The 288,358-nt window shown below is 42.9% G+C and overlaps 12 protein-coding genes, 1 long non-coding RNA gene and 2 pseudogenes across 24 annotated transcripts in view; 8 read left to right on the top strand and 7 right to left on the bottom strand.

Moving 5' to 3' along the window:
* Positions 1–2,402: 2,402 nt before the first annotated feature.
* LOC115107739 (12-(S)-hydroxy-5,8,10,14-eicosatetraenoic acid receptor-like) lies at positions 2,403–5,165 on the top strand (annotated as a pseudogene).
* Positions 5,166–15,268: 10,103 nt separating this feature from the next.
* On the top strand, positions 15,269–41,750 carry LOC115107740 (plasminogen-like). Its single transcript, XM_029631346.2, has 19 exons — positions 15,269–15,479; positions 16,178–16,313; positions 16,409–16,515; positions 16,987–17,101; positions 25,575–25,714; positions 25,946–26,066; positions 28,076–28,194; positions 28,435–28,597; positions 28,752–28,876; positions 29,094–29,253; positions 29,563–29,756; positions 32,526–32,674; positions 32,802–32,895; positions 36,643–36,757; positions 36,885–36,959; positions 38,808–38,948; positions 39,060–39,166; positions 39,328–39,473; positions 41,415–41,750. Exons 1-19 carry the CDS (start codon positions 15,431–15,433, stop codon positions 41,577–41,579), a joined length of 2,421 nt encoding a protein of 806 aa, XP_029487206.1. The 5' UTR covers positions 15,269–15,430; the 3' UTR covers positions 41,580–41,750.
* A 159-nt stretch (positions 41,751–41,909) lies between these two features.
* On the bottom strand, positions 41,910–47,253 carry LOC115107741 (solute carrier family 22 member 2-like). The gene is made up of 11 exons (XM_029631348.2): positions 46,783–47,253; positions 46,197–46,300; positions 45,952–46,106; positions 45,095–45,263; positions 44,852–44,966; positions 44,663–44,763; positions 43,179–43,393; positions 42,965–43,073; positions 42,755–42,867; positions 42,529–42,628; positions 41,910–42,423 (listed from the first exon to the last, which is right to left on the bottom strand). Exons 1-11 carry the CDS (start codon positions 47,197–47,199, stop codon positions 42,336–42,338), a joined length of 1,686 nt encoding a protein of 561 aa, XP_029487208.1. The 5' UTR covers positions 47,200–47,253; the 3' UTR covers positions 41,910–42,335.
* A 10,499-nt stretch (positions 47,254–57,752) lies between these two features.
* Positions 57,753–93,986, bottom strand: LOC115107742 (cation-independent mannose-6-phosphate receptor-like). 3 transcript variants are annotated; one of them, XM_029631350.2, is made up of 48 exons: positions 93,747–93,986; positions 92,970–93,109; positions 90,429–90,553; positions 89,848–89,946; positions 88,885–89,017; positions 86,873–86,984; positions 86,588–86,693; positions 86,212–86,371; positions 85,815–86,007; positions 85,580–85,683; positions 85,258–85,434; positions 82,762–82,908; positions 82,358–82,504; positions 81,337–81,474; positions 81,017–81,167; positions 80,597–80,774; positions 80,182–80,297; positions 79,827–79,986; positions 79,310–79,486; positions 79,100–79,201; positions 78,871–78,972; positions 74,996–75,170; positions 73,044–73,217; positions 72,740–72,889; positions 72,008–72,183; positions 71,737–71,824; positions 71,408–71,617; positions 71,167–71,297; positions 70,950–71,053; positions 70,688–70,818; positions 70,320–70,516; positions 69,957–70,083; positions 69,569–69,700; positions 68,396–68,658; positions 67,692–67,907; positions 66,844–66,993; positions 66,550–66,708; positions 66,188–66,392; positions 65,875–66,027; positions 65,530–65,764; positions 65,219–65,355; positions 64,926–65,043; positions 64,326–64,472; positions 61,332–61,516; positions 60,891–61,077; positions 60,454–60,615; positions 60,261–60,330; positions 57,753–60,094 (listed from the first exon to the last, which is right to left on the bottom strand). In XM_029631350.2, the coding sequence occupies exons 1-48, from the start codon at positions 93,884–93,886 to the stop codon at positions 59,660–59,662; spliced, it is 7,524 nt and encodes a 2,507-aa protein (XP_029487210.2). In that variant the 5' UTR covers positions 93,887–93,986; the 3' UTR covers positions 57,753–59,659. The 3 variants fall into 3 exon arrangements, with proteins under 3 accessions (XP_029487210.2, XP_029487209.2, XP_064864842.1); XM_029631349.2 differs by having other exon boundaries at positions 68,396–68,664; XM_065008770.1 differs by lacking the exons at positions 88,885–89,017; positions 89,848–89,946; positions 90,429–90,553; positions 92,970–93,109; positions 93,747–93,986 and adding an exon at positions 87,455–87,544 and having other exon boundaries at positions 68,396–68,664.
* Positions 93,987–95,928: 1,942 nt separating this feature from the next.
* LOC115107299 (uncharacterized protein C1orf198 homolog) lies at positions 95,929–98,231 on the top strand. The gene is made up of 4 exons (XM_029630691.2): positions 95,929–96,296; positions 96,744–96,794; positions 96,910–97,578; positions 97,712–98,231. Exons 1-4 carry the CDS (start codon positions 95,991–95,993, stop codon positions 97,766–97,768), a joined length of 1,083 nt encoding a protein of 360 aa, XP_029486551.1. The 5' UTR covers positions 95,929–95,990; the 3' UTR covers positions 97,769–98,231.
* Positions 98,232–98,922: 691 nt separating this feature from the next.
* On the top strand, positions 98,923–100,919 carry LOC115107300 (C-type lectin domain family 11 member A-like). The gene is made up of 4 exons (XM_029630693.2): positions 98,923–99,109; positions 99,415–99,511; positions 99,609–99,800; positions 99,932–100,919. The coding sequence occupies exons 1-4, from the start codon at positions 98,999–99,001 to the stop codon at positions 100,330–100,332; spliced, it is 801 nt and encodes a 266-aa protein (XP_029486553.2). The 5' UTR covers positions 98,923–98,998; the 3' UTR covers positions 100,333–100,919.
* Positions 100,920–108,607: 7,688 nt separating this feature from the next.
* LOC115107743 (tetratricopeptide repeat protein 13-like) lies at positions 108,608–124,811 on the bottom strand. Of its 5 annotated transcripts, none has more exons than XM_029631351.2 (23): positions 124,607–124,811; positions 123,832–123,926; positions 123,608–123,683; positions 123,439–123,509; positions 123,127–123,192; positions 122,773–122,865; positions 122,306–122,422; positions 122,102–122,212; positions 121,907–121,989; positions 121,619–121,760; positions 117,143–117,317; positions 116,853–117,009; positions 116,534–116,664; positions 116,120–116,252; positions 115,856–115,948; positions 115,637–115,720; positions 115,478–115,562; positions 115,112–115,221; positions 113,360–113,495; positions 110,994–111,073; positions 110,748–110,826; positions 110,558–110,637; positions 108,608–110,467 (listed from the first exon to the last, which is right to left on the bottom strand). In XM_029631351.2, exons 1-23 carry the CDS (start codon positions 124,809–124,811, stop codon positions 110,353–110,355), a joined length of 2,517 nt encoding a protein of 838 aa, XP_029487211.2. In that variant the 3' UTR covers positions 108,608–110,352. The 5 variants fall into 5 exon arrangements, 3 of the variants coding, with proteins under 3 accessions (XP_029487211.2, XP_029487212.1, XP_029487213.1); XM_029631352.2 differs by having other exon boundaries at positions 115,478–115,547; positions 124,607–124,792; XM_029631353.2 differs by lacking the exon at positions 116,853–117,009 and having other exon boundaries at positions 116,530–116,664; positions 124,607–124,792.
* An 84-nt stretch (positions 124,812–124,895) lies between these two features.
* LOC115107744 (uncharacterized) lies at positions 124,896–133,450 on the top strand. Its single transcript, XR_003860259.2, has 3 exons — positions 124,896–125,064; positions 127,818–128,014; positions 131,149–133,450. It is a non-coding gene; the product is annotated as an uncharacterized LOC115107744 (long non-coding RNA).
* A 1,686-nt stretch (positions 133,451–135,136) lies between these two features.
* Positions 135,137–138,184, bottom strand: fam89a (family with sequence similarity 89 member A). The gene is made up of 2 exons (XM_029630861.2): positions 137,750–138,184; positions 135,137–137,307 (listed from the first exon to the last, which is right to left on the bottom strand). The coding sequence occupies exons 1-2, from the start codon at positions 137,999–138,001 to the stop codon at positions 137,047–137,049; spliced, it is 513 nt and encodes a 170-aa protein (XP_029486721.2). The 5' UTR covers positions 138,002–138,184; the 3' UTR covers positions 135,137–137,046.
* A 1,627-nt stretch (positions 138,185–139,811) lies between these two features.
* On the bottom strand, positions 139,812–145,890 carry LOC115107745 (DNA-dependent metalloprotease SPRTN-like; annotated as a pseudogene).
* A 467-nt stretch (positions 145,891–146,357) lies between these two features.
* On the top strand, positions 146,358–148,975 carry LOC115107746 (exocyst complex component 8-like). The gene has a single exon (XM_029631355.2). It carries the CDS (start codon positions 146,521–146,523, stop codon positions 148,588–148,590), a length of 2,070 nt encoding a protein of 689 aa, XP_029487215.1. The 5' UTR covers positions 146,358–146,520; the 3' UTR covers positions 148,591–148,975.
* A 1,385-nt stretch (positions 148,976–150,360) lies between these two features.
* On the top strand, positions 150,361–177,506 carry LOC115107747 (E3 ubiquitin-protein ligase TRIM9-like). Of its 4 annotated transcripts, none has more exons than XM_029631358.2 (11): positions 150,361–151,192; positions 163,489–163,584; positions 164,103–164,225; positions 166,286–166,396; positions 167,436–167,589; positions 169,970–170,038; positions 170,304–170,464; positions 170,842–170,980; positions 172,727–173,030; positions 173,468–173,544; positions 174,204–174,289. In XM_029631358.2, the coding sequence occupies exons 1-10, from the start codon at positions 150,437–150,439 to the stop codon at positions 173,496–173,498; spliced, it is 1,944 nt and encodes a 647-aa protein (XP_029487218.1). In that variant the 5' UTR covers positions 150,361–150,436; the 3' UTR covers positions 173,499–173,544; positions 174,204–174,289. The 4 variants fall into 4 exon arrangements, with proteins under 4 accessions (XP_029487218.1, XP_029487219.1, XP_029487216.2 ...); XM_029631359.2 differs by having other exon boundaries at positions 173,468–173,527; positions 174,204–174,285; XM_029631356.2 differs by lacking the exon at positions 173,468–173,544 and adding an exon at positions 174,635–177,506 and having other exon boundaries at positions 150,362–151,192; positions 174,204–174,366.
* On the bottom strand, positions 177,037–179,781 carry lg24h1orf131 (linkage group 24 C1orf131 homolog). Of its 3 annotated transcripts, XM_029631361.2 has the most exons (8): positions 179,576–179,777; positions 179,165–179,221; positions 178,806–179,092; positions 178,649–178,702; positions 178,437–178,532; positions 178,138–178,224; positions 178,019–178,050; positions 177,037–177,799 (listed from the first exon to the last, which is right to left on the bottom strand). In XM_029631361.2, the coding sequence occupies exons 1-8, from the start codon at positions 179,655–179,657 to the stop codon at positions 177,673–177,675; spliced, it is 822 nt and encodes a 273-aa protein (XP_029487221.2). In that variant the 5' UTR covers positions 179,658–179,777; the 3' UTR covers positions 177,037–177,672. The 3 variants fall into 3 exon arrangements, 2 of the variants coding, with proteins under 2 accessions (XP_029487221.2, XP_029487222.2); XM_029631362.2 differs by lacking the exon at positions 179,165–179,221 and having other exon boundaries at positions 179,576–179,774; XR_010460864.1 differs by lacking the exon at positions 177,037–177,799 and having other exon boundaries at positions 178,417–178,532; positions 179,576–179,781.
* Positions 179,782–179,836: 55 nt separating this feature from the next.
* Positions 179,837–190,570, top strand: gnpat (glyceronephosphate O-acyltransferase). The gene is made up of 16 exons (XM_029631360.2): positions 179,837–179,981; positions 180,097–180,285; positions 180,662–180,838; positions 181,013–181,142; positions 181,288–181,415; positions 181,535–181,610; positions 181,961–182,112; positions 182,335–182,465; positions 183,027–183,250; positions 185,868–186,116; positions 186,380–186,459; positions 186,557–186,697; positions 187,129–187,228; positions 187,665–187,758; positions 187,858–187,919; positions 188,259–190,570. Exons 1-16 carry the CDS (start codon positions 179,958–179,960, stop codon positions 188,300–188,302), a joined length of 2,001 nt encoding a protein of 666 aa, XP_029487220.1. The 5' UTR covers positions 179,837–179,957; the 3' UTR covers positions 188,303–190,570.
* Positions 190,571–225,856: 35,286 nt separating this feature from the next.
* Positions 225,857–288,358, bottom strand: part of LOC115107751 (exostosin-1-like) — a 306,697-nt gene continuing 244,195 nt past the window's right edge. The window contains exons 4-12 of the mRNA XM_029631363.2: positions 277,355–277,462; positions 261,039–261,158; positions 258,529–258,661; positions 252,912–253,030; positions 252,327–252,422; positions 235,346–235,435; positions 230,996–231,156; positions 226,963–227,134; positions 225,857–226,141 (exon numbers count right to left, since the gene is read on the bottom strand). Of these exons, the coding sequence (XP_029487223.1) occupies positions 225,956–226,141; positions 226,963–227,134; positions 230,996–231,156; positions 235,346–235,435; positions 252,327–252,422; positions 252,912–253,030; positions 258,529–258,661; positions 261,039–261,158; positions 277,355–277,462 (1,185 nt within the window). The 3' untranslated portion in view covers positions 225,857–225,955. The remainder of the gene's footprint in view (positions 226,142–226,962; positions 227,135–230,995; positions 231,157–235,345; positions 235,436–252,326; positions 252,423–252,911; positions 253,031–258,528; positions 258,662–261,038; positions 261,159–277,354; positions 277,463–288,358) is intronic.

The following is a 288,358-nucleotide window of genomic DNA, read 5'->3' on the forward strand; positions in this document are numbered from 1 at the left end:
GAGAGGCATTTTGGATTGAGCTGTGAATGGGGCAGTATTGTTTTTAGCTGTCCCATAAGGTAAACGTTTGATGGCAGTACTGCTGGTTTTGTTCCGGAATCACTTTGTAAAAAAGCACCCTTGCAAAGAAGAACTTTTGCGGCTCCATCTTTTTTTATTTTGATAGAGGTTAGGTTTTCCAGTGTAGCCTTCTGGCCTACTCTACGTGACAGCGCGCTAGACTCTGGGCCAGTGGAACCGGTTCTCGATCCGCTCCCTGGTTTTCCCCTGGTGTGCCACAAGCAGGTGAGTGTGGGCAAGCTGCAACACAGTCCTAACATACTGGCTGGGTATGAGGAACTAGTCTTTTGTCTCCCCATTATGCTTTACTACCTGATACAATAAATTAAGCTTGATTGCGAAGTGGGGGTAGGGCCAATCACTTATCCAAGGTAACAGTACGCCATCCACCACAATCACCTGGCCCCTATTATTCTGGAGATTGGGGTGTTCTAACTGGGCCATCCCGAACTGACCCGTGAGGATTCCCGTGTCGGGAGATCCGTCTAGGGCCTCCACCTCCATAAAGGGGAGCCTGAGGTCTTCCTCGCATGGTGGCTCGCTTGCCGGAGTGGGGTCGTCTCCCTCCTCCGGTCTGACTCGGGCCCAATGGACACCTCTCATGGTGGGGGTTGGGTTGCACAGGCCACCATCCTTTTTCCTTTTCTTCCTACCTCCCATGCGTGCCTCCCCAGGTCCTTCCCCCACAGTGCCTGGAAGAGAGGGCAGTCTCCACCGAGGAGAAATCGGTCGAGACTGTCCAAAGTTAGTAGTGATCATATTGAACAAAATGTATTTATTTCCATTTACATTCTGTATAGAGCGGGTACCTTTTACGCCCACCTGAGATAAATGTCAAATCTACAAAAAGGCATCAATGTACTGTATAACAATACAAGGTTCATTTAACAGTAAAATAAGACAAAATTGTTGTGGTGCAACAAGGTATGTTGTTACTGTATTGACTGTGACATGTGGTACAACTGCTAGAATTGAAAAATATTTATTAACACACGTAGCCTACTATCATGGACATATATAGACACATTCATCTATTCATTTTACATGACGTGTGTTCACTTATCTGACAAGGCATTCAAAAATATCTGAAAAATGTGTTTATCTGAGAGTCGCCTCCACACCAAAGTTTTTTTGCAGCTTTGAAATTGTCCACTAGCAGGAATTTACACAAAGCTGTCAATAACATGAGTAAAACATCTGTTTTGCTTGTATCCATAAAAAACAGTATAGATACCAACAACCACAGTAACTGGTTTAAACATAAAATAGCAGAATTTGTATTTTTTATTTTTTTATTTGAACCCAAAGATGAAAGTGGGCTTAATAGGTATGTGGGCTTAATGGGTATGTGGGCTTAATGGGTATGTGGGCTTAATGGGTATGTGGGCTTAATGGGTATGTGGGCTTAATGGGTATGTGGGCTTAATGGGTATGTGGGCTTAATGGGTATGTGGGCTTAATGGGTATGTGGGCTTAATGGGTATGTGGGCTTAATGGGTATGTGGGCTTAATGGATATGTGGGCTTAATGGGTATGTGGGCTTAATGGATATGTGGGCTTAATGGGTATGTGGGCTTAGTGGGCTTAATGGGTATGTGGGCTTAATGGGTATGTGGGCTTAATGGGTATGTGGGCTTAATGGGTATGTGGGCTTAATGGGTATGTGGGCTTAATGGGTATGTGGGCTTAATGGGTATGTGGGCTTAATGGGTATGTGGGCTTAATAGGTAGGTACACTTACCCTTCTTCATATGGTTTTGAAAAAAATACCCTGAAAAATGTGTCCGTCATCTCAGACTTCTCTGAACTGGCTACTAACTGCCATGGGTTGAAATTATGTTGGGTATACACCCCAAAAAACTGGCGTCCCTCAGGACACCAATTTCCATGTGGTAAAAGCAAGTTAATCTGCTAGTAAATCTATCCAATTCCCTAGGATACACTCCTCTTCTTGAAAACATCACAACCATTTTGTAGCATTGTTAACATTCCTGCTCATCTGAGATATTTTCAGCTAGGAACTAACTGCCTGTTGCTTCACATTGTTGCTCTTTGTCTGTTTAATCAGTCAAATGTGTTTTTTATGACAACCTCAACTACATTTTCATTCCCATGGATTTTGTGCAACTGGAAGCATGACTATGCACTTACTTGCTCCATATAGGAATTCCACAAGGAGATACAAGGACGTGTTTAGCAAAGAAAAGAGGTCACTTCTCATAAACAGTTGACAAATATGGGAAAGGTTGTTATTGTCTGAGTCAATGCAATGTTTTCCACTATGTCCTCATTCTCTCGTGTGACCAGCTGCTTATCTATTCGTTCTGTGGTGACTTGCCTCATCAGGCTTGGGAGGTGTTGCTCAACCAACAAGTCTGAACAATTTACAACTGAGGGGTACTGTATGCTGCCTGCGTGCTGGGGAGAATTACTTCCAGAGACTGAAGTGCAGTCCTTCAGTTTCACCAAGTCTACACACGGATTAGGAGCTTGCTTCGCTTCCCTTAAACAGACTCACTTGTTTTGTAAAGTGAGGAACTATTTTGGAGTTGAGTACTTTAGAGGACTGTTTTTACTTCTTGTTAAGGATTCTGACAAGATCTGACTGACTTTTTCTGACTGTAAAGGGGACAGCTTTCGATGATGAAAACAATGGAGAACGGCCATCCAAGTGATAACTGCACAGCAGAGAATCTGCCACTGTACAAATTTTACGCCTCTGTGATGATCATGGAATTCACCCTGGCTCTGCCGCTCAACCTCTCAGTGCTTTATCTATTCATCTTCAAGCTGAAGTTCTGGAAATCTAAAACCAACAACATTTTCCTGTTCAATCTCGTCTTGGCTGACGTTCTTCTGCTTATATGTTTGCCAGTAAAGGCATATCAGTTTCTTAATGGGAATCGGCGGAGTACAGAGGGAGCGACCTGCAAAGCCATGCTCTTCATGCTGTTTCTGAACCGAGGTGCCAGTATCGCCTTCCTGACTGTGATTTCAGTTGATCGCTATTTCAATGTGGTTCATCCTGGGAAAAAGAACTTTGCCAAGGCTTTTAAAAGGTCTCCTCATATCTCTTTCCTCATCTGGCTACTGCTGCTCCCCCTGACTATCCCCACCATGCTGAAGTCCTTTGAGTGCTGTAATAGTTATGGGCGTGAAGATGACACTCTAGTCGAGGACGTCACTGACACTCTGAGAGAGGTTGTGTTTTTCACCCAGATTCTCATCCCTTTCTTTGTGTTGGTCTACTGCACGGTCCGCATTGTTAACAGACTTAAAAGAAGACCGTAGGGGATAGTACCAAGCTGCGTCGAGCAGTGTTTCTGGTCACCTCAGTAATGCTGGTCTTTTCTTTCTTTTTCTTGCCTTGTACCATAGCTAGAATGGTTCTGTTGATTTTCAGAATCAAGGATCTACAGGATGCTGAGAATATAGCTGTTCAGCTCTATGACGGACTCATGGTTTTGTCCTACATGGATTGTATAGTGGACCCAATTGTGTACTGCTTAAGCAGCACTAAGTTCAAAAGCCTCTACCTGACAACGTATTGCCCCAGTCTACTGAACAAAGATGCAGAATCAGCTGAAAGCCCTAACTTGACAGGAAACAACTCAAATAAAAAATGCAATAACAATGCACTGTACACTGTAAAGGGGTTGCCCTGAATATGACAGTAACTTACAGGAAGCTCAGTGGAAAGTAAAATTCTGTATTTCATAATACAGTTAACCTAATGTAATATAAATGTGGTATCAAAGCAAGTACTGTGTTATGACACACAGTACAATACCGTAACATTGACTGTATTCTACTGTAAAAAAGTCAATGCTACCATAATCAGAATTAATTCATGAAATTCAATGAGGGGATGGGTTTGTATTTCACAGGATTGTACTGTATTTACAAGGGATTGGTGCAAGCAGGTTGGCTGCTTGGCAAAAATTGTTTACACATTACAGCATTTTAATGAATATTTGGTGCTTTATATCACTTACACTTAACAAAGGCTTCCAAACTGGCAGTGACTACAGGACAAAACAGACCAAAAGGACATGGCAAAATGCCTGCTGCCACTCCAATCTGTTTTAAATGTGATGGGGCAACATAACCACATAGGAGTTAAATTGATACAGCGTTCTCACTCACGGGTGCAACAAATATAGCCTCTTACAAGGCAGCCTCAAAACATGTTTTTCTTAATTAAATGTTTTTATTTAACAACAATACCATGCACCAACTAGTGGTCAAAAGGTTTTTGGCACTCCAAAGATATGGTATGGTACTGTGTTCTGTGGGGTGTAATTACAGTACCATTTGAAATACAGCAATTATTTCCCTGCCCAGAACACTTTCCAACAATGCACCATAATGTACATTATGCTGCAGTAATACCCGGACCCAGTTTTCCTTGCATGAAAATTAAGCCGTGATTAGGACTGCCCGAGAGACCCCAAATGAACTAAAAAAATTCAAAAAAATTAATAAAACAATAAATTGATATAAAAAGCATTATAAAATGTGTGGTTTGCATCACTTTTAATGCCCGATGTCGCATATCACTAAAACATTTCAAGTTAGTAAACTTACGGCCAAAATTTATGTTATTTTTAGAACATTTACTCAGGCGTTTCTGGACTCCGGGGGGAGCAAACCTTCCGTGTTAACCACTATTTTCAGCGCCAATCTCCGATAGTGTAATTACAAAGATCGGCCACCAGACAGAGCCAAAAGTGTTTATTAGGAAATCTTCTTGAAGGTAGAGGTTTCATGTTATTTATTGATTGAGTACTACAGACAGTTACCAAGTGTTTAACACACTGTGACATATATGTTAAAGGGAAATGTACTGTTTTCTATGACAGTGTAGCATAGTAGACTGCTTTTCTCAAATAGAGGACATGTTTTATTACTGCATTATGACTATTTGTTCTCATGATGAGACATTCATGTTAGTTTGCCAAGCCAGACTGTGATTCACTACTTGTTTCTGTTATCATCAGTCATCTGGTTTCTTTCACCTGTGATGTCATCCTTCATGTTAAAAAGCTCATAATGACTCTGTTGTTACTAATTGTCTGGGTCAAATAAATATGACTCTTATGATCCATAAAAAGTGTGTTGCTATTGTTGTTATTAGTTCTACTACCACTACTTGCCCACAGTCCTTGGGAGCGGGCCGTGTCAGTGGCACTGGGTTATCCTCAAAGCGGGAGAAGAAGGTGGTTAACTTGTCCGGGTAGCGAGACGTTGGTGTCCAGGACATGGCTGGTTTTCCATGAGCGACCTACACAACATACACCTAGCTTACTACACAACATACACTTAGTATTACTTTCTTAGCTGCAGTAAAAACTAGGCAAACAGAAACTGAACAAGTTCCACAGACATGTGACTAACAGAAATTGAATAATGTGTCCCTGAACAAAGAGGGGGCCAAAATCAAAAGTAACAGTAACAGTCAGTATCTGGTGTGGCCACCAGCTGCATTAAGTACTGCAGTGCATCTCCTCCTCATGGACTGCACAAGATTTGCCAGTTCTTGCTGTGAGATGTTACCCCAGTCTTCCACCAAGGCACCTGCAAGTTCTCTGACATTTATGGTGGGAATGGCCCTAGCCCTCACCCTCCGATCCAACAGGTCCCAGACGTGCTCAATGAAATTGAGATCCGGGCTCTTTGCTGGCCATGGCAGAACACTGACATTCCTGTCTTGCAGGAAATCACGCACAGAACGAGCAGTATGTCTGGTGGCATTGTCATGCTGGAGGGTCATGTCAGGATGAGCCTGAAGGATGATAAACACATGAGGGAGGAGGATGTCTTCCCTGTAACGCACAGCGTTGAGATTGCCTGCAATGACATCAAGCTCAGTCCGATGATGCTGTGACACACCACCCCAGACCATGACGGACCCTGCACCCCAAAATCGATCCCGCTCCAGAGTACAGGCCTTGATGACGATAAACGCGAATCCGACCATCACCCCTGGTGAGACAAAACTGCAACTCGCCAGTGAATAGCACTTTTGCTAGTCCTGTCTGGTCCAGTGACGATTGGTTTGTGCCCATAGGCGACGTTGTTGCCGGTGATGTCTGGTGAGGATCTGCCTTACAAAAGGCCTACAAGCCCTCAGTCCAGCCTCTCTCAGCCTATTGCGGACAGTCTGAGCACTGATGGAGGGATTGTGCGTTCCTGGTGTAACTCGGGCAGTTGTTGTGGCCATCCTCTACCTGTCCCGAAGGTGTGGTGTTCGGATGTACCAATCCGGTGCAGTTGTTGTTACACGTGGTCTGCCACTGCGAGGACGATCAGCTGTCCATCCTGTCTCCCTGTCTTAGGCGTCTCACAGTACGGACATGGCAATTTATTATCCTGTCCTCATGCCTCCTTGCAGCACGCCTAAGGCATGTTCACGCAGATGAGCAGGGACCCTGGCGTCTTTCTTTTGGTGTTTTTCAGAGTCTGTAGAAAGGCCTCTTTAGTGTCCTAAATTTTCATAACTGTGACCTTAATTGCCTACCATCTGTAAGCTGTTCCACAGGTGCATGTTCTTTAATTGTTTATGGTTCATTGAACAAGCATGGGAAACAGTGTTTAAACCCTTTACAATGAAGATCTGTGAAGTTATTGGGGATTTTTACGAATTATCTTTGAAAGACAGGATCCTGAAAAAGGGGCGTTTCTTTATTTGCTTAGTTTACATATCTCCCTGGCATATCGCATAATTTATGCAGCAGCATACAAGACATTTTTTGGACTCTGGAAGGTGGCCCAGTACTTTTTGTGGGCAAAAAAATTATCATCAAATTGTCATCAAAGTCTGGCATTCTCTGGATTTATGGTGCTTTCAAGACAACTGAGATCTCTAAAAAAAACAAGATCGAATCATGACGTCAGTGATCTTCAGGTCGGAGCTCTAGAAAGAGGCCCGAGTTCCTGACTTGGAATTCCGATTTGGATGACTGTTCACAATGTGTTTTCCCAGTTGGAGCTCGTTTTTTAAGAGATCCCAGATGTCTTGAACTCAGTGAAGTCTGAAATTTCCAAGTTTTGAACGTGGCAGAAGTCATGCTGGATTGACAGCATGGCCAATGTATTCCACCTTTTCTGGCACATGGCATTTAAATGTTTATCCTTTTCAGCTTGGAAAAGAGACCCTTAAACCCAGACTTGGACCACACACCCACTCCACTGAATAGCAGGATAGTGATTGCTTTGCAACACTTGCAGTTAGCCACTGATTCTTTCCAAACCACTCATTGTTGAATTTGCGATTTCAAACTTGTTGTGTAATGTTTATGTCCTATGGACGATGAGCGCCTATACGTTTTATCTATAATTTCTCTTCATATGACAAGGATTTGCCAGTAGATTTTCAACTTGATTAATGATGAGATTTTGAAAGTATGATGTTGACATGATCACTCCAATCAAAGCTACAGTAGATATAATGTAATTTGACATAATTTTATCTGTGGCCAATGACATTGAGCCTTCTTGAATGGGCACTTCTAATGTAACTCTATGGCAGCATCCAAGGGGCTTGAATTGTCGAACTCTGCCCGTAGATTTTGCAGTGACATAGTGTCCCCATGAGTGACAGAACACTGAGCCAATCACGACGCAACTAGAGAACATTTCCAACTCCTACGCTCCGTATTTTCCACTGCATGCCCCACCACCACAGAAAACATTGGGCTAGGCTAAAACACCTGCATTTTGGAGCTGCCTTACTCAAGCAAAAAAGAGACCATGTTTGTACGTGGCTTTATTAACTTAATGATATATTTTTTACATTGTTTGCAAACTGATGTGTGACATATTAATGCCAAATGTACAAATCGGTCGGCCGGGGACAGGAGTGTATTATCGGCTGAGCACATTAAGCCTAGATGATAGGGGAGATCAAGTGCATCACTAGCGGCTGCCTAGGCTACAGTATTATGTGGGAATAAATGGGAAAAGATGTCCAAAAATACAATCATTTTCTGGTGTTTTTACAGTCTATTATGTACAACAATGAAAAGTATTTGCACATATATACACTGAGTGTACAAAACATTAAGAACACCTGCTCTTTCCATGACAGACTGACCAGCTAAATCCAGGTGAAACCTGTGATCCCTTATTGATGTCACTTGTTAAATCCACTTCAATTACTGTAGATGACGGGGAGGAGACAGGTTAAAGAAGGATTTTTCAGCCTTCAGACAATTGGGGCATGGATTGTGTATGTGTGCCATTCAGAGGGTGAATGGGCAAAACAAAAGTTTTAAGTGCCTTTGAACGGGGTACGGTAGGTAGTAGGTGCCAGGGTCACTCAGGTTCACTCAGAGTATATATATAATATATTTGTTGTAGTTTTTTTTGCTCAGAAAACTTGTCTCACATGCCGTCAGTTGGGGAACCCTGATGTCTAAGCTCAGCAAAAAAAGAAACATTCCTGTTTCAGGACCCTGTCATTCAAAGATAATTCCTAAAAATCCAAATAACTGCACAGATTTTCACTGTAAAGGGTTTAAACACTGTTTCCCATGCTTGTTCAATGAACCATAAACAATTAATGAACATGCACCTGTGGAACGGTTGTTAACTTCTTGCGTCGAGCCATCCCGGATCCGGGATCTTGACTACAGCCTCAAGCCCATTACCATAACGCAACGTTAACTATTCATGAAAATCGCAAATGAAATGAAATCAATATGCTAGCTCTCAAGCTTAGCCTTTTGTTAACAACACTGTCATCTCAGATTTTCAAAATATGCTTCTCAACCATAGCAAAACAAGCATTTGTGTAACAGTATTGATAGCTAGCGTAGCATTTAGCATAGCATTTAGCGGTAACATTTAGCGTTAGCATTCAGCAGGCAACATTTTCACAAAAACCAGAAAAGCATTCAAATAAAATCATTTACCTTTGAAGAACTTCGGATGGTTTCAATGAGGAGAATCTCAGTTAGATAGCAAATGTTCAGTTTTTCCTGAAAGATTATTTGTTTAGGACAAATCGCTCCGTTTTCTGCGTCACGTTTAGCTACGAAAAAAACCTGTGTCCAGGATTGTGTAAATCTATCCGCAAGCTCATTAGCATAACAAAGTTAACTATTCATGAAAATCGCAAATGAAATGAAATCAATATGCTAGCTCTCAAGCTTAGCCTTTTGTTAACAACACTGTCATCTCAGATTTTCAAAAACATGCTTCTCAACCATAGCAAAACAAGCATTTGTGTAACAGTATTGATAGCTATTGATAGCTAGCGTAGCATTTAGCGTTAGCATTCAGCAGGCAACATTTTCACAAAAACCAGAAAAGCATTCAAATAAAATCATTTACCTTTGAAGAACTTCGGATGTTTTCAATGAGGAGACTCTCAGTTAGATAGCAAATGTTCAGTTTTTCCTGAAAGATTATTTGTTTAGGACAAATCGCTCCGTTTTCTGCGTCACGTTTAGCTACGAAAAAAACCTGTATCCAGGATTGTGTAAATCTATCCGCAAGCTCATTAGCATAACGCAACGTTAACTATTCATGAAAATCGCAAATGAAATGAAATAAATCTATTTGCTCTCAAGCTTAGCCGTTTGTTAACAACACTGTCATCTCAGATTTTCAAAATATGCTTTTGAACCATAGCTAAACAAGCATTTGTGTAACAGTATTGATAGCCTAGCATAGGATTATGCCTGGCATTCAGCATGCAACATTTTCACAAAAAACAGAAAAGCATTCAAATAAAATAATTTACCTTTGAAGAACTTCGGATGTTTTCAATGAGGAGACTCTCAGTTAGATAGCAAATGTTCAGTTTTTACAAAAATATTATTTGTGTTGACAAATCGCTCCGTTTTCTTCATCACGTTTGGGTAAGAAAAAAAACAAAATTAAGTCATTAAAACGCGAACTTTTTCCCAAATTAACTCCATAATATCGACAGAAACATGGCAAACGATGTTTAGAATCAATCCTCAAGGTGTTTTTAACATATCTATCGATGATAAATCCTTCGTGGCAGTTGACTTTCTCCTCTGAAGAAATGGAACGCGCATGGACCAAGAGATTACGCAATAATTTCGACACAGGACACCGGGCGGACACCTGGTAAATGTAGTCTCTTATGGTCAATCTTCCAATGATATGCCTATACGTCACAATGCTGCAGACACCTTGGGGAAACGACAGAAAGGGCAGGCTCATTCCTGGCGCATTCACAGCCATATAAGGAGACATTGGAACACAGCGCCTTCAGAATCTGGGGCATTTCCTGTATGAAACTTCATCTTGGTTTCGCCTGTAGCATTAGTTCTGGGGCACTCACAGATAATATCTTTGCAGTTTTGGAAACGTCAGAGTTTTTTCTTTCCAAAGTTGTCAATTGCATGCATAGTCGAGCATCTTTTCGTGACAAAATATCTTGTTTAAAACGGGAACGTTTTTTATCCAAAAATTAAAAGAGCGCCCCCTATCTCGAAGAAGTTAAGACACTAACAGCTTACAGATGGTAGGCAATTAAGGTCACAGTTATGAAAACTTAGGACACTAAAGAGGCCTTTTTACTGTCTCTGAAAAACACCAAAAGAAAGATGCCCAGGGTTCCTGCTCAGTGTGATTAAGATTGCGTAGTCTACCGCCCCAATAGGTCCACAGATGACGCAATCACAATCACACTGCACACTGCCCTAACCCATCTGGACAAGAGGAATACCTACGTGAGAATGCTGTTCATCGACTACAGCTCAGCATTTAACACCATAGTACCCTCCAAACTCGTCATCCACCCTGGGTCTCGACCCCGCCCTGTGCAACTGGGTCCTGGACTTCCTGACGGGCCGCCCCCAGGTGGTGAGGGTAGGTAACAACATCTCCACCCTGCTGATCCTCAACACTGGGGCCCCACAAGGGTGCGTTCTCAGCCCTCTCCTACTCCCTGTTCACCCACGACTGCGTGGCCAAGCACCCCTCCAACTCAATCATCAAGTTTGCAGACACTACAGTGGTAGGCTTGATTACCAACAACAACGAGACGGCCTACAGGGAGGAGGTGAGGGCCCTCGGAGTGTGGTGTCAGGAAAATAACCTCACACTCAATGTCAACAAAACAAAGGAGATGATCGTGGACTTCAGGAAAAAGCAGAGGGAGCACCACCCTATCCACATCGACGGGACAGTAGTGGAGAGGGTAGAAAGTTTTAAGTTCCTCTGCGTACACACCACGGACAAACTTAAATGATCCAACCACACAGACAGCGTGGTGAAGAAGGCGCAGTAGCGCCTCTTCAACCTCAGGAGGCGGAAGAAATTTGGCTTGACACCATAAACACTCACAAACTTTTACAGGTGCACAATCGAGAGCATCCTGTCGGGCTATATCACCGCCTGGTACGGCAACTGTTCCGCCCATATCCGCAAGGCTCTCCAGAGGGTAGTGAGGTCTGCACAACGCATCACCGGGGGCAAACTATCTGCCCTCCAGGACACCTACACCACTCGATGTCACAGGAAGGCCAAAACGATCATCAAGGACAACAACCACTCGAGCCACTGCCTGTTCACCCCCCTATCATCCAGAAGGCGAGGTCAGTACAGGTGCATCAATGCTGGGACCGAGAGACTGAAAAACAGCTTCTATCTCAAGGCCATCAGACTGTTAAACAGCCATCAATAACCTTGAGTGGCTGCTGCCAACATACTGACTCAACTCCAGACACTTTAATAATGGAAAAATTGATGTAACAAATGTATCACTAGGCACTTTAAACAATGCCACTTCATATAATGTTTACATAGCTTACATTACTCATCTCATATGTATATACTGTACTTTATACCATCTACTGCATCTTGCCATTTTTATGTAATGTATCACTAGCCACTTTTAACGATGCCACTTTTATATGTTTACATACCCTACATTACTCATCTCATATGTATATACTGTACTCTATACCATCCACTGCATCTTGCCTATGCCATTCGGCCATCACTCATTCATATATTTTTTTATGTACATATTCTTAGTCATTCCTTTACACTTGTGTGAATAAGGTAATTGTTGTGAAATTGTTGGGTTAGATTACTCGTTGGATATTACTGCATTGTCGGAACTAGAAGCACAAGCATTTCGCTACACTCACATTAACATCTGCTAACCATGTGTATGTGGCAAATCAAATTTGATTTGATTTGATCTGCATGAACGTGCCTTAGGCATGCTGCAAGGAGGCATGAGGACTGCAATATATTGCAATGTCTGTACTGTGAGACGCCTAAAACAGTGCTACAGGGAGACAGGACGAATAGCTGATCCGAACATCACACCTTCGGGACAGGTACAGGATGGCCACAACAACTGCCCGAGTTACACCAGGAATGCATAATCACTCTATCAGTGCTCAGATTGTCCGCAATAGGCTGAGAGAGGCTGGACTGAGGGCTTGTAGGCCTGTTGTAGTAAGGCAGGTCCTCACCAGACATCACCGGCAACGACGTCGCCTATGGGCACAAACCAACCATCGCTGGACCAGACAGGACTAGCAAAAAGTGCTCTTCACTGACGAGTCATGGTTTTGTCTCACCAGGGGTGACGGTCTGATTTGCGTTTATCGTCGAAGGAATGAGCGTTACACCGAGGCCTGTACTCTGGAACGGGATCGATTTGGAGGTGGAGGGTCCGTCATGGTCTAGGGCGGTGTGTCACAGCATCATCGGACAGAGCTTGTTGTCTTGGCAGGCAATCTCAACGCTGTGCGTTACAGGGAAGACTTCCTCCTTCCTCATGTGTTACCCATCCTGTAGGATCATCCTGACATGACCCTCCAGCATGACAATGCCACCAGACATACTGCTCGTTCTGTGCGTGATTTCCTGCAAGACAGGAATGTCAGTGTTCTGCCATGACCAGAGAAGAGCCCGGATCTCAATCCCATTGAGTACGTCTAGGACCTGTTGGATCGGAGGGTAAGGGCTAGGGCTAGGGTTATTCCCACCAGAAATGTCCAGGAACTTGCAGGTGCCTTGGTGGAAGAGTGGGGTAACATCTCACAGCAAGAACTGGCTAATCTTGTGCAGTCCATGAGGAGGTTTCAAGACTAGTCATTCAACTGAGACTGCTCTTCTCTGTATCACGGAGGCGCTCCGCACTGCTAAAGCTAACTCTCTCTCCTCTGCTCTCATCCTTCTAGACCTATCGGCTGCCTTCGATACTGTGAACCATCAGATCCTCCTCTCCACCCTCTCCGAGTTGGGCATCTCCGGCGCGGCCCACGCTTGGATTGCGTCCTACCTGACAGGTCGCTCCTACCAGGTGGCGTGGCGAGAATCTGTCTCCTCACCACGTGCTCTCACCACTGGTGTCCCCCAGGGCTCTGTTCTAGGCCCTCTCCTATTCTAGCTATACACCAAGTCACTTGGCTCTGTCATAACCTCACATGGTCTCTCCTATCATTGCTATGCAGACGACACACAATTAATCTTCTCCTTTCCCCCTTCTGATGACCAGGTGGCGAATCGCATCTCTGCATGTCTGGCAGACATATCAGTGTGGATGACGGATCACCACCTCAAGCTGAACCTCGGCAAGACGGAGCAGCTCTTCCTCCCGGGGAAGGACTGCCCGTTCCATGATCTCGCCATCACGGTTGACAACTCCATTGTGTCCTCCTCCCAGAGCGCCAAGAACCTTGGCATGATCCTGGACAACACCCTGTCGTTCTCAAATAACATCAAGGCGGTGGCCCGTTCCTGTAGGTTCATGCTCTACAACATCCGCAGAGTACGACCCTGCCTCACACAGGAAGCGGCGCAGGTCCTAATCCAGGCACTTGTCATCTCCCGTCTGGATTACTGCAACTCGCTGTTGGCTGGGCTCCCTGCCTGTGCCATTAAACCCCTACAACTCATCCAGAACGCCGCAGCCCGTCTGGTGTTCAACCTTCCCAAGTTCTCTCACGTCACCCCCACTCCTCCGCTCTCTCCACTGGCTTCCAGTTGAAGCTCGCATCCGCTACAAGACCATGGTGCTTGCCTACGGAGCTGTGAGGGGAACGGCACCTCAGTACCTCCAGGCTCTGATCAGGCCCTACACCCAAACAAGGGCACTGCGTTCATCCACCTCTGGCCTGCTCGCCTCCCTACCACTGAGGAAGTACAGTTCCCGCTCAGCCCAGTCAAAACTGTTCGCTGCTCTGGCCCCCCAATGGTGGAACAAACTCCCTCACGACGCCAGGACAGCGGAGTCAATCACCACCTTCCGGAGACACCTGAAACCCCACCTCTTTAAGGAATACCTAGGATAGGATAAAGTAATCCTTCTCCCCCCCTTAAAAGATTTAGATGCACTATTGTAAAGTGGCTGTTCCACTGGATGTCATAAGGTGAATGCACCAATTTGTAAGTCGCTCTGGATAAGAGCGTCTGCTAAATGACTTAAATGTAAATGTTAAATGAGGAGATGCACTGCAGTACTTAATGCAGCTGGTGGCCACACCAGATACTGACTGTTACTTTTGATTTTGACCCACCCTTTGCTCAGGGACACATTATTCAATTTCTGTTAGTCACATGTCTGTGGAACTTGTTTAGTTTCTGTCTCAGTTCTTGAATCTTGTTATGTTCATACAAATATTTACACATGTTAAGTTTGCTGAAAATAAACTTTTGCCGAGTTTATCTATCATGCACTAGGTAACCTAATCTTGTAATTTCCCCTCTCAGAACACCTTACCTGTCAATCATATCTGAGGCAAAATGAATAAGTGAAGGAGCCATTGCTGTAATTCTTGCAAAAGTAAATTGTAAGTAACTGAAAAGAGATGATTTAGTGAATTGCTCTACAACAAAAGTAGGTAGTTTTGTAAAAAGTTTGCAAAAGAGGACATGGGTCTCTATTAGCTGATAATTAACCACTAATATCGATTTTAGACAGCGCTACATCGCACAGATCATTTGTCATAAAAATGCTCTGAAACAAAAAATCTGAAACATTTTCATCTACTTTTATTTATTGCATAAACATGTTACTCAACACTTCTGTCTCTGCCTTTAATTTCTAGTAAGGTTTTTGAGATGTGTCTGTTTATGCATACAGAGTGATGTGACATCACAAAACATTATTGATTAGAATACAAATGCCTCATACAGTATAAAAAGGAGGAGGAGGAGCTGTAGCCTACTGTACAATACATCAAGAAAGAACTATGTATGTGCATGTACTAAAATCCCATTGACATACACAGCCTGACCTCTGCTCCATGTCCTTGTTAGGCCAATGATTGACTGACGAGTGAAATCTATTTGTCTTACTGATATGGCTAAAAAGACACAAAACGTATCGAACTGGTGAGTTTGTATACGCTGCTTGACAGTGCTCATCATGGACCTGTACAAAACAACGTTCTTGCTAGGCACTCTTTTATCTGCAGGTAAGATATAGCTGGCATCATTTTACGTGTTGGAAGTTGAAGTGAACTGAAGGATTCCCACACAGTGTTTATACTTGCAAATTAAACATTTATTCACAAATTAGTCCTTCTATCTGTTCCCTTAAGTTCTTTGCTAGGTACCTGTGTCTACGAAGTTACTTCACGTGTGCTTAGTTCTTCAACATAATCATTTTGTAAGATTATCTTCTGTCAAACCTTATAACTGAAGCAGTTAATTTAATTACATTGGATGTATTGTTCTTAGTTACAATGTATTACAGTGTATTGCAATTACTTATCTATTAGCCTTTATTTAGGGCTAGGTTTACTGCTGTAGTGGATGTACACTACAGTGGAAGAATGAGTAACTACAATACTTGTTACACAGTACACAGTAATAAGAACAATGTAAAGTGTTGAAACACTGTTTATCACATTAACGCTTCTATGTATTTTTCTTACTTGTGAATTGTTTTGAAATAACTTGTTTTTTTTTGTCTGTAGTGTATGTCCACTCCAGAAATGACTCATCTGTCAATTGACCTTCATGTTGTAACCTCTATGTTAGTGGTCTGTAACAGCAGTTTATACCTGGAACCATTGGGTTTAAGCATTGCATCACAGAGAAAGTGTAGGCAAACAGGGCCCGGTCATTTTTTCAGTCATACTCAGTGTTTGTTATCTGTTTGTCCTTTTAGTCAGTGCGGTTGTCCTGGACGAATATGCAAAAACAGAGGGCGCCTGGATTCTCTCTTTGGTGAAGAGGGAGTATTCAGTAGGCACAGTCCTAGAATGTGCTATCAAGTGTAACATTGAAACAGCTTTCACTTGCAGGTATCATTATGCTTATGGTCATTAATAGTAATAATGAATTCATTTTGGGGAAATTATTTCATAGTCAAAATGAATTCTGAAATGTTTCTTGGTAGGTCCTTCATGTACATTGAAAAGGATCAAGAATGTTTGACAATACCAGCAAATGGCAAAATAGAGTCTGTTCTGAGAAGAACCAGCACTTCTCTATATGAAAAGAAAGGCAAGTACTAATGTTTTTCTGATTTGTCTTGATAAGTAGCTACAGATTTTCCCTTGTTAAAAATGTATCAACCCATACAAAAATGTCCATTCATGTATTACAAATATTAGAATACAAATGAGTTTCATGCGACTGTATTGGTCAACATTATTTTTGGTTAATATTTAGCTAACTTTTGTGGAATGTCCAGAAAGAGGTTTGGACTGTGTCAGTAAACAAACCTAAGAGTTGAAGCAGATTATCTAAACAAGAGAGTCCAATCAGTCCTTCAGTGGGAGGCACATAGGGTATATAACATTCCATACTGACCATATATGACAACATCTCAGATAGTAAAAGCCTGATGATGCTTTTTAATTACCCAAGGGGGGCATTTGGTACACTACTGAACTTGCTCAATAAAAAGTCAAATATTACTAACCAATCAACCCACCTACTACTGTTGAGACATCTTATTATCTGTCTTTACAGAGTACTTGATGGAGTGTGTAAATGGAATCGGTATGGACTACAGAGGAACAAAGTCCAAAACAAACTCAGGGAAGACTTGCCAGAGATGGGCATCGAAATATCCACACAAGCCTAAGTATGCTCTGCCACAACTTGCACCAGATCCGGCGCCAGAACGAATCAGTTGGACAGGCCTTTGATTTCAATAAACTGGCACGTTTTTAAACGGGACTTGCGCGTTCACAATTGTCTTTAATTGCTGTAACAGTAACGACCATAGGCAACTCGTGAGTTTAGAGTTTGGGGAAATGTACAACTTATCCTACAATTTCTACCAATCTGCGTGCCAGTAATGCATATGTATATATGCGCATTTTCGTGGAACCGTTTCATTTCAATAATAACGTTTTACTTTCTCAAAATCATTGTCACGTGGTTAATCATAAAAATATGAAGTAAAATCATAAAAATCTAAAAGTTCAAATTCAATTATGGCGAGAGCACTAGCCTCTGCCATTTCGACACATTGATACTCTGTGATCCATTGGCGGCTAAAGAAACAAGAGCATAGAACTCAGAGATGCCGCAGTAGGTCTAGAACTTCCATCGTCAACCAAGTAAAATAAATAGGCCTAAAGCCAACAGATAAAAACAGTAGAAAAGATCCTGATAAAAATTCCGGTTCTTTCAATCATATTCATCTCTCTAATCTGTCTGTCTACCTCCCTTTCTATCTGTTATTGCTAGTGAAGTGCAACAATGTATTAAATACTGGGGAACTATCAGTTGCAATGCATGTATAGAAAAAACAGACTTCGTTGAGTTGCGTGAGGCGAATAAAAAAATGGTGGTGTATGTGGTGAGTTAAGGCAATCAGAAATCAGACATTGTCAAATGGGCACTTTCCTACATATTCATGCATTCTGGAGAGAGACGCAACATATCTTCGCCACACCCCCTTCTCCTTTTCTTGATGCAACATTTTAAATTATACTCAAAGCAAATGATGTTAAAACATATTTTAGACGCTTTTCACTGACAGCCGCAACTCAATCAGCTAGACCTATTGCCACGCCCACTACCCAAATTCCCGGCTTCCCAAATGTTTAAATAAGATAACGAAACTCTGGCTCCCTGGTGAAGTATTTTGAGTTAATTTATTTAGAGATGAGTAATTATATATTTTAGGCGAAACATCCATTTACTTTCGGGCAACCCTGCAACCTAGCATCATAACAGTGCACTGTGCACCCGTCGACTTTGGTTTCCAACCAGGGTTGCCAGGTCAAGTTCAAATTTCTAAAACAATGACAACCCATAACTTGCTAAAAAGGCCTGAAAACATTTTACAGCAAGAGAGTAGTTGCCATATCTACACAATAAACCAATTTTACATAACGTTATCGAGACAATTTAGAAGGAATATCATAGTAACTTGTAATGTTAGAAGCAAAATTCAGGTTTCCTCAAAATAATAATTATTGCAAGCTATGACAAGACTTAATTTAGGAATTTTAATATGTGACAAGAGAAAAGATGATTCGCCCTTAATAAACTCGCCAGATCATTTTCCATCAATGGCTGTCGATTTAAAGGGAAGGGAGTATAGTATATGGCCAATACACCACGGCTAAGGGCTGATCTTAACACGACGCAACACAGAGTGCCTGGATATATTGGCCATATACCACAAACCCCCAGGGTGACATATTGCTATTATAAACTGGTTAACAATGTAATTAGAACAGTAAAAAGTAATGTATTTTCATACACGTGCTATATGGTCTGATATACCACGGCCTTCAACTAATCAGAATTCAGGGCTTGAACCAGGATTATAATTGAAATAAATCCCTTTGCGCATGTGCATGATTATAGATAAATCAGACAGGAGAGTTCGAGTGATGAAAGTTGGACGGAGGATCTCGAAATCTCTGATCAAGAAAAACTTGGATGAATAAAAAAAAACTAAATGTTAGGCTATTTTCTGGCTGTTATAAATGGCCCATTTGCAAGAATGACTTGTCATTTCAATAGGTATAGGCAGGGGCGCCGTATGTAAAAAAAAATCTATATTAAATTATCAACCTATCATCATTAATATAATATTTTATTTACAATGTACTAATAAAACTAACGGTTTATTTAAAAAAAAAAAAACATTTGTTGGCAAAATTAAACATCCAGAGAGCCTCTGTATTGCTGAGAACAGACTGAGAACAAGATATATCTCAAAGTAATGGCTGGATTGCCATAAAATTTGTGCACACCAAGACCCCAAGTGGAAGAAACCTATTGATTTGGTGAAGACTTGACCTTTCCTCTAGCGCCACTATCAGGCCTTTTCGTTTCCATTTCCATTTTGTTTTCCATTTCCACTTTTACAGCTGCTTATTTTCTATTTGGTATGTAAGTATACTTAGTTCAAAAATCTGCTGCTGATTTTATTATATTGTTTGTTATATCATTCTATAGATGATAATGTTAATTCATTTTAATTGAAGAGGTACATTTAAGTTAGATTTATTTTAAGTTATTCATTAATGTTAATTAAGAGAATTTTCTATTCAAGAATTTGACCATTACAATCACATTTAGACTGTAAAAGATTACCTTTAGCACATTTCTTATAGAGGGTATCAGTTTTGCATCAAATAGTGAATTCCACTGTATGCAGAATGTTGCATGCATGTCTGCACAGGGCTATATTTTCATAGCTCACTGTCAGTAAATATCGTACAGTAAATATTGGACTACAAGAGAGTTCCAAGCCTGCAAAGGAGTTATTTAAAGCTTTGAATGGGTTGATTGGGTTCTGGAAGTGTGTGCTTAAAGTAGCAATTGGTGTAGCTGCAGGGTTGGTGTGGTGGTGGGGCCTAATGTGATATATTTTCATAGGGCACAAAATCCCTGGCAGCGCCCATGGGTATGAGCTACAGACTAAAATCGAATATTTTTTTGCCATAGTTTGCTAAAATAAAGGCAGGTAGCCTATAGCCCCTGACCTATATCTCATTTCAGATAGTCTTCAGTAGCCTAGACAAGATGTAGACAAGATGTAAACTGAACAATTTAGCCGCTTGCTTAGTTCAAATTAACAGACTAATTTATTCAACATAAATAGCGAGGCGATTTCGCAATAAGAAGTGCTTGTTTCCCTAGTAGCCTGCTGGAATAGGATACTGAGGATGGGGTCATAATTTCAATTTCTGAATTAAAAATGTATAATATGTATATGAACTGAATTTGTTTGTTAAAAACAGCCAGTGTTTATTTTTGTAATTGATTTACCGTCAATCTAATGCGTTGATAATAACACAAGGCTACAACAACAATAAACTGAAGGTATAGGCTATTTAATAAATTGGTTTGTCAGCTCCAGGTAGGCTACATAAGTGGCACACATTGATTTGCAATGACTCCAGTGATATCATCATTTCAACATATATATTGTATCAAATGGTAGCCTACAGTGACATATACATTAATAGGCTACTTGATGGGCAACAGAGGCAAATGTATAATTCTCCACATTTGGCCTAATGTCAGTTTCAATTGGGTCTTTTTCCTATAAAAAATAACCACAAGAGGGAGTTCCATAACTTCCATTTCAAATTTCCAATCGGGGAGCCCCCCGAGACCAAAGACTGAGCATGCATAAAGCACTGCCGGCCAAACCCTCCCCTACCCGGACGACGCTGGGCTAATTGTGCGCCGCCTCCCGGTCGCGGTCGAAATATATATATATTTAAGATAAATGCCTTGGCGGGCGCGGTGCAATTTAGAAATAGCCCAAAAACCTGCAACATCGTTTTCAAAGTAGCCCAATTAGGTAAAAAACCGCGAACATGGCAACACTGTTTCCAAGTCACAAAATACTGAAACCAGAGATATAATGACGAGATAATAATGTCTCCACCCTAACAATGGGAAAGGGGGATACCTAGTCAGTGGTACTACTGAATTGCATTCAACTGAAATGTGTCTTCCGTATTTAACCCAACCCCTCTGAATCAGAGAGGTGCGGGGGGCTGACATAATCCAGACAGCATCGGATGAATGGTCAACACATACTTCGACAGAGGGGCGCTGTTTCGCTCGCTCGGGTGCTTTAACTGAGATTGATGAGTCTTCCTGTTGGGGCGCGTTTCGGTCAAATAAATGATCAATATTTCAACATTTTTATTTAATATTTTTATTTGGACGGGCAAGGGGGTACGTTAGATTGGGCCAGGCCATCCATAGCTGTCCCTGACTTGTACAATAATTTCTCATATTCCTATTAAGTATTTTATTTCCAAAATATGGACAACCCGAAGATTTAAAAAAAAATGAGTTGTAAACGTTTTGTATAATTTTTTGCCTACAGTTTTGAAAGTAGTGGAACATAATTACAAATAATTTTTAGACTGCAACTTGACCGCAAGAACCCCAAACAGATATAATACTTAACTAAATAATTTCAAACCTTGCTATTAAACCTTGCTTACATTTGTATACCTTCGGAAAGTATTCAGACCCCTTAACTTTTTCAAAATTTTGTTAGGATACAGCCTTATTCTAAAATTGATTAAATTGTATTTATTCCTCATCAATCTACACAGAATACCCCATAATAACAAATTACATTTTTGCAAGTTTATAAAAAACGGAAATATCACATTTACATACATATTCAGACCCTTTACTCAGTAATTTGTTGAAGCACCTTTGGCAGCGATTACAGCCTTGAGTCTTCTTGGGAATGACACTACAAGTTTGGCACACCTGTATTTGGTGAGCTTCCCCCATTCTTCTCTGCAGATCCCCTCAAGCTCTGTTCGGTTGGATGGGGAGAATTACTGCACAGCTATTTTCAGGTCTCTTCAGAGATCGGGTTTAAGTCTGGGCTCTGGCTGGGCCACTCAAGGACACCCAGAGACCTGTCCTGAAGCCACTCCTGCATTGTCTTGGCTGTGTGCTTAGGGTCGTTGTCCTGTTGGAAAGTGAACCTTCGCCCCAGTCTGAGGTCCTGAGCGCTCTGGAGCAGGTTTTCATCAAGGATCTATCTGTACTTTTCTCCGTTCATCTTTGCCTCGATTCTGACTAGTATCTCAGTCCCTGCCGCTAAAAAGGCCTGATTGTTGGAGTGCTGCAGAGATGGTTGTCCTTCTGTAAGATTATCCCATCTCCAAATAGGAACTCTAGAGCTCTGTCAGAGTGACCATCGGGTTCCTGGTCACCAGCCTGACCAAGACCCTTCTCCCCCAATTGCTCAGTTTGGGGGCAGATCTAGGACGAGTCTTGGTGGTTCCAAACTTCTTCCATTTAAGAATGATGGAGGCCACCCTGTTCGTGGAGACCTTCAGTGCTGAAGAAATGGTACCCTTCCCCAGATCTTAGCCTCGACACAATCCTGTCTGAGAGCTCTACGGACCATTCCTTTGACCTCATGGCTTGGTTTTTGCTCTGACATGTACTGTCAACTGTAGGACCTTATATAGACGGGTGTGTGACTTTCCAAATCATGTCCAATCATTTGAATCTTTCACAAGACATCTTGTGGCCTTATCACATGTAAAATATATGAAATAATTAAATAACATACAAAAAATATATATACAGTACCAGTCAAAGTTTGGACACACCTACTCATTCAAGGGTTTTTCTTTATTTTTTACTATTGCCTACATTGTAGAATAATAGTGAAGACATCAACACTATCAAATAACATTTATGGAATCATGTACTAGCCAAAAAAGTGTTAAACAAATCAAAATATATTTGAGATTCTTCAATGTTGCCACCTTTGCCTTGATGGCAGCTTTGCACTCTTTGCATTCTCTCAACCAGCTTCATGAGGTAGTCACCTGGAATGCATTTCAATTAACAGGTGTGCCTTGTTAAAAGTTAATTTGTGGAATTTCTTTCCTTCTTAATGCGTTTGAGCCAATCAGTTATGTTGTGACATGGTAGGGGTGGTATACAGAAGATATCCCTATTTGGTAAAATACCAAATCTATATTATGGCAAGAACAGCTCAAATAAGCAAAGAGAAAAAACAGTCCAATGTTACTTGAAGACATAAAGGTCAGTCAATCCTGAAAATTACAAGAACTTTGAATGTTTCATCAAGTGCAGTCTCAAAAACCATCAAGAGTTATGATGAAACTGGCTCTCATGAGGACTGCCACAAGAAAGGAGGACCCAGAGTTACCTCTGCTGCAGAGGATAAGTTCATTATAGTTACCAGCCTAAGAAATTGCAGCCCAAATAAATGCTTCACAGAGTTCAAGTAATATACACATCTCAACATCAACTATTCAGAGGAGACTGCATGAATAAGGCCTTCATGGTCAAATTGCTGCAAAGAAACCACTACTAAAGGAGACCAATAATAAGAAGAGACTTACTTGGGCAAAGAAACACGAGCAATGTACATTAGACTGGTTGAAGTCTGTCCTTTGGTCTGATGATTCCAAATTTGCGATTTTTGGTTCCAACTGAAGTGTCTTTGTGAGATGCAGAATAGGTGAACGGATGATCTCCACATGTGTGGTTCCCACTGTGAAGCATGAAGGAGGAGGTGTGATGGTGTGGAGGTGCTTTGCTGGTGAAACTGTCAGTTATTTATTTAGAATTAAAGGCACACTTAACAAGTATGGCTACCACAGCATTCTGCAGCGATACGCCTTCCCATCTGGTTTGGGACAATCATTTGTTTTTCAACAGGACAATGACCCAACACACCCCCAGGCTGTGTAAGGGCTATTTGACCAAGACAGAGAGTGATGGAGTGCTGCTTCAGATGACCTGGCCTCCACAATCACTCAACCTCAACCCAATTGAGATGGTTTGGGATGAGTTGGACCGCAGAGTGAAGGAAATGCAGCCAACAAGTACTCAGCATATGTGGGAACTCCTTGAAGATAGTTGGAAAAGCATTCCAGGTGACGCTGGTTGAGAGAATGCCAAGAGTGTGCAAAGCTTTCATCAAGGCAAAGGGTGGTTACTTTGAATAGTAAAAATGAAGAAAAACCCTTGAATTAGTAGGTGTGTCCAAACTTTTATTGTATATAGAATGACAAAGCTGTAAAACATTATCTTATATATAAACCATCAACTTAGTGAATATAATTTGTGTTTAATATGAGGGTTTCAGCATTAAATACCCTTAACACACTTTGATTTATTTTACTATGTCAAAAATGTATTTGTTGTCAATGTTTTGGAGTCAGACTGGTGGTGTTACGCCCCTGAAAACAGGGGAGAAATAATCACGAGAGTGATACGGTGTTGTATTCTCAAGTCAACATTTAGTTCAATCATTTCACAAAAGTAACACATTACATAACAGAAAACACATTATACAAATAACACAGCAAAATATCTTATTAACAACACGCATGTTCATTCACAATCGACATAAAATGGCAGCTACTCTCAGTACGATGCTATCCTTCACTTCAACCGAGCAGGGCTAATATTACTCTCTTCAAACTTAACTCTAACTTCCTCAAGACGTTACTAAAACACACCTTAAACACTCGTGACATGTTCGCTAGTTATAACATTTAAATTACTATTTTTATCATCAACAAAGTACCTGAAAACAGGGGAGAAATAATCACGAGAGTGATGCGGTGTTGTATTCTCAAGTCAACATTTAGTTCAATGAGAAAAAGACCGCGAATTTCCCCAGGAATATGGGTGGAGACCAGAGCAATCGATCTCCGGCTCATAGATTAAAAGCATTTCGTAGATCACAGATTAACACTTTTAGGCACCACAAAATAAAGTAATCAATATAACGTTTACACATTACTCTCACAATTCGTACCCTTTGACAGATTTAAACTTTAACACAATTATATGAATGTTATCAATCTCTATCAACTAATACTGAATGCATCTTTTTAACCTTAGATGTTTTAAGATCCTCACATACTATGAACTTACTAATACTTTTCAATGTATAACAGGCTATGAATATGTCCTTTAACCTGTCACAGTGGCAGTAAATAGTTGGAAGAGGTAATTGAAAATTGAAAATAATGCCATTGTTGATTAGATGCTTTGTTCCATTAATTATGCTATTTTCTCTTGAACCATATGGGCTATCTACTAGAAACTCGTAGACAGATATACACAGATATAAAACAAATATATAAAAATGAATACTCTATATAAATACACATTTTTGAAGTTACTCAAGTATAAATGACCAAAGTTATGATAGTTTGCCATTTATTTTCTGTTAATTACCAAAACGACTGAAGATTCCAGTTAACTTTGGTAAATTACCGATAGCCTTGCAACCCTACATATATCGCTCTACTATCCACGAGAATACTGTAGAACAGATTTCCAAAATTAAAATCACTTGGAGCTGATTTGCTGGTGTTTTTAGTCTGTTATGTCCAACAATAGAAAAAAATATTTTGCTCAGAAAACTTGGAGGGCCAAATAAAATCACCCACATCCTGCAACAACAAAAAAATCGAATTCATACAATATGTTATGAATTTGTAAGTGCTTAAAATCCTGTTCAATCTCTTAAGTAACTTGTGACGCTAGATTTCTTAACACCTAAATTAAATCCACGTTATCTTTGTGAATGTCTCTTACAGCATGACTCCATCAACACACCCCAAAGCCGACCTGGAGTCCAACTTCTGCAGAAACCCTGATGGGGACAGCAAAGGTCCATGGTGCTACACAGCAGACCCTGACATCAGATGGGAGACCTGCAATGTCCAGAACTGCAGCGGTACCCTCAATATCTTGTTATGTCCCAATAAGCTAATGAAACAGCTGGTGTCATGTTGGCACAAGTTAAGATTTCAAAACCACTAAATTACTATCTATATTTAACAAAGAGTTGACTACTTTTTTTAGTCACTCGCTCATCATGACAGTGCAATTTTAAAAATGCAGTGGGTAATTTGGTAATGTAATTTGGAAGTGTTTTATTTCTAAAGTGCTGTGGTTTGGTCCATAGAGGAATGCATGCACTGCAGTGGTAAGAACTACAGGGGAAAGATCTCCACCACTGAGAATGGCTACACCTGCCAGCACTGGAACGCCCAGAAACCTCACAACCATGGCTACATTCCCAGCGCGTAATAGTCTCTCTCTCTCTCTCTCTCTCTCTCTCTCTCTCTCTCTCCCTCTCCCTCTCCTCTCCCTCTCCCTCTCCCTCTCCCTCTCCCTCTCTCTCTCTCTCTCTCTCTCTCTCTCTCTCTCTCTCTCTCTCTCTCTCTCTCTCTCTCTCTCTCTCTCTCTGTCTCTGTCTCTCTGTCTCTCTCTCTCTCTCTCTCTCTCTCTCTCTCTCTCTCTCTCTCTCTCTCTCTCTCTCCCTCTCCCTCTCCCTCTCCCTCTCTCTCAATTCAATTCAATTCAAGGGCTTTATTGGCATGGGAAACATGTGTTAACATTGCCAAAGCAAGTGAGGTAGACAACATACAAAGTGAATATATAAAGTGAAAAACAACTAAAATTAACAGTAAACATTACACATACAGAAGTTTCAAAACAGTAAAGACATTACAAATGTCATATTATATATATATATACAATGTACAAATAGTTAAAGGACACAAGATAAAATGAATAAGCATAAATATGGGTTGTATTTACAATGGTGTTTGTTCTTCACTGGTTGCCCTTTTCTCGTGGCAACAGGTCACAAATATTGCTGCTGTGATGGCACACTGTGGAATTTCACCCAAAAGATATGGGAGTTTTTCAAAATTGGATTTGTTTTCGAATTCTTTGTGGATCTGTGTAATCTGGGGGAAATATGTCTCTCTAATATGGTCATACATTGGGCAGGAGGTTAGGAAGTGCAGCTCAGTTTCCACCTCATTTTGTGGGCAGTGAGCACATAGCCTTGTCTTCTCTTGAGAGCTGTTATGGAAGGTTTGTGAATCGCTTCCTTTTAGGTGGTTGTAGAATTTAACAGCTCTTTTCTGGATTTTGATAATTAGTGGGTATCGGCCTAATTCTGCTCTGCATGCATTATTTGGTGTTTTACGTTGTACACGGATGATATTTTTGCAGAATTTTGCGTGCAGAGTCTCAATTTGGTGTTTGTCCCATTTTGTGAAGTCTTGGTTGGTGAGCGGACCCCAGACCTCACAACCATCTCTCTCTCTCTCTCTCTCTCTCTCTCTCTCTCTCTCTCTCTCTCTCTCTCTCTCTCTCTCTCTCTCTCTCTCTCTCTCTCTCTCTCTCTCTCTCTCTCTCTCTCTCTCTCTCTCTCTCTCTCTCTCTCTCCCTCTCCCTCTAACTTTGACTGTGAGCTCCAAACGTATTGGGACAGTGACACATTTTGTATTGTTTTGTCCTCCAGCTCTATCGATTTTGAAATTATACAACGACTATGAGGTTAATGTTTCATTTGAGGGTATTTCCATCCATATCGGGTGAACTGTTTAGAAATTACAGCACTTTTTGTACATAGTCCCCCATTTTAGGGGACCAAAAGTATTGTGTATTAATTAATGTAGTCAAAAGTCTTTGGTCCTATAGTCATACCATGCAATGACTAAATCAATCTTGTGACTTTACAAATTTGTTGGATGCATTTGCCGTTTGTTTTGGTTGTGTTTCAGATTATTTTGTGTCTAATTGAAAAGAATGCTAAATAATGTATTGTGTCATTTTGGAGTCACTTGTATTGTAAATAAGAATAGAATGTTTCTAAACACTTATTCATTCATGTGGATGCTATTATAATTATGGATAATCCTGAATTAATTGGGAATAATGATAAGTGAGCAAAGTTACAGATGCATAAATATTAGCATGTCTTGGGGGTATGATATTTGTGCGGGTGTAACTTTCTCCTAGGCCGTCATTGAAAATAAGAATTTGCTCTTAACTGACTTGCCTAGTTCAATAAAAATTTACATAAACTGCTTTAATTTCACCCGTTAAGGATGAAAATACCCTCAAATTTAAGTTTATAATCTGCACTTGAACCTCATAATTTAAAATCCAAAGTGCTGGAGTACAAAAAACAAAGAATGTGTCACTGTCCCAATACTTTTGGGCTCACTGTATATGTCTAACCATGTGCTCCTTCATCTCGTTCTCTCCCCCACCCCCACCCTCCCTGTCTCTCCAGTCTCCTTGAGAAGTACCTGGAGGAAAATTACTGTAGGAACCCAGACGGAGACCCCAGACCCTGGTGTTTCACCACCAGCCCCTCCAAACGCTGGGACTTCTGCGCTATCCCTCGCTGCAGTGAGCTATCATAGATATACAACACTATTACTAGTATATTGTCTATGGCTTTCGTAACCTGGACCCTTTCTACTCCCTACTAGCGACTCTGTCACCCCATGTATTATTTTCATCTTGTATCTCTTTTGTCTCCCATGACCCCTGTTTCCCCTGCTCTTTCACATAAATATAAACAATTGAATTAAAACATGAGTTTACTAACTCCCAGGGAGTTTTCCTCACTCGTTCCCTCTCCCCTAGCCTCTGAGCCTCCCAGGGTGGTGGAGGAGCTCACCTGTGCCACAGGCGACGGCAGTGCCTACAGGGGAACCATCGGAGTGACAGCATCTGGGAAAGCCTGTCAGGTCTGGGCAACTCAGACGCCCCAACAGCACAACAGAACTCCAGACAACTACCCATGCAAGTAAGATAGACCCACGAGATTGGGCAACTTGTTTTTACTCAAGCAAGAACCGAACTTTGCGTTTGTCAGTGTAGTAGATCAGTGTTTTAATGTCTTATAGATACAGGCTGACTGTGATTTAACCAATATGTGTGGTTGTTTGTGTTCCTGTCAGAGGCCTGGAACTGAACTACTGCAGGAACCCAGACCATGAGAAGATGCCCTGGTGCTTTACTACAGACCCAGAGACGCGCTGGGAGTACTGCAAGGTGCCTAGCTGTGGAGATGTTCCTGGACCAGGTCACTTGACACTGCATCATGATGATGATGATAATGAAGATTACATTGATGATGTTAATGCATTGGATTTATATAGCTTTCCCAAATGCTAAAATCGCTATATACTAACTACATAGCGAAACTCATGTCATCCACTAGCAATCCATACAGCCTACATTTTTCACCAAAATTCAGATTTAATTTGGTTGATGTGTCTCATATTGTTTTTAAACCTCAGATTACGCAGTTCCCCCTCCAGCTGAGGAAGACTGCTATGTGGGCGACGGGACAGACTATCGTGGTATGGTGACAGAGACCATCAGTGGGAAGAGATGCCAGTCCTGGAGCTCGATGACACCTCACAATCACAATAAGACACCGCAGGTCTTCCCTAAAGCGTGAGGTCTAGAGCATAGTCAAATCATCTCTAACCACTGGGCAAAAACTGGTTGAATCTACGTTGTTTCCACGTCATTTCAAACTACAAAATCTATGTGATGAGACTGAATCAATGTGGAAAACTGGCGTAAGGGCATTTAGAACTGATGTAAATCAAAACTAGATGTTGAACTGATGTCTGTGTCAAATGGGTAATGTATATCTTAGCTTTATCTCTGTCTTCTACTATCTAGTCATTAAAAGCCAAACAATGTAATATGTCATCTTCAGTGTCTGAGGACATTATGTCTTAAATATGTGCTTCACAGCGATTTGAGAAGAAACCTGTGTAGGAACCCTGATGGCGACCGTGCACCATGGTGCTACACCACTGACCCCTCTGTTCGTTGGGAGTTCTGCAGTGTGAATAGATGCCCAACTGCTCCCAAGCCTACTCCTAAACCTGACAAACATGACCAGCCCGAACCAAAACCCTCCCAGGCACCCTCAGACGACAGCAGAGGTAATCTATTCATCCTTTCATCAGTGCTTGGGAAGCTATTTTGAAAATATACAGTGATCTCCAAAAATATTGCGTCGGTGACACATATTTCGTTGTTTTGGCTCTGTACTCCAGCAATTTGGATTTGAAATGATACAATGATTATGAGGTTAAAGTGCAGACTGTCAGCTTTGATTTGAGGGTATTTTCATCCATATTTGGTGAACCGTTTAGAAATTACAGCACTTTTTGTACATAGTCCCCCCATTTTGGGGGACCAAAAGTATTCACTTATGTGTGTATTAAAGTAGTAAAATGTCAAGTATTTGGTCCCGTATTCCTAGCATGCAATGACTACATTAAGCTTGTGACTAGACAAACTTGTTAGATGCATTTGCTGTTTATTTTGGTTGTGTTTACGATTATTTTGTGTCCAATATTAATTAATGGTAAAAAATATATTGTGTCATTTTGAAGTCACTTTTATTGTAAATACGAATAGAATATGTTTCTAAACACTTCTACATTAATGTGGATGCTACCATTATAAAAGATAATCCTGAATGAATCATGAATAATGATGAGCAAGAAAGTTAGACAAGAATCTTGCTAACCTCCAAGACATGCTAACCTCTCACCATTACGATAACAGAAGAGGTAAGCATTTTTTTGGGGGGTATGATATTTATACCTCTGCAACCTTCTCACTCATCATTATTCACGATTCATTCAGCATTATCTATAATCATAGTAGCATCCACATGAATTAATTAACAAGAAAAAGTTGAAAGGTCTTGAGTCAATAAGTATTCAACCCCTTTGTTATGGCAAGCCTAAATCAGTTCAGAAGTAACAATGTGCTTAAAGCTGCAATATGTCACTTTTTGGGCGATCCAAACAAATTCAAAACAAATATGAGTTATAGATCTGTCATTGTCATTGAAAGCAAGTCTAAGAAGCGGTATATATGTTCTATGTGCGCTATTTCTATGCTTCCCGTTCTTACATTTAGTTTTTGCTTCTTTTACTTTACGGTTTTGTACACCAGCTTCAAACAGCTAAACAATATAATATGTTTGCTTTTGGAAAATATATTTCACAGCAGTTTAGATGGTACAATGATTATTTACACTATACTTGCTTATTTTGTCAAATCAACTAAAATTAGGCTTAACTATTAGAATTTTAGCAACCAGGAAATGCTGGTGCAATTTCTGCATAGTGCATATTTAACAATATTTAACATAATAAATTGCTTGGACTCACTCTGTGTGCAATAATAGTGCTTAACATGATTTTTGAATGACTACCTCATCGCTGTACCCCACACATACAATAACCTGTTAGGTCCCTCAGTCGAGCAGTGAATTTCAAACACAGATTCAACCACAAAGACCAGGGAGGTTTTCCAATGCCTTGCAAAGAAGGGCACCTATTGGTACATGGGTAAAAATATAAAAAGCAGACTATGAATACCCCGTTGAGCATGGTGAAGTTACACTTTAGATGGTGTATCGATACTCAGCGATTTCACCATGACTTTAAAACAGTTACAGAGTTTAATGGCTGTGATAAGAGAAAACTGAGGATGGATCAACAACATTGTTGTTTCTCCACAAAACTAACCTAATTGACAGTGAAAAGAAGGTCTGTACAGAAGAAAAATATTCCAAAACATGCATCCTGTTTGCAACAAGGCACTAAAGTAATACTGCAAAATATTTGGCAAGGCAATTAACTTTTTGTCCTGAATACAAAGTGTTATGTTTGGGGCAAATCAAATAGAATACATTACTAAGTACCACTCTCCATATTTTCAAGCATAGTGGTGGCTGCATCATGTTATGGGTATGCTTGTAATTGTTAAGGACTGGGGATAAAAACAATTACAGAATGGAGCAAAGCACAGGCAAAATCCTAGTGGAAAACTTGGTTCAGTCTGCTTTTTACCAGACACTGGGAGATGAATTCACCTTTCAGCAGGACAATAACCTAAAACAGGAGGACAATTCTACACTGGAGTTGGTAACCAAAAAGACAGTAAATGTTCCTGAGTGGCCAAGTTACAGTTTAGACTTAAAGCTGCCTGAAAATCTATGGTAAGACTTGAAAATTGTTGTCTAGCAATGATCAACAACCAATTTGACAGATAATTTTGAAAATAATAATGAGCAAATATTGTACAACCCAGGGGTGCAAAGCTCTTAGAGATTTACCCCGAAAGACCCGAAGGTGATTCTAACATGTATTAACTCAGGTGTGTGAATACTTATGGAGATGAGATATTTCTGTATTTAATTTTCAATACATTTGTAAAAATGTCTAAAATGTCTAAATACATATTTTCAATGTCTAAAAACATATTCATTTTGAATACAGGCTGTAACACAACAAAATGTGGAAGAAGTCAAGGGGTATGAATACTTTATGAAGGCACTGCAAATCTGAAATGCCATAGACTACAATTCACTTTAGGTTCATTTGCTACCAGAATGTGTAATTTAGCCTATTTAACACAAAAACTATGTTTCAAGTGAGAATTAGGCAGGGCTGATGCCGAAAAAGAAAGGAAAGTAATTGCTTACTTTACCCACATTTTATTTTAGACAAAAAATAAGTGTGTGTAGTTCCAGTAGTTAGCTACACCTCTACATAAAAATATAGTAATTAATTACTGAAAACACAACCTAGATTAGAATTCAGTTCAACATTCATTCATTCACCCTACATTGTCAATGTTGAGGGTAGAAATGTTATCCCTGATATTGTTTTCTGTTGACTGGCTTTCAGATTGCAAGGTGGGCAACGGGGGGACATACAGGGGTCCTACTTCCATGACCATGTTGGGTGTCACCTGTCAGAGTTGGAGCGCCCAGAGCCCCCATCAGCACGCCAGCTTCACCCCTGAATCCCACCCTGACAAAGGCATGGAGTCCAATGTAAGTTCAAGGAGTCTTCTTATAAGACATATTTAAATCATGTCAGATGATACTGCAAAAGTATTGCATATGACAGACATTGGGGAAGATGTACTTACATTTATTCAGCGCCCCTTTTCACTTTTAGAATTGTAGAAACCCTGACAATGATGTGAATGGACCATGGTGCTACACCACAGACAGAAACCAGAAATGGGACTACTGCCAAATCCCAGATTGTGGTATGTGGACTACTGTGACCAGGGTGCAAATTGTTGGGGAGCCAGGGAGGCTCAGCTCCCCTGAATGAGACATTAGCTCTACTAAATACAACAAAACTCAATATTTGGGGGGTGTCTAAATAATGCTAATTTAACCATTCTCCTTTTTTAAATGCAGTTGTAAATACACTGCTCATAAAAATAAAGGGAACACTTAAACAACACAATGTAACTCCAAGTCAATCACACTTCTGTTAAATCAAACTGTCCACTTAGGAAGCAACACTGATTGACAATAAATTCCACATGCTGTTGTGCAAATGGAATAGACAACAGGTGGAAATTATAGGCAATTAGCAAGACACCCCCAATAAAGGAGTGGTTCTGCAGGTGGTAACCACAGACCACTTCTCGGTTCCTATGCTTCCTGGCTGATGTTTTGGTCACTTTTGAATGCTGGCTGTGCTTTCACTCTAGTGGTAGCAAGAGACAGAGTCTACAACTCACACAAGTGGCTCAGGTAGTGCAGCTCATCCAGGATGGCACATCAATGCAAGCTGTGGCAAGAAGGTTTGCTGTGTCTGTCAGCGTAGTGTCCAGAGCATGGAGGCGCTACCAGGAGAAAGGCCAGTACATCAGGAGACGTGGAGGATGCCGTAGGAGGGCAACAACCCAGCAGCAGGACCGCTACCTCCGCCTTTGTGCAAGAAGGAGCAGGAGGAGCACTGCCAGAGCCCTGCAAAATTACCTCCAGCAGGCCACAAATGTGCATGTATCTGCTCAAACGGTCAGAAATAGACTCCATGCGGGTGGTATGAGGGCCCGAAATCCACAGGTGGGGGTTGTGCTTACAGCCCAACAGTGCAGGACGTTTGGAATTTGCCAGAGAACACCAAGATTGGTAAATTCGCCACTGGCGCCCTGTGCTCTTCACAGATGAAAGCAGGTTCACACTGAGCACGTGACAGACGTGACAGAGTCTGGAGACGCCGTGGAGAACGTTCTGCTGCCTGCAACATCCTCCAGCATGACCGGTTCGGCGGTGGGTGGCATTTCTTTGGGGGGCCGCACAGCCCTCCATGTGCTCGCCAAAGGTAGCCTGACTGCCATTAGGTACCGAGATGAGATCCTCAGACCTCTTGTGAGACCATATGCTGGTGCGTTTGGCCTTGGGTTCCTCCTAATGCAAGACAATGCTAGACCTAATGTGGCTGGAGTGTGTCAGCAGTTCCTGCAAGAGGAAGGCATTGATGCTATGGACTGGCCCACCCGTTTCCAAGACCTGAATCCAATTGAGCACATCTGGGACATCATGTCTCGCTCCATCCACCAATGCCACGTTGCACCACAGACTGTCCAGGAGTTGGCGGATGCTTTAGTCCAGGTCTGGGAGGAGATCCCTCAGGAGACCATCCGCCACCTCATCAGGAGCATGCCCAGGCATTGTAGGGAGGTCATACAGGCATGTAGAGGCCACACACACTACTGAGCCTCATTTTGACTTGTTTTAGGGACATTACATCAAAGTTGGATCAGCCTGTAGTGTGGTTTTCCACTTTAATTTTGAGTGTCACTCCAAATCCAGACCTCCATGGGTTGATCAATTTGATTTCCATTGATAATTTTTGTGTGATTTTGTTGTCAGCACATTCAACTATGTAAAGAAAAAAGTATTTAATAAGAATATTTCATTCATTCAGATCTAGGATGTGTTATTTTAGTGTTCCCTTTATTTTTTTGAGCAGTGTATGTTTTACAGTGGTAAATATGAAAATAAAAGCTTTCAAATGAAACAAACACCCCCACCTCTCTGTCATGGTTTAAACCATTTATTTCTACGTGGCTGCACAAACCTCCCTGTCCACAGCACTGTTCACTCAGTAGTGCTGAATTTTGGCCATTGCTGAGCTCCTTTTAAAAGCATAGATTTTCCTTTGCACTTTCTCATTTTCGCCATTTGTTTGCCATGCGCCCTTGATAAAAAAGAGCATATGCTTTTATTCCAATGCATTAGATTTATCCATTGATTTATCGTTTGGTTTTGTCAGTCAGCTGTTTAGAGCACTCATTGCGGTGTTCTCTGAGCCGTCCTGGCCAGAAGAAGTAGACCATTTATTTAGCTTTAATCTTTTCTATCAATATTTGTTTTCTTTCCTGGATCAGCTGATGATGGTTGCCAATATTACTAGACAACTAGCCTACAGCTAGACACCAATCTGCATCCAACCCATCCAACATTAATGACAGTAGACCTATAGTTGATTCTTTTGGTTAGAAGCATTACATTTTGCAATGGCATAGGCCTGCATTTTTTGGGGATTTGAGAACGGTTTTCATGGCAAAACATAATTACATTTTCCGAGATCTCCAAGATCCAGGAATCGTACTGGATTTAAGTTCAATGTTCTAATTCAATTGTTAAATGCTTAATAGTTACAAATAACACTGTCATAAATGTCATTCATGAAAGGAAAGAAATTTAGTGTTTTATGTCACACGGTCTATGAAGACTCCAAGCATTCAACTCGTGAATTATGACCAGCTCATGAACTAAGACGTAATCATGTTTTGATTTAACTCTTGTGTTCATGTGTGTAAAATTGCCTCGGCTGAGAGGGCAGGCTACCAGCAGTGGTGTAGGCCTAGTGGAATGTATGTGGTGTAGGCCTAGTGGAATGTATGTGGTGTAGGCCTAGTGGAATGTATGTGGTGTAGGCCTAGTGAAAATGTATGTGGTGTAGGCCTAGTGGAATGTATGTGGTGTAGGCCTAGTGGAATGTATGTGGTGTAGGCCTAGTGGAATGTATGTGGTGTAGGCCTAGTGGAATGTATGTGGTGTAGGCCTAGTGGAATGTATGTGGTGTAGGCCTAGTGGAATGTATGTGGTGTAGGCTTAGTGGAATGTATGTGGTGTAGGCCTAGTGGAATGTATGTGGTGTAGGCCTAGTGGAATGTATGTGGTGTAGGCCTAGTGAAAATGTATGTGCAGCTAAATGCAGTTTAACCACCTTTTTCAGAAAAATGCAGTGAAAGTATAGGGAGCATTATTTTTTTTCACGTGACTGGAAATCAGAGTTTACCCACCAAGTATTTTTTTTACCACTACACCACTGGCTACAGAAAGGCCTATTTGAAGTGCATAGTACTAGGCCTACACATTGTAGCCTCATCTAGTAAATTGACCCTGTGTGTTAGGGTGACCATCCAGTTTTTCCTGGGACAGTTTCAGCCCCATTTCAGGAGTCCCGACTTTTCAGGCTACCAAAAAAGTACATTTGCCAGCAAGCCGTTCAATTAATGTAGGCCTACTCAATGGCAATCACTGAATGTCATTAGGCACAACTTTTGGTGTTTTGTAAACAGATGTGTATTTCCGTTTCTATTATTTTGGAGTGGAGGAACATGCACAGGTAGCCATCATTTTAAAGTGATTTGTTTGAGAATCAGATTAAAGCATCATTAATGGTTGTGTTCATGCCACATTAAAAGCTAATACATTTTTACCTTAAATTACTTCTTTATTATAGACCCATAAAAAAATATTGTGCACCCAATAACCCCCCTACCCCCCACCCCGAATGTCACGGTGTAATTCGCACTCTGATTGTGAGTGACAGATTATGTTAATAATTATACAAATGGCTGTTGTTTTAACACAGTTGCTTTAACCAGATGTACTGTATGTGGTCACTGTATGTATATCTGCCTGCATTCTATCTGGTCTACATTTGTAGAATTCACAAATAAAAGTGTATTTTTGGTCTCCAGCTGGCTTGACATGTGGGCAGCCTGTTACAAAGCCCAGGAGGTGTTTCGGTCGCATCGTTGGAGGTTGTATATCCAAACCCCACTCATGGCCCTGGCAGATCAGCCTCAGGACTAAGTATGGAGGATAGCATCCCATTCCCTTTCATGAATCTCATTAACATATTGATAATTACATACAATAAGACAAAACAATATCTCACAGAGAACTTACTCACTTAACCCTTCTGTCTGTCCCTCTGCAGCACTGGCGTCCATTTCTGTGGAGGAACTCTGATTGCCCCTCAGTGGGTCCTCACTGCTGTCCACTGCCTGGAGAGGTGAGAGAGCAGCCCTCATCAGTGCCCGTATGAGGCTTACTACTCACTAAACCTATACCAACCAGAAGGGCAGTTATACATACTGTGTAGTAGTCGCCAATGTTTCCTCAAATTATTTTTGGCTCTAAGCAAATTTCATGTCTGCTGAGTGCAAACATGAACATTGTGAAAATCCTGTGCTGACACTGACGCTGTAACTGCTTTAAGTTACAGTTTTAACTGTGGCCAAGTAGGCTACTGTGGCTATTTGATTATAATGTTTACCTACCAGAGTGGCCTACCATCAAAAACAATGGCGAAAAATGCATCACATAACGTTTTAAGATGGAAATAGTTGTTCTATCGTTCAGCCTACAGTAGCAGCCTATGTGTGGTGTTCAATGTAGGCCTACATTCCATCGGACTTTTGGGAGAACAAAAACATGAAGGGCTTGACATTAACCTGTTTATTCACTTGTCATTCAGACAAGAAGGTGACTGAAAATGTTGTGTTGTTTGATGCAAGAAACCACTTTACAATTGTTTAAATTTGTATTATTCCCATACCATTATTACAGAGAATCAGACAAATGATGCTACCCTCTGCCTCCTGGCTACTTATCTTATTCAAGTCTGTCTGAAAATACAACACTGCCCCTTTAAGACATAAAACAATCTCTTTACCTGACTTGCTTTTCAACGATGTCTAGAAATGCACACATTTTGTGCTCTTGTAGGAAGCAACCAATCCCCCATTGTTGACAAGAAATTAGCTTTATCCGGCGTAATAACTCACTAACTAGCAAATAGTATGAACAAATGTGTACAGGTGGCTACATATAGCTCTCGCTTGATCTCAGAATAAGTGACAGCTCATGACAGCTCATGCTGTCCAATTCAAAGGGAATGGCACCGATCCATATATGGCCATGGCTATTTGCATAAAGGCCTCCTGCACATCTGATTGGTTATGGTGTACCGGTCTGTGTAGACTATAGTATGGGTCTGACAGGTGTTGCATGGTCAATCCGATGTCTGCATGGTCAATCCGATGTCTGCATTGGCCATACAGTATTTACGGTGATATTGCCTCAGCAGAAGTCAGGTCATTTATACTTCTTGCGCTTTGCCGAGCAGTCCAGAGCTGTTGTGAAAGAAGTTGTCAAGGAAGTGAGTTTGTTTGTATGCAGGACCTCCCACCCTCACCTACAGTACCGTCAACCAATAATGTCAATGTGGAGCTATATGGAGCCCCACTGCAATGTGGTACAGAGATCAAGGGCTCCCGAGTGGTGCAGCGGTCTAAGGCACTGCATCTCAGTGCTAGAGGCGTCACTACATACCCTGGTTTGATTCCAGGCTATACCACAACCGGACGTAATTGGGAGTCCCATAGGGATGCGCACAATGGGCCCAGCATCGTCCGGGTTAGGGTTTTTCCGGGGTAGGCTGCCATTGTAAATACTAATTTGTCCTAACAGACTTGCCTAGTTAAATAAAGGTTAAATAAATAAAAATACATTTGGCATCTGCGTGCCTCAGGAGGCTCCGCTATTGCGTCACACCATCCACATGGAGCCTCCGACCACATTGTCGGATCAAGCATAAATTGGCTTTGAGTCGTGCATGTCAGTGCAATAGAATCCTATGCCAATGTGCTTTGCCTACGATAAAATATATTACACTGTTTGTTTGCATAGTTCATTTTGTTTCGGTATGTTACATTGAAAGTGGCCAATATTGCGTGAGTGTTAGCCTCCTACACAGAAGAAAAACAGCATTACTGTTTAGTCATGTTTACTGCGAGGCCTAATTATGGATTACATACAAGTACATCTGTCTGTGTGTGTGTGTGTGTGTGTATATCAGCTCAAAGAGGCCATCTGCCTACATGGTGGTATTGGGAACGCATACAGAGGGAGCAAATGAACCGTCCAAGCAGGAGCGTAAACTGGAGAAACTGATCCTGGGACCTGGCGAAACAGACATTGCACTTCTGAAGCTAGAGAGGTGAGTGAGGCCATTTCATTGTCTTAAAAAACCCCACAATAGAATGTTTTATATGTTTCTTGCTGTTTGGAGGTCCGAAGCTGTAAAAAGACTTGTGTGATTGATTTGCAGCCCTGCAATCATAAATGACAAGGTTTTACCAGCATGCTTACCTGAGAAGGATTATGTGGTACCACCTGGAACAGAGTGCTATGTGACAGGATGGGGAGAGACACAAGGTTCAAGAGTCATGCATGTTTTTTCCCCTCATGGTTGCTCTCATAACATGATACAAAATTAAGTTATTCTTCTGTCCAGGACTCCATTACTTTGTTGATGCAAATATACCAATAATGTCTTTATATTTTCCGACATGAAACATTGATCTTTGTGTTTGTAGGAACTGGTGGAGAAGGGCTCCTCAAGGAGACGGGTTTCCCTGTTATAGAAAATAAAGTGTGTAATCGTCCAGCCTACCTGAACAACAGAATCAAGGACCATGAGATGTGTGCTGGGAACATTGAAGGGGGAGCAGACAGTTGCCAGGTATGCATTGATGTTGTGTTTCTCTTGTCCAGACGCTGTTTTTGTTTAGTTTCATGTTTATTTTTATTAAACCCTCACCCTGTACTTGCTTCCCAATTCCCAGCGTCTGTCGTCTCAAGGCCTTTACTGTTACGCCCTGATCGGTTTCACCTGTCTTTGTGTTTCACCTGTCTTTTGTCTCCACCCCCCCTACAGGTGTCGCCCATCTTCCCCATTATCCCCTGTGTATTTATACCTGTGTTCTCTGTTTGTCTGTTGCCAGTTCGTTTTGTTCGTAGAACCTACCAGCATTTTGTTTCCCTGCTCTCGCCTGTTCCTTGCTCCTGTTTTCTAGTTTCCCGGTTCTGACCGTTCTACCTGCCTGTTGTCCTGTACCTTTGCCCCACTACTCTGGATTACCGACCTCTGCCTGACCTGACCCTGAGCCTGCCTGCTGTCCTGTACCTAACACCCTCTCTGGATTATTGACCCCTGCTTGCTTTGACCTGTCGTTTGCCTGCCCCTGATTGAGGAATACACTTTTGTTTCTTCAACACTGTCTGCACCTGGGTCATACCTTAAAACATGATAGTTAGAATAAGACCTTCTTCCAGTCTTCAGTAGTCCACTGGCAATGCTTCATGGCCCAGGCAAGCTTCTTTTTCTTATTTTGCCATCTTAGCAATGGCTTTCTTACTGCCACTCAACCTGTCAAACCTGCAGCTCGAAGTCTTCGCTTCACAGTTGAAACTAAGACTTGCTTTGACCGGTGTTAAGCTGTGCTTGAAGCTGTTGTCTTGTGAGCCGCCTCACATGCAAGCTTTTCTCTCAGAAACTTGTCTTCTGATTCTGTTGTGGCTTTGTCTGCCAGACCTCTTTCTGTCAGTTTCCAAGTGCATTTTGATGGTGTAGGAAACTGTACTCACTGACACCTTGGCTTTCGTTGCAATTTCTCTAAAGGAAAGACTTACACTTTTAAGGGTTATAGTGGTCTGTCTTCCTTTAATTGCCTTTTTCTCACCACTGTGATAGCAATATACAGTGGGGCAAAAAAGTATTTAGTCAACCACCAATTGTGCAAGTTCTCCCACTTAAAAAGATGAGAGAGGCCTGTAATTTTCATCATAGGTACACTTCAACTATGACAGACAAAATGAGAAAAAAAATCCAGAAAATCACATTGTAGGATTTTTTTTGAATTTATTTGCAAATTATGGTGGAAAATAAGTATTTGGTCACCTACAAACAAGCAAGATTTCTGGCTCTCACAATGTGATTTTCTGGAGAGAAAAACATCTTGTTTTGTCTGTCATAGTTGAAGTGTACCTATGATGAAAATTACAGGCCTCTCTCATCTTTTTAAGTGGGAGAACTTGCACAATTGGTGGCTGACTAAATACTTTTTTTGCCCCACTGTACTACTTCCTGCAGTACAATACTGTCCAAATAATGCTTAAGAGGGTGTAGTAACAGTCTGTTCCACCACTGCTTTTATACAGACAGAAGGATTGTAATTAATCAACAAAAGTTGTGACACCTGTAGGAATTGTTAGCATCAACTTTCAAGGCTGAAATTACTTCCATTGCTGCAGAACAGCTGTAAGTTGTTAACCCATTACTTGTTCCCTGAGAAATGCCTTTTTTATTTACTCTGAAATGTACATTCTTTTTCAGTTTTTTGTAACTGAAACTTTTATTTTTAACCTTTAACCGCTTACCTTTTGTACCATTTCAGGTTATTCACTGGACTTGAACTGCTTAAAAAAAAATTCAACTGGAAAAATAGGGGGTGTTCTAAAACTTTTGACCTATAGTGTACATGCTCAGCAACAACTAGTAATCATTCGATTTCAGTAAGGACTGTGTGATTGGTTGTATACTGCAGTTTCCACAATGAGTTTAAGTTGACTGCATTGGAGTGATGATGATAATGTTGGTGATGATGTTTTTGACTTCTTCCAGGGTGACAGTGGTGGCCCTTTGGTGTGCCATGCTCAGAACACCTTTGTTCTCCAGGGAGTGACATCTTGGGGTCTGGGCTGTGGTAACGCCATGAAGCCAGGAGTGTACGTCAGAGTATCCAAGTTTACGGATTGGATTAACAGTCAGATAAAGATGAATTCTTAACCCTCTACTATACATCCATAATCTCGAGGAATGGATCATTTGAGCCCTAAATGTAGTTTTATTAAGACGTGTAAGACTTGAACGTACAAATTAAATACCTGTCGTCAGTGATTTCTTCCGAAATTGCAAGGTTCATTGTTTTTGTTTAGAAAATAAAATAAAATAATTCTATTGATAAGCAATCCAATGATGTTCTAGCCTGGTACACAACCATGGTGTTTGACCACATGTTAAAAAAAGGGAACAAAGGCTGACATTTTGTAAGAGCTTGTGTCATTAGGTTCTTTGCTGGGAATCCTTTTTCTTAATTTCGGTCAGGTCAGTCAAAAATAAATGTATATAATATTTAATATGACTGGGGTATATTAACATTTGGGATAACTACAGACAGTTTAGAATAAGAAACTTCTCAAAACACACTAGAGAAGATGACATTTCTGGCAATTTCTACCATAAAACTAGTGGAGGGATGATAAGGGATATCATTTGGGGATTTCCAACTGAAATATTTCTTTTCAATAATAGAAATCCCCATTGTCTATTTTAACAGCTAAATTATTATTATGATAATTATTATGATCTAAAATGATGTCCTGTACAGTAATACATATAAATAGCAGCACCTCAAAAACATGAAAGATTCACATCAGCTAGTGTTGGGAAACAACAAATGCAAAAAAAAACATATAGGCTAAGCTACATAAATTCGTGAGTTCAGTATGCTGTCAATCTTGTGAAGAGGCGGAGCAAGATCGATCAGACGATTGTAGCTTCTTTGTTGGTCGTCATGTCAGTGAGCAAGAGATTTGTCAGCTGTTGACTCTTCGGATGGTTTTCTTTGTGTCTGTTGTCAACGGAATATGTACAATAAATCCATATTCCCCAAACAAATCCTCTAACACAATACAGTGCAATTTAGTTTAGTTTGAAGTGATAAATAAAATCATACCTGTTTGGAAACTCAATGTCATCGATGGTCTCAGGAAGTCTTACACCTCTGGTCTCAGGCAACAGCAAGACTAAACCTCCAGCTATGCACGCTATCGCCCCTGTGGGGTACGACAAAACATATTACCACATTGAGTGTCAGACAGAAATGGACTCCTCAGACAGAAATGGTCTCCAGTGTATAAGTATCTTATAACAGGTTAATTAGTGTTTTAATCATCATGTACCAAATATGATGAGTGGCAGCTCCAGCCAGATGGTAGCCAGTCTGTAGAGCAGGAACGGGGCCACGATGCCTCCGATGTCACACAGAGTAGAGCAGACTGACACACCTAGGTTCCTGAGGGAAGAAACAGTTGTAGTATTTTTTCCATAATTTTCCCCCTGCTTTGTTATTAGTTCTCAATTTTGAGATGTTCCCCCCTGGCAAACTTTACCTGACAAAGGTGGGGTATAATTCAGTGTTCACAAACACCACCATCTCAAATGCCATGGTGATGCCCAACCGGCCAATGCAGGCCACAACTGTTTTGACCCAGAAGTGACCTGCAGGAGAGAGAGACATTACTGTACTGTATGTACTATGCACATTAAATAAGACGGGATACTACCATTTTCTAACAAGTTTTCTTTCAGATATTGCACACTTACTATCTGGGATCATAGCAGTGATGAAGCAGGATACTCCAGCTACAATGTTGGCCGTGGCAAAGGGAAGACGGCGTCCAATACGATCGATGGTGAAGAGGATTAGGAAGGCAGCAGGGAACTCTACCAGTCCAGAGATCAGGAAGTCAATGTAGACGTTTCCTCCTGCGATTCCCACACGCATGATAAGACCCTGGTAGACAATAGCACTAGTGAACCTGTGAAGATGATGGTACAACATCCAATTAGGCCAGGAAAAGAGAAAGGGACCCTGTCATAAATGTATATGTAACGGGTTGAAGTTATTTGTGGTTCTTGAACACACCCTCTTGTTTCTGCCAATCACAGGTGCACCTCCTTCTAATTAAGGGTGTTGCTTTTTGTATAAAAGCTGAGCTTTTCCCTTGTTTCAGGGGATGTTCTGAGAATCTCTGTGAATAGTAAATATGTGCCAGAACAGAGGGTAGGCCAATGATTGATATATGTTTCAGTAAGGTTGGCTTCTTAGCGGTCATAGCAATGCTTATCAACTAAACAGCAGAGATGAAACGTAAGTCACAGAAAATAGATGTGATCGCAGCTGCAGAGAAGTACTTGGGGCTACAAGATTTGACTTCAGAAGTGTTACAGGGTGTGTTGAGTGGTAGTGTCCTGTCCTATCTGGCAATTGGCCTGGAGTAAGATCAGAGAGGGTTGAAGTAGTGGAATAAGGTGATTGTTTGAATGAGTATAGGGTTAGTTGGTAGGGTAATTCAAAATATATTTGTATCTTTATTTTATTTCCCCATTTTCTCATTTTGTATCACAAAATGTAATGGATTTATACTATAGTTGAATTGGGGGTAGTAATGCAACATATTGGATGCCAACAGCCATTAAACCCCACCGAAGAAGATGTTTCAGGGGATCCACAAAAGATTGTAAAGTCTGGCATTCCGTTGGAAGACAGGTTTAATCGGGAGTAAAGGTTCTATGGCAAGAGTGCCTGTTTCCATTGGTGCCACTCTCCTTCCCCCTTGGCATGTTCTCCAGGCTTGTTGGTATGTATGATGTATTGTATGTTGCCCAGAGTTAAACAGAACATTCTGAAGCGAAACCTTGATTATTGAATACTGGTGATGATGATTATTGAGATGATGATATACAGTGACTAAATGATTTGTTGGTCAGCAGTTTCTGCACAGAGAATGCTAGGCACTGAAGATGTCCCAGTCTAAGCTTTCTGTTGGTCCTATTGTGAATAACATCTAATGTTGCATTCTACCTGGCCTGTTTATTCAAATGCTCCACCCCTGCTGTTAAAGAACCTGTATGTTTAGTTTAGTCCCGAGGACCTCACGTATAAAAAAGGTGGAGTAGTATCAGCTACAGGAAATAGTATTTATGGTATAATCTCCCACGTTACATATAGCTTTTGTGCTGTTATAATTTTAGCTTAAAACATGGGTCAATAGATGTCTAGCTATTGTTTGCAGCATGGGTTTTACCAGTTGAACATGAGGATGAAGGTGTGTTTTCTCATGTTTGGAGTTCTGACCAGATCCAGGAACGAGGCAGTTGAGGTCTGTGCATTGTCGTCTCTCAGCGTCTGTAAGACAGGTCAGGCTATGTAAGCTATCATCAAATCTAGTTTAGTAGTGCCTTTTTAATGATGTATGTCCTGAAACATTTCTTACCTCAATGTTCTTGTAGAGGGTTCTCTTGTTTTCCTTCGCTATTGCCTCAATGATCTCCTTAGCTTTGGTTGAGTTGTTCTGAGAAAGAAGCCATCTTGGAGACTCTGGGATCAACCTGGAAGCCAAAATGTGAGACGCAACATCAGGTTTTTAGAACCCTGCAGACATGCAGTGTAGAAGGGCATTGGACACGGTGATCTTACAACAGGCCTGTACAATATCTGAGGTGATCACGGGTCTTACCAGAAGTAGGTTAGAAATATGAAGTAAGGAACAGCGAAGGTCACCTGCAGCCAGCGCCAGTCAGTGATGAGGTAGGCAATGAGGGTCAAAATGAGAATGCCTACACTGAAGAACATCTGTAAAAGCACGCCCACCATCCTCCTGTACTCAACTCCCACTAGCTCGGTGACTGAGGAGACAGGTCAGCAGTGTTAGTAATTTAACTACATTTTGCAGTAGCTTGGTGGTAGTTTGAAATCTAGGTAGTGTTTTCAGTAGTTAGCTACACCACTACATGGCAAAAGTAACTGCTGGAACTACACTACATTTTGTGCAAAAATAAAATATTGGTAGGAACAAATGACATTTTTAGGCATTAGACCTGCCTAATTCCCACTTGAAACAGTTGTTGTGTTAAATAGACTAAATTACACCTTCTGTAAAAATCTGACTCCAGAGTGATCTGTTCTTGCAATTTGTAGTCTATGACATTTCAAATTTACATATAATATATCACAAAGTAGTTTGGATGTAGTGAACTACTTTTTCAAAGTAACTTTAGTTAAGTCAACTATATGTTTCTTAAAGGTAGCTATTGTGGCTTAACTTCTTCCAGTGTGAAGCAATCAGTAGCTTGGTCAATTATATTTTCAGACTAGCTTCCCTAACACTGCAGGTAAGACATACTGTACAATAAAGCATGTAACCTTAAGTAAAGCAAGAGTTATTACTGAAACATCATTTGACCATCCTCCTCAGTTGAAAGTTGCATAGGAAATAAACTAACTTCCTATTTGCTAAACCATAGACTAATTTGCTGCAAATGATCATGTAGTTAATATATCAACTTTTGTGGGACAAGGGATGTTTTTTCATACTAAGCACATATACAGACATCCAGCCTCCTTTAACAGCAAAGCCAAAGATTGTGCGAAATACAAGCATGGATATATAGTTTGGAGCCACTGCTACAAGTATTCCAGCAACCCCATTCAAGAGGTTGGACATCAAGAAGCTCATTTTTCTGCCGAACCTTCAAACAAGAAGAAAGAAAGAGAATGTAATTAACAGCATATAATATTGAAAAGAGAATCTTTCATCTGTGTTTGCTGAGTAAACTTACCTGTCAGCCAGGTATCCAAAAGTTATGCTTCCAACAAGGAAGCCCACATTCAGTGTAGCCTGGTACATGTCCACCACCCAGGCATCATTACATACCAAGTCAAACTGAAATTAAGAAATACCTCATAATTTACTGCCATATTATAGGGACACTGGGATTTTGGCAATGAGGACCTTGATCTACTTCCCCAGAGTCAGATAAACCTGTGAATACTATTTGTATGTCTCTGTATCCAGTAAGAATGAAGTTAGAGGTAGTTTTGCGAGCAAATTAGCCCAATGACTGAAAGTATATGGGTATCTGCTAGCTTGCTAGCAGATACCCGCTAGTAGATACCCATAGACTTCCAGGTATTGCGCTAAAGCTAGTAAGCAAATGTGCTAGTGCTTGTTAGCAACTTCCTTCAAACTGCACGCAGAGACATTAAAAAAATGATATGCACAAGTTAATCTGACTCTGGGGAAGTAAATAAAGGGGCTCTTTGACAAAATCTCAAAGTATCCCTTTAATGTCTTAAAACATGAACTTGTTTAGTGTTACGTAACAATACAAGTTATTGTCTAATAAAAAAAGAGAACGTTCTCACCTCGGTCACAAAGGACTGCCTGCCTTCGTAGTCATACTCCCAGCCTTCCTTGCAGGAGGTCATGGGAGCTTTGCTGCGATGGGCGTCGGTGAGGTCAGTCTCTGGGTTGTCACAGGTCAGACCCGTATTGTTCCAGTCCAGGTCATACTGCTCACACTGACTGTGGACCAGCACTCCTGAGGTGTTGACCAGAGGGACGGTGATCTTTCTGGCATCCATCAGGTTCCAGCCACAGCTCTGCCGGATCTGACTCACCACTGAGTCCCGGCACCAATGCTCTGGGGTGAACCCCTGGAACACAATGCCCACATAGACCCCAGAAAAAGGCAACGACACCATACATAGCAGAGCGAAAATGCGCTTTTGGCAACGACCAAAATTCCCTGCCTCCTCTAGGATTTCATCGAAAGTGGTCATGGTTGCAGAGTTGGGTGTCAGAAGCAGAGATACTATATGTGAGACTGCAGTGGGATTTGTGCAGGGGTTTTAAAAGCAAAGAGCAGATCAAAAGTCCAATAGTGAGGTTGACCCTTGACCTACAGTGTTGACTCGCCAACAGAGGCAGCATGTTACTTTTTGATAGTGCTGGCTGTACAGAGTGCAATTCCACTGTGTATTATGCGTATTATGCAAATTAGACCATGTGGATTTTTTGTTGTTGCTATACTCCTGGAAGATAATTACATAATTGTATACTCCTGCATGATACTCACATAATTATAATTGTAGTTTAATGTCACATTTATTACAAGTTTGTGTGCTTGCGGGAGTAGGGTTGTATAACCATAGACATGTTCTCTCACATATTTTCTGCTCTCACGGCATATTGTCAATTCACAGAAACAACACAATCCATCCACTTCTCAACAATGGCAGGTAAGTAACTGTCAAACACTTATAATAACAAAGCTAGGGCAACAACAAACTATTTCAGTAAATTACTTCAAACACATAATAAAAAAATCAACATGACACAAAGCACATCATCTGAGAGGGAGATCTTACTGTAACCGATGCACACATGGTAGAGGAGAAAGAATTCAAAATATCTTCCGAATCACTTCAGAATCACTTTATTCCCCAATTAAACATACACATACCCAGAATTTGACTTAGTGAATAGGTGCTGCCAGCAACAGACAATGTACAAACAGAATACAGACACACAGTCAACATAGTCAACATACAGGATATTCAATATAAGTACAGTGAACATCAAACATTAAACTTTGCAAACACCAATACAAACAATCCTTATTGTATTAGAGACAACAAATTAAACAGACAGGTAATGTTAACATAAAATAACATGAAAGAATAAATACTGCTCTTCACCACCTTCTCATACTTTTATCACACAACCTCTAAGAGGTCCAGGACGGAATCAGACAGTCTCAGGTTCTTTGTTGGTTGTCACGTCGATGGTGAGCAAGAGACTTATCTGTTTCCTCTTCAGCTACAGTACATACTCCTCAGAGCCTGTTCTTTGCATCTGAGATGGCAAGAGGGGCAAGATGGCACCGGCAGAGATGGTCGCCTCACTTCGAGTCCTTAGGAAACTATACAGTATTTTTTTATGCATTATTTCTTACATTGTAAGCCCAGAAAATCATAAGTGTTATTACATACAGCCGAGAAGAACCATTGGATATAAGAGCAACGTCAACTTAACAACATTACAACCAGGAATACGACTTTCCCAAAGCGGATCATTTGTTCGGTCCAAAAACCCAGGACAATGGATCGGATCCCAGTAGACAACCCAAAACAGTGTCACCGCAGAAAAGGTAGACGGAGCGGCCTCCTGGTCAGGCTTCAAAGGTGTGCACGCTGCCCACCGCTTCCAAGTATACTACTCTCCAATGTCCAGTCTCTAGACAACAAGGTGGACGGAATTAGGGCAAGGGTGCAGGCCAGGCAGTAGGCTGTTAGCCAGCCTGCCAGCATAGTCGAGTCTGCCACTAGCACAGTCAGTGTAGTCAGCTCAGCTATCCCCATTGAGACCGTGTCTGTGCCTGGACCTAGGTTGGGCAAAACTAAACATGGCGGTGTTCGCCTTAGCAATCTCACTAGAATAAAGACCACCTCCATTCCTGTCATTACTGAAAGAGATCATGATACCTCACATCTCAAAATAGGGCTACTTAATGTTAAATCCCTTACTTCAAAGGCAATTATAGTCAATTAACTAATCACTGATCATAATCTTGATGTGATTGGCCTGACTGAAACATGGCTTAAACCTGATGAATTGACTGTGTTAAATGAAGCCTCACCTCCTGGCTACACTAGTGACCATATCCCCTGTGCATCCCGCAAAGACGGAGGTGTTGCTAACATTTACGATAGCGAATTTCAATTTACAAAAAAATAAATGCCGTTTTCGTCTTTTGAGCTTCTAGTCATGAAATCTATGCAGCCTACTCAATCACTTTTTATAGCTACTGTTTACAGGCCTCCTGGGCCATATACAGCGTTCCTCATTGAGTTCCCTGAATTCCTATCGGACCTTGTAGTCATAGAAGATAATATGCTAATCTTTGGTGACTTTAATATTCACATGGAGAAGTACACAGACCCACTCCAAAAGACTTTCGGAACCATCATCGACTCAGTGGGTTTTGTCCAACATGTCTCTGGACCTACTCACTGTCACAGTCATACTCTGGACCTAGTTTTGTCCCATGGAATAAATGTTGTGGATCTTAATGTTTTTCCTCATAATCCTGGACTATCGGACCACCATTTTATTACGTTTGCAATTGCAACAAATAATCTGCTCAGACCCCAACCAAGGAACATCAAAGTCGTTCTATAAATTCACAGACAACACAAAGATTCCTTGATGTCCTTCCAGACTCCCTCTGTCTACCCAAGGACACCAGAGGACAAACATCAGTTAACCACCTAACATAGGAACTCAATTTAACCCTGTGCAATACCCTAGATGCAGTTGCACCCCTAAAAACGAAAAACATTTCTCATAAGAAACTAGCTCCCTGGTATACAGAAAATACCCGAGCTCTGAAGCAAGCTTCCAGAAAATTGGAACGGAAATGGCGCCACACCAAACTGGAAGTCTTCCGACTAGTTTCGAAAGACAGTACCGTGCAGTATCGAAGAGCCCTTACTGCTGCTCGATCATCCTATTTTTCCAACTTAATTAAGGAAAATAAGAACAATCCGAAATTCCTTTTTGATACTGTCGCAAAGCTAACTAAAAAGCAGCATTCCCCAAGAGAGGATGGCTTTCACTTCAGCAGTAATAAATTCATGAACTTCTTTGAGGAAAAGATCATGATTATTAGAAAGCAAATTACGGACTCCTCTTTAAATCTGCATATTCCTTCAAAGTTCAGTTGTCCTGAGTCTGCACAACTCTGCCAGGACCTAGAATCAAGAGAGACACCCGAGTGTTTTAATACTATATCTCTTGACACAATGATGAAAATAATCATGGCCTCTAAACCTTCAAGCTGCATACTGGACCCTGTTCCAACTGAAAGAGCTGCTTCCTGTGCTTGGCCCTCCTATGTTGAACATAATAAACGGCTCCCTATCCACCGGATGTGTACCAAACTCACTAAAAGGGGCAGTAATAAAGCCTCTCTTGAAAAAGCCAAACCTTGACCCAGAAAATATAAAAAACTACTGAATCTTCCATTCCTCTCAAAAAATTTAGAAAAGGCTGTTGCGCAGCAACTCACTGCCTTCCTGAAGACAAACAATGTATACGAAATGCTTCAGTCTGGTTTTAGACCCCATCATAGCACTGAGACTGCACTTGTGAAGTTGGTAAATGACCTTTTAATGGCATCAGACCAAGGCTCTGCATCTGTCCTTGTGCTCCTAGACCTTAGTGCTGCTTTTGATACCATCGATCACCACATTCTTTTGGAAAGATTGGAAACCCAAATGGGTCTACACGGACAAGTTCTGGCCTGGTTTAGATCTTATCTGTCAGAAAGATATCAGTTTGTCTCTGTGAATGGTTTGTCCTCTGACAAATCAACTGTACATTTCAATGGTGAAGGCCCAAAACATGGTGAAGCCCTCGCTAGAAGCATGTGTTTCAGACATAAAGAAGTGGATGGCTGCAAACTTTCTACTTTTAAACTCAGACAAAACAGAGATGCTTGTTCTAGGTCCCAAGAAACAAAGAGATCTTCTGTTGAATCTGACAATTAATCTTAATGGTTGTACAGTCGTCTCAAATAAAACTGTGAAGGACCTCGGCGTTACTCTGGACCCTGATCTCTCTTTTGAAGAACATATCAAGACTGTTTCAAGGACAGCTATTTTCCATCTACGTAAACATTGCAAAAATCAGGAACTTTCTGTCCAAATATGATGCAGAAAAATTAATCCATGCTTTTGTCACTTCTAGGTTAGACTACTGCGATGCTCTACTTTCCGGCTACCCGGATAAAGCACTAAATAAACTTCAGTTAGTGCTAAATACGGCTGCTAGAATCCTGACTAGAACCAACATTTTTTTTATCATATTACTCTAGTGCTAGCCTCCCTACACTGGCTTCCTGTCAAGGCAAGGGCTGATTTCAAGTTTTTACTGCTAACCGACAAAGCATTACATGGGCTTGCTCCTACCTATCTCTCTGATTTGGTCCTGCCGTACATACCTACACGTACGATTAGTGGTACCCATGTGAGAGACGCAAACTCGGTCACAAGACGCAAACTCGGTCACAAGACGCAGGCCTCCTAATTGTCCCTAGAATTTCTAAGCAAACAGCTGGAGGCAGGGCTTTCTCCTATAGAGCTCCATTTTTATGGAATGGTCTGCCTACCCATGTGAGAGACGCAAACTCGGTCTCAACCTTTCAGTCTTTACTGAAGGCTCATCTCTTCAGTGGGTCATATGATTGAGTGAAGTCTGGCCCAGGAGTGTGAAGGTGAACGGAAAGGCTCTGGAGCAACAACCACCCTTGCTGTCTCTGCCTGGCTGGTTCCCCTCTTTCCACTGGGATTCTCTGCCTCTAACCCTATTACAGGGGCTGAGTCACTGGCTTACTAGGGCTCTTTCATACCGTCCCTAGGAGGGGTGCGTCACTTGAGTGGGTTGAGTCACTTGTGTGATCTTCCTGTCTGGGTTGGCGCCCCCTTGGCGCCCCTTGGGTTGTGCCGTGGCGGAGATCTTTGTGGGCTATACTCGGCCTTGTCTCAGGATGGTAAGTTGGTGGTTGAAGATATCCCTAGTGGTGTGGGGGCTGTGCTTTGGCAAAGTGGGTGGGATTATATCCTTCCTGTTTGGCCCTGTCCGGGGGTATCATCGGATGGGGCCACAGTGTCTCCTGACCCCTCCTGTCTCAGCCTCCAGTATTTATGCTGCAGTAGTTTATGTGTCGGAGGGGGTAGGGTCAGTTTGTTATATCTGGAGTACCTCTCCTGTCCTATCCGGGGTCCTGTGTGAATTTAAGTATGCTCTCTCTAATTCTCTCTCTCTTTCTCTCTCTCTCTCGTAGGACCTGAGCCCTAGGACCATGCCTCAGGACTACCTGGCATGATGACTCCTTGCTGTCCCCAGTCCACCTGGCCGTGCTGCTGCTCCAGTTTCAACTGTTCTGCCTGTGATTATTATTATTTGACCATGCTGGTAATTTATGAACATTTGAACATCTTGGCCATGTTCTGTTATAATCTCCACCCGGCACAGCCAGAAGAGGACTGGCCACCCCACATAGCCTGGTTCCTCTCTAGGTTTCTTCCTAGGTTTTGGCCTTTCTAAGGAGTTTTTCCTAGCCACCGTGCTTCTACACCTGCATTGCTTGCTGTTTGGGGTTTTAGGGTGGGTTTCTGTACACCACTTTGAGATATCAGTTGATGTACGAAGGGCTATATAAATACATTTGATTTGATTTGCCTTTCTGGGAGACATCAGACATTCTCTGTTTCATGGAAACATGGCTCTCTTGGGATATGTTGTCGGAGTTGGTACAGCCACCGGGTTTCTTCATGCATCGCGCCGACAGAAATAAACATTACTCTGGGAAGAAGAAGGGTGGGAGTGTATGCTTCATGATTAACCACTCATGGTGTAACCATAACAATCTACAGGAACTCAAGCCCGTCTGTTCACCTGACCTAGAATTCCTTACAATCAAATACCGACCATATTATCTCACAAGAGAATTCTCGTCAGTTCTCGTCACAGCTGTGTATACACCCCCTCAAGCAGATACTGCGACAACCCTCAAGGAACTTCACTGGACTCTATGTAAACTGGAAACCATATATCCTGAGGCTGCATTTATTGTAGCTGGGGATTTTAACAAAGCAAATTTGAGAACAAGGCTACCTAAATTCTATCAGCATATTGATTGCAGCACTCGCGCAGGCAATACACTGGACCACTTCTACTCTAACTTCCGTGATGCATACAAGGCCCTACTTCTGACCACTTCTACATCTTGCTCCTACCGTCCTATAGGCAGAAACTCAAAAAGGATGTACCCGTGACTAGAACCATTCAACGCTGGTCTGACCAATCCACGCTTCAAGATTGTTTCGATCACACAGACTGGGAAAGGTTCCGGGCAGCCTTAGAGAATAACATTGATCTATACGCTGACACGGTGAGTGAGTTTATAAGGAAATGCATTGGAGATGTTGTACCCACTGTGACTATTAAAACCTACACTAACCAAAAACCAAAACTGAAAGAGCGAACAACCACATTTAACCATGGAAAGATGACTGGGAATATGGCCAAATATAAACCGTGTGGTTATTCCCTCAGCAAGGAAATCAAACAAGTGAAATGTAAATATATTGACAAAGTGGAGTCGCAGTTCAACAGCTCAGACACAAGACGTATGTGGCAGGGTCTACAGGCAATTACGGACTACAAAAATAATTCCAGCCACGTCACGGACACCAACGTATTGCTTCCAGACAAACTAAACAAATTCTTTGCCCACTTTGAGGATAATACAGTGCCACCGACGCGGCCCGCTAACAAGGACTGCGTGCCCCCCTCTACTTCTCCGTGGCAGATGTGAGTAAGACATTTAAACGTGTTAACCCTCGCAAGGCTGCTGGTCCAGACGGCATCCCTGGCCGCATCCTCAGAGCATGCGCAGACCAGCTGGCTGGTGTGTTTACAGACATATTCAGTCGCTCCCTATCCCAGTCTGCTGTCCCCACATGCTTCAAGATGGCCACCATTATTCCTGTACCCAAGAAGGCAAAGATAACTGAACTAAATGATTATCGCCCTGTATCACTCACTTCTGTCATCATGAAGTGCTTTGAGAGACTAGTCAAGGATCATATCACCTACAACTTACCTGCCACCCTAGACCCACTTCAGTTTGCATACCGCCCCAACAGGTCCACAGACGATGTAATCGCCATCACACTGCACGCTGCCCTATCCCATCTGGACAAGAGGAATACCTATGTAAGTATGCTGTTCATTGACTGCAGCTCAGCATTCAACACCATAATACCATCCAAGCTCATTATTAAGCTGGAGGCCCTGGGTCTCAACCCCGCCCTGTGCAATTGGGTCCTGGAATTTCTGATGGGCCACCCTCAGGTGGTGAAGAAAGGAAACAACATCTCCACTTCGCTGACCCTCAACACTGGGGCCCCACAAGGCTACATGCTCAGTCCCCTCCTGTACTCCCTGTTCACCCGTGACTGCGTGGCCATGCACGCCTCCAACTCAATCATCAAGTTTGCAGAAGACACAACAGTAGTGGGCTTGATTACCAACAATGATGAGACAGCCTACAGGGAGGAGTTGAGGGCACTCGGAGTGTGGTGTCAGGAAAACAACCTCTCACTCAACGTCAACAAAACAAAGGAGATGATAGTGGACTTCAGGAAACAGCAGAGGGAGCACCCCCTCATCCACATCGAAGGGACAATAGTGGAGAAGGTGGAAAGTTTTAAGTTCCTCGGCGAACACATCACAGATAAACTGAAATGGTCCACCCACACAGACAGTGTGGTGAAGAAGGCGCAACAGCACCTCTTAAACCTCAGGAGGCTGAAGAATTTTGGCTTGTCATCTAGAACCATGACAAACATTTACAGATGCACAATTGAGGGCCTCCTGTCGGACTGTATCAACACCTGGTATGGCAAGTGCACCGCCCTCAACCGCAAGGCTCTCCAGAGGGTGGTGCAGTCTGCACAACCGATCACCAGAGATAAACTATCTGCCCTCCAGGACACCTACAGCACCCGATGTCACAGCGGGGCCTGTTCACCCCGCTACCATCCAGATGGCGAGGTCAGTACAGGTGCATCAAACCTGGGACCGAGAGACTGAAAAACAACTTCTATCTCAAGGCCATCAGACTGTTCAACAGCAATCACTAACTCAGAGAGGCTGCTGCCGACATAGAGACTCAAAAGTCACTTTAAACAATGCTACTTGAGCAATGTAAGATATGTAAACATTATTAATCTCATATGTATATACTCTATCTTATACCATCTACTGCATCTTGCCTATGTCGCTCGGCCATCGCTCATCCATATATTTATATGTACATATTCTTATTCCATCCCTTTAGATTTGTGTGTATTAGGTAGTTGTTGGGGAATTGTTAGATTACTTAGATATTAGATGTTACTGCACTGTTGGAACTAGAAGCACAAGCATTTCGCTACATTCATATTAACATCTGCTAACCATGTGTATGTGACCAATACAATTCTATTTGATTTGATTTGAGGAACACATACACCCATGGGGGCACAATTGTCCCAGCGTCGTCTGGGTTGGGGGAGGGTTTGGCCGGCAGGGATGTCCTTGTCCCATCGCGCTCTAGCGACTCCTATGGTGGGCTGTGCGTATGCACGCTGACATGGATGCCAGTTGTACGGTGTTTGACATTCGTGTGGCTGGCTTCCGGGTTAAGCGGGCATTGTGTCAAGAAGCAGTGTGGCTTGGTTGGGTCGTATTTCGGAGGACGCATGGCTCTCGACCTTCTGGAGTTGCAGTGATGAGACAAGACTGTAACTACCAATTGGATACCACGAAATTGGGGAGAAAATGGGGTACAATTAAAAGAAAAAAAAGAAATTGATGTATAGAAATCTCACTTTTCTGCAAACTCAATGGTGTCAGGAAGTTGTAAACCTTTGGTCTCAGGCAACAGAAAGACCAAAGCACCAGCCACAAACACAAGGGCCCCTTGTCACAAAGACGTATCACCATTAGCATATAAGTGCCTGCCTGTCTCTAGAAAACATTCCCTAAGTAGCTGTGCTTGAGGCTTTATCAGCCAAAAGTATTAGTTTCAAGCTAATCTCTTGTGGATAGACTATCAATGTCTTTGGTAATTGGTAGCATCTTAATCAAGCATCTGACCAAATTATGCTAGATTTTAGTGGGTTAAACTGGGAGTAGTTTCAAACTCAAGATATTCAGATACTGGTACAGTAAGATTCCATCTTCATACAGCATTGATGTGTTACAAGTTAATAATGCTTGTGTATAATCATGTTCTAACATTGCAATTAGGTACCGAAGATGATGAGTAGCAGCTCCAGCCAGATGACAGCCAGCCTGTAGAGAATGAATGTGGCCACGATGCATCCGATGTCACACAGAGTGGAGCACGGTGACATATCCATGTTCCGTAGGAGAGAAACAATACTATCACAGTCTGGAATTTGAGCTTTAAACTAAACTTTTTGTTATGCTGATTGTCAATGTTGTGTGATGCAACCATGTGGTGCTATTTATTTCTATATTGTTGTTTTCTGTGCCCCACCTGGTCAAACTGAAATTCACAAATACCTTATCATTCACTGACATTTTAATTGGTTCTTTGTCATGACATTCAATTAAAATTGAACATATATTTCATTAATATTTCATAAAGTTCTCACCTCAGTCACAAAGAACTGCCTGACTTCGTAGTCATACTCCCAGCCTTCCTTGCAGGAGATCATGGGAGCTTTGCTGCGATGGGCGTCGGTGAGGTCAGACTCTGGGTTGTCACAGGTCAGACCCGTATTGTTCCAGTCCAGGTCATACTGCTCACACTGACTGTGGACCAGCACTCCTGAGGTGTTGACCAGAGGGACGGTGATCTTTCTGGCATCCATCAGGTTCCAGCCACAGCTCTGCCGGATCTGACTCACCACTGAGTCCCGGCACCAATGCTCTGGGGTGAACCCCTGGAACATAATACCTATGTAGACCCATGGCATGGAGACCATGCAGAGCAGGAAAATGATTCACTTCTGGGATCGCCTCCTCTAGGTTGTCATCAAAAGTGTACAAGTACATGGTTGCAGTTTTCAGTCACTAAGACATTTGTGACTGCAGAAAGACCTGACCATGGTTTTTCAACGGTGTGAAAACAATCAAAGGTCCAACAGAAGTTGACCTTCGACCTATCAGTGACTGACGATTCATTTAGACACGTTCACTAGAGCAGGCTTCAGACGTCATGGGGATCTTGCAATTGAACGCTACAGAATTCTTTAATAATCTGTTTGGTTTGATAAAAGGTCAAATCCAATAGCACATTCATTGATGGTCCATTCCAAACCACAAAATGTTCATTAGTGTATACTGTATGAATATTTATCGTGATTTTACCTGATCTTGGTTAGTTCTAGATGCATTGCCCACTCAATTACATGTTATTTAATCATGCCACTATGTCCATTTCATTTCGGTCAATATTTACTGTATTGTAAAAACGGAATACATCTCAACTGTGTTTTTGTCACTTTTTAAAAAGTTTAGTGGAAAGTCAACACGGTCAAAAGAATGACTGATCTTACAGAAATGTCAGTCTACCTCATATTTTCCTTTTGAAGCCTCAGTGATTTATGACTAGGGAAACATACAGTACTGCGACTTCAGAGGTTCTGTTCAATAAATGCATCAACCGGTTGACCTTTCAGAGAAACCTTAGTCAAATCTCCTCAAATCTGGAAGTGCTAAATGACGTTACTCTTTAATAGAAACAGTGACGGACAGCTGAGCTCTTTTTTTATTCAAATAATGCAACATTTTTACATCAAAATTTAAACATGAAAACAGACAAAAAGCAGTAAAACATGTTTGAGAAAATAACATACAAGAACCAAATCACCTCCAAAAGTACCAACTCATCAGAATGGAGCTCCTTATCCAATGATTCATACTCTCACAGATGAACCAAGCAGACGTGCTTTGGTGCTTACAGCAGACCTAGACATTATACAACGAGCAAGGATTTCCTTCAAATTACTACCACGCAGGATTACTTTCCATCGCTCCTGAAGAAAGGTAGCAAGTGCTCTTTCCCCATATCAAAGTACCTGAAAACATCTCCTTTTTCCTCAGGGACCAAACTCAAACACTGCCTTGCAATGGTTTGCAGTCTTAGTTTTTTTTTCATTTTCATCTGACTTCTACAGTAATGTCTGTTTTAAATATTAGCCTTTGCGCAGGTATGTCACAAATTCAATTCATGATCTTGGGAGGTGTGGAAACTTAGGGAAATAAATGCAAAATGAGATATTTTATAACCTTGCACAACATTGTGAAGTTTTTTTCTGCTGTTTTTCCAAAACATTTCTCCTATTAATAACATGTGCAGCTACAAACCTTAATAAATACCCTGAAAGGTGAACCTTTATTTTTTGGATAAGGTCACTGTGGCTAGCGGCTTGCTAAGTGTGTGAACATTAGCTCCAACACTGGTGATAAACACTGGCATAACAAAGAAACTCTCCAATTTGAAGTCTGAAGAGAGACAACGGTAACAAGAATCCTGTAGCCAGACTGATTAGTGAGGCAAGTTCCACTTCAAAAGCTTTTTCTAATTAGTGTTCTGTACCACTGACATTAATATGAGGCATTGTCCCAACTGCAGATACATGAGAGTGGAATAAGTGACTGCCTGTGTACATGTGATTTGTGTACTTGTGTGTGCCAACTGATAAATGCTAAATTAATTTCAAGTAATCCATATTTTCCCAGAAAGGTAATACAAGGGATAGATATGGCTGAGTAAGACCGAAAAGGGGATCTCAAGCTCACAAATACATTGCATCTTTAAATGGCACTAGCTACAACTTTCATGACTTCCGTTTATGAGGGATAGCACATGCAATTTGGCAAAAAGTGAGTTTCAGCTCTACAGAAAACGTCCATTTTCAAATAAACTTAGGTCATGACTTTGACAAGGCAACATCTAGAAGCAGAGTTAATTTATAGCATTTAACAGATACGGCTACTAGCTGTGCCTGTGATACATATGGTACATATGGAGTGCAAGTACAAAACCACATGATGATTTGATATACTGTTGTTGAATAAATACGATATAGGGAACTCAACAACAAAAAAATACAACCTAAGAATCTCATGTACCAATGAGTCATGGTTTGAGCAACACAGTTTCAAGTCCCTGTTTTCCCAATAACTTATTTTCCATTTTCACAACAATCCATTCACACAGAGGCCAATCATGTCCAATCCTGGCAAGGTTGACAGTATAGAGTTTTACAGAGCAAATCAGTCCACAAAATTTAAATAATACAAAACTTGAATAAGCAATTCTCAGGAAGATGCAAGTGACAAAATAGAACTCCATTACCGATGTACATAAATTAAATCAAAATCAAACAGTACAAAAAAACAATTAATTGATGAAAACACTCATCAGGAAGGCATAGACTTTCTTTCCAAGAGGGCCCCCCCAAAACATCTGCTCTTTAAAACTGTAAACAGCCAACAGACATTCTGCATCGTTCCCTTTACAAAATAAACAAAACGCCTCTAAGGGTTTCTGCTTTCTTGCGTTGTCGTCGTTGTGCGGAGACATTCAGAGAAAGAGAGAGAGAAAGAGTAAGAGAGATATTAGTTCAGGTGGACGGGAGAATGGGGAGTCCCTCACACTCTCAGCAGGTCCTCGTCACTGTCATCCTGGGGCTCTTGTTGTTTCCTGTGGGGAGGTCTGTCATCACGGTGAGGCTTGGCCCTTCCCCTCCTCCCCCTGTCCTCCAGGAGCCCCACCAGGTCCTCATCACTCTCCTCCTCCAGCAGGGCGCTGCGGAGGGGTCCTGAAGTGCGGGTCCTGGAGCTCGAGGGCCGTAGAGTGGTCCGACCACCATGGACACGCACCCCGGGGACAGATAGGACCTCGTCCTCACTGTCCTCCTGCTCGTCCAGGGAGAAGGAGCGCAGGGCGTCGCCGTTGACGGGCTTGGTGGTGATGTGGCCGTTCTCCTGGCCCTCCTTTCCGAGGCGAGAGGACATGGCTGGGGCCTCCATCTCCTCCATCAGCCACTCCATTTCATCGTCCCCTCCCTCATCATCCATGGTCACCTGCAGGGACAAACAGACAGGGGAGAAGATTCAGCATTGGGAACTCACCACACCATCATTGACATGGAATCAATTACTTTAAAATATAAGCAGAATTAAAGAGACTATATACTGTAGCTGGTAGGTTTGATCTGTACTGTAGTATAGGGTTTATTGGTGTGGATACCTTGGAGTATTTATAAGAAACAGGGTTTCCTCTCCTGCAACATCCAATCACTTTCTGTATAACCAGCTCCCTGGAAATAGAAAATATTTAGGAAAAGATTAAAAGAAATAGGATGCATGTACCATATGACCAAAACAAACTGAAGCTGTATTCACAAATTAGTATCTATAGCCCCTATGCGAGATGTCTCTACCTCCTCTCTCGTTTGTGCAGTAGCAGAACCAGCAGACAGATGGTCAGCACAACCAATAGCACACTCAGGACCGCCCCCACAGCCTGGCTCCTCCCAGACAAGGCCCTATGGTCCTCCCCTCCGTCATCATCAGTCTGCTTGGACTCGGAGGTATCCACAGTTCTGTACGGCACACCAGACAAAATGTCACACTTCTACTTTATACAGCATCTTTTATTCAAATTCAAAGTCCAATTCGATGTATGGACTGGTAATAGAATTAACAGCTCTGGGTCGCTTTCAATAGACACAAATGGAAGAATGCGCTTTAAAGCTGAAGTTGAAAAGCCTTTTTAATAGGCCAAATTCAGGTAGTACTTCCTGTTTCAAAGCATTGTCTCCTTTTTTGAAACAACTGAACACTATCCTGATATCTGTGTGTCGAGTTGTTCACTCACACTAGGCCACAGACAGTAGAGGTGTGCCAGATGAAGAGGTACTGGCATCCGTCCGTCTCCAACAGAAACTCTGGGATGCCTTCCCCGGCCGAGGGGTTACATTGGAACAAGATGGCCGACGACACCGTATTGGAATTGTCCCGCATACACACAGACTCCGATGGGACCAGCACGTCCAGGTTACCACCTGAGGAGAAAGAGTCCATTTGTCAATCACAAGCAGCTTAATGGAGTGAGCTCGTTGAGTCATTGACGTCAATCTAAGTATACTTGATTACCAATTACTGTATCTTGTGAGTGATTTTGACATCCGTCTCATCTTTAATGAGTACAAGGTGAGGCACTGAGGATGTTCAACACCACAATCCAAACCCACCCATACTCTATTCTCCAAAGGCCCAGACCACTTTGGAGTAAACCTGTGTCTTGCTTGCGTCTTACCTTTGATGTAGTACTTGGCCTTGCTGGAGGAGCCGATCTTTCTACTGTAGTCTCCGTTGATCTTCACCTGGCAGATGTTGGCCCCGAGACACATGGTGAAGGAGCTGTCGGTGATGCCTGACAGCTGAATGTCATAGATGTACTTGTCCCCATTGGAGCGAATGTCCCCAGAGGCCTGGTGGAGCCTACAGAGTGGACAGACGGACAAAAAAACCTGGCCTGAGTACATTCATAAAAGGCTTATTTTATCTTCCCTCTACTACATTTCTAAACATTTCTTTTATGTTCCCTGCTGCAACTGTAGAGAGGTTAAATTGCATCAGAGGCCCACTGGTGTTGTAATAGGCATTCAGGCAGTTGAGAGGCCAGAGCAACATTTGACCGTTTATGACATAAGAGGCTTTGACCCATAGAGATCATATTCAATTACTAGAGGGGTTGTCATAAACCCTGAAAATTCCACAATGAGGACAAAATGGCAGCCATCTTAGTCAGGGAGATATCCAAAACCAGTCTAATTGGAATGAATGGCAGTGGAGGCATAGGTGATGCATTTCCTGCTTTTACTTATGCAGGAAAATAAAAGTAAGGCATGTGATGTATCAGATATTGTGCAAAGGAATTATAAATATACACTGCTCAAAAAAATAAAGGGAACACTAAAATAACACATCCTAGATCTGAATGAAATATTCTTATTAAATACTTTTTTCTTTACATAGTTGAATGTGCTGACAACAAAATCACACAAAAATTATCAAATGGAAATCAAATTTATCAACCCATGGAGGTCTGAATTTAGAGTCACACTCAAAATTAAAGTGGAAATCCACACTACAGGCTGATCCAACTTTGATGACCTCCCTACAACGCCTGGGCATGCTCCTGATGGGGTGGCGGATGGTCTCCTGAGGGATCTCCTCCCAGACCTGGACTAAAGCATCCGCCAACTCCTGGACAGTCTGTGGTACAACGTGGCGTTGGTGGATCGAGCGAGACATGATGTCCCAGATGTGCTCAATTGGATTCAGGTCTGGGGAACAGGCGGGCCAGTCCATAGCATCAATGCCTTCCTCTTGCAGGAACTGCTGACACACTCCAGCCACATGAGGTCTAGCATTGTCTTGCATTAGGAGGAACCCAGGGCCAACCGCACCAGCATATGGTCTCACAAGAGGTCTGAGGATCTCATCTCGGTACCTAATGGCAGTCAGGCTACCTACCTCTGGCGAGCACATGAGTGCTGTGCGGCCCCCCAAAGAAATGCCACCCCACACCATGACTGACCCACCGCCAAACCAGTCATGCTGGAGGATGTTGCAGGCAGCAGAACGTTCTCCACGGAGTCTCCAGACTGTCACGTGCTCAGTGTGAACCTGCTTTCATCTGTGAAGAGCACAGGGCGCCAGTGGCGAATTTGCCAATCTTGGTGTTCTCTGGCAAATGCCAAACGTCCTGCATGGTGTTGGGCACAACCCCCACCTGTGGACGTCGGGCCCTCACACCACGCTCATGGAGTCTGTTTCTGACCGTTTGAGCAGACACATGCACATTTGTGGCCTGCTGGAGGTCATCTTGCAGGGCTCTGGCAGTGCTCCTCCTGCTCCTCCTTGCACAAAGGCGGAGGTAGCGGTCCTGCTTCTGGGTTGTTGCCCTCCTACAGCCTCCACATCTCCTGATGTACTGAACTGTCTCCTGGTAGCGCCTCCATGCACTGGACACTACGCTGACAGACACAGCAAACCTTCTTGCCACATCTCGCATTGATGTTCCATCCTGGATGAGCTACACTACCTCAGCCACTTGTGTGGGTTGTAGACTCCGTCTCATGCTACCACTAGAGTGAAAGCACCGCCAGCATTCAAAAGTGACCAAAACATCAGCCAGGAAGCATAGGAACTGAGAAGTGGTCTGTGGTCCCCACCTGCAGAACCACTCCTTTATTGGTCAACTATGGTTTTGCCAGTGCTGTGATAAGAGATTGTGTGAATAATTTGTTTTCACAGTATGTGTATTAACTATCTAGCTAGCCAGCCAACCTGTTTTAGAGGAATGATTCTGTAAATGTTTCAAATTTAACTCTCAATAAGCCAACATTCCATTCAAACAATGCAGTCAATTCACAGCTATACACTGGCTCAAATCAGTTGATGATAGGACTTTGACAAGTTGTAAATGCAACAAATAATCATATAATAGCACTCACGACTTTCTAAGAAAAAAAAAGCTATTCATACAAAACTTGTGAATAAAACCTGTATAAACTACACTGCTCAAAAACATAAAGGGAACACTTAAACAACACAATGTAACTCCAAGTCAATCACACTTCTGTGAAATCAAACTGTCCACTTAGGAAGCAACACTGATTGACAATAATTGACTGAATTGACTGCATTGTTTGAATGGAATGTTGGCTTATTGAGAGTTAAATTTGAAACATTTACAGAATCATTCCTCTAAAACAGGTTGGCTGGCTAGCTAGATAGTTAATACACATACTGTGAAAACAAATTATTCACACAATCTCTTATCACAGCACTGGCAAAACCATAGTTGACCAGCTCCCTGACAAACATGGCTGATCTTTGGACCATCATAAGAAGGTTCATCTCCATTCTAGTATTCTAATTCCTAATTCTATGCTTTGACCTATGATCTCAATGACCTGGAAGATAACATGTCATTCATTTCTTTTTTAAATGTAAAAAATAATACATGTTTTCGGCTCAGCACATGAACTTGACTCATAACAGGTTTCAATATAATATTGTCAGGGTTAATTGTTTAACTCTAGCTGTTTGACCATTACAAAAAAAGACTGCAGATTTTTTTTCTACACTGGTCCCCCATGGGAATCAAACGTACAACCTTGGCGTTGCAAGCACCATGCTGTACCAACTGAGCTACACGGGACTAGAATGGAGAGGTGGCCTGAGTTGTTGTGACAATAAAGTTGGTTGATTGAACTGTGTTGGTGGTGAGAGGTGTCACCTGTAGTAGAGGGCCCCCAGGCTGAAGTTGGCACCTGTATCGGGGACTTTGATCGTTCCGTTGACCATCACCACCTCACGTTGTTGAGCAGCGCATGCAGCACGAGTCTCCCAGCCCAGCACAAACTCACACAAGGCTTCATCCACGCTAAGCAGAGACACAGACATTTAGTCAGAGAGTGTGTGTACAGTATGTGTCTGTGTGAGCGTTACCAGGAATCCTTGAAAGAGCGACAAATGAAACCGTGAGCGATGGAAAAGTTGAACTAGAAAAATAAACATGACGTTCAAGACTTGAAAAGTACATTTAAATGGTCAATTTTCAACTACGAAGGAGGTTAAAGTGCCTCTTCAACTTGATCATTCAGTAACTTTTCCTAGTGTTGTTAAGTTGAATAAGTTTGTTTTGCCCACAGGTCCACATATAAGTTGCTGACTGGAGGCCAGCTGGCTTTCCTCTGTAGGAGAGAAGGCCAGGTCCAAGATCTGTTTGTGCTGTATAGCCAACAACCATAGCAGTTGGTTATATGTCCCAAACAGATCTGGGACAAGGCTACAGGCAAGAAGGCTCTCCCAAACTAACTGCTTACAGCCCACTCACCTCAGCAGCTTTGGCTGGCCTATATTAGGACCACAGGTCAGCTGGACCACTGTCTTGGCCTTGAGGCCGTTTCCACACACAGTGTCTCCCATGGTGTAGCTCACTAGGATCTTCTTATCTGGGAGAGGGAGGGTTGGTTAAGGCAATACATGTATCACAGCTTATTTTAGTGGGTTGGGACACAAATACACAAGCCCAAGAACAATGTGAAACGTAACACATGACATTCCAATTTTGAAAGAGCTTCCTCCAGTCCTGCTAAGTTGTGGGTGTGAGGGAGCTGTAAGACCCACCAGAGACGGCCATCTTCTGGGTGTAGACACGGCCCAGGGTCTGGGTCTTCCCCTCGCTGGTCCTCCGACACACCGTGGCTCCCTCCGGGCAGTCTGGCAGGCCCCCATGGATCCCCTGGCACAGGTTGATATAGTACCTGGAGACAGCACAGCCAAGCTAAAGTTCAAATAGGTTTTTTTCTAACAGCTTGCCACTACTGTGCATTTTCACTCATCATCAAGTTGTACAGAGGGAGAGAAAGACAGATTGGGAGAGGAGTAGGAGGGAGAGAGGAAGATACAGAGAAGGAGTAGGGAAAAGCTAAACATACGCCATTTTGTTGTGGCTGAACTTCCAGGGCTCTGTGAGAGAGGAGAGGGTGCGCAGGTCGTAAGTTTGGTGCTGGTTCACCAGCTTACACTCCATCTTCTTGGGTGGGCATACAGTCATGGTTCTCCACTGGAAGGTGGCAGCGCAGCCTCCTGTCTCACTGAGAAGCTCTGGGGTGCCATGGCCGGCTGACTGGTCACAGGTGAACAGGATGGACGACTGCCTCTTCCCTGTCACTGAGAGGGAGACGACACACACAGCAGTATTGAGCACAGTTAAGCCCAGAGCCAACTCTGTTCCACATTATACAAGATCGCCTAAAAGCATTGCTTCGACCAGTAATTACCATTAGCGCAGAATCCCCATTTCCGGTCCTTGTTAAAGTCGCTGGTGGTGGCACACCAGAGTCTCCCATCCATCCTGCCCTCGGTTGTACATGTTGTGTATGACTTCTTCAGGAAGTTGAAGGGAAACACGCACACCTCCTCATTCTCAGTCACTGAAAAGGAAAACATGTACAGCAATAAAAAAACAGCACTATATTTTGTCTCAAATGTATCACTTTGGGATACAACACTACATCTTAAATAACACCATATATATATCATTAGCGACTTGGTCATAGACTCAGAGGCAGGACTGACTGAGAACAGTCTAACCTGCTGGGCAGATGTCTCCTCCTCCGTACTGCATGATGACAGCCTGCTCCTCGTGTTTGTAGTCCATAGTCATGGCTTGGCTGATGCCATAGGAGAATGCTGATCCGCCTGGCGACTGCACACACACTGCACTGTTCTTACATTTGGGGTCCTTCACCGCCCCACACACATTGATCTTATAGGTCTCTGAACCGACGCCGGGCACCTGGAAGAGAAAGACAATAACTACTTAGAAAGAAAGCCCTGTCCACCTAATAAATGGACAACTGTGTGTTAATGCATAGATAAGAAATATAGCTAAGTAGCTATAATAGAAGTAGGTATATCGAGGGTAAGAGGCCACGTATGAAAGGTCAACCCACCTGGATCTCCCCAGAGAGGGGTGAGAGGTCAAAGGTGAACTGCAGCTGTGAGTCAGTTAGGTTACAGACACTGGTCTGAGTGGCATCAGGACAGACCAGCGGAGTGGCCCACTCAAACACATACATACAGTCCTGCTTCCTGATCATCTGGGGCGAGCCCTGGGGGGACAGGAAAGAGGCTTTCATTCTGCAAAGACATTACTTATATTTTTGCCATCGTTCAACACAAGAACCATCAGTGAGAAAAGGTCTCTAATATATAGACACTCCATCTGTGAAACGTGTGGTACTGACCAGCTCCAGGCCTCTCTGGCAGGTGAACAGGATGGTGGAAGTGTAGTTCTGGGTGGAGTCAGAGGGGCAGGTGGTGGTGCTGTTGAAGGTGATTGACACCTCATTGGTCATGCTGTTGAACTCCGGGGTGGAAGTGATTCGACCAATGTCCTGTTAGCAGGAGAGAGACACAGAGAGAGAAATCCTTGAGCATGCTGGTTTGTAAACTGTTAAGGGATTTTTATGAATTACTAAATTATGTATACATTTCAATCAGAACTATGACTAAACAGAATACTATTATGTTACTGTATGGATGTATCTTATTATAATCATAATACTGAATGTAATGTGTGTAAATTTTAATCAAGAAGTAGAACAAGGACTGTCTGTTCCTTGTTAGAAACGAATGAAGTTATCGTCAGACCGGCTAGAATGCTGTGTTCCTTACAGGACATCCTGTCTCTACACAGGGAGAGGAGATACCTTGGGCTAGTAGTAGATTATTTAACAGGTGGTGGACAATGTGGGAAGGCTTGTGAACTATACTGCCATTGTATCGGAGTGGAGGAAGGACAGAATAAAACCTATGGCGTAATTTTTAGTATATAACCTGATGTAAATTGTACTAAAATCAGTACTCTCGAGAATAAACGCCATTGATTGATTTTGAGACTGGTCTCTGTCCATTTTATGCAAATAAGTATCTTACAAATTCTTAGAAATGGGCAGAGTGTTTTAATTGAATTGGTTCATGAATAAATAGGAATCAAATTCCTTTAACATAAACACAGAGGGAATACTATTCAAGAGTCTTCATTTCTTCTGTGTGTGTGTGGTGCGCATGCGTTTCTCTGCGTGTGACTCACGACAGGGGGCCCATCGTCAGGGTCCATGCAGACAGCGGCCCCTGGGGGACAGGTGACCCCAGGGATGGGGTTGAGGGGCTGGCAGATGTTGATGTAGAAGTCAGGGGACTGGTCCTTGTCCACCAGGTCCTCGTCTGTGGCCATGTAGTAGCCCGTCACATGGATCAGAGGAGTCAGGTCGATGAGGGTAGAGCCGTTCAGGACTGAACACTTCACCTACGGAAACATCATGAAAGAGAGAGACGATGGCGGCTAGCACAGATGTTTACATATTAAATGGCCTATTAGATATAATACACCCAATACAGTACACCAAATTTGAATAGAAAGTTGACAGCTGATATCTGAACACCTCAATAGGATGTCAGTCGAGGTAATTCAGCAGACTAAACGTTATGTATTAAGAAAATCTTTCAGTCACCTGTGTAAAGCAACATGCATGTAGTTTGGTTATTCAACACAGACAGTCAGTTAACATCAGTAACAATAGATGACCAGTACATTGACTTGTTTGAAATGAATTTACATCTGGTTGCCAGATATGTATGGCATGACTGGTAAGCACTATTGAAGGAATTCCACCTATCAATCAGGGGCTAGGTAATGCAAATTGCCATATTACTTACATCTATCTAAACTTTTCAATTATACTCAGTATGAGGCTACGGGTTGTTTTGGAATTGGGAAAAAACACTTGTAATTACCTGCTGTTCGCACACCAGTGGCGTGTGCCAGGAGAAGAAGTGTGTGCACGTGTTCTTGTCTGAGTACACCAGTACTGGACCCGTGCTGGCGTCTGCGTGGGCCTTGCATACAAAGCTGATGATGCTTTTGTGTGTGATGGCGGGGTTGGCTGCACACACAGCCCCGCCCTCATAGGTCAGTTCCACCACCTGGTCCAGGTATGACAGCTTCCTGCTGGCCCGCCCACCACTCAGAGCACTCTTGGTCTCCTTGATACACACACCTGCACCTTCACACACAAACAACTACATTACCATAAGCAACTGAGCAGACTGTTTACGTTGATCAATCTCAAGTCTAAGCACTCCATTTCTAGAAATTTTGCATAAGGATTCATTTTTTTATTTTTTAAAAATATGTTTATTTTGTATTTCACCCCCTTTTTCTCCCTACTTTCGATCTTGTCTCATCACTGCAACTCCGACAGGCTCGTGAGGCGAAGGTCGAATAATACGTCCTCTTAAACATAACCCGCCAAACCGCGCTTCTTAACACCCGCCCACTTAACCCGGAAGCCAGAGGAGGAAACACCGTTCAACTGACGACAGAGGTCAGCCTGCAGGCGCCCGGCCCACCAGAGTCGCTAGAGAGCGATGAGCCAAGTAAAACCCCCCCAGCCAACCCCCCCTGGCCAAACCCTCCCCTAACCCAGGCGACGCTGGGCCAATTGTGCTCTGCGCCCTATGGGACTCCCGATACAGCCCGGGATCGAACCCGGGTCTGTAGTGATGTCCGGGTCTAAAGCACGTGATGCAGTGCCTTAGACCGCTGCGCCACATTTTTTGTTAGCTTTTTTCATTTCAAAATGTCTCATGTGAATGCTTGAATGTCTTTGAACATCTAGTTCTCTTCATCCAGGAAGGTAACATACTGGAGAACCAGCCTCACAGTCCTAAGTCTAAAGCAGAGCCACAGATCTATTACAAAATACCACTGAACAAACCAACATTGTCTAGAAGAGTCTGCTTAATTTCTACACAGTTGTCTTGGGACCCCTGTGTGGTCCATGGCTCAGTAAGCTGATCACTGCTGGATGGCAGGCCTGTTGATTGATTCCTGAGGGAATGTGGCTTTAACCAGTATTAGAGCTTTCCCAGCCAACCCAGAGCTTGTGAGATAGAATATGGTCTTACCTGTGTCTGGTCCACAACCTGCGTTGGCCACTTCCCCACACACGTTGAGCCGGAACATCTTCCTAGGGTCCAGGTTGTCATACACAGTGTAGCCTCCCTCCTGGCTTAGTCCATTCAGGTCAAAGAGGTGGCCTGGGTTCAGGAGGGCAACACAGTACATACATACACGTGTCCAAATTTATTTTTTTAAACTATAGCACATGGAGAAGTTTCTCAGTAACTCTTTGCAGTCGTGTGTTTAACTACTGCATGGAGATTCTATGAGAATGATGGTATTTTTCAATGATAATCATACTAACTGCAAATACTTTCTCAGATTTCTTTATATGGTCTAGTGCAGGCAGCGGTCTTTCAGTTTTCAGTGGCTGTGCGTGGGACTGGCACTCACCGGTGACTGGATTGGTGACTCTGCAGTCACCATGCTGGCTGCTGTTGAGGGGGCAGGCGGCTGCAGTGAACCACACAAAGGTATAGACACAGTCCTCTATGGCCATGATCAGGGTTGGTCTTGAGTCCTGGGGCAGAAACACAGTCCGTCTACTCAGTTACATTTGAGTCATTTAGCAGACACTCTTATCCAGAGGGACTTACAGTAGTGAGTGCATTCATTTTCATACTGGTCCCCCGTGAGAATCGAACCCACAACCCTGGCGCTGCAAACACCATGCTCTACCTATTGTGTGTGTGCATATCTGTGCTTGTTTATGCATGTGTGTGTATCTGCATGTGGGCGATGTCTATAATCCCTTACCACTTTGTCACGGTCACATTTGAAGCGTATGATGGTGCTCTTATTCCTTTGTCCACCGGAACACATCTCTCCGTTGGTGTACCTGAGTACAAGGATGTTCTGGTCCCACTGTGGGGCCGACTCGGCCTCTCCCAGACTCACATAATGCTCCCCGCTCTTCAGACAGGACGCTGCGTTGGACGGACACTTCCAGGAGCCTACAACAGTCCCATGGTTCAGAAGGTGAGCATAATTGCACCACATTCAAACTGTGAATGAAGACTTGAGAATGTTGATATTTGTTCACACAAATGGGGAAATATATAAGGATATAGGCGCCACCAGTGTCCTTCATATAACGGATGCTGGTGTTGAGGATAGGCACTTACCCCCCTGTTGCACCAGAGACTTGCAGACGTTGATGTAGTAGCGCTCCTGCTTCCCAGTGCTGGGCTCCACCACCCAGTTTCTGGAGTTCAGGGCCAGAGAGGAGAGGTCGTACGAGTTTCCATTAGAATCTCTGTGAGAGGAAGAATAAAAAGTAGTCAGAAAGATAGGAGACAAAGGGGAAACCAGTCATTGTCTGGGAGAAAGAGAAGGTTGTGGTTGGAAGAGGGCTCCCAGAATATAATAAAACATGACTATGCGTACTGGTATGAGCAGCTGGTAGTTTTCACAGGGATACAGGCGAGAGCTGTTCGCCAGGTAAAGAGGTAGGTACACTCTGCAGTCTCCTTGATAAATTCTGGCACCCCCTATAGGCAGAAACAACACAAAACAACCCCAGTAACTACCACATCCAAGCACACATTGGGACAAGCAGAGAAATTGCATTAGAGGTTCACGCTTTCGCTTCGCTCAGACTCACAGGGTTCATTTTAGGATGACAGGAGAAGTAGATCGCTGTGGATCTCTGATAGATCCTATGGCAGGTCTCCCCACCAGTGTAGTTGAGTATCAGCTGTTCTCCAACATAGCTCAGAGTCTGTGAGGCCATGCCTAATACATTATAAAACAAAAGCAACATGCCTGAAGTTTTTGATCAGTTACTAACCAACCAAAATCAAAGCTTTCTTAAAGACCAAATATTTTTATACAGGTTTACATACCGGCAATTCTGTGGGTGCTGCCTTCCACCTGACAGACTGACACCTGGTCACTGCCTGTGTCTTTGTGTGTGCAGATCCCTCGCTGAAGCCCCCCACAGACAGAGAGGTGGTACTGGTACTGGCCACTCTTCACCATGTAGTCCTTCCCTGACAGGGAGCTCATGTCAAACATGTAGCCACTTCTGGGGTCCTTGACTTTACAGTTTTCACCTGCAGGAGTCAGGGAGAGAAGAGTTAACTTGAGCATGATGATGACACTAGTGGAGAGAAGTAACAGTCTTAGTCAGAACCACAACATTAAACATGGCAGCCTCCTCTTTCAAGCCTACCCTGAGCGCTGGTGAGAGGGCACGCCTCGGAGGTTCTCCAGATGAACACATATTCACAGCCGTCTTGGCGGTCAAATACAGGAGAACCCTATTAGTAAAGGAACCAACCAAGAAAAATATAGGTATTAGGAGGGAAAATATATGGTATTAGGATCAGTAACATCAATATGTACAATTTCACAGATTCCTGCCATTGATATGTACACCAACTATATGGCCATAACATAGAAGAGCATTCCCATAGAGAACAAGATGCGTGTATTTTACTCACAGGGTTGTCGTCACACTGGAAGATGATACGTGTGGAGTAGTGGTCTGTGTCACAGTGGTCCCCGTTGAGGTAGACGATGCTGATGGAGCCGTCAGAGGCCACCTGGGGGCTGGACTGGACGTAGCCCAGGTTCACACCTTTACCCTCCATGGTGCCGCATGCACCCAAGAGGCCCGCTGCAGATGCACACATAGATGCATGTACAGTAGTTAATACACAAAGCAGTGGTCTAGGGCACTGCATCGCCCAGGCTCTGTCGCAGCTGGCCACGATCAGGAGGTCCGTGAGGTGACGCACAATTGGCCTAGCGTCTTCCGGGTTAGGGAGGGTTTGGCCGGTAGGGATATCCTTGTGTCATCGCGCACCAGCGACTCCTGTGGCGGGCCGGGCGCAGTGCGCGCTAATCAAAGTAGCCAGGTGCAGGGTGTTTCCTCCGACACATTGGTGCGGCTGGCTTCCGGGTTGGATGCGCGCTGTGTTAAGAAGCAGTGCGGCTTGGTTGGGTTGTGTTTCGGAGAACGCATGGCTTTCAACCCGTCTCTCCCGAGCCCATACAGGAGTTGTAGCGATGAGACAAGATAGTAATTACTAACAACAATTGGACACCACGAAATTGGGGAGAAAATGTATATATATTTTTTAATATAATAAAAAGAGTAATGCTAAACTGATGGTACAGCACAGAGGTATTCCTCCTCATTGGCTGGCATATCAACATGGCGTGTGACTCACCAGGGCAGCCCTGGACCGGAGGCAGAGGTTTACACACGTTGATGAAGAAGCTGCGTTTCTTAGCCTGTTCAGCCGTGTCGATGGCCACCCAGGGACTGTCTTCACTGTCCCTGCTCAGATGACTCAGGTCATACTCGTTACCATGGGAATCTAAAATGGAAGGACAAACAACATCTTTCAATTAATGAAAATACCCATTTCTATGACCAGAGTTTGTTAAGGTGGATAAAGTGATATCTGCCTCGTTAGAGACGTACTGAAGACATCCACACTGTTTTGAAGACATTGACAGTGTTGTTCCTACCAGTGATTTGACAGTCCACAGGGGCAGGGATGCATGCCAGGGCTGTGGAGAACTCAAAGAGGACATCATGGGTGACGTGTGTAGACGAGCTGAGCTCTTCTCGGACCAGTTTCAGAGTGCCAGGGTGGGCGTCCTGGTCACACACAAAACTAATGGTGAAGGTGTCCCTGGTGCCTGGGGGAGAAGGGAGGAATCAGGACAGTTATCAGACCAAATGTTTATGAACTGACTCAATAAAAAGGGATTTTCCAGAGGATTGAAAACTAAGTTTTTTTTAAAAACCTATTGTTTTGGACTCAACACGTCAATGTGTAGCTCATACATGCATAATAAGCGATATACAGTCCTCTCCCAGCGGAAAAAGGCACAGAATTCTTACATTCTAACCTCATTTAGTGCATGAGATCTACGTGCTCGTTCCTGTCATGTAATGAACATGCGCTCTGAAGCAAGTGGGATGAGTGGTTACATGCGCTTACAATTTGTTATTTTGATAAGAGCAAAAATACATCGATCAAATCCATGCATCAAAAGCTAGAAAACATCTGAAATTAGAAGGTAGATTTATTAGACCCTGGTAGTAGTTTAATTTCTCTCTCCCAATACATTTTCTCTGCAAACGAGAAAATGTTGTGTTAAAGATGGCATTGTAAACTCACAAGTCGCACACTCCATATATAAACCCCCAGCAATTGAATGGGTATTTAGCCAATGTTTTCATGAATACTTGAATCAGGTTATGTAGACAAACAGTGCAATTAGTGCAACCAATGACAATAGTGAGGGGTGTGTCATAATGATTAAGTTAATTAAAATGAATTAGTGAAACTGATAAAAAAAAGATATATTTTATGGCATATTAAATATATTACGATATTGTTATCATATTAGCATCAAGATACATTATTATTTAATTCAATTTCACATAATTGATTAATTTATTTATATTATTTTTATTTAACCAGGAAGGGCTCATTGAGATTTAAAATCTCTTTTTCAAGAGTGTCCTGGCCAAGATAGGCAGCACCAAGTCATTACAAAAATTACAGACGAAAAACTACAAGTAATCTAGTAAAAACCATAGAATTCACAAGACATTGAGATCCTACTACTACAAAAGGGAGGCTTACTGGATATCCTCTCTAAAAACATTGACCCCTATTGGTCTGAATATTGACTTTGATCTCAGGCTCTTATGAACAAATCTTTCTTTTATGAACAAGTCTTATAAATAGATATATTCTTGCTACAGCTTATTAGCGAACACCTAATATGTTCCCCCTGTTGATGACGCTCATTATACATTAAGGTTGAACCAAAAGATTACATGTTACAAATATGAAATATGAATCAATTATGTGAAATTGAATTAAACAATAATGTATCTTGACGCTAATATGATGTAAAATATTCAGTTATGTTTGGAATGGAATTGTAGCCACACAAATACATTTAAAAGATAATTGTCAACCGATCCCAAACGTGATGGACAATGTTGATTGGCAGGTGGAATGATGTCCAATGAGGTTGCAAGGATTAAAATGGGAGGAGGGTTCAGGTTGGCCCAGTATTGTCCATGGAGGTTGCAGGGTGAGCTCAACACCACATTGTTTTTTTTTACTCTTTGGGTACATGTTACAGAGGCTCGAGAACAATGACGTTGTATACAATTGTACACCATTTTGGCCTGTTTTGGCTCATGAGCGCTACTTTCAAAACTACTGGGGGAAATTACACAAAACTTCTGGCAAATCTCTAAGTCAAAAATGTTTGAGAAATGCAGGATATAGCATGCAAAAATTATACTATTACCATAGTATGTATCCCAACATGAGATCTGTCATGTGCAACTCTATTATATAAGACTGTGTACATTTGTTTTTGCAAATGATGCATTTATGTCAAAGGGAGCAGCTGTGATGATTGAAGATAGCTGGGTCCATTGACTGTACCTGTAGGCCTGTCCAGGTCTCCTTTGTATGTGAGTGTGAGCAGGCCGTCAGTAGAGTACTGTAGAGATCTCTCCACTCCCACAGGACCAACAACCAGGCCATGGTCCAGCTCACAGCCAGCTACAGGCTTCCCCTGGTCCTTACTACACTCTGCCACCTCGTCACAGATATTCACCTGGGGGGGTCATATAGTCAGGCACAGTGCCCCAAAACACTGCTACACAAACAATGTGTATGTGTACATTTCATTGCAACAGAAGTCAGGAACTGGAAACCAGAGCTAGTCTGGGAAATGGATTCACTTTAGTTGATTTTATTACATTTATTTGACAGGGACGATGGACAGTAGTCAACATTTCTGGGAATGTGCCATTTCTGCTATGCAGGCCAGAGGCTACAACCTGCCACTGCGTGGAGAAGTTAAAAGGAAACAGGACTAAAACTGCTTGGATATACATCGATCCCATGGGCAATTTTTGACGCGGACCACAAACCGATCCAAATCTGTTATAAAATCGGTTCAAACGTTACGAATTGGCGTTTCACTTTTTTTTTTTTTTTTTAGCTCATATTACTTTTTCTACATCCCGAAAATGCACAATTGTTTTTGTGACACATGATATGTCCTCTCCTTCAGTGTTGAACTAAGCATGTAACTGTGTTGACAGTCATTGATCTACAAGTAAATGTGCATGCCAAACACAGGCAATATCAGTAGCCTCGTCAAACTGCACTCACCAACGAGAGGTAGGCCGAAAGTCACCTTCAGCATTCAAATGTTTGTAAAATGGCGCAATTTGAGGTTTTATTCGTTGAGTGACAACCAATGTTATTTGCTAGGTTATTGTTATCAAATACCTTGTTGAAAACTGTTTTTACCAGACTAAAGTAGCCTAAGCAAGTGCCGGAGACACGGCTATTTCGACTACCTCAGGGGTGTCAAACTTATTCCATGGAGGGCCTAGAGTCTGCAGGTTTTTTCTTTCTTTTTTCTTTCAACTAAGCCATAGACAACCAGGTGTGGTGTATAATTAGTGACCTTAATAAATCAATCAAATACAAGGGAGGAGCGAAAAACAGCAGACACTCGGCCCTCCGTGGAATGAGTTTGACATATGGTATACCTGCTGATCGACTCATCTGGCTATATATTGTAGGCTACCTGCTGATCGGGACTTAGGCTAAATTAGATATTTTGATTGTTCGGGTTCACCATCAGCAATCATTTTTGCTTTAATAACCTCTACAGGATCGGTGTCCCCCCGCAGGACGGTTGAGCTAATGTGATTAGCATAAGGTTGTAAGTAAAAAGAACATTTCCCAGGACATAGACATATCTGATATGGAAAGAAAGCTTAAATTCTTATTAATCTAACTGCACTGTCCAATTTACAGTAGCTATTACAGTGAAAGAATAACATGCTATTGTTTGAAGAGAGTGCACAGTTTTGAACATGAAAATTTATTAATAAACCAAATTACGCACATTTGGGCAGACTTGATACAACATTTTGAACTGAAATGCAATGTTTCACTGGATCAATCTAAAAAGTTGCACATGCACTGCTACAATCTAGTGGAAAAATCGAAATTGCGCCTAAACTGGAATAATACATTGTGGCCTTTCTCTTGCATTTCAAAGATGGAACAAAAATAAAACTATATTATCTTTTACCAGATCTAATGTGTTATATTCTCCTACGGTAATTTAACATTTCCACAAACGTCAAATTGTTTCCTTTCAAATTGTATCAATAATATGTATATCCTTGCTTCAGGTCTTGAACTACAGGCAGTTAGATTTGGGTATGTCATTTTAGACAAAAAAAAAAAAATGGGTCCGATCCACAATACGTGTACAGTTCCAGTCAAAAGTTTGTGTTTTTCTTTATTTTTACTATTTTCTACATCGCAGAATAATAATGAAGACATCAAAACTATGAAATTACATGGAATCATGTAGTAACCACCTTTAAAAAACCAAAACAAATCAATATATATTTTATATTTGAGATTCTTCAAAGTCGCCACACTTTGCCTTGATGACCACTTTGCACACTCTTGGCATTCTCTCAACCAGCTTCACCTGGAATGCTTTTTCAACCATCTTGAAGGCGTTCCCACATATGCTGAGCACTTGGTGGCTGCTTTTCCTTCACTCTGTGGTCCAACTCATACAAAATGAGTGATATTGGAGGCCAGGTCATCTGATGCAGCACTCCATCACTCTCCTTCTTGGTCAAATAGCCCTTACACAGCCTGGAAGTGTGTTGGGTCATTGTCCTGTTGAAAAACTAATTCTAGTCCCACTAAGAGCAAACCAGATGGGATGGTGTATCGCTGCAGAATGCTGTGGTAGCCATGCTGGTTAAGTGTGCTTTGAATTCTAAATAAAATCACTGACAGTGTCACCAGCAAAACACCCCCACACCATTACACCACCTCCTCCGTGCTTCAGTGGGGACCACACATGTGGAGATCATCCATTCACCTACTCTGTGTCTCACAAAGATACGGCGTTCAGAAACAAAAATCAAACATTTGGACTCATCAGACCAAAAGACAGCTTGTGTTTCTTGGCTCAAGCAAGTCTCTTCTTCTTATTGGTGTTCTTAAGTAGTGGTTTCTTTGCAGCAATTCAACCATGAAGGCCTGATTCACGCAGATTCCTCTGAATAGCTGATGTTGAGATGTGTCTGTTAATTTAACTCTGAAGTGTTTTGGGCTGCAATCTGAGATGCAGTTAACTCTAATGAACTTATCAGTCTGCAGCAGAGGTAACTGTCTTCCATTCCTGTGGCAATCCTCACGAGAGCCAGTTTCATCATAGAGCTTGATGGTTTTTGCAGCTGCACTTGAAGAAACTTTAAAATTTCTTGAAATGTTCCGCATTGACTGACCTTCTTGTCCTTTGTCATTTCTCTTTGCTTATTTGAGTTGTTCTTGTCATAATATGGACTTGGTCTTTTACCAAATAGAGCCATCTTCTATATACCAACCCTAGCTTGTCACAACACAACTGATTGGCTCAAACGCATTAAGAAGGAAAGAAATTCCACAAATTAACAAGGGACACCTGTTAGTTGAAATGCATTTCAGGTGACTACCTCATGAAGCTGGTTGAGAGAATGCCAAGAGTGTGCAAAGCTGTCATCAAGGCAAAGGGTGGCAACTTTGAAGAATCTCAAATCTCAAATATATTTTGATTTGTTTAAAAAAAAAGTGGTTACTACATGATTCCATATGTGTTATTTCATAGTTTGTCTTCACTATTACTCATCAATGTAGAAAATAGTAAAAAATAAAGAAAAACCCTGGAATTAGTAGGCGTGTCCAACCTTTTGACTGGTACTGTACATGGTCAATTTTAGACATACAGGGTAAAGTTGATAATTTCATAACGAGGACATCACTTTTTCTACACGCACTGCGTGGTCCATGCGGGGAAAAGAAAACTTCCAAACGGTCTGCCATCTGATTTTGAAACGGGGGCGAAACCCAAAGTTATGCTATATATTCATTGGCCATGTCATAGCTAATTTGTAAAGATACATATGGATACATTACTAGCTTAACCCCTTTTAATCTGCAAAAATGATTTTGTTGGTGATGGTGATTGGTGATGGTGATTTCGGGTTGATAGATGCCCAGTTTCATCACAACCACACACAGAGAGAGAGGTCAGCACAGAGACCGAATTTAGAATGGAAAATGAATGCGTTTATATACCAAATGCATCAAATCGTATCTCATTGATATGTACTTCTAATCAAACTGAATAGTTTCAAACTAAAACGTATCGTTCCTGTGCCCATGCATCTAGATACATATCGAATCATCTTGAAAGGGACAGGTGAACATCCCTAGTGACTTACCACAAACGTTTTCCCATTCCCCTCAGCCTTGTAGCCAGTCTTGGAGGACAGAGGATGCAGATTGAACTCAAAGCCGGTGTTGGGATCCCTCACAGAGCAGGTCTGCCATAGAATAGAACAAAGAAACATTTAAAATCATTGACGACACCTCACCAAATCTATAACAGAAGATCTAAAGACTTTAGAGATAAACATTCGCTTCGAGTTGATGTGGAACACAAAAACTTACCTTGTTCTTGTCATCAGCAGTACTGATGGCACAAGCTGCCCCGGTCTCCCACATGAAGTTGGCAGTGCAGTTGCCATAACTAAGGAAACGAGGGCCAGATGACTGTAGATACAGATAAATACAGGCCCATCTCACTCTTAAAATCCTAGACAGACGTTATGATATAGATTTTTTTGACACAGTGCTCTACAAATATGCCATTTCACTTACCACAGACCCTCTGGAGCAGACCAGGTGGATACGTGTAGTGTAGGTGAGTTTCAGTCCATCTGAGATGCACTTGGAGCCGCCCGTGTACTCCAGCAGCAGGCGGTCCTTCTCCTCGATCAATGGACCTCTCTTAGCCAGGCCCATGTTACTGACAGACACTGTTTCAGACAGAATGCCCTGAAGACAACACACAGAGAAAGACCAGAATCACATCGGGCTACAGTTCAGTACTAAGACAGACCCACAGGGATGGCTACCAGGACTAGAAGAGGGATACTAACAGTCTTAGCTTCAATTGATATCAATAACAAAAAAAAGATTAATACAATTTGTAGAAAAGTCTAAACTTTTTAATGCTGTTTAATGCGCTGTTTTCCAGATAATGCCATTGGATAAATACTGTACTCTGGTGATAGAAGGAAACTGAAGTGTAAGTTCCATGACCCAAACAGTGTTTAACACACATCATAGTGTGTAAACCTCCTCCTGTAGGTCATCCTGGAGCTTTTACACTAACCTGCTGAGGCTCGTATTTCATCTGGCAGACGGAGGCCTGGCGGTCACAGCCCTGCACGGCATTCAGAGGTCGACACACATTGATGTAGTACTTCCTCAGGTTGTTAGGGTCAGACAGGTCCATGGCCTGCCAGTTCCTCCCTACACTAGACCGGGAAAGACTGAGAGAGAGGACAGAGAGCGGAGGGTTACACACATTATTCTTCAAATATTGTTTCTTGTCTGCCTTCATTGGACATAACTAGGACAAATAATTTTTCTTGACCCCATGACCTGACCAGGACAAAGGAAGCTTTGTGGCCTGGGAAAACTCCTTTGCCCTAGTCATAACATAACCTTGTGCAGGGAATTCTCACCTGGAGAGGTCGTACTGGTCCAGACTGTTGGGGTCTGTTACCACACACTCCTGTGGCCTCTCTGGACAGGCATAGGACGTATACCACCTGAAGTTATAGGTGTACTTGTCTTCTACCTGTGAGGATCAACATGGTTATGAATGATGGTATGTTCATGGTATAAATACTACAGGTGGAAACAGTGCATATGTGAACCATATGAGGAACTACATATTAGAGATTCGATGAGATCTGTCAGCAGGACATAAACCCTGATCAAGACAGCTTGTCTCTCGAAACATTGGACATAAGTATTTTTGCATCTGAACTCCTAGAGTGTGTGGCTCTCCTTTATTTTTGAACTGTTCCACTCCGCTAGTCAGCACCTCGCCTAAATAGGTATGCGTTACTTTCGCCTCTAGGACCCAGTCAGTACCTGAAACTCTGGCTTTCCAGCGCCGGCCTCTCGGTCACAGAGGAAGGAGATCATAGTGGAGCGAAGGGTGTGCTGCATGTTGTTGTACTGAGAGCCGTTATTGTAGGACAACTTGATCATCCCGTCATAGTAGGACAGCTGAGAGTTAAACTCCCCCAGGCTCCATGAATTAGAGCCACTGTAGCAGACAGACACACCAAACATAAGAACAGAAGCTACAGTATATCCATCCATTACTTCAGACTAAACAGTCAGTCCATTCAGTCCTCCTCTAACCTCTGAACTCTAAAGCACATGTACGGACCCCAGGTATAAGCTTGATCCTATTTTCCTACCACTGTAATAGGGCACTTCCACCTATTGTATATCCACAGGGATTTAGTATGACAAGAAGGGTTGATTGAAATGGTTAATACATGCCTTTGGTCCACTTGGCAGGCCCCAGCCTTCAGAGGGCATTTGGCTGCAGTGACAGAGCCACAGACGTTAATTAAGTAGTCATAATCTCCATTGGACATGTTGTAGAAGCCTCCTCCAGGTTTAGACAGGGGGGACAGATCAAATGAGAACCCTGGAGAGAGAAGACAAGAGAAAATTATAGTAACGCATCAAACAGCTATATTACATCTCCATAATCTAAACCTCCTGTCCTTGTCTCCCGGCTTCCACATGAAACAATATTAAAGTTCTGGACACATGGACACAAATTTCTGGTAGGCATCTGGTTCCATGTGACCTACCAGCTTGAGGGTCTTCCACCTTGCAGTTGTCCCCCTCTGTCCTGGACATGACGCAGGCTGCAGCCGTGTACCACTCAAACTCATACACACAGCCGTCACTGGACACACTGCGCATGATGGGGGCACTCTCTAGGTCACCTGGGTAGGACAGGGGGGGTAGACGGGGGACACACAGAAAGTCAGGAGGAGTTGAACAGATAGACTTTAAAAGACAACATCAAGGTAGGACTAAATGCTAGCTAGCTCCACTTTCAGGTAGTCTTGCCACGATACAAAAATGTTGACTTCGATACTAGGTTTAGTATCACGATACTAGATATCAAAACGATACCGCGGCAAAAAAAGGCGGCGTATCAGCCATAGTCACAGAATGGCACTTGTTCCAGACAGATCTTTTGAGTTCAATATCGTTACAGATTTGGGATTTTTGAATGTATATATTAATGAATCAATTATACAATCAATTTGACGTTGGTAAAAAACAAATCCACAAGTGTATTACCGGCTGGGCACATCAAGCTTAAGATGATATCGCAGATCTAACACCCACTATCGGCTTCCTAGGCTACATTGGAAAGTATTTTAGCCTGTAATGGACATTGTTTTGCAAACAGTAATTAACCGTTTCAACATTTTATGTGCCGTGTTGGACCATTCAAGTGTTTTAACTTCTGTACAGCATAAGTGGTGATGCAGCCCAGGCTCCTAGTGAGTGCAGTGGTTTCTCAGGACAAGCTAGAGCTAGCAATGAGAAAGTGGAGCAGGCATGGAGCAGGCACGGTGCTCTCATGCTAAAAGGGGACATTGGCAGCACTGATACAGACTTGATCCTCTATCAAATCAGTAGACGACATGAGACATTTGACAGAAGTACCGAAAGTAACAAAAATTCTAGTATCGAACCGTTTTTCATGTTCAATTATAAAAAAGGAACAACGTTTCGGTATAAAATGCAACACTACTTTCAGGTGAACAGTTGTTCACCTTGGACTCTGCAACTAACTATTTCTAACACTCTCACCTGGCTTGCACTTCAGAATCATGATGGTCTTGATTTTTGTGTGCTTCCTGCATTCTCCTCCCTCAGTGTATACCAGTTGTATGTCGTTGCTGTCAGTCTTGGTAGGGGAGGTGAGAAATTTGCCCAAGCTGATGACCTTTTCCTTTCCTAAAGGAGAGGATGGAATACATTTTTGAAAGGCAACAAACAAGCTACAAACTATAAGCCATCTTGGTCTCTCAGATTTGACAGCATGTTGTCCGTGTACAGATAAGAGTCAGGGCCTGTATTCAGAAAGCGTCTCAGAGTAGGTCTAGACTCAGTTGTGCATTTTAGATCATAATGAACATGGGGGACCTGATCCTAGAACAGCACTCCTACTCAGACGCTTTATGAAAACAGGCCCAGATCTTCTCCAGACGTACCCACTGCACAGATGGCAGCGTCCTCGGGGCAGGTGCTGGTGGCCCCCTGCTGGAGGACTTTGTGACACACATTGACGTAGTAGCGCATCCTGTCTGACTTGGGGGCATTGGCATCCACAGCCTCCCAGTTCTGGGCCGACTCAGACTCTGAAAGGCACAAGACAAGTTATGTGGTTTAGCATATACACTGACTAAACAAAACATGCTCTTTCCATGGGACTGACCAGGTGAATCAAGATGAAAACTATGATCCCTTATCGATGTCACTTGTTAAATCCACTTCAAATCAGTGTAGATGAAGAGGAGGAGACAGGTTAAAGAAGTATCTTGAACCCTTGAGACATGGATTGTGTATGTGTGCCATTCAGAGGGTGAATGGACAAGACAAAAGATTTAAGATCCTTTAAACAGGGTAAGGTCAGTGCCAGGTACACCGGTTTGTGTCAAGACCTGCAATGCTGCTGGGTTTTTCACGCTCAACAGTTTCCCATATGTCTCAAGAATGGTCCACCACCAAAAGGACATCCAGCCAACTTGACACGACTGTGGGAAGCATTGGAGTCAACATGGGCCAGCAACCCTGTGGAATGCTTTCGACACTTCGTAGAGTCCATGCCCCGATGAATTGAGGCTGTTCTGAGGGCAAAAGAGTGGGGTGCAACTCAATATTAGGAAGGTGTTCCTAAAGTTTGGTATACTCAGTGTACAGTATATACACAGCTCAAAAAAATAAAGGGAACACTAAAATAACACATCCTAGATCTGAATGAATGAAATATTCTTATTAAATACTTTTTTCTTTACATAGTTGAATGTGCTGACAACAAAATCACACAAAAATTATCAAATGGAAATCAAATTTATCAACCCATGGAGGTCTGGATTTGGAGTCACACTCAAAATTAAAGTGGAAATCCACACTACAGGCTGATCCAACTTTGATGTAATGTCCTTAAAACAAGTCAAAATGGGGCTCAGTAGTGTGTGTGTGGCCTCCATGTGCCTGTATGACCTCCCTACAACGCCTGGGCATGCTCCTGATGAGGTGGCAGATGGTCTCCTGAGGGATCTCCTCCCAGACCTGGACTAAAGCATCCGCCAACTCCTGGACAGTCTGTGGTGCAACAGATCGAGCGAGACATGATGTCCCAGATGTGCTCAATTGGATTCAGGTCTGGGGAACGGGCGGGCCAGTCCATAGCATCAATGCCTTCCTCTTGCAGGAACTGCTGACACACTCCAGCCACATGAGGTCTAGCATTGTCTTGCATTAGGAGGAACCCAGGGCCAACCACACCAGCATATGGTCTCACAAGGGGTCTGAGGATCTCATCTCGGTACCTAATGGCAGTCAGGCTACCTCTGGCGAGCATATGGAGGGCTGTGCGGCCCCCCAAAGAAATGCCACCCCACACCATGACTGACCCACCGCCAAACCGGTCATGCTGGAGGATGTTGCAGGCAGCAGAATGTTCTCCACGGCGTCTCCAGACTGTCACGTTTGTCACATGTGCTCAGTGTGAACCTGCTTTCATCTGTGAAGAGCACAGGGCGCCAGTGGCGAATTTGCCAATCTTGGTGTTCTCTGGCAAATGCCAAACGTCCTGCACGGTGTTGGGCTGTAAGCACAACCCCCAACCGGAGGTAGCGGTCCTGCTGCTGGGTTGTTGCCCTCCTACGGCCTCCTCCACGTCTCCTGATGTACTGGCCTGTCTCCTGGTAGCGCCTCCATGCTCTGGACACTACGCTGACAGACACAGCAAACCGTCTTGACACAGCTCGCATTGATGTTCCATCCTGGATGAGCTGCACTACCTGAGCCACGTGTGTGGGTTGTAGACTCCATCTCATGCTACCACTAGAGTGAAAGCACCGCCAGCATTCAAAAGTGACCAAAACATCAGCCAGGAAGCATAGGAACTGAGAAGTGGTCTGTGGTCCCCACCTGCAGAACCACTCCTTTATCGGGGGTGTCTTGCTAGTTGCCTATAATTTCCACCTGTTGTCTATTCCATTTGCACAACAGCATGTGAAATGTATTGTCAATCAGTGTTGCTTCCTAAGTGGACAGTTTGATTTCACAGAAGTGTGATTGACTTGGAGTTACATTGTGTTGTTGAAGTGTTCCCTTTATTTTTTTGAGCAGTGTATATATATTTTTTTGTGCATTTTACATCCTTTTTCGACCCAATTTTGTGATATCCAATTGCGATCTAATTACAAACTTGTCTCATTGCTGCAACTCCCCAACAGGTTTGGGAGAGACGAAGGTCGAGTTATGCGTCCTCCGAAACATGACCCGCCAAACCTTAAATGTACATATAAAAGGTATTAGGGCTCATACTCATCTTTCTGATCCCTTTTACTTTAAGTATAAAACTGGAAGTCAAGGGGCTGGTCATTTACATTGATACATGCTGATCGTCAACTGGGATGGAAGTTGAACGCAGTATTCAAGCTCTCTGCAACTGGAGATGATCCAGGACTCCATCTTACCAGGGAAACGTGTTAAGGTGGACAGGTCATAATGCTTATAGTGTATAGTCTTGTTGTCTGTGACCATGCAGAGTAGATCCTCCGTCTCCTTGACACAGGCGTAAGCCGTCTGCCAGTCAAAGTAGTAGGTGCAGTCTGTCTCACCAACAAACACAGGCGAGCCACGGCCACCGTTTCCTGAGAAACACACAAATAAGGAATAAGCTGGAATGTAATGGAAAATACTTTAACCTGTCATTGGGGAGAGTCCTCTACAGCAGAAAACATTGTTAATTTAAAAGGTCCTTGCTTTCTCCTTGGACATGCTATGGGTTATGCTCACCTGCTGTTTTGTTGCACTCAAAGTTGATGATGGTCATGCGCTGAAAGCCCGAGCTACACCTGCTCCCATCTGGATAGATCAGAGTCAGATCTCCATCAGAGTACCTGGGAATAGAGAACAATAAAAAGGGACAATTGTTACAAATAAGGGGAAAAGAAGGAGAGAGAAGCTGAGATGGAGAAATATGAAGACAAGACATCTGGCAAGAAAAGATGTTTATTAATATTTTAAAAACCTTAGTGTTTGATTCATGTATCTCCCGGCAATCTTTTTGACATCTCCCGTTGCTTTGACTTGGCAGGTGGACACATAGTGCTGGTCGTCACCACACTCTCCTGCCTTGGTCTCCCCACACACATTCAGGTAGTAGAAATAGTTGTCCTTCCCATCGCTGCTCTTGTCCTCAGCCATATAGGGGTCGTCTGTAGCTACACACACAGAACGTGACAGTGATATTGGTGATATATTTCAACACGTCATTCACTGTTAGAGGAACTATCATAAAGTCAGTGGGGAATTTGGACAGTCATGAGTATTCATAGCATTACTTCCTTTTATTACGCAAAAAAAAGATTCATTGCCCAAGGCTTTGTTTCTCAAAGCCTGGCATGCTCTGGGAATGGCAGACTCACGGCCGAGGGTGAGGTGGGTGAGGTCTATGTTGATGTCGTGCTGCTTGCTGGTCAGGGTGCAGTTGTGACTCTCCAGGTAGTCTCTGTGGCAGGCATACTCCGTCACCCACTCTACCTCATACCTGCAGTTGGATTTGGCTGTCATCTTGGGGTCACTACCCTGTAATGGCAAGGTCAAAGGTCACACATGACTAAAATGACATCTAACTGCTTAAGGGAGATCGTGTTGTTTAAAGTGTTTAAATTTAGGTTGACATGTGAAGCATACTTCTATTTTATGAAATACACTATTCTATGTATTAATACTTTTTGTAGTATGATGAATAGTGTGATGAATAGGGGATCCACGGGACAGACACCCAGGCTTCCGTCTTACCTCCTGCCTGCGTGAGGGGCAGATAAAAGTGATGGTGACAGCAGGGTTATGGCCACTGCAGAAGTCCGGCGGGCTGACTGAGGCTCCCTCATATCGCAGCCTCAATCTGACACAGTAAGAAAGAGAGAAGTCAGCAGCTCAGTAAGGCAGCGCAGCTCTGGAGCTGGTCGATAGCCAAGAGGTCAAAATTAAGCAAATACTAAGACTGAGGCAGACTAGAGACAGAGGCTGCTAGCTAGCAATTAGCATTGCCTGTGTTTATGTATGGCTTTAGCGTGGCTGTACCGGTCCTTGAAGATCAGCTCTAGCTGGGTAGTTGGTAGGCCCATGCTGAAGGAGCCATTGCTGGTGGTCAAGCAGGCAGCAGAGCCTGCGGGGCAGGGGCTCTCTGGTCGGTCTGTAGAGGTGGCAGAGGTGAGATGAATTAGCCTAGGGATTAAGAGTGTTGTGCCAGTAACCAAAAAGGTTTCTGGTTCGATTCCCTGAGTTAACAAGGTGAAAAATTTGTCAATGTTCTCTTGAGCAATTACGAGCACTTAGGTTGGAGTCATTAAAACTCGTTTTTCAACCACTCCACAAATTTCTTGTTAACAAACTATAGTTTTGGCAAGTCAGTTAGGACATCTACTTTGTGCAATGACGCAAGTCATTTTTCCAACAATTGTTTACAGACAGATTACTTCACTTCTAATTCACTGTATCACAATTTCAGTGGGTCAGAAGTTTACATACACTAAGTTGACTGTGCCTTTAAACAGCTTGGAAAATTCCAGAAAATGATGTCATTGCTTTAGAAGCTTCTGATTGACTAAAATTATGTCAATTAGCCTATTGGAGGTGTACCTGTGGATGTATTTCAAGGCCTACCTTCAAACGCAGTGTCTCTTTGTTTGACATCATGGGAAAATCAAAAGAAAATCAGCCAAGACCTCAGAAAAACAATTGTAGACCTCCACAAGTCTGGTTCATCCTTAGCAGCAATTTCCAAACTTCTGAAGGTACCACGTTCATCTGTACAAACAATAGTGCGCAAGTATAAACACCATGGGACCATGCAGCCGTCATACCGCTCAGGAAGGAGACGCGTTCTGTCTCCTAGAGACGTACTTTGGTGCGAAAAGTGTAAGTCAATCCCAGAACAGCAGGAAAGGACCTTGTGAAGATGCTGGAGGTAGAGGTACAAAAGTATCTATATCCACAGTAAAACAAGTCCTATATCGAGCCACTGCTCCGCTCTGGTCTGATGTAACAAAAATATAACTATTTGGCCATAATGACCATCGTTATGTTTGGAGGAAAAAGGGAGAGGCTTGCAAGCAGAAGAACACCTTCCCAAACGTGAAGCACGGGGATGGCAGCACCATGTTGTGGGGGTGCTTTGCTGCAAGAGGGACTGGTGCACTTCACAAAATAGATGGCATCATGAGGGAGGGAAATTACGTGGATATATTGAAGCAACATCTCCAGACATCAGTCAGGAAGTTAAAGCTTGGTCGCAAATGGGTCTTCCAAATGGACAATGACCCAAAGCATACTTCCAAAATTGTGGCAAAATGGCTTAAGGACAACAAAGTCAAGGTATTGGAGTGGCCATCACAAAGCCCTGACCTCAATCCTATAGAAAATGTGTGGGCAGAACTGAAAAGGCGTGTGCGAGCAAGGAGGCCTCCAAACCTGACTCGGGTACACCAGCTCTGTCAGGAGGAATGGGCCAAATTCACCCAACTTATTGTGGGAAGCTTGTGGAAGGCTACCCGAAACGTTTGACCCAAGTTAAACAATTTAAAGGCAATGCTAGCAAATACTAATTGAGTGTATGTAAACTTCTGACCCACTGGGAATGTGATGAAAGAAATAAAAGCTTAAATAAATATCTCTATTATTATTCTGACATTTCACATTCTTAAAATAAAATGGTGATCCTAACTGACCTAATGGGAATGTTTACTAGGATTAAATGTCAAGAATTGTGAAAAACGGAGTTTAGATGTATTTGGCTAAGGTGTATGTAAACTTCTGACTTCAACTGTGTCTGTCTGTCTGTCTATATATACACACACACACACACTTTATTTTTAAGAATGTGTATATATATACACATGAAGTATATACATACATACATACATACATACATACATACATACATACATGCATACATGCATGCTAAAGGCCACTGATATAGATTCATGATTTAAAATTGTTATACCCTACTTTCACAGAAGAGTAAACAGTATCACTGAACTGATACAGTATAATTTCTTAATCATAAAACAATTGAGCACAGTAAAGAAACTCACTTAGGCTTCTGCATATGTTAATATAAAAGTCAACTTCATCATCCGAGTCATCCACCAGGTAACCATCTGTGAGTTTGATGAGTGGGTTCAGGTCATGCTTTTTCCCATCCGTGTCAAAGACATAGCAAGGGACCTAGACACAGAGTGAAAGAGTAAAGAATTACAAAATCCCAGGATTGATCATCTTCTATTTTCAGTTTGTTCTGGACTAAAGTTAAGTGCCTTGCTCAAGGGCACATTGACCAATTGTTCAACTAGTTGGCTCGGGGATTCGAACCAGCAACCATTCAGTTACTGGTCCAATGCTAGGCTCTCTGCCGCCCTAGGGATGCTGGCTAATGTTGACTAAAATGCTTCCCACTGTTGTGTCAAATTGGATGTCCTTTGGGTGGTGGACCATTCTTGATACACACAGGAAACCGTTGAGGGTGAAAAACCCAGATGTGTTGCAGTTCTTGACACAAACCGGTGCCCCTTGCATCTACTACCATACCCCGTTCAAAGGCACTTAAACATCTTGTCTATTCACACTCAAACGGCACACATACACAATCCATGTCTCAATTGTCTGAAGTCTTAAAGATCCTTCTTTAACCCGTGTCCTCCCTTTCATCTACAATGATTTGAAGTGGATTTAACAATTGACAATAAGGGTTGTCATGGAAAGAGCATGTTTTGTTTTCTTTACTCAGTGTAATATTGGAATGACTTTACATTTAAATTAAACATTTCCTTTATTCTATTCATTTTTTTTCTTTAAACAAGAGACAGCAAAGGACTTGCTGAGAACTCGTGATTTTCCACAGTGTGAATGTGCTCATCACATACTCACCTCCCCCCACACACAGTGGGATCACCGATGCCTTACACACTGCCACTGAGTCACACGCGTCTGCACACACATCACAAATGGGTGACATACACACATCCTGCCGACAGCTGCAGACCACAATTCAGACATACCTCTTTATTGGGCTTGTATTTATCCTTTTTGCAGGCTGCATATGTTCTCCATTCAAAATAATGAACACACTGGGCCACAGTCACAAACTCTGGTGTTCCCTGGGGGTAAGAGCACAAATATAGTTCAAGTTGACATACTGTATGACCTGACCGTTTACTCAATCTTAGAACTGCTACAGTAGACGTGGCTGTGACGGCCTACAAGCAAGTCACTACTTGAGGAACTGGACTGGCAGCATGATTACTGTGTTTGTTCAGCAGCAAAGCTCCTGCAATCACATGGTCACACTTATCAACAAGCAGGCCTGGTATTGTTTTTAAAAATAAAAGATAGGAGAGCACTGTATCATAGTTAATGTTTCTCAATAGAACTTCAAATGTTCAAATAAAGGAACTACCACAGAGTGGTTGCAGTTTCATTACACCACCAGACTGACAAAGAACAATGCTTAGTGATGAAATTATTCTCTAACTGAAACCCACAAGTGTGGTTTGACAGGAAATTCATAATCAGCTTCCAATACATACATTTCCCCATGACTACACTTCATTTGTAATGACAGGTGCTACTGGTGACTAACCATAGTCTTCCCACACTGGAAACTGATGCTGCTCTGGACATTAGTATCGCTACTGCCTGGGCACTTCTCAGTGCTGTTGAAATCTATCACGCTGCTCCCAGTCACCTTCTTTAAGGACAGATCACCTGGAAATAGAAGTGGATGAGTGAGAAGCATGCCTCTTAAACATGCAAATGCTGAGACAATTTGTAAGTCGCTCTGGATAAGAGCGTCTGCTAAATGACTTAAATGTAAATGTAATAGAATTGTTTGAGAATTTGTTTCAGTACGCTATGCTGAACCATGTACTCCCTGCAAAACAAACTCAATAATTCATTAAAACCTTAAACTTTCCCAGTGGTTTCTTGTGGATGATTAATACAGGTTTCAACTGAATCTGAAGCCTCCACCAATTCTCCCAGTCCCTACAGCGGTGGGGTCAAAGCATTACACCACAGGGTCTGGAAGGGTTAGTAGTTGAGGCCATTTTTCTGCTGAGCTGTCTGGCCATGTACAGTCCAGACAGATAAACAGCATGGGAGTATGACCTACTGGACAACACTGCCCGTCTCTGTCTGCTCTGCCAACAGCCTGGCGTCTGGGCAGGCTCCATACTTACAGTTAAACTCCAACCAGAGAGTTTGAGAACAAACTTTTTGACCAGTTATTACCTCAAAGACACTGTATTTTCCCCTCTAACCACATTGGATGGGGTTTCTGTTATTGTGTTTTGAAGGGGCAGAATCCAGCAAGGACTAACTGCTTTGCACAGCAGAAAACACCTTCTCAGAGTGAGGTAAAAAGGTTTAGGGTGCAACACCAACAGCAAAGCTTTATGTAATGATAAGTAGGGCATTTATATTTTACTATTGCTTGTCCAGATAGCACTGTATAAACAGACACTGCTATTAGCTTTCATTGATTTGACTGTATTTTGACCACAGAGACTGAATCCACTGCTGTGTTAGTGAACACTGTCACACTTACAAGTCCTATTTGAATTCCCTTCATGCACCATGCTTTATCGCTCTTATATCATTAGATATCTTCAGTATGCATGCATGACTAAGTCGCTTTGGATAAAAGCATCTGCTAAATGGTGCATATAATATATATACATATATGGCCTAAATGAAAGCTATTCAGCAGAACCTGGAGCTGATATATTGCTACTCAGCTGACCCAGTAACATAAATTACTAAACAAGAGGTGACCTGGAAGATTCAATTGCATATTATGCAAGGTCAATTGCCTGCATGCAAGCAGCCTGGTTGAATTCAGAGGAAAGCTGTGTGAGCAAATCTATGCTTGCAAATTGCCTGTTCCATGCTTATCATAGCGTAAAGGCACAGTCATGTGAACAGGCAGCTCCTCTGGTTCACCTTTAACCTCCTTTGATTATTCCAACACAAAAGACATAGGTTAGTCACTCGTTATCAGCATTAGGTCCGTCACAAGAGCCCCTTCCTATCCTACTCTGACACTCTGAGCTTGTTGAGTTGAGCCCAGGGTGTAATACCAGCTGCAGGCATTTTTCTCATGTAGACTTTAACCATGACCCGACTTTGTTTCACCCTGAGCGCAACCAAACACAGATTAGGCAATGAGTGAAGGTCATGGTCAAGTGTCCCAGGCCGGGACTTATTGTGACTTATTGTGATGGAATAGTCTAGTCCAGTAACCCTGTTCTCTGTCATGGCCTCCTTACAACGCAGATTCATTTGAGCACATTCATTTGAGCAGAAAAAATGATGAGTAAGTCCAGGTAAACCACAAAACATGTATAGCCAAAACAGCTAGCCTATATTTGTCAAGGAAAACCACTTCTCTGAAATGCTTAGCTACGTCAGCACTAAAGTGAAGCAAAGCCAAGTATTAAGTGTGATTCAATTAGTTTGATATCAGTGCTTCCTCTGTTTACAGCAAAAGCTGAGGATAAGGCTCCTGTTTTTTCAGTTGGGGGATTTTAATGACATCCATTACCAAATAGTACTGGAAAATGTGTCATCACTGAGGAACAGTTTGATAAGATAAACTCCCAGTAAAAGTTTGCCTACCTTTTAAGTTTTGTTTTGATTGAACAGACCCTAATCATTGACCTTTCACCAAATCATAATGCAAACTTTGTATTTTTATAACAAATTGTGTCTCTTCACAAAACTGCATTAAACCAACACCTCACTGAAACAAATCAACTGAATCAATGGACATTGACTTGAATCCTTTCAGGCCCATCCTTACTTCGGGGTGCTCATGGTGTTATTGCTGACTCCCACTGTGTCCTGGCAGCAGCATATACTACAGTGATCTATTCTACAGCAGCAAAACGTTCTGCCTAATCAGCAGGCCAGATCATCAGATGCCAACCTCACTTAATGAACCCTTAGCACATCCTCCTAACAGCAGCAGGGCCCTGTGCTGGAATTAGGGCCAATAGTTTTCCCTGAGCATAAGATACCAGACCGGGAAAAACTCCAGAGCCTTGTAATAGGTTACAAGGGCCAACCTGGTACTGACCAGGTCACATTGTCAGGGAAAACACTTGTCCCTAACTATACTCACCCACTGACTGGTTATTTTGACTGGTGAGGTTGTTGGCACAGACAGCACTGCCGGCCCCACATCCAGTGTGAGGTGAGGAGTCACAGAGCTTCAGTGTGTATTTTACTTTGTTGTCTTGGTCTATAGCCTCCCATTTGTAACTGTAGGACAAGGAGACCGAAGGAAAAAAATCATAATAGTTGTTGAAATGCATTTGCAATCATTCACACCAGCTCAATGTTAACATAACTAAACAGTACACTGTTTATATTTATCTATGCGTCCTCAGAAAACATAGTAAAAAAAAACATTAATATGCAGTTCCAAATATGATCACAGCAACGTTTTCATGACTCAGAAATCAATCACCATATATGGCTATTATTTAACCTAGTACATAACATTAGCCTACAATTTTCTTTCCAAACAAACAACTCGTGACGCTTCTGTCTATCCACCGACCTCTTCCAGATGCCAGTTCTATTTTAAGCCGTATGTTCTCACAAGTAGAGTCTCATAATAAAGACCGTGGTCAGCCAACTGACTACACACCACCTTTCTATCCAAACAACTGCCCTGTAAAACCAGGTTCAGGGGCTACGCCAGATGAGGAGCATCTGACAATGGAGACACAATACTGTTTCCATCCTCATATGTATATCATTGTTCTGTGCCACTCTAAATGAACTGTATAAGCTGCGTTTGTTGCTAAATACCCTTCCCATTTCTGAAGAAGCTTCATACCCTCTTCTTTACTGTCATGAGAATGCGCCAGTGAGCGGTGCCTCCATACTTTACCTGCAGAGGTCTTGGTACCAGAGGCTGACATCAGAACCCGCTGTGCCGGAGGGAAATGTAACCAGGACCGTTGTGATCGAAACAAGTAACATTACTATTTTCCAAGGCACAGCCTTGTTACAATTGCAAAGCGAGTGCATGTTTTGTATCCAGTATTATAAACTAGAGCATTATGTCCGACATGATACAGCAAAAGTCAGCTAGTAGTCTTCAGCAGGAACTGGGTGAATCACATGACAAACTGAACACATGATAGAAGACGTCACGTGGTATGACCTTCCACGAGTCATCGTGAACAGCGCGTTCACGTTATGACGGAGTGATTGGAGAAACGACTTGTCTACTTCAGAGGAAGGACTTGGAGCGTTCAAGTGCCGCGGAGCACAAATGGAACGCAATACCCATTCTACCAAATAATAATTTGGTGGGTGCTTATATTTCTCATATTGGAAATCGATTTTGTTGCATAGCCCACTCTCCCAGAGACACCTCAGATAGTGTGGTCATGGCCAGGGTTTTCCATTATCAACTGCAACATTGACTTTCGTTTGATGGGCTACCTGCCGCCCTGGTAGGTGATGTCAGATTTCAGAATGTGTGAAATATCAGGGTCCAGAGATCACACCCGAGTTTCCTAGTCATAATTATGAGTTGGATGAGTGTTCACTTGGATTTTTCCACCACCATGCTAGGGTGGCTAATGCTACTACCTGATGTTGTAGTGCACTTCAGTCAGGGTTACGCCTTGAGCACACCGACAGTGTATTTGTGCAGAATGGTACACAACATTATCTGGATATGCGTGCAACAAAATGTCAACATTAACCCTCTGCTACCATTTCTGTGAAGCCATCTAAGCATACAGTTTGCATAAGTTCGATAAATCCAATTTATGCAAGGCAAACGCAGCGTTGCATTGGAAATGAATGTACTACTGGTGTACCAAAACACTTGGTGTGCAACATCCGTAAGTTGTCAGAAAATGGTGGTGGAAATCTTTGTTTTGTTAAGAAGTAAGCATTTTCCCTGTTTTTCCCCCAACTGTGAGCCATTAAATCGAGTTAAGGAGGAAATCGACTCCTTTGCAGCCTTAACGGATGATAGGGGTGTAGAGCCGGCTGCATACATTCCATTTGGACGGTATAATGAAATAACTCAATATCGCCATCTGTGGGACTTTGGGTAATCTTATCATAGCACTGGCAAACCATGGTTGACCAGTGGTGTGTGTAAACCCTTGATGACTAAGAGGGAGCTGTATTGAAAACAACGTGCTCTTATTGTCTACATTCGTTTTTGACACGTTTATTCTTTTACAGGCACTTAATGCATACTTTTACATGATATTATGTTAGCTAAACACATTTAAAATTAATAAATATACAAAAAACATTCTTTAAAGTATATATTTTTGAGAGTACTAATGTTACTGTCCCCACTACAACAAAAATACTTAAATACATGGAATTTTGTCCTTGAAACATTTAAATAAATACTAAATACATTTGAATACTGTAGATTTCCATTAATTCCTATGGAGGACTGCTCATACTAGGGAGTGCTTACGTGGTCGATCAGTGGCTTCAAAGCCTCTCGGTGGCCAATACATAGCATCAACAATCCAGGGTTTATATAAATCATTGTGCTTGACCAACTCCCTGACGAAAATGTCTGACTTTTATCTCATCATAAGAAGGTTCATGAACATTATAGTAGCCTATTATAATGATATGGCTGCAAATGAGTGGTCGCGTTCCCCTGCTCAGACGTTGCATCAACCAATGATTACGGCTAAATCGTCGACTGTGTCATAGACTGACAGTTGTCGCGTTCAAATCATTTGGGAACTCTGAAATCTCAGACGTATCAGACTTTAGTTTGTTCAAGACAAATGGGAACTCGGGAAATTTTTTTAGCTCCGACTGGGATTTTTTTTTTTACGGCCACCCAACTGGGAATTCCAAGTTGGAAACTCAGGCATCTTTCTAGAGCTCCAACTTTCCGACCTGAAAGATGACTGACGTCATAATTTGACCACATTCTTTTTCGGTGAGTTCCCCGTTATCTTGAAAGTACCAAGGTTGCTATAACATTTGATGGTGTTAGCTGATTCTTAAAATAGCTACCTATTCAGGTGTTGTAATATTTGGCATGCATCAGCAAGGCAGAGGAACGCGCTCATTCGTACGTCATCAATGACCGCTTCCTTTCAACGCTTAGGAATGCTGTACAGCTGGTCGGAAAATGGCTGCTGCGACTATGGCAGGGGCCGATGCCCATAGGATGGAGCAGAAAAAGTTGGAGTATTTCTCCTCCATCAACTCCATGGCCAGGAAAATAATGCAAGAAAGAGAAAACATCAAGGAGAGACATGGACCCGATTGGGAGAAAATGACACCGAATGAACAAGACAGCGCCATCGACAATGGAATGATGGACCCACATATTCGTGCTCGATATGCTATGCATAGGGTTGACCGAGAAGAAGTAATTTGTTATCCTAAATTGCTCATTCAGACCGGACAGAAAATTGTCCATTTTGGTGTTGAGGTATGGACTTTTACCCGATTTGCATTGGTAGCCACATATCTATTTCATATAGAATGATCTACGTTTTCTCGCATGATTCCAGCTAGCTAAAATGGTTAACACACGCATTTGGTTAGCCACGACCGAGATTTGGGCTGGTAAACATCATACCAGTTACAAAACAATGCAAGAGATCGAGATGGATCAGATGGCACTTTTCAACATGGTCTTCCCCATGGTATATACGGATGGGCATTTGTATGATAACATGCTCTGTCTGATTTGGAAAATCTGGGAAACTAGCTATTTTTGTTTAGCTGTCAATTGATTCACTGGATTATCAAAACACTCAGCCAGCTAGCTATAGTCCATTAACCTGACTGGCAGTGTTTCTGCATGTGAAGCGAGTAGTGGTTTGTCACTAATCATCACACTTTGATGAAAACATCTGTTTTTGTTCAATTTTAGGACATAACTTGGCAAGATGAGCACTCTGCCCCATTTTCCTGGGAGACCAAGGTGTGTATGACTGTGCCCATGTTGTATTCTACCATTCACAATATTACCTTATATTGATGTAGCTACAGTACACATTTTATTTTTGGTCAACACAGTATCTCCTCACTCTTTACAGAGCCAGTTGGACATCAGCCTGACAACAGGTGAATCTGTGCAGGGCATCTCCTCTTCAATCGCTAACTACAAGCCAACTAATGTCACCCAGAGCAGCCAGCTGAGCAAGGTGTCCAATGGCGAGAGCCTCGGCCTGGGCAGGAAAGAGGAGTCCTCCTCCTTCTGGAAGATCAGTGCTGAGAGATCCAGGCTGGAGGGTGAACAGGCAGACTTCCAATCCCTAACCCCCAGCCAAATCAAGTCCCTGGAGAAGGGGGAGAAGCCACTGCCCTCCTACCTTCGTCAGGAGCCCACCCCCAAGGAGGCAGAGGAGAGCCCACCCCCGGTACGAGTGACCTCGCAGAGATCCCCCAGGCCGCCTGCACCTCCTCCCCCTGTGCCCATCGGTGTCCCCCCCCCAGCAGCCATAAGTGTGACCCCTATGAGCATGACTCCTACCCCTGCTCTTATCAGTGTGTCGTCCACTGTGGCTGGCTGGGAGCACGCTCAGAGCACCCTCCCCTCAGTCAGCAACACAGTGGAGGACGTCTTCACTCCGGGGCTGGCCAAGAAATCCCCTGGGCTGCCCACCAATTCCCCTGCCCGCTCAGGCAACACTGCCAGAGAGAGAGAGGAGAAGGCTGCTGCTCAGTCTGAGTCGCAACTGGCCACCAGTCCCACCTTCGCTCAGGTGAACAACCCATTGTGGTTTGATACTGATCAATTGGCAACAGCATTTACCTGTGTAGTAACAGTCTAATTACTCTGTATTACATGTTACATAGTACATTTACTTGAATGTTCTTTTTTTTTTCTCCTACCAGTTTAATACCAGCAGCAACGTCCTGAAGACCGGATTTGACTTTCTTGACAACTGGTAACAGCGGCTTCAAGTAACAACATTGAGTGACTGGATCAACTCAACACTAGAAGGACCATTGTGATGACCATTTTAATACATGTATTAAGGAAAGCCAACAATTGAACTGACGATGTCTATTTATCCTAAATGTCTTTTTATGGCATATCTCACTACGTGTGCTTTTGATTCCCCACTGCCAGAACCCGCACCCTCCAGCTGTTACCTTTACCTTTTTTACTCTGACCTCGTACTAGTGCTAAGCATTACTGTAGTGTACACTAATGAGAAGCACTCAAAGCGATATGTTTAGAAAGCCAGCATGTTAAGTGATTTATACCACTTGCAATATAGATCTACAACCATTTTACATTACAAGAGTGCTATTTTACAGAATTTTGTATGTAAATTATATTTACTGTATGCTATATTGCACTCAGATTTTGAAAACCTGGATTCAAAGCAAATAAATTATAGAGAATGAAGTCGTTGTTCTGGGATTGTACATTTGTTTTGATTCAGTGACAATATCAGTCCACAATGTGGCAGCAGAGATCTTGGTTCAATTGAGAACATCTCACAAATATACAAATAGAGAATGAACTGTCTGAGCAGACCCTGATAAAATGGAAAGGTAAAACCAGCAAAGCATCAGACTGTATTGCATATGTCTGTATTGGTTAAGTTACTCCAAGTGTACTGTAAAAAACATGCTTATGGAGGATACTGGACATCCTATTTTTGCGTTGTACAGTTATCCTCAGCAATCTGTATGAAAATTTCAGTTTTGCCTCACACTCACCCCTTTCAGTGTCTGGAAGTAACCACACCCAAACATCCTAGCAGACCTAGCTAGCTCATGTCCAAGTTCTGTGGAATGGAAAGTATGATTTTTGTGGCATTTTAACTGGCATTCCTCCTGTCTGCCATGACTTCAGCACATAGGGATACATTGACTCTCTCCTTTCCCCTGCACATTTACTCACCACAATCATTGCCTCTACTACTGTGATTTATTTACACTGGCAAATCCTCATGTTCGCCGTTATAAAAGTGGACTGTATTAATAAGGAACATGTGTGCCACCAAAGGTCCACCTCTAAAAGTGCACTGTTAACACAAAGCGTGGAAGTGGGAGGTGATAGGAAAAGCAGGTTTCCTGTTGTTGGGGAGTCAGAACGACAGGAGAGATTGAGAGAGAGGAGGCACGACAGAGGGATACCGAGAACAACCAAAGTTATTACAGGGTAAAATGGGAATAGCAGCCATCCTAGTCATCGTCTTGTGTATGTGTTCACTCAGCTTGACTGATCTAGACAGCGGCACCAAAGATGGAGATCCTTTCGATGCAACACCATCTGAGGTGAGGACTTGTACTCGCTTGAAGATTTTGAGCTAAGACATAAAATCAGTTAAGGCGGTATAGTAGCACATTAGCGCAGTAAGAATGGAATGAATTCTCCAGATGCACATAAACTCAAATAAGAGTACTGTAACATTTTCATTATGTTGTCCTTATTGCATGGAAACCCCTAGACTAGTTTTATGTCTTTTTAACTCTAGTGTATTTTTAGTGAAGTTATTTAGTGTAACAGTACACTATAATGGAAATCAGTGGAGGAGCTGGAGTATTGGTTGCAAATGTTTTACCCTCACTGTTCCCTTCAGAACCCAGAGACTCAGGGGAAACAGGCGAGAGAAGACTCACCGGAGGAGCAAGAGCCCAGTCCTGTCTCAGACTTTGACAACACATACAACTATATTTGTATGTCTGCACAGACTCAACAAAAGTTATACACTACACACTATGCAAATTATTGCTGAATTGACAGACATAACTTCTGAGGTTTTCTCTTAAACAGTGTCCAGGCTGGCAGCAATGGATCAGGCCATCCACAGACTGAATGTCGGCCACTACACCCTGGACGTGAAGGTGACCCAACTGTTGGACAGAGTGTCCCGGCTGGACGGCACCCTCGGGGAGGTAGAGGAGACCATGCAACAGATATCGCTCCTCACGAAAGAGAACCGCAAGGAGATTGGCCGCTTGGAGGGTATGTCTGCACTCTGCATACCTCCTTTGAACTTTTTACTCTCAATACTTCAAATGTTTTAAAATGGAAGGATGAAAAACCATGATAAAATCATGAAAAACTAAAGGTGAAATGTTTCCTCCACTTCCTAGGATGTCATAAGGGCCGACGGGTGGGGTATAAGTGCTATCTGGTCTACCGCACATACGAGACGTATGCAGGGGCAGCCCAGAAGTGCCTGGAGTGTGGTGGAAGGATGGCCATGCCTCGGGACAGGAAGGAACAGGAAGCCCTGGCAGACTACGTCAAGGCTTTCTTTCAGCCAGGGAACTGGCCTGTGTGGCTGGGCATCAATGACCTGCGCTCTGAGGGACTCTACCTGTTTGAGGACAACACACGCGTCACCTACTTCCAGTGGCGCAAGCACTTCCTCTCCAGCCAGCCGGACGGAGGCAAGCGGGAGAACTGTGTGGCCATGGCGTCAGATGATGGGGACTGGTGGGACAACTATTGTGACAGGAATATGTCTTACCTCTGTGAGTTTGATGCCTAATCCTTTTCTTCAAACTTTTGACAAGTATCTGACATTTCAGAAACACAAATCCAGCCAAGCTTGACGAAAATGTACCTAGTAGATGATCTATTTTGTTATATAGTAAAATCTTTTGTTTTTTTGTTTGTTTGTTTAAAGAGCAATAGGGGATGTCATTGATCCACAAAGAAGTGGGTTGTAATCTATATATCATACTGTTCAATACTCAAGAACATTTTAGTTTACTAGCTGATGGTGCTTGTGTTGAATAATAATCCATAACACATTTAACATACTGTTAAAAAAAAGAAAACAGTATCAAACCCATGGCCTAACATACTGCACAGACAGACAGTGCTCATCTTAGTCCACACTGAAAAAATAAATATATACATAATTTATTACTCACTCTAAGCTATGCAAATCTCTTCAGCTGAATACGGAATACTTTGGATTGAATATTTATTCTAAAATTGGATTATCAAAATATTTATTCAGTTTATCATGATTAAAAGCATACAATGTTATTACTGTACTTTTTCACAGTTAATGTAAACAGCATAGTTCCAGGACAAATATTGGGCAATAAAATATTTGAAAATGCTCGGTCACAGTATCATGATCAGATTTGTTTTATTAGTGATTATCCTTAAAGGGGCAGTGCAGTCAAAAACGTGATTTCCAGTGTTTTTTTTACACAGTGTACAAAACATTAAGAACACTGTCCTAATATTGAGTTAAACTCAATTGTCTTAAGGCTTAAAAATCATTCTTTAAATCATTCATTCTCCTCCCCTTCATCTACACTGATTGAAGTGGATTTAACAAGTGACATCAATAAGGGATCATAGCTTTCACCTGAATTCACCTGGTCAGTCTATCATGGAAAGAGCATAATGCTTTGTACACTCAGTTTATATTTCCACACTATGAGGTTGGAATAATACTTTGAAATTGTGACATCACCAGGTGGTATAAGTTAATTAAGTGATAATGCCCGTGATAATGTGATAATGGCTCGGGTGTTGTCAGGCCTGAGACGAACCGTGCCAATATATCATCCAAAACACCAGCTTCGAGCGGCCGGTTGGTCGGTCGTTCGTTCTATTGGTTCGGTTGCCAGAGATGCGACCCAGTCGTTCAGTCTTTTGTTCTGTACCTATGGACGCAACTCAGTCGTTCGTTCTAAATGTTCCATTGCCATACTGGCTGGCAATGTTCTTTAAAAAATAAAAAATAAAAATGTTATTTAACCTTTAATCATGCAAGTCAGTTAAGAACAAATTCTTATTTACAACTCCCATTAGGCTCCTCCAATTAGGCCCCTCTCTCAGACCACTCCCAGACAGTCCTAGCTAAATTCTTGCTTGAGAAATTGCAGTTTGCTAAGAAGCTATTTTGTTTTCAATTAAAATGGTCAAAAATAATCACAGTAAATTACTTAATTGTTACCCAGAAATGATTTAATATTGAGATAAAAATGGCTGCAATGGACCTTCAAAAATCCTTGAGATCTGAATTAATTTAATAAAAAGTTAGAACATTAGAATTGACAATTATAGAATTCAGTCAGGAATAATAGCACTAGCGCAGCACTGATCCCGCAGCAGGAATGGTGATTGTTCTTGGCTTGTGAGTTCCATTCAGACACTGCTCTTCATGAGGTCATACGCTTGAGCCGTGTCTTCATCCACACAAGCCAAGGAGGTGCCCTTCCAATGAAGGGTCAGTGCCATGTCCACTCAGATGAAGCGAGTCACTACTACATTATAAGCTAGTAGGATGGCCACCAGATGAGATGGTAGCCACCAGACGAGATGGTAGCCACCATCTGTGTTACTTCAGGCTTGTCCATTGGATTCTTGTAGGGATGAGAGAGGATCACTTTCCCGCCTTCATTCAGGACAAAGTTAGCGCATGGATTATACAAACCTATCCCAAAATAATTTTCTTCATAGAAAGAGGAAATATTATTTTGTGTATTTAATGTATACTGTATCTTAAGTAGGAGGTCATTAATCCAAATAAAAGTTGTAATTTTATTTCGGACAAAATCTTCAATGGAACCTGCAGAATAACAAATAAACAATGTAGCTGATTGTGCAAATGACAGTCCTGGCGAATGCATGACAGAGTTTAGATCCCCTATTGCTAAATGATTAATCCCTGATCACATTGTTCTACTTTTAGAACATGTTCTGTAGGCCAGGGGTTTTCAAACTTTTCTTTCCCAGGAAAACTGGCTACCCAGGGATCCCCATCATAGGTTAGAAAAGGTGATTGATAATGGCAAGTGGAAGTAATCAACATTTTAAAATGAATAGATTTGGTGGACAGTTTGATTATTTTGATCTTCCCACAGTTCATTGGAAGAGGAAGCATAAACTCAAACATAGTCTATTAGCTAGAAAAATACATTGCTGTTGTACAGCAAATTTTCTGCAATATTTTTTTTCTTGAGCTGAGAGAAAATGTTGTACTTTTGAAGCACATTTCCATGAATTTGACATAGTTTGGCATTGAGCTGAGATTTTATTCCGCTTTAAAGCTAATTTCCCACAATTTTATGCATTTTATCCATGGCTAATGATGTGTTCCTCTGCTCAAACATTTTAACAAAATCAATGGCATGTGCCCTGAATGCCTGTTTCTTTTTTTGGGTGGGGGAACCTTGCTGACTGTCTAGTTTTTATTTGATTGTTAGTTCTCAAGGATTATGATTAAAAAAAATATATATAGTTCAATATCTTTACTGCCTTCTATTTGGTTGTTTTCCTTCAAATTGACACTGAAACAGTTTTCCATCCGGAAAATTATCACTGAGACAGACAGCACGCCTAAAAAAAACCTTGTAATTTACACTATATTAAAGGGATAGTTCGAGATTTTGCAATGAAGCCTTTTATCTACTTCTCAGATGAAGAGGAACAGCTAGCATGCTAATGTTCCAGTAGACTTCCAGTCATTGCGCTAACGCTAGAGACATACAAATTATATTCTGTTGCAGGTGGCGATATACAGTTGAAGTCAGAAGTTTACATACACTTAAGTTGGAGTCATTAAAATTTGTTTTTCAACCACTCCACAAATTTCTTGTTAACAAACTATAGTTTCGGCAAGTCGGTTAGGACATCTACTTTGTTTACAATTGTTTACAGACAGATTATTTCACTTATAATTCACTGTATCACAATTCCAGTGGGTCAGAAGTTTCCATACAATAAATTCACTGTGCCTTTAAACAGCTTGGAAAATGATGTCATTGCTTTAGAAGCTTCTGATAGGCTAATTGACATCATTTGAGTCAATTGGAGGTGTGGATGTATTTTAAGGCCTACCTTCAAACTCAGTGCCTCTATGCTTGACATCATAGGAAAATCAAAAGAAATCAGCCAAGACCTAAGAAAGAAAAGTGTAGACCTCCACAAGTGTGGTTCATCCTTGGGAGCAATTTCCAAACGTTTGAAGGTACCACGTTCATCTGTACAAACAATAGTATGCAAGTATAAACACCATGGGACCATGCAGCCGTCATACCGCTCAGGAAGGAGACGTGTTCTGTCTCCTGGAGATGAACTTACTTTGGTGCGAAAGTGCAAATCAATCCCAGAACAAATCAAATCAAATGTTATTTGTCACATACACATGGTTAGCAGATGTTAATGCGAGTGTAGCGAAATGCTTGTGCTTCTATTTCCGACAATGCAGTAATAACCAACAAGTAATCTTAACCTAACAATTCCACAACTACTACCTTATACACACAAGTGTAAAGGGATAAAGAATATGTACATAAAGATAAATGAATGAGTGATGGTACAGAACAGCATAGGCAAGATGCAGTAGATGGTATCGAGTACAGTATAGACATATGAGATGAGTAATGTAGGGTATGTAAACAAAGTGGCATAGTTTAAAGTGGCTAGTGATACATGTATTACATAAAGATACAGTAGATGATATAGAGTACAGTATATACATATACATATGAGATGAGTAATGTAGGGTATGTAAACATTATATTAAGTGGCATTGTTTAAAGTGGCTAGTGATACATTTTTTTCCATCAATTTCCATTATTAAAGTGGCTAGAGTTGAGTCAGTATGTTGGCAGCAGCCACTCAATATTAGTGGTGGCTGTTTAACAGTCTGATGGCCTTGAGATATAAGCTGTTTTTCAGTCTCTCATCCCTGCTTTGATGCACCTGTACTGACCTTGCCTTCTGAATGATAGCAGGGGGAACAGGCAGTGGCTCGGGTGGTTGTTGTCCTTGATGATCTTTATGGCCTTTCTGTGACATCGGGTGGTGTAGGTGTCCTGGAGGGCTGGTAGTTTGCAGACCTCACGACCCTCTGGAGAGCCTTAAGGGTGTGGACGGAGCAGTTGCCATACCAGGCGGTGATACAGCCCGACAGGATGCTCTCGATTGTGCATCTGTAGAAGTTTGTGAGTGCTTTTGGCGACAAGCCGAATTTCTTCAGCCTCCTGAGGTTGAAGAGGCGCTGCTGCGCCTTCTTCACAACGCTGTCTGTGTGGGTGGACCAATTCAGTTTGTCCGTGATGTGTACGCCGAGGAAGTTAAAACTTACTACCCTCTCCACTACTGTCCTGTTGATGTGGATAGGGGGGTGCTCCCTCTTCTGTTTCCTGAAGTCCACAATAATCTCCTTTGTTTTGTTGACGTTGAGTGTGAGGTTATTTTCCTGACACCACACTCCGAGGGCCCTCACCTCCTCCCTGTAGGCCGTCTCGTCGTTGTTGGTAATCAAGCCTACCACTGTAGTGTCGTCCGCAAACTTGATGATTGAGTTGGTGGCGTGCATGGCCACGCAGTCGTGGGTGAACAGGGAGTACAGAAGAGGGCTCAGAACGCACCCTTGTGGGGCCCCAGTGTTGAGGATCAGCGGGGTGGAGATGTTGTTACCTACCCTCACCACCTGGGGGCGGCCCGTCAGGAAGTCCAGGACCCAGTTGCGAAGGGCGGGGTCGAGACCCAGGGGGGGGTACTATGGAGGGCACTTTGGAGGATACTATGGTGTTAAATGCAGCATTATCACATATATTCCTCTTGTCCAGATGGGTTAGGGCAGTGTGCAGTGTGGTTGCGATTGTGTCGTCTGTGGACCTATTGGGGCGGTAAGCAAATTGGAGTGGGTCTAGGGTGTCAGGTAGGGTGGAGGTGATATGGTCCTTGACTAGTCTCTCAAAGCACTTCATGATGACGGAAGTGAGTGCTACGGGGCGGTAGTCGTTTAGCTCAGTTACCTTAGCTTTCTTGGGAACAGGAACAATGGTGGCCCTCTTGAAGCATGTGGGAACAGCAGACTGGGATAAGGATTGATTGAATATGTCCGGAAACACACCAGCCAGTAGCTGGTGCATGGAAGTCAGGGGCAGGAGAGGACAGATGAATGGACAACGCACTTTACTTAGGCAATCATAATACAGAACGCAACCGCTTCACAAAAACAAATGCCCACAGAACAAGTGAGGCAACAAAAGTACAAAGTACCGGCTGCCACAAAGCACGGGTAAAACAAAACCTGGCGCAAACCAGCCGGAAGAGTGCCAACCTTGACAATAAACAATACCCCACACAGACATGCAGGGAACAGAGGGTTAAATACACATGTAAATTAGTAGGAGATGTAAACCAGGTGTGCAGGAAGACAAGACAAAACAAATGGAAAATGAAAGGGGGATCGGCGATGGCTAGAAGACCGGCGACGTCACCCTCCGAACGCCACCCGAACAAGGAGAGGAACCGACTTCAGCAGAAGTTGTAACAGGTAGGCTACCTCCGTCCCAGTTTGAAAAGCCTGCTGTATTCTACAGCACATGCAATTCACTCTCGGGATTACAGATCATAGTCAATATTATTTTAATATTCATAGATATTCCCTGTCTATTGCTATTGTTGGCTCACTCTGCATAGTAGTGATGGGCATTCCAGCTCTTTCAGCTCCAAAACGGCTCTTCAAAAAAAAAAGTGTTGTATTTTTTCAAGTCAAACAGTTTGCGATAATTTGACCTGAATTGGTGCTAAAACAATTATAATTAAATTATTAAATGAAATCATACTCTACCTTAACCACAATGTATTTAAAAATGCATTGGTTTGTTATGAAAAAGAATGCTAATAAACATTTGCATTTAAAGTATAACTTTTGAATGTATATAAACAAAGTGCATATAAATGTAACCATTCAAAACAAATACAATCTGAACAACATAATAATAGAATATTGCACCATATCAAAGAAGAATAAATAACAATGTGCAAAACTACAGCATCCCACTTAAAACATTAAACTGGTCCCTCATTTCTCTCTCTTTTGTATTGCCATGTTATAACCAGCAGCACACAGCAATGCTGACCATATTTTGCTTTTATGAGAGATTTGCATTAAGAAATGCAAGCTGCCTCACTTTCAAGGGGCTGATGCAGTTTCTTCTCTCAGTAATTATTTGTCCCGTTTTCGAGAAGACCCTCTGAGGGAACGGATGTGGCCACTATGTAGAGTCTCCCTGTCATGACTTTAGTGAGCCGTGGGTAGGTCAGTGATGCCAGAGCGATTGATGCTCTTCAAAGAATAACCTCAGCAGCAGGGAGGGACAGCCCCAGCAGTCAGCTGGCTCAGGCACCAGGGCAACAGGAAGAAGAGGGATCAGATGGTGCAGAAGCACCAGCAGTAGTGCCACAAACGTCTGCTGTTTGACGAGAGAGCAACTGGGGATGCAGCACGAAGGAATCCCTCAGCAGATGCCATAATGGAGGTCCAATCCTATTTCGAGGATCTGTAGATCCTCTGAGCTGGTGGAAGAACAAGGCCGTCTTGTTTAGGCCTCAGCTCAGGCATCCCCATCTGGCGTTGTGTAGACTTTAGTTTTTCAGCACCTAGTGTGCTCCTGTGGAAGTATTCCACAGCTACTTTCACTTTGTCCACAGTGGGCTTCATCACCTTCAGAGCATCTCTTACAATCAGGTTGATTGTCTGGGCAAGACATGGATGATGGGTCCATTTGAACATTTTCATGGCTTTGGTTATGTTAGCTGCATTGTCACTAACACAACAGACCACTTTTCCATCTACTTGCCATTCTCAGGCCACTCTCAACAGTTCCTCTGCCAAGTTCTCTGAGGTGTGTCTGTCACTGAACTCAAAGCAGTCCAGAAGACAGCTTGACATCGAAAGATCTTCAATGAAGTGACATGTAATCAACATGTAAGAAGTGGTTACCCTTGATGTCCAGCTGTCAGTGGTAAGGCAAACTGCAGTAGCTTTTTGGACTCTTTCCCGCACTGAAGCCTGTGTGCTCTCATACAGTTGTGGAATAAGTGATTTTGAAAGTGTTTTCCTGCTTAGAATTGTGTACATTGGACTTAGACTATTGCTATAATTTCTAAAACCTCGGTCCTCCACAATCGAAAATGGCTGGCAATTATTTTAGCCAAGATAGCTACAGAAATATCAGTAGCATACTGTAACCGCTGCTTCTTTCTTGCCACAGTTTGCTCGGCCCTCCCTCACACATCTTTGGTTCATTGGTTGAGACTGCGTGTCTGATTGACAGGAACAACAGGAGAGGCTGTTAGTCTGAGCAGACAGTCAGAACGAATGTGCGTGCGCTTGAGCATTTAGGCATATATTTTAATTTTTGTTCTTTGAATTAGTTAATTATATTCATTTTAATCTTTTGCTTATTCATAAATTATTTTTTGCATATTTTTATAAATAGTTAGGCTCTCCTGATATGTGAGCCGGCTCTTAGAGCCGACTCGTTCGAGAACGACCCATCACTACTGCATAGGTTATATGCGACAGTAGCTAGCGCCACAAGATAGCTACAGAAATATCAGTAGTATACTGTAACCGCTGCTTCTTTCTTGCCATTTTCGAGTAGATTACTTCCCATAGTATACAAGCCTGTTAAGCCATAAATAAGAGTATCCCCTGCCTCAGTGATATCTTCAGCCATCTCTGAGAACTGTCAGCCTCCTCCAGCAAAACAGAAACATTAGTGTTAGCTGCAACTGTACTGTTAGCAAGCAAACCATATCCTATTTGGCTTATCAGAAACATCACATGATTTGGATAAAGTCATGGTGGTTTACAGTATTTAGGAGCACTTGTGCGACATCTGCTGACCTGAATGAAAGTACAAGCAAGGTGTGTTTGAAAGGGGTAGTAAGAAAGCTCATGAATTAATGTCTTAGTGGGTGATCTGGTATAACTTTAGATAACCCTCTCAGTATCACTCCTGGTTGAATTGAAATAACAAGAAACAAACAACTCATTTGTCAACCAATTGTATTGACCATTGAACATCCCAATTCCCTAAAATCTCCACAGATTTCTTTCCTTCAAGTTTAAACTTCAAAGCTGGGACATATGCTTAAAAATCCACCATAGCGCTTCAATAAACATAGCCAATTCACCCAGTGCAAAAAAAGAAGATTAAAACAAATCTTCCAGCCATTCAGCACTAACATTGATTTGGAAACATTATGATAAAACAGTTCTGCCAAAAAATGAAATAAAGTTAAGCAGAGAACTGAAAATTGTTGTTGGTTATTTCTTTTAATCCTCTGGAGCTCATTACGTAAGGACTCAGGCAGGCAATGCATAATTTATTCTGTCATTCACAAACTTATTCATGATTGGTGGGTCCCCTGCGGGACATTGAGCTAACGTAGGCTAATGCAATTAGCATGAGGTTGTAAGTAACAAGAACATTTCCCAGGACATAGACATTCTGATATTGTCAGAAAGCTTAAATTCTTGTTAATCTAACTGCACTGTCCAATTTACAGTAGATATTACAGTGAAAGAATACCATGCTATTGTTTGAGGAGAGTGCACAGTTTTGAACATGAAAAGTTATTAATAAACCAATTAGGCACATTTTGGCAGTCTTGATACAAAAATTAACAGAAATGCAATGGTTCATTGGATCAATCTAAAACTTTGCACATACACTGCTGTTATCTAGGGGCCAAAATCTACATTGCAGCTGGGCTGGAATAATACATGATGGCCTTTCTCTTGCATTTCAAATAATACAAAACATTCTTTGTATTATCTTTTACCAGATCTATTGTGTTATATTCTCCTACATTCATTTCACATTTTCAAAAACGTCAAAGTTTTTCCTTTCAAAAGGTACCAGGAATATGCATATCCTTGCTTCAGGGCCTGAGTTACAGTCAGTTAGATTTGGGTATGTCATTTCAGGCGAAAATTTTTTAAAAAAAGGGTCCGATCCTGAAGAGGTTTAATTTTAAGGGTAAGTGGGGAACATACAAACTGAACACCAAAGCTTGTCCTCACATGAAGATGTTCTTCAGAGCAGTTGAACAAACTCCCCTTAATGTATCCCTGAACATTTGTTAAAATGTTGTGTGTGGGTAAGACCATTATATACCATTATTAATGATTTAAAAACATTTTAAGGAACAAATAAACAGCAACAAGACAGAAACAGATGTCTCAAAATAAGACCAGAGGACTATTGTGTGCTTTCCCCAAAACAAGTTTGACCTAACCTAAAACCAACCCTGCCTCATGCCCTTTATTGGTCAAGTTAAAATAAATTACTAAAAAAGGCAATGCCAAAGAGTGACATTCTCCACAATCGCACCATCGACAAGACTAAATAAAAAGATTGCTTGAGTTTTCTAAAATGTTCAAGTATCCCAAGTGGAATAGAATAGCCCTGAAGGAAAGTTTATATCTTAGAATCTCCTCCCCCACTTTCTCTGCTTATAGACAGAGTTTTTAAAAAGAAAATAGTTAGAATTTTAGAGCCAATCACAATCGAGATTACCTCCCATTCAAATCAATTATGCTTCTTAGCTTTTACATACTAGACCCTACTAGGGTTTTGCTGGTATTGCATACATATCTGAACAACATGGAGTTCCCATAAATCATGTTTAGACAGACGTTGTGCTTTGGGGGTTGAGCTTGGCCGGAGAGACTATGAGCAGAGAGAGTGGACAGGGAAAGTGGCCCTTCTTCTCATCAGGATAAGTGGTGTTAGGACTTCTTTGGACAGTGTGATGTCGAGTCCGTGTTGAGGACCTCTATCATGGTTCTAGTCGTCTGGAACGTTTCTGCTACCGATGGAAGACTCTGGTACCACAATGGTAGGCTGAGGTAAAAAACAAGGTTATCAACACAATAATTGGCCAACTTATGATGTGGTTAAAGTTGATAACAGTGGGCACACCGAGCTACTCACCTCTTTAAATTCATCCAGTTTTTAGCTGTTTTACTAAAGCTGTCAGGACTGTGTGTTGTCATGGCTTCAAAATCAACCAACTGAAAAAAAAACAAGAAAAATACTTAAACCAAGCACATTGATACCACCACTGGGAAATGTAACGTATTAGAATGAAGTAGTGTAAAGTAGAGCAAAACGCCACTATTACCTTCCCTTTGGGGATTCTGCCCATCACCTCCTTTCCACTGGCCATCAGTGCTCCCATGACAACAGAGTATGCCACAACACTGAAAAAAGGGAAATAGAGACAACAACAAACAAAAAAATTGGGGGGGAAATGGGACTGATTTCATAACTAAAAACCGCTTCACAAAATGAAATCACCATTCAAGAGAAGCACATGCCTTAACATGTATTGATGGTTAGCAGAAAATATGATTTGGACAAAACTTACCTGGACCCTCTGGAGAGGGGCATAAGGTTACAGAAGTAGTAAACCAAGGAGAGGATTAAATTACACACTGCATCTGCATCCTGAAAGATAGAAACAAAAACACCACAATTCATGCTACAGGGTCCACTTAGAGGTAATATCATTACACAATGATGATGTGGCCAGTGACACATTGCTTCTTGAAAGTCGAATATCTTGAAGGCTTGACCGCTGACTTCCAAAACTTTGGGACTCAATGGGATTGAGATGCGGGCTCTTCGCTGGCTATGGCAGAACACGGACATTCCTGTCTTGCAGGAAATCGCGCACAGAACGGCTGGTGGCATTGTCATACTAGAGGGTCATGTCAGGATGAGTCTGCAGGAAGGGTACCACATGAGGGAGGAGGACTTCTTTTAACGTGAGGAAAGACTCCTTTAACGCACAGCGTTGAGATTGTCTGCAATGACAACAAGCTCAGTCCGATGATGCTGTGACACACCGCCCCAGACCATGACAGACCCTCCACCTCCAAATTGATCGGTAGAATAGTCAAGAGTACAGGCCTCAGTTTAACGCTCAGTCCTTCGCACTGAACACGAATCCGACCATCACTCCTGGTGAGACAAAACCGCAGCTCGTCAGTGAAGAGCACTTTTTACCAGTCCTGTCTGGTCCAGCAATGGTGGGTTTGTGCCCATAGGCAACGTTATTGCCGGTGATGTCTGGTGAGGACCTGCCTTACAACAGGCCTACAAGCCCTCAGTCCAGCCTCTCTCAGCCTATTGCGGACAGTATGAGCACTGATGGAGGGATTGTGCATTCCTGGTGTAACTCGGGCAGTTGTTGTTGCCATCCTGTACCTGTCCCGCAGGTGTGATGTTCGGATGTACCGATCCTGTGCAGGTGTTGTTACACGTGGTCTGCCACTGCGAGGACGATCAGCTGTTCATCCGGTCTCCCTGTAGCGCTGTCTTAGGCATGTCACAGTACGGACATTGCAATTTATTGTGCTGGCCACATCTGCAGTCCTCATGCCTCCTTGCAAACATAGCCTTGTAAAAAACAGACGATCCTACAGGTCCTCGACTTTGGCGATGTCATTTACAAAATAGCCTCCAACACTCTACTCAGCAAATTGGATGCAGTCTATCACAGTGCCATCCGTTTTGTCACCAAAGCCCCATATACTACCCACCATTGCGACCTATATGCTCTCGTTGGCTGGCCCTCGCTTCATATTCGTCGCCAAACCCACTGGCTCCAGGTCATCTATAAGTCTTTACTAGGTAAAGCCCCACCTTATCTCAGCTCACTGGTCACCATAGCAGCACCCACCCGTAGCACGCGCTCCAGCAGGTATATGTCAGTGGTCACCCCCAAAGCCAATTCCTATCGGCCACCTTTCCTTCCAGTTCTCTGCTGCCAATAACTGGAAGGAACTGTAAAAAAACGTACTGAAGTTGGAGACTCACATCTCCCTCACTAGCTTTAAGCACCAGCTGTCAGAGCAGCTCACAGATTACTGCACCTATACATAGCCTAACTACCTCATCCCCATACTGTTATCTATTTTTGCTCCTTTGCACCCCAGTATCTCTACTTGTACACTCATCTTCTGCATATCTATCACTCCAGTGTTTAATTGCTATACAATTATTTTGCCACTATGGCCTATTTATTGCCTTACATCCGTTATCCTACCTAATTTTCACACACTGCATATACACTTTTTCTACTGTATGTTTGTTTATACCATGTGTAACTCTGTGTTGTTGTTTGTGTTGCACTGCTTTGCTTTATCTTTGCCAGGTCGCAGTTGTAAATGAGAACTTGTTCTCAACTAGCCTACCTGTTTAAATAAAAGTGAGAAAAAAAATTGCCTAAGGCACGTTCACGCAAATGAGCAGGGATCCTGGGCATCTTTCTTTTGGTGTTTTTCCAGAGTCAGTAGAAAGGTCATTAATTGTTTATGGGTCATTGATCAAGCATGGGAAAACAGTGTTTAAACCCTTTACAATGAAGATCTGTGAAGTTATTTGGATTTTTACGAATTATCTTTGAAAGACAGGTTCCAGAAAAAGGAAAGTTTTTTTGTTGTTGCTGAGTTTATATATGTTTTTGAGTGGATTTTCCCTTTAACAGGTTAGGTAGCCTCATATGAAACAAACTGCTCCACATTTTCAGTGGTAGAGAATAAATCTATCAACACGACAATAGAAAATAGAAAAACATGTGCGTTACATCAGATAGGAAAGCAACAGTATGGATCAGATTGTTGAGATGGCATTTAAAAAAATCGCACAACTGGAAGCAAACACTGACAGTCATAGAAAATAAAACAGAGGGAATAGTGAAGAAGAGAGGGGAAGAGAGAGAGAGTATACCCCAAGTTCAGTGGACAGCATTAGAGCCTTGCCTTTGGCAGTCAGGTCTTTGTAGATGGACTCAATCTCAGACTGGTACTGCTGAGTGCGCTCCTCTGTGGTCTGGGTCTCCACTGAGAACAGCATGTTCCCCACTCTAAGGTAACACAAATACACACCGTCTGAACAAACACCTTGGTCTCTATGGACATCAACTGTACATACATCAACATTCATCATGGGACAGATGAGGCACACTTTGGTGAAAGCTGTAGGGTTAGAGGTAGAATAACAAGCTGAATCATATTTCAAGCTTTGTATTTCAAGTCCGAACTGAATGACAAAGAATTCAATAGGTTCAAATAGGGTATTGGCTGTTTCAATACTGATCAAAAATATAAAACGCAACAGGAAAAAATGTCAGTCCCATGTTTCATGAGCTGAAATAAAAAAAATCCAGAAATTTTCCATCCAACAAAAAGCTTATTTCTCTCAAATTTTGTGCACAAATGTCACATCCGTTAGTGAGCATTTATCCTTTGCTAAAATAATCCATCCACATAACAGGTGTGGCAAATCAAGAAGTGGATTAAATGGCATGATCATTACACAGGTGCACCTTGCGCTGGGGACAATAAAAGGCCACTCTAAAATGTGAAGTTGTCACACAACACAATGCCACAGATGTCTCAAGTTAAGGGAGCGTGTAATTGGCATGCTGACTGCATGAATGTCTACCAGAGCTGTTGCCAAGTAATGTAATGTTCATTTCTCTACCATAAGCCGCCTCCAATGTAATTTTAGATAATTCGGCAGTACGTCCAACCGGCCTCACAACCGCATAGCACGTGTAACCACTCCAGCCCAGGACCTCCACATGCGGCTTCTTCACCTTCGAGATCGTCTGAGGCCAGCCACCCAGACAGCTGATGAAACTGTGGGTTTGCTGATGTCAACGATGTGAACAGAGTGCCCCATGGGGGCGGTGGGGTTATGGTATGGGCAGGCATAAGCTACGGACAATGAGCACAATTGCATTTTAGCGATGGCAATTTGAATGCACAGAAATACTGTGACGAGGTCCTGAGGCCCATTGTCGTGCCATTCATCAGCTGCCATCACCTCATGTTTCAACATAATAATGCACAGCCCCATGTCGCAAGTATCTGTACACAATTCCTGGAAGCTGAAAATATCCCAGTTCTTCCATGGTCCACATACTTACTAGACATGTCACGCATTGAGCATGTTTGGGATACTCTGGATCGACGTGCACGATAGCGTGTTCTGGTTCCCGACAATATCCAGCAACATCACACAGCCATTGAAGAGTAGTGAGAAAACATTCCACAGGCCACAATCAACTTCATGCAAAGGAAATGTAGCTCTGCATGAGGCAAATGGTGGACTCACCAGATACTGACTGGTTTTCTGATCTATGCCCCTACCTTTTCTTTAACGGTATCTGTGACCGACAGATGCATATCTGTATTCCCAGTCATGTGAAATCCATAGAGGTTCCCTAACAGAAACCCCTGAGCGCTGAATTCGAATGAACAAAAATATACAATGCATTGAAGTACTTAACTGCTTTCAACTGAGCTGAGTTGACATAATAAACCGTGATGTTTATCCACGTTAAATTATGTTTAGTGATGAGAAAATGTGTCTCAAATTTCTGTACGATTGGAAAAGCTTAGGCAAACCACTGATGGAAACTATAATGTCAAGAGAGGAGTTCGTTATTAATTTATTAGAATGAAATAAACTGACCTGTCTCCTGTTATGGTGATCGTGAAGCCATCATATTCTTTCCCGGGATCTTTTAGACTAGGCACTTTGGAGTTCACTGTGAAGCCATCCCTTGTTTTACCGTTAAACTGCTTCAGGATAAAAATGAAAAGACAGTTGTGAATCTCATGCCAAGTTGATATCTCAATTTGGATGTTTTTGCAATAGACCTTTTAGCACATTATATCGTATCTAGCACACCCCACTTAGTCGTTCCTAGGACCTATATGTCCATGAATATATCAGGCCTCAGAGCTATGCCCCCTGGGTCCAGAATCTGAAAACACTATATTATACTATTTCGAGGAGTCAATATTTTCTTATCTGGGTGTTGTTCCTTATTACTACCTTCATTATGGGGAGAAGGTCTTCCACCTTGTCCACATTTTCCAGTGCTAGTCTGACTTCCAGTAGGCCTCTTGGGTTGTATGCCCTGAGGACAATGCATAAGTAAGCCAAGATATTTCTCCAATAGAAAGCCATCTGTATTTTCTTTAAAAGACCCACCCATGGTAAACCAATATTCGATCTTTGATGAAGTTGAGTATTTTCTCAAAATACGCCAAGTATCTTATGTTGATGATCTGTCCTCTGTGAGGCAAAAAACAGGAAAACCACATTATCAAAAGGGATATCTAAAAATACAACTTGACTCTACAGTTTGTTATCTGTTAGTCTCTGTGTAAATCTATCTTTGAGATGATATGTCATTTTCCTTTAGGTTACCTGATGAGGTTGATATGGTTATTGAACCCTCGGCTGAGACTTCTGGCAGGCATCTGGTCCAGCCAAAGAACAGGCTGGTCTGGATCAGCGATCCTTCACAGGGACAGAACAACAAAATGACTTGACATGAAACATGTATCAAACCTCACAGACTGACAATAAAGAAACTGCAGACAGGGTGTTGATCGATACTGCAGATGTGCATTGTTGTAATAACGTTATTGTATAGTAACTTTCTCAAACAGTCTCACAACCAAACCTCACCTCCTCCATTTGACAGCTATATCGAACATGTCTCTCCACTGCATCTGCCTGGTTTTGCCATTGACTCGCACCTTTGAGTTGCTCCAGGTGCGCTGCATAGCCTGCATGACCTCTAGGGTCGCCAGACCCATAGCTTTTGAAGTGAAACACAGAACATGTTACATTCCAGAACTTTGAAATATACTGTTATGGAGCTACCGGACTTAAGACATAGGATGGGGTCAGAGATGACGTATTCCAGAAAGAAAAAACAACAACTTTCATACCAGCATGCATAGGGTTTTTTAACAAGTTCAGGGCTGATACTAGTACATTAAAGTTATAGAGTTACTTAATCTGATTTCAGCCGAGAAGGTACACAAGAGGACAACAGATTTTAGTATGAATTCTAATGTGTCTAGGTGACTCACCCACCTCTGTGTATTCTGTGATTTGGAAGAAATCCTGGTGTATTGTATTGCATAAGTGCACCAAGGTGATCAGCTGTGCAAATGAGCTTCTGAACTTCAGTGTTGTAGCTTTCAAAGTTCTGAGGTAGAACATCCCTACAATGACAAGGCATGAAACAAGATCAGTTACAAATGGGTTGAATAGCACAAACACTCAGTAGGTCCATGTCAACTACAGTAACTGAGCCTACTCTATAACTTATCAGTTGGCCTATACCGCAATGCTGGCAGAATATATAGAACTGTGTTCAGTCAGAAGCAGGTTTATATCCCTTAGAACTCACTTAATATGAGGCTGCAGTCCTGGCTGCTCCTCATAGTCTTCTATTAGAAAAGGGAGGTTTTTTGCCCAGTGGTTTTTGAAGTTTCCTGGAAGATCCTGATCAACATTGTATTCTGCCACAGGTATGTCAAGATGTGAGTGCAAGTAGCGAGAGTATTCTGTGTGTGGGGGGGGGGGGGGGGGGCATGAGAGATTCAAACCATCAATCTCCAGAGGCAAGAAACGATCAAAGATAAAACATTCAGCTTCAGGTTGAAATGTTAGCTGAGAGGTCATGAATGCTGCACTCACCTCTGAGGTATTTCACTTTGAGATACTCCGAGCTTGCTTTCTGGCCCAGCAGAGGGTCGTTCAACATGACTTTCGTCTGAGCCTTGATGCCTTCATAGAACTGCCCCATAGCCACGTGGCTCAGACCCTTCATGTACTGACATACCTCGTTGTAGGGCTCCAGCTGTAGACATCTCTGCAAAACACAATTCAACATGAAAGTGTTGCACATCAAGTCCAATGACGCACATAGGTGTAATAACAAAAAAAGGGAGGGAACCTCAAATTCACACATACAATTCTGACTCAAAGTGGATATTACTGCAGATCGCTGATGACTGTGTGAACGGCCTGCGGGTGACGGCTCTAGACTGATTAATCATGACCCCACCAAACCACATTCTCCACAGGTAGTGTGGGAAGCACGTGACACGGTCCTGTTAGCTGATGTGTTTTATTTAACTAGGCAAGTCAGTTAAGAACAAATTCTTATTTACAATGATGGTCTACCCCGGCCAAACCCGGACCAATTGTGCGCCGCCATATGGGACTCCCAGTCACGGCCGGATGTAATACAGCCTGGATTCGAATCAGGTACTGCAGTGACGCCTCATCACACACACACTTGAAGTCGAAAGTTGACATACACTTGGGTTGGAGTCATTAAAACTCATTTTTCAAACACTCCACAAATTTCTTGTTAACAAACTAGTTTTGGCAAGTCGGTTATGACATCTACTTTGTGCATGACACAAGTCATTTTTTAATTGTTTACAGATTATTTCACTTATAATTCACTGTATCACAATTCCAGTGGGTCAGCAGTAATTTGACCATGAAGGCCTGATTCACACAGTTTCCTCTGAACAATTGATGTTGAGATGTGTGTACTTGAACTCTGTGAGGCATTTATTTGGACTGCAATTTCTGAGGCTGGTAACTATAATGAACTTATCCTCTGCAGCAGAGGTAACTCTGGGTCTTCCTGTAGCAGTCCTCATGAGAGCCAGTTTCATCATAGCGCTTGATGGTTTTTGCGATTGCACTTGAAGAAACGTTCAAAGTTCTTGAAATGTTCCGTATTGGCTGACCTTCATGTCTTAGAACCAGCAGCATACCACTGCTGGCTTGCTTCTGAAGCTAAGCATGGTTGTCCTGGTCAGTTCCTGGATGGGAGACCAGATGCTGCTGGAAGTGGTGTTGGAGGGCCAGTAGGAGGCACTCTTTCCTCTGGTCTAAACAAATATCCCAATGCCCTGTGTAGGGTGCCGTCTTTCGGATGGGACGTTAAACGGGTGTCCTGACTCTCTGAGGTCATTAAAGAGCCCATGGCACTTATCGTAAGAGTAGGGGTATTAACCCTGGTGTCCTGGCTAAATTCCCAATCTGGCCCTCAAACCATCACGGTCACCTAATAATCCCCAGTTTACAATTGGCTCATTCATCCCCCTCCTCTCCCCTGTAACTATTCCCCAGGTCATTGCTGCAAATGAGAACGTGTTCTCAGTCAACTTACCTGGTAAAATAACTGATAAATAAATTAACCTCTCTAGGGTATGTGGAACGCTAGCGTCCCACCTGGCCAACATCCAGTGAGATTGCAGAGCGCCAAATACAGAAATACTCATAAAAATTCAGAAAACAAAAAAATCTTTAAACCTATGTAAAATATGAACTTCTTGTGAATCCAACCACGGTGTCAGATTTAAAAAATGCTTTACGGCAAAAGCATACTTTAAGATTATTTGAGAACATAGCCCAGCAGACAAATCATTACAAACAGTAACCAGCTAAATAGAAGTTACACAAGTCAGAAAGAGATCAAATTAATCCCTTACCTTTGATGATCTTCATATAGTGGCACTCAGAAGATATTCATTTACTCAATAAATGTTCCTTTTGTTCGATAAAGTCTCTTTATATCCAAAAACCTCAGTTTTGTTTGCGCGTTTTCTTCAGTATTCCACAGGCTCAAAAGCAGTCAAAAAAGGCAGACAAAAAAATCCAAATTGTATCCGTAAAGTTCATACAAACATGTCAAACGATCTTTATATTCAAACCTCAGGTTGCTTTTAGCCTAAATGATATATAATATTTCAACCGGACAATAACGTTGTCAATATAAAATGTAAACAAGAAAGGCACTCTCTCTGGACTGCACATGAAAAAGCTCTGTGACACGGTAGGGTCCACTCATTCAGACTGGTCTCACTCTCTCATTTATCAGAATACAAGCCTGAAACAATTTCTAAAGACTGTTGACATCTAGTGGAAGGCATAGGAACTGCAATTTGAGTCCTAAGTCAATGGATACTGTAATGGCATTGAATAGAAGTAATGGCATTGAATAGTAATGGCATTGAATCCAATCAGGCAGTAGTTTTTCTCAGGTTTTCACCTGCCAAATCAGTTCTGTTATACTCACAGACACTATTTTAACAGTTTTGGAAACTTTAGAGTGTTTTCTATCCAATATACATGTCATATCTCCTGGGCCCGAGTAGCAAGCCGTTTAATTTGGGTATGCTTTTCATCCAAAATTACGAATGCTGCCCCCTACCCTAGAGAAGTTAAAGTAATGATGGACTGTCGTTTCCTTTGCTTATTTGAATTCTTGCCATAATATGGACTTGGTCTTTTACCAAATAGGGCTTCTGTATACCACCCCTACCTTGTCACAACACAACTGATTGACTCAAATGCATTAAGAAGGAAAGAATTTCCACAAATTAATTTTTAAGAAGGCACAACTGTTAATTGAATTGCATTCCATCTCATGAAGCTGGTTGAGAGAATGCCAAGAGTGTGCAAAGCTGTCATCAAGGCAAAGGGTGGCTACTTTGAAGAATCTAAAATATATTTTAATTTGTTTAACACTTTTTTGGTTACTACATGTTTCCATGTGTTATTTCATAGTTTTGATGTTTTCACTATTATTCTACAAATGTAGAAAATAGTAAAAATAAAGAAAAACCTGTGAATGAGTTGGTGTTCTAAATTTGACCGGTAGTGTATACATTTTTGTCATTTAACAGACACTCTTATCCAGAGCAACTTACAGGAGCAATTAGAGTTAATAATAATATTCATTTGGTGGTTGCCTATATTGGTGTTTTTTGCATATCCCAACTCCCCAAGACACCCTCGGAGAGTGGGGTCACGGCATGGTCAGCCATTATAAAAAAGGTGAATTAAGGTTAAGTACCTTGCTCAAGGGCATATCGGCAGATTTCAGTAACTGGCCCAACACTCCTATCCGCTAGGCTAACTGCCATCCTGGTAGTAGCCGTCAAAGTAAGGCCACATCAATGCATGAGGCCTACGGAGTCACCACAGAGGGGCTGCCGATGGGACAGTAGGCAAATAGGCCACCATGGAGACAGATAGGGGATATGGAAGGTGATGACAGTCAGAGTGTGGCCTACATAACACACATTCCTGTCCTGCTAAGCATTCAAAATGTAACGAGTACTTTTGGGTGTCAAGAAAATGTAAGGAGTAAAAAGTACAATATTTTCTTTAGGAATGTAGTGGAGTAAAAGTAAAAGTTGAGAAAAAGATAAAGTACAGATACCCCAAAAAACGACTTAAGTAGTACTTTCAAGTATTTTTACGTAAGTGCTTTACACCATTGTACATGACAACTAGTAGTGTGTTTTGAGTTCACTTCGGGTGGTGAATTATCCCCAAAATAAATTAGCCTATGATATTAGTACACATAAAGATGTAGGCAAATTCATCTATATTGAACCACAAAATTCAGAATATTGTGGAGCCCTATTTTAACAGTAAAATATAACAATGCCTAATTGTCAACCCACAATTCATGACAATTACTGGATTAGGTTGCACATCAAAATATCTTGAATCATGCCTTCCTGCTTGGACATGTTAGATGAAACAACTTAGTTATTGAATAGCCTATCATCTCAGTAGTCTATTACACCGTCTAAAGCAATGTGAATGACTTTATAAGGTGATTCATAATTTGTTCCATTGTGTGATGCCACAGGAAAAAATTTGTGCGACCAAGTCAACTGAAAGAGTTAGGGGCACCAGTGCCACCAGAGGAAAATGTTAATCTGGAGCCCTGTCAAGAGATGTGATTTTTAATCTGCTGCTGAGTAATGTGTTCTGCTGCCAATTGGGCTGTTGGAAAGAGAATCATGTGATAGGATGTTATGCAGAAAAATATGTTGGTAGGACAAGGCTATGTTTGTGCACATGGAAGTCAGTGATTTATGTTTACTATAGGTTGATGAGGCAATAAAAATGTGATGTAACTAAAATATGACTAAAATGGCCCACTGTCTTTGTCCTTTTGACAATAACTAGACTAAATAATTATTCAAATTACAATAATGTGACTAAAACTTTGATATTTTGGTCAAAATGACTAAGACTAAACTACATAAAAACTATTTTTAGTTATCACTTGTAATGTGTGGTCGACTGATTGTGTCAGGAGAAAGAAGCTGTGTGTTACACGGCCATTACCTTGAAGTTGCCGATGGCCTCCTGGAGGCTGCCGTGGTGGTATAGCATCATGCCTCTCAGCTGCAGAGACTGGATGTGGTTCTGGTTGAGCATCAGGGCTTTCTGGAAGCTCTCCATGGCTGCCTCAAAGTCCCCCAGCTCCCTACAGACACACAAAAGGGATCAATCACTGCACTGGCCCATGAGTGCAAAGGCCCTGAGTTTTTCCTGACTAGGAAGAACTCAGGGCCCGAACTTTGAGGCACATTGGTTGAAACCAAAGCAAGTCATAGAGCATCCCCACTGTACCTGTAGGCCTGTCCGAGACTTTTGTACGCATCTATGAAGTCAGATTTTAATTTCAGGGCCTCCTTGAATGTTTCAATGGCTTCCTGGATCGGAAACAAAACTGTATCGTAAACGTGCATGGATATAACCAAAAACTGGTTATACTGGCAGTACTCAAAGTTAAGCAACTATGGTTTTCTACAAAAATGTCTATACCTTGAGCATTCCTCTGTGGAAGAAGGTTAGACCTCTGTATAGCATGGCAATGGGCTGGTTTTTCTTCAGATCCAAAGACTGTTGAAAATCCTCCATAGCTGCCACATAATCCTATTTAGAGAAAACAAAAGCCTATAAACCCACTGTGTGAACTGAACTCTATATCAACACTCATCAGAAACTTGAATACATTGCCAGTCTGACCTCGGAAATGAAGAGCAGAGTTCCTCTGTGTCTGTAGAGGCGGGCGGAGGGCTGGAGCTGGATGGCTTTGGAGAGATCACTCAGAGCCTCACTGATCCTTCCAAGAGGAGAAAGAATCTGCAAGCACATTATACAAGTAAAACTTGAAAGTCAGAGGCTAATATACTTTCCCATCATTTTACTTGTGTGGGGGGGTTCAATGTTCTAGTAACTAGGCTACGTCAAGGCATACTGTTAATACAACAGTGGTTTCCTCCTGTGGAAGAGTTTTTTTAATGCCTGTTTGAGTGAATACCACCGCTCTCACTCATTTGTAACAATTTTGCATGTGGTGACATAGAAACCTGCTCCATTCAAAGAGAAATACAATTCAAGCATGATAGTGAACCCCCCAAAAAGCCAATACCCTAACACAAGGTCTAACACAACAGAGGGTTAACCCATATCAGGCTTAGCATTATCCTCACCTCTGCCCGCTGTTCGTACACCTCAGGACGGTTGGGCTCCAGAGTGATAACTCGGCTTAACTCGAACAGCGCCAAGTCTGCATTCTTGATGTCCTTCCATAGAAGAAAAGAGAGTGTCACCTCCATTGGACACACTAGGACAAAAAAGCACCACTCTCAGCCTTTATCAATTACATCCACTGATACGCACACATGCTAACTGCTGACTGGGGTCCCCAGGGGAGGCACTCTCATAACCAAAAGGCTGCACAGATTAGATTTTTATGTGTCACAATGAAAATATTGGCTAACTGAATAGAACTTCTGGTATCAATATTCTGTGAACTCCAGTATCATGCGAATGTGATCACTTGCCTGCAGACTCTTTTTCCCGTATGCTATCCCTCTCCCGTAGATGGCGCTGACCACCTCTGGATCCCCCTACACCAGAGCACAACAAACACTGATAAGAAATGTGCCCTTTATTGCAAATGCAAACCACACAACATATTCAAAGCAAGGAGAAAGAGAAAAGGTAATGTAATGTAAATTAAGTCTGTGTCTCTCTACTATTCATGTATATGACTAAATAAAATAATATGCATTAATCAAACTCTCAAGTAAGCCAGCCCAAGACATATCTACAGATGTGTGTTGAAATTCATGCATCGATGAATGTTAACCAACCTGTAGTAACAAGGAGAAGTGTTTAATGGCCTCATCGTAGAGTCCATTGCCAATAAGAACATATCCTATAGCTGCAATGAAAAGAAAACGAGAGTCAAGCAAAAGGGCATTGATAGCAGAAATGTATAGCATGCACTCCACATGCCAAACTCTTACAGGATTAACTTACCAAGCTCCTCATTTGTGTTGTGGTTGTCCACTGCAAACGGGAATCTTTTCTGCTCTATGAACAATTTGGCTTGGCTCTGATTGAAAGAAGATCATTGTAGTTAGGTACACATTCAGTCTCCACTGTGAAAACAAAAGGGTCATATTCCACTACAATGACGAGTCAGTCAAACAAAAATGCCAAGGCAAAAGCATTGAGATCTTAGTGAATTCTGTGCATTTCACCAGGATTTTCTCTGCGTTGAGAGAGAAGACAGACTCGCATGGCGGGTTGCTTCCTTCCTCACAGTCTGGGCTGTCCAACTGTAGAATGGAGGACTCTGTGGGGAAATATACAGCATCAGACACAACACAGCAACCCGACTGCTGCCAACTTGGTCATTATGGGGATAGAGAAGGATCAAACATTTGCAGGCTTCTTACCTGATCTGCAATGAAGGGACTGGTCACATCAAATACTCATATTTTATTGTTGATTGATTCATAAAAGCCTTAACTACAAGCTTTGTGATTATTCAGTGGGAAAGTCATTCATATTTAATTCATTATCCTAAATCTTTTGATTCAGTCACAGTTGCAATGTAATTAGATTTTATTTGAATACATTGATTACACATTCCAATACAGAACCTGTGCAAGCAAGACAACCGCGTGCTTTGAGTTGCGCTCTGGGTTACGTTCACGCGCAGGAAAGACGCGCAGCATGTACTAGCTGACATTGTGTAAAAAATGTATTTAGGTGAGGACATCATAACACCGTATTATTAGGGGAACTGAGGACCTATTATTAGTACTATTAAATCTTGAAGTATCAGTTGAGGAGCCTCTGATTCTACCCTGACCTTTACCATCAAACCCTAACCTCTACGAGAGCGGGTAATATCCCTCGCTTGCTAGCTCGTACAGTAGCCAACCTCCTGTCAACGGGTGCGGAAAAAAGAGAGCTTTTGCTAGCTAGCTACATTTACACAGCGAGTTACGAGGACGTGGCAAAACTTACCGCAATCACTTGCGTATTCCTCCCACTCTGACGGGGAGCTGCAACCATGTTTATGCAGTTCGCTATTAAAGAAAGTAAGTGTAGAGAAGTGTTCAGTGGAAAATATAGCACGGGATAAATACAGAAATGAGAGGCATACCACAACAACACCCCGGCAAGCAGGTGCCATGTTGTGTTTCATGTGAGATGAGGAGCGCGGGAGCATTGGTAATGTAGTTCCCGGGTACCTACGCCCCCTTTCGACCCAAACCGCTAGCCAAACTGCAAACGACTACATTTCCCGACCAATCATGCATAAATCCAGGAAGTCAGATTCCTCAAGCTGGTTGCTTATCGTTGCCAAGTTGCCAACATCAAACAGAATGGCAAATGGGTTCTTTAGATGTTTTGAATGCAATAAGGACGCGCACGAGCTTCGCAAAGGTTACAGTAATGGGATCTTGAAGATAATAATATGTGTGAGTTAACTAGCTGGCCCATATTAATTTCCTGGTTTAGATATTACCTAACTGATGATGCTAGGCTAGCTAGAAATGAAGGGAGCTGTCACTGCCAGCGGTGTAGTTAGCTGGGGTTTTGTTTTTCTATTCAAGTTATTAGCTGACATTTCTGGTTAGAGGTTGGGTCTCTAACCTTATAACAGATTAAACAGTAAACTGTCTAACTAGTTTAGCCATAGAAGCCAGAGAAATGCTTGGTGTGGAGTGCCTGTTTTATCTCTTTCATACACAGACCAAAATTCCACTAATTTACCATGCCTGCATTTTTATAGCAGCCATTTCGTATATCTGAAAGGGGTACGGAGTAAAAAACGTGGAAAATAAAAGCCACCAAAAGACCTCGACATGATTCCTGGATATACCATGTAACCAAAATACAGGTGTCGGGTCTGTGTGAATGGTTCTCTGCTTTTTGCAGGTAAATTCATTAACACTTCCATTGTTTAACACCTCCCAAATTTGAACTGCAAACAGCCCCCATGGTTTAACAACACCCCTCCCAATTTGCCAGGTACCCACTGATATGTAAAAGGATTATACCTGCAATGCAGTGGTAAATAAGGGACTGTTCGAATAGGGGTCATATAAACATGGCCTTATATTTTTTTACAGGTAACATACCACATCTTCTGTCTGAAATGGGTAAATGTCTCTACTTCTTTCAGGAATCCTTCCAAAGGCCTGTGGACAAGTAAATTTAATCTGATCAGTCATTATTCTGATTGGTGCCATTTTATGCTAAACTCAAGCCTTCACACACATTCTGTTCAGCATTACATTGAATGTATGTACAGTAAGACACTCAAATAAAGATTCACCAGAGTCAGATTACAGTGCATGCTTTCAAAAATGGATGAGACTTGATGCACGTTGCGTTGCATTTTCATTTTCTCTGCTGAGAGACACAATACATGATGGTATGTCTTATTGATGGTTTCCTCTATAGATTCACTAGAAGCTGTGTGTGTTTTGCCTGCTGTGTGAGTCCTACCTGAGGTGGTCACAAATGCAGGGATTTGAACAGAACAATGACCCTGCAGACATCATTAGATACACCAAAGAATGGGAATGTTTGGGATGGCAGCTCTTGGTGTATTGCTCATGGAAAAAGCACATTATTACTATAACAACTCATGCACTCATCAACAAACATGCATATGACAATGTTAATATCAAGGTTATAACAATGTTTCCAAGTCTGGTTTAAGTGACAAATTCTGCTTTCTTTTCACAATGATTCCATACAAATGACAGTCTTCTGCTGGTTGGTACTCATTTCATGTTCATTTGTCTACAGAATTGGGTGCGTTCTCTGTCGGAGTGCTGTCCTTCCTTTAACTGGTTTAGATGCTGCTTGGCTAGGACTTTGAACTGAGCTTAATGCTGAAAGCCATACTGCTGTCCAGCTATGGCAACATTCTGCTCATCCCTATAGTCATATGGGAGCATGACTATTCCCCGCTCTGTTTCAGCCTCATCAAACTGTTTGTGCTCACGTCCAACTCTCAGGCTATCAGAGGTACATTAGCCAACTCCTCCCTCAGTGTACCAATTCTCCCATTAGAGTCACTCACATTTAGTGCCATCTCTGTTCCTGTTAATTCAGCGAATGAATTGGATTGAAAAGTTCTCATAACTCATTATTGATACTAGTAAATAACCTACTTCACACATCGAGCCCCATATCTATCTACTTTTCACATCAGTCATGTTTTATTAAAATAGAAACCATCAGCTCACAGGGTAATGATTAGGAGCAGGAGCATTGATGTGCACCAGCAGATGGCAGCTCTTACTCCTAGCTTGAAAATCCATGTTCGAACATGAATTATGTTATTCTCTAGTTACTAAATAGTTATAAATGGTCCCAAAATTGTCCAAAACGAATCCATTCATTCACTAAAACTGCATTACCATTATGCTTTATGTTTTTTCTTCACCCAACAATCAGGCCCCCAAAGCAAGCACTAGTCTCTGTGTGGCCCCTGTGGTTTTTCATAATACACAGGGTAATGGCCCTTGACGTGCTGCTGGTCCAGTTTTTGCATTTCTGCCTGCGGCTATGGAACCCTGACCTCTTCGACAGTTGTGCTACCTTGTTCTGGACCTGCGGTTTCCACCCTTCCCCCCTCTCTCTCTCTCTCTCCCCCTCTCGCTCTCTCTACTGCACATACTGTCTCAACCTCTAAATGCTCGGCTATGGAAAGCCAACTGACATTTACTCATGAGGTGCTGATCTGTTGCACCCTATAACCGCCATGATTATTATTTGACCCTGTTGGTCATCTATGAATGTTTGAACATCTTGAAGAACGATCTGGCTTTAATGGCCATGTACTATATTCTCCACCCGGCACAGCCAGAAGAGGACTGGCCACCCCTCAGAGCCTTGTTCCTCTCAAGGTTTTTTCCTAGGTTCCTGCCTTTCTCAGGAGTTTTTCCTAGACACTGTGCTTCTACATCTGCATTGTTTGCTCTTTGGGTTTTAGGCTGGGTTTCTGTTTAAGCACGTTGTGACAACTGCTGATGTAAAAAGGGCTTTATGAATACATTTGATTGATATTGGATTTCTGTAGAATTCATAGTTTATTGTACTGATGGCAGTATTTCTACAGCAAGTAGGAGATTAACATGATGTGAAGTTGTTCAAAACAAGTACTTTTCCTGCATATTGTCATGTTTGTGTTCTGATCATTTCCTCTCTTCTCCAGTCATTCTATACTGCAGCAGAAGGCTCTCCCCGCTGGCTGTGTGTGTGGGTCTGCTATTGGAGACGTGCATAGCCCAGGCATTTCAGACACTTCCATGGAGCATACCGGACATCCTGCCGTTCCAGTGACCTGTTTCAGGCCGGTCCTAAAGAACACACTGTTACAATGGCGCCTATTATACCCGGGACCAGAGAGCGGTGAGGGGAACTATCAGTGCTGTGTGGAGTGTGCCTAGTCATATAGTCAAACACTGACAAAAACCTCTCTGTTGGTATTGGAGTTAATAAGGATACTGGGCATTCCTGAGGCTATTTGTGAAATACCTACCACCTTAGAAAGGACATATTGAACATATTCTTTAATCTGTGCGATGCCAAAACCCACAGGCTGTGTATAAGCAACAAATATTTTGATATGGAACAGATGAGAGAGAAATCAAACGTATTGCCTTGAATGCCTTATTTCATTGAAGCTGTACAGTAAAAGAGAGCAATACTCTCTTGGTGATGCAGCCTATATGATTAAGTATAGGAGCTGTGGAATAATAAGCATTTGACACACATGTTCACAGAGGGTGGCTTTACAGTACCTTCAGAAAGTATTCACACCCCTTGACTTTTTCCACATTTTCTTGTGTTACAGCCTGAATTTAAAATGGATTAAATTAAGATCTTTTTGTCACTGACCTACACATAATACCTCATAATGTCAAAGTGGAATTAATCAAAAATGAAAATCTGAATATCTAGAGTTAGTAAGTATTCAACCACTTTGTTATGGCAAGCCTAAATAAGTTCAGGACTCTGTGTTCAATAATAGTGTTAAACATGATTTTTGAATGACTACCTCATCTCTGTACCCCACACATACAATTATCTATAAGGTCCCTCAGTCGAGCAGAGAATTTCAAGCACAGATTCAACCACAACGACCAGGGAGGTTTTCCAAAAGAAAGGCACCTATTGGTAGATGGGTAAAAAAATTTAAAAGCACACATTGAATATCTCTTTGAGCATGGTGAAGTTATTAATTACACTTTTGATAGTGTACCAATACACCCAGTCACTACAAGCGTCCTTCCTAACTCAGTTGCCGGAGAGAAAAAAAAGGCTCAGGGATTTCACCATGAATCCAATTGTGACTTTAAAATTGTTACAGGGTTTAATGGCTGTGATATTAGAAAGCTGAGGATGGATCAACAAAATTGTAGCTACTCCACAATACTAACTTAATTGACAGAGTGAAAAGAAGGAAGCCTGAACAGAATACAAATATTCCAAGACATGCATCCTGTTTGCAACAAGGCATTAAAGTAATACTGCAACAAATGTGGCAAAGCAATTCACTTTTTGTCCTGAATAAAAAGTGTTATGTTTGGGACAAATCCAATACAACACATTACAGTGTATCACTCTCCATATTTTCAAGCATAGTGGTGGCTGCATCAGATTATGGGTATGCTTGTAATTGTTAAGGATTGGGGAGTTTTTCAGTATAAAAAATAAATAGAATGGAGCTAAGCACAGGCACATCCTAGGAAAACCTGGTTCTGTCTGCGTTCCACCAGACACTGGGAGATGGCCAAAACTATACTGGAATAGCTTACCAAGAAGACAGTGAATGTTCCCGAGTGGCCGAGTTACAGTTTTGACTTAAATCTGCTTGAAAATCTATGACAAGACCTGAGAATGGTTGTGCTTCTGCAGAGTATTGATTAAGGTGTTTGCATACTTATGTAAATTAAATATTTCTCTATTTAATTTTCAATAAATTAGCAAACATTTCTAAAAACATGTTTTCAGTTTGTCATTATGGTGTATTGTGTGTAAATGACTGAAAAACAAAATACTGGCTGTAACACAACAAAATATGGAAGAAGTCAAGGGGTATACTTTCTGAAGGCAATGTATATGCTAAGGTCCCTTGAGACCTTATTGGTTAAGTAGTGCATACACAGAGCCTTTATATTTTTTCTGACCAAAGCCAGTTGCTTTGTTGGCGTTTCTTAACTGTATGAAGCACACTAATGTCCTCAGAAAATGCTATTATTGTATGCAGACAGAGCCTGAAGTCAGTGTGAATAAAATAATATTTTTGATTACTCACTGTTTTGTCCTTAGAGATTTTTCGAACTGGTCTTATCTTTTGTTTCTCCTTTTTGTACAGTGATCAAATGTTTAATGTTTAATTTTTGTCATTCCTGCCATAACTCGGTTCAGGATTCATGTTGTGCTCACAAGTTGTAACAAGCCTTTACATCGTTGAGTGAACTATGCTTTGAAATGTTTTGTTTGGTATCCTTACAAGGATACCTCAAGTGGATCTGAGCATCTGTCCGTGGATGGTCCAGGATGACAAATAGTCATTGTTTTTAGACTGCTTGCCTTGCAAGCACGTGGAATAAGGGGAGAAAATAGTAAGAGGAGTATCTTGAATGAATAGTGAGAATCAGTACCTTATCCAAACAACAAGGCATGTCAAGTGGATGGAAATGTAAACAACAATGCTAGAACAGAGATTAAACACCACATGTTCCTCGGACACATACTGTACGCTAATGTATCAAGTAAATTGGCGATGTGTATTCTAAAGAGCAGTGGCGGTCACTTACGGGAAATGTGTCATCTCAAATAAATCATCTCTAATGCCTGACGTGCTGACCCAGCCCGGTGCCTTCAAACAGGGGGAATGTGTTATGAAAGGCCTCAGGTGGTCGCGGGTAATTGTAGATCCATGTTTTGAAAGACATTCCACTGCTTGTGAAATCAAACTGGTTTCAACCCCTGTAGTAAGCCCTGGAGACAGGCAGCTGTCTCTGCCTGGCCGGTTCCCCCTTCTCCACTGGGATTCTCTGCCTCTAACCCTATTACAGGGGCTGAGTCATTGGCTTACTGGTGCTCTTTCATGCCGTCCCTAGGAGGGGTGCCTCACTTGAGTGGGTTGAGTCATTGACATGATCTTCCTGTCTGGGTTGGCGCCCCCTCTTGGGTTGTGCCGTGGCAGAGATCTTTGTGGGCTATACTCGGCCTTGTCTCAGGATGGTAAGTTGGTGGTTGAAGGTATCCCTCTAGTGGTGTGGGGGCTGTGCTTTGGCAAAGTGGGTGGGGTTATATCCTTCCTGTTTGGCCCTGTCCGGGGGTATCTTCGGATGGGGCCACAGTGTCTCCTGACCCCTCCTGTCTCAGCCTCCAGTATTTATGCTGCAGTAGTTTATGTGTCGGGGGTGGCTAGGGTCAGTTTGTTCTATCTGGAGTACTTCTCCTGTCTTATCCGGTGTCCTGTGTGAATTGAAGTATGCTCTCTCTAATTCTCTCTTTCTTTCTCTCTCTAGGAGGACCTGAGCCCTAGGACCATGCCTCAGGACTACCTGGCATGATGACTCCTTGCTGTCCCCAGTCCACCTGGCCGTGCTGCTGCTCCAGTTTCAACTGTTCTGCCTGTGGCTATGGAACCCTGACCCGTTCACCGGACGTGCTACCTGTCCCAGACCTGCTGTTTTCAACTCTCTAGAGACAGCAGGAGCGGTAGAGATACTCTAAATGATCGGCTTTGAAAAGCCAACTGACATTTACTCCTGAGGTGCTGACTTGCTGCACCCTCGACAACTACTGTGATTATTATTATTTGACCATGCTGGTCATTTATGAACATTTGAACATCTTGGCCATGTTCTGTTATAATCTCCACCCGGCACAGCCAGAAGAGGACTGGCCACCCCTCATAGCCTGGTTTCTTCCTAGGTTTTGGCCTTTCTAGGGAGGTTTTCCTAGCCACCGTGCTTCTACACCTGCATTGCTTGCTGTTTGGGGTTTTAGGCTGGGTTTCTGTACAGCACTTTGAGATATCAGCTGATGTAAGAAGGGCTATATAAATACATTTGATTTGATTTTAAGCACACATGCTGAAAGTGTTCCAGCAAGCGTGTAGTGAGTGCAGCATTATTCAACCTGGTGTAGTGGTAGATCATGAGCCTGGATAATCAGTTTAGTATAACAAGAATCACATCAGAGCTATTAGAATGTTGAGACCAGTGCATAAATGTGCTGTTAAAGGGAAACAACATTTGAGTCATTGGGACAAAAGATGTCATGAAGAATAGAGAATTTGCAGTTGTAATTCTCTATCTCCGTGAAGGAGATGAAGAAGAGCTCAGTGTAAGCTCATGAGGATAGTGCCAGCCAGGTCCAGGGCTCAGAGAGTAAAAGTCAGACAGGATCACTGAAGGAGGGCTGACTGTTCTGTGCCAAAGCTGGGCTGTAAACTCTCAATCAGCTTTTCAAAACCCTCTGGACAAGTTAACCAAGGTTTCAGACAGCACATCTGTTGACACAATTTCCCATTAATTGCTCAAGCTTTGTGGTGAGCAGTGTGTTTGTGGTCTGTGAATGTTGGCACAGCCCAGTTGTACATAGCCCATTGCTTGTGTTGTAAACTGTCCCACCCCAGCGGCAGAATTACACATACCTTGGATTTGCTTTCAATCAAGATTATGTTAATCTACCACAATCTCTTAAACAGGTGCTCAGCCCAGCACAGAGGCATGTTCACTACAGGCTGCATTCCAAAAGGCAGTGGTGTAAAGTACTTAAGTAAAAATACTTGAAAGTATTACTTAAGTCATTTTTTGGGGTATCTGTACTTTACTTTACTATTTATATTTTTGACAACTTTTACTTTCACTTCACTACATTCCTAAAGAAAATGACCTACTTTCTAGTCCATACATTTTCCTGAAACCCAAAAGTACTTGATACATTTTGAATGCTTAGCAGGACAGGAAAATTGTTTAATTCACACACTTATCAAGAGAACATCCCTGGTCATCCCTACTGCCTCTGATCTGGCGGACTCACTAAACAAAAATGCTTAGTTTGTAAATTATGTCTGACTGTTGGAGCGTGACCCTGGCTATCCGTAACTTTAAAAAATAAGAAATGGTGCTGTCTGGTTTACTTAATATAAGGAATTTGAAATGATTTATACTTTTACTGATACTTAAGATACTTAAGTATATTTGAGCAATTACATTTACTTTTGATACTTAAGTATATTTAAAACCAAATACTTTAAAACTTTTACTCAAGTAGGATTTTACTGGGTGACTTTCACTTTTACTTGAGTCATTTTCAATTAGGGTATCTTTACTTTTACTCAAGTAGGAAAACTGGGTACTTTTTCCACCACTGCCAAAAGGGCACTTCATGCTAGTCAATATTTACCCCTACTTCTCCTTTGAATACAAGTAGCTCATATTGTACTCTAAGGGACACACGCTGGTGTATGAAGTGTGAGTGTGTGAAGAGGGGATTCATTCAGATCTGCCTTAATTTTAGCTGCCCAGCCGGATTGGTTGCTTTATAACGATAGTTGACCGTTGCTCTCTGTCTGTGAGAAGATACAGTAACAGGGTAACTATCTGAGGGTCCACCAGTGTTGATCACATGACTTGTCTACGGAGCCTTGACCTGATAAGAAAACACTTACATAGCCATATTGTGCAATAGCTCTCTACTTCACCTAAACTGCACATTCCAGAACCTTTGCTTCTTAGTTTTCAGTATGAGACAATAACAATGTTACCTTCAGCTGTACATATAAACTCAGCAAAAAAATAAACATCCTCTCACTGTCAACTGCATTTATTTTCAGCAAATGTGTAAATATTTGAATGAACATAACAAGATTCAACAACTGAGGCATAAACTGAACAAGTTCCACAGACATGTGACTAACAAAAATTGAATAATGTGTCCCTGAACAAAGGGGGAGTGAAAATCAAAAGTAACAGTCAGTAACTGGTGTGGCCAACAGCTGCATTAAGTACTGCAGTGCATCTCCTCATGGACTGCACCAGATTTGCCAGTTCTTGCTGTGAGATGTTACCCCACTCTTCCACCAAGGCACCTGCAAGTTCCCAGACATTTCTGGGGGGAATGGCCCTAGCCCTCACACTCTGATCCAACAGGTTCCAGATGTGCTCAATGGGATTGAGATCCGGGCTCTTCACTGGCCATGGCAGAACACTGACATTCCTGTCTTGCAGGAAATCACGCACAGAACGAGCAGTATGGAGCAGTCAGGATGAGCCTGCAGGAAGGGTACCACATGAGGGAGGAGGATGTCTTCCCTGTAAAGCACAGCATTGAGATTGCCTGCAATGACAACAAGCTCAGACCGATGATGCTGTGACACACCGCTCCAGACCATGACGGACCCTCCACCTCCAAATCGATCCCGCTCCAGAGTACAGGCCTCGGTGTAACGCTCATTCCTTCGACGATAAACGCGAATCCGACCATCACCCCTGGTGAGACAGAACCGCGACTCGTCAGTGAAGAGCACTTTTTGCCAGTCCTGTCTGGTCCAGCGATGGTGGGCTTGTGCCCATAGGCGACGTTGTTGCCGGTGATGTCTGGTGAGGACCTGCCTTACAACAGGCCTACAAGCCCTCAGTCCAGCCTCTCTTAGCCTATTGCGGACAGTCTGAGCACTGATGAAGGGATTATGCATTCCTGGTGTAACTCGGGCAGTTGTTGTTCGGATGTACCGATCCTGCGCAGTTGTTGTTACACGTGGTCTGCCACTGCGAGGACGATCAGCTGTCCGTCCTGTCTCCCTGTAGCGCTGTCTTAGGGATCTCACAGTACGGACATTGCTATTTATTGCCCTGGCCACATCTGCAGTCCTCATGCCTCCTTGCATCATGCCTAAGGCACGTTCACGCAGATGAGCAGGGACCCTGGGCATCTTTCTTTTTGTATTTTTCAGACTCAGCAGAAAGGCCTCTTTAGTGTCCTAAGTTTTCATAACTGTGACCTTAATTGCCTACCGTCTGTAAGCGGTTAGTGTCTTAACGACCGTTCCACAGGTGCATGTTCATTAATTGTTTATGGTTCATTGAACAAGCATGGGAAACAGTGTTTAAACTCTCTGCAATGAAGATCTGTGAAGTTATTTGGATTTTTACAAATTATCTTTGAAAGACAGGGTCCTGAAAAAGAGACGCTTCTTTTTTTTCACGAGTTTAGATGTAAATTATATAGGAACGTCAGGGATGCCTCTTTTGAATAAGAGATTAAAATGAACAGCATAAGTTGTAGTGAACAATTCTCCAAAACACAAAGGATGTCTCTATAGCAGCTATAAAACTAAACTATTTAAATTCACTCTCAGGAAGTGCAATGATCTAAAGTTGATCAATACACTTTAAAAGTAGTGAGTGCTGACCCGTAAAGCCAAAGCTAATTTTAGAGCTACACAGTAGACAGTTGTGTTCAGTTGCCTCATTGTATGCGTTCATGCAGGAATAACACAAATCGGAGTATCAAGTCATTTTATTAAATCCATAAGTATAGCTATCACATGAGCATAATAACAAATCTTCCAAAAACAGTAGTATGGTCATTCGCTGAAAAATAACAAACATGAGGAATGGATACAAAATACAGAGTTTTGTATCTGAGGGAACACAATATATTTTTTAAAATCCTCCACAGATTCATAGATGAAATACATATATTATTCCTTTGATGACAGATTCATCTACCTTGACCTTGCCACTAGACTGAAATCAAATGTTTAATTTTCTTGGCTTGAGGCCTATATTGACTCCTTTAGGTCTGTAGATTTGGATTGAGAGGCAACAACTTGAGATGAACTGTGGTACAAGAACACAGCTTTCTGATTGGATGAAATCAAGACAATATCCATCTGGATATTGTCACATGAAAAAGGAACTAATCAGGATGCTCATGTACATTTCATATTTGGATTATTGACACTGGTGAACATAAGGTTTCCTTTTAGGTGGGAATTGAACTAGTAACTGGAGTTACAGTATGCAGTGCACAACATGTTTGCCATGAGACTGTCAAAAAGACATGACCAGGTTGAGAAAAGTGCTGTGAGTTGAAGGGACAGACAACAATAACCAAGGTCTGAGACCAAAAAAGGCACTAAAATGGACATTAAGTATTCTGTTTACAGATTTTCAATTTGCGGCTGGTGGCGGTAATATACATTTACAGTGAAGCTGGAGGTAGAAATTCAAGTACATGATCACTCACATTGAGGCATAGAAGGTACCGTGAACATTCTTTCAACTCCCCATTTTGAAAGCATGCTGTTAATGACCTCCAATCGTCCTCTGATGTGTATATTGTTCAATTGCATTAAATCAGTGAAGAAAACATATTTAACAGATCAACCACCTGTATTACAAAACATTCTTGATATATTGTTCGGAGAGTAAACGGACTAGATGCATCAGGAAGAGCATTGCATTTTACAGTATCTTACCTAAAACCAAATACATTTCAGCAAACGAGCATCAAATATACTCTTTGGTTTTACGTACCAGAAGCACATGAATTGTGGACCAGTTTACACACAAAATTGTCAAAGTTAAAGAATGCATTTCTAGCTTAAATAATTTTGATACGGTCTATGCTATTAAATGTTGAGTGCGCATAGAAACTCAAGATAGGGGTCAGTTGGCCATGGGAGACTAGTCAACATTGCCATATGTGTACTAAATGCATGTCCTAGTGGGGTCAACATACTTTGACTTCGTAATGGGTACCCTGTATTGAGTTAATTGAAAACAAGGTTTATGGAAGCAACTGTACTTAATTCAACAATGCAGACTTCCCAGTCTCATTGAATAACTATTAACTGAAAAGGTATGGAGCCACAGCACAGTATGAAAGGAAGCACAGTCTGGTGTCTGCACACCATAAACAGGGCTTCTGAGAAGCACATGCTTTACTTACCCCTGTTTTTTTAAACCCTTCCAGAAGTAAGCAATTTCCAGCATTTTACACTTTTCTCCCGCCTATGCCACAACACAAACCAGTCACAGCTGCCACTACATGCCATCTAAAAGTTGATTTCCTCCCCTGATTGCAGGGACAGGAATCCCATCCATTTTGTTTATCAAGACTGTCCCGGTGTCTGGGATTTCAATCCTGTAAACTTTGTGAAGATGACAAGGAGCTTGGAAGTACATACTACCCAATCATAGAAAACTCTAAATGTCCATAGTAATAAGGGAAAAAACATTTTATAATAAATAATTAATTTCTGTATATATTTATATGAAAAAAAGTCTGCTGAAAAAGGACTATAAGCCAGCAAAACTCAATGCATGGCACAGTTCTTTATAAAAAAGCGTATTGCCTCAAACGTGTAGAGTCAAGCTGAGGAGCAAACAGCTCAGCTCTTGAGTCACTCAAATGGTGATGTGAAAAGAGTCTTGTAGCCAGGAATCCTTGCTTGTCCCATTTTTGGGAGATGTTGCCTCACTTCCCTCAGGTTGGTCAGTTGGTGTTGTGCTGGTCTCCTGGTAGTATTCATCATCTTCGTCAAAGTAGCCGTTCTCTATCCCATGCCCGGCGCTGAGATCCTGGCAACTGCCTTTGTACTCTTGGATTGACTCATGGAGGGACCAGAGCTGACACAGCAAAGACATATCCTGCTGACGCAATCCCACCTGGAAAGATAAAAATGACCCCAGAATTATTTTAAGACCTCCCAAACAGGTGCTTGATACTATACTTATGCCTAACCGTTAGCAATTAGACAAACGTTGGCGGAGGTGCTTCATGCCTTTAACTATACTTTTTTTCTCTCTCAATTAAGCAGAAATGGGTTCAAATATTAATCCCAACGGAGGATAGGCCTACAGTGAGGCTGAAAAAGTTTGATTTGTAAACTTTCAAAGAGATTGGCAACTGCCAGTGTAAAATTGTTAGTTTACGTGTTAACGCCGACCATAAGAGCTGGGATACTAATTAGACCATGAAGTAATTAACAGTAACGAAGTGATTTCTTGATTCTGTCAAAACAGCTGTTACTCTCATTTCACCTCATAAAGGAACCCCCCACGATTCTGTTTGCGATCATATATTGTTCACCTCCCCTTCACTTCTTACCATTTCTTTTCGGAGGAGTGCTAAAGCCGCATCAAGATTGGCCGGTTTATTTGCAAGCAGATTGTCGGAATTGTTTCGCCCACGGCTAAGGTCGTCTTGGATCATGGTTTTCTTTGCATACATCCTCTCCATCTCTCTCCAAGACCCGCCGCTTGAATTCAGCAAGCCGCTTAGGCTCTTTGGCAGTGGGGGTAGCCCCTCAATGGAGGCCAGTGTTCCGCCCGCTGTGCCATTCGCAGATTTACCGTTCATCGTTAAACTTTTTTTCCCCCTCTCACTCAAACTAATACAGTACTTTCAGTTTTAGTCGTTATAAATCACCACATTCGGGAATGAAAAGCACATCTCCGACAAACAACATGCAACAGTCGTTGACACCAAACAGCAGTAATCTTCTCCTTTCGAGCTCTGACTAACTCGCACTTCCTGTCCCTTTAACACAGTTTGAGGCTGATTGGGCGTTACCCGCAGTGACAGACAGGAAAGGGAGGTTGAATATTCATAACCTAATACCAGTGTTTTTCGTTCGTTCGAGTGACGGTCCTATCTAATCCATGCGGTGTATGCCGCGTTCAAGTACTAGTCGGAACTAGGAAACCTGGAAAAGTACGATTTACAAACTGGTTGTCGTTTCGTGCAGCATTCAACCAGTTAGCAAGTCGGAAATGTCCGAATTTCCTAGTTCAGACTAGCGCATGAACGCGGCATTATTCCTGAAGTAAATAACAGCTCTACATTAAGTGGAATAATTTATTATGAAGACAGTTATAATGAACCAAATAGCCATCATTCACCATTTTATAAAATTATAGTTCTCAAGCTTATTTTCTTTAGGATAAAGGAACACTTGAAAAGAAACAAACTTGACATGTGCAACATGAATACCATTGACTGAGAATAGTACAACAGGCATTACTGAGTGTGGGTGAGGTCATCATGACAAGTATGTGTCTGCAGAACAAAGGTGTCAGTATGAAGGACAGATGGTGGGCTTTCCATCCATGGTCCTTCTTCACTAACAACAGACCCTCAACAAAGAGATGAAGCCCAACCCACAGAGGCACATAGGACCTAAAAAATGGCAGATGTAATTGAAAAAGCAAGGTCTCAACAACTGACATGCGTCATTTTAAATGTGAAAAACTAAAGAATGCATGTATTCCCTCAGTTAAAACATATTATTTTATATGAATTGGCATTGCATCAATATGAGTTGAAATGAACTCAAAATTAGTTTTTAAATTGTGTAGTCAAGACAAGGACAGTTAGTGACTACCCCATACAGCCTTCATAATCAACATGAGTGCTGGTGCCTTTTCACTGCACTCAAGCTGAAAGGATTGTCAGTTTACCCCTGAGGAAACATTAAATACAGGCTAGAGATAACAGGGTGCAACTAATTTTAGCGCTGCTCTTTTGTCTGTTTTCTTCCTAAAATCCATAATATGCTACTTATTTGTCATTGTGCTAATTGTCTGGGTTGTTCTCAGTATCTTGCAGGTCAGGAGGAGCAGAAGTTGTGACACAGCTGCCGGTCTTATTGTTGGTCTGACTCCTTGAACTCTGCTGCCCTCCTCTCTTCTATGACATTTAGCTCACCCCACTGCCCCTGCACTTTCCTTCCCTAAATAACATATTCCTTGGTTTTATTTTAGGATAAACATTCCTCGATGCATGTGAGACCACAGACTCAAATTGTACTCTACTTGAAAAGAGCACTATCGGTATTAAATTGCACAATAAGTTTGTCTTTACGGAAACTGACATTGCTCTCTTAGTTACGTCCTCATGAAACCATCCTGCACTCTTTGAATGTGAATCAACAGACATTTCTCATCGGTGGTCAACACCCTTGGGGAGGCAGGAAATCTATTCAAAAGCATCTGAGCATGTATGGGTGTTGAAGTATATGTGTCCGAGAATTATGTCATTTTTAAGTCAATTGAATTAGTTTAGTGATATGATGAAAGGGTACTTGAGACTCTTATTGATTTCCATTAGTCTACCATTGTAGTCGGACATTGAGGAGGACTATGAAAAGGCACATTCAGCCAGATGATACTTAGGGTATTGTAAGAACATTTTATTATTTAAATAAAATTCATACCAGTGAATAGCAAGCATGTGTGAAATGTTATAATACCAGATCAGCATACCAGACAGACATATTCCAAATTCAAGACCGCAGCAACTATATAAATTGCCTATGTCATAGCAATATTGCCTTGAGCCATCAAGTAGAAATGGTACCAATTAAATCAATTCTTCCTAAGAGAGGACATTTCCAACGCTAAAACATTTGGATAGTTTGAGTTAGAATTTCACAATTGAACAATGGGCTACAAGACATAGTAGATGCAAGCAAAAGTCAAACTGGAAAACTTCAAACCTGTATCTCTTACATCAGTCCTACATGAGATAGAAAGTACATTTAAACTTATAAGCAAAATCGGCTTTGAATTCAAGGAAACAAACTCTAAAACTTCACCTATGCTGAGACTTGTTAAAAGTTTTGCAATATAAAATGGTTGCTGGGCTTTCAGCTCACGTTTCCGTTCTCATGAGAGACAGGAATCTAAATGTGCATTGATTATTGACTCTTGCACCTTGGCTTGGCATACTGGGCCGCTGACGGTCACATTAAGGCTTGCAGAGCTGGCAGTGCTGTTCTGAACTGCAGAAGGGGCTGCTTTGTCCTCCGTTGTACACCTAGACGTTGATGGTTAAAGATGTGAGCAGAAGTTTAGTCTTCCCAAGGCCTCTTCCTAGAAACTGGAATGTTGACTCTACTAGGATTTTCAGGGCCTTCGAAATAGTTGGAATGGTAAGGCTCGGGGGACCCAGGTTTTGATGCGGCCGGGACACCAGAGAAATGGCTGTCTGGTATCTGAGGAAATGGCAGTTTTTGGCTGGTTTCCCAAAGTTCAAACCACCCACAGATGAAGATGCCCTTTTGGTCTCAGCTGCTGGTTTTGAGACCGTGGAGGTACTAGCACTAGCTGCAGTTCCAGACTTCCAGCCACTGGCATTAACAAGGCCTTGGACAAAACTTTGTTTGGTCTTTAAAGCATCTGAGGAGTCACTATGTGGCTTGGTCACAGTGCTGTTGGGTTTGTAAACCCTAGCAGGTGAACCATTGATGATTAAAAATGCCTTGGTTTTGCTGACATTTTTGGTGGTTTCTGTCCTCTGAAGGAACCATGGGCTCCCCCTGCTATGTAGGTTGTGGTGCTCCCCTTCTTCTGTGGGATAATCAGACCTGGCCGTTCAGGTGAGTTGATTCCTTTAGCTGTTGCCTGAGGTGTAGGAGACAGTACAGGTCTGGGAGACACAGGAGTATTGAGAGGTTTTGTGGGACTGTTGACAAGAGGTTTTTGAGTTGATGATGGTGGCTGTGAACTCCCTCCAAGCAAAAAACCTTTGTCACTGAATGGAATGATATTCCTTATATCCTGTAATCCAGAGCCTGAGACCAAAACATAGGGTTCATAGATTCACGAAGACACATTCACAAAGCCATATTTTGAATTGCAAATAATATTATTGCTCTCAGCACTCATTAAAAGATTAAAAGACATCTATTACCTGCAGTAGATGTGCTGGAAGCTTTGCACTTGCTTGTGGGCTTGTCTGTAGGCTTCCTGTCTTTGCTGGTGTCTGACTTGCCTTGGCTGTTGTCTGTCTTTTTTACTTTCTTTCCATAACCCTCTGGCTACTTGACCTTTGTATAGGTGCCCCCACAGGAGCATAGGTGATCCCCCCACAATGTGTCTTGGGCTGAGGGGGCACGGTTCATTACCCTCTTCACATATCCAAAGTAGGGCTTACGAGTCTGACAGGGCCCATCACACCGTCATCAGTGCGGACGGTAGAGATCCACTTCATCATGGAAAGTGTGATAGACCTGGTGGAACACAGTTGATTCAGAGACATATTAACACAAAGTACACTGACAGTTGACATTGATGGGACACCCAGCATAACTTACTGCGATTTCAGTTCCAGCGGCTTGGTTGATTCTTTCCATGTGCTTGCAGAACTCAGGTCCATGCCCATCACGACCTCTGTTGTTCTAAGTCACGAAGAGCAGTGCATGGATTATCTCATGCAGAAGTGTCTGGAATAACAGGTTATTTCCACGTTATGTTATACTGAAGAAATTACATCAGCTACGTTGCTTACGTTATACAGTTGAAGTCGGAAGTTTACATAGACCTTAGCCAACTACATTTAAACTCAGTTTTCACAATTCTTGACATTTAATCATAGTAAAAATTCCCTGTCTTAGGTCAGTTAGGATCACCACCTTATTTTAAGAATGTGAAATGTCAGAATAATAGTAGAGAGAATTATTTATTTCAGCTTTTATTTCTTCCATCACATTCCCAGTGGGTCAGAAGTTCACATACACTCAATTAGTATTTGGTAGCATTGCCTTTAAATTGTTTAACTTGGGTCAAACATTTCGGGTAGCCTTCCACAAGCTTCCCACAATAAGTTGAGTGAATTTTGGCTCATTCACCCTGACAGAGCTGGTGTAACTGAGTCAGGTTTCTAGGCCTCCTTATTGTCACATGCTTTTTCCGTTATGCCCACACATTGTCTATAGGATTGAGTCAGGGCTTTGTGATGGCCACTCCAATACCTTGACTTTGTTGTCCTTAAGCCATTTTGCAACAACTTTGTAAGTATGCTTGGGGTCATTGTCCATTTGGAAGACCCATTTGCGACCAAGCTTTACATTCCTGACTGATGTCTTGAGATGTTGCTTCTATATATCCATATAATTTTTCTACCTCATGATGCCATCTATTTTGTGAAGTGCACCAGTCCCTCCTGCAGCAAAGCACCCCCACAACATGATGCTGCCACCCCCGTGCTTCACGGTTGGGATGGTGTTCTTCGGCTTGCAAGCCTCCCCCTTTTTCCTCCAAACATAACAATGGTCATTATGGCCAAATAGTTAAATTTTTGTTTCATCAGACCAGAGGACATTTCTCCAAAAAGTACGATCTTTGTCCCCATGTGCAGTTGCAAACTGTAGTCTGGCTTTTATATTGTGTTTTTGGAGCAGTGGCTTCTTCCTTGCTGAGTGGCCTTTCAGGTTATGTCAATATAGGACTCAATATTTAGTATGAATATAGATAATTTTGTACCTGTTTCTACCAGCATCTTCACAAGGTCCTTTGCTGTTGTTCTTGGTTTGATATGCACTTTTCGCACCAAAGTACGTTCATCTCTAGGAGACAGAACGCGTCTGTCTGTACTATTGTTTGTACAGTTGAATGTGGTACCTTCAAGTGTTTGGAAACTGCTCCCAAGGACGAAGCAGACTTGTGGAGGTCTACAATTTTGTTCTGAGGTCTTGGGTGATTTCTCTTCATTTCCCCATGAAGTCAAGCAAAGGGAGGTACACCTCCAATTGACAAATGATGTCAATTAGATTATCAGCTTCTAAAGCCATGACATAATTTTCGGGAATTTTCCAAGCTGTTTAAAGGCACAGTCAACTTAGTGTATGTAAACTTCCGACCCACTGGAACTGTGATATAGTGAATTAGAAGTGAAATAATCTTTCTATAAACAATTGTTGGAAAAAATTACTTGAGTCATGCACAAAGTAGAAGTCCTAACCAACTTGCCAAAACTATAGTTTGTTAACAATAAATTTGTGGAGGTTGAAAAACAAGTTTTAATGACTCCAACCTAAGTGTATATAAACTTCCGACTTCAACTGTATTTTATACAATTGACATCAATCTGAAAAGGTTCAGGTTGGTTAGTCAAAGTACCTGTGCAAAATCCCAAAGGGGTCTAAGTTTCAGTAAAGGCTCACTGAGTCGAATAAAACACAGTCCACCTCTTCCTTCGTAAGAACACACACCTGCATACCTACAATTGAAGATTGTATAAAGAGACAGGTATTGAATAATGGAAAATTAACCACAGGAAAACAATCACATGGACCAGTTATAGCCATGACAGCCAACGTTCCCACATGCTTTAAATTCTGATAGTTGATGGGCAGCCATTAATCTAATGTATGAGATATAATCATAGACACATTTATCATATCAGATGGTTGATATAACACTGTGAATCGTTCAGACTTACAGTATCATTCAGGGGCTCCATTTGACTTCTACACCACTGAGCTTTCCCCCGAAGAACGTGTCATCGAACTCCAGAAGCATTGCCCTCACATCTGGACTTGGGTCAAGATGGACATAAATAGGGAATGACATCGTTGCTGCTAGACTCAACTTTCATTTTTTTGCTGGTTTGGCCATAGTTATCATCAGTTGGTGTGTATGAGGATGCCTCGAAGTCAAACTGCTCCTGCAGCTGAATGGCAAGCACAACATCTTTGTCCATGTTCAACTAGCTAGCTACTGGTGTTGAAAAGATAATTCAAGTTAGATGGATAGCTACAATGAACAAAAATTAACACAACATGCAACCATTTCAAAGATTTTACAGAGTTAGAGTTCATATAAGGAAATCATTCAATTGAAATAAATTAACTAGGCCCTAATCTATGGATTTCACATGACTGGGAATACAGATATGCATATGTTGGTCACAGATACCTTTAAAAAAAGAGTTGGGGGTGTGGATCAGAAAACCAGTCCGTACCTGGTATTGACCACCATTTGCATCATGCAGTGCGAAACATCTCTTTCGCATAGAGTTGATCAGGCTGTTGATTGTGGCCTGTGGAATGTTGTCCCACTCCTCTTCAATGGCTGTGTGAAGTTGCTGGATATTATATCGATTTTTTTAAACCTTTATTTAACTAGGCAACTTCTTATTTACAACAATAACTTCTTATTTACAACGACGGCCTACCCCGGCCAAACCTGGACGATGCTGGGCCAATTGTGCTCCGCCCTATCCCAATCACGGCCGGATGTGATACAGCCTGGAATCGAACCAGGTACTGTAGTGACGCCTCTTGTACTGAGATGCAGTGTCTTAGACCGCTGCACCACTCGGGAGCCCAGTTGACATATTGTTGGGAATTGGGACACGCTGTGGTACATGTCGATCCAGAGCATCCTAAACATGCTCAACGGGTGACATGTCTGTTAAGTACGCAGAACATGGAAGAACTGGGACATTTTCAGCTTCCCGGAATTGTGTACAGATCCTTGCAACATGGGGCAGTGCATTATTATGCTGAAACATGAGGTACTGGCGTAAGATGAATGGCAAGACAATGGGCTTCAGGAGCTTGTCATGGTATCTCATTCAAATTGCCATAGATAAAATGCAATTGTGTTCGTTGTCTGTAGCTAATGCCTGCCCATACCATAACCCCACCACCACGGGGCACTCTTGTTCACAATGTTGACATCAACAAACTGCTTGCCCACACAACCCCATACACGTGGTCTGTGGTTGTGAGACCGGTTGGAAGTACTTCCAAAATCTCTAAAACGAAATTGGAGGCGTCTTATGGTAGACAAATGTACATTCAATTATCTGGCAACAGCTCTGGTGGACATTCCTCTGGTCAGCATGCCAAATGCATGCTTCCTCAAAAGTTGAGACGTCTGTGGTATTGTGATGTGTGACAAAACAGCACATTTTAGAGTTGTCCCCAGCACGAGGTGCACCTGTGTAATGATCATGTTTAATTAGCTTCTTGATATGCCACACCTGTCAGGTAGATGGATTATATTGGCAAAAGATAAATGCTCACTATCAGGAATGTAAACAAATTTGTGCACAAAATTCACATTTTTGTGCGTGTGGAAAATGTCGGGGATCTTTTTATTTCCGCTCATGAAACATGAGACCAACACTTTACATGTTGCGTTTATATTTTTGTTCAGTATAGTAGAGCTTGATTGGTAGTACTGACTAAAATATCGTTGACCTATATAACTAGCTAGCTAGATAACGTTAGCGAGCTAATGAATGCGCTTTACTTTACCAACACTCAGATGACTGTCATCGTGGTCTGATAAATATTATTGTTATCTACGTAAGCTTACCTCAATATCCAGTTTAAGTTAAATATAGATTAATGTTGGTGATTTTTAGGTAGATAACAGCACAAACTACATAAAATTCTCGCTTGTTCAAAATATGTGTAATTTCAGTCTATGGTGCTTTTGGGAATTCTGGGATACGTTGTCCTCCACTGAGATTTCACTAGTTACCACAGCCACAAAGTCAAAATGGCTATATATATATTATTTTTTACAGACATTCATTTCATTTAGGGTTAGGCATAAAGTTAGCAGTGTGGCTGAGGTTATGGTTAGGTTTAAAAATCACATTTCAAGAAAAATAAATTGTAGAAATAGGCGGAGTTTATGACTTTGTGGCTGAAGTAACCTAGTGATGACACTCTACAGTAGCCCTCGCGAATAAATGTTGTCCAACTAAACATTTACTCGGGATTTTGCGTAACACTTAACACTGAAATAAAATAATAATGGTTACACCTGATCTTACAACCTTCTGTCTGCCTTCCATCTTTAACGACATGTATTTCGATTGTTAGAGTGGTCACTCGATTATCTTGCCATCATAATCGAAAGTCTTTGACCATAATACACATTTTGTTGGCCACCTAGTCACCGGACGTCTCGTGACGTTTTGGGTGTTAACCTATTTCCATCTTCCTGACTGTTAGCACTGTGCAGCTAAAATTTAAAAAAATAACAAACTGGTCAGCAGTCGTTCTCACCTATTTCTGTATATTATTATTGTTCTAGCACATGTTTGTAATCTGAAGAATATACCTTAAAACGTTGGAGATGACAGACCAGGCGAACAAACTGCGCAAGCAATTGGAATCAGCTAATTTCGACCCCCAAAATTATGTCAAGCATCTCTCACAACAGTCTGATGGCGACAGAGATTTGCAGGAACATCGTCAAAAAATACAGACCCTAGCAGATGAAACGGCTCAAAACCTGAAGAAAAATGTCTACAAGAATTACAGACAGTTCATCGAAACTGCCAAAGAGATTTCGTACCTGGAGAGTGAGATGTACCAACTGAGTCATATTTTGACAGAGCAGAAGAGTATCATGGAGAGTATTACCCAGTCTTTGCTCTCAACAGATAAGGATGAAACGGCAAAGGAGATGCTGGCAGCATTCCCTAAAGACACAGAGGAAGTGAAACAGAGAACACTGACTACACTGCTTGAGAAAGTAGAGGGGTGCAAAAACATTATGGACACCCCAGGCAGGTATTTAGTGTACAATGGCGACCTGGTTGAATATGATGTGGACAACATGGCACAACTTCAAAAAGTGCATGCCTTCCTGATGAATGATTGCCTTCTTATTGCCACCTGGTTAGCGAATCGCCACGGTACAGTGAAGTACAAATACAATGCACTGTATGATCTGGAGAGCTTTGCAATCGTCAACGTGAAAGACCACCCCCCAATGAAGGACATGTTCAAAATCCTGATGTTCCCCGAAAGCCGCATATTTCAGGCAGAGAACAGCAAGATTAAAAAGGAGTGGCTGGAGATCCTCGATGAGACAAAGAAAAATAAAGTGACGAAGGAAAAACATAAGACGGAAGAGGTAGAGTTGCCCAATTCACCTGTGAGACCAGAGGTCTTGGTCTCGACCAACCCTTTTGATGACGAAGAGACCAACCCTTTTGACTCAGAGGAGGCAGTGGATCTGGGATTGGAGTGGATCCAGGAGCTTCCCGAGGACCTGGACGTGTGCATTGCCCAACGGGACTTTGAAGGTGCCGTGGACCTCCTGGACAAGCTGAACGAGTACCTGAAGGACCAGCCTGTCAATATGAGGGTGAAGGAGCTCAGGGTGAAGGTGGATGAGCGTGTCCGACAGCTGACGGAGGTGCTGGTGTTTGAGCTCTCTCCTGACCGTTCCCTCCGTGGGGGACCCAAAGCGACCCGTCGGGCAGTGTCTCAGTTAATCCGGCTGGGGCAGTCCACCAAGGCCTGTGAGCTCTTCCTGAAGAACCGAGCCGCTGCTGTGCAGACCGCCATCCGCCAGCTGCGCATTGAGGGGGCTACTCTGCTCTACATACACAAGCTCTGCAACATCTTCTTCACTAGCCTGCTGGAGACGGCCAAAGAGTTTGAGATGGACTTTGCCGGTAACACAGGCTGCTATTCTGCATTTGTGGTCTGGTCGCGCTCATCCATGAAGACGTTTGTGGATGCCTTCAGTGGGCAGGTGTTTGACAGCAAGGAGAGCCTCTCCACTGCTGCTGAGTGTGTCAAGGTGGCCAAGGAGCACTGCAAGCAGCTCAGTGAAATTGGCCTGGACCTCACCTTCACGTTGCAGTCCCTCCTGGTGAAAGACATCAAGGCAGCCCTGCAGAGCTACAAGGAGATCATCATTGAGGCCACCAAGCACCGAAACTCTGAGGAGATGTGGAGGAAGATGAACCTGATGACTCCAGAGGCTCTGACCAAGCTGAAGGAGGAAATGCGCAGCTGTGGCATGAGCAGCTTCAATCAGTATACAGGAGATGACTGCTGGGTCAACCTCAGCTACACCATCGTGGCCTTCACCAAACAGATGATGGTTTTCCTGGAGGAGGGGCTGAAGCTCTACTTCCCAGAGTTGCACATGGTCCTGCTGGAGAGCTTGAGGGAGATCATCCTTGTGGCTGTGCAGCATGTCGATTACAGCCTGCGGTGTGAACAGGAGGCAGAGAAGAAAGCCTTCATTCTCCAAAATGCCTCCTTCCTGCACGATACTGTCCTCCCTGTGGTGGAAAAGAGGTTTGAGGAAGGAGTGGGGAAACCTGCTAAGCAATTACAGGACTTGAGAAAAAGTGCACGGCACATTCGTGTCAATCCTGATAGCACTATGTCTCAGGTCTAGTGTGTGGATGATAACCTGTTGTGAACAGCACTTTTTGTTGTATTGATGCCACTGTTGAACTTCAAATCTTTGGCCAGAACTGATGAAATCTGTATTCTGCTATATCATATTGGCTATTCCGTGATGATTCTTTCTGTTGAATGTGATGTTGAAGACAATGACATCGATATAGTTTGTGGTTTTAGAATTTCACTAATTTTTCCTGTGCTTGATGATATAGCATTATGAATAGTAGGCTAACTGGAATAAGATGACTGATTCATAAAGCCATGTATTAACTTAATGCAGTTAGGAATGTTATTGATTTGTATGAATGCGCCTCTGAAAATCGCTATGGTATCCCAAAAATTATCTTTCAAAATAAAAAGTGTATGCATTATAACAATTTTGTCCAATTAATGAAAAACTATTTGTTAATATACTGTTTGATTAACTTTCTGCAAGACCATGGAAATTCTAAGGATTACTGAACCAAATGGTGAAAAAGGATGTTGACCCTACGATTGAGTGTTATGATTTTCAAAAAATCAAGAGGGCAGGGAATTTTTTTGACACTATAATCTTCTTATACAATCTTTTTCATATCCCTAGTGAAGATTTTCAGAACAAAGCCTCAAAAATACCTTTTGTTATTTCTGGATAAAATAGGGGTTTTATGTTCAATGTTTTCCATCATAACTGATTATATTCTTCTAAGATGGCATCAAAATTCACATAGTAAGTCTCAGGATTTTCTAAATGGATAATGGATTGGATATTCAAAATATTTCAATTATTGTTGTAACAAACTCAATTCACATACTAAAGACAACAGAGGGTAAGGTGATAAATATTATGTTGTGTGACAAGCTCTTCGATAGGCAATTATTTTCCATTTGAAATAACTGCTATGGATATGATTGACAATTTTGGGGAGAAAGAAATTATGGCGTACAGTCTTGACAGCTACCATATTTCCTGCATCATTGGAATAAATGTTTCATCATTAAATCAAAGAGCCTATAGTACATTTTTTGATAGTCTAATTTGGGATTGTGTCATACAAAGCATTAGTTATAAATTGTTCATGTTGTGGTGTTTTTCCCATTGTATGAAGCAATTATACTGAAATGACAGCCCCTTGACTGGATCTCAGATCATCTGAGACCAATTGATTTATAAAATGCCACAATGGATGTAAATTATTCCAAACCTGCTGCATTGCACACATCAGGGCCAGGGAACACATTGTCCTGACTAGTTAATTATGCCTGACAGGACATTTCATTGACAGTGTGCTCACAGGGATGCCAACCAATTTGTCAAGGACAATGGGTGCATATGCAAAACATGTGAATCATGAATAGATATAGCTTTGACCTACATATCAGTAGGTAAAGGGAAACGTTCTGGGAAAATGTGCCACATTTTCAGAATATGTATCCAGCATTTCATTAAATGGTTAGGTTGAAAATCTAAATTAAATTAAATCACCACCAACATGCATTGCACATTCAATAGCCTATGAAATGTGCAGGCAGGTGCGTCTGCTACCCATATGGTTTAAAAGACAGCCTACTGGTTAATAACAAATTTAGTATCACCGATGTGTAAATAGCCTACAATGACCATATTTTTCACAAACGCTGGGGCTCCTCACTGTGATTAAGGGGGTTGTAGTTTTTTGTTGTTGATAAACGTGAAATTCTTATTGTGAAGCTGCAGTTGCAGAACTGATCCACTCGGACTACAACGCCAACCATTCCCACTCGCGCGCGCCTGCGTAAAACGGGCAAGGGAGCTGCCAGTATTAAATAGTGCTTGCTGCTCTTGCGTTCTGTGTGAGGAGCGTTGAATAGAAGACGTGATGGATGAAGAATTAAAATGCCCCGTTTGCGGTTCTCTTTTCAAGGATCCTATTCTTTTACCTTGCTCGCACAATGTGTGTTTGGCGTGCGCCCGAAATATAATTGTACAGACCCCAGAAGGCGAAACACCACCGCATAACCGTGCCTCCAACTCGGACTACGATTATTTGGATATGGACAAAATGAGCATGTATAGTGAAACGGACAGCGGTTATGGATCATACACGCCGTGCCTCAAGTCTCCAAATGGGGTGAGGGTGTTTCCTCCGACTCTGGTGCACCGCCACTGCTCCATAACGTGTCCTCTCTGTCACCGTAGTGTATCTCTGGATGAGCGGGGGCTGAGGGGCTTTCCACGTAACCGGCTACTGGAGGCGATCGTGTCTCGGTATCAACAGAGCCGCTCTGCCAACGTGAAATGTCAGCTATGTGACCGCAACCCTGTCGATGCCACTGTGATGTGCGAGCAGTGTGACGTGTTTTACTGCACACCTTGCCAGCAGCGATGCCACCCTTCCCGTGGACCGCTGGCCAAACATCGATTAGTGCCACCGACCCAATCGCCAGTTGCAGGAGGACAGCAGATGCCCACCGCCACCTTGCGCAAACAGGGAACATGTGCAGACCATGACACGGTGAACTTTAGCATGTACTGCATCAACTGCAAGACTCCAGTGTGCACGAAGTGTCTGGAGGGTGGCAAGCATGGGAGTCACGATGTAAAACCTTTAGCGGCCATGTGGAAACAGCACAAGGTAAGGATGGAGGTGGTGGGGATGCCTTGGCCATAATCCGCTGCTCTGTGCAGCATCATATCACCGATGTCATCAGTGCCATTTAAATCATACCAACAATTTACTGTAAGGGACAATTCATCCGTGGTAACCTATAGTAGGCCTAGCCAGCCAGCAACATTATAGCCTAATCACAGATGAATAAATAATTGGAGCCCACAAGTCTGACTCACTAGTGTCAGTTTACTAAACTCCAGTTTCTAGGCCAGATTTTCCCTGCCTACAGTACAGCTCTTGGTTTGTGAAAAGGTCACCAGTGCTGTGTAACATTCCCCATGGTTTTCTCAGCTCCCACTACATGGTGAAGAGGAGTAGGAGGCTGTGACTCAGAACTGGGCTCTGCTCCTCCCAGGCATAGCATTTCTAAAGGCAGAATGTGGACTGAGAGATAGTAGAGTAGTACCCAATCACACACACATTACATTGAGCTATTACACAGCTATCACAAATTAAATTAAATGCCTTTATCACCCTCAGAGCAAACTGGGTCACTATAATCTCACATTTTGCATGATTGGGACTGTCTGTATGCCCCACGACCTTCCTTCCATCCATCATATATCAAACAGCATGCATCCGTCTTCCCACTCACCCTCACTGTTTAGAAGGGTTGCTCTGAGTTCAGTTCACTTTTATCACACTAGCCTACTGTCCCACAAAAGGACTGTGAAAATCACATAAGTGTGAAGCAGCATGTATAAGTAATGAGCCCTATAAATAAAAGATGCAGAAGTGCTTAGTCCATATATTTCCTGGGGTTGAGTGAGTTCAATTACACACCAGTACATTGTCCATTTTGTGTTTTTATGGCCAACATTCTGTATTGTCAAGAATGGGATGGTCAAATGAGCTGTGTTTTGTGTGTGTGTGTGTGTGTGTGTGTGTGTGTGTGTGTGTGTGTGTGTGTGTGTGTGTGTGTGTGAGCGAACGAGAGAGAGAGAGAGATGGAATGGGAGTATGTGTTGATGAAGAGGGGGAGGACATGATGTATTGGTCTGCTATTGTGGCAAATTATCTCTGTACTGTTGAAGTTACACTATCACTCTTCACACCTCTTCTTGAATGAGTCCACTGCACCAAATAAAATCAAATTTATTTATATAGCCCTTCGTACATCAGCTGATATCTCAAAGTGCTGTACAGAAACCCAGCCTAAAACCCCAAACAGCAAGCAATTCAGGTGTAGAATCACGGTGGCTAGGAAAAACTCCCTAGAAAGGCCAAAATCTAGGAAGAAACCTAGAGAGGAACCAGGCTATGTGGGGTGGCCAGTCCTCTTCTGGCTGTGCCGGGTGGAGATTATAACAGAACATGGCCAAGATGTTCAAATGTTCATAAATGACCAGCATGGTCCAATAATAATAAGGCAGAACAGTTGAAACTGGAGCAGCAGCACGGCCAGTTGGACTGGGGACAGCAAGGAGTCATCATGTCAGGTAGTCCTGAGGCATGGTCCTAGGGCTCAGGTCCTCCGAGAGAGAGAAAGAAAGAAAGAAAGAGAGAATTAGAGAGAGCACACTTAAATTCACACAGGACCGAATAGGACAGGAGAAGTACTCCAGATATAACAAACTGACCCTAGCCCCCCGACACATAAACTACTGCAGCATAAATACTGGAGGCTGAGACAGGAGGGGTCAGGAGACACTGGCCCCATCCGAGGACACCCCCGGACAGGGCCAAAGAGGAAGGATATAACCCCACCCACTTTGCCAAAGCACAGCCCCCACACCACTAGAGGGATATCTTCAACCACCAACTTACCATCCTGAGACAAGGTTGAGTATAGCCCACAAAGATCTCTGCCACGGCACAACCCAAGGGGGGGCGCCAACCCAGACAGGATGATCACATCAGTGACCAGACAGCTCCCCATGTCACTGCACATTTACATTGAAGTAATTTAGCATATGCTGTTATGCAGAGCAACATACTTTAGTGAGTGCATACATTTTCATACTGGTCCCCCATGGGAATTGAACCCACAGCCTTGGCGTTGCAAGCACCATGCTCCACCAACTGAGCCCAAATGTAAACGAGACCAAATGTATGAATGAGTCCACTATACCAGGCAGCCCTTCATGTCACTGTCACTATGATGTAATTCTGTTGTGACGTAGGGGACTAATTCACATCTGTTACTCACATTCTTATCCACAGCTCCAGATCCACCCTCATGCTCTGACATGCTTTATCATTTGTCCTCCTCTAGGAGCTGACAGAAAACTCAATTGAACAGACTCAACAACCAGTCTGTTAGTTAGGGTAGGAAGGCCTGGAGATTGCAGTGTTGATAGGAGAGAGAGAGAAAGGCTGCTCGTCCAAGGTTTCTTTTATGACCACAGATGCATTGTGGCATGTGGCCCAGAGGCAATTGTCATCCTTCATGCTGCAGAGATCCTTCATGCTGATAATGGAGAGGCATGTGTGTGCTGACCGTCTGTGGACTGTGGAGAACATAATCAGTACTGAAAGTCCAACACACACACACACACACACACACACACACACACACACACACACACACACACACACACACACACCTCCTCCTCTGCCGGACTGCTGCTGTCTCACTCCTCAAATCTGACCCACGTCCACTGGGAATAAGAGACTGTGTGTGTGTGAGAGCTCTTGTGTGGTGGGGTGTGTCTCTTATTACAGTGCTCAAGCTGTTGTATTGCACTTGGCTTGCTAGTGAGAATAACAATAAACCCCCATTAGTTTTTGTTGGACCTTCAGTTGTCAATCTTATCATTCTATATGGGGATGCTTTTACAAACATGATTTGAAAGTAATGTAAAGAAGGACATCGTTATGTTTATGTTATTTACAGTATGTCAAATGAAACAACGGAACACAAGGGACTGCCTTAGGGTATCAATTATATTTTTTCTCTCCTTTTACAGTGCCACTGTGAGTTAGTGAAAAAAAATATTGCCAGGAATACATCATGAATATGTATTTACTAGAGGATAAACCACAGATGATTGATTGGATGGTAAGTCACAGGGGTGTAGTTTCCTGTGAATGTCCTGTGGGCAGCCAAGCAGAGGCATCCAAAGTCCCCCCTCTGTACCTGCATGCACAATTCCAGGGCATTGCTCACTAGGCACCAGCAGGCAGACATGCGCAATCGGGCCCAAGTCCAGAAGGGCAGCTCGCCGATTGTTAAAACCAACTTTGTTTTGTCCTGAATTCCCTAAATACTGCACATTATAAATAGCCACAAAGACTCTTTTAGGAGATTAGAGAAACCATGGTTCCTCTTTGTAGATTCAGATGATACTGCAGCTGGAGACAGCTTGCTATGCTACCTCAGGCATACAGAAAAAGGGAGCCCCTCTCCCAGACCCAGCAATGGCGTTGGCTCCAGAATGTAGGTCATGTAAAGTACAGTATCTCCCATCCCATTGAATATATGTGCTGCATAGTTCCTGATACACTAGACTTGGTAAATGCTGTGATGAATAAACGTTTGGTGATGGGGGAGCCAGGGGTAAAAGGATGAGTGCGTATACTTTATGTGTGCAACTACTGTAACCAAAGGCATAGGAACAGGAGCATTTTTGAGCTATTTTTAGAGGAGAGGAAGAGTGCTTGGGCAAGACCTTTGTGAAGTGTGTGGACATGAGATTGTAGTGCTGTGCGCAAATACTGCAAGTGTTACCATGGCTACACAGTGGCAAGTTACCAGAATGTTGGAAAAAATTGGGATTAATATATCCTAACTTTGTAAGTGTATGTAACAGGTTTTACAATATGTATAATATCTCAAATAGCAGGAATAATTTATGATCAATGCTTTTCGATGTATTTAGCTACACAGCTGAAAGCTGACTGACCCATAGTATGAAAAAATAATTAATTAATTATTCCTTGCAAGTGTAATTTGAACTGGGCTTTATGTCATGGAAATTGTCCATATTCTGCACGTTCATACATATATTAATGTAGCAAATCCTATCAATATTTGATATCTTGTTAAGGCGCTTCCTTTTAAGTATATAACATAACGTTATTACTATAACTAAGGGAGAGGAGGTAAAAAATAGTACGGGGAGTCGCACTCTTGCGACTTCTGTTGAAGGATCTACAATCACAACTGACAAGGCCAATGAAATCTGCACCTCGCTGGAAGTCCGGCTGGAAGTCCGGCTTTCCACAGGTGATAAGTGTGAGGCTCAAATTAATTCCTTCAATTTAATATCGCTCTTCACCAAGCCCAGGAACAGATGGTGCTGGGCCAAACAGGTGTTGTACCTCCTTCAGGGAACAGTAGTTATAATCATAAAGTTACGTTCCCTTTGTCAGTCAACTTCGGTAGAACATACTATGGGGAAATATAATCGCAACCCAAGCCGACCCCAACAGATACTAAATGAAACGGCCCATGGCAGACCACCCAGACCTGACCCCGCCAAATGCGGCAGTCTGGGTATTGCGCACACGGCACACTGCCTGGTGACTTTTCCCTATCCCAGCCATTAGCACACTGTGTGCTATACTGGGAGCAGTGAGATCCAAGCGATAAAACCTCACAAAAGTGTGTGGTGATGGCCAACCTCCCGCAGCACAAATATCTCCTATAGTCAACCCTTTAAACAACGCTCAAGAAGCTGCCAGAGCCCTGATGGAGTGGGCGTGTACACCCATATGTAAACCTGGCTCCTTACTGGTATATGCCAGGGAGATCCAGAAAATCCAGTGGGAGAGACGCTGCATAGAGAGCGCCCTGCCGCGAGCTGGATTAGCAAAAACAGACAAAAATTTGGTCACATAAGCGGATATCCTGGTTACGTGCATAAAGCTCACACCGGACACAGGGCATGCAACCTTTGTTGCTCTTCAGAAGCAAAAAGGGAAATAGCTCAAAAGCTAAGGACCTGTAGGACATAGCCATGACTTTCAGAGCGAAGGAGGCATTTGGACGCAACGCCAACTTAGAGTTTCCCGAGGCGAACTGAGTACAGGAAGGGTGTACGGAAAACACATGGAGGTCCCCAACATGTTTAGGCAAAGCCATGAGCATGGAGGTTTTGTAGGAGAGGATTTTCAGATCAACCCATTCCAGAGGCTCAAAGGGGATGCACACAGTGCGTCCAAAACCAGCGCCAAGTCCCATGTGGGCGCAATAGGTTTAGAGAGCGGTCTTTAGAGACCGGTTCTCTCTTTCAGGAACTGCACCACCAGGTTGCTCCCAGTGAGGTTCCGTCAATTCCCACATGACACGCTGAGACAGTGGCCATGTACACTTTTAAAGTGGAGAATGCTTGAAAAGCTCCTGTAGGAACATCAGGATGATGAAAAGAGCACTGAAAAGGAACAAGTCCTTTATCTTGGCACCAGAGCTCAAATGCATGCCACTTATACGCATACAGCCCTCTCATGGAGGGCACCCTTGCAGACTGAATGGTAACAATATCATTCTGAGGTAATTCTCTAGCCATGAAATTGGCCCTCTTAGGGGCCAGGCCCATATGAACCAAACCTCTGGCCTTGTGCCTTGGACAACTGGTCCCTGTGCTACGGGAGTTTCCACGGGTCCCCGCCTAAAATATGAATGTCTCTGCCTGGGCCACTGGAGAGCCACAAGAATCAATGGTAAGCAGTCCTGGTGCACACACTCCAACGTGAGGTGAATCAGAACCACTGGCAGAAACGTGTAAAGGAGGTTCCAAGGCCACTGGTGCATCAGACTGTCCATTCCCAATGGGGCACTTGGGTCCTTCATCGAGAAAAATGCTGAAAATGTCCCATACCTGGGAGAGAGGGTCCCACCTAGATAAAATATCTGCACCCGAGTAAAGGCAACTGGGGACATGCGTCACCCAAAGCAAAAGCATGTGCACACTTTTCCCCAGCAATAGGGAGTGAGTAAAGGTTAGGCGGGAGAGAGACAGTCTCTTCCCAACTGTTGATGCACGCCACCACTGAGATATTGTCGGTTCTGACCAACACAAGCCAGCCCAACAAAAACTGGGGGAATCGCCTGAGTGCCAGATACTCTGGGTAATTGACATGCAGTGCGCTCTGCACAAGTGTCCATGCCCCCCGAATCGAGTTTCCATCTCCGCCGCTACCAGCCAATTGCTGTGAAAGCTGGTTGCTTCTGAGCATTCTGAGTTTATAGACTCTGAGGTGCTTGCTGAGGGCTTGTAGGTCTACAATGGAAACAAAAGTCCCATCTCTTTTCGTAACCAGGCCGTATGGACATAGGACCCACTCGGATTGCCTGCTTCTGGAGATGGGAAGATTTTTCCTCCCTCAAAATGGGCTCTGAGGCCTCGGAAACGGTCGATGTGATGACGTTGCATAAGCATGGGGGATGCACAACAAATTGTAGCTTGATGTCACTGTTCCCATATTTACAATGACGGTCTACCCCGGCCAAACCCTAACTCAGACGACATTGGGACTACCAATCTCGGCCGGTTGTGATACAGCCTGGAATTTAACCAGGGTCTGTGGTGACGACCCTCTAGCACCATGACGCAGTGCCTTAGACCCCTGCGCCACTCGGAAGCCAGAAAGACTGTGCTTCCGTGAGACTGTTTGCCAAGCTTGGGGGCACTGTTGTCACAGTAATGTTTTTGCGGAGGGGCGCACTGGTCATGGCCCCTTGCTCCGGGGGTTACCCCAGCCAAGTGCTCAGGGGGCTACTTTTTCATTGGAGGTGCGCGCAAAACCGGTTTCCTTCACTCCCTCCAACTCTAGGACCTGAAAATAGGAATGGGGTTGCCATAATGCTGGGGAAAGCTAGTAAATTTGACTTGCCAGAAGTTAAGCATGCTTGCCAACTTTCACCAGGAGGCTTTTTTTAGCATAAGCTAGGCTAGCTTGCGTCTTTGACCACAGCGCGGTCCGTTTAGAATAACCAAGCAATTTAACACTACATACTGTATACTAAACAAGAGCGCTAACCCATTAACACCACTGTGGCGAGGCAGGAATAGTTAGCAATAGCTAGCGTGCCTCAGATAGTTAGCCAACCTGGCTAGCACGCTATGCAGGGCTCATTTAGCTAGTCCGGTCTCGAAAGTCCACGTAGGACCGTATCACTGAGGTGGGACCGGACCCTTCATCAACAAGTCTGGGAAGAGAAGCAAGCAGTGCTTCACCGAGGCAGACACAGGTGGCGGGGGGTACACACCAAACCTGGCTGCGCTCTCTTTTTCGAGTAGCCTCCCATAACTGGCATCAGAGTGCACAAGAGCCGGGTTGGGTGCAGGCAGATGACATTTGCTCCCACCACCTAATCCGTCTCTGCTTCCTGTACCTCGGTCCAAGCTGAGGTACTGGCTTTCGGGAAAGGAAAGTCGCCATCAGTAATTCCAAGCTTCCTCAAGAATGATACATGTCCTTCCAGGGAGTTTGTACACAGTACGTGGCAATGCAAACACAAACTGTGTGCATTCTCTGTGATGCTGTACTGAGCTGGCTGTGCTGTGCAGCACTGTGCTGTGCTGGCTGTCGTGGACATGCTGTTGAGCGTTAGTCGGTCGTGGAGCAGCAGTGTGCCATACGGCCAGAGGATTTGTGTGAGGTTGAGCCGGGGAGGGAGATTGGTTCTGCTCTCATCCAGATGTGGAGCGCTAATGACACAGCTGCTGAGAGAGGGAGAAAAGGGAGGAGGTGGAGACAAAAACAGAGGGGAAACAAAAAAGGAAATGGAGGCGATAAGAATCTAAGATATTCCTCCAGGAGTGTCCCTAAAGACCCATTTGAAATCATGGCCAACACCGCAGATGAGCGCTGCAGCTTTGCATCGTCTTACCCAGATCCCCAAACACTGGGCTGGAAATGAATAGCTATGCTCCTCCACTGTTGAAACCCTCTGCTCTTGAATGTCATGCACATTACTTAAGAGTTCTCTCTCTAATGACATTACTGGGTCTCTTCATTGCATTCATTGCATCAGATAATAAGAGAGGAAGGATGCTGCTGGCTGCCCTCTCTCTATGCTTCACGGAATTGTGGCTGAATGTCGACATGGATGTTCAGCTAGCGGGATACACGCTGCCCCGGCAGGATAGACCAGCACACCCCGGTAAGACGAGGGGGGGGGGGCGGTCTGTGCATATTTGGAAACAACAGCTGGTGCAGGAAATCTAAGGAAGTCTCTAGATTTTGCTCGCCTGAAGTAGAGTATGTTGTGATAAACTGCAGGCCACACTATTTTCCTAGAGAGTTCTCAGCTATACATTTTGTGGCTGTTTATTTACCACCACAGACAGATGCTGGCACTAAGACCGCACTCAGTCAGCTGTACAAGGAAATAAGCAAACAGGAAACCACTCACCCAGAGGCGGCACTCCTAGTGGCCGGAGACTTTAATGCAGGGAAACTTAAATCAGTTCTACCAAATCTATATCAACATGTTAAATGTGCAACCAGTGGAAAGAAATTCTAGATCACCTGTACTCCACACACAGAGACACGTACAAAGCTCTCCCTCGCCCTCCATTTGATAAATCCGACCACAACTCTATCCTCCTGATTCTTGCTTATAAGCAAAAATTAAAGCAGGAAGCACCAGTGACTCGGTCTATAAAGAATGGTAAAATGAAGCAGATGCTAAACTACAGGACTGCTTTGCTATCACAGACTGGAACATGTTCCGGGATTCTTCCGATGACATTGAGGAATACACCACATCAGTCACTGGCTTTATCAATAAGTGCATTGAGGACGTCGTCCCCACAGTGACTGTACGTACATACCCCAACCAGATGCCATGGATTACAGGCAACATTCGCACTGAGCTAAAGGGTAGAGCTGCCGCTTTCAAGGTGCGGGACACTAACCCGGAAGCTTACAAGAAATCCCGCTATGCCCTGCGATGAACCATCAAACAGGCAAAGTGTCAATACAGGGCTAAGATTGAGTCATACTACACCGGCTCCGACGCTCGTCTTATGTGGCAGGGCTTGCAAACTATTACAGACTACAAAGGGAAGCACAGCCGCGAGCTGCCCAGTGACACGAGCCTACCAGACAAGCTAAATCACTTATATGCTCGCTTCGAGGCAAGCAACAATGAGGCATGCATGAGAGCATCAGCTGTTCCGGACGACTGTGTGATCACGCTCTCCGTAGCCGACGTGAGTAAGACCTTTAAACAGGTCAACATTCACAAGGCTGTGAGGCCAGACGGATTACCAGAACGTGTGCTCCGGGCATGTGCTGACCAACTGGCAGGTGACTTCACTGACATTTTCAACATGTCCCTGATTGAGTCTGTAATACCAACATGCTTCAAGCAGACCACCATAGTCCCTGTGCCCAAGAACACAAAGGCAACCTGCCTAAATGACTACAGACCCGTAGCACTCACCTCCGTAGCCATGAAGTGCTTTGAAAGGCTGGTAATGGCTCACATCAACACCATTATCCCAGAAACCCTAGACCCACTCCAATTTGCATACTTCCCAAACAGATCCACAGATGATGCAATCTCTATTGCACTCCACACTGCCCTTTCCCACCTGGACAAAAGGAACACCTATGTGAGAATGCTGTTCATTGACTACAGCTCAGCATTCAACACCATAGTACCCTCAAAGCTCATCACCAAGCTAAGGATCCTGGGACTAAACACCTCCCTCTGCAACTGGATCCTGGACTTCCTGACAGGCCGCCCCCAGGTGGTGAGGGTAGGTAGCAACACATCTGCCACGCTGATCCTCAACACTGGAGCTCCCCAGAGGAGCGTGCTAAGTCCTCTCCTGTACTCCCTGTTCACCCACGACTGCATGGCCAGGCACGACTCCAACACCATCATTAAGTTTGCTGACGACACAACAGCAAACAGGAAACCTTGCCTGATCACCGACAACGACGAGACGCCCTATAGGGAGGAGGTCAGAGACCTGGCCGGGTGGTGCCAGAATAACAACCCATCCCTCAATGTAACCAAGACTAAGGAGATGATTGGGGACTACAGGAAAAGGAGCACCGAGCACGTCCCCATTCTCATCGACGGGGCTGTAGTGGAGCAGGTTGAGAGCTTCATATTCCTTGGTGTCCACATCAACAACACACCAAGACAGTCGTGAAGAGGGCACGACAAAGCCTATTCCCCCTCTGGAAACTAAAAAGATTTTGCATGGGTCCTGAGATCCTCAAAAGGTTCTACAGCTGCAACATCAAGAGCATGACTGGTTGCATCACTGCCTGGTACGGCAATTGCTTGGCCTCCGACCGCAAGGCACTTCAAAGGGTAGTGCGTACGGCCCAGTACATCAGTGGGGCAAAGCTGCCTGCCATCCAGGACCACTACACCAGGCGGTGTCAGAGGCAAAAAGTCCTAAAAATTGTCAAAGACCCCAGCCACCCCAGTCATAGACTGTTCTCTCTACTACCGCATGGCAAGCGGTACCGGATTGCCAAGTCTAGGACAAAAAGGCTTCTCAACAGTTTTTACCCCCATAAGGCTCCTGAACAGGTAACCAATGATTACCCGGACTATTTGCATTGTGTGCACCCCCCCAACCCCTCTTTTACACTGCTACTCTCTGTTTATCATATATGCACAGTCACTTTAACTATACATTCATGTACATACTACCTAAATTGGCCCGACCAACCAGTGCTCCCGCACATTGGCTAACCGGGCTATCTGCATTGTGTCCCACCACCCGCCAACCCCTCTTTTTACGCTTCTGCTACTCTCTGTTCATCATATATGTATAGTCACTTTAATGATACCTACATGTACATCCTCAATAAGCCTGACTAACAGGTGTATATAGCCTTGCTACTCTTTTTTCAAATGTCTTTTTACTGTTGTTTTATTTCTTTACTTACCCCCCCCCACACACACATACTTTTTTTTCTTTTTGCACCATTGGTTAGAGCCTGTAAGTAAGCATTTCACTGTAAGGTCTACACCTGTTGTATTCGGTGCATGTGACAAATAAACTTTGATTTGATTTGTTGACAGGAAAAAGGATGTCTCTCCCCCTTTTTTCTGGAAGAAATACATTACGATTAAGGGTACATTTGTAAAATGATTAATTGGATTCCTCTTTGAAGAATAGAGCCTCACCTTTCATCTTATGGCCCGTATTAATCATTACTTCACAACAGGTGTTTCTTCCTGCCATAGCTCACCTGTCATCCTTAGTGACAGTGAAGGGGTTATGTAGGTCGTCTACCACTGATGCTGTAATCCATCTCTACAAATGAGATCGCTACCACATCTGAGCCACATGAGGACCATATCCAGAACTTAATTATAACATGAAGTTTAGTATTAGCTCATAAAAAAAACTGGATCTTACAATGGGGGCTCATGACAAAACCGATAAAACTTTGAAGATATGGTTCCTTGGTCATTTCTTCATGTTGAGCAGTAGCATCCTTCCTTACCATATTGAATCCAACTCTCCCATACAACACTGTCAGGATAAACAAGCACAACCCAGTGAAAGGACATTAATTGGTGTTGTGCAGGAGGTTGCCGTGTGGCCGGCTCTGTCCCCATAGGAGGGCCCCCGGACCCCTCCCCCTGACCCCCGGAGGTCACCCAGACACAGTGTCACAGTATAGAGAGAAAGGGCTTAGCAGACATACACTGGCCTTGCAATGCCCCCTTGTCTTGTCCTATCTGTCTGGGGCTGTGACTCGGGCCCTGGTGGAAAGAAACAGCAAAGAGGAGGGGAATCACTCATCCCCTTGTTAGCGGTGCAGACAGACAGCTTGTTTTGCCAGATGGCTTGATTTGCGGCCCTCTTGAACCTACGCACATAGCCCACAGGCCCAGCCCCAGAGAAGCCCTACAGGGAGGCCCAGAGGAAGAGGAGCAGGTGGGAGGAGCGGGGGTGGGGGATCCTGGCCAGATTGATCACAGCAGGGTTGGTTTACACCATGATTACCCATCACTCATGAGCCTCAGCACAGAGCAGATCTGGTGAAAGATAGAGAAATAAATGATTATAGGACTACAAGGTGAGGGCTTGACTTCTACACATGGCTTTGAGGTGCTCGTTTGAATCTCCTTGATTATTATGACCAAAGAGGTCATGTGGGTGGGCTTGAGTGAAGTGTTTATTAGTTGTTTGCATCATCGCTGGTACTGTACTGAGTATTTCGTCACTGGTACTGCCCCAGGCTTTAATCTTAACATGTTAGAGAAGTGACATGGAGAGTTATTGCTCAGAAGTGGCTGCATTCTCAAACTCATTCAATTGAAATGTCTGCATAGATTGTATTTTTTATTTATTTTGGATGATTAATTGTGTGTTTTTGATTCACAGTGTCAACTGTCCCAAGCTTTGAATGGTGTGTCGGATAAAGCCAAGGATGCCAAGGAATTTCTGGTGCAGTTGAAGAACATGCTTCAGCAGATACAGGTAACATTGGGTCTTGCAGATCCAATTAAAATATCCACATGTATTGAAATAGAATACTGTTATTTCTGTCCTATATCAATTTAACTTGTATTCCCCATAAACTACTTAGTCAACTTTGTAGTCAACTTTGTAGATCAAGGGTATACAGATGCTCAACAAATACTTAAAAGAAAGAAGAAATGTACTGTATTTTGTGCATGTGACAAATAAAATTTGATTTATTAAGACTCTTATTCTCGGTTTGAGAGGATTGTATTTGAGTAAAATCCCAGCTCTGCTCATCCTTGAACTGAATGCAAAGTGTTTCTAGATTATTATTCACTATCTCAGGCCTCATCTACTCTCACATAAATTATTGATATACAGTGTTGATGATGGATGATTTAACAGGAGTCAACGTGGTGTCAGAATATGCAGTCCGGTGGTGTCCTTGCCCCCTGTCTCCCTGTGTCTCGCCCTAGCGCCCTGTACCTCCCTGTTCTGTCATTAAGCGATGTGTTGTGTTGTGTCCCTGGCAGGAGAATGGGGTGGAGTTCGAGGCCTGCCTGGTGGCTCAGTGTGACGCCCTTATTGAGGCTCTGACGCGGCAGAAAGCCAAGCTCCTCACCAAGGTTACCAAAGAGAGGGAGTACAAGCTCAAGGTGGGTCAGTGGGTCTGATCTGATGGACGCTCCAACAGCTTGATGGGTGGGAACGTCATGTTGACTGCAGTCTCACACACCAGACCAAGCTTGGATTATACTGTGCACAATTAGCCTGGGGACCAAGTTATGTTGGCTGTAATGTACAGATGGCATCATTCAGTTCGGTGAATGGTTTATGGTTTATTGATAACAATAATCACAGTACTCTCTCTGCATCAAATATGTTAACATGACTTTGCACACTTAAAAAATATGATCAACAGATAACTGTTATTCATAATACAACTCTGAGTAGTGATAGACTCAGCTGTCAGCTCTCTCTAGCAACAAAGGGCATCCAGGGTTGTGCACTTGTTTTGGCCTAGGTCGAGGTGCATCTGGACCCAGGTCTCTCTCCTCTCCTTCCCCTGTCCTCTCCTTCTGAAGCCCCAGCTGAGGGGTGGGCCTTGGCCTGCAGGCTGGCTGGCGTTAAGCTCTCAGTGGGTCACATGGATCCATGCCCAGGCTCAACGTGCCCGGCTGGAGGATTGGGGCTTCAGAGGACAGCTGTTGTGTTTATCAGGGCTGGAGCTGAAGAGCAGCTAGGACTGCTGCAGCATCACACAGCAGAAAAAAGGGTCTTTTCATTTCACTTTGATTAAGGCCGTCACACTAATGTGCCCTTTTCAGAAGATTATAAAATAAGAGTTTTATGGACTTTAGTTCACGGCCATATGGTAAAGTCAGTAACTGGACTGTAAATAGCAGTTGTTGGGCTTGTACCAAACTACTGTCGTGACAGCATTTGGTGTCCATTACATTTGATCTCCTACAGTGTGGTGGAGATGGATGGTTGGTGATTAGCGGTAAGCTACTTTATATCAGCTACAAGACAATGATCCCTGAAAATATTTCGGCTATCACGCAGCTGTTTCTATCATCAAAGGCACAAATATCTTATTTTTTATCATGTAATCCCAACATCAGGGCATTTGTTTCCCCCTATTCAATCGTCAAGTGTTGTGTTAGTTTGTGTCGGTGAACGTCATTTTCTCCTCTAATTCATTTCTTCCGAGCCAGTAGTCTGTCGGCTATGTTTTTATCAGTGGCCTCTTTCGCCACGCTACACATTCCCAAGGAGAGAGTAATGTCATGCGATTCGTGACAGTCTAGTCCAGGCATAATCCATAGAATGCTGGATTGTTATTGTTTTAATGTTGCGTGATGTGAGGATTATACAGTCAATTCAATCTGAGTTGTTACAATTATTTACCTTACTGCCCATTCATTATCATTGGATAGATATGACAGTTCCTGACTGTCCTCTGGTGTGTTTATATTTGTGTGATATTTTATTCAATCTAACCTTTCGGAATGCTAATTTTATGCTTATTATATTAAATTAAGATCCAGCTGAATAGTTTATGAGCATTTAATTAATTATGGGCTTATTGCCTGAATGTGTCAGTGACTTAATCAAATTATTTATTGGATAAGTTCGGAATTGTAAGGCTTAATTTGATAATAGAGTGATTAACTGCTTTGAAATTAATCTACCTTGTATGACCTTTTCATTATAATCTGATAGTCATATTTTTTTCCTGAAAATGCAAAGAATGCAAAGATGAGTTGAACACATGAGCAGGTATAAGTGGTCTACCCAAGAAATGGCTCATAAAATGGTGACAGTCCACTCAATTTCAATTAGCTGTGAATGAATGGCTTTGACACTCACCCAAATCCCTTTCCCCCAGTGCTCTGTGCTCTGTGCTCTGTGGAGAGGGGGAAGCACACAGAGTCAAACATGTGGTTTCCATATGTTTGATGCGTTTGATACCGCTCCATATATTCCATTCCAGACATTACAATGAGCATGCCCTCCTATAGCTCCTCCCACCAGCCTCCTCTGTATGTGTGTGTGTGTGTGTGTGTGTGTGTGTGTGTGTGTGTGTGTGTGTGTGTGTGTGTGTGTGTGTGTGTGTGTGTGTGTGTGTGTGTGTGAAATGCCTGCCCAGTGTTAATATGACATTAAAGGGTGCCTGTCTGTGTCCTTCTGGCTTCTCATGTGTTGTGTTCAGGTGGTGCGTGACCAGATCACTCACTGCACTATGAAGCTACGTCAGACTACAGGCATGATGGAGTACTGTCTGGAGGTGATCAAAGAGAACGACCCCAGCGGCTTCCTGCAGGTACAGTAGTGATGTATGGAAGGATAGATGAATGGGTCAGGAGCTCTGCTAGTAGAAGGTTATGGATGAGGCTATCCTTGCTGCCTGCCGGTCTGCCTCTCACACAGAGAAAACTTCCCTCAGATGTCCCTGTCTCCTACTGGGCTATAAATGCTAAGACCAAATAGAGGAGACCTTTGAAGAACCGCTTATATCTTTTACTATACTAATAAATATTGATTGAGTACATATGATAAGTTTGTAGAAAGATGTGAATACATGTTTTTGTTGTTGGCGAAGTGTGGATGAAGATATTGATACTTGATAGGTCATTCCAAACCAGTTCTCATTGGCTTGCACTAATACAGATTAACGTGATACCGAATGTTAGTATGTGACACCCTCATCTAGGTGACTTGTCATATTTAGTTCCCCACACCATTAGCCGGAAGCCATTGATTCTCCTGGTCTTTTGATAGGAGTGGTCTGAATCAGATGAAATAAGAGTGGAAAGACTATCTTCTGGGAATCGATGCTTATCTCCTCCCTTCAAATTTGTATGAAGTATTGATTGTACAGTTTCTTATACCCCTTGGAACAAAATCTGTGCTCTGTACATAAAAGCTTGTATAAATTCTTACAAAAGCTCTGCAGGTAGCATGAAAGCTGGTACCCTACAGCAGTGATTCCCAACCAGGTGTACTAGAACCCCAGGGGGTACTCGGCCCATCCACAGGGGGTACTTGAGAAGACTCCTGAGTCCACTGGGCTACTGGTAAAATGCACATGAGGGGGTACTTCAGGGGTACTTCGCGCAGAGCCAAATTCAGTTGTTGGTGTAGTAACTGTATAAGGTTGGGAACCAGTGCCCTACAGGGTTATTCCTAAATGCAGCACATTTCCTGCTGGCATTTTTCCAGAAGCACAAAGCCTCGAATAAATCATAAAAAGCCAACCATATTCCGCTCTGTAATAGTATATTTACTATGTAGATTCAAGTTTTAGGGGAGTTGTATCTTCTTTGATGCTGATCCCTCCTGCTGTGTGTGTCTCTGTGTAGATCTCCGATGCGCTGATCAAACGTGTGACATCGTCTCAGGACCAGTGGGTCAAAGGGGCTCTGGAGCCCAAGGTGGGCCCTGAGTTTGACCTGACCCTGAACACCGACCCCCTGCTTCAGACCATAATACAGCTGGACTTTGTCCAGAGCAAAGGTACCCAATCTATGTAACGTTTTAATCCGTTTTATACGTCATATTCATATACTTGCTACAGTTTGTATAGTGTGAGTCTATTCATACACATTTAATATATTGTTACATTGTTAAGGACAGTTCGAAATTTACTGGGGGAGTGGGGCCGGTCCAACTCAAGTTGTCATGAAAAACAAATGCACCCCCTCCCCAAAGTTTTCACATGACCCTCCCCTTGTACTGTAAAATAAATTGAACACCCTCCCCCTGCATAGAATTAACTCTAAATAATGTTTAAGACCACAAATAACAATAACTGTAGCAACCATGTATTTATAAACGTGGATATCTACTTTACCACTTCAGCATGCTTTTGTGGAACAGTCGATGCCACGCAGGGCTACGGGCCAGAATATTGAGGGTTCGCCGACCACCACAGACGAGCTCCCTCTCCCTGTTTGTTTCATTACACAACGATCAGAGCCTGGTGCAGACAATGATCAGCTAGGGGGAAATCTGATTTACAACATTTTGATACCATATTTATAATTCTATAAAATATATGCAACAAATCTTAGGTTTCTGTGCTAATGCACCACACAACCAATAAGCAAAGCATACAGACTTCGGGCACTTCAATATCATGGTTTCCGTTTTGAACAGCACAATAAATAGACTATATCAATCTGGACAAACAGAATACATCCCTCCCTGTCTTGTAGGCTTACCCTGTATTAAAGGCTTGGCTTGGCAAAAGCCCAATGTCATTAAACATTTTGATGTTTTGTAACAGATTCATCAATTCATCAATTGGCCGCTGCAGTTTGGATTGATTGATCGATAGATTTTGTCAGTTAAAAAAATACATATACTGTACACAAAGATTTTTTTAAAGTGACCAGGATTTCACAATAAAGTCGGCAACTTATTTCCATTGTGGTCCCTATTTGTTTACATAAATACTATACAATTACATAAATACAGACACATTGCAGAGATAGACAAAAAAAATGCTCAACCTCCAGATGAGTGTGAAGGGGGAGTTTAAGTACAATTCTCTCAAGCTATTCCTTGTGTTTCGATGAAATCACATCGGTGTCATAGCATCGGAATATCTCTCTCTCTGAGAGAGCATATAGCATATGCAAAACTTTAAAGCCTATTTTTTTGAGGGGGGTTTAGGCTACTTTCCTAAAAAAACATTGTTCACCTCACGGTTCAGCTGTCAGAGATTTTAGTGCAAAATGTATCAGGGCATTGCATGCCCACTGTATTATATTCCTATTTAAACAAATAAGCTTAGGCCTAACCCCAGAGAGAGAGATATGCCGATGCTTCGACGCTGATGTGATTTCTTTATGTCAGATGGCTACTGCGTCTGCTATACAGATATAGACCTACATAAGGAGGGTAATTAGTAAAAAATGTATCCATTAATGTTGTATAAAGATTAAGCATTATATTGTTAGATTATAGGAGTAGCTCTGGTAGGGCTGAAACTGTCTTCCTCACCTCAAGTTCAGCTTTCGGAGTCAGTTGGAGAGCTTAAAAGCTACACCATACTAAACCTTCACAAACGTTTCTAAACTTTATTAGGGTAATATCAAAAGTAAGTCGAGACGTTCTTTATAGCAAAAATACGAGCAGATGAGTGAATGTAAACCAGGGACTAAAGGCACTACCCTCCCCTATGCCTCTCAAAAAACACACAACCCTCCCCAAAGGAAAACAAGAAAGTTTGATAACCCTCCCCTATTTTGGACCACACCTCCCCCCAGTGAATTTCAATCTGTCCCTTAGATTTCAGTGGACTCATCTTTTAAGTGTGCCTGACTGTACTGTGTTTTTGTATGGCTGTTCATCAGTTGAGCAGATACTCTTGTCTCTTGTGAAATGCATAATCTGTACTCATTCTGTGCTTAATTGCTTGGTGAAGTGGTAGAAACGTTTTTTTGCAAAACCAGAAAGGTGTCCATGTTTTACAATCCAAATGCTTGGCTGATGTGACCAAGTTCAATATTCTGAGTATACTATGTGTCCACAGCTATTTTGCCATTAGTCTATTTAACCATGCAACGAAATATTATGCTTGAGTAAATCTGAGGAAGATTTGTAGTGTATATCCCCTGGCAATGTCCTAGAATACCAGGATATATTTTTTCATAAACTAATATGTATTTCAGTTCGCTTCAACACTTACTGAAGCAGACAAGATTTTCCCTTACCCAGTTGCCAACTCAGTCTGGCCCAAATAAAACGTAATGTAAAACAAATGTGATTTTGAACCCATGGGGAGTTGAACCAGCATTCTCTTGAGAAAGCACTGCAGTTGATCAGTTCCACTATGTTGCAAAATAACTCAAGCATCACACATGAACAAATGTCCAATATCGTGTTTCAGATATTCAGGAGACTCCATTATTGAAACAAATGCATGCAGGTGGACTGAAAGACACGGAGAGCTCAGGAGGTATTTCAGAGCTGCTATATGATCATCCAAATCCAAGTTGTCCCCTTTTCCTCCTTGAGACCTGCCAGCCCACACCAGGCCACCACGTTAAGGGGCATAGAGTGGTCCCGACAGTGCTCTCTTCCCATGCATGTTTTTTACCCTTTACACTCTTCCCTTTTAAATTTGACACCTGCCTGACAACAACCACTATCACCGCTACTTATCCATGCAGTGATAGATGTTAACTCCTCTGTGGTGTTCCTGCCATCCGTTTTTATTCCAGTGGAGTCTGCCACGGTGCCCCCGGCCCCCCTGCTGCAGCTGGAGAAGTGTTGCACCCGCAACAACAGTGCCACCCTGGCCTGGAGGGTCAGTGTGTCCCCTAGCAACCCCATTGAAGGCTACGTCCTGGAGCTGGACGACGGCAACGGGGGTCAATACAGGGTCAGATAATACTTCATATATTAGAGACGGTGTGTGTCGTCATGTCCGACGCTCCATGTAGTCTGACACTAGGATGGAGCACTTCACGCTCTGCTGTTTTAACAGTAGATTTAGTCAAAGAATTGAATACTTTAATCAAAGAAAGTTGATGCTCATTATGCAATGCAAGGAATCTATGGGAAATATTTTATTTAGCCAAGATTATTTCAATATGTGTAATACATTTCCACTGTAATTATATGTGGAGTAAATTTCACCTATAGACAACAGTTGTCACCTCTACGGAATCTTTTATTATTCATAGTGCTTATGCTGGAGTCAGAGCTCTAACTAATGCCAGAAGGTCCTGTGCTGTACTGTATATCTGCATGTCCTAGGAGGTGTATGTAGGGAAGGAGACCGTGTGCACCGTGGACGGCCTCCACTTCAACAGTTCCTACAACGCCAGAGTCAAGGCCTACAACTCCACCGGGGTGGGGCCCTATAGCAAAACGGTGGTGCTGAAGACATCTGACGGTGGGTCTTCTTTCTGTCTTCTCCCTCTGTGGATCTCACTGTAGACATGAAAGGGAAGACCACTCTCTGACTGGGGACCAGGGGACGGCAGGCTTAATTAGTACCCGGGGTGCAGTATGATACTCTGAATTCAGCACTGCTGAGCCAAGCTAGTCCTCTGGGACATCCAGAGCCGGCAGTGCCTCTCCCTTCCATCAACCAGCAACACTATTGTTTGTGTCCTTAATGGCAATGGCATCCCGATCCCACTTTAATGGAAGGCGACTCTGAGGAATGCCAACTGCTCGGCATCTGACCGTAAGGCGCTACAGAGGGTAGTGTGTACGGCCCAGTACATCACTGGGGCCAAGCTTCCTGCCATCCAGGACCTATATAATAGGCAGTGTCAGAGGAAAGCCCATAAAATTGTCAGAGACTCCAGTCACCCAGGTTATAGGCTGTTTTTTCTGCTACTGCACAGCAGGCGGTACCGGAGGGCCAAGTCGAGGATCGAAAGGCTACTTAACAGCTTCTACCCCCAAGCCATAAGACTGCTGAACAATTAATCAAATGGCCACCCAGACTATTTACATTGTTTTGTACACTGCTGCTACTCGCTGTTTATTATCTATGCATAGTCACTTCACCCTTACCTACATGTACAAATTACCTCAACTAACCTGTACTCCCGCACACTGACTCAATACCGGTACCCCCTGTATATAGCCTTGTTATTGTGTTACTTTTTATTATTTCTTTACTTTAGATTATTTGGTAAATATTTTCTTAACTCTTCTTGAACTGCACTGTTGGTTAAGGGCTTATAAGTAAGCATTTCACAGTAAGGTCTACACTTGTTGTATTCGGCACGTGACAAATAAAGTTTGATTTGACTTCTGCAATCTGTCACTGTCCTGGCTGGGTGTGGTGGTGCTAGCCGGGACCGAGTCCCCAGAATTCTCCTGGTTTATCTGCCCAAAGCTGAGAGCAGTAAACATCAGGCAGCGCCATGCCAGAACCAGAGCTGAAGGAGCTCCACTAAAGAGGTGTCCAGTCCTGATATAGTGCTGGCAGACAGTGGAAGTGGTTTTGCAGTTTAGCAAAGCATGACAGCGAGCGCGTGCCAGACTGTGATTACTCTAGCCTGTCAGTTCTGGAGGGAAGACAGAGAGAGAGCAGAGGGAGAGAGAATAGGCTGTCGATGCCATTGATTGAGTGTAAGGCTGGGATTGGGAGGCAAAGCATGGCAATGTGCTGACGGCTGACAGAGCGGTGAGGCAGGGAGAGAGTTTAGACTTAGAGTACAGGCGGCTCCAGCTATGGCTCTGCCAATTGCAATAACAATGGATCTCTGCATGTGGTGGCCTTAGAAAGTGCCTGTCGTGTGCCAGATAACTGTTTATTCCAAAATAGCAGTGTCTCTCTGAGGAATGGGGCTAATTAAAGCAATACATTGCAATGATTTCATACAGCAGTGCCTTATGGGCAAAGTGCTGTGGAATGAGAATTAATCCAGTGCTTGACATTTAAATGAGAACATCAAGTTGAATTTTTCATTGTGGCACTTTGTGAATATTTCATGTGTCATCTCCCGGTATGCAGCCCACCATAGGGTCCTAGCTGATCGTGCTGTTCTATAATAGCATCATGTTTCATTCTTTCCTGCTCTCCATCTTCCACAAAGGTTCACTCAGGCAGCCTAGAGACCTGGAAATGTTCTCGTTTCTCTCCGACTCATCCTACTGCTCTACTTTGTCTCTCCTGCAGTGGCCTGGTTCACCTTCGACCCCGCCTCGGCTCACAGGGACATTGTGTTGACCAATGAGAACCAGACGGTGAGCTGCAACAGCTATGATGACCGTGTGGTGCTGGGGACTGCCGCCTTCTCCAAGGGGGTACATTACTGGGAGCTCATGGTGGATCGCTATGACAACCACCCAGACCCAGCGTTCGGGGTGGCGAGGATCAACACGATGAAGGACATGATGCTGGGGAAGGATGATAAGGCCTGGGCCATGTACGTGGACAACAACCGCAGCTGGTTCATGCACAACAACTCCCACACCAACAGGTAGGTGGGACATCTCTCAGGGGCGGAAGGCTGACTCCTGCTCCTCCACAGCTTCCGAGTTTAGAAATAATCATCATCCTCATTGTGTGTCATACTGTCAGAAATAGCCCACTTACGCACGTACAATATTGGCAGGCAGTTAGTTGTAAATGGAAGAGATCATTTGTAGGGCAATAATCTTATTATTTTGTGATAATCCATTTTTACTTATCTTATACTGTATACTTACTGAGTAGCATAGAGTAATGAAATACATAGATTCAAATTCCACAGGCTTAGCAATCTACCTCCAGGGACAAGAATACACAAAGCACAATCCTCCTTCCCCCTTAATGAACAATAATGCAGTAGTAGTTACCATTTTCAGTAGCTGATTCAAAAGTTTCCCTGTGATCATCTTCGTGTTTGTTCACCCTCATTATTTCTCTTCCTGTCAGCTGTCACGTTGGAGCCTATCACCCACAATGACTCACTCATTTCCCTCATTAAAGTGCCAGGTATACATGAATGTCAGGTAATCATCAAAGGCAGATTTTTGCTTGCAATCCTGCTTGTTTGTTTCTTTCGCCTAGTGGATTTCTCTGGAAATACACTAGGAAGTCCTGTAGCTTTGTGACATAGCTGTTTGACAACGGTGATGCTTTCACACTTCCACCATTTTGTTGTTTGAGCTGCTCACACTCAAAAACCAAAAATCTGCTGACTTTTTGGGTGAGTTGACTGGATTGAGTTGAACTATTTACATACAGCTTTGCATTGCCAAAGTATTTAAGATGTTTGGATACTGATGTATTTATTTGACTTTGTGCCATTGGAATGGAGTAAGCTACACACCCTGAAGGAAAAGCTCGAGAGGCGTTTTTCATATATTTGTTGAACCACAAGTAATCCGGATTTACTGTACATCAATTCACACACAGCCTACATACAAAACACACATTATTTTGCAATTAGGTCAAATCTAATGTTTTGAATAGAGGAAACGATTAACTGCTGAAAGCCATTTGCTGCAAACTGTGTTTGGAGTCATTGGCAACCCTCTATCCCTCTGAGATCCCATACCACTCTCAAAGGGCCTGTTTGATCTGTTTTGATATGGTCCATTAGGCCTAGACTCAGTGTGTGTGTGTGTGTGTGTGTGTGTGTGTGTGTGTGTGTGTGTGTGCTCTGCAGGGCCGAGGGGGGCATCAGCAAGGGTGCCACTGTGGGCATCCTGCTGGACCTGAACAAGCACACTGTAACGTTCCTTATCAACAAACAGCAGCATGGCCCCGTGGCCTTCGAGAACCTGGAGGGAGTCTTCATGCCTGCTGTCAGCATCAACAGGAATGTCCAGGTGAACAAACAGTCAGACAGAGTTGCTTAGATGGGAAAACATTGTTTTTTTGTAAAAATGTGGGTAGTTTTGTCTCGAAATGCAAGGAAATTAATCTCCAAATTAGGAATATTTGCATATGCACATATTTTTATTAAATTCTTACGTACCAGAAAATATACATTATGTTGAGTTAGTACACTCTGTGGCTCCTGAAAGTCAAATCCTGGATCTCGAGTCAGCAGCTTAGTCTGTCATGATCTCATTTTGTAATGTTTGTCCTTCACAGGTTACCCTACTAACAGGAATGGAGGTGCCAAAGAATTTTAAGCAGCAGTAGCCTCCTAAGGTGTCCTGGCACAGTCCCACCAATGTCAAAAAGTTCTCCTCCTGCTCCATCCCCATCTGTTCTTGCTACTAGAGCATATCGTATGCTGTTTAATGCCTACGATCAAATATCACCCTTGGAGGGAGTCTTATATACGAGGGACTTTTGTATATAAAATATTATGTTGTTTTTGTAATTTTCCAAGTTCTAATTGCATCTCAAGCCGTACAATCAGATTCTGTGTTTACAGTCAAAATGCCACAGGGTGCTTTAATGAAGTGCATCACTAGAACGAAATCCCATGAGGGTAGAGTCATGAGATGTCCTACAGTACCATTCCTCTACTTCTCTTCTCTCAGGTTCCTTCATAGAGACTTTCTATACTCCAATTTCTTTATAGGAAATCACTAGATGGGTTAAATGCGGAAGACACATTTCAGTTGAATGCATTCAGTTGTACAACTGACTATTTATCCTCCTTTCCCTTCCCTTCTCATTCAAACGTTGAGAATAATAGAGCTTTTCTCAGTGAAATACTGTCTTTGCAACTTTACAAAGCCTTTCCATACCAGAATTGGAATAAATTCAACTTGAAATCTGCTCAATTGAAAATGACCTATGGGGATTTTATACACTATACATTTAATTTAATGAAATTGAATTCACCCCAGCATAGATCGTCAGATCTGTGTAAAGGACTAATCAGAGGACAAACGGTACCTACAATTCTGTCACTAGATGACAAATCTTGGTTCAAAGTGAAGCCAAACCACTGTGACATTGAGATGTAACATAGCCATGTATATTTTGTCAAACTATTTAAAATGCAAATATGTATCTTTTTTCAAACGATTTACTGTATATGCATTGGGTTTTACTACACTATTGAAATATTTATTAAGAGGGTGTATGCTCATGTGAATAAACAAGTATTGTTAAAGGTATTGTAAAGCAGTTAGAAATATTGTATTGACAGACCACTAGAGGGTCAAGATAGTATGTAAGGAAATTGTAAATATGACTAATGTGTCCTAAGCATGCATTCTAAGCAAACTAGTTTACTAAACTCCATCTGTACATAGTAAAACTATTCCTTAAACAGTGATATGCAGAAGCCTTTCAAACTACCTAGTACAGTAAAATACATTTGCCCCATAGAGTTTGAAGTCAAAATTACACCATCACTTTAATTTCCTAAAAAAATAAGTGTTTAATCATTTATGTGACAATTTAATATCTTATGGGGCTCAAGCACAATGTCAGATGACAAAATTAATTTAGAGGGTTAAGCAGTGCATTTGTGATTTGTCTGAGGGAGCCTTAATGGAATTGTAGATACTAGGCAGGCTTATTATCCCACATTAACATTTGACCATGTCCTCATAAAGTTCACATACTGGTATATCATTAATCATAATTAGATGCAGTTAGTTGTTTTGTATCATATTCTATAATTCTAATTTTTTGAACATTTTAATCTCCGACTGCTACTAAAAGTGTTGCTTCAAAGTGATGTGCCCTTAATCCAAAATGGTAATAGGTTTTTGGATTAAGAATAAAGCTATTGTTATTAGAATAAAAATTCTACTCAGAGTCTGTGTTGAAGCATGGTGGTACACCCTTGGTGAAAATGATTTGTACTGTTCTTGTATCCTTGCTTTGTAAAAACACCAAATATAGTCATGCATTGTTGAATGGTCTTAGAATCTAATGTTGGGTTTATTTAGCTGTGTTTAATGTTCTCTGAACAGAGCCAATGCCTTGTACATTAAACATGTTGATTAGATATAGAGCAGACTGTCTGATTACAGAACTACAGTATGTCCAAAGCTAAAATGTGGAGGTGACCATTCCCAGGGTACATAAATTATATTGACTAAAGCCATTTTGTATAGACAAGCCAATGCATCAGGTTGCAGCATGTACAGTTGGTTATTGAGTGTCTCCAAGTGAATGTTGTCAATGAGAGAATCTTCTCTGTTATGAAGATATTCTTATAAAACTCAATAAGTGCTTGTGTTGGCAACTACAGTATAGTGAAGTGTCATGTACCCAAAAGGGATGACTGCAGAGGCCTACAAACAAAAGTGGCTCCATGTAGCCTCTCAACAATCACCATGGAAATGGTGTTCACAAACACACTGCCGGTACAGACCATAATATCAAAGGAATCTTTGTAGTAAATTCACATAGTAGCTTATCGTCTCTAAATGTCATATTGTAGTGTTTGGCATGCATTTACCAGCCTGCTTCTGAATGTGAACACCCCACCCAAAAGAAAATAGTGCTAGAATGTCATGACTGTCAGATTACAATTGGGTTTGAATCCTATACTCTGCCTCAAGAGACTGACAGTAGACACATTTATTTCATCTATTTATTTATAAATGTATAATACATTTCAGAGGTTTATTTTGCCCACGTTTACTGTTCCCACTCTCAGTATGCCATGTGGGGAAGGTTGTTGCCGTGTCTGGGGGACATCTCTCTTCTAAACACAGGCATGCAACTCATGCCCTGGGGTCGTGGCTAGTGCCCTCTCACTGCCACACTACCAGAAAACTAGGCAGGGTGCACCACCAAACCTCATAGGGAATGTCATCTGGTCCTTTAGAACACTGGCATCAATGTCCAGTGTGTTCACAAAAAGCTGTGCTTTATTTGATAGAATTCTGTTACGTATGTTCTTTAGTTATCATACGATGTAAACGTTTCGTACTTCTAAGTGGTTTGTATATGAAATGAGATGGCATTGTTTTCATATTATACAGTTTAAAAGAAGAAAAATGCTGTCTTTCCTTTATATAATGAATAAACTGTGATGGAATATGAATGTGCTCTTCATATCCTTTCTGTAGTCTTTCTGGGATTATGTTAATTGTGGCTTGGACATCAATTGTCCGTTACTGCATCTTCATGTGAAAAGTCTCTTAACTCCCAAAAATGCAACTCTTAATCATTGTTTTCACTTCATCACTTTTGTGGCATTTATTTTAAACTTATTTTTTTTTGATGGAGGCTTTTATTTTCTGAATTTCTTTGGTGCTCAGGACCAGCATTCCATTTTTAAAGCGTCCCACCTGGCCTGTTGGAGCTTTACTGGACGATGACTTCCTCTTCTCATCCCTAGTAAATGGTACAGCATGAAACATTCAGTGAACACAGAGTATGAAACATGGAGATTTAACACTTAAGGGAAGCAGAAATTCATAATAAGTGGAGGCATGGAGCAAACATGTACTACATAACAGTTACTGACAGTGGTTCAAACCTATTCAATTGTGGCAAAATGTCCACATATTTGGAAATCTATTTAAAAGCTAAACTTAGATTAACATCACTAACCTTGGTTTAGTCATCTTCTTTTTCTTTAAGTCCTAGAATGGAAAATAATTGGTATACAAATTCAGAACTGAGATGACATCACACTCAATGCGAAATTAGGGGGATATCATTCAATTTACCGTCTGAATCTCGTCCTTTGCCTTTTGCTTCTTGTCCTTAACCCTTTGCTGCAACACTTTGTAGTTTACATACTCCTTCTTAGGGGGCTGTGATAAAAATAAACATTTGTCAAGACTATTTACTCTGCTTCATCATAACCAACTCCCACTTTACACAACTTTGTCCGAGGATCATGTTTGTAGATTACGAGGGAAGGAAATTATATGGTAAACTCTGTTGGTGTGCAAATAGCAGGAGAGATGACATTTTCTGGAATGTGCATAAAATATCATGTTTACTTTATGCAACCACAGTTTACCCTTGCTCCAAGCATGATGGCTCGCTCCTGTTCAAAAACCCTCTGCTGCACTTTCTGGTATCCAGTGATTCCAAATCTATGAACTTCTAACCGAGCCTAACAAACAAAATAAAACAGGAAAACATTGTATTTCAACAAAATAATTGGATCATTCATATAAGATTGTATCATAATTGGGTAGAATTTCAATATCCTAGAACATTCACTTTTACCTTTTCTAGACTGAATTCATCTGGGTCCACCTTTTTCTCTTTTGTTTGAGGAGGCTGGAAGGGAGGAAAAATGTATGAGATGCAATGATTCTGACAAGAGGCTCAGGTTGAGGTGAAACCGTAATATGCCATTTACAGATACCGTTAGGCATAGTACCTTGTCCTTGACCTCGGGCACTGGTGGCTTTCTGGCTTGTCTCGGTCTCTTTGTAGGATCCTGGAATGTGACCACCTCTACTGGTGGTGCCTGTTTAGTGGTTGAACTTGTGTTTCCAACTTCAGAAGCACCAGGAAGGTCAATCGCTGAGATATCTGAATGTCTGACTTCCAGACTGTCTTTAGTATCACTGCAATCGTCTGCAGCGGTGTCCTCGTCCTCCACCTCACTCCTTTGGGATCTCTTCTTCTGTGACTTGTGTTCTCTCTTTGATACTGTTCGATCACCTGTAACAACATGCTGTTAGAAAAATCTTCAAGACCACCCGCACCAAGCCACACAAATGAGCAACTAGCTACCTTTCTCCTTGAACTGGGGTGGCCACGGCTCATGGAGAGCTGCTAGTTGCTCCAAACCTGCTCAAATACACTTGATTATGCTAATCACGTTTCTAAAAAGCAGCTCATTAGTATAACAAATGTTAATGCATTACTGGAGCAAAAGCCTGCACACCCAATTACTCTCCAGGAAGAGGTTGGCCCTGTTTCAACACGTCACAGACACAGCTAGCTAACGTTAGCTTTTCTGCTAACTAGCTAAATTAATGGCTATCAAGTATAAAAAGCAGAGCTAAACTGGTAAATAAAAGATGACGTCCAACCACTACTAGTAAGACATCCATCTCTGGATAGCTAATGCTAGCTAGATTCCAACACGCTAGCTTTGCTTTGTTTTCTAACTAGAAAGCTAAATTGCTAACTTTTGCTTACCGAAATCATACAGCGTATTCAGGACATGGTCAAGAAAAAACTGATCCGTGTCTTCTTCCTTTCCATTTTCGTTGTTGTCCATTTCAAGCAGTGACTAAACTAATACCATGTAAAGACGAAATAAAATAGGGAAACAAAGAAAAAACACGATTGTGGACGACTGATAACAAACCAATGTACACACGTGTGTGTCCTATGCAACTGAAAAGCAACAGGATCAGGATGTCATTTCTTGGCCACCGTAGTTTAATGTACAAACAAGGAAGTAGCCATTCACAGCAGGGAATTATCCAGCGAGTCAAACATATATAGCTAGCTTAAATCTCTGCTGACGATTCTTCAGCCAAAGCAGCATCTATGTTTTTATGATACCTGCTAAGGAATGGCATCAAAAACTCTTTATTCGGTACGTAGGCTATACATTGCTAGCTTGCCTCACCCACCCACATGTTTGACACTTTAGCTAAATGTCAACTGTTTGTGCCAGCTGTCTTAACATTCTTGTGTTTGTAACGTTACAGCAAAGGGACCCAATGCTAAAGAGAGATGGCTTTGAAGACATTTTAGAAGAGAGGAGAAACTCCAGTGACTTGAAGTACGCGTTGAGGTGCTATGCACCGGTTCTTTACAAGGGAGTCACTCCCTGCAAAGCAAACATGCTCAAGAATATCGTTCTCCAATCTGATCAGCTACACTATGTCATTAATCAAGTAGGTAATCAGTGCCATAGCCCGCATGTGCAACGTTTGTCATTGGTTGTTATAGGTTGTCATCTCAGTTCTTCTATTGTGCCTCACACCACAGTGACATCGCAACCCCTCTGATCCACAATTTTAGGCTACATGTAGATTACAAAATGTGTTGATACAATGTGTGCATGAATGTAACTGACATTGCTTTGCATGCATGCAGGGTTATCCTGCATGACTTTGTCACCTAAAGGGTTAATTCCATCCCTTCAGTGTTTAAACTAGTTTGACTACCAATGACGTATGTATTGACAACATACTCTGAAACTGTCTTTAGGGATATGGCAAGACATGTATTATTCATAAGCCCTGCCTTCTGGTTGTTGATCATGCCCAGGTGTCACAAGAGTCTGGCGAGGCCCCTGACATCATCCAAGAAGAGGCCTCTGTCATTCTGGAGGAGATGGCCCACCGGCTCCAGATCAGCACCGTCCGCTTCTTTGCCTTCGCTCTTAGTAAGGCCTTCAAAACCCTCTTCCAACATGTCTGTGTCAACGAGGAGGGCATCCAGAGAGTGAGTGTTCTGAGTCTGACAATAAAAAACAGTAGCTCACTTCCTCATCAAATAGCATGTTATGTTGGAAATGTAATGCAAAGTAGTAGATTAAGGAGCATGGGACATATGGGATATTAACTATTTGTCCTATTAACAAGTTAATTCATATCCACACATTCTTAATTTCCCCAGCTCCAACAGGCCATCCAGGAGCATCCGGTGGTGTTGCTCCCCAGTCACCGTAGTTACATGGACTTCCTGTTGATGTCCTACATCCTATACACCTATGACCTCGCCCTGCCTGTCATCGCTGCAGGCATGGGTAAGCATCTGCTCCAATGTCTCTCTGAACACCTTAATGTTCACTCTGTGTAAAGACACTCTCTCCTTTGTTCTTTTATCTTTTGTTTGGCCGTTTCTGTTGTTGTTGCTCGCCTTAGTATTGAGGATATTATTGTGTGATCTAGATTTCATGGGGATGAAGTTTGTTGGTGAGATGCTCCGGATGTCAGGAGCGTTCTTTATCCGGCGCTCGTTTGGAGGAGACAAACTGTACTGGGCTGTGTTCTCAGAGTATGTGAAGACCATGCTGAGGGTATGTACAATGACCTACTGTTCTGTTCTGCTGTCCTTGTATTGTGCTTTGTTGCTGTAACAGAGCAAGTGCTGAGTGTTTCATTTGTATGTCTGTCCATCTCTGAATCTGTTCTTTAGAATGGATTTGCACCTATTGAGTTCTTCTTAGAGGGTACAAGAAGCCGAACATGCAAGTCCCTCACCCCTAAATTAGGTAAATAAACATCCGTTTTGATTGGAGACTTGACCAAAATCCTTATTTTCATATATCTGACTTGGCTCCTTGCTTTTGATTGAGCTTATTGCTGAGCTCTGCATTTGTTGTGCAGTATGTAGCATTTAAGTGTTTTTCAGCAAAAAACCTTTAGGTGACAGGAAATAGCTTTTCTGCTACCGTTGCCAGATTTTCTGTTATATACCCAAGGAGAGGTGCCAGAATTGACCCCAATAAATGTCATTTTTTTGCAGTGGCATTATTTCAAAACAACACAATGCTCTTGTCTGCAGATGTATGAGAAACCAATCCACTGTAATCATTTTGGACCATGGCTCTCATCATTTCAGGATTACTGAATATCGTGATTGAACCATTCTTCAAAGGAGAAGTGTTTGATGTCAACCTAGTGCCTGTCAGCATCAGTTATGAGAGGATACTAGAGGAATCTCTCTATGCCAGAGAGCTCCTGGGAGTGCCCAAGCCTAAGGAGTCCACCTCTGTGAGTCTCTACTATGTGCCTAGTCCTGTACTGTATTGATGGATCGGATTAGACATTCACTTGATTTCATCGGTTTTTCAGTATTGATTGAAAATAACTTACTTCCTGCATACATTGATATCTCACCTCACTTAGTTGATATCATGCACCTGTGTTAACACAGCACAATGCCAGGCAATTGCATATTGACACTAAAACATAGGCTACTATTTTGCCTTTCAGGGACTGTTGAAAGCCAGGAGAATCCTCAGTGAAGACTATGGCAGCATTCATGTGTACTTTGGCCAACCAGTGTCAGTACGGAGTCTGGCCCAGGGCAAGGTCAACCGCTCTACGTACAACCTTTTCCCAAGGTACACTGTGCTGTCTATTTATGGTAAACCTTACAGTTATAACTTATAATAGCTCACACGGATTGACATTAAGTGTTGCCTTAATCCCTGGGGAATAAGTTGAGCCTGCTTGTATGTTGCCCTATTGGGCAGGTGTTAAAAAAAACACCCAAACTGCGAAGATTTCCACTAAAACGTATATTTCTGGTTCGTCCCCAATGTTAAGTCAAAAACAGTAAATTTGTGTATTTGTGTATGATAACAACAAAGATACAAAACTCCAGTACTGATCTTTCTGATGTGTAGGTGAAAGGCAGGCCATATATGGCACTTTTGCATGTAAATAGCAAATGTACTTTTTCGATCTTCAGGCAACCAAAAAATATTCCTGACATGCCTGATGGGCAAGTGCCTTTCAGACTTCAATGTTAATCCCTGACTCATAACTCTCCCCACTAGCTAATACTTAAGTGGCTTTTTTTTTTAGATTAAAAAATGAATACAATTCAGTTGAGACCCTGTTTTAATTTGAGATGGTTAGTCATGTTCTTCAGTAATCACTGGAGTCTTATCCTGTTACAGACACATCCCTAGGAAGCCCATGGAGGAGACCCAGTCATTTGTGAATGACACTGCCTACAGGATAGTGCGTCTGCAGGAGGACAACATGGTGCTGAAGCCCTGGGTCCTGATGGCCTCCCTCCTCCTGCAGAACCTGGAGGGCCTGGAGCTGTCTGTGCTGACAGAGCAGACCGTCTGGCTCCGAGGCCTAGCCCTGTCTTATGCTGCCTTCCTGGACTGGCCTGGTAGGATCCACACCAGCCATAGGCAATGCACATTGATCCCAGTGTAACTCTTACTTTTAACTTTAACACACCATTGATTGTGCTTTAACACTCTTGTTGACCTCAAATGATACAGTAAGCTCTTTGATGCTGTTGCTTAGTGTTTTTTTTGTAGCCTCAGCGCAACTTGGCCTAAATATTTATTTAAACCTTATTTTACCAGGTAAATTGACTGAGAACACATGATCATTTACAGCAACGACCTGGGGAATAGTCACAGGGGAGAAGAATGAGCCAATTGGAAGCTGGCGATGATTAACTGGCCAGATTGGGAATATAGCCAGGACTCCGGGGTTAACACCGCTACTCACGAGACCCGTTTAACAGCACCTTACACAGGGAAATGTCCCCAATCACTGCTTTGGGGTATTGGGATATATAAACTCAGCAACAACAACAAAAAACGTCCCTTTTTCAGGACCCTGTCTTTTTAAAGATAATTTGTAAAAATCCAAATAACTTCACAGATCTTCATTGTAAAGGGTTTAAACACTGTTTCCCATGCTTGTTCAATGAACCATAAACAATTAATGAACATGCACCTGTGGAACAGTCATTAAGACACTAACAGCTTACAGACAGTAGGCAATTATGGTCACAGTTATGGAAACTTAGGACACCAAAGAGGCCTTTCTACTGACTCTGAAAAACACCAAAAGAAAGATGCCCAGGGTCCCTGATTATCTGCGTGAACGTGCCTTAGGCATGCTGCAAGGAGGCATGAGGACTGCAGATGTGGCCAGGGCAATAAATTGCAATGTCCGTACTGTGAGACGCCTAAGACAGTGCTATAGGGAGACAGGACGGACAGCTGATTGTCCTCGCAGTGACAGACCACGTGTAACAACACCAGCACAGGATCGGTACATCTGAACATCACACCTGCGGGACAGGTACAGGATGGCAACAACAACTGCCTGAGTTACACCAGGAACGCACAATCCCTCCATCAGTGCTCAGACTGTCCGCAATAGGCTGAGAGAGGATGGACTGAGGGCTTGTAGGCCTGTTGTAAGGCAGGTCCTCACCAGACATCATCGGCAACAACGTCGCCTATGGGCACAAACCCACCGTCGCTGGACCAGACAGGCCTGGCAAAAAGTGCTCTTCACTGACGAGTTGTGGTTTTGTCTCACTAGGGGCGATGGTTGGATTTGCATTTATCGTCGAAGGAATGAGCGTTACACTGAGGCCTATACTCTGGAGCGGGATCGTTCTGTGAGTGATTTCCTGCAAGTCAGGAATGTCGTTGTTCTGCCAATGGCGAGCGAAGAGCCCGGATCTCAATCCCATTGAGCACGTCTGGGACCTGTTCGATCGGATCATTTATTCCCCCCATAAATGTCCGGGAACTTGCAGGTGCCTTGGTGGAAGAGTGGACTAATATCTCACATCAAGAACTGGTAAATCTGGTGCAGTCCATGAGGAGGAGATGCACTGCAGTACTTAATGTAGCTGGTGGCCACACCAGATACTGACTGTTACTTTTGATTTTGACCCCTCCTTTGTTCAGGGACACATGTCTATTGTTGAATCGTGTTATGTTCATACAAATATTTACACATGTTAAGTTTGCTGAAAATAAATGCAGTTGACAGTGAGAGGATTGTTTGGCCAGTAACCAAATGGTTGCAAGATCAAATCCCAGAGTTGACAAGGTTGACTTCTGTTGTTCTGACCATGAACAAGGCAGTTAACCCACGGTTCTTAGGCCGTCATTGTAAATAAGAATTTGTTATTAACTGACTTGCCTAGTTAAATAATGTTGAAATAAAAAACTAAAAAACCTACTGGCCCTCCAACACCACTTCCAGCAGCATCTGATATCCCATCTAGGGACTTATCCTGCTTAGCTTCAGAGGCAAGCCAGCAGTGGGATGCACAGTGGTATGTTGCTGGCCAAATATAAATGTAGCACATTTGGTTCACCTCCAGGCAACCAGTGAATGTCATACTTATTGCATTGGAATTTAATCAAAGGCAAAGTAATTTTTTAAATGTTATTTACTGCCCAACATGTAATCGGGGGTTGATTGCGGTATGGTCGTATTGGAATTGACCCAGTGAAAAAAAAAAAACGTTATTTCCTCGCCAAGGTCTTTCTTGGACAAAAGTGTTTCATGAGCCCTAAAAACATTCTCTACCTGAAAGTGCAGAATCTGTTCTCTCACTGACTTTGACAGGCCCTATAATATTTATCACACCCACTGCTCCTGATGCGATATGATGTTTGATATCCAGTTCCCTTTGATGTCAAAAGAATACATGTTTGAGTATGAGCGACTGATCTAGCTTTATAATTAGCTCTGTGTGAACCTCTGGGCTTGCTAACTACACCCAGATGATGCTCTCATGGCCCTTCCAGGCCTCAGACATCAGTCCCTTGTCACTGCTCTGGGGATTTCCCCTGCCATCCTTAATGAGTCACTGATGTTGTGACAGGATCTGAAGGATCATCTCAGACACCCTGCGTGTGCCGTCTAGACAGAGCTCACTGCTGGGCCTCGTCACCTTGTTACTTCCTTCTCTTTTCTCTGTCTCACTCTTTGTTTCTGTCTCTTTTCTCTCGCTCCTCCAGACCATGCTCCCACAGCGAAGGTGGTGTCGTCCAGCCTGGCTCTCCACAGGGGCTTGGCCTGTGTCTCAGGGGGCCGGGTTAGTCTGGTGGTAGGGGAGCCCCTGGGCCCGGTGACCCCAGAGGAGGCTCTCTTTAACAGAGCCGTCAGCGTGCTCTCCTGTGCCTCCTACAGGAACCAGGTCCTTCACGTGTTCCTCCGGCCCGCCATGCTGGCTGTGGCCATGCACACTGCAGCCTCCTCTAAGAAGAGTGAGTGGCCTGGCTGTAGGCCAACTCTGATCTCATTTAATAATAATAGTACATTCATGGGTTTTATATAGTGCTTCATGGACTCAAAAATGCTTATTAGAACTAATTTCTTAGGGTTGAAATATAGTTTATAGCCCCAGTTTAAGTTTCCACTCAATATTCCTGCTGTTATGTCGTCCCAATAGGGTGCTAGCTAGTATACATGGCTGAGGTTTTTGAATGTGTGTTTTTCCACTTAATTAAATGAAGGCTGCATCTTTCAGATGAAGTGTACAACTGCTTCAGCTTCCTTTGGGACATGTTCTCCAATGACTTCATCCTCTGTCCTGGGGACACTGTCCAGGTAATACTTAAATGCACAGTGACAAATAATTTTAAAGAATTTAAAATCGTAATAAGTTCTTAGTATGCACTTATTCCTATGGTGAATATCCATACAGGACTTTGAGGAGGCGTGTTACCTGCTGGTGAAGACTGGTGCTGTCCAGATGCCGCAGCAGGACATAGTGATGACAGACATAGGTCAGCCCACCCTCTCCTTCTTCAATGGCCTGCTGGAACCATTCCTACAAGGCTACCAGGTACACTGGCCCTCAGTCTAGCACTAATGTAAACCTTTTATCTGAGCATGATACTTCCTGATGGCTTTATAGTAGCTTTATTACTTTATCATAACTTAAAACACTTTTCTTACATTTTACTCAAAGCACTCAAGAGACTTTTACAGTGGCCTGATGATTTAGCAGTATTGTGGACATTGGAGTTCCCAAAAGTTGTAATTTTTTTTTACAGTGGCAACTGTCTTGCAGGAGAATCCTCAGTGAAATATGAATTTTCATGACCGGTCTCCAGTAGAGGGAGCTCTATAACCAGAGCACTGTCACGTTATGGTGTTACTTGATGGGTGTCCACAAATCAGCACTGCACATTCCTTTGGATAGTGCCACTCCGTGGTCTTCGGTGGCTGTGTGTGAGTTGACTGATGTTGAATTCTTGTTTGTGCCTCCCCTAGGTGGTGTGTCGGTACCTCTGTGAGGAGGCCAGTGAGGGCCTGACAGAGAAGCAGTACATCAATGCTGTCCGCAGCTTCGCTGTCAAACTCATCCTAGCAGGTGCCTTCACTTCACTCTCTGAAATGTTTTGAGTGTGGTCTGGGTTCAGTCAGCAGGATAACAAATTTAGTTTACAGCCAAGTGGAACAGTATACATTTATTTGGATAGTCCCATGGTTTGTAGATGTTCAGCTGTCTGTCAACAACATTTTAACTTACTATCCACTAACCCTAGTCATAACCATAGCTTTATGTCCACGCCTGTGCCCAGCGGGTAGGTTTAGCTGGACATCTGTCTATTACACATTGGTTCAACGTAATTTAATTGAAATGCCGTGGAAACGACGTTGATTCAACCAGTGTGTGCCCAGTGGGCAGCTTCATGTCTACACCCTTGCTCTTGGTTTATATGACACAATGAAAACTGCCATCTAGTGGCTTTAGATGCTACTGCCAACTCTCAGAAGTGAGCATTCTGTGTTGTGTGTTTTCACAGGAAACCTGAGGTGCTATGAGGTGCTATCGTCAGACATGCAGAAGAATGCTCTTGCCGCTTTGCTGCGTATGGATGCTGTAAGAAAGGTCAAAGTGTAAGTCCAGTTCAACTACTCCTATATCTGGGTTGTGAAGTCCCATTTTGCTGTGGGAATGTTTGTTCTCACTGTGAATACTTTGTTCTTTAATTTCAGAGCTGATCAAGTCACTCTCATAGTGAACAAGATGGCTGTGAACTCTATAGACGATATACTGGGTAAGAAATAGAATGATCAGTCATATCAATCAGACTCAGATCAGCCCAAGTCTCTCTCTTGTTGCTGTAGCAGAAGATCTGTATAGAGATGGGTTGACACCAAGTTATATAAGATGATGGTATATTTAATTCTATTTAAGTCACACAGGCTTGTGTAGTGCTGTTTCATTTCAAATGGCTGCATCAGGTACTGAGGGCTGGCCTACTTACAATTTTTGTTACAGCAGTTGTCATGACCCAGTTTGGATGATGTGGCACTGGCACATGCATGACAGCTAGCCTATAGTGGATGTTCCATTACACAGTCCTGATGGTTGATTTTGTTTTTACTCTCTTCAGGAGGCAAACTTCCCACTCAGAAAGCGCTCCTCGCTCGACTGTAGTTCACTCACTTCGCGGGCCAATGAAAACTCTGGAGAGTAAACTCTGCCTTCATTACCATAATGCCAAATTTTCCAGGAGAGCATAGCTTTGCTGACTACAAAGGTTGTTTGTCATAGTTTTTTTTTAAAGGAACTTCACTGGTTTGCCATCTGGGACACTGTTTTCACACACACATGCTCTTCAAAGTTTTTATATGACAAATAACACCAAAATACTTATTTTAGATCTTCGCTCACACTAACTACGTGTCTGTCTAGAGACGTTTTACATTTCCGAGGTTGCCAAAGTAATTTAAATAGTAACCATTTTAATTAACACGTTTTGTGCAATCCCGTTGTTTTCTAACACTGCTTGGACTCATTAATATCTTCTTCATTTGTTATTTTGGTGTTATGGCGTCTGATGTGGTATTGCTGCTTGTGTAGTCTGTTAGTGTTTGTTTTGTGTTTGTGTTGGTGTGGACTTCTCCCTTTCTCCTCCTCTGGGATCGTTGCCTTTGTGTGTTTTTCAGAGAAATCATTGTTACAAAAATGGGGTCGCATCATGTTGTTTACAGACCGAATTGAGGATACCAGCCTATTTATGCAACGTTAACACTGGGTAGATAAGAAATTGTATTTACTATATTTTATTATATCATAAAAACCGATTTGGAGTAGAAACACCCCCTCTCATGATCAAAGCCAAAGAGTTTGGGATTTCATCAGATATGCTGATGGTATAATATCCAAACATGAGAGCCATATGTTGTTTACATCTGTTTTATACACATGTGCAGCGCTACATATCCAACTGCATCATTGTTACTCTGATATAGGATGCCTATTGTGGAATACTCAGTTACATCTTAAGACCTAAGATCACAAAGGTAACCTGACCACTGAGGATTTGCCGTAATCTCTCCTTTCCTATACTTCCTGGTTTGTTTATTGTGACCGAAGTATGTTTCTGAACTGTTTTGATATGACTGTTTACAATGCGGATTTGACAAAAACATGAAGAATGTGACCATTACATTTACATTTAAGTCATTTAGCAGACGCTCTTATCCAGAGCGACTTACAAATTGGTGCATTCACCTTATGACATCCATGATCTCTGTTACCAAGTGCAGCAGATGCTTTGACTGCTGGTCTCCTGCCAAAGTATACATGTCTATGTTACCCTACCATTCTGTCATGTATAGTAGGGTGCAATGTGTATGTGTTTTTGATGTGGAATTAATGTTGTTCTAACATTAATGACTACTGTTGCAGTAATGTAACATTGAACTATATGACAGTGTGTGGCAGTTAACTGTGATCAATGATGCTTTTTGAAGTAAATCTACAGGCAGAATAAAGAATTTGAAATAATGGTAGATGGTCTGACTGTTCTGAGGACTAGGGGAATGTTGTGGTTATCTATAGGCAGGAATGTTTATGACCTTCCCATAGATGGCAGGCTTGCTCCTCTTCTATGAAATGCTGTAGGTTGTTGATTTCTAGGGAAGTAATGTGGATGGACGTGTCATATCAGGGAAGTATTTTCCATCATGTTGTTTTGTGGTCATGCTGCTGAGTAAGATAATACAGCCAGCAAATCCCCTAGCTTCCATCAATTTTTGTCTGACATACTGTTGGGTTCTCTAAAGTCACCACACTCTATTTACCTTCTCAATCCAGGCCTCTGAGCTCTTTTAACAGCTATATCAGCACTTAGATTTTTTTTCTCATGACATGCTTTATTTAAGGGGCATGAACCAGATTAACTCTGTTCAACTGAAGTGCTGCTGCTGGGGCTCTGTGGAAAACAGGTTAGGCCAGTCAGGTGGGTTTTCCCATCTATGGAAGTGCAGTTAAAAAATAAAACAATGTTTTTAACACCCATCTTTGCTTTTCCTATTACTCTGTGTGCTACTGGGAGTTGTGGCCTCATCATGAATGTGAGATATAGTCACTGAAATGGGTTGATGCCTAGTAGTTAACCTTGGACAGTCTGATTTCATTAATTTCATTGAATACATCCTGCCTAAATACAAACACCATTAGCCTTGGCAATTTGCATCGTGGCGTAATACCCACCTGAACATATACAGTGCATTCGGAAAGTATTCAGACCCCTTCACTTTTTCCACATTTTGTTGTTTTACAGCTTTAATATAAAATGTATTGAATTGTTTTTTCCCCTCATCAATCTACATACAATACCCCATAATGACAAATCAAAACAGGTTTTTATACATTTTCAAGCTGTATGAAAAATAAAAGCAGAAATATCACATTTTACATGTATTCAGACTCTTTACTCAGTACTTTGTTGAAGCACCTTTGGTAGGGATTACAGCCGTGAGTCTTCTTGGGTATGATGCTGCAAGCTTGGCACACTTGTATCTTCTCTGCAGATCCTCTCAAGCTCTGTCAGGTTGGATGGGGGGTGTCGCTGCACAGCTAATTTCAGGTCTCCAGAGATGCGCGATCGGGCTCTGGCTGGGCCACTCAAGGACATTCAGAGACTTGTCACGAAGCCACTCCTTCGTTGTCTTGGCTGTGTGCTTAGGGTCGTTGTCCTGTTGGAAGGTGAACCTTTGCCCCATTTTGAGGTCCTGAGCACTCTGGAGAAAGTGTTCATCAAGGATCTCTCTGTACTCTGCTCTGTTCATCTTCCCTCGATCCTGACTAGTCTCCCAGTCCCTGCCGCTGAAAATCATCCCCACAGCATGATGCTGCCACCATCATGTTTCACTGTAGGGATGGTACCAGGCTCCTCCAGATGTGACGCTTGGCATTCATGCCAAAGAGTTAAATCTTGGTTTCACCAGACCAGAGAATCTAGTTTCTCATGGTCTGAGAGTCCTTTAGGTGCCTTTTTGGCAAACTCCAAGCGGGCTGTCCTGTGACTTTTACCAAGGAATGGCTTTCGTCTGGCCATTCTACTAGAGAGGTCTGAATGATTGAGTGCTGCAGAGATGGTTGTCCTTCAGAAAGGTTCTCCATCTCCATCAAGGAATTCGTGGAGCTCTGTCAGAATGACCATCAGGTTCTTGGTAACCTCCCTGACTAAGGCTCTTCTACCCCAATTGCTCAGTTTGGCAGGGCGGCCAGCTCTAGGAAGAGTCTTGGTGGTTCCAAACTTCTTCCATTTAAGAATGATGGAGGCCACTGTGCTCTTGAGGACCTTTTAATGCTGCAGAAATGTTTTGGTACCCTTCCCTAAATCTGTGCCTCAACACAATCCTGTCTCTGAGCTCTAAGGACAATTCCTTCGACCTCATGGTTTGGTTTTTGATCTGACATGCACTGTCAACTGTGGGACCTTATATAGACAGGTGTGTACTTTTCCAAATCATGTCCAATCAATTGAGTTTACCACAGGTGCATTTCAATCAAGTTTTAGAAACATAGATAGAAACAGGATGCACCTGAGCTCAATTTCGAGGCTCAGCAAGGGGTGTGAAGTGTTTTCGCTTTGCCATTATGGGGTATTGTGTGTAGATTGATGATGATTTAGAAAAAAAATTAATACATTTTAGAATAAGGTTGTAATGTAACAAAATGTGGAAAAAGGGAAGTGGTCAGAATACTTTCCAAATGCACTGTATGACAATATATGACAATGCTTTGCAGTTCAGAAAACGATTTGATTCAGCCTTCCTATGTTATCTCATACCTTGTTTGGAGCAGCAGAGACTGGGAGTAGTTGTTTGAAGACTCAAAAGACAAAACATGTTGTTTCATGACACGCAGTCAGTGACATCATTAAGTAGAGAGCGGAGTTCTTGACATGGCAGAGAGACATGCCACTCCCCACGCTCCTCTGAGAGCCAGCCCCCTGCCCCTGCGTGTTAGGAGTCTAATTCGAAATGTCTGCCAAGTGAGAATGTCCCACGTTGTTGAACACATTGTTTTAACTTTCACCAGGGAGTGTGTCCATTAGCAGTCAGTTCTTACACCGCCCTCTGCTCCCCTACTCCCCTCTCAGAGCAGTGTCTCGGTTCTGTGGGATTTCTGGAGATGCAAGTTTGACGGGAATAGACATAATAATCCTCAGATGGCGACCGCAATGAAGTGACAGCCTGGAGAAAATGTAATACAATTCAATACAATCTAATTGAAGTGGTGAGCCGGAACCCCTCAGAGAGCAATCAAGCTCTCTTTATTTTTGTCATGATCCTCGAAGTACACATTTATAAAGGGAAAAAAAGTATTTGGTAAACTAATAGATCTGCCATATTGTGTTCCGGCAACACCTTCACACCCACCTGGGCCTGATGCAGATGAGTTAAACAAAGTTGTACTCAAAGTATAAAGCATCTGCCGTGAATATGTGGGGAATGATGACAGAGAGAATGTTTATCCATTCTATGTTTTTGTAATGCTATAGTATCTGTATATTGTATTTAAACTAAGTGTTGTCTTTAGCTGTTTTCCTTTCATATGCCATATTTCATATAAATACAAGGCCTTATATGCATCAGGTTGCATTTATCAGGTCCATTCAATATGCAGTGAAAGTATGCCATTATCTACACTTCATTAGAAAGTGCCGACTTCTCCGTGTCTGTGGGCTTGTCTTGTTCTCTGTACCCCCTGGATGTCATTATTGTCAAAGAACATCCTCTCAATTTGTTATTTCCTTTGCAGTACAAAGAGACATTGATGAAAGTACAAGATGTGGAAAGGTAATCTATTCATTGGGGAGGCAGGTAGCCTAGTGGTTAGAGCTTTGGATTTGTAACCGAAAGCTCAGAGATCGAATCCCCGAGCAGACAAGGTACAAATCTGTCGTTCTGCCCCTGAACAAGGCAGTTAACCCACTGTTCCTAGGCGTCATTGAAAATAAGAATTTGTTCTTAACTGACTTGCCTAGTTAAATAAAGGTAAATAATTGTGAAGGCCCAGCATTTAGCTGTGTGCTCCTTAACTCATACCTCCCAATATAATAGAGTATATTCATTCTAACCTATGGATTAATAATCTCCCGGTATAGAAAAAGCCCGTAATTCTACTATTTCCTGCTTTGGAAAATGCAGATTGCTGGGCCCAATGGGGGAGTTATATATGTTAAGTGCATAAGCCACAGAAAGGAAATTACATCTAATGCTCTTTTGTATTCAATATGTCTCAGAAGGAAAGCAAGCAACTTTCTATACTGAGATTATGTCAATTGGTTGGGTAATGCTCAGATTGTTTAGTTTATATAACAAGTCTTCTCTCCAATGCCTGCACAATGGATGTAGGCTACATGCAGCACATTACTGGAGTTAACTTCTGGATTTCCTCCTCCCACCTCCTATATTCCCTCGCTATATTTAATCAAAGTCGGTTCATGATGCATTGCCTAGCCGTATCCTCAGGCAAGTGCATTTCTGCATTACAGGAAATGTAATTATGAAATTACAAAGCAGCAGGCTGATCAGCACAATTCAAATTAGTGGGTACACAGCATTAGGCTTGCTGGCTGTGGCCTTCCCAATTAGCATGACAAAATGAGTTCCATTGGGTCTCAATGAGCCCTTTCATTAAGTGAATAGCAAACCTTTAGTTAATTAAAATTAGTGGATAGGTAAACTTCCCTTCTCGTTTTATGAGTGCACTCGGCTGCCAAAATAGTTTTCATAATTACAATTACACTGATCCTCTCTTTTTCTGTCTCCAGAGGCCTGTATGAGTGTATAGGGAGGAGGATAGCAGTCTGATGCTATGGTAAATGAGAGTGATCATATATAAAATATGGATATCAGCCTTCTGAGCTGCACTGTCATAGTGGTTTGATCAACTCTCATTTGAAACATCCTAAGTCTTAAATTGGATCAGTGTTCTATTAGGTTCTGATGAGAGAGACATGAGGATGGGTGATATTTGAATTATTTGATTGAATAGGGCCTGCATGTTTCTCCTTGTTTGTACATCCAACAACCTCTGGCTGTTTTAATTGACTTTGCAGTCCTCCTGCCAGCAAAACACAGGTGCATATAGCCCTTCTATTTCTGCTCCAGTGAACACAGGCTAAACAGATACCACAAAGACACTTTAGTGATTCATTCTAGCAGTAGACTGGGGTAAATAGTGAAGTCTTCTCACTGCAGACAATTGTCCTCCTCCCATTCCAACTTGACGTTGCATCGCGTCTGCAGAGGAATACATATGAAGGTGACAACATCAGTGTTCAGATGGCCTGAGGGGTACACTGCTGGCTGATGGGGAGTGACTCGCATGGACTCCATTCTCCCTCCCAGACAATGACTGGGAATGTATGTGGGAGAGAAAGGAAGCCAATTACAATATAGGTCCCTGATTGGTATCGCTTGGTGTTCCCCACTGGATATCTCCATTTGGCTTTTTTGCATTGCAAATAAGTAATATTTACAATGTTTTAAAAACAGTTCTGTATAACTAATCCACTGAAATTATGAATGTACAGTTCAGTAGAGAGTGTTTGTAATGCTCACATATGTAGCCATGAAATGCTTTGAAGGGCTAGTCATGGCTCATATCAACACCACCATTATAATAATGCATGCCATTTAGCAGATGCTTTTACACAAAGCGACTTAGTCACTGTGTGTACAATTTACATGTGGTTTGTCGTGGGAATCGAACTCACTATCCTGGCATTGCAAGCGCCATACGCTACCAACTGAGCTACAGAGGACCATATCTCAAGACACCCTGGATCCACTCCCATTCGCATACCACCCCAACATATCCACAGATGACACAATCTCTATTGCACTCCACACTGCTCTTTCCCACTGAGGTGTTTATTCTTTTCCCATGTGAAAATACTGTTCATTGACTACAGCTCAGCATTCAACACCATAGTCCTCTCGAAGCTCATCACTGAGATAAGGTCCCTGGGACTGAACACCTCCCTCTGCAACTGGATCCTGGACTTCTTGACGAGCTGACCTCAGGTGGTGAAGGTAGGCAACTTCACCTCCGCCACGCAGATCCACAACACGGGGGCCCCACTGAATTGCGTGCTCAGCCTCCTCCTGTACTTCCTCTTCACCCATGACTGCGTGGCCACACACGTCTCCAACAATCATCAAGTTTGCTGATGACACAACAGTGGTAGGCCTGATTACCAACAACAACAAGACAGCCTACAGGGAGGAGGTCAGAGAATTGGCAGTGTGGTGCCAGGACAACAATCCCTCCTTCAGCATCAAAAAAAACAAAGGAGCTGAAGAGGAGGAGACAGCAGAGAGCATGCCCCCATCCACACCGACGGGGCCGTAGTGGAGAGGGTGAAAAGCTTCAAGTTCCTCTGCGTGCGTATCACTGATGACCTGAAATGGTCCATTCACAATACCATTATTAGAGAATCAGACATATTATGCTACCCTCTGCCTATTGGCTACTTAGCTTATTCAAGCCTGTCTCAAAATACAACACTGCCCATTTAGACAAAAGAAAAAGCTCTTTACCTGACTAGCTTTTCAAAGATGTCTAGAAATGTACACATTTGGGGTCTTTTAGGAAGCAATCACTCCACTATTGCTGACTAAAAATGATCTATAACTGGGCTAATAACTCACTAACTAGCAAAGTTATGAACAAATATGCACACATCGCAACATGTAGGGAGACATCTACTCACGACTGTTCATGTAAAAACTGTCCAGTTCAAAGGGAATGGTACAGATCCATATATGGCAATGGTCTATTTGCATATAGGCCTACTGCACCTCTGATTGGTTATGGTGCACCGGTCTGTGTAGTATGGGCCTGAGTCATACCTGTCAAAGCAATAGAATCCTACTCCGATTGCCTACAACAAAATTTCTTGCATAGTTAGTTTTGCATACTAAGTCTTGCATAGTTCGTTTTGTTTCTGTATGTTGCATTGAAAGTGTCTAATATTTAATTGATTTGATCACAATTCCCACAGTAAAGGGAAACATTGATAATGTTAAATTAGTTCATGTTAAAACTAGGAAGGTGAGTGAAGTTCAATCTCGTGCTTCACTGGCTGATTCTTCTTCTGGGCTGCAGTCCTGGGGGGCTGCGCACCTGCACGCATTTCACAAGGAACATTGCTTGCAGCACAGCCAGTCTTCCATTCAAAGCCTTTCATTGTGTATTAATTTTGTTTGTAGACATCTTTCACCACACAACCATTGAACAAAAATATATGTTTACTGTGAAATATAAGTACATTGGTTTAATCACCAAAACAGAACATGATATCTACCCATTTAGTTATTCTAACAACCAGTTAACCCAAAAAGGAAAAAATGTCAGATACATGTTTCAAAATGTCCCTTTACATTACACCGTTTTCACAATAGGCAATACACTTGCACTAGACATTAATATTGACTGAACATCACATTTACATAATTTCTATCCCATTGTGTGATCATTGAAGACATCTTTCACAGTGTAATTTATTAAAATAAATGAAAGCATCATAATGTTTAGCAGGCACCCGTTTGCATGAAGGCTGTCTTGAGCATTTAGCTACAGGTTCTCATCGAAATCGCAGTAAATATCATGCACCTGGGGTAGAAATCCAACATACGTATTACTGAATTGAAATCATTGCATGCCTCATCCATGGCCTGAAGGAGTGTGGTACGCTCATGGAGATGGCAATCAATTTTCCACCTGTATTGTAATCATATTGTATTGTACAGTGTTGTAGTGATCTTGTACGTGGCTCAGTTCATAAGAGCATGGTACTAGTACTAGAGCATTGTACCTGTACTAGTTGTTGGTTTGATTCCCACTGGTGTCAGATACCAAAATGTGTGGATTTTTGTCAGTTTGGATAAAAGTATCTGCTACATAAATGTCAGATATTATGGTATTATAGTAGTGTATTGGCCAATGCAATATTAGTAAAGCAGTGTGAATTCCCCCACAAAAAAAGACCCCAGCAATTTAATTCTGGATTGTTTGCATGTTGGTAATGTATTGTATTGATATTGTATTACTGCACTGTAGGAACTAGAAACATAAGCATGTCACTGCACCTGCTGTAACATCTGCTAATCTGTGTATGCGATCAATTCACTTACTGTGAAGTAAAATCATAGTAGTCGTCATCATAGTAGTACATTCAAGTATTTATCATACTTTTTATGTTTCTACTTTAGACATCTATTTTCATGATGTAGTTCTCATAATCTATACTAGACAAGCCAGTTTACATGTTAAATCTACAGGTTTAACAAACTGTTAGGTGAACATCAATTAAGAGTAATTGGGTTAAGTAAAGCATGTATTTCTAGATGAATCACTGATTTAAGTTTAGTGAAAAGGTGATTTTGTGTGTTGTTCTTAGTCAATAAAAAATGAAACAACTGCCTTTTTGATGATCTGTTTTGAGTTTTGGACTAATAGTTATGAAGATTTTTTTTTTTAAACGAATACTGGTACGGTTCAAGTCCCTCTTAAAGATGTCAGATCAAACCTCCAGATTGCCTGTGGTGGATTTGAAGCAGGCACCCAGGAGAGCTTGGGAAATTGCATTTGCTGCTGCTAAAAGATTCTGATAAGAGGAGAATGCAATGACAGGGCAAGGTTATCTGAACACTGCAGTGGAGCAGCGCGCTGGGCGCCTCACCTCCCTGAGAGGTCAGCCTCTGTCATCAGTGAAGTGAGGGGCAGCAGTAGAAATACAGGCTACTAAAGACGCATGGGTAGTACAGGGACACTACTTGATGGGTTTGAGTCCCTGAGCTAAGCCTCACATCAAATCAAATGTACTTGTCACATACCTGTATCTCGTCATCTCATTTTGCTACAGTGCATTCGGAAAGTATTCTAAAATGTATTCAATTGTTTTCCCCCCCTCATCAATCTACACACAATACCCCATAATAACAAAGTAAAAACAGGTTTTTATAAATATCACATTTACATAAGTATTCCGACCTTTTACTCAGTACTTTGTTGAAGCACCTTTGGCAGCGATTACAGTCTCGAGTCTTCTTGAGTATGACGCTACAAGCTTGGCACACCTGTATTTGGGGAGTTTCTCCCATTCTTCTCTGCAGATCCTCTCAAGCTCTGTCAGGTTGGATGGAGAGTGTCGCTGCACAGCTATTTTAAGGTCTCTCCAGAGATGTTCGATCGAGTTCGGACTCTGAGTGGGCCACTCAAGGACATTCAGAGACTTGTCCCAAAGCCGCTCTTGCGTTGTCTTGGCTGTGTGCTTAGGGTTGTTGTCCTGTTGGAAGGTGAACCTTTCATCAAGGATCTCTCTGTACTTTGCTCTGTTCAACTTTCCCTCGATCCTGACTAGTCTCCCAGTAACTGCTGCTGAAAGACATCCCCACGGCATGATGCTGCCATCACCATGCTTCAATGTAGGGATAGTGCCAGGTTTCCTCCAGAAGTGACTCTTGTCATTTAGACCAAAGAGTTCAATCTTTGTTTCATCAGACCAGAGAATCTTGTTTCTCATTGTCTGAGAGTCTTTATTGTCTGTGTGCCTTTTACTGAGGAGTGGGTTCCGTCTGGCCACTCTACCAAAAAGGCCTGATTGGTGGAGTACTGCAGAGATGGTTGTTCTTCTGGATGGTTCTCCCATCTCCACAGAGGAACTCTGGAGCTCTTTCAGAGTGACCATCGGGTACTTGGTCACCTCCCTGACCAAGGCCCTTCTCCCTCGATTGCTCAGTTTGGCCGGGCGGCCAGCTCTAGGAAGAGTCTTGGTGGTTCCAAACTTCTTCCATTTAAGAATGATGGAGGCCACTGTGTTCTCGGGGACCTTCAATGCTGCAGAAATGTTTTGGTACCCTTCCCCAGATCTGAGCGTTGACACAATCTTGTCTGGGAGCTCTACGGACAATTATTTCGACCTCATGGCTTGGTTTTTGCTCTGACATGCACTGTCAACTGTGGTTCCTTATATAGACAGGTGTGTGCCTTTCCAAATCATGTCCAATCAATTGACTTTAGCACACTTAACCTTATTTTCCAAGATGGCGTAGCAGTGCAGACGTGTTTGTCGTTGTCCCGTGTAAATTTTGTATTTTGTATTTTCTTTGTGTATAAATTTCAATCTCTTTTTCCATTTTCAAATTAAATATACATTCCGGCAACCTGCCAATGTGATATGGATCTGCTATTTTTTAGACCTTAGCTAGAACCTTCATCAGAAGCTAGCCATCAGATGCTAACCAGCTAATTAGCTACTAGCTATTTAGTCATTGTTAGCCACTGCTAGCGGCCTTTACCTCTAGCTCAGACACCAGCCGCTTTTACCCTGGATAATACCCGCCAGTCTGCACAGCGCAATATCAACCCTGAGAATATCGGACTGCTTTTCTCCACCTTTACTCCAGATTACTCCATTACTGGACCATTACTCCAGATCATCACAGCTAGCTAGCTGCTACCGAGTGGCCCAGCCCCGAAGCTAGCCTTTGAGCCAGGCCCATCTCCCGGCCTGCTCAGTGGACCCTATGATCACTCGGCTACGCAGCTGATGCCTCCTGGACTCTTCACTAACACAACTAGAAGCCACTACATTGCCGGATTCTTGCCGTAAGCTCTGGAACTTTGCATCGGATCATCGCAACTAGCTAGCTGCTACCGAGTAGCTATAGTGGCAAACGCCGTTGTCCCAAAGCCAGCACCAGTTAGCCTCGAGCCAAGCGCATCTCCTGGCTAGCAAACTAAATTACTCCAGCTACAATACCTCTTTTGCCAATTGGCCTGGACCCTTTGTCAACACGGAGCCCGGCCGATCCATTACGTCTGGTCTGCCGATGTAATTCCATCCGATGTGCCCTCAACCAGCCTTTGTCGGATGTCGGTGAAGACACTTCTGCTATCTCCGGGCCTGCTAACTTTATGAACGCTGTGTCTTCCGCTTGCTAGCATAGTAACGACTTCCCTGTTTCATCTATTGCTGTTCACTGGACCCTATGATCACTTGGCTACATAGCTGATGCCTGCTGGACTGTTCATTAATCACGGTATTCCATTTTGTTTATCTGTCGGCCCCGGCCTTCGAACTCAGGCCCTGTGTGTAATTAACTGACACTCTCTGCCCATTCATCGCCATTTTACCTGTTGTTGTTGTTGTCTTAGCTGATTAGATATACTGTCTTACCCGTTTTTGTCTTAGCTAGCTCTCCCAATCAACACCTGTGATTGCTTTATGCCTCGCTTTATGTCTCTCTCTAATGTCAGTATGCCTTGTATACTGTTGTTTAGGGTAGTTATCATTGTGTTATTTTATTGCGGAGCCCCTAGCCCCACTCAACATGCCTCAGATACCCCTCTTGTCCCACCTCCCACACATGGGGTGACCTCACCTAGCATAACTAGTGCCTCGAGAGATACAACCTCTCCTATTGTCACTCAATGCCTAGGTTTACCTCCACTGTACCTGCACCCTACCATACCCCTGTTTGTACATTATGCCCTGAATCTATTCTACCACATCCAGAAATCTGCTCCTTTTATTCTCTGTCCCCAACGCACCAGTTTTGATAGCCTTTAGCCGTATCCTCATCCTACTCCTCCTCTGTTCCTCGGGTGATGTGGAGGTTAACCCAGGCCCTGTGTGTCCCCAGTCACTCTCATTTGTTGACTTCTGTAACCGTTAAAGCCTTGGTTTCATGCATGTTAACATCAGAAGCCTCCTCCCTAAGTTGTTTTACTCACTGCTTTAGCACACTCCGCCAACCCTGATGTCCTTGCCGTGTCTGAATCCTGGCTTAGGAAGGCCACAAAAATCCCCAACTAAATCATTTTCCGTCAAGATAGAACTGCCAAAGGGGGAGGAGTTGCAATCTACTGCAGAGATAACCTGCAAAGTTCTGTCATACTTTCCAGGTCTATGCCCAAACAGCTTCTAATTTAAAAAATGTATCTCTCCAGAATTAAGTCTCTCACTGTTGCCACCTGTTATAGACCCCCCTCAGCTCCCAGCTGTGCCCTGGACACCATATGTGAATTTATTGCCCCCCATCTATCTTCAGAGTTCGTTCTGTTGGGTGACCTAAACTGGGATATGCTTAACACCCTGGCCATCCTACAATCTAAGCTAGATGCCCTCAATCTCACACAAATCACCATGGAACCCACCAGGTACAACCCTAAATCCATAAACATGGGCACCCTCATAGATATTATCCTGACCAACTTGCCCTCCAAATACACCTCTGCTGTTTTCAATCAGGATCTCAGCGATCACTGCCTCATTGCCTATATCCGTTATGGGTCCACGGTCAAACAACCACCCCTCATCACTGTCAAACACTCCCTAAAACACTTCTGTGAGTAGGCCTTTCTAATTGACCTGGCCTGGGTATCCTGGAAGGATATTGACCTCATCCCGTCAGTAAAGGATGCCTGGTTGTTCTTTGAAAGTAATTTCCTCGCCATCTTAAATAAGCATGCCCCTTTAAAAAAAATTAGAACTAAGAACAGATATTGCCCTTGGTTCAATCCAGACCTGACTGCCCCTGACCAGCACAAAAGCATCCTGTGGTGTACTGCACCGGCTTTGAATAGTCCCCGCGATATGCAACTTTTCAGGGAAGTCCGGAACCAATACACACAGTCAGTTAGGAAAGCAAAGGCTAGCTTTTACAAACAGAAATTTGCACTCTGTAGCTCTAACTCCAAAAAGTTCTGGGACATTGTAAAGTCCATGGAGAATAAGAGCACCTCCTCCCAGCTGCCCACTGCACTGAGGCTAGGAAACACTGTCACCACCGATAAATCCACGATAATCGAGGATTTCAATAAGCATTTCTCTACGGCTGGCCATGCTTTCCTCCTTGCTACCCCAACCCCGGCCAACAGCTCCGCAACCCGCAGCTACTTGCCCAAGCCTCCCCAGCTTCTCCTTCACCCAAATCCAGATAGCAGATGTTCTGAAAAAGCTTCAAAACCTGGACCCGTACAAATCAACTGGGCTAGACAATCTGGACCCTCTCTTTCTAAAATTATCTGCCGCCATTGTTAAAACCCCTAGTACTAGTCTGTTCAACCTCTCTTTCGTATTGTCCGAGATTCCTAAAGATTGGAAAGCTGACGCGGTCATCTCCCTCTTCAAAAGGGGAGTATACTCTAGATCCAAACTGTTACAGACCTACCGTTGTAGTTGAAAGTTTACATACACTTAGGTTGGAGTCATTAAATTTTCAACCACTCCACAAATTTCTTGTTAAACAAACTATAGTTTCGGCAAGTCGGTTAGGACATCTACTTTGTGCATGAGACAAGTAATTTTTCCAACAATTGTTTATAGACAGATTATTTCACTTATAATTCACTGTATCACAATTCCAGTGGGTCAGAAGTTTACATACACTAAGTTAACTGTGCCTTTAAACAGCTTGGAAATTTCCAGAAAATTACGTAATGGCTTTAGAAGCTTCTGATAGGCTAATTAACATCATTTGAGTCACTTGGAGGTGTACCTTGGATGTATTTCAAGGTCTACCTTCAAACTCAGTGCATCTTTGCTTGACATCATGGGAAAATCGAAAGAAATCAGACAAGACCTCAGAAAACAATTGCAGATCTCCACAAGTCTGGTTCATCCTTGGGAGCAATTTCCAAATGCCTGAAGGTACCACGTTCATCTGTACAAACAAGTACTCAAGTATAAACACCATGGCACCACGGAGCAGTCATACCGCTCAGGAAGAAGACGCGTTCTGTCTCCTAGAGATGAACGTACTTTGGTGTGAGAAGTGCAAATCAATCCCAGAACAACAGCGAAAGAACCTTGTGAAGACGCTGGAGGAAACGGGTACAAATGTGTCTACATCCACAGTATAACGAGTCCTATATCGACATAACCTGAAAGGCCGCTCAGCAAGGAAGAAGCCACTGCTCCAAAACCACCATATAAAAGCAAGACTACAGTTTGCAACTGCACATGGGGACAAAGATCGTACTTTTTGGAGAAATGTCCTCTGGTCTGATGAAACAAAAATAGAACTCTTTGGCTACAGTAACCATCATTATGTTCGGAGGAAAAAGGGGAGGCTTGCAAGCCGAAGAACACCATCCCAACCGTGAAGCACAGGGGTGACAGCATCATGTTGTGGGGGTGCTTTGCTGCAGGAGGGACTGGTGCACTTCACAAAATAGATGGCATCATCAGGATGTGGATATATTGAAGCAACATCTTCCGGACATCAGTCCGGAAGTTAAAGCTTGGTCACAAATGGGTCTTCCAAATGGACAATGACCCCAAGCAGACTTCCAAAGTTGTGGCAAAATGGCTTAAGGACAACAAAGTCAAGGTTTTGGAGTGGCCATCACAAAGCCCTGACCTCAATCCTAGAGAACATTTGTGGGCAGAACTGAAAAAGCATGTGCGAGCAAGGAGAACTACAAACCTGACTCAGTTACACCAGCTCTGTCAGGAGGAATGGGCCAAAATTCACCCAATTTATTGTGGGAAGCTTGTGGAAGGCTACCCGAAATGTCTGACCCAAGTTAAACAATGTAAAGGCAATGCTACCAAATACTAATTGAGTGTATGTAAATTTCTGTCCCACTGGGAATGTGATGAAAGGAATAAAAGCTGAAATAAATCATACTCTCTACTATTATTCTGACATTTCATATTCTTAAAATAAAGTGGTGATCCTAACTGACCTAAAACAGGGATTTTTTTACTAGGATTAAATGTCAGGAATTGTGAAAAACTGAGTTTAAATATATTTGGTTAAGGTGTATATAAACTTCCAAATTTAACTGTATCCATCCTGTCCTGCCTTTCTAAAGTCTTCGAAAGCAATGTTAACAAACAGATCACAAACCATTTCGAATCCCACCGTACCTTCTCCGCTGTGCAATCCGGTTTCCGAGCTGGTCACGTGTGCACCTCAGCCACGCTCAAGGTACTGAACAATATCATAAACGCCATCGATAAAAGACAGTACTGTGCAGCCGTCTTCATCAACCTGGCCAAGGCTTTCAACTCTGTCATTCACCGTATTCTTATCGGCAGACAACAGCCATGGTTTCTCAAATGACTGCCTTGCCTGGTTCACCAACTACTTCTCAGATAGAGATCGGTGTGTCAAATCGGAGGGCCTGTTGTCCAGACCTCTGGCAGTCTCTATAGGGGTGCCACAGGGTTCAATTCTCGGGCCGACCCTTTTCTCTGTATATATCAATGATGTCGCTCTTGCTCCGGGTGATTCCTTGATCCACCTCTATGCAGACGACACCATTCTGTATACATCTGGCCCTTCTTTGGACACTGTGTTAACAAACCCAAAGACGAGCTTCAATGCCACCCAACACTCCTTCCGTGGCCACCAATAGTAAAACTAAACTAAATTACCTTCAACTGATCGCTGCCCGCACCCGCCCGCCCGACTAGCATCACTACTCTGGAAGTTTCTGACTTAGAATATGTAGACAACTATAAATACCTAGGTGTCTGGTTAGACTGTAAACTCTCCTTCCAGACTCATATTAAGCATCTCCAATCCAAAATTAAATCTAGAATCGGCTTCCTATTTCGCATTAAAGGCCTCCTTCACCCACGCTGCCAAACATACCCTCTTAACACTGACTATCCTACCAATCCTTGACTTCGGCAATGTAATTTACAAAATAGCCTCCAACACTCTACTCAGCATACTGGATGCAGTCTATCACAGTGCCATCCATTTTGTCACCAAAGCCCCATATACCACCCACCACTGCGACCTGTAGGCTCTCATTGGCAGGCCCTCGCTGCATATTCTGAGCACCTTACCGATCGCTGCAGCTGTATATCACCCATCTGTAAATTGCCCATCCAACTACCTACCTCATCCCCATAATGTTTTGTTTTAGTTTTTTGCTCTTTTGCACACCAGTATTTCTACTTGCACATCATCATCGTAGCCTAGTGGTTAGAGCGTTGGACTAGTAGCCGGAAGGTTGCGAGTTCAAACCACCGAGCTGACAAGGTTCAAATCTGTCGTTCTGCCCCTGAACAGGCAGTTAACCCACTGTTCCCAGGCCGTCATTGAAAATAAGAATGTGTTCTTAATTGACTTGCCTGGTTAAATAAAGGTAAAATTAAATTTAAAAAAAAAATCTGCACATCTATCACTCCAGTGTTAATTTGCTAAATTGTAATTACTTCGCTACTATGTCCTATTTATTGCCTTACCTCCTTACTCCATTTGCACACACTGTAGTATATAGATTTTTCTATTGTATTATTGACTGTACTTTTGTTTATCCCATGTTTTACTCTGTGTTGTTGTTTTTTGTTGCACTGCTTTGCTTTATCTTGGCCAGGTCGCAGTTGTAAATGAGAACTTTTTCTCAACTGGCCTACCTGGTTAAATAAAGGTGAAATAAATAAATAAAAAAGGTGGATCTCAAAGATGACCAATGGAAACAGTATGCACCTAGGCTAAATTCGAGTCATAGTAAATGGTGTGAATACTTACCTAAATAACATATTTCAGTTTTTTATTTTGAATACATCTGCAAAAATGTCTAAAAAACATATATTTTTTGTATAGATTGATGAGTATTTTAAAAATTTTATCGATTTTTAGAATAAGGATGTAACGTAACAAAATGTGTAAAAAGTCAAGTGGCCTGAATACTTTCCGAATGCACTGTACACTATTACAGCAAGTATAAAGGTGCAGGGAAATGCTTGTGCGCTAGCTCCCTCCACATTACAATATCAATAATAATCAAGTCAAATAAAAAATATAAAATAACAAGTACTGTAATTAGAATAAGGTATTATGCATAGTAATAAAACGGATATGTACACAATTTTAATTACATTATACATTATGAATGTGCTATGTCAAGTATGACAGTGTTTACAACATAAATTTGCACAGTTGAATAAATAGTATATACTAGAAAAGCAGTGTTGACTCTCTCTCTCTGTATGTGTGTGTGTAACCTAACATCGCAGGCGTAAACAAAACGCCTGTAACTAGATCCCCCACATTCTGGTCCTAACAATATTTATTGTTAACTGTCAGGGGAGGTTGCACTGTTCAACCATTCCAGTAAATGTGGATGAGGAGTTAAGATGGAATGTCGCTTCGTCTGAAAGCGGAAGTCAAGTCACAGGCTCTCTTCCATTTCCCCTGAAAACCGGAACATCCGGTTAATCACGAACCCAGCTGAGGCTAGTGTGTGTGTGTGTGTGAAATTATGTGTGCTTGTTTATATATGGTTGTGTGTGTGTGTGTGTGTGCTTGTGTGTAAGGGTGCAGATAGTCTCTGGGTGTTTCATTCTACCGTGCTCTGAGCATGCAAATTGGAGCACGGGAGGGTCCGAGAATGTGTTCAAATCAAGGTATGCAAAACGGAGCACGGAGGGCATTTCTCAAATGCATACTCTGTTTGTACTTATTTGAAGCAGGCATTGATGCAAGATTCAATGGAAAGTATGCAAAGAAATATGACGCAATCGTGTAAAAAATGGTGCAACATTTCTTCAAATCAATGGTGGCCATTATTTCAGCTGAAGCGAGAGAAAATACACACCGACTTTGGGATGACATGTTGCCTATTCACATCTCATATGTTGCCTGACTACAATATTTTATCTTGATACATTTATAAATACATTCTGTGTTACCTGTCTACGTACCATAGATCGCAAGCCCATAATAAGTCAATAGGGCTAACTGGCTAGCTACTAGTACTGTTAGCTAGCCAGATAGCCACAAAGAATTGACATCTATCTTGTATAATATTAGTTTTAGGTCATTTTTTCCTGTTAAACTATCTGGTTAGCTACATTATTCCATTTCAGATATAGCTAGCTGATAGTTATTTAGTAAATCGGTTGCTTTGTGTATATATTGTTTAGTCTCTTGCCATTGTTGTCCTGACTTAGAAGATGGTTCAATGAATGGGTAAGTCCATAGTATGTCAATAGTGCTGGCTAGCTAGCCATGAAGAATGTATATCTATCATGCGTAACATTAGTTTTAGGTCATTTTTTCCTGATTAACTAGCTGGCTAGCTAGATTATTACGATTCATATCTCTAGCTGATAATTATGAGGTTAAACGTTTGCTTTGTGTATGTCTTGTTTCATCTATTGTTGCCTTTCTGGAAGACAGTTCAGTGAATGGGGAGGTGAAGCTTGAGGTAATACAGTAGGGTGAGTGCAAGTGCTTCTCAAATGTATTGCTTTATGGGTTCTCAACACTCTCGTCCTCAGAAGGACGTAGTCAAGAAAATGTGGTCGGAGAATGTACTCCAAGCATGAGAGGGTGGAGCACTGTAGTATGCACATTAAGAAACATCCTCTGAGGTGCAAATAGTCACTAAGGTGAGCAAGTAGACAGCTAGGGTTAGCTGTTCAACAATCTGATGGTATGGTAGTAGAAGCTGTCTCTGTTACCATTTGCCAGACGGTAACAGAATGAACTGTCTGTGGCTCAGTGAGGAGTCCTTGACGATCCTTCCTGGCTTTCCTCGGACACCTGTAAAGCCATGAGTAAATGGCTAGAGGGTCACAGCTGCACTCTCGTTCCGTATCCTCCAACGTCACTTTATGTTATTATTGTAGGACTCAAAGGTCAAGAGTGTCTAAGGGCAATTTCATGGTTAGTACATCATGTTCCTGTATGTATACTCAGTTTTCCAGGACGTTATATCTGCTGGCTTCTATGTGTTGTCATGTTTCTAGCTGTGACAGTTCGAAGAACACTAGCTGAGTCACAGTTGCTACATGTCACAAGAACCAATTTTAATCAATCCACAAATGCATAAACGTTGAAGTTTGGAAATGTGTCATTGTAAATCTTTCCTAATCTGACCCAGAATAAAACTCAGACTCGCTCGACAGGAATTTCCTCAAAAGCAGCATGCAAACAAGATCGTGTCACTGTTTTTGGCCTTGGTGAACGCTTCAGCTTGGCGGTGTGATGGTTCCCAGATAATGGTGCTCCCGGGGGAGGGCAGAGCGACAGCTCGAACAGGTGTCAGTGCTGCCTGTCAGCGCCCTCAGTTCAGAAGTGACAGTTTGAAAGTGTTGTGTCTGACAGTGTGTCCCTCCACCAGGGTGTCTCCTCATTGTTCATCCAGGTCAGAGGAACCAAAAAATATTCAACAGCGTAGGGGAGGTAGAGAGGTAAAGAGATAGCTTAGAGTAGAAATACCCAAGTTGTAGAGGATGAGGGGATGGTATGAGTCTGTCTGTGAATCACTGGTGTTGTGTGTTTACAATGTTAACAGGTGGCAGTAGTTCAGGCTCATTTCAAAGGGGGTGTGTATCTTACTGCAGGGAATGGTACTATGTTTATTCTGCATGACTTCACTGACATTGAAGGATGCCAGGTGAGAGGCGAGGATAAATTACAGCTAGATGTTGGGGAAGCTTGACTCACATTGAGAGTCATCCCTCTGGCTGCAGTGAATTAGTGAGGAAATCTATACTCTTTCGGGCCGTTAGACTAGAGCTGGGCAATATGGACAAAAATCCATATCACAATAAATTGACAATTACCTTGATAGAGATTAATAGAATGATATGTTTATAACAATGTGCACCAGTTTTTTTTTTTTTTTTTTTAAATATTACCCTTAAAACTACTACTAGTACCTTGAATGTTGTAGCCATCAATTGTCCCATTAACGATCACCCATATTAGCAAATGTATCTAATTTCTCAGGTAGGGCCCTATAGGTTATTTATTGTAATAAAATAAATCAGCAAAATGTCCACGATAAGTGGTCGGTTTGGTCTGTGCCGATAATTTTTGGTTTATCGTCCCAGTTCTGTGCTAGACAGACATATGAATACTGTATTGTTCTTCACAGGAAGAGCGGAATGAATACATTTGGCACACACAGGGTTCAGACATCTGCAGGCATGCACTGAGCAGGTTGACTCGTATCGTTAATGTCAGGGTGTGTTTATTAGGATTTTTCCCTTCATGCATCATTACCATTAGGCTCTATGCTGGCATGGTCCAGTCCACGGAGCCTCCCTATTAAAGACTAGGATTAAAGGCCTCAGAAGTTCAATACCTGCTTCTTAAACAGTCCACAGCATCAGATACATTCCCTATGCTTTTACCTTTATACTTGTCCTCTCTCTTTAAAGGAGTGAGCCTCGTATAAATCTGTCTTGTTTGCATTGCAGGAGATAGTAGCATGGTGCTAAATGTTTCACATCACTGATATCGCTGCATAGGCAATGCAGGAACTTTGATTTACTGCCTGGTGGAGTAAATTAAATCATTTCTCAAGGCCTCCCGAGTCTGGCTTGTCCAATAAAAAGATGCATTGTCCAAGCAAGTCCCCCAAAAAGCTGGGGGAAGGAACTAAACAACTTTTCAGGAAGAAAATAGACAATGCTTCACAAGAGGCAAGGCGGCGGTGCATCCCTGGTATGAGAATATGCTCTGACTGAGGCATGAGAGATGAGGCATGCAAATCCCTGGACTTTTTAAATACTACCTTTTACCTTGTGATGGGTTTTCCTTTTAGACCAGGATAACCAAGCAGAAATCCATTGATAGATGGAATATTGCCATCCAACAAATCATTCACTTAATACACTGTGGGGTTTGTGTGTGAATAGCAAGACTTCCTCATAAGACAATGTTTTTTTTATTTGAATGTTGAATACTTTCCCTCCTATTGACTTACATCTATGCAGTAACTAGAACCTGTTGCAAGCCAAGTGAATGAATCTGTTATTACTATTACAAGGAGAGCAGTGTCTCTACACAGAGGGCTGTAGTTCAGGTAAAATGGATACCTCCCAGTTCAGGTGTTTGTGAGTGTGACCCAACTCCCCACTGTTATGTTACAGCCCCACTATTGCATGATTGATGGCATTAAATTGCTTTTATCAGGATTTACAGGGCTCCCTTACCACAGGGTTCCACCGCCACTCTTTTAATAAATCATCGCAACACCTCCCCATTCCACTGCAAGGCTGCGTCTGGATACTGAAGATTGATGACCTGACTGGCACCGTGTGCCAAAATCAACTGCACCCGACACACTGATGGACGAACATATGTACATTTTTTCTTTGTAATGGAAAATGTCAATCTTGGTGGCTGGGGCCAGGAAACAGTTTTTCTCATTATTGGGAAATGCCACCTCATTTCCCATATACAAGCCCTTGATTAATTTCAAAAGGAGACAGACATGGGATACGTCAAGACTGTCGATTTTGTTTTTGTCTCTCTGAGCGGTGAACAATTACGGTTTGTAAAAATGGTCTAGCGGAACTTTGGCCTTTCACTCTGGAGAGGCTTGGCCCCGTGTTGGCACTGGCCAGTTAATTTAGTAAGGCTGTCGCTGCAGAGACAGAGACAGCACCGTAATGTCTGGGCCTCTATCAGTACTGAGAGTGGCGACAAGTGTTTTACATAGATAAATAATTAGAATTAGATACAACACCAGCTTGGCTGTCGAAAAGGGATAATCCAAACTAATGACTCTTAAATTGAATGTTGAGGCAGAACATACTCACTCCAGCGGCTGGCTGAGCCACATACCTTTGGGCTTAATAGTATCAGATAGAATCTCCACACAAATTGCTCTGTGATGACAACATGATTCTTTCAATTTGAATACTGATTAATATCCTATTGCTTCCTCTCCTCAGCGGGCTGCCGTAGTCAAACCAGCATGTCAGATATTCTATGTTCTGTTGCTAAAATTTCTAATTAACCTCAAGGCCTGGTCTTGAGTATAATGGATCTAAAAGGTGTTGCTAATGTAAAAGCTATTGTAGCTGGAGGGTTGATGGGGATATATATATCATCACTTAAGAGGTGGTGAATGAGTTTAAATGTACCATTGTATGTACATGTCTGAAACATCAGTCCCCATTGTTACAACCAACCATGGAGTTGTCATTGTTATTTCTACCCTAAAAGCAAATACCCGTTAGCCAAAGACCAATGGATTTCAATGATCTTACCTCTTGGTTATTGGCTGAAGTTTTATCCTCTATTAGGTTTAACACCATTATTGCATTTACTGAACCTATGTGGGTATAAGGAAATTCTGCTACATTCAGATAGGCAACAGCACCTATAATGTCATTCAGTAGAATACTGTACATAGGAGAATGACCTTAGCGTCAACCTAATAACTTTAGGTTACTCACTGTAATGCTGGTTGACTAAATCATCTGTTCATTTCAGAGAGGACTGTCCCAGATGATCTAACCATCTGATGACACTAGGTTTTACATTTACATCATTATCCAACATGACTTACATTAGAGTGCGTACATTTTCATATTTGTTTGTACTGGTCCCCCGTGGGAATCAAACCCACAACCCTGGTGTTGCAAGTGCCATGCTCTACCAACTGAGCCACACAGAAATCACGTAGACTCCACCAGGTGTGGACATAGCATGCTCCCAGGAATAGAGGCTATGAGCAAGCAGAATTCAGGCTAAGAAATCCAGGTGTTTTGTGCAGACACATGAAATATGCAATGTTTGACTGGAAATGGAACCATCCTTGGATGACAGAACTGATACAGACGATGACAGCTCTGTATTTGTAGGAAAACCGTTAATAGTTACTTAGCTGCCACGTGTGGGAAAAAGTCTAGTGGTCTTTCTAATTGTAACCTCCTCATTCCTCATCCAAGCATGACTCCAACATGGCAGGACATCAGACAGAGTCTAGGATAGAAATAATACTTCTGGCCTTGGGTGGATACATGCACTTTTATTTCATTTCTGGTTTAATAAAACCTCTGTTTGCTCATCTACCGTGGCCAACTGCACAGCCAATGTACTTTTTCTAGAGGTATTCCACCCCAGATGAACTGCACCTCTCCGACTGCCCTGTCATTTCTCTCTCTTTCTGTCTCCCACCAGGTAACTAAACTCAGCAAAAAAAGAAACGTCCCTTTTTCAGGGCCTCGTCTTTCAAAGATAATTTGTAAAAATCCAAATAACTTCACAGGGTTTAAACACTGTTTCCCATGCTTGTTCAATGAACCATGAACATGCACCTGTGGAATGGTCGTTAAGACACTTACAGCTTACAGACGGTAGGCAATTAAGGTCACAGTTATGAAAACTTAGGACACTAAAGAGGCCTTTCTACTGACTCTGAAAAACACCAAAAGAAAGATGCCCAGTGTCTCTGCTCATCTGTGTGAATGTGCCTTAGGTATGCTGCAAGGAGGCATGAGGACTGCAGATGTGACCAGGGCAATAAATTGCAATGTCCGTACTGTGAGACACCTAAGACAGTGCTATAGGGAGACAGGATGGACAGCTGATCATCCCCGCAGTGGCAGACCACGTGTAACACACCTGCACAGGATCGGTACATCAGAACATCACACCTGCGGGACAGGTACAGGATGGCAACAACAACTGCCTGAGTTACACCAGGAACGTGCAATCCCTCCATCAGTGCTCAGACTGTCCGGAATAGGCTGAGAGAGGCTGGACTGAGGGCTTGTAGGCCTGTTGTAAGGCAGGTCCTCACCAGACATCACAGGCAACAACGTTGCCTATGGGCACAAACCCACCGTCGCTGGACCAGACAGGACTGACAAAAAGTGCTCTTCACTTAAGAGTCGCAGTTCTGTCTCACCAGAGGTGATGGTCAGATTTGAGTGTATTGTCAAAGGAATGAGCATTACACCGAGGCCTGTACTCTGGAGCGAGATCGATTTGGAGGTGGAGGGTCCGTCATGGTCTGGAGCGGTGTGTCACAGCATCATCAGACTGAGCTTGTTGTCATTGCAGGCGATCTCAACGCTGTGCATTACAGGGAAGACATCCTCCTCCCTCATGTGATACCCTTCCTGCAGGATCATCCTGACATGACACTCCAGCATGACAATGCCACCAGCCATACTGCTCCTTCTGTGCGTGATTTCCTGCAAGACAGGAATGTCAGTGTTCTGCCATGGCCAGCGAAGAACCCGGATCTCAATCCCATTGAGCACATCTGGGACCTGTTGGATCGGAGGGTGAGGGCTAGGGCCATCCCCCCAGAAATGTCCGGGAACTTGCAGGTGCATTGGTGGAAGAGTGGGGTAACATCTCACATCAAGAACTGGCAAGTCTGGTGCAGTCCATGAGGAGATGCACTGCAGTACTTAATGCAGCTAATGGCCACACCAGATACTGACTGTTACTTTTGATTTTCACCCCCTCTTTGTTCAGGGACAAGTTATTCAATTTCTGTTAGTCATATGTCTGTGGAACTTGTTCAGTTTTGTGTTGTTCATACAAATATTTACACATGTTAAGTTTGCTGAAAATAAACGCAGTTGACAGTGAGAGGACTTTTCTTTTTTTGCTGTGTTTACTTCTTCTCTGAAGAAAAGACGATGTGGTGAGAAAAAGAAAAGGTGTGGCAAAATTTAAATGAGGGCAAAAAAAATAAGATATCAAAGGACTTTCCCTCTATTTGTCTGCACACATTTTATTCGCCCCGAAGTTGACAGATGCCAGACGGCACTATTATTATCAGCTAGATTCAGCCATTTTCTAGTTAATGTAATAGTCCGGTGGTCATTTGATTAATTGTTCAGCAGTCCTATGGCTTGGGGTTAGAAGCTGTTAAGGAGCCTTTTGGTCCTAGACTTGGAGCTCTGGCACCGCTTGCAGTGCGGTAGTAGAGAAAACACTATATGACTTGGGTGACTGGAGTCTCTGACAATTTTATGGGCTTTCCTCTGACACCGCCTATTATATAGGTCCTGGATGGCAGGAAGCTTGGCCCCAGTGATGTACTGGGCCGTACGCAATACCCTCTGTAGCGACTTATGGTCAGATGCCGAGCAGTTGCCATACCAGGCAGTGATGCAATCGGTTGACAGGATGCTGTCAATGGTACAGCTGTAGAACTTTTTGAGGATCTGGGGACCCATGCCAAATCTTTTCAGTCTCCTGAGGGGAAAAGGTTTTGTCGTGCACTCTTCACGACTGTCTTGGTGTGTTTGGACCATCTTAGTTAATCGGTGATGTAGACACCAAGGAACCTGAAACTCACCGCACTGCCAGTTCTCTGACCTCCTCCCGATAGGCTGTCTCATCGTTGTCGGTGATCAGGCCTAACATTGTTGTGTCGTCAGCAAACTTAATGATAGTTTTGGAGTCGGCCATGCAGTCGTGGGTGAACAGGGAGTACAGGAGGGGACTAAGTAAGTACACACCCCTGAGGGGCCCCAGTGTTGAGGATCAGAGTGGCAGACATGTTGTTGCCTACCCTTACAACCTGGGGACCGCCTGTCAGGAACTCCATGATCTAGTTGCAGAGGGATGTGTTTAGTCCCAGAGTCCTTAGCTTCGTGGGCACTATGGTGTTGAACGCTGATTTGTATTGACAAAAAGACACACACCCCCACCCCTCGTCTTACCAGACGTAGCATCTCTGGTCTGCCGAGCCATGAAAAATCCCACCAGCTCTATATTATCCATGTCGTTGTTCAGCCACGACTCAGTGAAACATAAGATATTAGTTCTTAATGTCCCGTTGGTAGGATAATTGTAATTGTAGGTCATCAATTTTATTTTCCAATGATTGCATGTTAGTAAGTAGAATTGATGGCAGTGGGAGTTTACTCTCTCGCCTACGGATTCTCAGAAGGCAGCCTGATCTGAGCCCTCTTTTCCTCCGTCTTTTCTTCACGTAAATGATGGAGATTTGGGCCTGTTCCCGGGAGAGCAGTATATTTCTTCGTCTGACTCGTTAAAGGAAAAAGTTCCTTCCAGTTTGTGGTGAGCAATCGCTGTTCTGATGTCAAGATGTTATTTTCGGTCATAAGAGACGGTGGCAGCAACATACAAAAGAAGTTTAAAAAAATAAGTTAAAAGCAATGCAAAAATTGGTCAGGAGCATGTAAAACCAGCCTTTTTCTTCTGCGCCATTTTACAATTTTCTCAAGTTTATGAGAAAATATGTCAAGGTATAGTCTTTATGTCAGGGGAGTCTGTTAAATAGTTGAGTCAATGTGATTCTGGAGAGGGGTGTGTGTAATAGGTAAAGGCTCCCTTACTGACTGAGCCCCTTCATAATGTCCTGTGAGAGAGCGACATGGAACAATGACTCTACAAAATAGGTGAATGCCCATGTCATTCAGTGGGAACAAATCAGGGTATAGATAATTTGCGGAGACTGAATCAACCTAACCAGATACATGGATAAGGTCAGTCAGTGGTTTGGCATTTTCGGTCCCTAAAGCATTATACTACTCCTAGTTTGAAAAGTGAATAGGAGTTTGACCTAAAACAGAGTTATACATGTCCACGATTTACATCAAGAAAAATACTGCTAGGGTCACAACAATCTACATTCCTTGAAATCCACGGTAACATCTTGATTTAAGATATAAAATTCATACCTTGTCCTGAACGTCAAATGCAACAGTCCTGCTATAGTTAATAAATAAATGGACACAGAATGCAGTTTTAATTCCTCTTCTTCATTCATCATGTAAATGGTGCTAGTCTCCTGAGCAATTATCACCCCCATTTTCATCTCACTTTAGTTTGAGTCCAGTCACATGGGAGGCCCATGCCCTCTCTGATGTTATTGGACTGGATGATGTTTCCTAAGAGATAGGTGACTAAGGAACATGATGACAGAGCTGTACACCATATAGATAGAACAGGCTGAAACAGAATGTAAAGAACATCAGAACATCAAACAGTCTGATATGAACCCAGTTGGAATCTTCAAGACGTGATGAAGTTCTAATTCCACAGCCTCCATCCCTCATCACTCATTTAGATTACAGGTTGACCCTCCTGTTTAATTTGCCCTCTGAGGTCCAGAGAGCTCCTCTGTTGACCTTTCGCCTGGTAAATTGTAATAGTCTCTTTCTCTCTCAAGTGGGGGTAAACACAGGAGAGCTAATTATAGGAACACTCTGAGAATGTCGGACACTGCAGAGCAGAAAATGTCAGAGGGCATCTCATGCACTCGTCTTTGACACAAGGCACAAGACCGGCGGCAGCCAGCTAGGGACCCTGCTTGGAGGCAGGAAACGCATGAAATATGTTAGATCTACAGATGCGGAAAATTGGCAAGATAGTCTGGGGTGAGAGATGGGAGCAGAGATTTTGCTGGAATTTAGTGATGTGTAAAAGAAAAAACCCGGCCGGGGTCCCTGGAGTGAGTGTGCTGGAATATTCTCCACCACTTGCGTTTCAGCAGAGCGATAAAAGTATGCACTCAGTGTCTGTGACTCAATTCCACTTCATAGGTTCAGGTAGTGCAACAGAATTTCCTCATCCCACAGCATGAAAGGCATACATGCTAATGCTGGAATGGCTGTCTTTTCCCATTACATTTGGAGTAAATCACTCTCTGGTATTTATTTTTCATGGTGTGAAGCAATTACTTGTCTATTTTAGATGTAATTAATAGTTTTGATCTAGGAATGCTTTTGATGTCTTTGACAGTTGTCTATATTGCATTTTAAGCCTTGAGATATTTCAAACAAAACATCCAGCTTTAGTTTCCATCTGCTCAGCATTTTCAACCATATGCTAAATGACAGTGCTGCGTTTGTGAATGGAAATCATCCAGAAAAAGTGAAAACAGACCGCCCTGACAGATGCCCCAAATACTTCAAAGGTGATAATGGGAATCAGAGGAGGCTGGTGGGAGGGGCTATAGGAGGACCGGCTCATTGTAATGAATGGAATGGAATAAATGGAACAGTCAAACATTGGAAACACCAGTCATACATGCAGCTATTAGTGTGGAGAGGTAATTCTGTGGTCTCTTTTTCATTTACCACAATCACACCTCACTAAGAGGCAAAAAAATTACAATCTGTAGATCATTTCACTCCCACTTCCTCCCTGTTGACACACTCGCACACACACATTTCAGGTTGTTTATTTCTTTTTTTGTATATAAGAATTCTATTTCCTTTGCAAATCTAATTTTCATCAACTTAGCCCTGGGGGGAATAACAGGAAGGCTGCCACAAAGCCCATGGTCAGTTGCTCTGTAATGAATACTTGGTTTCATTTCAGTGAGACTGAGCGAGGAGGTAGGCAGGCTTCTGGTTGTCCTGATCTTAGCCGAATAGCTTAGCTCACCCAGTGACCGAGGACTGCATCTGAGTAGTCTGGGAGAAGGGAAATGTATGAATCTGTGTGTTTGTTTGTTGTACCCATTTTGTTGAGACTGCACCCTCAATATGTAAGGGATATTCAATGAGGGGGATATGTGTTGTACGGAAAATAAAGGAACGATGTAGAAGGTGTGTTCCACGACGTGCTAGCAGAGTGGAACTAACCTTCCACAGAGTTGCATTATTTTCAAGTGAACGCATAGAGCCACGAGTTGATTATTCGTTTTATACCATGGCTATAATTGAACACATTTGCCGCTAGAAATATTTTCATTTGCCAGGTAGAAATGTGTTCAACATCCACTGAAGAAGCTACCAAGTTTACTAGATACATTATATATGCAAAAGTATGTGGATACCCCTTCAAATGAGTGGATTCGGCTTTTTCAGCCACACCCATTGCTGACAGTTGTATAAAATCGAGCACAAAGCCATGCAATCGCCATAGACAAACATTGGCAGTAGAATGGCCTTTCTGAAGAGCTCAGTGACTTTCAACGTGGCACCATCATAGGATGTCACCTTTCCAACAAGTCAGTTTGTCAAATTTCTGCCCTGCTAGAGCTGCCCCGGTCAACAGTAAGTGCTGTTATTGTGAAGTGGAAACATCTAGGAGCAGCAACAGCTCAGCCGAGAAGTGGTAGGCCACACAAACTCACAGAAAGCGAACGCCAAGTGCTGAAGCGCATAGCGCATAAAAATAAACTGTCCTCGGTTGCAACACTCACTACCAAGGTCTAAATTGCCTCTGGAAGCAACGTCAGCACAAGAACTGTTCGTCACGAGCTTCATGAAATGGGTTTCCATGGCCAAGCGACCACACACAAGCCTAAGATCACCATGCGCACTGCCAAGTGTCGGCTGGAGTGGTGTAAAGCTCGCCGCCATTGGACCCCGGAGCAGTGGAAACGCGTTCCCTGGAGTGATGAATCACGCTTGACCATCTATCTGGCAGTTCGATGAATGAATCTGGGTTTGGCAGATGCCAGGAGAACGCTACCTGCCCCAATGCATAGTGCCAACTGTAAAGTTTGGTGGAGGAGAAATAATGGTCTTGGGCAGTTTTTCATGTTTTTGGGCTAGGCCCCTTAGTTCCAGTGAAGGGAAATCTCCAGTTTGGGGAAGGCCCTTTCCTGTTTCATCTTGACAATGCCCTGTGCACAAAGCGAGGTCCACACAGAAATTTGTTGAGATCGGTGTGGAAGAACGACTGGCCCGCAGTAAGCCCTAACCTCAACCCCATTGAACACCTTTGGAATAAATTGGAACGCCGACTGCGAGCCAAGCCTAATCGCCCAACATCTGTGCCCGACCTCTCTAATGCTCATGGCTGAATGGAAGCAAGTCCTCGCAGCAATGTTCGAACATCTAGTGGAAAGCCTTGCCAGAAGAGTGGAGGCTGTTATAGCAGCAAAGGGGGACCAACTCCATATTAATACCCATGATTTTGGAATGAGATGTTCAAAGAGCAGGTGTTCACATACTTTTGGTCATGTAGTGTAGTTATAGTAGTTACCTCTGTAACCAAACAAACAGACTTGCTAGTTTAGCTAACCAAACTATCAGTCCTAGCTTGCTATTTTATGAAAATCAAATTCAACAACGCTAATGTTTTCAATTCGACTTTTTGCTTTCAAAAGCAGCTAAAACATAGAACATGTAAGAATTAACTATAGCCATTGAATTCTTCCGTGCTGATATACCGTGCTTACAGGGAAATAATGCACACTCTAGAATGCTCTTCAAGCCAATCAGAAATGAGTATTCAACAATGCCATGGTACAAAATACTTTATAAACTGGGTGATTCAAGCCCTGAATGCTGATTTGCTGACAGCAGTGGTATACAGTATCAGACCGTATACCACAGGTATGACATTTGTTTTTGTACTGCTCTAATTACGTTGGTAACTAGTTTATAAAAGCAATAAGGAACCTCAAGGGTTTGTGGTATATGGCCAATACACCATGGCTAAGAGCTGTATCCAGGCACTCCGCATTGCGTTGTGTGTAAGACCAGCCCTTAGCCGTTGTATATTGGCCATATACCACACCCAGTTGGGCCTTATTGCTTAATTAATCACAGACAATGCTTTCCATAAGCATCGGGATAGAGAATTCAGTTTGTTTACAGGAGGAATCAGCTGAAAATGAAACATAAAATTCCAGTATTATAGCTTCATGGTATTGTATTGAGACTCAGGTTAAAGAAAACCCAGAGGCCAGATTCAACCTTATTTTCAAATTTCCAGGATGTTTTTATTTTTATTTTTTACAATTTAGTACTGTAGTATAAATCTTGTAGTTAAAGGCTGATTTTCACTGAAAATTGTGAGCCCCAGCAGGTAGATTTGATTCAGTGTCCCAGGGAACTGCTAGCCAGCTTTATTATGTGATTAAGGGACCTGGGGATGGAAAATGGTAACTTTAAGTAATTCTCTCCTATGAATCCCCATTTTGGCATGTCAGACCTTGGCTACACCCAGTTTACTCATATCAAGCCACAACAGAATTTAACCTGTCTAGGACTGGGGTTCCGCTCACCAACAGCCAATGAAATTGCAGGACTCCAAATACAAATCAACAGAAATCTCATAAATTGAATTTCTCAAACATACAAGTATTAGGCACCATATTAAAGATATAATTCTCGTTAATCCAGACACAGTGTCTGATTTAAAAAATGCTTTACAGCGAAAGCTTCACAAACGATTATGTTAGGTCACCACCAACTCACAGAACAACCCAGCCATTTTACCAGCCAAAGAAAGGAGTCACAAAAAGCACAAATAGAGATAAAATGAATCACTAACCTTTGATGATCTTCATCAGATGACACTCATAGGACTTCATGTTACACAATACATGTATGATTTGTTCGGTAAAGTTCATATTTATATCCAAAAATCTTATTTTACATTGGCGTGTTACGTTCAGTAGTTCCAAAACATGCAGTGATATTGCAGAGAGATACATGAATTCACAGAAATACTCATAATAAATGTTGATGAAAATACAACTATTATACATGGAACTTTAGATACACTTCTCCTTAATGCAACCACTGTGTCAGATTTCAAAAACAATTTACGGAAAAAGCATATTCTGAGAACGGCGCTCAGAGCTCAAACCAGCCAGAGAAATATCTGCCATGTTGGGTAGTCAACATTATTCATAAATAGCATTATAAATATTCACTTACCTTTGATGATCTTCATCAGAATGCACTCCCAGGAATCGCAGTTCCACAAGAAATGCTTGTTTTGTTCGACAATGTCCATCATTTATGTCCGTTTATGTCCAATAGCTTCTTTTGTTAGGGCATTTGGTAAACAAATTCAAAAGCGCAATCTAGTCCATTCGGATGAAACATTCAAAAAGTTATATTACAGGTCAAAGAAACTTGTCAAACTAAGTATAGACTCAATCTTTAGGATGTTTTTATCATAAAAGTTCAATAATGTTCCAACCGGAGAATTCCATTGTCTGTAGAAAATAAATGGAACGAGAGCTACCTCTCAAGTGAAACCGCGTGACTGAGAACGAGCCTGTAGGCAGACCCCTTAGTCAAACAGTTCCCATCCGGCCACCCTTCACATGAGAAGCCTGAAACAACGTTCTAAAGATGGTTAACATTTAGTGGAAGCCGTAGGAAGTGCAAAATAACCCATATCCCACTGTGTATTTGATAGGGGTGAGTTCAAAAACTACAAACCTCAGATTTCCCATTTCCTGTTTGGATTTTTTTCTCAGGTTTTTGCCTGCCATATGAGTTCTGTTATAATCACAGACATCATTCAAACAGTTTTAGAAACTTCAGAGTGTTTTCTATCCAATACTAATAATAATATGCATATATTAGCATCTGGGACTGAGTAGGAGGCAGTTCACTCTGGGCACGCTATTCATCCAAAAGTGAAAATGCTGCCCCCTATCCCAAACAAGATAAGGTGCATCGGAGGCAGCCATCCACATACCGTATCACCAGGAAGAATAGCTGACAAAACACTGCACCCTGGACAGAAATATCAGAGGAATAGACTTAAGACACAGCATAGGCCAGGCTCTGACAGGCTATCGCCACATCAGCACTCTCTCACTCGCTCTCTGTCATAATACGCTCCTGGTAAAGTCATTACGTGTAGGATCTCTCACAGAGGCCTCTCTGTGATATCTACTCTCAAATCCACAAAGTGATGATGTTGACCACCCACTGGTGAGGAAAAAGCGCTTTGAGGTAATAGAAATCTCAGCCTCAGTCACAATCAACTCGAGGCAAATCTGTCTAGGCTTTGCTGGATGGTGATGTTTCTTTTGGCTACGGGCGGAGCCGTTCTGCTGCAGCCTGTGAGCCTCCCACAGGGCTATACCAGTAAGTGGAATTAGGCTGGTGGCCTCCCCATCCCTGATGTCCATTACAGATCAGCAAACCTTGCAGTCCCCAATCTGACAAATGTCAAGAGACGGGCCATGATGAGCAATATTGTAGGACTCCAATAAGAAGAAATAGAGGTCTAATGGCTTTTTATAACACAATTACAGAAGAGGAGCCATATCCCATCTCCCCCTGCTACAGAATCAGCTTCAAACTTACCATAACTAATATGGAAGAAGGTGGAAGAAGTATTTTGTGCCCTACTTGCAATTATAACTCAATTTGGGTTGTGTGGATTACCATGGTCTTCCCCCGTTTCCACAGCAATTTGGTGAGCCCCTCTCATAGTCTCCAGTGAGGGACAGAAAACAATCAATTTGACTCATGGCCATGAAATCTGTTTACGTTTCACAAAACAGTTTTAAGAAAATTGAATTATTATAATCTCAGCCGTTTTTCAGATATTATTTATGCAGTTTGCAGTGGTGGTGCACAAGCAGAGCACCATTTCAATCAGGATGAATATTGACAGTTTCAGAAAGTATAATCAGCATGCAAGGAAAGATGGACAGTTTGGAAGGTTGAGGCAAGACAAACAGCCAGCCAGCCTATTGACAAATTGGTAGAAAAATTGATAGACAGGTAGATGGATTGATCACCAGCATTCTCTCATTTCTCTATTGTAGCTGTACTAGATGGCCAGAGTCATGACTGTGCTCTGTGTCTGACACCAGTGCTACGGGAACACACAGACTCTCAGACTGTACTCAATAACTATGCCACTCACCCCTATCTCTATGGCCTCTCCTCTCTCACCTCCTGGATGGTCTATGGATTTGTGTGTGTAAAACAGAGAGAAAAAGAGGAGAGCTTTATATGAAGAGAAAAAGAGAGCGAATGAGAAAAAGACAGCAGAACTGAAGAATACAGAGAGAAGAGACAGAGTCACAGAGAGACAGCGAGAGAAAGACAACACTTACTGTTATTTTCCGATATGCCAGTTAAGTGTTTACTTGACTCTGTGGCTGAGTCACAGTGACACAGGCACAGGCATATAACAAAATCAGTGGAGGCTGCTGAGGGGAGGATGGCTAATAATAAATGGCTGAGATGGAGTTAATGGAATGGTATCAAACACATGGTTTCCAGCCATTATTATGAGCCTGACTCCCCTCAGAAGCCTCTACTGAACAGCTATGATGATACAATACTTTCTGGGGAAATGCTTCATGGCTCAGCCATCCTCAACGGGAGATTGTACCATCACAGAGAGAAAAGCTTTTGTTTCACACAAGTCTCCAGTCACACAACTTGATAAAACCCCATCTGTGACAGTAATGGGGGCACTTGAGAGGGTTTCTCAGGGCCCATAAAGTGTGCCGAACACATCTAGGGCTCAGACTGCCCGTTATGAGGCGGGTGGGGGGTGGGTGTCAGCTGATGTCTGCTTGTACTCTCATTTGATGTGCAGAGATTTGGGACTTCATTTTTTGATGTCTGGGTGCTCCGCTGTGGCATGCGCTGAGCAGATATGTCACAGAGGGCTTTGCTGCCATGCCGCCCTGAGATGGGCTGTCTTGATGTCTACAGTTATTGGCTTTTTCCTCCCCTCCTGACAACTCCTCGGCTCCAAGCCTGGTGGTATTTGAAGCTCCCTGACCTCACATACAGCCAGGCTGGAGATAACAGCTGTACATCAACTTTGGGGAGACCAGTGAAGGGTAGCTACACCTCTGAAGATAGCAGACACCTGACAGGAAATGTCACGCTACTTTTACTCAACAAAGTAACAAACAAATTGTATACATGGTGTTCGACTGGCAAATTGTGCTAAAACAAGAATATATGCACACCGTATACTATTTCAATATCAAGGCAGTAGAATGTGAATGTATATCACCTGAGTGTGCGTGACACCAGTAATCTTGCACTAACACCTGAATTAGAAGTAAGCAGTCACATTTGTATTCATTCTGTATCAACTACTTTGCAGGGCAGACAAGTTCAGAGATATTGAATAAGAGTGTGGAGTTGTAAATGCTGTTCTTGTATGTCGTGACACACACTAAACCACCTCGACCGGAACTGTAATACATTGGAAATGGGAATCTAATAAACACTGTTGGAAAGCAGGCTACATGATAGTTGAACCTGCTAAATGTGTCCCCTCAACAGAGACATTACCCCTGCTCTTCCTCTGAAAACAAATAAAGGCTGGCTCTCCGTTGGGATCAATGTGGATCAATGGCAGACTCATTCTGTGTCCTCATTCCTATTCCCCCAGGCAGTACGGGTCGAATGACTTGGGAGTATGCATCAGCCTCCCTCCTACACCTCCTCTTCTCTCCTCTCGCTCTGCAACTCTCCGGTGTTACTTCTGAACGGAGCAGGCGAAGAGAGTAGATGCTTTAAAAAATACAAGCAAATGTTCTACCCCTCCCTACTGGGGGTGATAGAAATAAACAAATCTATTCATTAATATTCAGAATAGCCTTGACTGCGTCCCATTTGAGAGAGAGGCCCTCTTTAGAGGCAGGTCCCTCAGATGCTGTATTGAATGAGTTCTGGGGGAGCAGTCATTATCATACATCATTGTGAGAAGTGAGAGGGCAAGCGAGATATCCTCTCGGCGAAACTGAAACAAAAACTCTTGCCTGCCTGCCATTAGGCTCCTCAGTAAATCACTGGTTGTTTGTGCTGGGCAGAGCACATGGTGTCTAGAGCACATGGTGTCCAGAGCACATGGTGTCTAGTGTGACACCTCATTTATGAAAATCCATCACACACACATAGATAGAGATATTAGCTGCATAGCATACCCGATACCCACTCACCCTAAGAAAGTCGTTGCAAAGGTAAGCTCATGTTCATGAACAACATTGACCCATGTACAGCGTAGCATTTATAAACATTCTATTAATTCAGTAAAAGGCCTTGCGACTTTGACCATACCCGAGGTGTCTGATGCTCAGAGGTATTATTGTAGAACCGTACAGAAGTAAACATGATTATTGGTTGGGAGAGGGAGACGGGGGATGTACAGGGAGCGCCATGCAGAGGCTGGTGTCCTCTCAGAACCAGCTGAACGGTGCGTGTACATTGGGTTGGCTCTCTGGAGGGACATGAAAGAGGCTTCAGACCTGGAATAGAAATCAAAGATGCCTGTCTGTAGCATCACCACGCCTACCCCCATGGCTACACAGTACGAACACCTACTTACTAAATCCATAAGTGGATGCAGAAACCCACCTCTTGTTTATAGCCAGGCAGGGTCACAATGAGTGGCATGTCTCCGGCATTTAGACAGACAGCCTGGAGGAGACATACAAGCAGATGTGAAGATTCAGGAGGGTGTCCTGAGGTGGTCTTTGATGGGAAAAGTTCATCAGGTTTTGCATATTTCACCAAGACAAAATAACATGGTAGTTAGTTATTCCCTCTGACCACATTGTCTACCACCATCATCTATGAAACACAGAGAATTACAACAATAGGCAGTATAGATTTTAGCATCTTTTATAAGAGTTGTTTTTTTGGCAATTTAAATCTTATAGGAGAAAGAAGCAACCAAAAATAAAACAATTCCAAAATGAAAGTCAAATAAGCCCCAAAAATGAATAATGGAAAGCAACAGATACAATGTAAGAGATATAAACTTTATAGATCTCATGGAGGAAAGACACAATGCACTGAGTTAATTTCTGTATAAGACACACTGCCACAGAAAAGATCTGAAACCAAACTGGAGTACACATTGTACAGGCGTTTGTGACCTCACTTCCCGGTCTGCTCTATCAGAGGAAGGACGTGACAACGACAATCAGTCTGGAGTTGAAGCGTGTGAAAAGTTGCGATATTCCTCTTTTGACAACAATGACGACAACATCGACACAGTCCAACTCACTGACATGGAGAGAGCTGAACCAACCAGAGTTCTGAATCATCTTCAATAGCCAAGACCATCACCTCTGGAGAACGGTCCTGGTGTTGCATATTTCATAATAAATTACTCTGTAGAGATTTCACGTATCATTCGGACAATCTGACTGACTGAACAGGCTGGTTACAAAAAGGCAGTTCTTTTCACTTGCATATGGGAGGGAGATTTGTCCCAAACCCACACCACTCAAGTCTCTTCTGTGTGTGTGTGTGTGTGTGTGTGTGTGTGTGTGTGTGTGTGTGTGTGTGTGTGTGTGTGTGTGTGTGTGTGTGTGTGTGTGTGTGTGTGTGTGTGTGTGTGTGTGTGTGTGTGTGTGTGTGTGGGGGGGGTTTCACAGCCTCTCAATGTCCCTGTACTTCTTCCTCAGGATGGAGACCTGGTCCTTGAAAAGCACAGGGTCCAGTCTCATCTGGGAGTGCAGCAGAGGCATGAACCCAAACCAGCCGCTGAATGAGTTCATACAGGTCTGTCTCTGGGAAAAGTGGTCCGGATCGGCCCACCGGGACGTCTTAGAACCCTGTGTACAGACAGAGGAAATATGTCAGTTCAGCACGCCAACCATAAGACTCACTGACTGCTTCAGTGTAAAAGCAGAAACATATATTGGGAGGAGAATGGTACATTAGAGCTGTGTTGCCTGAAGCAGCTCATATCTACTCTATACATACACACAAAACAAACTACATCTAAAAAAGGTTGTATTTTTCTGCCTTTTAACTCCCATTCAACTGATAAAGTGTTGGCCAAAATCTCCATAATCTCCACCAAACTTCCCCACTTTCCTGTGTGATCTTGTGCAAGGCAACACATCTTACAGCCCTGACTGCAGTGGAACAATTGTCCTGGAAAGGGAAAGGGCCTTAAGATACTATGTATGGAAAGAGATGGGAGTAAATCCAGCACTGGTACGCTGCTGCCTACACAATTAAGACGATCATATGGCCGATAGTGCCGAGTCATCGTGCTGCCGGAAGCTGGGCCATCAATCAGACCTGCCGTGGGCCGGCCCCGGCCCAGCCCACACACACACACACACACCGAAACAGGGAATCACAGAGGGAGACTGTCAGCATGCTGCAACCTCCTCCCTCCTCCTCCACCTCTCTCTGGATGCTCCTGAGTGAACCGATCTGCAATCCTGCACCCCTCCGCTCTCATGGCTGCAATTATAGGCCCATTTCAGACAACTTGAGAATGGGCCCTGTCCCAAGCACTGGATACCGGATATGAGCCTGTGGCTTCCATTGAAAGTGGCTGTTGGTGAATGATATATGCTGGGCAAACATGGTTTGACGGACGGCACCACACACATACAGTTACCAAAGAAACATACTGTACCTGCTGCATCATGGTTTCCTTGTACTGCTTCTTCTGGGTGACTTTAATAGGTGGGAGCTTAGTGACAGCAGAAACCAGGAAGTTCATGAGGATGTCCTCACAGTTGGCCATCTGATCCACCATGGTGAGAAGGCTGGTTGGCAAGTAGTGAGTGTACAGGTAGTGATAATACCTAGGAACACAGAGAGGAAGCGAGATGGATCCAGGATTTTTTTTATTTTTAATGAGTCTTTATGGAAACAGAAAATGTGTCGGTAAACTTTTCAAATGTTGACAAAACAAAATACGTTAGACAAGGTGGGATCTTTTTGTGTTGGTAATACTAACGATGCAAGAAATGTTGGTGGAACTGCTTTTATGCGCAAATATCTATATAAAAACCATCATATTGGAGTCATGAGATAACATGTTGTGTGGTCCTCCCACTACGACTCATCCAGAAAGCATGCGGTTTATTAGGCTACAGATTAAATAAGTTATGACGAACTTCACAAGGTTATGAGCTTGATGCTCCTTTCAATAAATATAGATGGTTTTATTCTGGTGACATGATCATCGATGCTTGACTGCCGTTTGACCAATAAAATAATCTAGCTCTTTTGTCCATAATAACCTCTTCATGTAGGTAATACCCGCATTGTATCTGCCAGCTGCTGTCTCGAGAGCATGTGCCAATACCAGAGTGGGCATACTCGCTATATAATGCAAATACTTTTGTGAGAAAATGGAAACCCATTTACTGCTCAACATTACATTACATTCAGTCATCCAGCAGACACTCCCTGTCAAGGATCTCTCCGGAACTTTCATCATGCACACCTGTCCCCTATTCCCACTGATTAGTATTTGTATATATGCGCCCTTTGGTTTCCATTGGGCCGTCCATTATTGTTCAATGTCCGTTGGTGCGTGTGAGTACCTGTGCTGTATGTTTTGGGATTTTGTGCCCTTGTGGATTGCGCAGATGATTAGGGGTCTTGTCCTGTGTGTTAATCATTGTGAGCATGTGTATTTCTTACATGGCACGCCATAACTTGGGGCGTAATAAAAAAAACTATTACCTGTCTCCTGTCTCCCGAATCATTGTTACCAGTGTGACACATTCAGAGCAACCCACAGGAGCAAACAGGGTCAAGTGCCCCGCCCAAGGGCAACAAGGACAGATCCTCCACCCATTAGAAACTGGGACCGGAACCAGCAACCTCTCGGCCACCGGCCCCAAGCTCCCAACCGCCAGGTCACCAACTATCCAAGAACCCCCCCCACAGTTCCCCTCGAGAGCTGACCCTCAACCATCCAAGACCCTCGCCATCCCATCCCCCCTAAGCCACGGTCCCCCTTCAACCCAACCACAACCACCACCCACCTAATGCGCCAACAACCAACAAAAAGAGAAAATCAAAAGAAAACAGAAAACAACAATGCAAAAAAAGGACCTGAAGGACAACAATAATCTAATCAGCAAGGCCAACTGAATACGATTGAGTGCACGTGTGGCACTATTTACATGTGTGTATGTGTCCGTGTGTATGGATGTGTACGCGCGTACAATCGCTTACGTAGCATCAGCCTCAGGCAAACAGGCATTGGATGTAACATCGTTCATTTTCAGTGTCAGTTAAACTTCTTTTTGTTTGGTTTATTTTGACTTTAATCTTTGACCATTATTCTATCTCACCGCCCAGAAAGTTCACTCCCACTTGTCTCCAGTTCCACATCTTAACCCTCATCTTCCCTCAGCCCATCCCACCTATCTCTGCTGGCCATCCCCTTCGGATTTCTACCAGCCATATATCTTTCAACTATGCTGTGATGTTTGATAAACAATTAGAATCTATCTAAGCAAATATAAACCACAGATTGCGAGTTGAAGATAAATACTTTTACTAAGAGTATTAGTATATTAGTAATTCACTGACCAGGCCTCTCCAAATCTCCCAACAATGCTATTTCTATTGTCAATTTTATATTAATGTCCTGCTTTTTCAGCCATTCCTGAAAATGAGAACAGAAACAGGCTTCCTGAGGGCAATACCAGAACAAATGGTCTATTGATTCTGTATCCTCGCAACAAAATCTGCAGAGCTGCGATGGTTGTATGCCCCAAATATTCAACACTTTGTTGGTGGCAAGAATTCAGTACAATCATTTTTGCTGAAAAGCAAGAAGTCTTGAATCTTGTGTCATTTTATACTGTATATCAACTCATACACCCTTTTAACTTGTATTTTTTATTTGGTATTTGGGAATTTAAATCTTGCACAGTCTTTTATCCACAACAAATCAATTTGATGGAAACATCTTTGGTGGGAAAATGCGCATATTGTTTTTACGCGGATTTTAGAATATTCCCATGAAAATCAGTTGTCAATTGGATGGAAAACTAGCTATAGACATACTGCATATTAAGGAAATCAAATGTCCCTAATTCTATTTTCAGTGCCATTTCCTGAATGTTCACCATTTCTCTGGATAGTGCCATTATTGTTTTCTATTCACTGAGTCACAGAATATGGGTGGTAATCTGTCTGGTGGATACATCTGACAGAATGAGGGGAGTGAACCCCCCAGAAGCCTTCATAAGAGCCACCCTCCCCAGTGACCTCATCCACCTGCCTGACAACACCCAATTTCTCAGAGTAAGTTACTTCTCCCTACTTCGACCCTGATTGTGTCATGTCTCATTTCCCCATATGTTTATTAAGTTGGGGGCCCTGGCTGTATGGCTGACATAGGATCAACTGCATCACTTCTTGTCTGTGGTGACACATGGGCTTCAGTTAAGTTAGGGAGTCACTCTGTTTAGATCCAGAGGCTTCAGACTCATGCCTCATCTCCCCCAAGAAGACAAATTCATGTTTTATTTTTCCCCCTCTCCTACTCCTCCTCCGGAGCCCCACTAGGCTCTTGGCCTCTGCGGCATCAGTGCCTTGCCCAACTGCCGAGCCGAGCGGTACATCACTGTCAGCCTAGTGAAGGTGAGGTGTCGCAGCCAAGGTCTGCCGTCAGCACCGTTTGTCTGTCTCATCCATGCAGGAAAGATGAGAACAAGACCCTTTGAGACAAACTGTGAGTCCAGGCTGGGCCTCTCCCTCTCTGAGAAGCTATTGATCTATGTGATGTTGTTATCAGTGATCTTGTCAACGTTGTCCTTTTTCTGATCTGACTATTATATTCAGCTTTGTTCATGTTGATACTTTTGGATAGGAAAAGTAGCAATCTAATCAAGGACACTGATTTGTTAATTGCGTTGATCTGATAGAATTATTCTACACTTTCTACTGGTGGATATCTGGTAGAAACACTTGTCACTTGATTATTAGCACAATGCCTCAGTAGACAGCCTGTTGAGAGCCTTGAGTCCTGAATAATAGAGGCATTTTGAAAACACACAATAGAACAATGAAAAATGACTAGGAGAGCTGTCTATCTGCAACTGCCCGGAAAGACATGACTTCAAATCTCTCATGAGAGGAAAAGACTTCCCAATTCAATTTGCTGCATGGCTTAATACTTTCTATTCATTTTGATGATGCATTGCATTTCACAATCAAATCTTTCACGGAAAAAGGAAGGAAGAAACATAATACTTTATTTCCTTTTCTATTAAAGCTTATGTGCAACAAATGTCAGCGGTGTGAGGAAGTCAGATGAGTTTTCTAAATGGCACTTACTGTACTGAAGGAAGTAGACTACTCCTGAATAAAACACAATATGTGTACCAGTATTGCAGTCTGTCTGTGGCAACTTGTCTGCTGGTACAGAACAATACAAACCTGATCACACCCATCTGTGATAAGAGTAAGTGACAAGTGCAGGAGAAAGAGCTCACAGAGTTGCTGCTATACAGTGGGAGGATGTTAACAGGCCCCAATATGTCTTAGGGCTTTTTATAGTCACCTCGCATGTGCTCAAAGTAAATTGTGTCTTACCGCTTGGACTGTTTTTCTCCCTGCCATCTGCATCCCCTCCCTGAGCTAATATCATGGCCCCTACACCACTCATAGAGAGCAGGCAGGGGAAGTGACTGTACCTGTGATAGAATGCAGCCCCTGTGAGCACCATGGAGTACTCATTAGTCCACTTGGAGGTGTAGCCCCATCTTGATTTGCTGCCATCCCAGTAATGGCTGCGTGCTGGGTAGCCCACAATTCTGTCTGGGAAACTGTGCCAGACAATGAAGGCAAAGTCAACCTGAGGTTCAGAGGAAAGGAAAACATCTTAGAAAATCCCTTATAGACAGATTTACTTATGCATTAGATGAGCAACAACAACTGCAGTACAATGTAGCAAAAGAGTAGATGGAATTCCAAAATTGTTCTTCTCAGGTACAAACAGTCACTCAGGTCAAGAGAATGTGAAGAACACCACATAGTATAATACACATGCTGACTCTACCTTGCTGTGGGCACAGCGCGACATTAATTTCCAAAATGCTACAGAGAGCAGAGCCTAAAAAATGGATAGTCCCCTAAAACAACCAAACATCTCTCAGCTTCTGTCATGATGTGTGCGCATAATTATGAAGCAATGAGACTACAAATCTGAGGAAAAGGTTGGAAACATCTCTCTTAATGTAGCCTTTGATTAATTGCTGTGTTAGCCATTACCTCAGCACAGGATTTATGATATCATGCAAATAATTTGCCTTCAGGAATTACGCTCCTATAATGCCCTGATTGTGCCTCGCATCATTTGTGACAGACTGTGATTTGGCCCATTCATAATGTGTCTTAGTTAATTATGGATTGGAAATAGGGAGGAAGAAAAATGACAGGCGCAGAGGGAGAATGCTACCGTATGCGTGCAGAAAGCCTTTCCAAGGGCAACATACATTGATCCCATGTAATACATAAGATGGTTTCTGAATATGGGTTCTGAGGAGTCTACAAACAGATCCATCACAAATCTCTACTGGCATATCATTTACCTGTGCCATTTGATGTGATATGTTATTAAATGAGATAAAAGTATAGTCGTATAGGAAAGACAGACTCAGCATTTGGTTTCTAGCGTATACAGTAGGATGACTTCTCTAGTATGAACTGAAAGTAAAGTCAATTTCAGACATTGATAGATCTTGTTAAATGACCAAGATCATGTCCTAGTGCATGTTTCCATGCAGTCATATCTACCTTTGATATGATATTCCACTGGATCCCTGGAGAACATTTGACAAGCTGACTGTTTTACGGTTATATGTGCCCTGCTTTCTCATGGGCAGCCAGACAGTGTCATGATAGGAACATTCATATTCCACACCGCATTCTCTCTTAAAGCTTAATCATGTGATTAATGAGTTGAAACAATGCAATTATGAATTATGTTCAGTCACTGTTCCATATAGTTATTGTAATATGAAAAGTCCCATTAAAAGTGCTATACTTGCTCACATTTCAGTTCGTTTCAATTAAAATGCTTTCAATGTTTAAAGGGCAATTATTGAGACAGATTATTAAGCAGATGAGGGATTTGCTGTGACTGGTTTTTGAATTTCTGACAGAGGGCTCTTCCTTTTCCCCCCTGAAATATCCTCATAAAACTTTTGTAGCATTAGTTCTTTAATCTTGTACCACTATAAAATGTAAGTGGATCCTCTTGCAAGGCAGAGGTGAAATTGATTTGCTGCAATTAATAAAATATAAAATAGATGAATAATACATTGCAGGTCTTTTACACACAGAGACTCAGAATACACTAAGGATTGGGTCTTTACTCACTGACATCTTCCGTTTTGGATAGCTGAAAGGTGAATATTGGCTATAAACCTTTTACATTTCACCTGCATGAAACATCTTAATTAAAGTCTTGTTGTGGCTCTTAACTTAATGCTAGCTTTTCCTACTAGCAATGACTCTGCTGATAACTACATTATTGAGAGAAAATGTACTTGCTACGACTGTGATTTGTGGTTGTCTTACCCAGTTATCTTAAGATGAATGCACACATTTGAAGTCGCTCTGCTAAGACCTAAATGACTCAAATGTAAATGTCAAAATGTTAATGGAGGTAATGGATGGGGTGAATTACACCAAAAAGAGAAACATAGCCTACTATGTCTGTCTGTCTGTCTGTCTGTCTGTCTGTCTGTCTGTCTGTCTGTCTGTCTGTCTGTCTGTCTGTCTGTCTGTCTGTCTGTCTGTCTGTCTGTCTGTCTGTCTGTCTGTCTGTCTGTCTGTCTGTCTGTCTGTCTGTCTGTCTGTCTGTCTGTCTGTCTGTCTGTCTGTCTGTCTGTCTGTCTGTCTGTCTGTCTGTCTGTCTGTCTGTCTGTCTGTCTGTCTGTCTGTCTGTCTGTCTGTCTGTCTGTCCACCATGTGTCAAAAAGGTATGAGGCAAATACATGTGGAACAATCATTACACTGACATGTTGGTCAGTTTTGAAGTTTCCCAAAGCAGAATCTTTTCTCACTTTGATTTACAGCAGAAATGTTATTGATTCACACAGAAGTAATACAGCATGTGCTTAGAAGAGAGAGCAGCAGATGCAGAAAACAACTATAGTGACTCAACCACCTAGACTCTAATTTGATGCAGAAAACAATGGATTTCCTAATGAGCATAATTTAACAAGTTTAATATTTGGAACAAGATAAACCACTCCAAATACAACTTGTACATTGTGTCAGACACAAACAATGTCAACATTTCCAAGGGCTCAGCCAAAATAATTCTCCACACGTTTTAAACTTTTGATTAAAAAAGAGCGAACATAATCTTCACACAGAGGCAACTGCTGCTTTGGTTCATTTAGTTATTTATTTTTTATTTTTTACAACTGCCAGCAAAATGAGCCACTAGTGCTTTTCCTTTTCCAAGACATGAAGCTTAATCAAACTGTGACTTCATGGTTTGACAGTCTAATGATCTTCGCAGAGACTAGCATGCCGGAGAGGTAATAGGTTTCACAAACCTTCTGATTGCTTGAAACAACTTGGGCATTCATTAGTTTCTCATTCCAGGACAGATGGTGAATACATGTTTTTTGAATTGGCACCATGGTCACCGAATTTGCATTTCACAGCATGGGAAGATCCTTTCGCTAACTACATCCAGATAACGAAAACATTGGGAGGAAAATGCCCTCATTTGAGATATTTGGCAGTTTCCAGTGAGTGACGCAATAACAAGACTTAACAGGAATCTTAAATACTTTTTTCCCCCTTTAGAGGGGCAATCAATCCGTCCCGACCACGAGAAGTGAATTAGTTATTAAGCTATGCTTGACAAATTAACTCCAATGGGGTCCCCCCCTCAAGTGTCTCTTATGGACAAGGGGTGTTGAAATGACCCCATCAATATTATCCTGTAATGTAACATACACAGGGGAAGAGACACTCGGAGACAGGTACCAGACCATTTCACTGATACCGTTTAATGGAGAAACATAGGGGTGGAATTTATCAGATGAGGCAAGACATCCCTGTGGGTTTAGAGATGTACTTGTTAGAGAGGATAGAATTCTCTCTACTGTGAATGATTAGTGTGAAGTGTGGGCATCCACCTGGACCACACACTTGATCTACTAATATAACCTGTCACCTTGCTTCACCTCCCTCTGTCTTGACTGATTTCTTCTACAGTAGCTCATGATACCAGTGACTTTCAATGTAGAGTGCGGCCTGGGCCTCAGTGCCAGTTTAAACGTTAGACCAGAGCACTTATTTTGAAATTCCCAACTTTGAGTTGCTCCATTAGGCCATTCTCTAACGGAGTAACATTAATGGGAACGAGCAATTAAAAAGAGCTTTAGCGCTTTGCTGATTCTGCAATGTGCAAATATTATACAGGGACTAATTGAATAGCAGAAATGAGAATTAACAGGACCAAAATGCTGGCCCAGAAACAGAGCATAGCATTACAACAAGGGCAGCAACACGGCACTCTGCATAACAACAGACTACAAACAAAACATGGAGTTGCTTTGAAGATGAAGGAAGTCAGTTGGTGTACATCTCCACACCCCTGGGAGAAGGAATACTTTCAAGAAACTGTCTGGAAGTTCTGTCACTTCTTCAAGTTGCTGCTAAATCTCACCAGTTGGTGCCGTTGTGGATGTCAATGTCAGATAAAAGAGAAAGGAAATGCTGTAGCTGATCATACAATGTTAATTGTTGGCTTATTTTCACACACAGACGTGGGACTCTGTTCAACCTGGCCAGCTCTCTGTTTAAACCTGCCTGGTTCTTTTTCCGATAATCAAATTAAATCAGAGAATGAAATCAGACTCCCCTCACAGGTATTTTCAAGTTCTCACAATAAAGTGTGGAGGGGCAAGACACTACATAAACATTGCTAGATGAAGGTTGATTGATTCTGGTCTTTGAATGTTAAAGCCCCAGGTAGAATAGGGAGACAGAGAGGGAATGATAACTAATCCTCCTACCTCATTAGTCGACAAGACCGAGTCCTCGTCCAGACTGAGGACAGCATCTGTGAGGATCACTTCATGGGGGAAAAAGCGACTGCTCATTGTCTGTTGAGAGAGAGAGGGAGAGAGGGAGAGAGAGAGGTGGTTGTCAATGGCTGCCATCGCGCAATCAACAATCCATCGGCTCTGGTGTCAGTACCTCTGACTGTGTGGGGACCTATTCAATCACAAGTTGAAGTATTTCAGGTACCTTTAAATGGGCTCATCCAGAAATTGCAAGAGAGGAGTCACCATTTCATTTTGGATAAAAAGATGGACAAATGATTTAATCACTTCATCCTGACTCACCCAGAGAGTAACCTTAATCTTCTTCATTTGAAATGTAATTGCATTGCTTTAGCCCTCCCTAACAATCCATAGAAGGCCAAGCTTTGTTATTTTAGGCCTGAAATTCCACTCTTGTGTAGGCTACTTCTGGGAAGCTCCTATTATTGAAGGACTTTTCATTTTAAGGAGAAAATATTGCTCTGATTATTGGATGAAAAACCTTCTGTGGAGTATGTGGGTGAAGGCCAATTAGAGATAAAAAACAAACACCACAATGGCCTGGCAGTATCTTCTGCCCAAAGCCCCACTTCACAATAAGACTTGTCCTTACTAATACAGTGCAATTACAGTGTAGGCACACAATGAAAACATTTCTTTGCAATTATGACATTATTAATAAAACACCTCAAAATTGTCTCCAATGTTATTGTCTGTGGACATTTAACGTCTAAGACATTTTCGAGGCGTTTCTATTTGAAACAACTGATGGGCTGTTTCTCTCTCAGCAGCCAGTGTTATTGGTAGTTTGCCTGCTGCACAGTATGTCCTGTAATATTAGGGAGCACACACATGGCAGAAGTGACCTGTCAGCAGTGGCCTCCTGAGAGGGATGTCTGGGTAATCCCCTTCACTGTCACTCTCTCTGGGAGGCTGCCGGCCAGAGTCTGTGGTGTGGTGCATCCTCACTAAACTCCCCCTGCCTGCCTGTCTCCCACCCTGCAATGCTCTTGACACCAAGTTTATGGGGTTAATGTACCTGCTGTATTACCCATACCTCCCTCTCTCCTCCTCAACCTCACTGGCTGCTCATTCCTCATATAAGGAAGTTATCGAGCAAAACCTGTTGACTTGGATATTAGCCTTGCCTTGGGTTGGCTGCTCTAGAGCAAGTGGATGTGGCTGTGCTATCGACAGGGCCTCTGTCATTACTTTGCCGCGGCAGTGGCAGCGGCTGACTCCAGGTGCTGTGGACTCGCATCATTATGGCTTAATGGGTCCTTTTCAATGCAACACTATTTCCTATTCACTTGAACTATCCCTGCCCGGTGCGTCATAGCAGGATAATAGTGGCAGTGTATCGCTGGCAGGGCCGGCTCTGCGCCGAGCCAAGTCTCTTGGCTCAGGAGAGCATTTCATGGTGCCTATTGAAAAGTCATTTACCAGCTGAGGGCTTGATTAAACGAGGAGCATTGGGATACTTTAAGAGTCGTTTAGGAGTCGTGTGGCAAAAAGCTCTCCTAAAGAACATATTGAGAGAGATAGAGTGGCAAAGTACAGGCTCTCTGTTCATTACACCTATTATACACTCAGTAATCAGCCATTTATCAGCTGTGGAGGGCCCTTGGGATGAATGATAGCATCAGACCTGACTCTCAATGACAATGATACACATTCAGGTAACAAGACTAGTTTCCTGAAACAGATAGAGAGTATGGGGGGTTGCTTCTTCTGATAGGCAGCTGCTCTATGTAGGCTGGTTGGATGGGCAGCGACGCTCCCCATCCAACCTTGAGAGGACTTGCAGAGAAGAATGGGAGAAACTCCCCAAATACAGCTGTGACAAGCTTGTAGCATCATACCCAAGAAGACTCGAGGTTGTAATCACTGCCAAAGGTGCTTCAACAAAGTACTGAGTAAAGGGTCTGAATAGTTATGTAAATGAGGTATTTCAGTTTTTTATTTCGAAGAAATTAGTAAACAGTTCCATAAAACAGTTTTTGCTTTGTCATTATGGGGTATTGTGTGTAGATTGATAAGGAAAAAACAATGTAATACATTTTAGAATAAGGCTGTAACGTAACAAAATGTGTAAAAAGTCAAGTGGTCTGAATACTTTCCGAATGCACTGTACACTATTACAGTAAGTATAAAGGTGCAGGGAAATGCTTGTGCGCTAGCTCCCTCCACATAACAGTACAATATCTCCTCCTCAATTACCTCGTACCCCTCCACATCGACTCGGTACTGGTGCCCCATGTATATAGCAAAGTTATCGTCACGCATTGTGTATTTATTCCTTGTGGTATTATTCTTTTTCTACAATTTCTATTTTCTTTCTCTCTGCACTGTTGGTAAGAGCCTGTAAATAAGCATTTCAGTGTTAGTCAACACTTGTTGTTTACGAAGCATGTGTAACGCCTGTCCTCTTCTTCTGACGAGGAGGAGTAGGAGAGATCGGACCAATGTGCAGTGTGTTAAGTGTCCATAACGTTACTTTATTTACAAGAACATTAAACTACAAAATAACAACGTGAAATACCGAAACAAACGAAACAGTCCCGTGTGGCACAAACACTCACACGGAAAATAATCACCCACAACTCAAAAGTGAAACCAGGCTACCTAAGTATGATTCTCAATCAGGGACAACGATTGACAGCTGCCTCTGATTGAGAACCATACCAGGCCAAACACAGAAATCCCAAATCATAGAAAAAGGAACATAGACAATCCACCCAACTCACGCCCTGACCATACTAAACAAAGACATAACAAAATAACTAAGGTCAGAACGTGACAGCATGTGACAAATAAAATGTATTTTTCCTGAAGAGATAGTGGTAGCGCTTGATCTTGTTGTTCTGATCTGTTAATATTATTGTGTCATGTGATGTTTACAGTCTGTTATGTTAAATATGATTATAAAATGGGGCGGTTTGGATATTCCCTTTGCTAGTCTATCCTGCCCATGATATGCTAGACAACATACACATGGCCACATTCCTAAAAAGTGCCATCGTTTCCATCGTTACCTAGCAATGCACTACTACTTTTACAGATCCACTGTCATCTGCCCAGCCATGCAAGTTAGAAACTTGATATCCACTGTAAAAATCCTCCATAGCAACCATTTTGTTTGCCATCGCAACCTGCAAAGTTCTGGAACTATCAACCAGCGCTTGGGTAGTTTTGCTTGACATGGCAGTCAATATGAATAGAACTAACGACCATAAAAGGCCTAAAATTGCACTTGACAACCAGTGTTAGTGAATGTAGCATCATGTTTAGTTGAAAAATGTACGATTTGGGAAAGAATCTTGCTTTTCAAATCAAATCAAATGTTATTTTTCACATACACATGGTTTGCAGATGTTAATGCAAGTGTGCTTCTAATACACACACAGCTAAAGGGGTGAATGAGAATATGTACACGTAAGTATATGGATGAGCGATGGCTGAGCCACATAGGCAAGATGCAATAGATGGTATAAAATACAGTGTATACATGTTATATGAGTAATGTAAGATATGTAAAATTATTAATGTGGCATTATTTAGAGTGCATTGTATAAAGTGACTAGTGATCCATTTATTAAAGTGGCCAGTGATTGGGTCTCAATGTAGGCAGCAGTCTCTCTGAGTTAGTGGTTGCAGTTTAACATTTACATTACATTTACATTTAAGTCATTTAGCAGACGCTCTTATCCAGAGCGACTTACAAATTGGTGCATTCACCTTATGACATCCAGTGGAGCAGCCACTTTACAATAGTGCATCTAAATCTTTTAAGGGGGGTGAGAAGGATTACTTTATCCTATCCTAGGTATTCCTTAAAGAGGTGGGGTTTCAGGTGTCTCCGGAAGGTGGTGATTGACTCCGCTGTCCTGGCGTCGTGAGGGAGTTTGTTCCACCATTGGGGGGCCAGAGCAGCGAACAGTTTTGACTGGGCTGAGCGGGAACTGTACTTCCTCAGTGGTAGGGAGGCGAGCAGGCCAGAGGTGGATGAACGCAGTGCCCTTGTTTGGGTGTAGGGCCTGATCAGGGCCTGGAGGTACTGAGGTGCCGTTCCCCTCACAGCTCCGTAGGCAAGCACCATGGTCTTGTAGCGGATGCGAGCTTCAACTGGAAGCCAGTGGAGAGAGCGGAGGAGCGGGGTGACGTGAGAGAACTTGGGAAGGTTGAACACCAGACGGGCTGCGGCGTTCTGGATGAGTTGTAGGGGTTTAATGGCACAGGCAGGGAGCCCAGCCAACAGCGAGTTGCAGTAATCCAGACGGGAGATGACAAGTGCCTGGATTAGGACCTGCGCCACTTCCTGTGTGAGGCAGGGTCGTACTCTGCGGATGTTGTAGAGCATGAACCTACAGGAACGGGCCACCGCCTTGATGTTAGTTGAGAACGACAGGGTGTTGTCCAGGATCACGCCAAGGTTCTTAGCGCTCTGGGAGGAGGACACAGTGGAGTTGTCAACCGTGATGGCGAGATCATGGAACGGGCAGTCCTTCCCGGGAGGAAGAGCAGCTCCGTCTTGCCGAGGTTCAGCTTGAGGTGGTGATCCGTCATCCACACTGATATGTCTGCCAGACATGCAGAGATGCGGTCGCCACCTGGTCATCAGAAGGGGGAAAGGAGAAGATTAATTGTGTGTCGTCTGCATAGCAATGATAGGAGAGACCATGTGAGGTTATGACAGAGCCAAGTGACTTGGTGTATAGCGAGAATAGGAGAGGGCCTAGAACAGAGCCCTGGGGGACACCAGTGGTGAGAGCACGTGGTGAGGAGACGGATTCTCGCCACGCCACCTGGTAGGAGCGACCTGTCAGGTAGGACGCAATCCAAGCGTGGGCCGCGCCGGAGATGCCCAACTCGGAGAGGGTGGAGAGGAGGATCTGATGGTTCACAGTATCGAAGGCAGCCGATAGGTCTAGAAGGATGAGAGCAGAGGAGAGAGAGTTAGCTTTAGCAGTGCGGAGCGCCTCCGTCATACAGAGAAGAGCAGTCTCAGTTGAATGACTTGGATCAAGAAGGTCATTCTGAGAGAGATAGCGGGAGAGCTGGCCAAGGACGGCACGTTCAAGGGTTTTGGAGAGAAAAGAAAGAAGGGATACTGGTCTGTAGTTGTTGACATCGGAGGGATCGAGTGTAGGTTTTTTCAGAAGGGGTGCAACTCTCGCTCTCTTGAAGACGGAAGGGACGTAGCCAGCGGTCAGGGATGAGTTGATGAGCGAGGTGAGGTAAGGAGAAGGTCTCCGGAAATGGTCTGGAGAAAGAGGAGGGGATAGGGTCAAGCGGGCAGGTTGTTGGGCGGCCGGCCGTCACAAGACGCGAGATTTCATCTGGAGAGAGGGGAGAAAGAGGTCAGAGCACAGGGTAGGGCAGTGTGAGCAGAACCAGCGGTGTCGTTTGACTTAGCAAACGAGGATCGGATGTCATCGACCTTCTTTTCAAAATGGTTGACGAAGTCATCTGCAGAGAGGAGGAGGGGAGGGGGGGGAGGAGGATTCAGGAGGGAGGAGAAGGTGGCAAAGAGCTTCCTAGGGTTAGAGGCAGATGCTTGGAATTTAGAGTGGTAGAAAGTGGCTTTAGCAGCAGCGACAGAAGAGGAAAATGTAGAGAGGAGGGAGTGAAAGGATGCCAGGTCCGCAGGGAGGCGAGTTTTCCTCCATTTCCGCTCGGCTGCCCGGAGCCCTGTTCTGTGAGCTCGCAATGAGTCGTCGAGCCACGGAGCGGGAGGGGAGGACCGAGCCGGCCTGGAGGATAGGGGACATAGAGAGTCAAAGGATGCAGAAAGGGAGGAGAGGAGGGTTGAGGAGGTAGAATCAGGAGATAGGTTGGAGAAGGTTTGAGCAGAGGGAAGAGATGATAGAATGGAAGAGGAGAGAGTAGCGGGGGAGAGAGAGCGAAGGTTGGGACGGCGCGATACCATCCAGTAGGGGCAGTGTGGGAAGTGTTGGATGAGAGCGAGAGGGAAAAGGATACAAGGTAGTGGTCGGAGACTTGGAGGAGTTGCAATGAGGTTAGTGGAAGAACAGCATCTAGTAAAGATGAGGTTGAGCGTATTGCCTGCCTTGTGAGTAGGGGGAAGGTGAGAGGGAGAGGTCAAAAGAGGAGAGGAGTGGAAAGAAGGAGGCAGAGAGGAATGAGTCAAAGGTAGACGTGGGGAGGTTAAAGTCGCCCAGAACTGTGAGAGGTGAGCCGTCCTCAGGAAAGGAGCTTATCAAGGCATCAAGCTTTGATGAACTCTCCGAGGGAACCTGGAGGGCGATAAATGATAAGGATGTTAAGCTTGAAAGGGCTGGTAACTGTGACAGCATGGAATTCAAAGGAGGCGATAGACAGATGGGTAAGGGGAGAAAGAGAGAATGACCACTTGGGAGAGATGAGGATCCCGGTGCCACCACCCCGCTGACCAGAAGCTCTCGGGGTGTGCGAGAACACGTGGGCGGACGAAGAGAGAGCAGTAGGAGTAGCGGTGTTATCTGTGGTGATCCATGTTTCCGTCAGTGCCAAGAAGTCGAGGGACTGGAGGGAGGCATAGGCTGAGATGAACTCTGCCTTGTTGGCCGCAGATCGGCAGTTCCAGAGGCTACCGGAGACCTGGAACTCCACGTGGGTCGTGCGCGCTGGGACCACCAGATTAGGGTGGCCGCGGCCACGCGGTGTGGAGCGTTTGTATGGTCTGTGCAGAGAGGAGAGAACAGGGATAGACAGACACATAGTTGACAGGCTACAGAAGAGGCTACGCTAATGCAAAGGAGATTGGAATGACAAGTGGACTACACGTCTCGAATGTTCAGAAAGTTGAGCTTACGTAGCAGGAATCTTATTGACTAAAATGATTAAAAATGATACAGTACTGCTGAAGTAGGCTAGCTGGCAGTGGATGCGTTGTTGACTTTGTAGGCTAGCTGGCAGTGGCTGCGTTGTTGATTCGGGGGCTAGCTGGCTAGCTAGCAGTGTTGATTACGTTACGTTGCGTTAAAAGAACGACAATAGCTGGCTAGGTAACCTAGAAAATCGCTCTAGACTACACAATTATCTTTGATACAGAGACGGCTATGTAGCTAGCTATGTAGCTAGCTACGATCAAACAAATCAAACCGTTGTACTGTAATAAAATGAAATGAAAATGTGATACTACTTGTGGAGCGAGGCGGAATGCGACCGGGTTGTTGAGTTCTATTCGGTAGACGTTGGCTAGCTGTTGGCTAGCTAGCAGCGTCTCCTGCAGACCGAAGTGCGGATGCGATGGCCTTGAGATAGAAGCTGTTGTTCAGTTTCTCGGTCCCAGCTTTGATGCACCTCTACTGACCTCACCTTCTGGATGGTAGCGGTGTGAACAGGCAGTGGATTGGGTGGGTGATGTCCTTAATGATCTTTTTGGCCTTCCTGTGACATCTGGTGCTGTAGGTGTCGTGGAGTGCAGGTAGTTTTCCTCTGGTGATGTGTTGAGCAGACCGCACCAACCTCTGGAGAGCCTTGCGGTCGAGGGCGGTACAGTTGCCGTACCAGGCTGTGATACAGCCCGACAGGATGCTCTCGATTGTGCATCTGTAAAAGTCTGTTAGGGTTTTGGGTGACAAGCCAAATTTCTTCAGCCTCCTGAGGTTGAAGAGGCGCTGTTGCGACTTCTTTACCACACTGTCTGTGTGAGTGGACCATTTCAATTTGTCTGTGATATGTATGCCGAGGAACTTCAAGCTTTCCACCTCCACTGCTGTCCCTTCAATGTGGATAGGGGGGTGCTCCCTCTGCTGTTTCCTGAAGTCCATGATCATCTCCTTTGTTTCGTTGATGTTGAGTGAGAGGTTGTTTTCCTGACACCACACTCTGAGTGCCCTCACCTCCTCCATGTAGGCTGTCTTGTCATTGTTGGTAATCAAGTCCACTACTGTTGTGTCGTCTACAAACCTGATGATTGAGTTGGAGGCGTGCATGGCCACGCAGTCACGGGTGAACAGGGAGTACAGGAGGGGGCTGAGCACGCACCTTTGTGGGGCCCCAGTGTTGAGGGTCAGCGAAGTGGAGATACTGTTTCCTACTTTCACCACCTGGGGGCGGCCCATCAGAAAGTTCAGTACCCAATTGCACAGGGCGGGGTTGAGACCCAGGTCCTCCAGCTTGATGATGAGCTTGGAGGGTACTCTGGTGTTGAATGCTGAGCTGTAGTCAATTAACAGCATTCTTTCATAGGTATTCCTTTTGTCCAGATGGGATAGGGCAGTGTGCAGTGTGATGGCGATTGCGTCATCTGTGGGTGGTATGCAAACTGAAGTGGATCTAGGGTGGCCAGTAAGGTGGAGGTGATATGATCCTTGACTAGTTTTAATGCTGGTAACCTGTTGTATAAAAGCAATACACTTGAGTCAATGTGTTATGACATTTTTATCATGGCTGTGGCGGTCTATTCCACTCTGCTTGCCTCGTGGCTATGACCACGTCACAGCCATGATAAAAATGTCATAACACATGGCCTCATGTATTATTGCTTAAGTTATGTATATTTAGTCTCGCAGTCTCCTGGGCTTGGGGGCTTGATTGAATAAGACCAGTTTAAAACACTTGGGCTGCAGCGGTAACCCTCATGGGACTGTAAATACATTTTACACAAGAAATGCATATTTTAATGATAATTCTCCTACCACAGCTTTAGGGATCAGTGCCTTCTGTATTAACTATCGATCTGCCGGCCAGGCTAATATGATGTGGATGACCTAATCCATTACCCTAAATGCAGGCTTTATAGAGCTGCCTGTAATTATGCATATTTAGAGGATTTTAATTATTTAAGGGTATTTATATAAACGAGGAGAAGGGGACTCCAGCTTTAATAGCTCCATGTATGTTCATAGACAAAGTTATTCCGTGAAATTCAAATTAATCCGTTGCTATTACTCGCTAACTATTACTCGGATATCCAAGGGCGAAGATATTTTTTCAAAATAGAAATGAATAGCAAATATCACAATGTGAAATGAGTATGCAGTGTGCCTCTTTAGTTGAGAATAGTTTCATCAAACAGTGCCAAATTTGAAAATATTCTACATGACATGGATTCCTTTAATCTCAATAAACTCGAATGTCTATCAGCCTGCCAGCGACGCTGTCTGAATTTCACAGTTTTTTCAGCGTAAAGCCTGGAGGATACTCACTAAAGCACTCTCACTGGTGTGTATGAAACATAACTCCCTCAGTAGAGGTAAAAATGATCAACACACTCTTCACAACATTAAGTGGTATTCGTTTAGCTTGCAGTGCACCTTGCCTTACTGTATTAATGGTCTGCATTGACGATTAGCATACTCTCTGTATAATGTTCAATGAATTGCTCTAATTTCCCCATATAGGTATGTTCTGATGGTTACACACTGCTCTGGTTATCAGGCTACCCAGCTGTTGTTGTTGTTGTTGTATCGCTCACCCCTCTTCACCCGCAGCTCTCCCATCAGGTCTGTATATACTCTGGAGCTCAGATTCCAATACACATCTTTAGGGACTGTTTGTCCTTCAGTCTGCCCATCTCTCTCTCTCTCTCTCTCTCTCGCTCTCTCCTCCTCCCTGTGTCTGTCTCCCTCCGCCTCCTCTGTCGCAGAGCCCACCGTCTTTGCCCCCCCAGGGCTGCTTTAACTAGTCTCATGGAGACAGTGGCACAGGGTTTTGATCTGTCACTGTCCTTTCCTTCCTTTCTCTCCCTGGTCAGTGTTAATGGGTTTTTCCTCTAGGCAGATATACAGGGACGTAGCACTGAGTCACCTGGTGAAAATGTGGCATCACCCTTATCTCCATTGACTCGTGTTTCTTCAAGGCCAATCTTTAGAGGCTTGCCAATGCTTTTCTTTACGGGTTAATCATATTTGATGCTTGATACATTCATAGTCAAAGTTCAAAGTTCAGCAGAGAAAATGATTTCAATGGCTCAAGTGTCGTTTCCAAGATACATTTTTGTCAAAGTCCATCTCTGTACATAATTCATAGTATCATAGTGGGGTAAACATACACTTCATGAAACTGCATGAAGTTGTAATTTTGAACAGCTTGTTCAGATATTAAATATTCATATTATTTACAGTGACTGTCAACTAAAATTGCATTATGTTTGATAAAGATGCCACATAAGCAGAACTCAACTCTAAAGTAATGACTCAGCTAAATATTAAGCCACAAATCAAGTGTCTGTCGTTTGTTATTTGCTACCTGTGGCCCTTACTCCTTAGCCTTTTGACCTCTCTCTCACAAATCAAATCAAATTTTATTTCTCACATGGCCGAATACAACAACCTTACTGTGAAATGCTATCAAGCTGTCTAGCCTGCCTTAGGAGACTGAGGATGGAGGATGTTTTATTGTCACAAACACCGGATAGGTGCAGTGAAATGTGTTGTTTTACAAGGTCAGCCATAGTAGCACCGCGCCACTGGAGCAAATTTGGGTTAAGTGCCTTGCTCAAGGGCACAGCTCGGGTAGTCGAACCAGCGACATTTCACTAGGCTACCTGCAGTCCTGTGGGAGCGTGTGTTCTGACCTCACTGCATATGGATCCTTCGACACCTACCCCAAGGGCAGAGGGAGCCCCAGACACGCCATGTAGTACAGCCCAGGGATAACCTCAACCTGCCCAGTGGCCCAAGAACCCTGACTGGCCCACAGAAACCCAGCTCCTTTGTGAACTTCCTTTACCATTGCTGTTTACACAGACTCTGTTCGGAGTTTAAGGGAATGTGAAGTGAGATATTTCAGCTGAACTCAGATAATTTGTATCATGCAGGTATGCTTTTTTAATTTTTTATTTGTATTGTTTTGCTTCAAAGTGCAATCATGTCTCATTATTCCTCAATGTAACGGTCGTCGTAGGTGGAAGGAGAGGATCAAGGTGCAGCGTGGTAAGTGTTCATGTTGTAAATTTAATCAAAAACTGAACACTAAACAAAATAACAATGACAGCGAATGAAACAGTTCTGTCAGGTGATACACACAAAACAGAAAACAACTACCCACAAGTCAAGGGCGAAACCAGGCTGCCTAAGTATGGTTCTCAATCAGAGACAACGATTGACAGCTGCCTCTGATTGGGAACCATACCAGGCCAAACACATAGAAATACAAACAGAACAAAACATAGAATACCCACCCACATCACACCCTGACCAAACTAAAAATAGAAACATACAAAGCAATCTATGGTCAGGGCGTGACACTCAATTGTAGTATACAAATTGATTTGATTGCAGGTTTGGCGATAAGGATATTGTGAATCCAAGTTGTGAATGAAAACTGACCCCTAGAATGGCCTAATCACCATGCAGACTGGATTTAGTGGGGGACTACTTGAACTCTGCCCTGTAACATTTAACACATAAAGTATAGCCTGAATGAATGGACTGAATTGATTCTGAGGATCAACTCATGAATTGAAAACTCAGGGTGCCAAGCAGGGAATTATTATTGAAAGTAACAATTAATTAAGGTGACAGAATTGTTCAGGGACAACAAATGACACCCTGAGTGACCATAGATCACCTCGTATACATGGTGAGACAAATGACCGCCCTGAGGAGAAAATGGTAGAGTGCTCCAAAGCATTTGACTAACCCAATTACTATGCTTTGCAAGAGATCAAATATCTAACGCTTTGAAAGACTCACTTTATTTAATTTATCTGTTCTTATTAACCACGTTCCCTTCTGATGAGACATCTTGTTATCCAGGCTGTATATGAATTATCAGTTGATGAAAATGGCTATCAGACAAGGATGGGGAGCTGGAGGTGCTAATGAGACAGTGAGCCCTTCTTGAGTCGTCGCATCGCAGGACAGGAACACACTCAGCCAGCCAGCCACCCACACACAGCTGTGGAGATGCTACTGTGGAGATCTCGCATGTACTCCGACGCACACAATCACACACACCCCACAAGTCAGTGAAGGGCTTAGCTCCAAGCCATCAGGCTTGGGAGTGAGTGGCAGGTCTGTCGAGAGCAAGGATAGTGATCTAATGGCAGCTGGCTATAAAGTGATCCATGGCACGAATGCGGGCCAACTTAATTAGCCTTCAAATGGAAACGAAAATTGAAGGAACAAGATGAGGGGACCTATTTTTAGATGTGTTACTTTCCTGAGGACACAAACATGGAGGAAAATCGATAATATAACATGCTGGATTTTGATCAAATGCTGCTGGTGACCTCTACTCAGGGCTGATTAGTTCAGTCCATTGAAATACAAAAATGATATATTACGACGGAGGGGAGAGGGACTGTGGTTCATTAAGACCCTTTCACAGCAGCCAGTGTTTTCCCTTGTCTATCACACAATGCATTCATGCAACAGCATGAAATAATGCCCCTGCTTTTCATACAAGCTTGCTAAAAAGGAAAATAGTGTAAACACAATGGAAAGTATATGAGCGAAAACACAATAAATGGGGTCTAGGTTACAGTGTAATTTCAATGAGCCTAAATAAATAGGTGACATGTATTAGGCAGTAGGAAAACACTGCTTAAATGTTTCAACTGAATGCCGCCCTTGAGGGGAGATAAACTATTTAGGACACCAGATAATAAGAGCCTCTTTAGATATTCTGTCCCCCTGACAAACATACAATTACTTTGCTTTTTTCACAGATGATATGAGGGACAACAAAAGCTGCACAATTGCAGAACACGGAACACATCCACCATTAGCCTTTCCTCAGTCTCTTGGCAGTGCTCTGATTCAGTGTGATGTGAACGTTTGATTCGCTGGTTTCAACACATTGAAACTCTTATTGTTTGGGGAGAGAGCTGTGGAGAATTTACTACTCTGGAGCAGCTGTCTTGTTAGGCTAGAATACTCAAAGAGTATTAAAAGCTTTTAGAAAAGCTGTTTATTGTTATAATGGGAACACATTTTTTCCATTGCCGTGTTTACCACATGAGAACAAACAGTATCAATTAAGGGATCTGCCATTGGGTTTTAGGGTCCTGCTCCTGCCTCAGTGGGGCGGCATGGAGTACTGGCCTCGTGTTAGGACAACAGCTGGGCTGCTGCGGGTTATGGAAAAACTGAGAATTGTGTGTCTGTGTGTGTGTTGTGAGAGAGAGAGCGTGGGGGGTGGGGGGGTTGACTGAATTCTGTGGTAAGCAGCAAGCATGACACTGCTGATTGGAATTTCACTTTGGCTTTGAGTAGGAGATATTTATGAAGCCAGCAATTAAAGGGATAGTTCACCCAAATTGCAAAAGGACACATTGGTTTCCAAGCAGTCTGTAGACAATGTATGACAGCAATCCATGCTTTGGTTTTGTTTCCATGGCTAACGTTTTAGCATTTGTGATACAAATCCCATTTTATGTCATGGGACTGACTTTCGCATTTTTTGCTCATCATGTTCAAATCATCTATAAGTGACTGTTGATCTTCACAATCAATTTGAGATACCTTCGATTGATTTGGACATGATGCATGAACAATTCTAATATCAGTCATATGACTTGAATGGTATTTGTGCCACAAACGCTAAATGTTAGCATTTGGAAACAGTGCCAGGGAAACTAAAGAATGGATTACTGTCATACCTTGTCCATAGACTGCTTACTGGGTAAGGAAATCATGGAAAGTGTGTAATTTGGGTGAACGCTCTCTTTAAGTGAATGGAACGCTCCAAATAACACAATCGGAGTGATTATTTGGACTCAATGAAGGGTTGGATGAATTCATACTGTCAGCGCAATAGCGTTTCATCAGAATAGTTCGATTGAAACCACATTACTGTGTTTAAGAAGCTTGCATTCAGTTAGAGCATTTGTCCTGTTTGGAAGTATGATGTCTGGTGTACTAACTCCTATTGTTTTAAAAGCTCATAAGAACATCACTGCAAAGTGGTACCTTTAGCACTACTAAAATGATTCAGCTGAGGCTTGGCACAGTAATGGCATTGTGATGGACTGGTGTTTTATCCAGAGTGCGCCTGGAACAGTCCTGGAAGCAGTCTCAAGCTGCTTCATGGCTCAACAGTCAGGGTAAACTAAGCTCAGATTCCAGGAGACAGACTTGCACTGAGTCAGGGCCAGTTCCAAAAAGGACAAATTAAAGAAAAGCTTGAAAGGATTTTATTAGAAATGTACGACTGCATTTTATCTCCCCTGACTTTAAAGTGGAACTGACAGAGTTGTTGCAACATGAAAACGTATTCAAATCTGTTCATATACACCCCAGGAAGAATTTGACAGATTATATATTGTATTTTTTAAAACATTTTCTGACAAGCGGGCACTTCGATATGGTGATTTTCACATTTTCATAAATTCTTAGAATGTTTGGCATTTGTGATAATTGGAAAGCATTATAGAGTGGGAAAGCGGCCGTGCGTTTGGACAATTAATAGACACTGCAGTAAATAAAACCGAATAAATACATCTGTCTCGTCAGGGACCAGAGTCTACGCAAAGCGGTGAGCCATAGCCAATCAGAGCTACAGTAGGCCTTTATGCAAATAAGCAATTTGCCACACGGGCTTGTCATCATTCACTTTGAACTGGACTGTGTGTTTACAGGCTATAGCAACAGTGCGACTTTAGATCATTAGAACGCATTTGCCAAAAGCCACAAAATACACCTGAATGGATTTTTGCAAATATGTAAATACCACGGGAGCCCTTTTACATTCGGTAACTTTACAGTCCTATTGATTTAATTTAATGTATTTATTTCACCTTTATTTAACCTGGTAAGCGAGTTGAGAACAAGTTCTCATTTACAACTCCGACCTGGCCAAGATAAAGCAAAGCAGTGCGACACAAACAACAACACAGAGTTACACATGGAATAAACAAGCATACAGTCAATAACACAATAGAAAAAAGGAAAGTCTATATACAGTGTGTGCAAATGGCTTGAGGAGGTAAGGCAATAAATAGGCCATAGTAGCGAAGTAGTTACAATTGAGCAAATTATCACTGGAGTGATAGATGAGGAGATGATGATGTGCAAGTAGAGATACTGGTGTGCAAAAGAGCAGAAAAATAAATAAAAAAATATGGGGATGAGGTAGGTAGATTGGGTGGGCTATTTACAGATGGTTATATACAGCTGCAGCGATCGGTTAGCTGCTCAGATAGCTGATGTTTAAAGTTAGTGAGGGAAATATAAGTCTCCAGCTTCAGCGATTTTTGCAATTCGTTCCAGTCATTGGCAGCAGAGAACTGGAAGGAAAGGCGGCCAAAGGATGTGTTGGCTTTGGGGATGGCCAGTGAAATATACCTGCTAGACCGCGTGCTACGGGTGGGTGTTGTTATCGTGACCAGTGAGCTGAGATAAGGCGGAGCTTTACCTAACATCGACTTATAGATAACCTGGAGCCAGTGGGTCTGGCGACGAATATGTAGCGAGGGCCAGCCGACTAGAGCATACAGGTCGCAGTGGTGGGTGTTATAAGGGGCTTTGGTAACAAAACTGATGTCACTGTGATAGACTGCATCCAGTTTGCTGAGTAGAGTACCTTTCGGAAGCTATTTTGTAAATTATTGGTAGGATAGTCAGTTTTACGAGGGTATGTTTGGAGGCTTTGTTGCGAAATAGGAAGCCGATTCTAGATTTAATTTTGATGAAACCACCATGAAAGTTATGCACATCCCTCAGTTATGCACATCAACAACATTTTTTTCTTTTACCTTATTTTCAATGATAGCCTAGGAACAGTGGGTTAACTGCCTGTTCAGGGGCAGAACGACAAATTTGTATCTTGTCAGCTCAGGGATATGAACATGCAACCTTTCGGTTGCATGTCCAACGCTCTAACCACTAGGCTACCCTGCCGCTAGCTAGAGTGAGATGAGCTAAAATCTAATGAGGGAAAATTAGATAAACCCTCTCCCCCCTTTTTCAACTAGTTGACCGTCAGAATTGCACTGATAAACGATGGGGAATTAGTAGCCTGCTTGTCCTTTTGCAGCTTGCCTGCCATTGCAGGCTGGTCCCAACCCACATTTTTACAAATGAATGGGAATTTGCCTGCCTGCCTGCCCACCCATTTGATCAATGCCAAAAACATTTGATTGACAACTAGCTCAGGTTGCGTTCATAAATTGCCTCAGAGTGCTGTCAGATTATCTGTTCATAAATTCAGAGCGTTTTGCAGTCAGTCACCCAAGCTAACTGGCTAAAGTTGGCTAGCTTGCTAGCTACTTCCAGACACAAATGAGAGAACACCTCTGACCATTTTACTCGCCCTATCAGAGCTGGTTAGGCTGTTACCATGTTATCTAGAGCGTTCGTAACTATCTTACTTTTTTTGCCTACGTTTACTGACACTAGTCGTATTCAGCGGGTGTCATAAATTCATCAGTTATTTTGCGCTCTGGCACACTCAGACGAGAGTGCTCTGAAATGGTAGTAGATAGCCACATTGAATTTATGAACGCAAGAGATATGCTACGTGGATAATAGTCGTTCTATTACAGCATAGAAATTCATATTTTTTGCTAGCTAGCCAAATGACATCTGCCTCTAGCTGTAGCCACCGAAAAACAACATGACACCCTCCCAGCAACTAGCTAGCCAGCCAACGTTAGGCTCAGTGTTTTTACCTTGCAAAATAAATAGCTACATAAATAGATACGCTAGCCTATTAGCCACGTTATGACTGACTTGTGATCATTGTCCTTGCTGATTTGATTGTATTGACATTCCCAGCCTTAGTTAAATTTGTCTTGGGTTTTTTCAAAAACTTGGGTTTTTGAAAAAAACTGAAACTGAAACAGTGCATCCTGAATGGGTGGAGGCAGCAAACAATGTACCAGGCCAGTTGTGATTTACAACCTGATAGCAATATTTTTTGAACGTCAAATAAATATATTGGTGTCAGTTCTCCTCAACAGCCATGCTCATTCCCTCAATGATTAAGACTCAATAAAACACATTAAAATCGACAAAACATGTAATCTTAACACCCGCATAACTAGGAAATCTCATACCTTTCTCTCTCCCTCAATGACAGTGATAGGCACGGTGGTGGAGGGCCACTTGCTCTTCGGAGGTAAAGGCTTGTCACAATTCCACAGCACAATTATCTGCAAACAAAACAATTAAATAAAATCTTAATTCAAAAGAGCATAGACCCCGTACATATAGCCATTGTTTTTTTAGCAGCGGATATATATAGCGAAAATAAGTCTGTCCATTATAAACTGGGTGGTTCGAGCCCTGAATGCTAATTGGCTGAAAGCTGTGGTATATCAGACCATATACCATGGGTATGACATAACATTTCCTTTTACTCTTCTAATTACGAGCTTATAATTTGCAATAAAGCACCTCAGGGGTTTGTGTGATATGGCCAATATACCACGGCTAAGGGCTATATCCAGGTATCCTAAGAACAGCCCTTACCCGTGGTGTAAATATAGCATGGGGAGACATGACATGCCGTATAGCTATAAAGCTTTATGCTATATCCCATAAGATAAACTTCCATTGACTTCGAGTTACAGTATAAAAATGAATGGTCTGCATCCCTGCTGTTTCGCCTTAGCTCACGGGTCATAGGTCTGAGCTCTCACCTGTGCACAGAACTTGGATTTGGCAACAGCGATGACGAGCTTGACTATGGGCTGCAGCTGAGATTGGAGAGGAGTCACGGCCTGGATAACAGCAGTGAACTCCTGGGACGGGATCTTACCTGCAACCACACAGAGAGACATAAACCTTAACACAAACCTTCAACGCACACCTTAATACACACCTTCAGACACAACTTAACATACGCACCTCAAGACATTAACCTTTCTGACACACACCTTCAGAAGGGACAGACTGGACTCTCCATTCCATCCACCTCATCAAGCATAAATGGACACCCAGTGCACTTACAGCATCCCTATCAATCTCTCTGACACAGGGCTGTGGACTCTCTGACCTCTCTGGTGTACTGGGCTCTATTTATGGATTTACCCTGATGCTATGTGGTGCCTCTAGAAGACCTATTTTGGACCCTGATCACCAAACGATGCCTTCTTGATGTGGGACGTGATAGCAAACTTGTGCTGGCTGTTTGTATGTGTCCATTTGATGAGCATAGCATTTACCTGAATAGGTTTGTTCTTTGCAGACATTGTTACATAAGCAAAGAAATCTGTAGAAAATCTATGCCGATCATCTTCAAAGGAGGATTCAGTATTGCATTAGGACCACACGAGTCCCATTGAGCGACGTACAATTGGCCCGGAGTCGTCCGGGTTATTAGGGGAGGGTTTGACCGGGGTAGATCGTTATTGTAAAATAAGAATTTGTTCTTAAATAACTTGCCTAGTTAAATATATAAAAAAATATTATAATTATTATCCGGTCATCAAAATCCCATAAGCCTTAAACTATTTTACTCTGGCAACACTTTTGTAGAAGAAATGTTTCCTCCGGGAAACACCACAGTCATTTCTGGCAGCAATTTTAAGTGCACTTCAAACAAACGTTCGAATCAAACATTAAACTGCAAATGTACCAAGCAGAACTGGCAAAAACATTTTGTTCAAATGACTTTCATTGAAATAACTGTGATCAAAGTAATTTCTTCAACTGTTGTTAAGACAGGGGAAACATATTTTCAATTTCAACAAGGTATGTTAAGCATTGATCCAACATTACTGTTCCTTTTAGAACACACCAACAGCTGTCGCAGAGTAGGCTGTTAGTCCCACATTTGTAAAAAAAGAGCCTTGTATAATGGCCCCTCTTATCTTGAGAGTCTGCCCTTTGCAGGATACCTTACTGTAGGCCTAGTGAAGCGGGGTGTCATGTTGGTTATTAGCCTTTATGCTTGTTACTGGCCTTAGCAAAGGAGCTCTAGAACTTGTCATTAGAAAGGTTCAGTGTGATCTGAAACACGCTCAGAAACTAGACCTCATTAATATTGACAGAACGAAGTCAAACTGTACTATGGTAATAGAAGAAGAAAAAATCCCACTGATTGCAATGAACCGTGCCGGGGAAGTGAAGAGGTGGGGTGACGAGGGCAAGTGTTACCGCTTTTTCACACGAGGTGGTGGTAAACAAATCACTCTTCTTCTAGCAACATCCTGGAGATAGTCCTTCTGTACACTGTCGAATCGGCATTACACAATGGGAGAAGCCTGTGTGGAACTGCATATGTAGCGGTCGGATAATTCACATCATTTTGTGTACCTTGCCAATCTAATCCGAGGATTTAGACAATATATCATTTCCTCATGTGAAAAGCTATAGATTGAGATTTATTGACAGCTCAAACAATATTCAAAAAATGCACTCAAATGGCGATGAGAATTGGGTCGGGTGACTGTGGAAAACAAGCAGAGTTTCAACAGGGAACATTCAAACATTCTAAAGTGTCTACAGTAAATGGACCTTCTCATTCTTATCCACTGCTTTGGCATCTCTTCATACATTCCCAGTAGCTTTAAACACAGACAAAAGAGGATTGTGAAGCACATTATAGGAGGTACCAAAGGAGCTGTACTCTCTACTAAACAAGTTGGAAATCCATTTTGTGATTTTGAGGCGGTATACCCAGTCATCAAGACCCCCCAGAAATGGAGCCCAATATCGCCATCGTTCCTTCTTTTCCACTTCTCAGAGGAGCAGATATGATTCGGGACAGATGCTGTCATAATAACAAAATATTGTAACATCAACTTGAAATTGACAGAGACAAATAAAAGCTTAAAAACAGTCAATTAAAGTCAGTAGAATTGAAATAGGCCTACAATGCAAAGGAAAAAACGAAAAACATTGGCTGCTATCAGAATTATGGAAAGTGAGACAATGCCTGTGTTTTACCGGCATTGACAACGTTATTCCTTCAGTACCGGCAAAAACGTATAACTGTCGAAGCATAAAGCAAACTGCCCATTCCTCCTGTACACAACTCCTCAGAGAAAGACAAGCATCTATCTGAGTTATGGCTTCATCCCAGTGCTCCTCGCAGGACTGCGACAGCAGCACAGTTCATAGTGCACAGCTCCAAGGTGCTCAATACACAAGACACTGACTGCTCTGCTGCAGCTCTAGGCTTTATGCTTTTCACTGTTCCATTTCAGTGACAACTAATCACTGACTAGGGAGGACTTGACCCTTGGCAGTTAATGGGACTGCAGATAGGATATGGGATAACATATACCAGCTTGCAAGGTTACATACAAGACAATTTCCGTTGTAAAATGCATTGTTTGGTCCCCAAACATGACTTTATGTCTGTGGTTGGCAAGCATGAGCAACATTTTCTCAGAGGGTATTAATACGTAGCACTGGGGGTATATAAAATAGCATGGAGGAAAAGTTGAAGAGAGCACATTGCCGGAGAGGAGGTCTGATTCCTTATGTTTGTGTGTCAACAGTTCCCATGCATAGAAGTTATACAGACACATAATAGCAGGTTATCACCAGGCTGCAACTCACCCAGAGAGGAGTCTGTTATACAGATACATAATAGCAGGTTATCACCAGGCTGCAACTCACCCAGAGAGGAGTCTGTTACACAGACACATAATAGCAGGTTATCACCAGGCTGCAACTCACCCAGAGAGGAGTCTGTTATACAGACACATAATAGCAGGTTATCACCAGGCTGCAACTCACCCAGAGAGGAGTCTGTTACACAGACACATAATAGCAGGTTATCACCAGGCTGCAACTCACCCAGAGAGGAGTCTGTTACACAGACACATAATAGCAGGTTATCACCAGGCTGCAACTCACCCAGAGAGGAGTCTGTTATACAGATACATAATAGCAGGTTATCACCAGGCTCCAACTCACCCAGAGAGAAGTCTGTTACACAGACACATAATAGCAGGTTATCACCAGGCTCCAACTCACCCAGAGAGGAGTCTGTTACACAGACACATAATAGCAGGTTATCACCAGGCTCCAACTCACCCAGAGAGGAGTAGTAGAAGGGGAACACTGCAGCGCCCGTGGAGAACTGAGGCAGAACGTACAGTCCACCAGGCTTCAACTCACCCAGAGAGGAGTAGTAGAAGGGGAACACTGTAGCGCCCGTGGAGAACTGAGGCAGAACGTACAGTCCACCAGGCTTCAACTCACCCAGAGAGGAGTAGTAGAAGGGGAACACTGCAGCGCCCGTGGAGAACTGAGGCAGAACGTACAGTCCACCAGGCTCCAACTCACCCAGAGAGGAGTAGTAGAAGGGGAACACTGCAGCGCCCGTGGAGAACTGAGGCAGAACGTACAGTCCACCAGGCTCCAACTCACCCAGAGAGGAGTAGTAGAAGGGGAACACTGCAGCGCCCGTGGAGAACTGAGGCAGAACGTACAGTCCACCAGGCTCCAACTCACCCAGAGAGGAGTAGTAGAAGGGGAACACTGCAGCGCCCGTGGAGAACTGAGGCAGAACGTACAGTCCACTAGGCTCCAACTCACCCAGAGAGGAGTAGTAGAAGGGGAACACTGCAGCGCCCGTGGAGAACTGAGGCAGAACGTACAGTCCACCAGGCTCCAACTTACCCAGAGAGGAGTAGTAGAATGGGAACACTGCAGTGTCCGTGGAGAACTGAGGCAGAACGTACAGTCCACCAGGCTCCAGCTCACCCAGAGAGGAGTAGTAGAAGGGGAACACTGCAGCGCCCGTGGAGAACTGAGGCAGAACGAACAGTCCACCAGGCTCCAACTCACCCAGAGAGGAGTAGTAGAAGGGGAACACTGCAGCGCCCGTGGAGAACTGAGGCAGAACGTACAGTCCACCAGGCTCCAACTCACCCAGAGAGGAGTAGTAGAAGGGGAACACTGCAGCGCCCGTGGAGAACTGAGGCAGAACGTACAGTCCACCAGGCTCCAACTCACCCAGAGAGGAGTAGTAGAAGGGGAACACTGCAGCGCCCGTGGAGAACTGAGGCAGAACGTACAGTCCACCAGGCTTCAACTCACCCAGAGAGGAGTAGTAGAAGGGGAACACTGTAGCGCCCGTGGAGAACTGAGGCAGAACGTACAGTCCACCAGGCTTCAACTCACCCAGAGAGGAGTAGTAGAAGGGGAACACTGCAGCGCCCGTGGAGAACTGAGGCAGAACGTACAGTCCACCAGGCTCCAACTCACCCAGAGAGGAGTAGTAGAAGGGGAACACTGCAGCGCCCGTGGAGAACTGAGGCAGAACGTACAGTCCACCAGGCTCCAACTCACCCAGAGAGGAGTAGTAGAAGGGGAACACTGCAGCGCCCGTGGAGAACTGAGGCAGAACGTACAGTCCACCAGGCTCCAACTCACCCAGAGAGGAGTAGTAGAAGGGGAACACTGCAGCGCCCGTGGAGAACTGAGGCAGAACGTACAGTCCACCAGGCTCCAACTCACCCAGAGAGGAGTAGTAGAAGGGGAACACTGCAGCGCCCGTGGAGAACTGAGGCAGAACGTACAGTCCACCAGGCTCCAACTCACCCAGAGAGGAGTAGTAGAAGGGGAACACTGCAGTGTCCGTGGAGAACTGAGGCAGAACGTACAGTCCACCAGGCTCCAACTCACCCAGAGAGGAGTAGTAGAAGGGGAACACTGCAGCGCCCGTGGAGAACTGAGGCAGAACGTACAGTCCACCAGGCTCCAACTCACCCAGAGAGGAGTAGTAGAAGGGGAACACTGCAGCATCCGTGGAGAACTGAGGCAGAACGTACAGTCCACCAGGCTCCAACTCACCCAGAGAGGAGTAGTAGAAGGGGAACACTGCAGCGCCCGTGGAGAACTGAGGCAGAACGTACAGTCCACCAGGCTCCAACTCACCCAGAGAGGAGTAGTAGAAGGGGAACACTGCAGCGCCCGTGGAGAACTGAGGCAGAACGTACAGTCCACCAGGCTCCAACTCACCCAGAGAGGAGTAGTAGAAGGGGAACACTGCAGCGCCCGTGGAGAACTGAGGCAGAACGTACAGTCCACCAGGCTCCAACTCACCCAGAGAGGAGTAGTAGAAGGGGAACACTGCAGCGCCCGTGGAGAACTGAGGCAGAACGTACAGTCCACCAGGCTCCAACTCACCCAGAGAGGAGTAGTAGAAGGGGAACATTGCAGCGCCCGTGGAGAACTGAGGCAGAATGTACAGTCCACCAGGCTCCAACTCACCCAGAGAGGAGTAGTAGAAGGGGAACACTGTAGCGCCCGTGGAGAACTGAGGCAGAACGTACAGTCCACCAGGCTCCAACTCACCCAGAGAGGAGTAGTAGAAGGGGAACACTGCAGCATCCGTGGAGAACTGAGGCAGAACGTACAGTCCACCAGGCAACGAATTCCACATCAACTTGTTCCTGGATACGTGTGAATTTATTCTGTCTTGGATTATCTGCAGAGAGAAGGAGGAGGAGAGAGAGAGAGGATTAGTACAAAGAAGCTGCTCGCTGTGCAAGAGGCTGGGTCTAATAGACGTGGCCATGTTGTCGAGCAGTGTCTTGCTGATGCAGATAACACCTCACACCCTCAGCTGGGACTGATGCCCACTCACCCAGGTGCAACTGTTACCTTGCATGTTGACTGTGGAGATTGGACCTGTATCTCGTCGTCCCATGTTGCTATATATGATGACTGTCCTACTGACAGTCCATTGAACAGCAATGACCGTAAGGAGTTATTTGCATGCAGTGGTCATGCAGTAAGAGTGATGCACTGATGATGCACAGGATATTTTACATGAAGATGGTCACCTATGTGTCCTGATATTAGTTGAGTCATTGGACACAAAACCAACCTCGCAATCATTAACATTAATGACAGTCATTTCATATCATATCAGCCATCTACTTCTGATTGCTCTTTCCAATAAACCTGCCTCACTGCATGTCCTGAAGTAGAAAGGCCACAGCTCTCCTGCTCTTGGATCCACAGCAAGAGACCTCCATATGGGTCTCCTCACTTACATGCTCTCAGAGCCTGGTGCTTTCCTGGCTGCTTCCTCCGTTTGAACTGTGGGTCCTAATGAGGTTGTGAGAGACGCCTTAACAAGCAACCCCTCAGAGAGACGAGGCGGTAGGTCGACCCCTCCACACTGTTTACTCCCTGCTAGGTGATGAACTTCATTTATGTTGCTCAAGATACAGTACCTCCACAGTAAAAAAAAAAAAAAATTATCTTCTACAGGAGTTGCTACAGTATCATGTGACTGTGTTATATTTGTTCTGCATTGTAGGCAAATGTATCTGAAAACCCTATTGACAGATTCAGGTCAGATTTATCTGGCTATGAGGGAAGCAGTGCGTCTGCCTGTTTGTCCCGCACCTCAAACGGTTACCCTCAGTGTGATTATCATAACAGTTTAGAGTCCATATGCCTGTCCAGTGCCAGCAACACTGAGACGAGATGTGCCTTTTGATCTATATGGAGAATTAGCTGGCACTTATCGACAACCTCACAAAAGCCCTGTGTGTGTGCCACTTGCGGGGCAATTTAGAATGCCTAATTTCCCCCATTTTGTCAGTCGGCAGGTAGCGCCGAGCATTTACCACATCTGCACAACGGTAAATATCCATGGAGATGGGCCTAATTTCTTCCCTGTTGGATTTGGACTAGGCACCTGGTGGTGACGTTCGCCCGGCAACACATAAAACCAACGCTCGGCCCTAATCCAATTCATCACAAAGTGCTGCTGTGGCTCCCTTTGAAGAACCATGGCGGAATGCCTATAATTTATCCTCCTCACTTTCTCTTTTCCCCCACCTCCTCAACCCTCCTTGTCATTATTTCCTTTATGAAGTGGTAAATTGAATGGAAACAAGAAGGGAGTAAAGACAGAGAGTGGAGAAATTAAACACGGACACCCTGAAAATGAAGAAGTGAAATGAAAACCTCATGGACAAAGACATATGGGTAAACAGGTTGGAGTGTCTGTTGAGTGAGTTCTAAATTAGAGCCCACAACACTATCATAACAGAGTAGCTTCTGAATGGGTCAGTGATACAACAATAAGTGAAAGTGTGTTAAAATAAAAACCCATGGAAAAATTCAGACCAAAGTAAAACCCTCAAAATGTTGAGTGAGACAGAGGGGTGAACAGAGAGCCTATGAGAATGTTCTGATGTTACCCTGCTGAACCTTTCCTCTCATACCTGCAGGCCAAAACACCTCATACCGTGGCTTCCTCTCCACACATCAGACCATAAAAAGTGTTTTTCTGATTGTTCCAGGGGAAACGTGACAATTATTTTAACTTTGCTCTTAGAGGACACTATATTTGGGGGTGTGACAACAATAAACAGTAGCAGTATAGCACAAGGGGGAGTTTTGTTTAAGGAACCCCCAGCTACCTGTCGTTGTACTCTAGTCCATGAGAGTCTCTAGACATTTAAGATTCCAGAGGAAACCGTTACACTGCAATCTCTTTTGATCATGGCAGGTCCTGACTGATCTGGGGAAGAGCCTGATGAAAGCCCTTTGTGTCTGTTTCCCCCCAGAGACTGAGACAGAAGATAGAGTATAGTGAAAACACTCCCAAAGTAAGAGCCAGACTGTCAGGAGGAGTAAAAAAACACAAAAAAACTGGGGAAATTAAGAACTTGTTTGGGAAACGCTGTTGTACAGCCACCATCAATTCATCCTGGCCACTTGTGCACATTATAGAAAAGGCTATCCGTTATCCTGGCTGCTGGCTGTCTGGCCCTGCAATCCTCCCAACCCGCTCCCACCCACTCTTGATTTAAATGAACAGTTCTATAAATGGGAGAGCTTACCTCTAATGTAGTTAATACTATTTTTGCTACCGAAGAAAAATAAGCATCCCAAAGGAACTGAGTCTGCTGCCTGAGCGCCAATATTTTGTCATGGTCCACAGATCTGGTAATTGAAGGAACCTGGGGAAAAAAAGGACAGAGTAAAAATTTAAACGAATGTGAGGGAGTGGGGGGGGGAGGGGGCACATGGGTTATTCTCTGGGCAGATGTGATTAGGTGAAATACTCCTTCCCGAGGGAGGCCCATGGACACACTGTCTCCACCTATGAGAGCCATAGCAACACCTCTCTGTAGGATTCGAATGGCCCTTTAGTGGCGATAACTTGAGGGACCAATGACATCGTTAACGATGGTCCTCAATGGTCAAATTACACTGTGATCTATGTGGTAGGCCTTAGAGGACTAATAAGAGGATCAATAGAATTTACTGGCATACCGTTCCAATTGAGGACTATCCCCTCAAGGTGTTGCTACAGCATAGTTCATACTGCTAGAGAGAAACTGAGGTGTTAAAACGTTATGGGCAAGTAAACCAGCCTTGTGTGAGAGAGGTTGAGCCCTTAAGTTAGGGATCATGTCACTCCTATGGCTAAAACACAACACTATCACACCCTACTAACTAACAGATAGCACTACCTCATGTTTCACAGCGCATCACTGTTCTGTACTGTTACTATTCCTCTCGGAGCTCTTCATGAATTATACAAACAAACACAGGAAATACAATTCACAATGTGACACGTGGCAGGAGAGGGGGCAGGAAGACAAATCAGCAGTCACCATGAATGTCACATTTCTAACCCCGAAATCACAAAGACAGCACGCCTTTCCCACCTGAAGCCTGAAAACAATGTCTGTCTGAGCTGTTTGGCAGTGACAGTATCTCTAATTTTAATACACTCAGAGGCAGGGTATACATTAGGCAAATCAAATCCTCCCCCTCCCTCTCTATCTCTCCATCAGTGTTTATGTGTCTCCTCTGTGGGGGAATAAGCTACTCCACATGTTGTGCTGGGTTGTTGTGCATCATTCTTCCACATAATTGAATGTAAAGAGATTCACTTTTTACCAGCAGGAGCAGTAACTTGATTGTTGTATAAAACCAAAACATTGGATGGCCTTAAAAACTCTCCTCCATTCTCATTATGGACCACACACACACACACACACACACACACACACACACACACACACACACACACACACACACACACACACACACACACACACACACAAACACACAGCAGTATGGTGTGGGGGCTGTGCTTTGCTAGTTTACCAACTCTGTAAACAAAGCTGGATATAAGTTATTTTGACACTCATAAGCTTGTTTATGTGTCTGTTTATAAATAGGAGTTTATTTAAAAAGCTTTTAAATCTCTTAACACTCACGATAGCCTACTGTGACTAATGGTAGCGGATTATCTTTACATTAGATATACGTAAACGATCTCAACAGCCATTTATTCACAAGTTTGTGTATAAATTGTAGAAATTTTGCAAAAGTTTCTGAATTGCTTGTAATTCAAGCAGAGGTAGTTGGTTGTTTCCCAGAAACCCCTCATGCGAATCTTTATGAAGTTGTGTCGGAGGAAACACCGTGCACCTGGCAACCTTGTTGGTGCACAATGAGACAAGGATATCCCTACCGGCCATGGATCTTGAAAAGGAATAATTTTGAAAACTTTTTTCCAGTGGATGTAGGCTTTTTTTGCCATGTCCCCGGGGTGTTACTCATCAACTTCCACGAGAAATACGCCTTAAAATATAATATTATTTTATAGTCCTAGGTAAATTCTCTCTCATCAATTACTTTTGTTCATGATTATTGTATTTAATATTTTATTTACGATTTTCTGTGACTCTGATATCACTTTCCAATTTGTTAGTTTGTTATATTTCTCCATTTATGAAAATAACACCTTTCTAAAATGACACCACATTCAGGAAATGTAATAATTTCTTTGGTAGGAAAACAATGGTGCAAAAGTACATAAATATAGACACTCCATTTTATCTATTTTTCCATGTTTCAAGTTGTTAGTCTGTATGTCCCACTCATATATTTCCACCCTGTTAGGCTAAATTGTAGAGAAAATTAACCAAATTTCTAAATGTTAAAATATGTTTGAAAGAGAAGTAAAAATCCTGTTAGAGTGTTGACCCTTTGACTCGCTCAATCTTTCTCACTCACAGAGCTATGGCTAATTTGGGCTCCACATTTCCACCCTTATGCACCTAACAGGTTGGAAAATGCACCTAAGAAAACAAGTGCCTGAGCTTGACCAATATGTTTTTTTCTGAAAGTCAAACATATATTTTTTTCTGATAGAATACTAAAACACAAAAATACTTTTTTTTCTCTCCAAATGTTTTGAGGTCCAAAAGGTACCACAAAGTGCGAGACTTTGCTTGTGTGAGCCACAATGGCTCATAGGAGCAGGAGCCTATCTCTTGTTTCTGTAGTGTGATGTACCTTGTAGCTTGATGTACCAGTACACCAACTGGATAGGACGCTAGTCAATCGCAGGGCCTTACCCCCAATCTATCTCAATCTATCTTGAGTGCCAAGCAGAGACGCATCAGGTCCCATTTTTATAGTCTGGTATGACTCGGCCAAGGATCGAACTGTCCAACCTTCAAATCTCAGGGAAGGGAAACTGAGTTGGTTATGCAAGCCATAGGTATAGCTTTATTGCATATTAAGTTGTTGGAAAATGAGAGGCATGCACAATTAAGCATCACAAATTATTTTATTAAGGTTTTACCTTACTGTATCCATGGTGACCTGTGATAGATACATTGTCCTATAGGTAACAGCTATTCTTGTTCTTAGAATCACTGTTGTTCAACAAACAGGTTACTATCACAGTGTTCAGCTATTGTAGGTTTTCTTGATAATGTTTTCCAACATATGATTGGCAGAACCTCATTATAGAGCAAAAAACACTTCTGTATTGTATAGAACTTCTTATTGAACATGTGACTACTGGTAAGAAAGTGGCACTGTAATTTTTACTGAACAGGTCAAGCAGTTCAGCGACAATGGATGTCTTCCCTCTTCCTCATCAGTACAGTTAGAAATATTAGTAACATCATTGGTGATGATATTCCTTCTCGCTTCCTGTCAGTTATGGAGACAGGTCATCATCCAAAACTGTCTGTGAAAAAGGAGCACAAATTATGCAAAAGGTTTGGCATGGATGAAGACAAAGATTATAAAAGTACAACGTATGAAGTGCACTAGTCACAATTTAATTCACATATCCTGCTGTTTTTTTATTGTTCACAACCATATGTTCCGGTTTAGTGCATGTTGTCATAACCAATCATTCATTCACTCAATTTATCCAAGAGTGGTCTTATTGAGTAGTTCAATGAGGTGTTATAGCAAAGGTAGTGATGACAATGTTCACACTGTTGCCCATTAGGCAAGAAATAAGAACACTGAACTAGACTAACCAATTGTACAAATCCATTGCGCTTAAGTCCATGAAGGGAAATAGCAAAGTGCAGATCAGGGCATGAAGACATCTTTCAGCCATTTTGGTGCCCCTCCAGCCCTTGCTTCCTATGGGAGAACATCCTTACCCGTCTGATGATGATAATAATAATAATAATAAGACTTATACAACTCTTAAAATTGTAAAAATGAAAATGAAAACAAAAAAAAACAGGAGTCAAAACAAAATCAGTCTAAACAAAACCATAAATAAAGAGAGGGGTGGGCTCAAAGAAGGGAAGAGTGTGATGTATCAGTGTATGGGGAAGGGAGGGTTGGGATTTGGATACGAACCCGGTTTAGGATAAGGGGTGGGGTTGGGTTACGATACGAACCCGGTTTAGGATAAGGGGTGGGGTTGGGTTAGGATACGAACCCGGTTTAGGATAAGGGGTGGGGTTGGGTTAGGATACGAACCCGGTTTAGGATAAGGGGTGGGGTTGGGTTAGGATACGAACCCGGTTTAGGATAAGGGGTGGGGTTGGATTTGGATACGAACCCGGTTTAGGATAAGAGGTGGGGTTGGGTTAGGATACGAACCCGGTTTAGGATAAGGGGTGGGGTTGGATTTGGATACGAACCCGGTTTAGGATAAGGGGTGGGGTTGGATTTGGATACGAACCCGGTTTAGGATAAGGGGTGGGGTTGGGTTAGGATACGAACCCGGTTTAGGGTAAGGGGTAGGAAAAGGGTTTTGGTTTAGGTGCTGCTGTGATGGTGGGCAGCTTGGTCAGCATCAACTGGAAGACAGGAGGGGGCAGCGTCTGCTGTACGACTTGCTGGGGTTGCCTGTACACAGCAATGACAGGGTTGGAACACAAAAAAAGATTAGTTGAAAGGCACACTGTCATGTCGGGATCAAATGAGCTAAAAAATAAAAAAGTATTTTCTTCCCAAAAATAACTTTTGTAGCCTTCAAATCAGACAACATGAACTCATAAGAATCAGACTGGTTCCAATCCATATCATAGATCATCTGCTCCCTTACAGATTCTCTGGTATGGTCCCTGTAGCATCCCCAGCTGAAAGAATGGTGAACTCTCAAACTGATGGTTCATGAAAGTTTCATGCGGTACCATTTCCATAAACACCGTAAGAGCTCGTCCTCTTTCCAGCCAGGTGCTAAGTTCGTTGTTTCTTGGGTGCTTGAACAACCTTAACGAAAACGTATTTTCCTTTTCCTCTCTCGTGCCTGTTTCCCATATACCCTTGGCGCGTAAAACAGAGAAGGCAAAAAGCCTGCTTTCAAAATAAAAGTCACACTAAACTGTCAAATATACAGGATAGGATAGAGGATAGAAATTTCCTACAAGAAAATAAAAGTCCAAATATAGAGCAGACGTGATCGGACACTCTTTTTAGGGGTACATTTACACTCCCACTAAATCAGGAGTGATTTGGAACAATGTACATGGTATACACAAATAACAAATGATTTCTGTACTTTAAATGACCTAAGACCAGAAATAGGGTATCAGAAAGGTATGGAATCATAGCACAAACGACTCAAAAGTAGAAGAGATCATGGTTAGATATAGGATGTAAAGAGATTTGGGGGGGCATATATCTTAACCAGTCTCCAGCAACAAGACTAGCTTTTGAACTGGGCGTTCGAACACTGACAGCTTGGTGAGACGCTTGCCTGTCTTGTCTAACTTCCGATCACCAACACATATTTTGACTCTCCTTACTAGTCCATCTTTATCAACAGCAGTCTCTGAGACTCTACCCATCCGCCACTCATTTCTAGGCAGATCATCATCTCTCATCATCACTATGTCACCGAACTGCAGGTTTCTCGTCGGGATGTGCCAGCACTGCCGGATGGCGATGTTGGCTAGATACTCTTTTCGCCAGCGTCTCCAAAACCGTTCTACTTGATATTAAACAGGCCGTCACCTTTTCTGAGCGTACATGTCCTCCCTGATGAATCTGGCAGGAGGAAGTAGAGCTGTGGTAGATTTCATAGTAAGCAGATGATTAGGGGTGAGTGGCTCAAGACTGTTTGGATCATTGGGGTTGTCAACGGTGAGTGGGCGATTGTTTACAATTGCCATTGCGTCGTAGAAGAAGGCTCGTAGAGAATAATCATCTAGTCTACCAGAAGAGAGTGAGAGTGTGGAGCTAAGGATACCTCTCACTGTTCGCTCCCAGACGCCACCCACGTGACTTGAATGGGGGGCATTCATGCTGAAATCACACTGTTTCTCAACGAGATAGGCAGTCAGCCTGTCCATGTCAACTTCCTTGAGCGCTTCCTTCAGTTCATTATTGGCTCCCACAAAGTTGCTTCCTTGGTCACATTTAATCTGTCGAACTGCACCACGTATGGTTATGAAGCAGCGCAGACCATTAATGAAGGCATCTGTTGACATGTCATCTAATATTTCAATATGAACGGCACGAGAGCAAAAACAGGTGAGGAGAAGACCATACCTTTTATGCACTCTTCGTCCTTGCTTAATGAGAAATGGGCCAAAACAATCCATATCGCAGTATGTAAAGGGCGGTGATGAGTCCACACGCTCTGGAGGGAGATCAGCAATATTTTGCAAGGAGGCAACTGTAGACAATATACCTCGACGCGTTGCAGGTTGGTCCTTGAGATTGACATTGAACTTGAAGCAGTCAGACTCAACGTGCCACTGAATCCCTAGTGCTTTTTTCTGATGGCAAGTCATCAAATGAAAGGATACGGTCCTTAATGTCGGATGCACGTTCAGATGGTGGTATGCTTTCTAGGACAGCTCTGTCATTGGATACAAACATGTGCAGTCGAAGTTCTCGAGCCTCACGTGCAAACTGAATAGCATGTTCCGTACTGTCTATGCTTGTGACCCTGTCATCTACATAAAAGTAGCTCATGATGAATTGTGAGCCTAGAGGGTATAGGTCTCTGTTCTCCTTAGCTAGATGCTTCAGCCCATAGTTTGCACTTCCAGTAGATAATGCAGCACCAAACAGATGCACTTTCATGCGGAACACTTGAGGTTGTGGAGTAATGTCTCCCTTTTTCCACCAAAGGAAGTGCAGATAGTTTTGGTCAGTCTCTTGGAACATGGAACTGGTGAAACATCTTCTCAATGTCACACATCTGCCAAATACACATGAGAACACCGTTCAGCTTGTCCATTAAATCAGGCCCTGGAAGCAGATCGTCATTTAAACTTGTACTTGGCAGAGCAATCAAATACTACGCGTAGCTTATCTGACTTCTTAGGATGATAGACACCACGATGAGCAATATTCCATTTCCTGCCTTCATTTTCATCATCTTCAACTTCTTCCGCGTCACCATTTTCAATGACCTCATCCATGAACTTGACAATGTTCCTTATACTTTTCATCGTTTAACAGTTTCCTTTTAAGATGGCTGAGTCGTACAATGGCGAGTTGTTTATCGTCGGGTAGATTGGGTCTCTCCTTAAAAGGCAAGGTCAATTTATAATGGTCATGACTATTTTTCCTTATACCATCATTCAGCTTGTTCAGGAAGAGGATGTCATCCTGAGACACGGTTTTGCCATCTTCACTGGCGTCCTTGAAATCGGACTCCAGAATGTGAATAGCATCTGCAGGGGTTACTGAGGGGATCTCTTTGACAATGACCTGGTGACACACACTAGCGATGCATTTACATTTGATTTTGAAATGTGTCACACTTTGCTACTTCCTTCTCAAATAGGCAGACTCAATCATTTTTTTAACCTTTATTTAACTAGGCAAGTCAGTTAAGAACACATTCTTATTTTTAATGACGGCCTAGGAACAGTGGGTTAACTGCCTGTTCAGGGGCAGAACGACAGATTTGTACCTTGTCAGCTCAGGGATTCGAACTTGCAACCTCCTCGTTACTAATTCAGCGCTCTAACCACTAGGCTACCCTGCTATCATGAAAATGATAATGCAATATCTTTTCTTGCATTTCATTTAGAATTTTGTCACCAAAAATGCAAAATTGCAAATATGACATTGATTTATAATTTCTCCATTTGCATTTCCATAGATACTCGCCATATGACCACAACTACACTGAACAAAAATATTAACGCAACATGTAAAGTGTTGGTCCCATGTTTCATGAGCTGAAATTAAAGACATTTCTTTACATCCCTGTTAGTGAGCCTTTCTCATTTGCCAAGATAATCCATCAGCCTGACAGATGTGGCATATCAAGAAGCTGATTAAACAGCATGATCATTACACAGGTGCACCTGTGGAAAATAATAGGCCTCACTAAAAGGTGCAGTTTTGTCCCACAACACAATGCCACAGTTTTCTCACATTTTGAGGGAGCATGCAATTAGCATGCTGACTGCAAGAATATCCACCAGAGCCGTTGCTCTGTAAATGTAAATTTCTCTACTATAAGCCGCATCCAATGTCATTTTAGAGAATTTGGCAGCAAGTCCAACCGGTCTCACAACCGCAGACCACGTGTAACCATGCCACGTGCCACGTAACCATGCCACGTGTGTGAATGCCTGGCTCATCTCACTGACGTGAAATGGCTAGCTAGTTAGCAGTGCACACCAGTAGTGTTTCAATCGGTGACGTCACTCGTTCTGAGACCTTGAATGAGTTGTTTCCCTTGCTTTGCAAGGACTACAGCTTTTGTCGAGTGATGGGTAACGATGCTTTGTGGGAAGCAGTTGTTTACAGTTCATTCAGAAAGTATTCAGACCCATTGACTTTTTCCACATTTTGTTACGTTAAAACCTTATTTTCAAATTGATTCAATCGTTTTCACCCCCATAATGACGAAGCAAAAACAGAATTTTTGACATTTTTGCAAATGTATAAAAAATATCACATTTACATAAGTATTAACTTCTTATGAATGGGGGCAGTATTGAGTAGCTTGGATAAATAAGGTGCCCAGAGGTGCCCAGAGTAAACTGCCTGCTACTCAGTCCCAGAAGCTAATATATGGATATCATTAGTATATTTGGACAGAAAACACTCTGAAGTTTCTAGAACTGTTTGAATGATGTATGTGAGTATAACATATGGCAGGCAAAAACCTGAGGGAAAATCCAACCAGGAAGTGGGAAATCTGAGGTTTGTAGGTTTTCAACTCATTGTCTATCGAAGACACAGTGGGATATTGGTCATATTGCACTTCCTAAGGCTTCCACTAGATGTCAACAGTCTTTAGAACCTTGTTTGTTGCCTCTACTGTGAAGTGGGGGTGAATGAGAGGGGAATGAGTCAGAGGTCTGCCAGAGAGCCACGAGCTGTTCACGTGAGAGCGAGCTCTGTTCCATTGCATTTCTACAAACAAAGGAATTCTCCGGTTGGAACATTATTGAAGATTCATGTTAAAAACATCCTAAAGATTGATTCTATACATCGTTTGACATGTAACGGAACTTTTTAACTTTTTGTCTGCTCCTAGTGATCGCGCGTCATGAATTTGGATTTGTGAACTGAACGTGCTAACAAAAGGAGGTATTTGGACATAAATTATGAACATTATCGAACAAAACAAAACAAACATTTATTGTGGAACTGGGATTCCTGGGAGTGCATTCTGATGAAGATCATCAAAGGTAAGTGAATATTTCTAATGCTATTTCTGACTTCTGTTGACTACACAACCTGGCGGATATCTGTTATACTCAGATTATAGCATGGTGTGCTTTTTCGTAAAGTAAAAAAAAAATCTGACACAGCGGTTGCATTAAGGAGAAGTGTATCTATAATTCCGTGCATAATAGTTGTATCTTTTATCAATGTTTATTATGAGTATTTCTGTAAATTGATGTGGCTCTCTGCAAAATCACTGGATGTTTTGGAACTACTTAATGTAACGCGCTAATGTAAACTGAGATTTTTGTTATACAAATATTAACTTTATCTAACAAAACATATATGTATTGTGTAACATGAAGTCCTATGAGTGTCATCTGATGAAGATCATCAAAGGTTAGTGATTCATTTATCTCTATTTCTGCTTTCTGTGACTCGTCTCTTTGGCTGGAAAAATGGCTGTGTTTTTCTGTGACTTGGCTCTGACCTAACATAATCGTTTGGTTTGCTTTCGCTGTAAAGCCTTTTTGAAATCGGACACTGTGGTGGAATTAACAAGAAGTGTATCTTTAAATTGGTGTAAAATACTTGTATGTTTGAGGAATTTTAATTATGGGATTTCTGTTGTTTTGAATTTGGCGCCCTGCACTTTCACTGGTGTTGACATATCGATCCCGTTAACGATCTCAGCCCAAAGAGGTTTTTAAGACACTTTACTCAGTACTTTGTTGCAGCACCTTTGGCAGAGATTACAGCCTCAAGTCTTCTTGGGTATGACGCTACAAACTTGGCACATCTGTATTTGGGGAGTTTCTTACGTTCTTCTCTGCAGATCCTCTCAAGCTCTGTCAGGTTGGATGGGGAGTGTCGCTGCACAGCTAATTTCAGGTCTTTCCAGAAATGTTTGATCAGGTTCAAGTCCGGGCTCTGGCTGGGCCACTCAAGGACATTCAAAGACTTGTTCCGAAGCCAAACCTGCATTGTCTTGGCTGTGTGCTTAGTGTCGTTGTCCTGTTGGAAAGTGAACCTTCGCCCCAGTCTGAGGTCCTGAGCGCCCTGGAGCAAGGATCTCTCTGTACTTTCCTCCGTTCATCTTTCCCTCAATCAAATCAAATCAAATTGTATTTGTCACATATCCTGAATACAACAGGTGTAGACTTTACAGTGAAATACTTACTTACAAGCCCTTAACCAACAATGCAGTTTTAAGAAAAAGTGTTAAGTATTTACTAAATAAACTGAAGTAAAGAATAAATAAATAAAAATACAAATAAAAAACATAAGAAAATCCTGACTAGTCTTCCAGTCCCTGCAGCTGAAAAACATCCGCACAGCAGGATGCTCCCACCACCATGCTTCACCGCATGGCATTCAGGCGAAAGAGTTCAATCTGGGTTTCATCAGACCAGACAACCTTGTTTTTCATGGTCTGAGAGTCCTTTAGGTGCCCTTTGGTAAACTCCAAGCGTGCTGTCATGTGCCTTTTACTAAGGAGTGGCTTCCATCTGGCCACTCTACCATAAAGGCCTGATTGGTGAAGTGCTATAGAGATGGTTGTCCTTCTTGGAGGTTCTCCCATCTCCACAGAGGAACTCTGGAGCTCTGTAAGAGTGGCCATCGGGTTCTTGGTCAACTCCCTGACCAAGGCTCTTCTCCCCCAATTGCTCAGTTTGGCTAGGTGCCCAGCTCTAGGAAGCGTCTTGGTGGTTCCAAACTTCTTCCACTTAAGAATGATGGAGCCCACTGGGTTCTTGGAGATTTTCAATGCTGCAGAAAAGTTTTGGTACCGTTCCTGTCTAGAAGCTCTATGGACAATTCCTTCGACCTCATTGCTTGGTCTTTGCTCTGACATGCACTGTCAACTGTCTGACCTTATATAGACAGGCGTGTGCCTTTCCAAATAATATTTACAACAGGCGGACTCCAATCAAGTTGTAGAAACATCTCAAGGATGATCAATTTAAACAGAATGCGGCTGAGTTCAATTCAGAGTCCCATAGCAAATGGACTGAATACTTATGTAAATAAGGTATCTGTTATTTACGCTTCACCATTATGTTTTATTGTGTGTAGGTTGATGAGGCTGTACGGTAAGAAAATGTGGAAAAATTCAAGGGGTCTGAATACTTTCCGAATGCACTGTATATGTTCAGCGGGTCCCTGCTTTGAGCCCAGGTTGGGGCAAGGAGAAGGACGGAAGCAGGACCGTTAAGGTAAATTCACACACTACGGAGACGGAAAGTAAGGAGCGTAGCGCAGTGTTGCAATGTCGTTTTTCGTCAAAAGTCCAATTTTATTAGTCACATGCGCCGAATACAACAGGCGTACTTACGAGCCCCTAACCAACAATGCAAAAAAATATGAGTAAGAATAAGAATAAAAGTAACAAGTAATTAAAGAGCAGCAGTAAAATAACAATATACAGAGGGGGGTACTGGTACAGTGTCAATGTGCGGGGGCACCGGTTAGTTGAGGTAATATGTACATGTAGGTAGAGTTATTAAAATGAATGACTATGCATAGATGATAACAACAGAGAGTAGCAGTGGTGTAAAGGGGGGGGGGGCAATGCAAATAGTCTGGGTATCCATTTGATTGTATGTTCAGGAGTCTTTTGGCTTGGGGGTAGAAGCTGTTTAGAAGCCTCTTGGACCTAGACTTGGCGCTCCGGTACCGCTTGCCGTGCGGTAGCAGAGAGAACAGTCTATGTCTACAGTGGCTGGAGTCTTTGACATTTTTTAGGGCCTTCCTTTGACACTGTTTGGTATAGAGGTCCTGGATGGCAGGAAGCTTGGCCCCAGTGATGTACTGGGTCGTACGCACTACCCTCTGTAGTGCCTTGTAGTCGGAGGCCGAGCAGTTGCCATACCAGGCAGTGATGCAACCCGTCAGGATGCTCTCGATGGTGCGCATCTTTTGAGGATCTGACAAATCTTTTCAGTCTTGTGAGGGTGAATAGGTTTTGTCGTGCCCTCTTCACGACTGTCTTGGTGTGTTTGGACCAGTTAGCTTGTTGGTGATGTGGACACCAAGGAACTTGAATCTCTCAACCTGCTCCACTACAGCCCCGTCAATGAGAATGGGGTTGTGCTCGGTCCTCTTTTTCCTGTAGTCCACAATCACCTCCTTTGTCTTGATCACGTTGAGGGAGAGGTTGTTGTCCTGGCACCACATGGCCAGGTCTGTGACCTCCTCCCTATAGGCTGTCTCGTCGTCGTCGGTGATCAGGACTACCGCTGTTGTGTCATCTGCAAACTTAATGATGGTGTTGGAGTCATGCCTGGCCGTGCAGTCATGACTGCACCCCTGAGGATCAGCATGGCGGATGTGTTGTTACCTACCCTTACCACCTGGGGCGGCCCGTCAGGAAGTCCAGGAGCCATTTGCAGAGGGAGGTGTTTTGTCCCAGGGTCCTTAGCTTATTGATGTGCTTTGAGGGCACTATGGTGTTGAACACTGAGCTGTAGTCAATGAATAGCATTCTCACATAGGTGTTTATTTTGTCCAGGTGGGAATGGGCAGTGTGGAGTCCAATAGAGATTGCATCATCTGTGGATCTGTTAGGGCGGTATGCATATTGAAGTGGGTCTAGGGTTTCTGGGATAATGGTGTTGATGTGAGCCAAGAAGGGCGGCTCCTTGTAATACACTCCGACAATAACCGTTCTTATTATACCTCAGTGCATTTAACATACTTTGTACTACCTGAAAATTGAGATGCGCCGGATCATTCCTTCTGTAGCTGTTGGGGCAGTGTTGTTGCTTCGGTCCTTGATCTGATCTATAGGCTATATAGGCTATTTATCAAAGTAGCCCATTTTGCATTGATAATCAACTATAATCTCAGCGTCTGTTCAAACAATAAAGATCCACCCAAAAGTATTTTGTTTAGAAGTAATAACTATTGATTCAAGGCTATTGTGAAATGGTAGAACCTAATGTTGCCAACTATACTACATTACCAAAAGTATGTGGACACCTGCAAGTCAAACATCTCATTCCAAAATCATGGGCATTAATATGGAGTTGGTCCCCCCTTTGCTGCTATAACAGCCTCCAATCTTCTGGAAAGGCTTCACACCAGACGTTGGAACAGTGCTGCGGGGACTTGCTTCCATTCAGCCACAAGAGCATTAGTGAGGCCGGGCACTGATGTTGGGTGTTTAGGCCTGGCTCGCAGTCAGTATTCCAATTCATCCCAAAGCTATTCAATGGGGTCGAAGTCAGGGCTCTGTGCAGGCCAGTCAAGTTTTTCCACACCGATCTCGACAAACCATTTCTCTATGGACCTCGCTTCGTGTACGGGGGCATTGTCATCCTGAAACAGGAAAGGGCCTTCCCCAAACTGTTGCCACAAAGTTGGAAGTACAGAATCGTCTAGAATGTCATTCTATGCCGTAGCATTAAGATATACCTTTACTGGAACCATGGGGCCTAGCCTGAACCATGAAAACAGCCCCAGATCATTATTCCTCCTGCACCAAACTTTACAGTTGGCATGATGCATTCGGGCAGGAGGTGTTCCCCTGGTATCCGCCTAACCCAGTATAGTCCGTCGGACTGCCAGATGGTGAAGCCTGAGGCATCACTCCGGAGAACGCGTTTCCACTGCTCCAGAGTCCAATGGTGGTGAGCTTTACACCACTCCAGCCGACGTTTGGAATTGCGCGTGGTGTGCATCTGCTCGGCCTTGGAAACCCATTTCATGAACCTCCTGACGAACATCTCTTGTGCTGACGTTGCAGTTTGGAACTCGTAGTGAGTGTTGCAACAAAGGACAGACAATTTTTACACGCTTCAGCACCTCATCGGTCCCGTTCTGTGAGCTTGTGTGGCCTACCACTTCACGGCTGAGCTGTTGTTGCTCCTAGACCTTTTCACTTCACAATAACAGAATTTATTTACCGGGCAACTCTAGCAGGGCAGAAATATGACAATCTGACTTGTTGAAAAGGTGGCATCCTATGACGGTGCCAAGTTGAAAGTCACTAAGCTCTTCAGTATGGGCTATTCTACTGCCTGTATTTGTCTATGGAGATTGCATTTGTCTATGGAGATTGCATGGCTGTGTGCTCAATTTTATACACCTGTCAGCAACGGGTGTGGCTGAACTAGCCGAATCCACTAATTTGAAGGGGTGTCCACCTACTTTTGGCCATGTAGTGTCACTAGCCATGTGCTTTTTAAGTCCATGACCGAAACATGATTTATTTTTAGCTGATATCAGAATGCATACACAAGCAGCATATCAAACTGGGATAATGTTTTAGGTTACACCGGCAAGTATAAGAATATTTGCCAGGGCATATTATTTGGTTATAGATCGGATTGTTTCACATGGAGATGTGGGAAGCAAAGAAAAAAAGTGCACATTATCAAACCTAACAAAAAAAATCCTTCTTCAAACACAAAGATCCTTAGCTAGAAATAAAATATGTAAATACTTGCTCTAGTAAAAAAATATGTATTATGCAGCTTTATTGTTTTAGAAAAGGGGATGGATTACACAGGGAAAAGTGCCTTCCTTTTTTCCTTTTACTTGTCACTCCTATTGGCTCCTCCACTTCAAGGTTTGTGTTCTCTGATTGGCTCAAAGTCAAGTTGTTGGCTACTGACGAGCAGGGCGATTCTACAAGTAGAAACGTCAGGCTTGTCTGTACCAGGTTGGCACTCAGTAGGTACATATTTTGTTCTAGCAAGAGATGGAACGGCCTCCTACTGTGTTAAGTACCTATCGGCCCAACCGTTTTCTTGGTGTGTCTGACTTCTAAGTGCTTAATTTAATTAGATGTAACAATTATTTGTGTCTAGTGAACAAATGCTGTCATTATATATTTTTCTTTCTTCTAGAGACAAAACGTCCTTGAGTGCCTCATATCCTGTCACAGCATATTTTCCACGTCTACACATATCTGACAACAATTAGCATGCTTTTAGGACAGGGTCTTTGTAACTAGGGGGTGAAGAGAGTGAGAAAAAACAATAGTTAGCAACTCTGAATGTCTTTCATTCAACAGCGTATAATTACAGGACTTGTATTAAAACCATTTACGGCTTTTAATAGGCTGCATTTGCATTGTGTGTTGACTCAGAGTGCAAATCAACTGATACACATCTTTGTGTGTATCAGTAGTCTGCGATAAAATAAATGTGTCGGGTTTCAATAGAACCATGGGTCGTTCCCAGGTCAACGGCAACAGGCAGCTCCTCTAATAATTGTGCGGATTTCATAAGTGGGGGATGGAACTGAGACAAGAAGGTGAATGACACTGAGGGAAATCTTGTCATATCTCGGCACACATCATTTCCTCATTTATTTTCATGTTCTGGGTGACATTTTGCATATCGTAAATCAAAGGTCTTCCTTTTTGCCACATCAGCTGCTAATAAGTTCAGTAATTAAAGAATATAAATATCATACATCTTGAATGACATAATTAATGGGATAGTTGATTGATACAGGGCCCATGCTCTGGGAGACATTAGGGAGATGGGCGGGCGGTTGCAGGGATGGGGTGGATTAATATGTGTAGGTATATTGGCATTTCATCACACCCCTCTGCAAACAAGCCCCTCTGAAACCGCGGGTGTGGCTGGAAAGATGAGGATTCACTTCCTCTAATTCTGGATACTTGGTATAGTATGTAAAGTTAAAGGATGGCTAGTTTATGAAGCTAACAAAAGGTAACTGTAGGAATGCGCAGGTTAGCGTTTGTCAAAATTATTCTTCTTCTGGAGGCAGCTCTGCAGAGCTGTCACTAGCTGGAACAGCCACAAAGTCCATTTTTTATTTATTTAAACCTAACCACACTGCTAACCCCAACCTTAAATTAAGACTGAAAAAAAATCATGAATTTTTACAATATAGACCATTTTGACTTTGCAGCTGGCCCATCTAGCGGAAATCGCTCAGTTCTGCCTCAAGGACAAGACTCATCCCAATGAACGTGAAACTGCAACTAATGCAGAATGATAAGAGAGAGTAGTTTGAGGTAACAGAATATTACAGCAAACAGGAGTGCTGTGATAGGACAATATTGACCTCCCAAAAAGTTACTGTAGTACGTTTGCAAAATTGTATCAATATATTCCTTTGGAGAGAGCGGTAAAAGTCATTAATCCCAGTGGTCCTTACTAAGGTCTACTTTATAGAGCCCAACGTGAGTTGTGATTGCCTTGTGTTCTAGCATAAGGTACAGCTTACGGTACTGTATAACAGCATGAGAGAGCGAGTGAGAGAGAGAAAGAAGTGTCATAGGGAGGAGGTCTCCATCAGTAGTTACCTGCAGCAGGAGCCTCTCGTCCCCGATGACAGCTGCTTTGCTCCAGTCGATGATCTCGGAAAAAGGCAGCTCCCAGCCGTTGCTCAGTAGGACAGGGATACAGGCAGCCTGGGGGAGGAGGACGGTAGCCCAGGGGGAAGCACAGAGAGGGTCAGTGGTAATAGAATATGCACATATACCTCTATTATGGATACCAGTCTCTATCCTTCTACTGGACTGTTAAGAAATAGTCACAGTTATAAGAGCTAGTCTAGATATTTCTTTACAGTAAAGTATCAGATTATTTTGTAGTCATGTCTACAAACAGGTTCATCAGAATGCCCTGTCATACAGAGTGAAACGTGGAATGTTAGTCACACAATGGTAGGGCGTATTGTATAACGCTATATAGTTGAACCTATTGGGTCTTATCATTAGTGCAGATAATTAGTTACTAGCATCAAACAAATACTTGAGTAATTAGATATATTTTTAGTTAGTATGTTTTCATTGTTTATTGAACATAGTTCATCACTCACTGAACTGGTTTTAATATTCAGAAAAACTTGTGGTTTACCTCAAAGCTGCACCTTTATAATGGCAATTAGAAATTGTTTCACTCCTTTCACTCCTGCAACATTTTTTTAGGTGATGGAGCGCTACATAAAAAATGCAAATGACGTCATAATTTCCTGAATCAAAGTTTGTACCGACAGATGTAGCCTATTGAATATATAAATCTATATAATATAATTCTATATTATTATAGAATATGCATAAAATTCATCCTCATTTTGCAACGTCTGCCTATACTAGAGGTCGACTGATTAATCATTGCAATCCACGAGGAAACTGCGTGGCAGGCTGACCACCTGTTACACGAGTGCAGCGTCAAAAGGACCTTGTGGCTGCAAGGAGCCAAGGTAAGTTGCTAGCTACATTAAACTTATCTTATAAAAAACTATCAATCTTCACATAATCACTAGTTAACTACATATGGTTGATGATATTACTAGGTTAACTAGCTTGTTCTGCGTTGCATATAATCAATGCGGTGCCTGTTAATTTATCATAAAATCACAGCCTACTTCAACTTCGCCAAACGGGGGATGGTTTAACAAAAGCGCATTCGCAAAAAAAGCACAATCGTTGCACAAATGTACCTAACCATAAACATCAATGCCTTTCTTAAAATCAATACACAGAAGTATTTATTTTTAAACCTGCATATTTAGTTAAAAGAAATTCATGTTAGCAGCCAATATTAATTTAGGGAAATTGTGTCACTTCTCTTGCGTTCAGTGCAAGCAGAGTCAGGGTATATGCAACAGTTTGGGCCGCCTGAATCTTTCTTCCTAACAAAGACCGTAATTCATTTGCCAGAATTTTACATAATTATGACATAACATTGAAGGTTGTGCAATCTAACAGCAGTATTTAGACTTAAGGTTGCCATCCGTTCGATAAAATACGGAACGGTTCGGTATTTCACTGAAAGAATAAACGTTTTGTTTTCGAAATGATAGTTTCCGGATTTTTACCATATTAATGATCAAAGGCTCGTATTTCGGTGTTTATTATATTATATTGATTGATATTGTCTGATTGAGCGGTGATATGCAGCAGCAGGCTCATAAGCATTCATTCAAACAGCACTTTACTGCGTTTGCCAGCAGCTCTTAGCAATGCTTGAAGCACAGCGCTGTTTATGACTTCAAGCCTTTTACGCTGGCAATACTAAAGTGCCTATAAGAACATCAATAGTCAAAGGTATAGGAAATACAAATGGTATAGAGAGAAATAGTTGATGCATCATAATTCCTATAATAACTACAACCTAAAACTTCTTAACTGGGAATATTGAAGAACTGGGAATATTGAATCACCAGCTTTCATATGTTCTCATGTTCTGAGCAAGGAACTTAAACGTTAGCTTTTTTACATGGCACATATTGCACTTTTACTTTCTTCTCCAACACTGTGTTTTTGCATTATTTAAACAAAATTGAACGTTTCATTATTTACTTGAGACTAAGTAGATTGTATTTATGTACTATATTAAGTTCAAATAAAAGTGTTCAATGTTCATTCAGTATTGTTGTAATTGTCATTATTACAAATATATATATAATACCGATTGTACAGATTATTGGTCCTCCAATAATATATAATACCGATTATACCGATTATTGGTCCTCCAATAATCGGTATCAGTGTTGAAAAATCATAATCGGTCGACCTCTAGCCTATATATTGTCTCAATATTTATTTTTAATACCCTCAATTACCAAGTTAAGCATACCTCATTTCAAAATAGGCCATCACAGTCAATCGTGAATGATAATTATTCACGTTTTACCGGTGATCATCATTCATTTGATTGACCTCAATCAGTTTTATGGAAATATGCATTTATAGTGGGAATATGCCTTTATTTATGGGAATATGCATCTTGAGTGTTATTTTAAGCGATTGGAGGGCCATTCGTGCTGCTGAAAGGACAGCGCCAGGATCGTGCAATGATGTTAAAAAAGTTGAACCATAGCTCTGCGATTCGGCCAGTTCAGGAACAAACAATATTAATTTATAGTATAGCATAATAGGTTACGACTACGTGGTATAGCTATTTGTAGGCTAGAGCCTAATGTAAATACATATAGCTTAATATCCCTGTACTGTTTGCAGGGAGAGCTTTAGTTGTGAGTAGGCATTACATTGTATTGTGTAGCTTACACCACGCTGTATCATAAATACACTTTGATTAGCTTGAACACATGGTTACAATATACCCTATTACAGAATAAAAAGAAAACTGAGGTGAAATATCAATTCATATCATTTATTTGCAGAGATTGAACATTAATTCAAATCAATTGACAAAGTAGTGAACATAAATCATTACTACGCAGAATTGCAGAACATTTGTTTTAAAACATAAAATAAAATCAAGCTTTGATGTGTAACCATGCACCTCAATAAACTAATATAATGTTAATGCATTATTACCTTCAACTTGGCCTAATTCATATTTCCAATTGCCCACCCTGCCATCCCAAGCTAGAACAGGCTTTGCGTCTCAACCAATAGCCAATAGTCGAAATATCCCAAGGAGGGATACAACAACTTCCAGAGGGTCAGGCTCTTTGGGCTTTGCGGTGGCTACTATGGTTTGGATTTCCTCCGCAGAATGGTGTCGCCGTTACCAAGTGGTCACATTTGGTTCTGGATTCCACTCCGCAAGAGGGGGTCGGTGGAGTTTTATGAACATCAAGGCAGACACCGTGTGAATTTGGATCCTAGATCTCGTTGGTGTGATGATAAGGTTCATGTGGCTGAACCCCCTCTAACACGCCGCCGAGGTACAGTGCTTGACTTGGACTAAAATAGGTTCCAGTACTCATTTTGGGTGCCGGTACTGTTTATATATAGGTGCAGGAGCTCCACAATAATTTTGAGCAGGAGCTCAAGTAGTAGAGAAATGGAAGTGCCGGTACTCAGCTCCGGTGAGCTTCGCCCAAGTCAAGCACTGGAGATCATGTACAGTTAAGCAGTGGTCTCAGCTCGCGTGGCACGTGTCCCCTACTGTGAACAAAGTCCCTAAAGCCATTGATGGTGGAGGTACACAGGAGGGCGAGCGTTGGCACAGGATGCAAATGTCTTCTTGCCTGAATCCCGGAGGGGGAGGCTCTGGCCAGCTCTCTCTCCAGGATGTTTGCCTGACATATCAGGTGTGTGCCCTGCAGCCTGGTTCGCTGCGGACAAGCCTTTAAAGCTTGTGGTTGTGAACATGCGGCTTCTCATTTTGTTTATAAGACTGGATAGAAACAGCTGGTGAATCTTTATAAACGTTTGCCAAAGTGGTAAAGCATCTGATGGACCTTCGCAGTGCACACACGTAGCCTACAGTTAATCATTATCGCCACAGCCAGAAATATATATATTTTTATTTAACTTTTATTTAACTAGGCAAGTCAGTTAATAACAAATATTCTTTAGAATGACGACCTACACCTGCCAAATCCGGACGACGCTGTGCAAATTGTGCGCTGCCCTATTGGACTCCCAATCACCACCGGTTGTGATTTCTTATTTACATTTTTTTGTGTTACAGCCTGGATTTGAAGTGACGCCTCTAGCACTGAGATGCAGTGCCTTAGACCGCCACTCGGGAGCCCCCCAGGAAGACAGGGAAGAAATTAAATATGATTATTTTTTAGAATTTATCAGAATACATTTTCCAGAAGAAGTTTTACCAGCTTTGTGTATTATCAAACTGAAAAAGTGAGGGAGCCCCTCTCCCCCACACTCTTGCAGCACTATAACGCTGCTCCTTAAACCTGTTAACACAATTCCATTAAAAGAAACACCATAGCAACACAAACCTGTTTATCACAAACTTAAAGCCAGGCTTTTCCGGGGATCAAATTCTCTATCAAGGTAAGTTTGCAAAGGATTTACTTTTAATGGATGCTCAGAGGTGAGAAAACCAAAGTGGCAACCATTTTTAGGGAGAATAACAGTTGTTTAACTATGTGCATTAGCACTTACGGATAAATTAACATTGCCAACCTAATCAGAATCCCTTTTAATTTCCTGTACAGTGGCACTGCATTTAGAGGGATCTAATTTGATGTGTCTTGTAGTCATCAATCATACATGCAGACTAAAATAATAAAAACCAAGGCAGCATACTGAACTGTACAGCACCATGAATTCATGTTTACATTTCAAGGGAGACTTGGATCTCCATCATTAAAAGTTGACACTCATTTGGGGCTTATAGGGGCTTTGTGAGAAATGCCAAGTCCAGGATTGGTGGTGGCCTGTCTGTCTGTTTAAATCCCCACTGCTCTTTAGTGATTTGCATGGCCTGGCTCAGTGTCGTGGCATCATCACACTCCTCGCCTTTCCTTCTCATCTCCCTCTCCTCTCCCTCTTCTTTCCTCTCCTCCCCCCTCATCTCCTCCCCTTCTTTCCTCTCCCCTCTTCTCCTTTCCTTCTCCTCCCTCCCCTCTGCTGTTGTAGGGAAACAAATCATTGCCTGCTGCCACACCAGCCCCAGTCTTATCCTTCCATCCATCTGCATAACAGCCCTTGTTTGAGCCTCACTGATGGATAAAGAGGACAAATGGGAGAGGGCTGCCTCACAATATCAAAGCTCAATCTGTGTCATGTCTAAAAGCTTTTTGATGTTCCTTTTTCAAAGTGTCCCCTCTGAAATCTGGGTGCGGAATGGAACTGCCTCACACTTAAAAGGCAGCAAAGAACGCTCCATTTGGGGACCGTAATTCCAGCTAGCTTTCAGTCGGTACTTTGTGAGATGATTATTCACACATTTGAATTGTTAGCTACAGTGTCTGCCTAACTGCTGCATTGACCCCCTGTAAGATTGTAAGATGGCGCCGAAGAGGATGGATGACGTTTTACATGCTCCTGACCAATTGTGCTATGTTGTTAGTTGTTTGTTACTTATTGTTTTACTTATTTTGTCCATAATATTGCTGCTACCGTCTCTTATGACCCGAAAAATAACTTCTGGATATCAGAACAGCGATTACTCACCACGAACTGGAAGCAGCATGTGTGTGTCTTTTTGTCAATAGCAGCTGGTGTGCAATGTCTAATATTAAAGAAGTCTTGAGGTATTGCTTGCCTGAGGTAGACTACCATATGATAAGCTGTAGACTACACTACCTACCAAGAGAGTTCTCATCTATATTATTCTTAGCCGTCTATTTACCACCACAGACCGATGCTGGCACTAAGACAGCACTCAACCAACTCTATAAGGCCATAAGCAAACAAGAAAATGCTCATCCAGAAGCAGCGCTCCTAGTGGACAGGGACTTCAATGCAGTTTTACCAAATTTTCAACAGCATGTCACATGTGCAACCAGAGGAGAAAAAAACTCTAGACCACCTTTACTCCACACACAGAGATGCATACAAAGCTCGCAAATCTGACCATAATTCTATCCTCCTGATTCCTGCTTACAAGCAAAAACTAAAGCAGGAAGTACCAGTGACTCGCTCAATACGGAAGTGGTCAGATAATGCAGATCCTACGCTACTGGACTGTTTTGCTAGTTCCGGGATTCATCCAATGGCATTGAGGAGTATACCACCTCAGTCATCGGCTTCATCAATAAGTGTATCGACAACATTGTCCCCACAGTGACCGTACATACATATCCCAACCAGAAGCCATGGATTACAGGCAACACCTGCATCGAGCTAAAGCTAGAGCTGCTGCTTTCAAGGAGCGGGACACTAATCCTTACACTTATAAGAAATATTGCTTTGCCCTCAGACAAACCATCAAACAAACTAAGCGTCAATACTGGATTAAGATTGAATCCTACTACACTGGCTCTGACGCTCGTCGGATGTGGCAGGGCTCGAAAACTATTAAGGACAACAAAGAGAAACCCAGAAGTAAGCTGCCCAGTGACGCGAGAGTACCAGATGAACTAAATGCCTTTCATGCTCTCTTCGAGGCAAGCAACGCTGAAGCATGCATAAGAGCACCAGCTGTTCTGGATGACTGTGTGATAATGCTCTCGGTAGCAAATGTGAGCAAGACCTTTAAACAGATCAACATTCACAAAGCCGCTGGGCCAGATGGATTACCAGGACGTGTACTCAAAGAATCCACTGACCAACTGGCAAGTGTCTTCACTGACATTTTCATCCTCTTCCTGACTGAGTCTGTAATACCTACAAGCAGACCACCATAGTTCCTGTGCCCAAGGAAGCAAAGGTAACCTGCCTAAATGATTACCACCCCGTAGCACTCACATCGGTAGCCATGGAGTGCTTTGAAAGGCTGGTCATGGCTAACATCAACAGCATCCTCCCAGACACCCTAGACACACTCGCATTCCACCCCAACAGATCCACAGATGACGCAATCTCAATCGCAGTCCACACTGCCCTTTCCAACCAGGACAAAAAGAACACCAATGTGAGAATGCTGTTTATTGACTACAGCTCAGCATTCAACACCATAGTGCCCACGAAGCTCATCACTAAGCTGAGGACCCTGGGACTAAACACTCCCTCTGCAACTGGATCCTGGACTTCCTGCCGGGCCGCCCCCCAGGTTGTAAGGTTAGGCAACAACGTGTCTTCCACGCTGATCCTCAACACTGGGACCCCTCAGGGGTGTGTACTTAGTCCCCTCCTGTACTCCCTGTTCACTCACGACTGCGTGGCCAAACACGATTCAAACACGATCATTAAGTTTGCTGATGACACAACAGTGGCAGGCCTGATCCCCGACAACGATGAGACAGCCTATAGGGAGGTGGCAGTGTGAACTGGCAGTGTGGTGCCAGGACAACCTCTCCCTCAATGTGAGCAAGACAAAGGAGCTGATTGTGGACTACAGGAAAAGGCAGGCCGAACAGGCCCGGGGCTGTAGTAGAGTGGGTCGAGAGTTTCAAGTTCCTTGGTGTCCACATCACCAATGATCTATTATGGTCCAAACACACCAAGACAGTCGTGAAGAGAGCACGACAAAACCTTTTCCCCCTCAGGAGACTGAAAATATTTTGCGAGGGTCCTGAGATCCTCAAAAAGTTCTACAACTGCACCATTCAGAGCTTCCTGACCAGTTGCATCACCAACTGTTATGGCAACTGCTCGGCATCTGACCGTAAGGCGCTACAGAGGGTAGTGCGTACGGCCCAGTACTTAACTGGGGCCAAGCTTCCTGCCATCCAGGACCTATATAATAGGCAGTGTCAGAGGAACGCATATAAAATTGTCAGAGACTCCAGTCACCCAAGTGAAATACTGTTTTCTCTATTACCGCACGGCAAGCGGTACCAGAGCGCCAAGTCTAGGATCAAAACGCTCCTTAACAGCTTCTACCCCAAAGCCATAAAACTGCTGAACAATTAATCAAATGGCCACCGGACTATAACATTGACCCCCCCCCCACACACACACATTTGTTTTGTACACTGCTGCTACTCGCTGTTTATTATCTATGCATAGTCACTTCACCCCTACCTACATGTACAAATTACCTCAACTAACCTGTACCCCACACACTGACTCGGTATCGGTACCCAGTGTATATAGCCTCGTTATCATGTAACTTTTTATAATTTATATATATTTTTTACTTTAGTTTATTTGGTAAATATTTTCTGAACCAACAGTGCAGTTCAAGAAGAGTTAAGGGTTTGTAAGTAAGCATTTCACAGTAAGGTCTACACTTGCGCATGTGCAAATAAAGTTTGATTTGACACAACTTATAGACTTGTTTACTTGCTGCTGTGCGTTTTGTTGCTAACCTTACTTTGCTACCTACCAACTTTACGTTTTTTACTTTTTAATTACGTTTATATTTTTAGTTGTTCCCTCGCTCAAATTTTTTCATTCAACTTTTTCACTCTAGACGCTTTATCTGGATGTGGTTCGTTTGGACCTCCACCAGCCGAAGCTAAGTAGTAACATTAACATGATGCCTTCTAATTGCAATAGCAGTACTCATAATATACAGGAGAACGATTACCTTACGGCGAGGGTAGCTGTGCTGCAAGCCCAGCTTCAGACGCAATCGTTAGGCAAGGGTAATTTCAGTGTAGGAAAGGATGAAACAGCGTCTGTGCCACCAGTAAGTGCAGATAGTAGTATAAATCCCCCCCTCACAGTCCCCGCAGCCGGACAACCTTCTCATGGCTTCTGGAAGGAAATGCTGTAGGAATGCTCAACCGGTGTCATTCAGTCGACAGAAACTTTCAACCGGTTCTCCCCATTAAGCAGCGAGTCGGAGTCAGAGGCCGAGCCTTTTCTGGTCTCTACTCCTCCCGTTATGGGTTCTGAGACGCCGAAGCCTCCCACCATTAGCTATGACAAATTGAAAACCCTAATCTTTGGTGACTTCATTACCCGCAGTATTAGACTTAAAACGAATCATCCAGCGATCATAAACTGTTTACCAGGGGAGAGCTTCCGATGTTAAGGCTAATCTGAAGATGGTGCTGGCTAAAGCTAAAACTGGCGAGTGTAGAGAGTATAGGGACATTGTTATCCACGTCGGCACCAAGCCATAAGACCCCTGAACAGGTAACCAAATGGTTACCCGGACTATTTGCATTGTGTGCCTCCCCAACCCCTCTTTTACACTGCTGCTACTCTCTGTTTATCTTATATGCAGTCACTTTTTTGTCACTTCTAGGTTAGACTACTGCAATGCTCTACTTTCTGTTTACCCAGATAAAGCACTAAATAAACTTCAGTTAGTGCTAAACACGGCTGCTAGAATCTTGACTAGAACACAAAAATTGTATCATATTTCTCCAGTGCTAGCCCCTCTACACTGGCTTCCTGTTAAGGCAGGGGCTGATTTCAAGGTTTTATTGCTAACCTACAAAGCATTACATGGGCTTGCTCCTACCTATCTTTCTGATTTGGTACTGCCGCACATACCTACACGTACGCTATGGTCAGAAGATGCAGGCCTCCTTACCGTTCCTAGAATTTATAAGCAAACAGCTGGAGGCAGGGCTTTCTCCTATAGAGCTACATTTTTATGGAATGGTCTGCCTACCCATGTGAGAGACGCAGACTCGGTCTCAACCTTTAAGTCTTTAAGACTCATCTCTTCAGTAGGTCCTATGATTGAGTGTAGTCTGGCCCAGGAGTGTGAAGGTGAACGGACAGGCACTGGAGCAAAGAACCGCCCTTGCTATCTCTGCCTGGCCGGTTCCCCTCCCTCCACTGGGATTCTCTTCCTCTAACCCTATTACAGGGGTTAAGTCACTGGTTTACTGGTGCTCTTCCATGCCGTCCCTAGGAGGGGTGCATCACTTGAGTGGGTTGAGTCACTGATGTGATCTTCCTGTCTGGGTTGGCGTCCCCCCTTGGGATGTGCCGTGGCGGAGATCTTTGTGGGCTTTACTCGGCCTTGTCTCAGGATGGTAAGTTGGTGGTTGAAGATATCCCTCTAGTGGTGTGGGGGCTGTGCTTTGGAAAAGTGGGTGGGGTTATATCCTGTTGTTTGGCCCTTTCCAGGGGTATCGTCAGACTGTCTCCCGACCCCTCTTGTCTCAGCTTCCAGTATTTATGCTGCAGTAGTTTATGTGTTGGGGGGCTAGAGTCAGCCTGTTATATCTGGAGTATTTCTCCTGTCTTATCCGGTGTCCTGTGTGAATTTAAGTATGCTCTCTCTAATTCTCTCGCTTTCTCTCTCTTTCTTTCTTTCTTTCTTTCTTTCTTTCTTTCTTTCTTTCTTTCTTTCTTTCTTTCTTTCTTTCTTTCTTTCTTTCTTTCTTTCTCTCTCTCTCTCATAGGACCTGAGCCCTAGGACCATGCCTCAGGACTCCCTGTCCTGATGACTCCTTGCGGTCCCCAGTCCACCTGGCCGTGCTGCTGCTCCAGTTTCAACTGTTCTACCTGTGGCTATGGAACCCTGACCTGTTCATCGGACATGCTACCTGTCCCAGACCTGCTGTTTTCAGCTCTCTAGAGACAGTAGGAGCAGTAGAAATACTCTGAATGATCAGCTATGAAAAGCCAAATGATATTTACTCCTGTGGTGCTGACCTGTTGCACCCTCGACAACCACTGTGATTATTATTCTTTGACCCTGCTGGTCATCTATGAACATTTGAACATCTTGGTCAAGTTCTGTTATAATCTCCACCTGGCACAACCAGAAGAGGACTGGCCACCCTTCATAGCCTGGTTCCTCTCTAGGTTTCTTCCTAGGTTTTGGCCTTTCTAGGGACTAGCCACTGTGCTTCTACACCTGCATTGCTTGCTGTTTGGGGTTTTAGGCTGGGTTTCTGTACAGCACTTTGTGACATCAGCTGATGTAAGAAGGGCTTTATAAATACATTTGATTGATTGATTTGATTTGTACAGAGTGGGGTAGAAATGACTAGGCTACTTCCTTCACTCGGGGCGGCAGGGTAGCCTAGTGGTTTGAGCATTCGACTAACCGGAAGGTTGCAAGTTCAAACCCCCGAGCTGACAAGGTACATATCTGTCGTTCTGCCCCTGAACAGGCAG

Source organism: Oncorhynchus nerka, linkage group LG24 (genome assembly GCF_034236695.1).
Source record: "Oncorhynchus nerka isolate Pitt River linkage group LG24, Oner_Uvic_2.0, whole genome shotgun sequence".
In the NCBI taxonomy this organism is placed as follows: domain Eukaryota; kingdom Metazoa; phylum Chordata; class Actinopteri; order Salmoniformes; family Salmonidae; genus Oncorhynchus; species Oncorhynchus nerka.

What these genes read in the sequence shown, in the direction of transcription:
- LOC115107747 (XM_029631356.2), top strand. Translation starts at nt 150,437, where the DNA reads ATGGATGAAGAATTAAAATGCCCCGTTTGCGGTTCTCTTTTCAAGGAT. An exon ending in AGACACGGAGAGCTCAGGAG is followed by an intron (nt 170,039 to 170,303) that starts GTATTTCAGAGC and finishes TTTTTATTCCAG; the next exon opens with TGGAGTCTGCCACGGTGCCC. An exon ending in GCAACGGGGGTCAATACAGG is followed by an intron (nt 170,465 to 170,841) that starts GTCAGATAATAC and finishes TGCATGTCCTAG; the next exon opens with GAGGTGTATGTAGGGAAGGA.
- LOC115107300 (XM_029630693.2), top strand. Translation starts at nt 98,999, where the DNA reads ATGGGAATAGCAGCCATCCTAGTCATCGTCTTGTGTATGTGTTCACTC. An exon ending in CAACACATACAACTATATTT is followed by an intron (nt 99,512 to 99,608) that starts GTATGTCTGCAC and finishes TCTCTTAAACAG; the next exon opens with TGTCCAGGCTGGCAGCAATG. An exon ending in GGAGATTGGCCGCTTGGAGG is followed by an intron (nt 99,801 to 99,931) that starts GTATGTCTGCAC and finishes TCCACTTCCTAG; the next exon opens with GATGTCATAAGGGCCGACGG.
- LOC115107740 (XM_029631346.2), top strand. Translation starts at nt 15,431, where the DNA reads ATGGACCTGTACAAAACAACGTTCTTGCTAGGCACTCTTTTATCTGCA. An exon ending in CTGCGCTATCCCTCGCTGCA is followed by an intron (nt 28,195 to 28,434) that starts GTGAGCTATCAT and finishes CCTCTCCCCTAG; the next exon opens with CCTCTGAGCCTCCCAGGGTG. An exon ending in GCACTTCTGAAGCTAGAGAG is followed by an intron (nt 38,949 to 39,059) that starts GTGAGTGAGGCC and finishes ATTGATTTGCAG; the next exon opens with CCCTGCAATCATAAATGACA.
- fam89a (XM_029630861.2), bottom strand. Translation starts at nt 138,001, where the DNA reads ATGAACGGTAAATCTGCGAATGGCACAGCGGGCGGAACACTGGCCTCC. An exon ending in CACTCCTCCGAAAAGAAATG is followed by an intron (nt 137,308 to 137,749) that starts GTAAGAAGTGAA and finishes TTATCTTTCCAG; the next exon opens with GTGGGATTGCGTCAGCAGGA.
- LOC115107746 (XM_029631355.2), top strand. Translation starts at nt 146,521, where the DNA reads ATGACAGACCAGGCGAACAAACTGCGCAAGCAATTGGAATCAGCTAAT.
- LOC115107742 (XM_029631349.2), bottom strand. Translation starts at nt 93,886, where the DNA reads ATGCACTCGCTTTGCAATTGTAACAAGGCTGTGCCTTGGAAAATAGTA. An exon ending in TACATGAATCAAACACTAAG is followed by an intron (nt 85,684 to 85,814) that starts GTTTTTAAAATA and finishes CTCTATTCCCAG; the next exon opens with GTACTCTGATGGAGATCTGA. An exon ending in CTGCACAAACGAGAGAGGAG is followed by an intron (nt 60,331 to 60,453) that starts GTAGAGACATCT and finishes TTCTATTTCCAG; the next exon opens with GGAGCTGGTTATACAGAAAG.
- LOC115107743 (XM_029631351.2), bottom strand. Translation starts at nt 124,811, where the DNA reads ATGCTCCCGCGCTCCTCATCTCACATGAAACACAACATGGCACCTGCT. An exon ending in GGAATACGCAAGTGATTGCG is followed by an intron (nt 123,927 to 124,606) that starts GTAAGTTTTGCC and finishes ATTTCCCCACAG; the next exon opens with AGTCCTCCATTCTACAGTTG. An exon ending in ACTTCTCCTTGTTACTACAG is followed by an intron (nt 123,193 to 123,438) that starts GTTGGTTAACAT and finishes GCTCTGGTGTAG; the next exon opens with GGGGATCCAGAGGTGGTCAG.
- LOC115107741 (XM_029631348.2), bottom strand. Translation starts at nt 47,199, where the DNA reads ATGACCACTTTCGATGAAATCCTAGAGGAGGCAGGGAATTTTGGTCGT. An exon ending in GGCAGTCCTTTGTGACCGAG is followed by an intron (nt 46,301 to 46,782) that starts GTGAGAACGTTC and finishes TCTTAATTTCAG; the next exon opens with TTTGACTTGGTATGTAATGA. An exon ending in TTATACCCCACCTTTGTCAG is followed by an intron (nt 42,868 to 42,964) that starts GTAAAGTTTGCC and finishes TTCTTCCCTCAG; the next exon opens with GAACCTAGGTGTGTCAGTCT.
- LOC115107299 (XM_029630691.2), top strand. Translation starts at nt 95,991, where the DNA reads ATGGCTGCTGCGACTATGGCAGGGGCCGATGCCCATAGGATGGAGCAG. An exon ending in TTGTCCATTTTGGTGTTGAG is followed by an intron (nt 96,297 to 96,743) that starts GTATGGACTTTT and finishes GTTCAATTTTAG; the next exon opens with GACATAACTTGGCAAGATGA. An exon ending in CATTTTCCTGGGAGACCAAG is followed by an intron (nt 96,795 to 96,909) that starts GTGTGTATGACT and finishes CACTCTTTACAG; the next exon opens with AGCCAGTTGGACATCAGCCT.
- lg24h1orf131 (XM_029631361.2), bottom strand. Translation starts at nt 179,657, where the DNA reads ATGGACAACAACGAAAATGGAAAGGAAGAAGACACGGATCAGTTTTTT. An exon ending in GAATACGCTGTATGATTTCG is followed by an intron (nt 179,222 to 179,575) that starts GTAAGCAAAAGT and finishes GTATTTGAGCAG; the next exon opens with GTTTGGAGCAACTAGCAGCT. An exon ending in ATGAATTCAGTCTAGAAAAG is followed by an intron (nt 178,533 to 178,648) that starts GTAAAAGTGAAT and finishes TTTGTTTGTTAG; the next exon opens with GCTCGGTTAGAAGTTCATAG.
- gnpat (XM_029631360.2), top strand. Translation starts at nt 179,958, where the DNA reads ATGGCATCAAAAACTCTTTATTCG. An exon ending in CATCAAAAACTCTTTATTCG is followed by an intron (nt 179,982 to 180,096) that starts GTACGTAGGCTA and finishes GTAACGTTACAG; the next exon opens with CAAAGGGACCCAATGCTAAA. An exon ending in CATTCCTACAAGGCTACCAG is followed by an intron (nt 186,698 to 187,128) that starts GTACACTGGCCC and finishes TGCCTCCCCTAG; the next exon opens with GTGGTGTGTCGGTACCTCTG.